Source organism: Mixophyes fleayi, chromosome 3 (assembly GCF_038048845.1).
Source record: "Mixophyes fleayi isolate aMixFle1 chromosome 3, aMixFle1.hap1, whole genome shotgun sequence".
NCBI lineage: Eukaryota > Metazoa > Chordata > Amphibia > Anura > Limnodynastidae > Mixophyes > Mixophyes fleayi.
The window spans coordinates 223,922,003-224,210,360 of NC_134404.1; the positions used below are offsets into that span (position 1 = coordinate 223,922,003).

Sequence of the window (288,358 nt, forward strand, 5' to 3'; positions counted from 1 at the left end):
TGTCATATAAATTACATGAATCACTAGTAGAATATGATGGAGTGTTTTGGGTGATCTGGAACCGAAACTAGAAGATAAGGTAAGCCAATTGATTCCCCAAGTCCAAAGGTAGTCTAAATCTACTATTAAGCTGAATTAAGCTGTATAACATTGTTAATGTTAGCAGAGAAGGTGTGCAGGAAATGAGTTATAGGCATACACACAGGAGATTTGAAAGTTGCCGCCACTCAGGAAATTTAGATCTGGCAGTAATTCACCATTCTTGTGTTCACTTTCAGATTTAACTAAAAAGATTCTCACTATCATCATCATCATCGTCATCATCATCAGCAGCTATTTATATACCGCCAGTAATTCCACAGCGCTGTACAGAGAACTCACTCACATCAGTCCCTGTCACATTGGAGCTTACAGTTTAAACTCCCTAACATACACAGACCAAGAGAAACTAAGGTCATGAAGTCAATCATCAGTTAGCATGTTTAGGATTGTTCTGCTTTTAAATACATGCAGCCAATAATAACCTTTTATGCACTGAATAGACCGGCGGTTCCCAAACTGTGCGCCGGGGCTCCCTGCGGCGCTGTCACTGGGGTGCTGCGGGTCAGACATAAAAAAAACAAAACACAGAAACTTACCAATCCGTCGGGCGCCGGGACCCAGCAGCCTCCTCTCTCCTGCAGCTGTCACTGAATATTGACGTCAGTAACAAGCTGCAGGAGAGAGGAGGCTGCTGGGTCCCGGCGCCCGATGGATTGGTAAGTTTCTGTGTTTTTTTTTTTTTATGGCTGGTGCCTGGCCCGGGGCAGAGTGAGATGGATCGTGGCAGAGGAGGGGGACAGAGGAAGGTGACAGCGGGACAGAGGAGGAGAGCAGAGGATGGTGACAGTGGGGCAGAGGAGGAGAGCAGAGGATGGTGACAGCGGGACAGAGGAGAAGAGCAGAGGATGGTGACAGCGGGACAGAGGTTGGTGACAGAGGATGGTGACAGCGGGGCAGAGGAGGAGAGCAGAGGATGGTGACAGCGGGACAGAGGTTGGTGACAGAGGATGGTGACAGCGGGACAGAGGTTGGTGACAGAGCATGGTGACAGCGGGACAGAGGAGGAGAGCAGAGGATGGTGACAGAGGTTGGTGACAGAGGATGGTGACAGCGGGACAGAGGAGGAGAGCAGAGGATGGTGACAGCGGGACAGAGGTTGGTGACAGAGGATGGTGACAGCGGGGCAGAGGAGGAGAGCAGAGGATGGTGACAGCGGGACAGAGGTTGGTGACAGAGGATGGTGACAGCGGGACAGAGGAGGAGAGCAGAGGATGGTGACAGTGGGACAGAGGTTGGTGACAAAAGGATGGTGACAGCAGGGCAGAGGAGGGGGACAGAGAGCAGAGGAGGGGGACAGAGGAGCAGAGGATGGGGACAGAAAGCAGAGGATGGGGACAGCGGGGCAGAGAAGGGGGACAGAGAGCAGAGGAGGGGCACAGTGGGGCAGAGGAGGGGCAAAGCGGGGCAGAGGAGGGGGACACAGTGTGAGAGGGGCAGTGGAGGGGGACACAGCGTGAGAGGGCAGAGGAGGGGACAGCGTGTGAGAGGGCAGAGGAGGCGGACATTGTGAGAGAGGGCAGAGGAGGGGGGACAGCATGACAGAGCAGAGGAGGGGGGACAGCGTGACAGAGGGCAGAGGGGGCAGAGTGCCTGAGGGCAGAGTGTCTGGATGCAGAGGGGGCATTTTTGCATACAACTAAATAAGTATTTCTGTCCTGACCTAAATACTTATTACAATTTTTTGACCCAACTACTTCTAAAACAGGACTGCTCAATAATTATTTTGGAGGGGTGCCTTGAAAAAATTTGGAAACTCTAAGGGTGCCGCGAACTGCAAAAGTTTGGGAACCACTGGAATAGACTGTGAGTCATTAAGGAGAGCAAAGCATAAAAAGGATTAACTTTACACCTGTGCAAAACCATGTTGCATTGGAGGGGTAGGTAAATTTAACACGTGAGGATTGATTTATAGTTGGCATAGGGCATGTCCTAGATCAACTTTTAAATTGCAGTGTAAAAATAAAACTATCAAGTATTTGTGTGCTACATGAAAAAACAGCCAGTATTTGACTTATGTGCAAAATAATAAACTAATTTGCACCCCTTGCATCATAACATGGCTTATCCAGAAGAATACTTTTTTTTGCTTTGTTCTCCTTAATGACTCAGCCCCTGCAACTGCAAATCAGTGCTGCAATATCAAAACATAACATCTGAAACAAAATTTGAGGCCCCCACAGTACACAAAATCTTAAAAAATAAGTTTAAATGTAAGGAATCAAAGTGGTCAGACTGATGGTGCGTGTGTTCAGGGGTTCCTAAATGTGAGAAATAACTAAATATATTTACCTCATCATCATCATTATCATCATCATCATTTAATTATATAGCGCCAGCAGATTCCATAGCGCTTTACAATTGTGAACAAACAGTAATAAAACAATACTGGGTAATACATACAGAGAGGTAAGAGGGCCCTGCTCGCAGCTTAAAATCTATGGCACAATGGTTTGACACACAAGGGTAAGTGCTACATCATATTGAAATTTGTCCAGCTAGAATGCAAAGGTTACAAAGTATTTAGTGGGTTGTATGGTTAGTCACACAATTATGTTAGTCAGAGAGTTTTTGTCTGTGTTAGCTGTGTAGAGGGTGGTAATAGGGTAACCCAGGGAGATTAAGAGGGTGGTAAAGGAATATTATAAGCTTGTCTGAAGAGGTGGGTTTTCAGAGAAAGCTTGAAGGTTTGAAGACTAGGGGAAAGTCTTGTGGTGCCAGTGGCAGATCCAATTCCCCCCCCCCCCCCCGAGTAGCACTAGTACTTTAAACTTGGGTCAAAACGTGTGGAGGGGCAGGGCCAATCGCGGGTGGTGGGCAGGGTTTGTGGTGATCTGTTTGACATGGTTTTTTTCAAACTTTGACTACCAACTTATAGGTCAACCTACAGTTTGGACTACATGAACACATAGCGGCATATTCAATTAGCTTTTCGGCCCGTGACTGCTCGGGGCTGCACAAGTCTCGATACCGCAACATTGCGGATTTCCGTGCGCACCCCATAGGGGTGCAAGGGAAATCAGGGATATTGCAGTGCTGTATTGTCACATTACACACACAGTCGAGTGTAATCCCAGACTGAAAAGCTAATTGAATATGCCCCATAGGGGTATATTTATTACACTGCAGGTTTGAAGAAGTGGAGATGTTGCCTATAGCAACCAATCAGATTCTGCCATTTTGTAGAATGTACAAAATAAATGAGAACTAGAATCTGATTGGTTGCTATAGGTAATTGGCTGCTATTTTCAAACCCGCAGTTTAGTAAATATACCCCTTACTATTGTTGCTGTGATCTCATAATGTGAACTATTATGTTGCTCTGGTTTCAATGTTCATAAAAATGGGTTACAATGTTTTCTTATTATTATACTTTACTTTTATAGTTCAATAATTTTCCTTATATAGAATACATACATGGATGCATTTTAATTTATTTTCCATGCCCAGTGAAGCAATAATATTTCAGAATACAGAGACAAAAAACTTTTCATATAGAGCTGATATTAATAATTGGAGCTGGCAAGTCTCTCTCTCTCTGTTATTGTTATGTACTTAGTACATTTAAACACCAATGTAAAATATGTATATAGAGGACAATGCACCAAAGAGCTAACAGTATAAAATAAATAGGGTAATCTATACTTAAGTTACTGTTTAGGTTATGTCATTTACATTTTAAATTCATCAAATTATAAAGATTGTGACTGTGTTAGAAGGGAAACTCCACCTTTGCATTTACTTGTTCATCTAACCTGATCCGGATTTCCCATTACAAGCTAGGACAGGTTCCAGAGAACCGGAATGGCATGCTTTAAGTCACTTTACCATATATTTATTGCACAATCTGCTCTATTTGAAATATGTGTGGCAATCAATATTGATTGTAGTTCTCATTGTAAGAAGAGGCAAAGAATTAAAAGTCAGGACTTCATTTACAATACAGAGAAATACTGGGGAAGCAGATGGGGAAGGTGGGGTGTGGGATATATCTTATATGTAGATAGAATAATACATTTTACATTTTAGAGTGGTACAATAGGTGTTGTCTATATAGGATATGCTGAATGGAGATTTGTAATTTGTTGAAAATCTAAACTGGATATGGCTTATGTCTGGCTCACAATGACAACATTTTATTTGTCTAACCTTATTTTGGCTACATAACCTTCATGTACTAAACAGAAAACATTGAAAATTGGTGATAACAAGTTTAACAAGTCAAGATTAGTGTGAATGCAGCTGGAGCTTCTTACACCAATCAGACTATGACACTGGACAAAGTAGATATGGTAATTGATTTTTTCCAGTAAAGAAAGATTAATCTTTTCTAACTGTTGTCTGAAACCTCTACACATCAACCTGATTGTAAGCTCAGAAGAAGGGCATACAGCTTTGAAGGAACACAACTGACTTTCTAAGTTTAATTGCACAAAAGGCAGAACTGCAGATTCACCTCCAATATTACTGACGACCTTAAAGTATTTTACCTAAATGTAAAATGTTATATTTGTTATGATAGTTTACCCTACAATTGTGTACCTGATTTTTATCTCGCCTATAATTTACATCGGTATTTGGGTGCACAGTTTCAATAAAGTGCTAGACAGGGTTGTGGCTGGCAACAGGAAGTCTTATAGCTTTTAGTATCAAGAAAATACATGTAGTACAACACCCAAATGTAATAGAATTGCAAACCTCAGAACATTTTATTTTCAGCAATTGCTTTCTGAACATAACGATCATTTTTTTTCTTTTTAATTTGGGAAAATGTCAAGCAACTGATAAAAACTGGTCTCCAAAACAGCCATGAATCACAAAGGAACATCTAATAATGACTCACAAGGAACTGTGGTGAGAGTTTTCCTCTGCAAAGATGAACCCAAATTTGTGGTTACAGGTATTTAGAATTCACACAATATTCTATTGTTACATATAAAATAACAAGACCAGCAAACAAAAGCAGGGTTCATTCTAATATATACATCTAGCATATATTTTTTTTTTATTTGAATCTGTTTTTTTCCTTCTCCATAATGAACTGGTATTGTGTATTATTGCATTATTTTTATAAAACCACAAATGTTGTACATGATCTGCCCTCCATTTACAAAGCTGTGTACCATGCAAGGATTAAGTCCATTATCACAAAATTTCTTTAGTAGTACTGTCATAGTCACATCATGTTTGTTGTTGTGTGCCATCTCTAACTTAATATACCGTACGTAACAAATGTGCACGCACAGTGACATAGCAAAGGGGTTAATATTCTTTCCCTGCAACGTTTCAGCCATAAGTTTGATTTCATCCTTTGTACCATTTGTATGGAGCAGTATGTTCTTCCTGTGTTGGCAGGCATGGGTTTTCTCCTCCTCTAGCTTTCTCTTGCAATCCAATGATAAGCATACTAGTAGGTCAGTTGGCTACCTGAAAAATTTGCCTTATGTTTGTGTGTATATGTGCTTGTGGTAGGGAAAATAAACTGTAAGCTCCACTGGAGCAGGACCAATGTGAATTAATCAATTTCTTGTACAGCACTGCATAATATGTCAGCACAATATATAGATTAATAATGGACAAAATATCTTATGGAAACTGAGTAGAGACTTCCTGGTACACTCATATTTGCTTAATTTACTGTCTTGATCTGGGAACCTTTCTATGATTTTCCTAGACTGCTACCATGAAGGATGTATCTAATTGGCAAAGATGTTCAGTTATCCTATGGCATTCAAGTGTTGCTCTACTTGTATCAGAGGGCCCAGTGTGTGAATGCATGAAATATACATTCCATATTATAAAACCATCACCACTAGCCAAGACACAATGGATCCATAGAATCACTCTGTTTTTGTTATGTCCTCAGGGGCGCACACAGGGGGGGTTTCTGGGTCTCTAGAAACCCCTCCCCTCCGCTAAAGAAGTGCCCCTACATAGCGGCACTGTCAAAGAAGCGTCTGCTGTATAGTACAGTGCTGTCGAAACGTGCAGCAGCTTTCTCGCTTTTTTTTTGGGGTGGGGGGGAAACCCCCCCTTAAAAATCCTGCGTGGGCCCCTGATCCTAGTTTCTCCCACTAGCATTAAGGGGTATATTCATGAAAGGAGAAAAAGTCCTATTGCTCACGAAAATGGGTGTGTTCGCAGGCTATAGGGCTCATCCTATTCATTAAGAGGGATGCTTTGAAGAGATATACCATTTCTCTGAGCAAAAAAATGGTCTCCCAATTTTTCTAATTAATTTCATATTGAAATTGCATTTAAATAATTATATAAATAAATAAAAATTGTGTTGGTTTTTTTTTTAAATCTCTTTATATTCACACTTTTTTCAAGAGACAACAATGCAGAACATGTTCAATGATAAAAACAGTATGAAAAATATTAAAGTAATTCTATAGTTTTAAAATAAGCATTGCCCACTCAATTGTATGTGTTTCCAAAGCACGAAGTGATTTATTATAGTAGATGTAAATAGTCAACAATTCAATACATTATTATATTATGATAAAGTACAGTACAGCGAATACCAAAAGATAAGTACATACCAATGCAATCGCTTGCGCACGCTGCGCACCCACGGGACCCGGTGGACAGTATATCTGTTAGAATACTGTGTCAGAGTTGACTGAGGGCCAGGGTGTGTGCAGCTATGATTATATACAGTACAGTGTCACACTTGAACAATAGAGATGACGTAGATTGTTTCTGTAGGTCCAGACGTTGGGTGGGTCCAGTGTAAACAGATCATAGGTTGATTCAATCTAAGGAATCCAAAGGTGGGGGTCATCTCTCCAGGGGGTCTGCTCCTTTCATAGCCAGCATCATACAAAGGATTATTCCCTAATATCAATAACTAAAGTATGCAATGTGCGATCTCTTCGCCGACTGCACCAGACAGCTGCTGATGATTAGGGGATCAATATGATATCAGGCATGACACCTTTCCTATAACCTAAACCTTTAATAACACTACAATGTACATAAAATCACTATATATATATATATATATATATATATACTAATAATAAACCAAATACTATCTGCTCCTGAATTACAGTGTAACAGAACCAATATGAATTGTATAAATAACTAAATGTTGTAATGCTAGTGTGTGCGTGCGTATTTTACCGTGCGATCGCATCACGCCACATGTTACGTGGCGTACGCTTCGCAATACGCACGGCAAACCAATATTAAACTAATATACTTTCGTTCATCCAATTATACGACTTCAACAAAAAATACAACAAAGCAAACTTTTTATTATATTTTATTATTATTATTATTATTATTATTATTATTATTATTATTGGTTAAAGAAACCCAAAACACCATTTTCACTCAGTTCAGGCTTCTGTAATATGAAAATAAGTGGGAAAATCAGGAACATTTTTTGTGTGAAGTAGGTCAGGTTGGAAGGGTAAGATTTGTCACAAGACTGCCACTGGCTGGCTGCTGCTTCTGTAGTTTTTCATTCTTAACACATCTGTGACACTGTCCTGTTTGAAAACTCCATATTTTTTCATGATACATTCATGTCTGCAGATCTGGAGCCACCACCATGCTACTTACATCTATCAAAGAGCGAAAAATCCTACTGCTGACAAAAATATGCCTTTTTTTCCGTTTCGCCCAATACATACCAAGGGTTACCACTGGCCTTTGCATAGTGAAGCCTACGTAATAAGTATCGTAGCGCTGTGTCCCGCAATACCTGTTCTGTTATCACAATCTCAGGATAACAAAAACAGATCAAAATCCTTAAAAAGGTTTTCAGAATAAATATTTTTTGAAAATTCAATAATATTTTTAAATATTTTTTTTTCCCCAAAATAAGTTGAATCTATTTATATAATTTTTTTTATTACAAGCCAGCTCACCCATGTGCACAATTACAGAGACTGCTCTGGCAAAGCGGTAAGAATGCTCGAATAAGCAACTGAAATAATAAAGCATTGCATGTGTGTTTTAGTGCAGCATGTGTATTTTAGTTCAGTGTATATTTTAGTGTGGGTTACTATAAGGTGTAATACATACAGATAATTGCATGAGGTATTTGTGACATTTGTAACTTGTTTCTAGGCCAAGCCACTGTATTGGGGACTGCTTGTTCTTTGGCTGGAAAGACCGCAAGCCAAGTCAAGCTAGTCCCTTCTCTTGCAACCCATTGCATGTTTTTACCACATTATATATAGTGTAGCATTCTATGCCATGAACTTAACAGCCTTCAGCAAAACAATTCCTATCTCTGTTATCATTATCAATATATATCATCAATATATCATTAACCATATCATTTTAGGAAATGACCAATGACATAAAATACAGTACACTGTATGAGATATCAGTGAACTTTGTTGTGCTATCACACTTTTTTCTCATGATAACATTTTATTTAAACTAATAATGCCCTTCCTCTTCTTCCATAATTGTCACGCTTCTAGCGTCATTTAGGTCATCTCAGTTGATTATTTCTGTTTTTATAAGTTCATCTTCTGCCACAGATTTTGAGAAAAAAAGTTTCTGAGCTACTTTGTCTATACTGAGACACATTTGTGCCAGAGCCTGCGTGCTGGGTACAGTATCGTTATGGGAAGGTGGGTGCCTTTAACCATTAGGGCCAGTAAATCACATTGTTCTGGGAATAGATAACATAATTTCTTCCTGACCTTAGACAGGGAGATTATCTGCCTCTCTGTCCCACAATAACAGGTAACCATCCCTCACACAACAACAGACACAACAAGGCAGTAGCCAGAAATGGCCACTGCCTTTAATTTTAACTATTTAAGCGGAGAGGCATATTAGGGCAACCCATTGGGCCACGTATATCAAGATGGACAATTCAGAATCCAATATTCACGTTAACAGCGTACATAAACTAGCCACCTGACACACCTAAATTTAGTGACAAACAAAACTTGGGTTTAATAACCCAAACCTTTGGCCAGAGAACCCCTCCAGGACTGCCTCATAGCCAATCCTGGGGTCTCCCCCAAACTCACATAAACGTATATATCACCATCCAGCCCCATCTCAACAGGAACAGACAATAAGACCCCTCCCCTTTACCACAACACAGGCTGTGACAAACAATTTGCAATTCTCCAATTATTTGTAAAGTAACATCAAGCCTTTTTATAATCACATACATAATATATTTACCCTTTTTCATTTTACTGTTCTTTAATTATCCCTTTTTTTGTATAAATGCATATATATTAGACATAAACATAATACATAAAAATACAATGTACATGTGAAAAAATCTTAAGCATAGTCCCACTCTCTCCTCACCTATCTTATCCAGGGTGGGCTGGATGGGGTTGCATCCTGAGAGATCTATTTATAACTATCCTGTCTCCCATGACCCTCCTCCCCTCCTGCTTCTCATCAGGTCACATCCACCTCCCATTCTCACAGCATTTGCAGTGAATGCACTACTAATTAACCCTTGCAATACCCCAGGCTTCCTATGGCGGTCATAGATCAACTGACTCCTCAGCGGCTTTATGGCAGCCAGCCTTTACAACAATGGATCAGAAGCAATGCTCAAGAGCGGTGGCAGGAATATAATGTTTATTGACAAAGGCGTGGTAAAGCTTTTAGAGTTAATTATGGTAATAGTGTGAACACTGGATGCTACTGGATGTGTCTTTACTCTTACTTGGAGAAGAAATTGCTAAAAAATTTGGCCCATCTAGAGACACATCTATAGACCAGCGTAGAAAGTATAGACCCATCCAGAGACCATTAGGAATAAATTAACTTGAAAACTACATTAAGCTGTATTAGAGGAGCCATTTTGCTACAGTCAGTTGTAAAAGTGTATAATACTTCTATCTCCAAAATATGGATCCCAGGTCAGATTACAAGAGACAATTGAAAGAAAAGCGATCTCTACTGCCAGCTACCACATTCTCCTATACCCCACTGCCAACGACCCTGAATGACATATGACCAATTTAATCACAGTAAACAAATGCTTTTCTATTGCTGGCTGTGGATGCGTCACACCTGGCTATAGTTGATTCTGCATGGACATCGCTGAAATTCAGAAGGAGGCCTTTTCCGGATACAAATTAACATGTAGCACTCCTTTCAACTCATGTCCACATGCTTAATAAAGTAACAAACCCCTCAACAACTCATGTGGAGGATACATTATGTTAGATTTTGGAGCCAAACAGACTCTGTTATGATCAAGGGAAAGTATGATTAATAGGATCAATATTGAGGCATGAGAGACAATGGAGTTTGGACCCAAAATACGGACTGCCCAACACAAAAGATGCAAGTTACAGTTATTGAAATGCAGATAATTATCGACCTGTTTACATTGACATCTAAAACTAAGGTCTGAACAGGAGAGTCAGCTGGTAGCCTGACAGCCTAGGGCAAAAGTAACAGACAGGTGGTATAAAGATGAAACAACAGAGAATGTAGGCTGTGATGCACAGCTTTCTACATATAATTATGCAAAATTTTTATTATTATATCATTGTAGTTTTCTTTACATATAGTACGTATAATCTTTATTGATATTTTACTTTAAAATGTATGGTTAGAGTAGTGTAATTCATGCCTCAGGGTCTCTATCAACAGATATTCTTCAGAAACCAGAAATCTCATGCAATAAAGGTTTAGGATGTAATAAGTACTGCAAGTTCTTCTCAAAAAATATTGCATTACATTGCAAAATGTTCAATGGAACATTTTCTTTGGTTGCCAAAATAAGACCATGTTATGTTGGAATCCTCCTGTGATAAATACCATTATTATTTGGGGAAAAAATATCATTGTCCAATTTACCCTTATTAGGCATTAACATATTTTGATACTATCATGACAAATTCACAAAAAACTTAGTAGACCTGGGTTGAGTGCCTGTATACCAAGCCTTACAATCAGTAATGGAAGGCCAACTACTAACTAAGGGCCTGATATAGAGTTGGACGCAATGTACACTGAAATTGTAAGTGTGAATTGCATCCTGTAATTTATACAGTATTACAAGTCCCAATGACCTTTAGATTTGTGCAACTCAGAAGAATACTATGTAAATTGCACAAACAAATCTTTTTATCTGCCTTATGGACTGGTAGGCATGATACACTTAAGTGCATTAGTAAAGCAGATTACTGAACACATATATTAATGTTTTAAAAAAACAAAATTGTGCTTCTCCTCCCCCCAAACAGCACAAGGTTTGATCATGCTGTTTGGGAGGGGGTGCACCCCTTTTTTCTACATTTTATTATTTTTTAATACTACAAGGTCTGTTGTACCAGCAGAAAGCACCCGCAAAAGATACGTCTCCTAGAGACCAATCTGCGGCTGCTTTCAACTCAGTATAGCATGTAAGTGCGTGAACACGCCTTTACATTGCTAAGCTCAGCCACAACCTTCCCCATTCCCCCTCACTAAGCGCAGAGAGGTGCAAGAGGGAGATCCGTCTCAGTCTGAATGCAAACTGAGACAGATCCTTGGCTTAAAGTGCTTTTTTGCATTGTTAGTTGGACTTGCGTCAGACTCTACATCAGGTGTATACAAATAAACTGTGTCAGTTTTTGGTCAAGTAGAATGGTAGATAGAGTCAGATAATGACTGAATCTTACTACATATGGTAGAGGCCAAATGGCCTGATCCATGTTTAATATAGTAAAAGTACATTTGTACAGCTGAAAATATATATTTGGATTAATTTTACTTTAAAGGTGAAGCTTAGAAAATAGATACATTGCATCCTGGAATACTACAACATTTATTCAGTTAGCAGTGTCTTGGCAACTTGTGAAAGCTTTGATTATTTAGAAAATTCTTCAGGTGCAGCAGCCTTGAGAATAGATTGAACAGGGATGCATCTGGAGAAACTTAGTTTTATTAGTTGGGATTTTGGATAATAGTTGTTAGAGAAATGAAATTGACCTTATAAATTTGACATATAAAGGAGAGGAAAAAGTGCAGATCCCCTAAAGTAAGATAATCAAAGAATGATAGAGTGCACTTAGTGGCCATTTCCTAAATATGTAGAAAAAGATGGGCTTAGCTGGTATATTACCTTGTAGTCATCCATATCTGAATCTCTCAGGAAGAAGCACCAGGGTTGCCATTTTTAAGTAAAGATTTATAAAAAAACAATACAGAGGTAAGAAATGATAACAGTGTAGCAAGGAGCGCCTCCCCACTTCTCGCTTTGATATCACAGATTTCTTGCCTTAAGAAACACAGATTTGGGGAGATTGTTATGCTGTCAGCCAAAAAATTTGTCCCAAATGCTGGGACTGCTGGGCAGTACGTTCCTCTCACAGCGATGAGCAGGTACTGCGCAGACCTGTCATTGGTGCACACAGCAATGCAAGGATGTTTTCAGGGCAGGGCTTAGGGGTTTTGGTGTGTCTAGCACTTCAAGAGTGCTAGACATATCCCATAGGCATGTAGCCACACGCCCACTATGGCATGAGCATGCCCATTTCTCACAGTGTGTTCATTCCAAATTCTGGAATGTTGCAAATGATGTGTTTACTAGTAGGACTTATACTCAGGGCCGGATTAAGGGAATGGAGGCCCCTGGGCTAAAGGCGCCTCCATTCCCCCGTGAGGCCCCCAATGTGAGCCACCCGCCGCCCCCCCCCGTACCCCGTGAGGGCCCCCCCAGCGCTTACCTGTCACTGTAGTCCTCCGTCCTCGGCGCGCTGTAAGCTCCTTACTGAGGAGATCTCGCGAGAGTTCACTCGCGAGATCTCCTCAGTAAGCAGATTACTGAGCGACGGGGACGGAGGACTACAGTGACAGTGCTCAGCAGCATTGATCGGGCTGGGGGCGCCCCCGCCCCGGACCGATCAATAATGCTGTTGAGGACTTAGAAGTGCCCCCTGGATGCCCGAGGCCCCTGGGCTATAGCCCAGTTAGACCTCGGGTTAATCCGGCACTGCTTATACTCAACAAAACGTTTAAAACTGATGCAAGTGTTTCTTTTGAAAAACTACCGTAGTTTACAGATAAAAAAACTTGGGATTGTTAGTATTATGGATTCTATAAAACAATTTACAGTTGCAGTAATGGCATTAATGTATGTTTGTTTATTTGTAGTATTTGAACGGAAGTAAAGCTGGCCTCAAACACTGCAATATAACAACCAATCAAAAAACAATATGGTCCCAAAACAACCAGAACCCAGATAAATGATTCTATCGAAATTGAAGGGATTATTCTCACGGATGACTGAAAATTTGATCAGAAAATGAACAATATTGGCCTACATGTACATTAAAAGGCTTCAAAAGACAAATGAGCAGCTTTTGTCTGATTTGGCCATCCAAGTGTGTAATCTGAACCACTAGGTTGAGCTGCAACATCAGCACATTTGTAGCCAGCCTTAATTGGGAGCTACAGGGAGGATGTTAATTAAAAAAATGTGGAGAGCCTTAAGTACCCATTTAAGTACAATGTGACAGCATAAGGGTTGAAATAATCCATATACGTTAGTAATTACAGTGTGTAGATGGGGTTGTATAGTAGAAACTCAAGGATCTAACACTCTGCAGCAGGATAGCGCTGACACACTGGAAAGCTGGGAACAGGTGTAGGTGGTAACACTCTACAGCCGGATGACGCTGTAACACTGGAGAGCTGGAAGTAGCTAAAGGGGGTAATACTCTGCAGCAGGATAATGCTGAAACACAGGATAGTTGAAAACAGGTATTGGTGATAAAACTCTGCAGCAGCAGGAGAACAGGAGCCAGACTGGAACATGTATAGACAGGAGAGGAGACCTGAAAATCTGGCACTTATGTAAGGAGATAGGTACTTTAAATAGACAGGGCTGACAGGCAATCAATCAATCAGGTGAATAGAATAAGTTTTGAAAAGAGCTGGTTTTGCACATGCACAAGGTAGGTGGGAGCGCCGGACCCCAACCAGGTGGTCAGCAGGTCCTGTGCCTGATAGATACAAGGTGCTACTGACTGCCGCCCACTAGCCACCAATGAGAAATAAACACCTTAACTTGCTTAGTGTCCTTCTTAATCTACACAAACGCACCAATGTTGGGTAGGATCCCCACAAAATGAAGATACTTTATATATTGTCAAAGAGAAAAATGTTCATATTTTCATACAGAGAGCTGTATACAAGAAAAATAACACATTTACCCTTAAATGACATTCCTATATTCTATATAACACAATACAGTTTCAGCATTCTTTAGCTCAGTTTCTAGAAACACTTCTCAAGTGCCCTTAGCAGGTCATGTTATGAGCATCACCCTATGTCAACATACTTTGGATTTATATAAAGGCCTCATAGAGTGGCTGGCTGTATCTTTTGTCATTTTTTCATGTAGAATTATTTTTTCATTTCTATTCTATATATATATGTGTTGAAGCACACATCCCAGCCAGCATAAAAGGTCAATGATCATCTTTAATTAAATGTGGAAACATGCATTTATTTTACACATATAGGATGTGATAGAAATTTGTGCTATAGAGATCTGCAATTATGGTAGAGTAAACATTAAGCCCTGGTCTTTGTAATAATAATAATAATAATAATAATAATAATAATAATAATAATAATAATAATATTTATATAGCACTTTACTCCCAGTAGGACTCAAAGCACTTTACATTGTTGCAGAGGCAGCACTCTTGGGCTCTCTCAATTTATATTCTGAGGGATCATTCATATCATCTGTTGCCAATTTACTGTAATATACCACTTGTTTCTCCCTTCATCACTGCATATGCTGTCTAACATATTGTATGTGTGCCACAAATGTGAACGTATATATATCCGTACGCAGATTTTGTCCCATCTTACGATTCCTTACTACTGGAGAGGCAAAAGAGAGCAGGAAATTGGTGGGCGCATGTAGGCCAAGTACATAAGGGTGTGTTCACGTAGTTGCGACTGAAGTAGTCCTGTATGCAAAGTCACATACACCACATCTCTAGTGGGTGCTGTAGGATTGGTGCATGATGATGATGATCAGCAACACTAGCTAGCCACTTCTGATTGGCTGATGGCAGATTGACCTCTATAGCTGGTATTATCTAAATCATTAGTGTGGCTGCTATACTATCAGAAGTCGCAGACTTTTTTTGGCATTACTTAATTAAAGTTTCCATTTGGACAGTATCAGGAAAGAAGATTCCCATTTATTTTTTAAAACTGATCACTGTTAAGAAAATATATGACACTTATGACTTATGACTATTAATTAGATTTTGTACAAATAGTGTAATGCAACTTTTGCAGTTACTTCTAAGGCTGTCTAATCAATTCCCCTCACTATCCCTAATGGTGTACAATTAGGGCATCATTATTTCGGCTGAACGCACACTCACAGCCAAAAGTTTTAAGAATGACACAAATATTATTTTTCACAATGTCTGCTGCCTTAGTTTTTATGATGGCAATTTGTATATAATCCACAATGTCATAAAGAGTGATCGAATGAATTGCAATTAATTTCAAAGTCCCTCTTTGCTATGACAATGAACTTTATCCCAAAAACAACATTTCCACTGCATTTCAGCCCTGCCACAAAAGGACCAGCTGACATCTGGTCAGTGATTCTTTTAATAGCACAGGTGAGAGTGTTGATGTGGACAAGGCTGGAGATCACTTTGTCATGCTGATTAAGTTAGAATAACAGACTGGAAGCTTTAAAAGGAGGCTGGTGCTTGAAATAATTGTTCTTCCTCTGTTAACCATGGCTACTTGCAAGGAAACACATGCAGCTATTATTGCTTTGCACAAAAAGGGCTTCACAGACAAGGATATTGCTGCTAGTAACATTGCATCTAAATCAACCATTTATCAGATCATCAAGAACTTCAAGGAGGGATGTTCAATAGTTGTGAAGATGGCTTCTGGGCGCCCAAGAACGTCCAGCAAGCGCCAGGACCATCTCCTAAAGTTGATTCAGTTGCGGGATTGGGGCACCACCAGTGCAGAGCTTGCTCAGGAATAGCATCAGGCAGGTGTGAGTGCATCTGCACGCACAGTGAGGCGAAGACTTTTGGAGGATGGTATTCCACTGCTACACAGGACAATTGGACCGGTCTACTACCATGGGGGAGTTTGTTCATAATAATCTCTATCATGAGTCAACCTCTTCTACCCTGTTCTCTATTGTCTACGGCCTGCATCGCAATTTCCAGCAATTGATAACTTCTCCTTCATCTGGACCCAGACCTTGAGATGTCTCAGGAAAACGTCTATCCGTTATAAGCGATTTGCTGACAGAAAATGGAAGGCTGTTTCTCCTTTGAACACGGAGACAAAGTGTGGTTTTTCACTAAGAATATTCGTCTCAAGGTGCCATGTATGAAGTTTGGGGCCCGATTTATTGAACCTTTCAAGATTCTCCCGGTAATCAGCCCTGTATTATTCAAACTCATACTTCCGGCCTCTTTGCATATCTCCAACACCTTCCACATTTAAACCTTTGGTCATTAACCGCTTTTCCACCAACAAGACTACTCCATCATCTCTCCCTCTTCAAATGGGGGATGACTTCGAATTTAGCCAAATCCTGGACTCTAAACTCTCACATGGCAGAATCAAATATTTAGAAGATTGGAAGGGTTTCGGCCCGGAAGAACATTCCTGGGTCGATTCTTCTGCTCTTCAATGATCCATCCCTAGTGAAGAGGTTCCACTCCAGATTTCCTAACAAACCTAGAATCAGGTGTTCGGCGCCCACCTTTAAAAGGGGGGGTACTGTCAGGCACAGGACCCGTTGATCACCTGGTTAGGGTCCGGCGCTCCCACCTACCTCTGACCGCCAACCTCCTCTCTCAGCGTGTCCCCGTGGCTTGCTATGGCGGGCACATCTTGCCTGTCTGACCTGCGCATGTGCAAAACCAGCCCTTTTCAAAACTCTTTCCATTCACCTGATTGATTGATTGATTGCCTGTCAGCCCTGTTTATTTAAAGCACCTGTTTCCTTACCTGAGTGCCAGATCTTCAGGTCTCCTCTGCTGTCTATACATGTTCCAGTCTGGCTCCTGTTCTCCTGCTGCTGCAGAGTACTATCACCAATACCTGTTTTCAGCTATCCTGTGTTTCAGCGTTATTCTGCTGCAGAGTATTTTCACCTTTACCTGTTTTCAGCTTTCCGGTGTTACAGCGTCATATGGCTGTAGAGTGTTACCACCTTCACCTGTTCCCAGCTCTCCAGTGTGTAAGCACTATCCTGCTGCGGAGCGTTACCACCAATACCTGTTCTCAGTTCTCCGGTGTTACACCATCATCCTACTGCAGGGTGTTTCTACCAGTCTCCATCTCCTGCACATGGGTGCTTTTGTTTGCTATCTATCTGCAGACCATTGCATTTCCTCATGATCCTGACCCTAGGGGCCTCCTAGCTCCACAGGACCTCTGTGCTTCATCTACCTGCAGAATATTTTCCTCATTATGACTCCTATCAGCAACTATCTTACTCCTGTGACTTGGTTCTCCTCTCGGTCTTGCTTGTAACCCTCCTTGAGAACCACGACCTGCGGTTAGAGAGCCGAAGAATCCAAACTCCCTTGTGGGGTTCCCGGGTGAGTACCTCCCTCTCCGTTAGACTCCACGCCTCTTGGTGGGTAGCATCAACTCAAGCAGACCATACGCGTTCTTCCAGGTCTGTGTGTGTGTGCGTTAGGGGATTTAGATTGTAAGCTCCAATGGGGCAGAGACTGATGTGAATGAGTTCTCTGTACAGCGCTGCGAAATTAGTGGCGTTATATAAATAAATAGATGATGATGATGAACCTAGAGCGTGATAGTAGCGCTGCATAACGACAGTGATACAAAATGTACTGATGCTTGTATTTACCATGCCAGGTCTCATTAATGACCTTCCTCATAAAGTAACTAAAAACTCCTTCACCAGCAGCCTAGCGCTGATGACAAAAGGAGAAATTGACCCCTGTGTGACTGTTATGCGTACGCGGCTAAGGTCATGAATGCATATATCGATGGGACCCGATAATGGATCCAAGCCGTCTTCTCTGGTTTCAATGGAGACCAATGGAGACCTCTATTGAAAAGGTAAGTGATGCCATCTTGAGATGATGTTAATTTTTCAACGTTGGCTACAAAAAGCAAAGCTTTTGTTAAATTAGGTCACATCTCAGTCTCCATAGAGGTCTATGGGGTCTGCTGTGACCAGAGTAAAAAAGTTAAGACAGGAACAATCTTTCCTGCTTTAACCCCTTGATAAATTAAAAGAAGTTGCGATGGCCATTCTCTGGATAAAACAGTTTTCTCCAGAGTTTTGGCTCATGGCAGCTTAATAAATAGACCCCTAAATCCACAATATTTACATTGTATTTGATTAGGTTCATCGTTTTGAGCTTCAGTTTGTTCTACACCTTTTGGGTATTTCCCTTCACATTTAGGCCTGATAGGTACATTCATGCATTCATTCCTAAATGTGTGGAATATATACAGTACGATGTAGAAAATATATTGTAGGTCTTTTACGTCACAGTGATCAAAGTAAAATGCATTTCATTGTGACTGCTTGTGCCCAACATACACTTAGTTTTATATCAATAATGTAAATAAGATGATCTGTTTACACAGGAGTATTCACAAATAACACATTTATATGTGAGAATGAACAAAAAAGAGAACAATACAGGGTTACATATTATTCATAATAATAGTAGTGCGTTAGACCTTTTGCCTGGTTTGAACCTAGTTGCTTTATACCCACTCATCCCATATTTCCCTATGTACATCTTAAAAGTAAATTATTAGGCATAATAGCTGCTTACTTCTAAACAGGATTTCCCCACATACATGCCTATGGCAAAAAAAACCTCTTTTGAAATGAGAAAGCTTTGCATATTTTTATTTCTTTTAGTATTGTGCCAGAGAAACATATACGTTTAAAAACAGGATTAACTTTGAAGCTAGCTGTTGGGATTTTCCCATCCAGTACTTTTAAAATTGGGCTAATTAAAACTCCTGCGGAAATCATGTTGAATATTTATTTTATTGCAACAAATGCCCAATATGTTTAACTGTAATAATCGTAGTGTGATTATTGACATTGCCTTCTTTCTTTAAAGGCTAGTTGTGTATTTGTATGCTTTAAGGTATCAATGTTCCCTAACAATTTACATCCTCCTCCCACACACTTGTTGGTATGTCCTGATGAAATAGCTGCAAATAGGGCTGGCGGTCACCTAGGCCGCCTGGGGTTTGTGATTGTCTAAAACACTGAATGAGTGACGTATTGCATGCTTGCCTACTCTTCTGGAATTTCCGGGAGGCTACCGAATTTCGGGGAGTCCTCCCGGACTCTTGGAAGAGTAGGTATCCTCCTGGACTTTTCTGGGGGTAGGGCAGTGGTTCCCAAACTGTGCATATTTTAATATTTGTATTACATGGGTATTTGTGAGCATAAACGGTGTTAGCAGCATGGACTTTTAAATGTCATTTTTACTCTTACTTTCATACACATTTTCAGCCAGATGTACAGACCTGCAAAAGTAGGTGCAGACTTATTTTAAAGTCTAAAAGCTGAAATGAGGCATGCAAATATATGTGCAAGAGATGGATACATAGATTTAACTTCCCAAAAAGAAATGTATTGCAGGGATACATTTTTGCTCTTTCATAAATTACCTTAAATGAACCAGAGAGCGATTATATGCTTTAACCCGTAGCAAAAAAGCAGATACCAGCTTCTAGCATTATAGTGTATTGAGATTATGAAAGCTGAAATCAAATTGGTTGCTATGGGTTACAGCATATCATTGCATTTTACAAAATGCCTATGCATACACTCATCATTGACATGCCCATGGATGTCATCATAGTACCAGCAGTCCATGTAGCTGACATGGGTCCTGGCTAAAAGGAAGCCAACACAGTCTGGCTGTTTATTGTTTTGTCTAGGTACAAATTAAGTTTGGTAGTTACTGAGGATAAAACTAATGTATATACTGTTTAGGTAATAGTGTAAGATTGATAAATATATAATTAGTGGCTTGCAGTTGCAGGTATGCTCTTAAGGTGAAACCAAACTTGCCTACTTTCAGGCAGAGCAGTCCGGGCGAGGGACGTGACTAGAGGGCGGGAGGGGGTGGGGTGCGGTCAATCGCGTCATTTTGGCCCTGGCCCCCCCCCAACGAAAATGCCGTTTTGCTGCGAGGGGCGGGGCCAAAATGATGTGATTCACTGCGCATCACGTTATTTTGGCCAGGGAATTGCGGGATGCGGGAGACTTGCCTGCTCTCCCGGGAGTCCGACTCGGATTTCGGACATTCCGGGAGAGTTAGCAAGTATGGGTGAAACCGATCTTGGGGTTGTAACTTAGTAATGGAGCAAGACTGGGAAACGACATGGCAGTATTGAGACCAGTGAGGAAACTACCATTGGTGCAGCAGGTGCGGTGCACTGGAGCCCATGGAGATAATGGGACACGCTGCACAGGGAACTAGCGAGCTGTGGGCCCCGGTTCCCTCCTCCCCCCTTCCTTGCATCGGGGCCCACAGTTTGCTAATTCCGCCTCCGATTGAGACCTTTTAAAAATGTTCACCTGTCCAGTAAGTTGTAGTTAAACATATATGTGTGAGATTCAATTGTATGTATAAAAGTACTAGTGTCATGGCCACCCTATTCTCAAATTAATTCTTATAGCATTTGTTTCTCTGCACCAAAATATGTGTCCCTTTGAAGCAATGACTGCTACAATATGTACAGAAGTTCAGTGATACTTATGTCAACTGGGGTACAGGCTTGTGTTGTTAGTGTTCCTCTTATAATCTTTGTGGCAAATGTTTCCTATTATCGTGTGCTCACATATTTCAACACCCACCCAACCATGGGTGCATATTTTTTTTATTTAAGAAGAGTCTGAGTGACAAGAACACAGATATAAGTTGAATCATCTGTCTGCAGGCATGCATTTGCTATCTGATTGGTTTCTAGATAGATTGTTTAATTTTTAAACGCAGCTTTTTGAAAAGATTAGTATTCTGAAGATATGGTGAGAGACACTTGCCAGAAAGCGATATAACAAAAAATGTATGCATTTAAAAAGAATAATGGGCAGCTATTGCAAATATAGCTTACATACTGTAGGCCCGTTACCTTACTCATTAGTTAGTATATTGTTTATGATATGCAGAGAAGTAACCAACCAAAGTAGTTTGGATGGGAGATTCATTTTCAAGTTCCATTATATTGCATACAACATTTGATCTTTTGAGAATAATAGAATACATTATCTCATTATTTGCTTGAACTAATTACATGTGCCCATTCAACACTGATTTTTACTTGTGAATTGATCATATTCAATGAGATTATTCATTTATCACTATGTGTTGAGTACAGAAATAATAAAAAAAAAAGAAATCTTGCCCACACAAACAGTGCTTATTCTTTGCAATGTTATTATTTTTGATAGATCTTAAAATTATTTTTAACAGCTACAAGAGGAAAAACAAGCATAAACAAACGTGGGAGAACCTTCAACAACTGCTTGTCCCTGCCTCTCCAAGTGTTAACCCTTGCCGACATTGTTCTATGAGGTGTTCACTTGGGAAGAAATGACCTTTGACATGACAGCCCTTGTTTTAGGCCCATGGTTTATGCAGAGGTGGCTATATTTTGTACTTTGTCTTGTCATGTCACAGCTCCCAGACACCAGCTTCCTGTCCCTCTTACTACCCTTGCTATATTTCGGCTTGCTTTTGAAATAATAGGGGTAGACTGAATTGGCCTGATAGAATTATCCTGCAAATTCATATTGGTGATTGTAGATTATGCCACCGGATACCCAAAGGTGTTTCTGACACACACTGCTATTGCCAAATAAATTGCCAACAAATTGGTAGATTATTTTTCCAGACTTGGTCTACCAAAAAGTTGTCCTCATAGACCAAGGCACAAACTTTATATATTGTCTAGTGCAAGAGATCCTGAAACTACTGACACTCCACTCTGTTAGGATGTATGTCTACCTTCTGCAGACTGATGGACTAGTGAAATGGTTTAATTGCACATTAAAGACAATGTTAGAATGTTTGTTCAAGCCAAGAAAAACTGGCTTTTCACCATTTCAGCTATTATATGACATGAGGCCTTGTGGTACTAACAACCTTTTGAGATGACAGTGGGAGGAGAAACATTTGAGTGACAATAATATTTTACAGTGTGTTTTAAATATGTGTAACCACCTGGATTTGTTTGGTCACTTGACTAAAGAAAATCTAATAAATGCACAACACAAGAACAGGAGATAATCCAGTGTCATAATCCAGTGTTTCTTATGAGCCGTCCTTAAATTCTGAGCAGATCTTTTCTTTAAAATAGTTAGCAGATATGTTTTCTTACATGCTGGAGAGAACTAACTAAGTACAGCACAATATTATCACACCGCTAGGAGATGTTGTTTGCCAAATACCCTAAAGGCTCTCCAAAGAGGGAAGGGTAACAGTGAACAAAGAATTTAAAGATATACTCAACCTGGTAGTCCTGCTAGTCGTGGGCTTTATTGTTGTAATACCATATTGTATTTTTTATTTCAGCTGTTCCAACAATACAGCAGTCAACCAATCCTGCATATAATGAGCTGCACATACTGTTTGGCCTTTAAAACTCTGGTTCTCCTTGCAATCATGGCCAGATGATGTGAGTTTATGCTGCTACACAGTTACATTTCCTGTGATTCAGTCCTAATCCTGTTCCTGTATTCCTGAGTTCAGCTATACTGATCCTGAATTCCTGAGTTCCTGGCACCCTGTCCCAGTGTGCAATCCTGAGTTCCTGGTGCACTGCTAGCCATGTGCAATCCTAAACTCCGGGAACTTTGCTAGGCATGTGCAATCATGAGTTCCTGACACTCTGCTACCCGTGTACAAGTATGAGTTCCTAGCACTCTGTTATCAATGTGCTCCTGACATTCTGCAAACCAAGGGCAATCCAGAGTTCCTGACACTCTGCTACCCTGGTGCTATTCTCTGTTTTTGGCACTCTGCTTTCCATGTGCAATCATGAGTTCCTTACACTCTGCTATCCATGTGCAATTCTGAGTTCCTGACACTCTGCTATCCGTGTGCAAGTATGAGTCCCTGGCACTCTGCTATCAATGTGCTTCTGACACTTTGTACTCAAGGGTAATCTTAAGATCCTGACACTCTGCTACCCATGTGCAATCCTGAGTTCCTGACATTCAAGTGAAATAAAAAAGATCTTTGATTCCACTTGTGACATAATTCCTAACAGACCTGATACATGAGTTAGTGGTGTAGTCCCATTGCGCTGGTCCCAAAGTCGGATAGAAGTGCTGGCTTATGTGTGGAATTTAAACAGTGAACCGTGGATATTTCCACCATTGGGCTACACAAATTTGTAAAGATATCTTATGGACTCCATGACACACCCATTTCCTTCCACTGGCTCATGGACCAGGTACTTATCAATACCCAAGTTACAAACCTGTATTTAGTGTTCATTGGCAGGCCTCTCTAACAAGACTACATGCAGTCCTCCAATTATTCCATACTGCAGGCTTTACTGACAGCCTAACAAATGTACCCTTTGGTGACATAAATAAAATCGGATTAAGACTACAGGGAGCTGTAAGCAGGGTTGCCACTTTAAGCACCTTATTCTAATATTTGGTCCGAATTAATCCTGAAGATTGTGCTTATCTGCCATCCTCAGGTTCGGTCAATGAATATGGTTGTGCCTCTGTTTATTCACTTCGCTTCTGATCAACAGCCACCAGGACTCCATTATAAACTTTACTGAAATGGAGGAGAATGGTAAGGGTGAAGAGGGAGAAGTGGAAGAAGAAGGGGGTGGTGGGAGAAGGTGCAGGGCAAGAGGAAAAGTGGGTTGTGAGGGACACAGGGGAAAAGTGGGTGGGGAGTACTAATGGTAGAAGGAGGTGGGGAGTAGATATCATAAGAGATAGATATGAAAAAAGGGGTAAAGTGAGACAGACAGATACACAAATGGGTCAAATACCCAATATGCAGAGACAAAAACACAGACACAAAGTTGTACCCCTCATTTCTTTGCACCAAAAGAGATAAACGTACTCGTTGACACTGTTTCAGATTTAATCTGAATTTCAATGGTTTGCATAGCCTTAACAATATTAGTAAAGTATGATTTGATATATGTTCCTAACTTGGTGGTGGTGGTGGGGGGGGGGGGGGTGAGGATCCTCTGATTCCTTGCCCCCTTCAGTGTGTACTTCCTCATCCTCACACATTATCAATTCGTCCCCGCTGGACTCCACAACTACAGGTTCCTCTGTAGTCTCTGGAGGGCAGTGCTGTTCTTGATTGAGAAATCGATAATTCATTTTTATGAACATCATTTTTTCAACGTTTTGCGGAAGCAACCTCCTTCGCCGCTCACTGACCAGGTTCCCCGCTGCACTAAAAACTCTTTCCGAGTAAACACTGGAGGGGGGACAACTCAGGTAAAATATAGCCAGTTTGTACAGGGGCTTCCAAACTGGCTTTTTTTCCTGCCAGTAAAAATAAGGACTGTCTGACATGTCTACTTGGATGGTGTCAGCAAAGTAATCCTCCACCATTTTTTCAATTGTGACAGCATCCAATGCAGCGACAGTAGACATGTCTGCAATGGTTGGCAGGTCCTTCAGTCCGGACCAGATGTTCTCAGCATCCCAGCCAGCGGGTTTTTTAGGAAAACTGAGCTTTTTCCTCGCAGCCACAGGTGTTGAAGAAAATGAAGGAGGAGCTGTTGGCATGTCACAGTCCTTTTCAGAGGACAATCTCCTGACCAGCAGGTCTTTGCACCGCTGTAGACTTGTGTCCGCCGGAAACAGAGACACAACATACGCTTTAAACCGAGGATCCAGCACGGTGGCCAGAATGTATTCCTCTGACTTTAAAAGACTGACCACCCTTGGATCCTGGCAAAGCGTACGAAGGGCTTCATCCACAAGAGCTACATGCTTGGTGGAATCGTAATGCTTTAACAGCTCCTCCCTCACTTTCTCCAGCTCCTTCTGCAACAGCCTGATCAGGGGAATCACCTGACTCAAGCTGGCAGTGTCGGAACTGACTTCTCTTTTGGCAAGTTCAAACGGCTGGAGAACCTTGCACAACACGGAAATCAGTCTCCAATGCGCTTGACTAAGGCGCATCCCCACTTCTTTTCCTATGTCATAGGTGGCTGTGTAGGCTTGAATGGCCTTTTGCTGCTCCTCCATCCTCTGCAGCATATAGAGGGTGGAGTTCCAGCGCGTCACAACCGTTTGTTTGAGGTGATGGCAGGGCAGGTTCAGCCTTTTTTGATGTTGCTCAAGTCTGCGGTAGGCACTGGCAGAATGCTGAAAGTGTCCAGCAATTTTGCGGGCCACCCACCGCAAGCATCTCCTGCACACCCCTGTCACTCTTCAGGTAATGCTGCACCACCAAATTAACGGTGTGGGCAAAACATGGGACGTGCTGGAAATTGCCCATATGTAATGCCCGCACAATGTTACTGGCGTTGTCTGACACCACAAATCCCCAGGAGAGTCTAAGTGGGGTAAACCACTGCGAGATTATTTCCCTCAGTTTCTCTAAGAGGTTGTCAGCGTTGTGCCTCTTATTAAAACCGGTGATACACAAAGTTGCCTGCCTTGGAACGAGCAGCCGTTGTGGAGATGCTGCTACTGATGCAGCTGCTGCTGTTGCTGCGGAAGGCGATGTATCTACCCAGTAGGCTGTCACAGTCATATAGTCCTTCGTTTGCCCTGAACCACTTGTCCACATGTCCGTGGTTAAGTGGACAGTGGGTACAACCGCATTTTTCAGAGCACTGAGGACACTTGTTCGTACTTCTCTGTACATCCCGGGTATCGCCTGCCTACTGAAGTGGAATCTAGACGGGATTTGGTACCGGGGACACAATACCTCCATCCCACTCCACTGATGGCGGACATCGGACGCACGTCTAACACCAACATAGCTGTTACAGCCACAGTTATCCGCTTTGCAATAGGGTGACTACTGTCGTACTTTGTGGTCATGGCAAACGACTGTTGGACGGTCAACTGTTTGGTGAAAGACGTAGCGTCCTTGCAACCTCCCCTCTGGGAAGATGACCGACTACCAGCAGCAACAGCAGCAGCGGCAGTAGTAGGCGTACCGCTGCAGGATTCCTCGGATAAATCCCAGATTGAAGAGGACTCAGTTTGGCTGGTGACATGGCCTGCAGTTCTAAATCTGATGGAGATCGTGGAGGAAGTTGACGAGGAGGCTGTTGGTGGTGTGTATCCAACAGGACCAAGGGATTTAGGTGTCCCTGGACTGCTGAAGGTCCTAGCCACAGGTCCTGAACTAAACACTGAATTATGAAGGTTCTTCAGGTGACGTATAAGGGAGGATGTCCCTAGGTGGCCAATATCCTTACCCCTGCTTATTTGAGCTTTACATAAGCTACATATGGCCATACATTTGTTGTCCGGATTGGGATAAAAATAGCTCCAGACCGAAGAGGTGGATGATGATGGGCTTTTTCATCCCATGGACAACAACTGTTTCCCCCCCTGGTGCCTCTTTTAAGATAACCACATCAGCATCCTCCTCGTCAAGTTCCTCCTCAGCGCCAGCTACATCAATATCCTCCTCCCGGTGTACAACATTCACACCTTCATTAGCCAAATCTGTAACTGGACTGTGGGTGATCCTTCCAGCATATGCAGAGGGCGTGCTGCAAATGGTGGAAGGAGCCACCTCTTCCCGTACAGTGATGGGAAGGTCAGGCTTCGCAACCACCAACACCCTTGGTCTCGCCTTGGGGATTTGTGATGCCATCTCTTTAGAAGGCAGAGTTGTTTGCTGTGTTGTTGATGACAGCTTAAGTCTCTTAAATTTTTTAGAGGGGTGGGGAGGAGGAGGGATTAGATCCTTGGGTGAAGCTGAACCACTAGTCATGAACACGGGCCAGGGCCTAAGCCGTTCCTTGCTACTCCGTGTCGTAAATGGCATATTGGCAAGTTTACGTTTCTCCTCAGATGATTTGAATTTTCTTTTTTTACTAATTGTAGTAAACTTTGGCTTTTTGGATTTTACATGTCCTCTACTAGGAGATTGGGCATCGCCCTTGGCAGACGACGTTGATGGCATTTCATTGTCTATGTCATGACTAGTGGCAGCAGCTTCAGCATTAGGATGAAGTGGGTCTTGATCTTTCCCTACTTTATCCTCCAAATTTTGGTACTCCATTATATGCAGCACAAGAGAGCATACCCCTAAACCACACACACTTTGGGACTGCAGAAACAGTGAACGTAGTAATATAGATTGCAGTTCCTATTTTTTGGGACTGCAGAAACAGTGAACGTAGTAATATAGATTGCAGTTCCTATTTTTTGGGACTGCAGAAACAGTGAACGTAGTAATATAGATTGCAGTTCCTATTTTTTGGGACTGCAGAAACAGTGAACGTAGTAATATAGATTGCAGTTCCTATTTTTTGGGACTGCAGAAACAGTGAACGTAGTAATATAGATTGCAGTTCCTATTTTTGGGACTGCAAGAATATATTGCTCTAGAATATTTTTTATACTTTTTAAATTATTTTTTTTTATTTTTTTTAAAAATGTATTTATTTTTTTAAAAAATTTTTAAAGATTTTTTTATAATTATAAAATTACTATGGACTTAGCAGAAAAAAACACAGGACAAGTCACAAAAGCACCACTGGACTCAGCAGGACAGACACTGGCCAAAGCACCACTGGAATCAGCAGGACAGAGCACTGGACAAAGTACTACTGGACTCAGCTATACAGAGCACTGGACAAAGCACCACTTGACTAAACTAATCAGCAGGACAGAGCACAGGATCTCAACAACCTCCCTCTTCAGTGATCGCAGGGAGAATGAAGATGGCGGCCGCGAGCGGGGCATTTATGACATCCGAGTCTCGCGAGATCCGACGCGAGACTTGGATGTCATAGCCTCGTTTTGGATTCCTTTGGTGCCTGGAAGTACCCGAACAGTGCTCGGATCCCGTCGGATCCGCACTGTTCGGGTGGGCTCGGATTACCGAAATCCGAGCCCGCTCATCTTTAAAAAAGTCCCAGTATTCTTTTTAGTATTCTTTTTTTTCTTAAGATCTACCATTTTCTATCTACCTGGGAGCCTTGTTATATATTGTAGAAGGCTTCTTAGTCTGGGGACCGTCTTTTAAACAGTGAGAGCTCGGAAAGCCACATGCATTCTAGGACCGCCTGTTGCCTGTCACTGGTTCATAAAAATCAGTTGTAAGAGTCCTGTAGTAGCAAAAGAATGTGGCAAATTGTACTGACATTATTGAACTTAAAATGATGAATGTTATAATGAAAATGATTTCACTCCTGCAATTCCATAAAAAGTGAAGAAGTTGTCAAATAATTATTATTAATAACTGCAAAGTTTATCTATAAAAATAACTGATAAACAGACTGATATGGAAATATGTCCTATACAAGACTAACAGATGCAGAACACCCTGAAATCTATGCTATTTCTGCTGATGAGTGATCTTCATACTGATAAACAGCTGGAGCACTACAGGTTGCCTGTGTAAAGGCAGCAATCCATGAATATTTCTCTTGTTTACCTATTCAAGCTTTTGAAGACTGAGAATGCAAATGTACAACAAACTACGTTATTCAAAAAAATACTCATAAACATATTTTTATGCCACCTTAACATAATCTGTTGTGTGCTTTAACACCATAAAACAGGTGTTTATTGTACATGCAACTGCTTATGTCTCCTGAAGGACACTTTCCCTTTTAAATAAGAATATTATTAATTAAGAAATGTGTAAAAACAGCTAGTCATTAGAAATATTTAAGCATATAGATATGCGGAATTGCCGCTTCATCTTCATTGCAAATTCCATTGCATTAGGATAAAAATGTATTCAGCATGAATTCTATTATAGGTGTAACCAGGCTTATACTAAGCAGCCAAGACCTGTGGATGCTATGGAAACGCAGGGTGAAGCAGTGGTCAGCCATACCAGAGAGTAAAAAGTTGACAGGGGAGGAGCTGGGTGTGTGAAGTGTGTCACAGCAACAGGAGAAGGAGTGAAGTGTACAGAGTAACAGAGGGATACCCAAGCTATTGAAAGAAAAGCTGGGTGTAGATTTGCACAGAGAGGTCTTGTAGCTGGATCACTGCCGAAAATCCACTATCAAGTCGCCTAAGCAGCCTGAGAGAGATTACATCCCTATAATAATATTATCCACATTTCAATAGTCTACCTAATCACGCTGTCCACCATGTGAATTGGCGACGTAATAATACTGTTGACACCTGAATTGTTGACTATTACACAAGCTGATAGACCAAGGCCTAAATGTTAAACAGTGCAAGATGGAATTGTCCTTGCAATATGTTAAAATTGACACGTACAGTTTAACAAACCAAGCACTTCAGCATCAAGGACTGCCACTTTTGTGGCTAAAGTGCTTGGTACCACCAAGTTGATTGTGTGAGCAAAACAAGGAATGAGGTTGAATTCACCCAGCTGTAATGCTCTGACAATATTTGTGGCGTTATCAGAAAGGACATATCCTGAGGAGAGTCTGAGCAGGATAAGCAATGTTGCAATGACATACCTTAGTTTTTCTAGCAGGTTGTTAGCGATATACCTCTTAGTGAAGCCGGTGATACACAGAGTAGCTTGCCTCTGAAAAATCTGGCGTTGTTTGGTAGATATTACTGCTGTTGCAGCTGCTGAAGGTGATTCACGAATCCAGTGGGCTGTCACAGTCATGTAATCTTTAGTTTTCCCAGTGCCGCTTGTCCACATATCTGTGATTATGTGTACAGTGGGTAGAATTGTATTTTGTAGCCCAATAATTTCTTTCTAACCTTCTGGTACAGGTAAGGAATTGCTTGTCTAGTAAAATGGTGTTGAGATGGAATTTGGTAACAGGGACACAGAACCTCAATTAACTGTCTAAAACCAGCTGCATTAATTGTGGATAATGGACGCAGATCTAATACTAGCATAGTCGCCATGGTGCCTGTGATCCGCTGTGGGACTGGGTGACAGCTTTCATACTTGCTTCCTCTTGCAAAGGATTGTTTAACAGTTAATTGTTGTAAACTACTAGTAGTTCTCTTCTTGTCTGCTTCTAGGATGAAGATCCATCCCCAGCAGCAGCAGCAGCCGGCCTAACACTCAAGGATTCTTCAGAGGAATCCTGAATAGGGAAGGAGTCATCTAACCTTAGCAACTTGGATGCAGGACTAACTCCGATCACTAGGATATTAATGAGGACGGTGTTGTGGGTGTAGATTGCAGGTGCTGGCATCTAGCTGAGAGAAGGGAGCTAGCTGATACTGGACTGCTTGTTGTTATTTTTTTAGCATAAGTTTCTGATTTTCCCAAAAACTTCCCATGAACTCTCTTCAAATGGTGTAACATGGATGATGTTCCTAGATGGTTAAGGTCCCTACCTCTACTGTCTGTGGCTTTACAAACGCTTCAAATGGATAGACATCTGTTGTTAGGATTTGAGTAAAAATAATTCCACACATAAGAGGTCGATTTTTTGGTCTTATGCCCAGGCATGACAATGACCTTCTTCTTCTCACTGCCAAGAACTGCTTACAGTGGTGCAAGTACGGTACAGTGGAGCAGGATTGGTTAGCTGAAGTAGCACATCACACTCATAAGAATCCAATCTACATACAATGGAACTCCCGGACGGATACACTGAGGATACACCACACTCAGGAAAGTTGCCGGGTCGGATACACAAGAACACTGCCACTCCTCCTGTTTCTGTGTGAGCAATGACACTGAGCAATGGTACTGGAGACTGACAAGAACACTGCCACCCCTCCTGTTTCTGTGTGAGTAATGACACTGAGCAATGGCACTGGAGACTGACAAGAACACTGCCACCCCTCCTGTTTTTGTATGAGCAATGGCACACAGCTATGTCACTGGAGACTGATAAGAACACTGCCACTCTTCCTTTTTCTGTGTGAGCAATGACACTGAGGAATGGCACTGTAGACTGCAAAGAACGCTGCTACCTTTCTCGTGTTTGTCTGAGAAATGACGCCGGATCTCTGTGGAGGGAGGTACTTATGGAATCCAAAAATCCTGAGATCCGACGACACGCCAATGATGTTTTGCCTAGATTTCAGTTCCGAGCATGTGGAAAAGTCCCAAGCTGGCTTGGCTCAGTACTCTGATTGGTGAAGTTCGGGGGGCTCGGTTTTCAAAAAAATGAGCCTAAGCATCCCTAATGAAAACTAGTATTATTTCATATAAAATGTTGACATATATACCAAATATAGGAGTTCTTAAGCTTTAATTAGCTTTGCTGCCCATAGTCTTTTTTTTTTTTATTATTATTATTATTATTATTATTATTATATTTTATTTATAAAGCACCACAAGGGTTTTGCAAAAATATTTTCCTTTAGTTATTTTATTACAGTCTAAAAATATAAATACCAAAAATATAATGATAAGGGAATGAATATGCTTATTAGCATTGAATGGGAAACCATGAGTTCTGAACCGTTGTGTATAAATTACATTTTTTTTACTTCTGTATTGCTCACCATTCCAAAATGTACAGTGATGTAACCATGTAAAGCTGCACTACTGTAACGCATATAGCGTAACAATGTTGTGCCCCGGTCACCAGGGAGAACACTGTAGGAAATGAGGCACAGACCTCACTAAAACAGACGTGATGATGTAGACATCCAAGTCATCATGAGATAGGGGGTGTGGTCAGCTGTGCAAAGGTGCCTAATGCGGCTGATAGGGTGATCACTTGGGTGCCAGTCATTTTAGAAGCCAGGACCCGCGAAGGAGGAGGGTGTCCCAGGTTCCAGGCAAGGCAGGTGTGCAGTGGGTGCCACAAGTTTAGTAGTCCCCAATAATGGGGAGAACAAAGAGAGTCCCAAGTTAATAAAATCCCCTGAGAAGAGTGTTTGATGTAGCTGTGAACCCCCCTCCCCCCCCAGGAAGAGGCAACAGTGTGAATGGGTTCATTGAGGCTAAGGCACTAACCAGCCTGGTCAAGAGGGAGAGAGTCCCCCCAAGCAAAGGTCCCCAAAAGGAACAGGGGAGCCTGCAAAGAGTCATGATGGAGAGAGAAATTGTCACGAATACTCACCTCTCCTCGTTACCCCGCCGCTCCGTCGGACCCGGAAGCCGCACTTCCGTGTTCGGCGGTCACGTGATCGCTACCTAGGGCGGTCACGTGATTACTACCCCAGGGCGGGGAATTCAAATGGGACACACTATAAAAACATAGCTCTGACACTTTGCTGAGTGTCAGAGCAACTTACCAGTTCCTGGCTCCTGATTCCTGTGTCCTTCCTTGTTCCTACTTCATCTGTATTGACTCCCAGTGTACCGACCCGGCTTGTTCACTCTTCTGGATTCCGTTGTCCTCTGTGTACCGACCCGGCTAGTTGACCTCGCTTCTGTTCTTGTGACTCGTGTACCGACCCGGTTTGATTGACTCTGAGACCGCCTCCTGATTCTGTCTGCATTGCCTGCCTGTGTACCGACCCGGCCTGTCCGATTACTCTCATCTTGCTCCTGCTCCGCTGTACTACATCTTGGGGCAAACCTGAGGACCGCGACCTGCGACTCCTGGCAGCAAAGCCCATCCCGCCTTGCGGCGGTTCTTGGTGAATAACGGGGAGATCGTTAGACTCCGCACCTCAGGTAAGCCAGCGTTAATCAAGGTTAGTAGTGAATCCAGTAAATCCGTTACAGAAATCCCTGGAAGGGTGATTGAGTGGTGGCTGACATGGGAGAAAATGTGGGTAAAGGGGGGATGAGAGCTCCAATAAGAGGAGTGTGTGCGTGGTGGGAGAGCCACGGGAAGCAGAGTGAATGTCTCTGGGGAAACAGTCCCCATACATAAACACTCAGCATGTGGGGAATATTCTAAGCAATATGGAAGTGTTCCCTTACGAATAGTTGTCAGTACCAGGAGTATTATGATGGAAGGTCAATGGATATTTGGGTTTACTGCACAGCAGCAGGAGGAAAGCCCCATTGGAATGTACCCACATATCGTGAGTGGGAGATCGCTGCATGACAGCAATGTGCCTGCAGTTGTAGAGGGTCTCTGGTGTAGGAGATGGTGTGTGTGAAAGGAGAGTGTCTGTATAGTGGGCTAAGTGTTGCAAACCTCTGGTCCATGCTTGTATTTATGAGTAACGCTATCTGTTTGCTGTGCAACAACTTCACCCACCACACCGGTATGTGAACTGCCAGTTTTGACCTATTTCTACTAAGTATGTGCAGGAGTCTAAGTAGCATATAGCATCTGCTCAAACAAACTGTGCTGGAGTTTGGCCTTAAACAGTGAGTGTAACCATCATGCTTATGTGCTGGAGGAGAAGCCATTTGCAATAAAGTCTATTTCATGTTTTTAACCGAGATGGCCTGGCACCCAATATTTCTTTAAATTTGCACTGCACTGCCACTAGTGGCCACTCCACTATATCTGTGTTTAAATTACTGAGTATTCAGGGGACCCCCTGGTTGCTGGTGCCACCTACAAGCCATAGCCAAAGCAGAAGAGGAGGTGACAAAGAGTGGGTCAAGTAAGTGACCGCACAACACCAGACAAGAGATGTTTCACTCTGCCACCTAGAAAAAGATTTTACTAAGAGCCCTCCCCACTAGTGAGAGTCCTGGGGGCTGCTCCGTGCAGCTGTTTTTCCCAGCCCAAAAAACGGAGTGGGAATGGGAAGAGTTCGAGTGCAATGTCCAATCACAAGACGCGATCAAGATATTGTAGCTTGTGACTGGTCCTGCCACTCACAGTCTCATCTTTTCCATTTTAAATACATAGATTTGTTGATTCTGTATTGCTAAATCAGTAGAGTCCCGAGAAAAAACTCCATGTATCAGGAGTTGGGGTTCTGACTAGTGAGAGATGCACCTTATTAAAATATATTACAAAGGTTGTAGTGCAGCTTTAAGTTGGTGATGCGATATTGTTGTTGAATATTGCACTACATAGTTATATCAATGCAGCTGATATTAAATGAGACAGATTTTATACCAAGACGTACCTGTGATTATAAGTGTGAAGGAGTGTGTCAGATGTGAGATACAGCTTGTGGTCTATTGTCACACCATGAAAAGAGGTGCAAAGTTTCCACTTTAATATAACTAAACATCTTACTGTGTAAGAATACAATTTGTGAGCAGCTTACAATGAGAGAATACAGTTTTTGCTTTGCGTTCTTGCATATATCTCAGGAAGAGAACTGTTCCTATGAGGCAGGTAAGGACAAGAATCCAGGATGTTACAATTTGAGCATCCTTTTCAATGAAAGTCCTCACCACACATCCAACCAATTTCACCTCCCCAAACCAAGTCACTGGAGTAGAAAGGTTCTAAGGAGGGTGAATTATGCAACTTCATTGCATAAAAGTCTCATTGTGAAAACTGTACTGTGAATTAGCCAGGGGGGATTTTTTTACTGAGTCACAGCTACTGATAAAAAGCAAAACAGATGCTAGTTCATTACTGGGCCAGAACTTTTTATAGCCAGGCTTTTGTGTTTAGTATTACAATAGCTCTGTTCCTATTTAGAGGCTAGGTTTTGCCTAGAGCTGCTTCTATAGGTAGCTAACCTGGTGTATCCTCTACATCAATGCCTGGAGTTAATTATGGTTTCTTTTAAATAGACCACAAATTATTTTATTTATTCACAACTTGTGAGTCGTTTTAGCCTCTCACACCCCCACAGTACTAATTTAGAATATTACATTAACCGTCTATTGTATTTGTGTAATCTTGTTGGTTCCCATACATTAGTTCAGCTGGCTTTGGAAAGAGCAACATTATACATCAGTCTGGTGAGGATAAAAATATGGTGTATTGTTAATCATATATAACTGTATACTTTTTCAAAATTAAATATATATTTGAAACCTTAAAAATACAAAACAAAGATGTACATAAATACACTTAAATCTGTGAATCAACAGTAGATGATTAACCTTGTACTCAAAACTGATTGAGTGGAAGCCTAGAAACCTCATAGAAACCTCCAAAATAGAAATATCAAATATGATAGATGTATGTAGATGTTAAAATGTGGTTAATTTCATATATAAGTGGGAATCACCTCATACTATATACATATATTAATACATGCTCAACTTAATCATAACAACAATGTGCAATTTCCACATAAGAGGAGAATGCTTTGTTAAAAGCTGGGGAGTTACACTAATGAGGTTTGCCGGGATTTATGTGCACGCTACATGTCGGAGCTACTGCGCACCATCCAATCTAAATGGCAATGCGCATGTGCACACCATATTAAGGATGGGCAAATCCCAACAACCCCCCAAAGCCCTCCCAGTGCAGTGTATGTGCTTGGTGTCAGCGGTTAACAGCACTGACTTTTGCTCCCTGATGTGTGACTGCTGACACAGCATGAAACCTGCTTGGAGGGAAAGGGACCTCTAATGCTCCTTCCTCTTTGACATGGAAGAGGAGAGAGCATGCATCAGACCATCAGACAGAGCAGAAGGAGCTCAGACCAGTGATGAGGCAAGTGCAGCGGTGAGTGATTTGCATTGGTGCAATGTATGGGAAGAGGAGTGGGATGGTATTGGTGTAATGTATGGGAAGAGGAGTGGGGTGGTATTGGTGTAATGTATGGGAAGAGGAGTGGGATGGTATTGGTGTAATGTATGGGAAGAGGAGTGGGATGGTATTGGTGTAATGTATGGGAAGAGGAGTGGGGTGGTATTGGTGTAATGTATGGGAAGAGGTGTTGATGGTATTGGTATAATGTATGGGAAGAGGTGTTGGTGGTATTGGTATAATGTATGGGAAGAGGGGTTGGTGGTATTGGTGTAATGTGTGGGAAGAGGGGTTGCTGGTATTGGTGTAATGTGTGGGAAGATTGGTTGGTGATATTGGTGTAATGTTTGTGTCACACGCCGCTCATCCATGGCTGCCACCTCATTCCCTGCTTCTTCCCTGGCTGTCAGGCCAGTAATCAGCTCTGCACATGTGCAGGTAATCATTTCACCTGTGTTCACCTGTCCCGCTCATTCATTGGTTACCTCTCGTTTATAGGGCTCCTCCCAGCACCTCTCAGTGCTGGTTCTTCTCATCAGACCCCTGGCCTGGAAGCAGCTCATGCATTCTGCTGCTGCTGCAATCACCTGCTCCACTCTTTAGTGGCAACTCCTGTAGTTCATCGCTGTCATCTCTCCAAGTGTGCTGCTGCAAATCACCTACTATCTCTCTGTGGACCATCACTGAGCATCACTCAGTAATCCTACTCATTTGTGTCTATCTAGTGCCTACATTCTTCTCTGTACTAGGTTCTCAATCACCGCTCACTGGGAACTCCCCTAGAGGGCTGCGACTTGCAGGGTGAAAGCTGCCAAGCCCAAATTCCCTTGCGGGAACCTCTGGTGAAAAACTTCCATGTTAGTGGCAACTCCTGCAGTTCATCGCTGTCATCTCTCCAAGTGTACTGCTGCAACTCACCTATTACCTGCTCCACTTGTTAGTGGTAACTACTGCAGATCATTGCTACCATCTTTCCAAGTGTACTGCTGCAAATCACCTATTACCTGTTCCACTCGTTAGTGGTAACTACTGCAGATCATTGCTATCATCTCTCCAAGTATGGTGCTGCAAATCACCTATTACCTGCTTCACTCGTTAGTGGTCACTTCTGCAGATCATTGCTATCATCTCTCCAAGTGTGCTGCTGCAAATCACCTACTATCTCTCTGTGGACCATCACTGAGCATCACTCAGTAATCCTACTCATTTGTGGCTATCTAGTGCCTACATTCTTCTCTGTACTATGTTCTCTATCACCACTCACTGGGAACTTCCCTAGAGGGCCACGACCTGCATGGTGGAAGCTGCCAAGCCCAAATTCCCTTGCGGGAACCTCTGGTGAAAACCTTCCACTTTGTTAGATTCCGCGCCTCTGGGTGAAGTACCATCAATCCCAGGCAGAACAGAAGGATCCCACTCATCCTGGTGAATTCTGACAGTTTGTGAGTGGTGTAATAATGTGGCTCTGACACTGGGTAGTGTGGGAGCAGCTGTCACAATTAATGGCAAATTGGGTCATCTGGCACAATTGATATGTGGAGGAGACAGAAAGGGCACAGTAATAGTATCTGAGGGTATTGTGAGGGCATAAAATGGTTGGACACCTTGTACAGTGAAAGTATGTAGTGGTAAACTATTACAGTGAAGGTCATATACGTGTAAACTGGTGACATGTCTGGATTTGGCAGTATCATAATGGTGGTGTCTGTGCCCCAGGTCTTTTATGATGCCAATAACACTCCAGCTTCCTGGGGCAATTAAATGCACTTATGTTGTAAAACAAGCAAGCAATAGCAATACAGAGTTTTCATTCTTTTTTTTGTCTTATTTAAAATAGACACACATTATGCATTGTGCATATATGCAGGCATTTCACAGTGCCTTTAAACAAGCGCATTATATGTAGAAAAGGACTAAAACAAATCATCACAAAAAGTGTATGTTGCTTGCTTATTGTGACAAGTTTTATTTTAAGGTGTTGTGAAATCTAACATTTGGAACCCCCTCCTCTAGCAATCCTGTGATTGCCCCTGGACCTTAGTGGAGCTTGGACAGCTTTCTGTATCAGACATTAATGCATCTGGACTTCGGCCTTGCCAGCAAGGCAGGTGGGGGTAAGCAGTGTTCTTCCCAGCACCTATTTCCAGGATGCTTCACCTAGCTGTTTCTACTTGCCTCCCGGCTCTTGGGGCCCAACAGAGTTCTATTATAATAGAATAAACCATTGTTTCTCCAATTATAACAGGCACAATGTGAGCACTACAGCCAGCAGTGTGTGTTAGACCACTGACTACCAGTCTGACCAGTGTTGGCAGGTGTGAGCAATAACTTCCAACATTTTTCAATATTCTTGCAAAGAATTACACAGCCCCCACCCGGCTACTTCTTAATGCCACCCGGCTAACAAAATTTTCTGGGGAGAACACTGGGTAAGAGTTATTATTTTTATTTTACAGAATTCAAATGTGTGAGGGCTGGGAAGTGGTTATTGTGGAGGAGGGGTAGTAGACTGAAGATTTGCCTAGGGCACAGAGAAATTATGCACCACCCCTGCAAATACCACCAATTAGTGATGCGCATGTACCAATACTTGTGTGTGTATCAGAATATCCAAAAATGGCAATAAACTAAAATATTCCAATATAAATTATTATACTAATAGATAAAGGGAGGGTTATCTCAATGGATCCTTATTGATATAATAAAAAAATCAATACAAAGAATGAAAAAAAATCCATATTATAATAAACATTATTAAGATAAAAATATAAATAATATAAATAATTTACAGAATATAATATAAAAATTGTTAGCAAATAAAAAGTGTGAACTTAAAAAAATACATATTTATATGAAAGAAGCAATTTCAAAACTATTACTTGTAGTGTCATAGTTTTAAGGGTGAAATAAAGAAGATTTTTCTCTGTGCAAATATTTTTTACAAATCATCCCCTCTCTCTTCCATAAGCACATCTTCACATAGGGTACGAGGCTATTACCTCTTTTATATAAAATATCCCCCATTTTAATATCTACATACTAATCCATATTTGAAATTTCGCTTTTGAAGGTTTCTATGAGTACACATTAGGTATCAAAAGACCTCAATGAACTTAGATAAGCACCCAACCTATCACTGTTTGGGTGAGGCTAGTAACCTACTGTTTCACAGATTTAGGAGTACTTATTTTCTTCACCATTGGATGCCCCTTGTACTTTATTTACAGATTTACTTTACCTGGAGAAACAAGAGGTGCTTAGACAGCTGCCACCATTTATGTGGAACTTTTGAAGTATATCACTTATTTATTATTGAATTCACTGTGAGTGGGCAATGAGCTTGACTTGCACATATTCAAAGAGTCTCAGGTTCAGCAAAGGATTTTTTCATTGGATAACATTCAATTGTGCAAAGTGTGCTCCATCAGTAAGATGAGCAATACATTTGATACTCATACGAGACCAGGGCTCCGAGAACCCAATGGACAGAATCAAGGATTGTCCCACATGGGAGTAATAAGGGAGATGGTTTTCGAGAAGATAAGCTTAGCTATACATGTATCCCACAATACAGTCAAGTCCATAAATATTGGGACATCGACACCATTCTCATATTTTGGGCTCTATACACCACCACAATGGATTTGAAATGAAACAAACAAGATGTGCTTTAACTGCAGACTTTCAGCTGTAATTTGAGGGTATTTACATCCAAATCAGGTGAACAGTATAGGAATTACAACGGTTTCTATATGTATCTCCCACTTTTTAAGGGACCAAAAGTAATGGGACAAACTAAACAATCCTACATCAAACTTTCACTTTTAAATACTTTGTTGCCAATCCTTTGCAGTCAATTACAGCCTGAAGTCTGGAACGCATAGACATCACCAGACGCTGGGTTTCATCCCTGGTGATGCTCTGCCAAGCCTCTACTGCAAATGTCTTCAGTTCCTGCTTGTTCTTGGGGCATTTTCCCTTCAGTTTTGTCTTCATCAAGTGAAATGCATGCTCAATCGGATTCAGGTCACGTGACTGACTTGGCTATTGCATAACATTCCACTTGTTAGCCTTAAAAAACTCTTTGGTTGCTTTTGCAGTATGCTTCGGGTCATAGTCCATCTGCACTGTGAAGCGCTGTCCAATGAGTTCTGAAGCATTTGACTGAATATGGGCAGATAATATTGCCCAAAACACTTCAGAATTCATCCTGCTGCTTTTGTCAGCAGTCACATCATCAATAAATACAAGTTCCATTGGCAGCCATACATGCCCACGCCATGACACTACCACCACCATGCTTCACTGAGGTGGTATGTTTCCTTTCCTTCTCCATACTCTTCTCTTCCCATCACTCTGGTACAAGTTAATCTTTGTCTCATCTGTCCATAGGATCTTGTTCCAGAACTGTAATGGCTTTTTTAGATGTTGTTTGCAAACTCTAATCTGGTCTTCCTGTTTTTGTGGCTCACAAATGGTTTACATCTTGTGGTGAACCCTCTATATTCACTCTTGTGAAGTCTTCTCTTGATTGTTGAGTTTGACACATATACACCTACCTCCTGGAGAGTGTTCTTGATTTGTTAAGGGGCTTTTCTTCACCAGGGAAAAAATTCTTCTGTCATCCACCACAGTTGTTTTCCGTTGTCTTCCGGGTCTTTTGGTGTTGCTGAGCTCTCCAGTGCGTTCTTTCTTTTTAAGAATGTTCCAAACAGTTGATTTGGCCACACCTAATGTTTTTGCTATCTCTATGATGGGTTTGTTTTGATTTTTCAGCCTATTGATGGCTTGCTTCACTGATAGTGACAGCTCTTTGGATCTCATATTGAGAGTCGAGAGCAACAGATTCCAAATGCAAATGTCACACCTAGAAACAACTCCAGACCATTTACCTGCTTAATTGATGATGAAATAACGAGGGAATAGCCCACACATGTCCATGAAATAGCTTTTGAGTCGATTGTCCCATAACTTTTGGTCCCTTAAAAAATGGGAGGCACATATAGAAACCGTTGTAATTACTACACCGTTCACCTGATTTGGATGTAAATACCCTCAAATTAAAGCTGAAAGTCTGCAGTTAAAGCACATCTTGTTAGTTTCATTTCAAATCCATTGTGGTGGAGTATAGAGCCCAAAATATGAGAATTGTGTCGATGTCCTAATATTTATGGACTTGACTGTATGTCACAGTTACTATGATTGGCAGACCCTTGAGGTCTGCCTGTCCAGGCGCTACCCAGCCCAGAGATGCAGAGTCTAACAAGGCAGATGGTTTTCGCCAGGGACACCTAGAAGGAAGTATGAACTTTGCAGCCTTTGCCCCACAGGTCATAGCCCTCTGAGTGAGTGCGGGTTTCAGATGCCTCCTGCTGGACTTCTGCACCAGTTCTCCATTTATTTCTTATGATATAAACGTTGTCCCAGGATGATTTTTTTTAATAAATGGTAATGAAAAATCATCTGTCATCAATGCGACGACAGATGATAATTAACGGGGCTTAATTAATAAATAGGTACCTTATAGTGCTGCAAATGGGAATAAAAGGTGGTGATAAGTGATGACAAAAAGATGTAATTTGTGAAAACTGATGTGGTTTCCAGAATTGGATTGTCACTGTATAGCATACATGCCTAAACTTTCCCTTTCTCCAATCCAACCTGGGAAGGGAAGTCAGGTGGTATCAGACGCCGTCCCTGTGCCTCCTCGCTAGCCAGAGGCGGTCGTCTTCCAGCAGGTGCCGCAATCTTTCTTCGTGACAGGTGGCAAGTGTGGGAAGTGGCCTGATGACGCGATCGACATATGCTCTGTATTTGTTGTGGAGCTTAATTATGTGAATCCAGTCATTAAGCCCCGTGTCTGCCTGAGATCTAGGAGAGTTCCTGCTCTTCCTGGAGGACTTCTGAAATTCAGGAGCCTCCGGAACATTCTGGGAGAGTAGGTAGGTGTCACGGGCACTAGGAGTTTCTACCCAGGATTCACCAGGTGTGATTATGCTTACCAGAGGGGCGGAGTTTATCACAGCGATCCTCTGGGCAGTATGGTGAATGGTTGGAACAGTACAACAACTTAGGATAAGGAATGTCAATGGAGAGTCAGCGACTTGCAGCTACGCAGCAGGAGAGTCAGCGACTTGCAGCTATGCAGCAGGAGAGTCAGCGACTTGCAACTATAATGCGGAGGTAGGTATAACAACTGATGTGCAGTGAAGACTCGTGCCAGTGCAGGTGGGTAGCAGGGAGAGTCAGTGGTCTGCGGATAGCAAGTTGTACCAATGCTGTGATGGGAAGAGTTGTCCAGGTGCAGGTAGGAGCGGGAGCGTCAATTGGTCTGCGGTTAGCAAGTTGAACCACTGCTGTGATGGGAAGAGTTGTCCAGGTGCAGGTGGGAGCGTCAGTGGTCTGCGGATAGCAAGTTGTACCACTGCGGTGATGGGAAGACTTGTCCAGGTGCAGGTAGGTAGCGGGAGCGTCAGTGGTCTGTGGATAGCAAGTTGTACCACTGCGGTGATAGGAAGACTTGTCCAGGTGCAGGTAGGTGGCGGAATAGCGGGTAGTCTGTAGCGGCAAGTATACCACTGATGAGCAAGGGAGACTTGTCCAAATGCAGGCAAGCAGCTGAATAGCAAATAGTCTGTGGCGGGTACGTTACCACTGATGAGCAGAGCAGGCTTGTCCAGGTGCAGGTATGCAGCGGAATGGCAAGCAGTCTATAGCGGGTATGTTTACCACAGAAGAGCAGATAAGGCTTGTCCAGGTGTAGGCATGCAGCGGAGTAGAGGTAGTCTGTAGCGGGCAAGTTTACCACGGATGAGCAGAGAGGACTTGTCCACAGCAAAACCGATCACACGAGCAGAACACAGGAAACACCTAGGAGTCTCAAGGGAATGAGAACCAAGAACAGGCAACGATACTAAGGACACAGGTGCCTTAAATAGTGAGTGGTGATTGATTCACCAATAGGATTAAAAGCAAGGTTTTAAGTTCAAGAGTCCTGCACATGCGCAATCCAGTCAAGGCACAGAACACTTGAAACCGGGTTTGCCCGGATATTTGGAATAAAATTTCTTTAGAAGAGCTGGAGCATTGAGATCTTCTGCGCGGATCCAAGAGCGCTCCTCAGGGCCAAAACCCTTCCAATGCACCAGGAAGCGAAGGATTCCACGAGAGATTTTGGCATCCAGTATATGGGTAATCTTGAACTCCTCCTCTTGATGAGCTTGAACTGGGTGAGGTACTGAAGGAGGAACCGAGAATCGGTTGATGATGAGAGGCTTGAGTAATGAAACATGGAAGGCATTGGAGATCCGAAGGTTCTTTGGTAATAACTTGAAACACACGGGATTAATCACTTGAGTGATTTTATATGGACCGATATAACGTGGGGCAAACTTCATGGAAGGAACCTTCAGGCGAATATTCCTGGTAGAAAGCCATACGCGGTCTCCAATTTTGAGTGGTGGAATTGCTCGCCTCTTTTTGTCAGCAAAAAATTTATATCTGGAAGATGCCTTCTTCAGGGAGGTTTTAACCTGAGACCAGATAGTTTTAAATCTCTGGCATAAATTCTCCACAGCAGGAACTTGGGTGGGAGGGAGGGCAGGAAATTCTGGGAGAGACGGATGGTGACCGTATACCACAAAGAAAGGTGTTTTCGAAGATGACTCGTGATACATATTATTGTGGGCGAATTCAGCCCATGGAAGCAAGTCTACCCAATTGTCCTGGTTGGCTGAGGAAAACATTCTTATAAAAGTCTCTAAATCCTGGTTGACTCTCTCGGTCTGCCCATTCGACTGAGGATGGTATGATGATGATAATGACAGTCGAATACCCAAGGTTTTGCAAAGGGCTCGCCAGAATCTGGAGACGAACTGCACTCCTCTGTCCGAAACGATCTCAGATGGACATCCAGGAATCCGAAAAATTTCCTTGATGAAATGGTCAGCCAATGTAGATGAAGAGGGTATTCCTGTCAAAGGAATGAAATGGGCCATCTTTGAGAATCTATCTACCACTACCCAGATGGTATTACATTTCTTGCCGGGGGGAAAATCAGTGACAAAGTCCATACTTATATGGGTCCATGGTTTGGAAGGAATAGGTAGTGGTTGGAGTAGGCCCGCCGGTGTTCTATTGGAGGTTTTAAATTGGGAACAAATGTCACAAGCAGCCACAAATTCTTTGACATCTTTCCTTATCAAGGGCCACCAATAGCTCCGAGAGAGAATCTCTAGTGTTTTTCGTTCTCCAGAATGTCCAGTGAAACGAGAGGAGTGATACCACAACAAAATCTTTTTACGCAGAGGTAGTGGCACAAGGGTTTTCCCAAATGGTAGAACATTGGTGGAAGAAGTGGCCAAACTCACAGATTTAGGATTCAATATAGGACGGTCAAAACAATCTTCAACGTCAGCGGAAGCAGCAACCGCGAGACAATGCATCAGTTTTTTTATCTTTTGAAGCGGGTTTGAAAGTTATGATTAAATCAAAGCGAGAGAAAAAAAGTGACCATCTTGCTTGTCGGGGGTTCATACATTGAGCTGACTGTAAATAGAGAAGATTTTTGTGGTCAGTGAAAATAGTCAAGGGGTGACGAGCCCCTTCCAGTAAATATCTCCACTCCTCTAAAGCCACTTTTATGGCCAATAGCTCTTTATCCCCGATAGTATAGTTCTTCTCGGCAGGTAGAAGAGCTTGGGAGTAGAAAGCACAGGGATGGAATTTCCTTTGTTCTGATCTTTGGGATGGAATGGCCCCTAGTCCAATATTAGAAGCATCTACTTCGAGAAAGAAGGGAAGGGTCACGTCAGGTTGTCGAAGAACAGGAGCGGTGGAGAACGCCTTCTTAAGGAATTGAAATGCTTGAAGTGCCTCAGCCGACCATTGCTTGGTATTGGCGCCCTTACGGGTCAGAGCCATGATTGGTGAGACAATGGAGGAGAAACCTTGAATGAAGCGTCGATAATAGTTCGCGAATCCTAAGAAGCGTTGAATCGCCCTGAGAGTAGTTGGCTGGGGCCAAAGTAGCACTGCATTGACTTTCTCCGGATCCATCTCTAGACCAACTCCAGAAACAATATATCCCAGGAATGGAATCTGGGATAATTCAAAGGAACATTTTTCTAACTTGCAGAATAGTAAATTTTTTCGGAGTCTAGGAAGGACCTCTGCCACATGCTGTTGATGGGAGGACAGATCTTGCGAGAAAATCAATATGTCGTCCAGATAGACGACGACACAAACATACAACAGATCCCGGAAGATTTCATTCACGAATCCCTGGAAGACAGCTGGGGCGTTACACAACCTAAAAGGCATGACTAGATATTCATAGTGTCCAGTGTCGGACTGGGACATAAAGGGCCCACTGGGGGAATGCAGTGATAGGGGCCCATTACATTGGGGTGTGGCCAACTGCAAGAGGGGGTGTGGCCAGTCATTAAAGGGGTGTGGTCTGCCCACTGAGGACAACGTATAGCACCAATATTATAAAGAAAGAGCCGACCTTGCAAATAAGGTCAATTTCACATGTATCATGTAAAGAAAATAGAGATGAAATGTGTATCAATCAATAACCTTTATTTATACTGATAAACAAATGTATGATAAAATACAAAACTATGCATTAGAAATAGAAAATTAAACAGCAGCTTTTAAATAAAAGCATATAAATTAACCATCAATGGTTGTAACATACAGTTATGGACATTTTTTTATTTAGTTTAACAGCCTCCCCATTAACAGTATAATTTTATGTTTACAAGTAGTGCTTTTATATTGTCAGAAACTAACCCTCCTACCCTCTCCTCTCCCTGTTACAATGAGAGTCTGAGCGCTGCTGCTGCTGTTCTAACCTGTGACCATTAACAATGGCTCAATCTTCAATCAACTCTTCTGCCATCAGCCAAATCGTGGGGCCCAGTATAAATGAAACCCCCCCAGTGCAAATGAGACCCCCACAGTAAAAATTACCCCCCCCCCCCCCCCGAACGAGTTCTGTTTAGTTAAACACAAGTCTACCAAAGCACCGTTAATAACAAGTAAAGGAGTTTAAGCTGCATCAGAACAAAGGACAAAATGAGTAGTTGCTCACACATACCTGAAAGCATTTACTATTTTATTTTATGTGTTATCTCTTGCAAAACTATCTTCTTGCTGACAATGCAGTAAAATCTTCAAATGCAAACGTAGCCTACATAAATGGGGGCACAACTATGAGCCATAACATGAACTGAGTTCACAACTAAGAGGTGTAACATGAACTGGGGGCACAACTATGAGGGATAATATGAAATGGGGGCACAACTATGAGGGTTAATGAGAGTTGGGGGCACAACTATGATGGATAAAACTGGGGGGGGCACAGTTTTGAGATATAATATGATCTGGGACACAACTGTGTGGCATAATATGAACTGGGGGCACTATTGTGTGAAATAACATGAACGTTTATTTGTTGGTCCCATTATTTTTAATAGTAACATAATATTAGCATTATAAAATAAGAAATAATTCAATTTAAATTATATATAATTTAAGTGTTCTGGTATAATGTGGTATATAGCTAGCTAGCTATATCAGTGGATTCCAAACTTTTTTAGTTCAAGGCACCCTTAGGGCCTCCATCATTTTTTCAAGGCACCCCTAAGCCAAAATAATTACCAAGTAGTCCCCCGCCTTGCTTACCACTGGCCACGAGGCACCCCTGTGAGATTGCCGAGGCACCCCAGGGAGCCACGGCACACGCCTTGGGAACCACTGAGCTATATATATATATATATATATATATATATATATATATATATATATATACACACACACCTAGCTATCTATGTACCACTGTATACCAGAAAACTTTGAGAATATATATATCTGTGTGTATGTGTATGTGTGTATATATATATATATATATATATATATATATATATATATATATATATACACATCTATACAAATACACAATACCAGATGTTTGCTTGGATACTTGTGAGAAACAACAATATGGTGTGACTGCTCTCCACACCTCAATTATTCTCTCAGCAATGCAACAAAACAACCTGTCCTTGGTGACATGTTAGTATTAGATTAGTTCTTAAAGAATCACTTGTTAACATATACTCATATATATCTGATAGTGTTTTATCCATTTTCCCCTACTGGAATAACTGGCATTCTCTAAAACAAGTATGTCATCAATATGTAGGTGAGCACTGCACACACACTGAATAATATTCAGGTGCCAGTATTTTCATGATATATCCTCTAATTCCACTTCCATAAAGTAGGACAAATAATTATGAAAAAGAGAAATAGGGACAGGCACAAAAAGGGAGATGGAAAAAGGATAACAAGCGGGTAACAAGTGCCTGTGCTAAATGGTATCACAAGATGTAAATAAATAGTAATAGCAGCATGAATATGACGTAGGCATGTAAACAGGACAAATAATTGGAAGATGAGAGAAATAGAAATACTTACACAGCCTCTAACAGTAGAGCCTCCTTCTTACAACAGCAGCAGCAGGAAGTTGATGAACTAGGAAGTAGAGTCACAATCACATGATCACATGAGTCATTCCCCTGCAGTTCACCTCAATCTCATCTCACAGCTGCTGCCTGTCACTGAGAGGCTCACAGGAGCATCTGGGAGGCTGGGGGAGCAGACAGCAGCGGTGGACAGCTATTATAGTAGTTAGTCTGAGCTCTCTGTTTTAATGAAAATCGATTAGGACCATCTTTACTTTGCTCCGCCCCACCAAGAAAGTGGGCGGGGCTATCAGGTGTCTGGGCCTACCGGTGGATAGTCCTGCTGCCTTGCAGGCCAGTCTCAGGTTCAGCAAAGGATTTTTTCATTGGATAACATTCAATTGTGCAAAGTGTGCTCCATCAGTAAGATGAGCAATACATTTGATACTCATACGAGACCAGGGCTCCGAGAACCCAATGGACAGAATCAAGGATTGTCCCACATGGGAGTAATAAGGGAGATGGTTTTCGAGAAGATAAGCTTAGCTATACATGTATCCCACAATACAGTCAAGTCCATAAATATTGGGACATCGACACCATTCTCATATTTTGGGCTCTATACACCACCACAATGGATTTGAAATGAAACAAACAAGATGTGCTTTAACTGCAGACTTTCAGCTGTAATTTGAGGGTATTTACATCCAAATCAGGTGAACAGTATAGGAATTACAACGGTTTCTATATGTATCTCCCACTTTTTAAGGGACCAAAAGTAATGGGACAAACTAAACAATCCTACATCAAACTTTCACTTTTAAATACTTTGTTGCCAATCCTTTGCAGTCAATTACAGCCTGAAGTCTGGAACGCATAGACATCACCAGACGCTGGGTTTCATCCCTGGTGATGCTCTGCCAAGCCTCTACTGCAAATGTCTTCAGTTCCTGCTTGTTCTTGGGGCATTTTCCCTTCAGTTTTGTCTTCATCAAGTGAAATGCATGCTCAATCGGATTCAGGTCACGTGACTGACTTGGCTATTGCATAACATTCCACTTGTTAGCCTTAAAAAACTCTTTGGTTGCTTTTGCAGTATGCTTCGGGTCATAGTCCATCTGCACTGTGAAGCGCTGTCCAATGAGTTCTGAAGCATTTGACTGAATATGGGCAGATAATATTGCCCAAAACACTTCAGAATTCATCCTGCTGCTTTTGTCAGCAGTCACATCATCAATAAATACAAGTTCCATTGGCAGCCATACATGCCCACGCCATGACACTACCACCACCATGCTTCACTGAGGTGGTATGTTTCCTTTCCTTCTCCATACTCTTCTCTTCCCATCACTCTGGTACAAGTTAATCTTTGTCTCATCTGTCCATAGGATCTTGTTCCAGAACTGTAATGGCTTTTTTAGATGTTGTTTGCAAACTCTAATCTGGTCTTCCTGTTTTTGTGGCTCACAAATGGTTTACATCTTGTGGTGAACCCTCTATATTCACTCTTGTGAAGTCTTCTCTTGATTGTTGAGTTTGACACATATACACCTACCTCCTGGAGAGTGTTCTTGATTTGTTAAGGGGCTTTTCTTCACCAGGGAAAAAATTCTTCTGTCATCCACCACAGTTGTTTTCCGTTGTCTTCCGGGTCTTTTGGTGTTGCTGAGCTCTCCAGTGCGTTCTTTCTTTTTAAGAATGTTCCAAACAGTTGATTTGGCCACACCTAATGTTTTTGCTATCTCTATGATGGGTTTGTTTTGATTTTTCAGCCTATTGATGGCTTGCTTCACTGATAGTGACAGCTCTTTGGATCTCATATTGAGAGTCGAGAGCAACAGATTCCAAATGCAAATGTCACACCTAGAAACAACTCCAGACCATTTACCTGCTTAATTGATGATGAAATAACGAGGGAATAGCCCACACATGTCCATGAAATAGCTTTTGAGTCGATTGTCCCATAACTTTTGGTCCCTTAAAAAATGGGAGGCACATATAGAAACCGTTGTAATTACTACACCGTTCACCTGATTTGGATGTAAATACCCTCAAATTAAAGCTGAAAGTCTGCAGTTAAAGCACATCTTGTTAGTTTCATTTCAAATCCATTGTGGTGGAGTATAGAGCCCAAAATATGAGAATTGTGTCGATGTCCTAATATTTATGGACTTGACTGTATGTCACAGTTACTATGATTGGCAGACCCTTGAGGTCTGCCTGTCCAGGCGCTACCCAGCCCAGAGATGCAGAGTCTAACAAGGCAGATGGTTTTCGCCAGGGACACCTAGAAGGAAGTATGAACTTTGCAGCCTTTGCCCCACAGGTCATAGCCCTCTGAGTGAGTGCGGGTTTCAGATGCCTCCTGCTGGACTTCTGCACCAGTTCTCCATTTATTTCTTATGATATAAACGTTGTCCCAGGATGATTTTTTTTAATAAATGGTAATGAAAAATCATCTGTCATCAATGCGACGACAGATGATAATTAACGGGGCTTAATTAATAAATAGGTACCTTATAGTGCTGCAAATGGGAATAAAAGGTGGTGATAAGTGATGACAAAAAGATGTAATTTGTGAAAACTGATGTGGTTTCCAGAATTGGATTGTCACTGTATAGCATACATGCCTAAACTTTCCCTTTCTCCAATCCAACCTGGGAAGGGAAGTCAGGTGGTATCAGACGCCGTCCCTGTGCCTCCTCGCTAGCCAGAGGCGGTCGTCTTCCAGCAGGTGCCGCAATCTTTCTTCGTGACAGGTGGCAAGTGTGGGAAGTGGCCTGATGACGCGATCGACATATGCTCTGTATTTGTTGTGGAGCTTAATTATGTGAATCCAGTCATTAAGCCCCGTGTCTGCCTGAGATCTAGGAGAGTTCCTGCTCTTCCTGGAGGACTTCTGAAATTCAGGAGCCTCCGGAACATTCTGGGAGAGTAGGTAGGTGTCACGGGCACTAGGAGTTTCTACCCAGGATTCACCAGGTGTGATTATGCTTACCAGAGGGGCGGAGTTTATCACAGCGATCCTCTGGGCAGTATGGTGAATGGTTGGAACAGTACAACAACTTAGGATAAGGAATGTCAATGGAGAGTCAGCGACTTGCAGCTACGCAGCAGGAGAGTCAGCGACTTGCAGCTATGCAGCAGGAGAGTCAGCGACTTGCAACTATAATGCGGAGGTAGGTATAACAACTGATGTGCAGTGAAGACTCGTGCCAGTGCAGGTGGGTAGCAGGGAGAGTCAGTGGTCTGCGGATAGCAAGTTGTACCAATGCTGTGATGGGAAGAGTTGTCCAGGTGCAGGTAGGAGCGGGAGCGTCAATTGGTCTGCGGTTAGCAAGTTGAACCACTGCTGTGATGGGAAGAGTTGTCCAGGTGCAGGTGGGAGCGTCAGTGGTCTGCGGATAGCAAGTTGTACCACTGCGGTGATGGGAAGACTTGTCCAGGTGCAGGTAGGTAGCGGGAGCGTCAGTGGTCTGTGGATAGCAAGTTGTACCACTGCGGTGATGGGAAGACTTGTCCAGGTGCAGGTAGGTGGCGGAATAGCGGGTAGTCTGTAGCGGCAAGTATACCACTGATGAGCAAGGGAGACTTGTCCAAATGCAGGCAAGCAGCTGAATAGCAAATAGTCTGTGGCGGGTACGTTACCACTGATGAGCAGAGCAGGCTTGTCCAGGTGCAGGTATGCAGCGGAATGGCAAGCAGTCTATAGCGGGTATGTTTACCACAGAAGAGCAGATAAGGCTTGTCCAGGTGTAGGCATGCAGCGGAGTAGAGGTAGTCTGTAGCGGGCAAGTTTACCACGGATGAGCAGAGAGGACTTGTCCACAGCAAAACCGATCACACGAGCAGAACACAGGAAACACCTAGGAGTCTCAAGGGAATGAGAACCAAGAACAGGCAACGATACTAAGGACACAGGTGCCTTAAATAGTGAGTGGTGATTGATTCACCAATAGGATTAAAAGCAAGGTTTTAAGTTCAAGAGTCCTGCACATGCGCAATCCAGTCAAGGCACAGAACACTTGAAACCGGGTTTGCCCGGATATTTGGAATAAAATTTCTTTAGAAGAGCTGGAGCATTGAGATCTTCTGCGCGGATCCAAGAGCGCTCCTCAGGGCCAAAACCCTTCCAATGCACCAGGAAGCGAAGGATTCCACGAGAGATTTTGGCATCCAGTATATGGGTAATCTTGAACTCCTCCTCTTGATGAGCTTGAACTGGGTGAGGTACTGAAGGAGGAACCGAGAATCGGTTGATGATGAGAGGCTTGAGTAATGAAACATGGAAGGCATTGGAGATCCGAAGGTTCTTTGGTAATAACTTGAAACACACGGGATTAATCACTTGAGTGATTTTATATGGACCGATATAACGTGGGGCAAACTTCATGGAAGGAACCTTCAGGCGAATATTCCTGGTAGAAAGCCATACGCGGTCTCCAATTTTGAGTGGTGGAATTGCTCGCCTCTTTTTGTCAGCAAAAAATTTATATCTGGAAGATGCCTTCTTCAGGGAGGTTTTAACCTGAGACCAGATAGTTTTAAATCTCTGGCATAAATTCTCCACAGCAGGAACTTGGGTGGGAGGGAGGGCAGGAAATTCTGGGAGAGACGGATGGTGACCGTATACCACAAAGAAAGGTGTTTTCGAAGATGACTCGTGATACATATTATTGTGGGCGAATTCAGCCCATGGAAGCAAGTCTACCCAATTGTCCTGGTTGGCTGAGGAAAACATTCTTATAAAAGTCTCTAAATCCTGGTTGACTCTCTCGGTCTGCCCATTCGACTGAGGATGGTATGATGATGATAATGACAGTCGAATACCCAAGGTTTTGCAAAGGGCTCGCCAGAATCTGGAGACGAACTGCACTCCTCTGTCCGAAACGATCTCAGATGGACATCCAGGAATCCGAAAAATTTCCTTGATGAAATGGTCAGCCAATGTAGATGAAGAGGGTATTCCTGTCAAAGGAATGAAATGGGCCATCTTTGAGAATCTATCTACCACTACCCAGATGGTATTACATTTCTTGCCGGGGGGAAAATCAGTGACAAAGTCCATACTTATATGGGTCCATGGTTTGGAAGGAATAGGTAGTGGTTGGAGTAGGCCCGCCGGGGTGTTCTATTGGAGGTTTTAAATTGGGAACAAATGTCACAAGCAGCCACAAATTCTTTGACATCTTTCCTTATCAAGGGCCACCAATAGCTCCGAGAGAGAATCTCTAGTGTTTTTCGTTCTCCAGAATGTCCAGTGAAACGAGAGGAGTGATACCACAACAAAATCTTTTTACGCAGAGGTAGTGGCACAAGGGTTTTCCCAAATGGTAGAACATTGGTGGAAGAAGTGGCCAAACTCACAGATTTAGGATTCAATATAGGACGGTCAAAACAATCTTCAACGTCAGCGGAAGCAGCAACCGCGAGACAATGCATCAGTTTTTTTATCTTTTGAAGCGGGTTTGAAAGTTATGATTAAATCAAAGCGAGAGAAAAAAAGTGACCATCTTGCTTGTCGGGGGTTCATACATTGAGCTGACTGTAAATAGAGAAGATTTTTGTGGTCAGTGAAAATAGTCAAGGGGTGACGAGCCCCTTCCAGTAAATATCTCCACTCCTCTAAAGCCACTTTTATGGCCAATAGCTCTTTATCCCCGATAGTATAGTTCTTCTCGGCAGGTAGAAGAGCTTGGGAGTAGAAAGCACAGGGATGGAATTTCCTTTGTTCTGATCTTTGGGATGGAATGGCCCCTAGTCCAATATTAGAAGCATCTACTTCGAGAAAGAAGGGAAGGGTCACGTCAGGTTGTCGAAGAACAGGAGCGGTGGAGAACGCCTTCTTAAGGAATTGAAATGCTTGAAGTGCCTCAGCCGACCATTGCTTGGTATTGGCGCCCTTACGGGTCAGAGCCATGATTGGTGAGACAATGGAGGAGAAACCTTGAATGAAGCGTCGATAATAGTTCGCGAATCCTAAGAAGCGTTGAATCGCCCTGAGAGTAGTTGGCTGGGGCCAAAGTAGCACTGCATTGACTTTCTCCGGATCCATCTCTAGACCAACTCCAGAAACAATATATCCCAGGAATGGAATCTGGGATAATTCAAAGGAACATTTTTCTAACTTGCAGAATAGTAAATTTTTTCGGAGTCTAGGAAGGACCTCTGCCACATGCTGTTGATGGGAGGACAGATCTTGCGAGAAAATCAATATGTCGTCCAGATAGACGACGACACAAACATACAACAGATCCCGGAAGATTTCATTCACGAATCCCTGGAAGACAGCTGGGGCGTTACACAACCTAAAAGGCATGACTAGATATTCATAGTGTCCAGTGTCGGACTGGGACATAAAGGGCCCACTGGGGGAATGCAGTGATAGGGGCCCATTACATTGGGGTGTGGCCAACTGCAAGAGGGGGTGTGGCCAGTCATTAAAGGGGTGTGGTCTGCCCACTGAGGACAACGTATAGCACCAATATTATAAAGAAAGAGCCGACCTTGCAAATAAGGTCAATTTCACATGTATCATGTAAAGAAAATAGAGATGAAATGTGTATCAATCAATAACCTTTATTTATACTGATAAACAAATGTATGATAAAATACAAAACTATGCATTAGAAATAGAAAATTAAACAGCAGCTTTTAAATAAAAGCATATAAATTAACCATCAATGGTTGTAACATACAGTTATGGACATTTTTTTATTTAGTTTAACAGCCTCCCCATTAACAGTATAATTTTATGTTTACAAGTAGTGCTTTTATATTGTCAGAAACTAACCCTCCTACCCTCTCCTCTCCCTGTTACAATGAGAGTCTGAGCGCTGCTGCTGCTGTTCTAACCTGTGACCATTAACAATGGCTCAATCTTCAATCAACTCTTCTGCCATCAGCCAAATCGTGGGGCCCAGTATAAATGAAACCCCCCCAGTGCAAATGAGACCCCCACAGTAAAAATTACCCCCCCCCCCCCCCCCGAACGAGTTCTGTTTAGTTAAACACAAGTCTACCAAAGCACCGTTAATAACAAGTAAAGGAGTTTAAGCTGCATCAGAACAAAGGACAAAATGAGTAGTTGCTCACACATACCTGAAAGCATTTACTATTTTATTTTATGTGTTATCTCTTGCAAAACTATCTTCTTGCTGACAATGCAGTAAAATCTTCAAATGCAAACGTAGCCTACATAAATGGGGGCACAACTATGAGCCATAACATGAACTGAGTTCACAACTAAGAGGTGTAACATGAACTGGGGGCACAACTATGAGGGATAATATGAAATGGGGGCACAACTATGAGGGTTAATGAGAGTTGGGGGCACAACTATGATGGATAAAACTGGGGGGGGCACAGTTTTGAGATATAATATGATCTGGGACACAACTGTGTGGCATAATATGAACTGGGGGCACTATTGTGTGAAATAACATGAACGTTTATTTGTTGGTCCCATTATTTTTAATAGTAACATAATATTAGCATTATAAAATAAGAAATAATTCAATTTAAATTATATATAATTTAAGTGTTCTGGTATAATGTGGTATATAGCTAGCTAGCTATATCAGTGGATTCCAAACTTTTTTAGTTCAAGGCACCCTTAGGGCCTCCATCATTTTTTCAAGGCACCCCTAAGCCAAAATAATTACCAAGTAGTCCCCCGCCTTGCTTACCACTGGCCACGAGGCACCCCTGTGAGATTGCCGAGGCACCCCAGGGAGCCACGGCACACGCCTTGGGAACCACTGAGCTATATATATATATATATATATATATATATATATATATATATATACACACACACCTAGCTATCTATGTACCACTGTATACCAGAAAACTTTGAGAATATATATATCTGTGTGTATGTGTATGTGTGTATATATATATATATATATATATATATATATATATATATACACATCTATACAAATACACAATACCAGATGTTTGCTTGGATACTTGTGAGAAACAACAATATGGTGTGACTGCTCTCCACACCTCAATTATTCTCTCAGCAATGCAACAAAACAACCTGTCCTTGGTGACATGTTAGTATTAGATTAGTTCTTAAAGAATCACTTGTTAACATATACTCATATATATCTGATAGTGTTTTATCCATTTTCCCCTACTGGAATAACTGGCATTCTCTAAAACAAGTATGTCATCAATATGTAGGTGAGCACTGCACACACACTGAATAATATTCAGGTGCCAGTATTTTCATGATATATCCTCTAATTCCACTTCCATAAAGTAGGACAAATAATTATGAAAAAGAGAAATAGGGACAGGCACAAAAAGGGAGATGGAAAAAGGATAACAAGCGGGTAACAAGTGCCTGTGCTAAATGGTATCACAAGATGTAAATAAATAGTAATAGCAGCATGAATATGACGTAGGCATGTAAACAGGACAAATAATTGGAAGATGAGAGAAATAGAAATACTTACACAGCCTCTAACAGTAGAGCCTCCTTCTTACAACAGCAGCAGCAGGAAGTTGATGAACTAGGAAGTAGAGTCACAATCACATGATCACATGAGTCATTCCCCTGCAGTTCACCTCAATCTCATCTCACAGCTGCTGCCTGTCACTGAGAGGCTCACAGGAGCATCTGGGAGGCTGGGGGAGCAGACAGCAGCGGTGGACAGCTATTATAGTAGTTAGTCTGAGCTCTCTGTTTTAATGAAAATCGATTAGGACCATCTTTACTTTGCTCCGCCCCACCAAGAAAGTGGGCGGGGCTATCAGGTGTCTGGGCCTACCGGTGGATAGTCCTGCTGCCTTGCAGGCCAGTCCGAGGCTGATAGTGTCCATCCCTGGTGTTAAAAGCTGTCTTCCATTCGTCTCCGGCCTTGATCCAAATTAAGTTGTAGGCACCACGAAGATCTAGTTTAGTGAATATTCGAGCTCCCTTGATGCGGTCAAACAGTTCGGTAATTAACGGGATAGGGTAGCGATTTTTGATGGTAATGGCGTTAAGGCCTCGATAGTCTATACAAGGTCATAATGACCCATCCTTCTTCTTAACAAAGAAGAACCCCGCTCCAGCGGGAGAGGTGGACGGCCGAATAAACCCACGATGGAGATTTTCTTTGACATAGTCAGACATCGCCTGAGTCTCTGGTAACGACAGAGGGTATACACGACCCCTAGGAGGGTTCTTGCCAGGTTGTAAGTCTATCGGACAATCCCAAACCCGATGGGGTGGAAGGCGTTCTGACTGAGCTTTATCGAATACATCCGCAAAGGAAACATACTGTGGAGGAAGGCCGGGCAGACAAGGTGCTATAGAAGATTTATTTATTTTTACTGGAACAACTCGAGTCAGACATTTGTGATGACAATTCAGACCCCAGGAAAAGACTTGCGGAGTGTTCCAGTCAATCTGAGGAGAATGGAGTTGAAGCCACGGAAAGCCAAGTACAATAGGACTGGTAGTAACGGGAAGGACCAAAAAATAAATTTGCTCTCGATGTAAAGCTCCGATTTGAAGGGTCAAAGGAATGGTACGTTGAGTAATAATTCCATTGATAACTCGTGAGCCATCTGTAGCGGTAACAACAATAGCTGTTTTTAAAGGAATCACTGGTAAGGACCACTGACACACTAGGGAACTTGAAATTAAACTTCCGGCAGCACCAGAGTCCAGAAGTGCTTGAGACGTAAATGACTTGGTAGAAGTGGAAACAGTAACAGCGAAAGAACAAATTTTAGAGTCCATGAGACATGGAGAGGATTCCAGGGACCCTAACCTTACCTCTCCGGAACAGGTTAGGGACTCGCGTTTCCCGACTTTCTGGGACAAGAGTTCAGCATATGAGTAGGGTCAGCGCAATAGATACAGAGTCTATTTTTCACTCGTCGCTCTCTCTCCTCAGAAGTTAGTCTAGAGCGTCCTATCTCCATGGGTTCTACAGGAGGTGGAAGGTGACGAACTCGAGATGTCGGGTGAACGGAGACTTTAGATGAACTTTCTCTTTTAGAATCTCTTTCTCGAAATCTCATGTCTACTCTGTGGCACAGAAAAATCAAATCATCCAAGGAAGAGGGTAACTCTTGTGAGGTCAGAGCGTCTTTTATTTTGTCAGCAAGACCCTGCCAGAAGGCAGCTATCAGCGCCTCGCTGTTCCATTGGAGTTCAGAGGCAAGTGTACGGAATTGGATTACGTACTGGCCTACTGAACAGGATCCTTGGCGTAGTCAGAGAATACTGGAGGCAGCAGAAATAACACGACCAGGTTCGTCAAAAATTCTTCGGAAAGTTGAAATAAATATGGCACTATCTTCTAATAGAGGGTCATTTCTTTCCCACAGAGGGGAGGCCCACGCCAGAGCCTGTCCGGAAAACAAAGAAATTAGATAGGCAACTTTAGAGCGATGAGTAGGGAAATTGTGAGGTTGAAGTTCAAAATGAATAGAGCACTGGTTGAGAAAACCCCTACAAGTTTTCGGGTCTGCATCATATTTAGCGGGAGTAGGCAGGTGTAGCGTAGAAGTGGTAGACACCTGGGATGGCACTGGGGGAGAAGAAGACACTGGAGGATCAACAGTAGCTGATACATTTTGCACAGGGTCTCCTCGGGCGGCTAGGGCCTGAAAACATTGGAACAGCTGTTGCTGCCGAACATCTTGTTGTTCAATCCGAGTAACCAGATGCTGCAGCATCTCCCTAGCTGTTACCACTGATGAGCAGAGCAGGCTTGTCCAGGTGCAGGTATGCAGCGGAATGGCAAGCAGTCTATAGCGGGTACGTTTACCACAGAAGAGCAGATAAGGCTTGTCCAGGTGTAGGCATGCAGCGGAGTAGAGGTAGTCTGTAGCGGGCAAGTTTACCACGGATAAGCAGAGAGAACTTGTCCACAGCAAAACCGATCACACGAGCAGAACACAGGAAACACCTAGGAGTCTCAAGGGAATGAGAATCAAGAACAGGCAACGATACTAAGGACACAGGTGCCTTAAATAGTGAGTGGTGATTGATTCACCAATAGGATTAAAAGCAAGGTTTTAAGTTCAAGAGTCCTGCACATGCGCAATCCAGTCAAGATGGCGGACGGCCGCGGCTTAGGACAGGCGCCGGCCGGAATAAGAGAGAGCCACGTACCAGACCAGAGGCACTAACCGTCCAGTGAGTGACAGCAGGTATGTTGTATAGTGGTGACTTGTCTTTATTCTATATAGCACGTTAGTCAATTAGATGCTTTCTGTACTGCATAGTGGTCACTGCAATGTTCACTGAATGGTCAGATGGGGCTGCATTGTATTTATACCTGTTTGAAAAAACGGCCGTGTAAAACCATGCCGACATCAGAAAACCATGGCCAATTTTGGTACATGTGAATTAGACTGAGAGGGAATAAAGTTAGATTAGGTATTTTATTTGTGTACTGATGTTTGAGTTTTTGTGGAGGGATTGTAATAGTGTTGGGTGTTAGGATAATGTGAAGTTTCATTCCTATTGGCTCTTTTTACCCTTTGATGTTGTAAATTGTCTATTTTATTTTGGACAAAATGATTTATTTTTTTATCGCTGCAATTTTTAATAAAAACATAAACCCTTGCAAAACTACAGCTACTTATTAAAAATGTTTAAAATGCTATCTTTTCCACCTGGTTTCATGCCTAAAATGTTGTAGGGCCAGCTAAAAGACAAGTGTTATGTATGTAACTGACCACCCTGTGTTGATTGGCACTATCAAATGTGTGGCCCAACGCCATTTAACCCTTGCAAAACTACATCTATTTATTCAAAATGATGAAAATGCTATCTGTGCCCACTTTGCTTCCTAATTTCATGCCCAAAACGTTGTTGGGTCAGGCTAAATAATATTGCAATTTGTGTAATGCACACCCTTAGTGTTAATCTGATATGAAGTCAGTGATCCAGCTTGATTTAATCCTTTGAAAATAAAGTTTTCTCAATAAGAAGCTGGAGCATGAACAGGAAGTGGGATAAGAAGCTGGCCGAATAATAAGCCAACTTTAGCTCCGTTCATTTAAGAACATTTAACAGCAAAGTTCTTGCTGTTACATTTTAGATTCATTGTGTTGTTTATGTAACAATATATATTAATGCCTCCCCCAAAATATGACTAAAAAAATCCATGCATACACAGGTTTAGTGACACCTATGTTGTCAGCTTCATAAATGACTGAGCCACACAATATTGATCACTTGCTAAAGTTTGTTTAAAAGAAAAAAAAAAGGCAGCATCCAAAATACATGCGCACGCTTCTTGCGCTAGCATATTTTGCTGTCCTCGAATGATTAGCCACTTTCACGGACTTAGGTGGAAAACCTGCAGACGCGGGTCTTCGCCAAAATGGCTGCCGCTTTTTAGGGTATGTGTTTTATGTTATTCGGCCTCTACTGAGCCGTTTGTCTAATATGCTACGGTTACGGTATGGTGACGTGGTTTTAGCGTTAGAGTAGTGGCGGCGGCGTTGTTGGGGATTATGAGGGAGATGTGCAGGTGGTGAAGGCCCTAGGGAGAGGACAGCTGTACGTCATGGCTCGGCACCGGAATGTGCGCGGGTACAACTATGATGACGGTGAGAAAATGACCGCTTGGCCTCTGAGCAGGCCCCGGACCATGTAGTATGACCGGCACCGAGCGGAGCGGTCACTGCATATGCACACATAGGTGGATGAATGGGCATCTAATCGCTAATCTGTGGACAGCCCAGAGTACTCGCACACATGTCTCACATGGATGATTGTGAATGATGATGGGCTGCTCACACTAGCGTCTGTGCCCTATTGAGATAAATCCAACGTTTTTGTAATCATGTGTTTTGATACACCATTGCATTGGTAGCTTTATGTTTTAAGGCTCATATACACGACCATGTTTAAAGCCCCTGACTTAAGATCAAATGGCAGCTAATGAAGTGCCAGCTGACCTAAATATATAAGGATCCCCGATGTGAACGTGAAACTGATATTTGCACATGGGGATTTTTAAGAGTATGTACTAACACATGGTTTAGTATCACTTCACTGAATTGCTGTCTTGACAAAGTAGTAAACAATTGATTGCTTTGACAAGGGATGCTTCCATATGGCATATTTTTGTATACCCTTCAGACAAACTGTGGATGTAACTTGTTTCACCTATGTTTCTTCCAGTGTTAGAATTGCAGTGAGTATTGACACAGCGTTTGTCATTGTGATCAATTGATCACAATTTTAGCAAACACTGAAGCTGCATTTTTCTTTAACTTTTTGTAGCTTAGGGTGACACACAGCGTTAGAAGACCCAAGGCATTATGAGCAGTGCATACTGCATTTATACCTTGTGTGCACTGAATCTAAATTATAGAGATCCATGATTCCTATGCTTTGGTCAGTTAGTGCTCCATTCACAGTCAGAAGAATGTAGCATTTAATGTGCTTTTAGCTGGTTGTTAACGTGATATCCAGAATCCCATTAAACATGATGCGCTCACTATACATCTTAATCACATTCAGAGACACTGCTCTCTGCTTCATACAGAGGAACCGTGGTTCATTATTTGTGGGTATCCAAAGGCGGCCCAACTTTAAAGGATATATGGTGCTTTATCTAGTTAAATAAGGGGGCTTGTTAAAAAGTAGACAACCCCTTTTACAAAGGTATAATATATAACATTTAATTTTAAACTATTTCCTATCTATGTGGACAATAAGTATTGGTGAATGCAGCTTTTCTAAACAAACACATGCAAGCAGACACTTAATACTCACTATCAAAACAATAAATAAAACATTTTTTAAAATCGTTTAAATAACATTTTTTTCACTCTTTGTAATGGATTTATGTCCAGTGGAATTCTTAGAAACATAAACGAAAGAACATAAAAGGCCTTAGTTTTTGTGTAACAGCTGTGTTGGTGAGTTGCGGTTCATGGGTGAAAAGTGCTGATGCTGCTTTTATGTATACATTAGAACGTTGATGTCATGCTTCTAGATTAATTGTTCAGTGTGTTGTTAAAACACAAAATACCTAATATGTGTTGTGATCAGAATTCCAGGATAGACATGCTAGCTGTTGGTAAAACCTGCAGTTATTTCCTTCAGAATATTGATGAAATCGGTCTTTCAATTACATTTATAAATTATGATTAAATAAGTTAAACCACAAGTATACATTTATTATTAATATTTCATGTGCAATAAATGTGCAATAAATTTGGGTTCAAGAGGACTGACGCTGTTAACAACCAGCACTGCTGATTCTTCAGTAGAGCACTTACCATACTGAATCTTTCCTTGGTGTTCTTCTATAGACACCTGTCAGCATGTACAGGAGCTGTGATATAACCTGGGGCATGGCAACCAAGGGGACAGTATTCCTGTTAAATTCATTAGTTATATGTACAGCAGTGCCAGTAATACCTTGTAATATGCCAGCAGTGAAGGTAATTCCTAGTAACAAGCCACCAATAGTACAAATGTGTACTAAAATGTCAACTGTAGTTGTAACAGTGGGTGTAAATCATATATTCCAAACGAAAAATATTAGCTTGCTATTATTGTAAGTAAGATATTGTATATATTTAAAATCCTAAAAAGCAAAAACATTTTTCATAATGTCCCTTTAAACAGACAACATTGTATTTGCATGTGAGCTTTGTGCCTGTTGTTAATGGGTTTATTGTGTATGGATTTATAGTTATACATTTTACTATCACTTTGAGTATATAAACAAATGTTTTGAAGTCACCCATGTATTTTATTTTTAAGATTTTGACGATGATGACTTATATGGACAGTCAGTGGAGGATGACTACTGCATCTCACCAGCCACAGGTATATTTTCATGTGCATATTTTCAGTGTTCTTTTATCAGTATAAAAAATATGAATATTACAAGTTACAATGAGCTACATTTTTCTATCGGGTTAGAATGAAATTATGTTTTACTGTATTTTTCTCATAACAGAGCAGAGATAAGAAATATAAAAAAAAACACGTGTACCTTGTCATATTAATACAACAAACATTTTTGGTTGAAAGTATATAGTACTGTATTTGTCTTTATATACTTGATAGTTTATTCTTATTTCTATTTAATTCACTGGTAAAATAAAAATGTTAAAGTGTTGATTGAAATATCAGATGTTGCAATTTCATATATGGTCAATGGAATATAAATTATGGTGGCCAAGTGAATAATGAAACAGGCCTTGGTTTCTAGGGCTTATGGGGATTTTCTCTTTCTTCCACTATGGGGGACATTGCTACCTTGGGGTATAGTGGGCTCCTGCTGGAGTAGATACTTAGTTTGAATCCGTGAAAACTATTTGAATCTGAAGCTCCTCCCCTTCTATACCCCTCTACCAAAGGCTAATCAGTTTTAGCTTAAGTGCCCATGGCGTAGGGTGACTTCTAATGTGCTGCTTATGTCAGAAAAATATGTTAATGTATTTAGCTTGTTTTAATGGTCAGTGGTGTTTCTCTGTGAAGACAATGCTGAAGACCGGAGTGGGTCTCAGGCTACTATTCTGCCACTCCCTGCCTTCTTCCAGTGATAGCTCCGGGAGGTGTAAACTTGTCACTAGCAGTAAATCAGTGACCTAGGGGCCCGGTGTTAGCAAGTGATTCCTGTCACATCACCCTGTCATCACACCGCACTCTGAGAGCTGTGACAGTGGTGCGTGTAGCCTCCAGTGTTGGTGAGATGGGGCTTGCAGCGCTCAGTCCCGACGGCCGAGTCCTGTACTATCTAGTGACGCAGGACCTCCAGTGGCTGGGGCAGTGTTCAGGTGGGGGGGATACTACACGTAGCTCCGCACTGGGTGAAAGCATGTCTTGAGGGGACCAATTCTATTGGACAGGACAATGTTTGAATTGGGCCAGGAAAGGGAGGAGCATATCCCTAGCAGTTATCACCTCATCCGTGGTGGGTTTTGCCTCAGACAAGAAAGCCCGCTATAATAGATAGACTCTTCATCTCTTTATCTGTATCAGATGCTCTTCTCCTCCATTTCTGTGGGAAATATCTGTTTTCTCCATTTTATCTGCGCTGAAACTGTATTTCTCAGCAAGTGAATGTTTTTCTGATTGTGGGAGTACTATTGCTGCATCAGATTTGGCGTGACTTTTCTTATTTATTGTATATTCAGTCACTGTAAGTTATCTTCTCGGTCACTGTAGTTTCCCTCCATTGTGTATTGACTACTGCAGTTGGTGCACATGTGTATATATATGTATGTGTGTATATATGTATATATATATATATTTACATACACACATTATGTAGATAGTATAGCTTTAAAGGCACAAAACCTGTTGTAGTGTTGCACAGTGGTGAAAAAATATTTATTGATTCAAAACAGATGTGTTTAAGAAAACTGATATGTAACTTTATAAATGTCCCCTCATGTTGTAATTTGTAATTTCAGCTTTTCTACAACACTTTCTTGGCAGATATTGACATAAATTCCCTATGATTAAATTGTTGCTATTTTTGAACTTTAATATGGTGCTAGATTTTGTCTACTGATTATATCTCCGTGCCTTTCTCTACATGAAAAGGGTAATTTCCCAAGTCCTGCAGGCGCTCAGCATACATCTTCCCAGAATGACAGTCGGCACATGTGTGCTTTCCCAGTGTAATGTAACAGGTGGTTAGAAACGCTTAAGTTGTATTCAAATTAAACTTGATTTATGTTCTTGAAGACATGCTCAGGTACGGCAGATTGAGAAACCCTGCACTTAGGAAATATTACAGGGGAAAGGGGTTCATACTTTATCTACATTACATTTAACTTTGTTAAAATATTCCCTGGAGTATTGAAAGTTTAGATTAAGTCATTAGACAGGATAATAAAGTCTATATGTTGTTGGTAATATTACTTTACATGTTAAAAGCTGCATGCTGACACTTGTCTGCATTCATTCTTTAATGACATCCAGTGTGCAATTTTAAGATTTATTGTGTGGACTTCCCACTCAACAAGCTAGCTACCGAGGTGTAATACTTGCCTCACAACTATCATTTCCCCATCGTTCCCCACATTGACTCTATATCTAAATCATGTTGCATAGATCTAAAAAACATTTCCATGATACGCACATCTCACAAAAGAAAGAAAACTTTAATTCATGCACTAATCGTCTCCTGAATTGACCATTGCAATTCGCTCCTTACTGGTCTTCCCAAAATCAGACTCAAACCCCTACAATCTATTTTGCTTGCAACGGCTAGATTGATTTCCCTTGCGAATTGTTCTTCCACTGCTGAGCCACTCTCGGCCTCTACGTTGGTTGCCTGTTTTTCAACGAATTCAATATAAAATTCTTCTACTAACATACAAGGCCATCAACAAAATTGCACCGACATACATCTCCTCACTTGTCTCAAAATATCTCCCAACTGGACACCTCCGTTCTGGACAAGATCTGCGTCTCTCTTCCACTCTCATCACATCCTCCCATTCCCGGTTACAGGACTTTTTGCGTGCTGCACCCACTTTGTGGCATTCCCTCCCTTGCACGATAACACTTTCCTCTAGTCTTCAAACCCTTCAAGTGTTCTCTGAAAACCCACCTCTTCAGACAAGGTTATGGTTATGATATTCCTCAACCAGCATCTTAATCTCCCTAGTTACCCTATTACCACTCTCTACACAGCTAACACATGACAACAATCCTCTGACCAACATTGCTGTGTGACTGATCACACATCTCACTCAATACTTTTTACCTCTGCACTCTAGCTGAAAAATATGCAATATGATGTAGCACCTACCCTTGTGTATTTCACTCTATAGTCCTGTAGATTGTAAACTTGCAAGCAGGGCCCTTTTACCTCTGTCTGAATGTATTACCCAGTATTGTTTTATTACTGTTTGTTCCCAATTGTAAAGCGCCACGGAATTTGCTGGCGCTATATAAATGAATGATGATGGACTTCCTTTTTATTGCAGTATGTCTGTAATTGTCCTTAAGAGAGGTCACTGTGTGTGTGGTCACGGTAAACTCAATAAAAATTAATCTATTAAATATCTTCTTTTTTTTTTCCCTATAAAGTGTTTTTATTGAAGGTTTTCAGTTATAACATACACTTGTCGTCTTAAACATCCTACCTAACTAAACCCATAACCCATCTCTGTTGCTGTCAACATTTTATCGTGATATTATGTGTACTGTCGGGACAAGGATATCAGCAACAAATTTTCAGTCAATAATGCCTTAGAGAGTTGAATTACAACGTTTCATGACATTGTTTGTAACCATATAAGACTAGATAAAGAACACTTCAGATCAGACCTAAAGAGGCCACGGAGGGCTGTGAGTAAACTATCAGCCCGGTAGTACCCCAAACCAACTATGTCGTCCTGATGAGGGTGGGCAACAAATCTTAAGTCATACCAGTGATGCCATACCTTATGATATTTATGCATGGCCTTCCTACTTTCAAACATGAACCGCTCATGTCTCCATACTTAAATATCTCTTTAATAAAAATAATTATGTATATACGTTTGTTTTTGCTTTGTGTGCAAACAATATATGTTTCAATTCAGCTTTTTGTTACTGCATTCTCTTTCCATTTCAAATGAAGCAGCAAACAAAACTCATTCATTTTAATGGTTTTGGTTCAGTTACTGAAAAGTAATGTTTCATGTTTTAGTTTGTCGGTCATCATAAATGTTTGTAGTTAGACACGTGAGATTATATACAGTAAGCTGTTTAGCCAACCCCTCTACCACCATAGTCCACAGTATACCTGAACAGTCTTTCTCCTCTAGGCAAAGATCTCTAAATCATATTACATTTATCCAGGCTTGCCACTGTGCCATAACAATTATCGCCGGCGCATAAACTTTTTGACGTCATTTATAGTCTCATAATTTCCTGATTTCTTAAGAGGGATTTTCCATTATATATGTGTAAGTAGCCAAACCTCCCACTTTCCAATAATAGTACTACTAGGGACTGGGGGGGTCTCTCCTGGAATCACCGCTGTGCTTTTATATTTAGCAGGGTTATTCCACTCACTTATATCTGGGACTTCTGCATTATTACCATTGGCATTACTCTATTCTGCCCATAACAGAAGAGATCCGGTGCAGCAGCTGTGATTCAAAGTGCCAAAAGTGTTTGGCAGAGGTCCTGGCTGTGTGTGTGTTATGGAAATATCTGTAAAAGTGCTGGCTCTTAGACTTGTCTGACTGGCTCTACAATTCCTTGTTGTTGTGTGCACCCCTTCTTCCTCCATACTGCATTAGGGTGATCTGGGAAGTGGTTCTGGTGATAGTTGAGGGGCTTAGTGACTTTATTACTTGTCTTCCCTTTGTGACCTTTACTTTTTAATTATTGTATCTGGTCCCACATTTACCTCATTAGCTTGTAACCAAAACCTAACACATGAAAGTATGGAGCTGAATAGAGATAGTATGTTATGCATCTTTATAATACCCAGTCTTAAATGCTAGTAATTGCTAGAGATGATTGGGCTCGGTTTTCTCAAAACCGAACCCACCCGAATTTAGGGGATCCAAGCAGGCTCGCGAGCCGACTTTGTACTTTCGCGCTTCCTCACATCTGAATCGAGGCAAAACAGCGTTGTCGGATCTCGCAGGTTTTGGATTCCATAAGTACCTCCTTCTCCAGGAGATTCAGCGCCATTGCTCACACAGAAACAGGGCTAGCAGTGTTCTTGTCACTCACCATTCTCCAGTGCCATTGCTCATACAGAAACAGGCAGGGTAGCAGTATTCTTGTCACTTGACAAAAAATGACTGGAAATTAATGTTATTGAGGTTAATAATGTAGCAACAAAAAAAGAGCTAAATTATGTGATTTTATAAAAAAAAAAGGGATTTTAGAGAAAAATGGGGATCCAAAACACGATGTTAATCCAGATCAGAAGCCAAAACACGGGGATCAGTGAACATCTCTAGTAATTGCTCGTTTTACATCCTAAGATAGACAGAATACTATTTTTAAAGAGGTCAGTACAGTTCTGTCTGGTGAGTGCTATCATGGTTATTGGATTTTGGGTGCAATCACTGGGCTCCTTTGCGACATCCAGAACCTTGTACTTTTGGGGCAGCTGGTATAGATGCTGTAATGCCTCTTGATTGCTTACTATGGATCACGACTGCTGGGTAGCGGGCAGAGCGTTGACACAGACGCTGGGTTCAACACAGGACATCCATAGAACTGATTAGAGTGTAAACTCTTATATTTTGGTCACAGGATACAGCAGGTAATAGTGGCATGCACAATCTTCAAGCAGTGATGGTTTATTGCTCGAGAGTCCTGACACGAACTTTTGCACACCAGTTTAAGGTGCTGGTGATCGTCTAGTAGTGTACAGGTGGAATGATACATTACATGGTCAAACTGCGCTCCCTTTTATACAGATTCTAACACAATGTTGTCAGGGGGGGTAGCCCAGCCCCCTGACCAGGCACCAAAACATCTCATATCACATGAGATGATTTAACGTCAGGATGTGATTATTTCTCTAGATGTGAAGTTAACACAATTTAACTTACAAAATTCACATAAATCTGTGATTTCCTATAACTTCCTGTTAGTATTATCATGTAGTTTGTCTATCTATTTAACAAGGCAGGATACAGGTAACTACCCCCTTCCTGGGCTTTCAGGCTGAAAAGACCTTTTGGCTACTAAGTTGAAAAGGTCTAATTAACAGAGATTAACATTGGGTCCTTTCTTCAGACAACTGCAAAAACACATTTCCTTCACACATATGCCTATTGCATCAGGATTCAGTACATTTCTAATACACAAAGATAGCACGGTATCAAAATCACTACATTTGCAATAAATTAGCACACTGTGCTAATAATTTAAATATGTTTATACAATAAGTTATTTATAAGTGATCCAACCACAGACACCCTAGAGGAAAATCTAAAGCTGGGTACACACTACACTGTTTTTGTCCAATAATCGTCTCAAACAGCCGACATACGACCACTCGTTCAAAAGTCGGGTCAGTGTGTGCAGTGACACGATGGTCGAAAGTCTGCCCAAATGGACGATTATCGCCTAATTTGGTTGGTCGTACCGTTTAATATTTTCGTTCCAATCTCGTTTCCGCTGTGTAGTGTGTATAAACTTCCGACCGATCCACAACAGTGAGTACGAAATTAGTCATTGCTCACGACAACATGGCTGTAAAAAGTCGCTAAAGGGACGTCCGCTCTTCCCTTTATCGTCCTAACAAAGACTAGTGTGTATGCAGTCTTTGGACCGAGCGATCGGAACATCGATCGCATGTAAAATCGTTCGGCATAAAAAGTTGGTCGCAATTTCTGTAGTGTGTACCCAGCTTAAGAAATATGCATTGAAACTGATTTCTGCAGAATGGTAAAGTGATAATGTGTTTTGCCTAGTCCTAAATCAATAAGAGGGCATGTCTTATCTGTGGTAACTAAATCAGTGATGTGCTACCTGATGCAATTAGAGGGCTGCACCATGCGATCCAACCAACCTTCAGAAGGGCTGCACGTTGCCCTCCATCTCTGTAAAAGTTAAAACAATACAAAGAGACCCCATCTGTATGTTAGGAACCCCTCTAGCCGGTACAGCACAACCCGGAGTCTGCTCTGCCAGTCAGGTGTTCACTGGAGCCCCTAGTGGTGGGGACAGACTTGGCCGCAGACTAGCAGAGGGTTGTGAACTATGTACCGACTAGGGAGAACTCGGAAAAGCGGAGTGAAGTCCAGGCAAGGGTCGAGGGCCGGCAGCAGACAAGGAATCCAATACACGGTCCGGGGTCAAGGGTCACAAGCACGGTAGATAGGTCCAGATACAGGCAAAAAGGTCAGGGTCACAGGATACACAGGCAGGGTCAAAATCCAGGCAAGGGGTCATACACAGGCAATCAGTCCAAACAGGTTTTCACCAATACTAAACAGGAGCAGGTTAGCTGACAGGCAGACTGGACGCTATAACAGGCAGGGAGGCTAAGCCCTCCCTGCCTTATATACAGACTTTGGCCAATCAAGGCTTAGCCCTGCAACACATCACAGCCCATGCCCCTGACATTAATTAGCCCGCAGGCTATCCTAGCGCATGCGCCCGGCTGCCTCACTTACCGGAACGCACCGCTTGTTACACTCGGCGTTCGGCCGTTGCCTTGGCAATGATCGGGTCCGAGAACCGGAAGTGACGCCCCGGTCGTCATGGAGACGGCCGGGACGTTCACTAGGAACAGGAAGTGAGTCGCGGCGGTGCCCGAGGCCGCCGCGGCTCCTGACACTGTAATAACATTTCAGCGGGCATTCTAAACAAGCGTTACATTATTTTACGGGGGGGGGGAAAAAGGAAGCCAAGTTAATAAAATATAATATTATTAGAAACCTGTGATTTTAATTTTTAGGAGAATTTTTATTCTCAAGTAAGATGAGACATAGCTAAATGAGAAGGTAGTGTTATTTTAAGGCTTTGTCACCCCTTCCTATGTTCAGTGTAAATAGGCTAAATAAACATTTCTTGATAGTAGTTTTGTTTTTATAGATTATGGAGAAAAAGTGTGCATAACTTCTCCACTCAGGATTCACCCTACATAGTCTTAAAATGTCATGGCATACAACACCGGACAGTCATTTTTAAGTTATTGGCGTTTGCACTAGAACATTTGATTGGATAGTTGAGGGTCATTTTTATTCCAGATACACCTCAGGCATTGTTTTTATCTTATTACTGTAATTCCAAGAGTAAGGCTAAGAAGCACCTAATACTTAGTACTTATTTGGCGTAAAAGAGGGTAGTATTAAAAATTATTTTATATTACAGACAGTTTTATGCCACACCAAACATTGAATGTTTCAGATGCAGGGAATCATCAGCTTATGGCATAGGAGGCAAATTCCAACATGATTTCCAATGTTCTTGTCTCTAGCAAGTTTCAAACTGTTAACTTGCTGCCATAGCAGTGTGTAATAAATACAAAGATAATGGTCATTAATTAAGAGCCTGTTGCATTTAGGATAATCTGTTTGCTATTTTTCGCATTATACAAGTAATATGATTTTTAATGTGCGGAAGGTTTATGTAATATTGGTTTATAATGTTTTGGTTTTTGTTTGCAGCTGCTCAGTTCATATATTCTAAGCGTAACCGACATTCAAGCTTTACAGAGCCCTTGGAAGAAGAAGTAGAGGATGAGGATGTAAATGAAGAACAAGACAAACCGAGAGCCTCTCACACTGCTCTGAGTTCTGTAGATCAAGGTACTGGCTTATGTTAGTCTTGTCCTACATGTATAATGTTATATACGGGAAACTGTTAATGTTTCTTGCATAATGTCATTACAGTGTAAATACAGCAGATTTTTCTGCATTACATAGAAATAATTTATATTTATATAATCAGGATACAACATGTGAACCACTTGCCCAACCACCCGCTGTATACAGACAGTGGCATGTTTGTCTGAGGATCGTGCACTGGAGTTTTTAAAGTAGGCAAAAAATAGTGTCTGTGGTCTTCTGTGAATGTCAGCCAGGGGATCCAGAGAGCGTGCCAGTAACAGTTTAATTTTGTTCCTGGCACGGTGATTACAGCACATGGTGCTCATAGTAAATGCTACAAATGCAAAATATTATACTCTTCTGTAGTTTAAGAAAAAATACTGCAGGGATAGTGAAAGGACTTCCCTCAGCAGAAATGGTACCATGGCTGTGTATCTGTATCCGGTTTCTCATGCCTGCTAGCACTATTATGTCCAGGTAAAAGTGGTCTAATGTATGTAGCTCTGTTTTTTCTGAATCTTCTAGTGCTAGAAAAAGGGGAGACAATTTTACATAAATACCCAAGGCACAGACAATAAAGTCCTTTTTGGCTTAACTAATTATAGTAACAATAAAGGGAATTCCAACAACTGTGTTTGTCCTTGTAGATGTCTTTGTAATAGTATATGTGTGCATAGATGTGTATATTAGAGTAACTATCAAGCCCACGTCAGTAAATTTGGAAAGTGAGTGCTAAATACAATAGGTCAAGTTGACATATATAATACATGTGTCTAGTCTTGCCTTTCCGTATATGGATATTATTCTGAATACGTTTAAAGAAGTCTATGTAGTTGTAGAAGGTCCCTGAAAAGAATAAAAATAAAATGAGTGCAGCATATACATATGTTTTGTATATATTACAATTATTAAAGTATATATTATTTTAACTTTTGTTAATTGGTTCTCCCTTTTGTCGTGAAATTTAGTAAAAGTTCAGTCTACCTCAATGCAAAATTAAATATCATTAAGTTTCATTATGCTGTTGTGTGCAGAAGTTTTTACAGTGTGTAGAATGAATAATTTTCAGTAATTATGGAGACACAATGTTGTCTGTAGATGTTTTGTGTGCATGCTATTGTTTGTTGTGGATGAATATAAAGCTGGAATAAGCGAACTGTTTCTCCAGCCATTGTATAACTACAAGTCACAGCATGCTGGTGAGCCACAGATTGCCTAAAGTGTTGATCTTGGGAGAGCAGGTGCTGGTGGTTGTGGGATGGAGCAATGTTTGTCAGTGCTGAGGAATCATGGAATAAAAGGAGAAATGGTGTTCTTTTGAAAGGTACAATTTACCTCATAATGTTGTGGGCTGTGGGTGTCGGGGATTGTGGAAACATTGGTGGACAGTACAGTGTTCAGGAAATATGTTGTAGTGGGTTTGTGACTTTACCTAGCAAAGTTATAGCTACCACATACAAGATAATTATCATGCATGTGTAGCTCACATTGTGCTGCCATTTTCCCTGTTAGAACTATGCAAAATCACTACCATCCCTTGCAGAACCAAGACAAAGTGGTATTCACTTAGAGAACCTGTCTGCTTTTGATTTTTCCTTTTATTTTATATATTATGCTTTGTGTAGTATGGTGTAGTAGAGAAGAAATGTGTCTGATACCTTTACACTCCAACATAAAAAACAGCTGTATGCAAATACCCTGACTCTGCTTATTCTGGAGGTTATTTTTCTACTCTGTACAAATGTATATAAAAAAAACCCCATCGCAACTAGTCAGATAATTGCTTTTATTGACTAACTTGCTTTGTCTATAGGTAGTGGAAAAAATATTGCTTGGGTAAATGAGAGATGCCAAGGATATTGAAAGCAAGGGCTTCCACACAGGTGTGGCACATGTGATAATTAACCAAATTACATCCCAACAATAATCTCTAGGCTGTGCAGCTCTCAACTCAAAAAGATTTCATCCACATCACCTACTAATACCCCATTCATACTGCACCAAAATCCCGGGTTTTTGCCGGGACGAGCTCAAACGACCCGGGTCTTGGTGCAGTATGAATGGTACAAGTCAAAAATCCCGGGTCTAAAAACCCGGGTCTTCAACCCGGGATTTATCGAGGGGTAATTCCCGGGTCGGACCCGGGTTGCCTGCACTATGAATGGTGCAACCCGGGTTTTTCAACCCGGGTTGCACAGAAAACAAGCTGATTGGCTGTCTGCCTGTCTCTGGAGGATGATGTCATCGGTGGAAGATTCGAGAAGGAGTTTAGGAGAAATGGCATCCATGACATCACCATTTTTCAGCCAATGAAAACTGCTCTGGTGATGACTCCCACAAATTGCCAGGGCACAGACTTGTGCAGTATGAATGGGGTCAACCCGGGAAATCCCCGGGTCCGAGGTGCAGTATGAATGGTGTTTCTGAGCTGGGACGTTCCGAGCACCGGCAAAAACCCGGCTTGAAAAACCCGGGATATTGCCGGGGCGGCAGTATGAAAGCGGTATTAATATACAGTCACATCAACACAATATTGAGAAGACATTGGCACTTGTGATTTAAGACAAAAGAGGTTCCCCTAATTGGTAAAACAAACATATATAAACAAACATATAAAAACAACAATAATTAAATTTAATAAAAAGTCTCCTTTTCCTCACAGTTCAAACGTGAAAAGAACTCTTATAAATGTGATTCAAGCTTTGATTTTTTTTAATTATTATTCTACTGTCTTTCTCCTGATGGTGTAAAATCTTCCTCACAATATTTACCACAATGTGTATGCATAAAAGACGATGAAAAAAAATTTCATAGTGCAACCTATCTTAATTGATTTTTGTTTAATTTAAGGTTGAAAAAAGTCTTCTGAACAGTTGTAATATTGTTTATTGCAAAAATATGAAAATCTATTTGCACCGTGTATTTAAAATAAAAATTATATATTGGAAATTATAAACACTAATTGTGTTTTAAGTTCTTAGTGAATAATCCTTTTTATGTGTATTCAGGGAGAATTTTCCTTAAATTGCATTTTTTGATATTGCAAGACAAATAATTCTTAAATAAAACAATTAATATTTTATTACCAGAATTCCTGGACCAATAAGCAGATATAAAATTTCACAGATCCAGCTGGATTTAATTATTTTTATTTTTTATATGTTTATATATTTTTTTTTTGTCTTAAATCACTAGCGCCAATTTCTTCTCAATATTGTGTGAAATTACATCCCATCATGTTGTGTGTTATGTATAAAAATGCCTGACTATTCTGGCTAGCATTGCTGTATTTGAAAGTAGGGTGATTTTTGTGGTTGTAATCGCTTCCGCGACGACAAAAAATCTGACAGCGAGAAGACCTGCAAGAAAAGAACGATTTCAGGAAAAAACTACATCAATATTGACACTTGCCTCCAAAACGACACTGCAGATATCCAATGGAGGCAGAAGGATGACAGGACCTCCTTCCGACTGGCCAGCTCTCCGGCACCACTGTCTGAAGTCAGTGCGACCTGACTGAATGAAAATTTAAAGCGATAATGTCGGGACCAGGCAGGTTAACTGTTTAAGCAGTTTTTTCCTGAAATCGTTCTTATCTTGCAGGTCTTCTCGCTGTCGAATTTTCCGTCATTGTGCAGCCGTACCAAACCCGATTTTTGGTATGCATTTGTTAGGAGCTTCAGTGACAGACTCCTCAACTTTGTAATGTTTCATAGTCAACGGTGTCTAAGGGGATTCGAGAATGGAACACAGAGAAAAAAAAACATAATTGCTAAAGGGCAACAGTGGATGGAAGTATCAGGATAGTGATATGCATGCATTCATTTAAAGTGCAAAACAATTGTCTGTATTATTACTGTTCTATTTAGTTAACAAACGCTCCCATAGAGCTCCATTATACTTTATCTATTAACACTTGGGAACTCGACAGATAGTGCCAAAATTGACATTAAAGAGTATATTTACTAAACTGCAGGTTTGAAAAATGTGGAGATGTTGCCTATAGGAACCAATCAGATTCAAGCTGTCATTTTGTAGAATGTACTAAATAAATGATAGCTAGAATCTGGTTGTTATAGGCAACATCTCCACATTTTTCAAACCCGCAGTTTAGTAAATATACCCCTAAGTGAATGCTTTTCAGAAAGTGTGAGCAGTCCATTTTCAATTTTTCCATTATTTGTGTTAAACCGTCTTTCATGGGCTCTAAGAATAAGCATGAACACTTGACGTTAATGCTCAAGTGTACAAGGCGTAAGTATAATTTTGTTTCCTAAAGCATAACTAATATCATGTAAGTGTTCATACTGGAGTACAATATATGCAACATACTGTTGAAACTTTTTATTGTTTTGTTTTGCATTGTCTTGTTTGATGCATGTGCTCAAATATTTTGCTTGTGCTAGGTAAATTACCCTTATTAAAAATTTGTTTGTATTCTGTTGGCAAGCAAGCGTTTGACTTATTACTTAAGCAGGAGAACTTTTTGGCAAACTGTCAAGTTGTCCAATTGTTCCTATTGATAGAACATTTGTGCATAATTATAGGTCTAATTATCTTTATTTGCTTTTCAAATATTATTCAGATAAAATAGCCAAATTAGATTCTCTTCAATTTTTTTTTTTAGTGTAGGTCCTTGAAATATTTGTGTTTTTTGTGTGTTTCAGCACGTTTGTTTTCGTGCCTTGATCACATGAGGGAGGTCCTAGGAGAGAGTGTTTCGGAGCAAATCATGATTGATGCAGCTATGCAATGTCAATTTGATGTACCCAAGGCCCTGGACCTAGTGTTTAAGCAGGACTGCAACACAAGCATGAAACCTTTAACCCAGGACTTTCCCCCTACAGTGAGACCAGCAAAAGGTATGCTTTATTGAACTTCTATTAACTGTATATTTTAGTGAGAACATTGGTATGTAGCCTCCACTACTAATGTATTGGGGTCCTTTTGTTTGCATGCCATTGAGAATAAGTTCAGAATATAAGCAGCACTTTGCATTTCCCATTATTTCAGAAGCCCATTCTTTACTATGGGGATTCAGTGTGCTTAATACATATGGAAATCGTATTGAAATGAATGGGAGATGCTCAATACACTGTATAAAAACTGACAGCATGCGCCCCTCCCAAATTCCTCAAGTGGCCTCAGTGGTGGATATTCAAGGCTGGTTACAACTAAATCAGGGGGTACAGCAAGCATAGGGATCCACCTTTTGTAGTGATTGGAGTGGACACCTGGTAGTCTGCTCTAGTTCCCACTATTAACCGGAATGATCCAAAGTGTGTGGTCAACCAGTTATAACAGGAACTGGAGCATTTATGGGGGTATGCTCGCTTATCTTTTCCAAAGATTACCTGCATGTGAGCCTTCTCACCATCTCTAGGCATCAGACTAATGAAGAATTTTGGGACCCCGGGATTAGCAACTTTTCCGTCTCAGAAGTCAGTATAATGGTATGGGGTCTCCATAAGATTGCAAACTATTATTAAAATAGTAATAAAATAAAATTCAGGCATGATTGTTAAATGATCTTTTATTGAAATTAAAACTTCCATGCCTTCTCATCAGTTTATTTAAAAAAATACCATCTTTAATTGAATTCCCAGCAATCTTCTTATTGTAATCTATTAGAAATAGTAAACAAAAATGGACATCATGAACTGCTCCTTGCTGCAGTGTTACTGTGAACTGAATTGATCGGTACTTCCCATTGCTGCTGAGCCAATCACAGCTAGTTTCCCAGGCAAGCTGAAATGGAATTAGATGGCAGCACAGGATGTGCTGGGGAATTCCCGGTTTTGATCACACATCAGTGGAGAATGTCTAATTGACCAAGCTGTAAAACTCCATTCATTTCAGTGTATTTATACATGCAGCGCACAACTCCATAAAAATGAATGGACCATTAGAATTATTGAGCCATTAATATGAATGGGAAGAATGGCTCACAATGTTGGTGTAGCTGCTCATGTTAACACCTGGTGGATATGCACACAATATGCTCCCATAAAGATAAATAGACTTTTTTGAAGTGCAATGACATGCTGTGAACACCTAAATGAACTATGAAATGACCCCCTTAAAAAAAAAGTAGTATTCTGCAACTTACAACATGCAGATGCAAGTATCAACACATATGGGTATTGGCACATAGCATGGGCTTTAGTTTTGCATACCATGGGCTTTAGTTTTGCATACATTTGCATGCTTTACACTTACATTAAAAATGCAAGTAGGTTAGGGCCCTTAGATGCAGGTTCGTCAGAGACGCATTGCGCCTGGGTTTTTACAGGAATCTTTACTCCTTTTCCCTAGCGTCCCATAGAGGTGTGTAGAAAAATGAGCAGAGGTTTCTTACCGTAATAGCTGGCAATATGCGCATCTGAACATCAAGGCGATGTTCAGTGGCACCTTGCGCTGAATTGAATCTGCCCCTTAGTCTTCAATTAGCCAAAAGCTGATTTCCTGAGTGTCATGGGAATTTTAGTATGCCTAACTGAAAATTTTTATATAATGTGTATAATAAATAAATTTTGAATCTTTGGTTTTTAACTAACAATTTTAAGTACATATGCTTGTACGTCTTAAAAATAAACTAGTCCAAAATTGAAAATGTATTTAATTTACATATATAGAACAGTGAGTCCTCTTATATTTGTTTGCAACTGTTAGATGAATACGTGAATATAAGTATGTTTGTAAATTATCTGCAAATATTCACATCTGTTTGTAGTAGTCATAATATGGTTTCATACTAGGAAATCAATTTATTAAGCAGTGCTTAAAATAAAGCACAAATGGTCACTATTAACTTTATGGCAATATCATGTTTTTACCATGTGACCTTTTTTGTGTGTGTTTTTAGAATGTTAAATGTAGCACTCATAAGTCCATATGTAAGCATATTCTAAATAGGAAGGCTATACCAACATTCGTCAAATATGAACATCCTTAATAAACAGCAACTGGTATTTTAAGAATGTTGTGTCTAATGTATCTAAGTGAAGTAAATACATACAATTTAAATGCTGTGCATACTTTTTCTCCTTCATTAGGAGAATAACTAGTAAGCTTAGAGTGGGACCACCATACTCTGCATAGTTTGTTTTTTTGTTTTTTTTATGGACTGAACCAATATTTATGAGAATGGTCTTGAATTGAATGGACTCAATTGAATCAATTCAAACCAATGTACCTACCTAAACAGGTTATTTCTTTAACAGGGAATGTGCCTCTGTCATTTTCCTGCAAACTACAAATAATGCTAGCAGGCAGTATTGCAGAGTTTATTACTCACATTTTCTATTGTACTTTGTATACTTTCAGTGTTTAAATTATGCTCCTGCACTTTAGTTTGTATTTTATATAGCCACTCATTTTAGAATGGCACTTTTTCATAAATTTGAATGGTTTTCCTGTACCTGTGTAAGGTTGTGACTGCTTTCATTGTGCCCAACAGCCCCACCCATTGTATTTAAACAAATCTGTTTTAGTAACATATTTCACTGAAAACAGTAAATACCACTCCCCCTCCCCCCCCCCCCCCCCCCCCCCCAAAAAAAAATAAAAATCCCCAAGGTACAACGATACAATGTTGAAAGCAATACATTGAAGTATTGATCGGATACAAAATACACAGTAATAAGGCTTGGGTAATAAAAATACAGGCAAAATTTGGATCTGTTTTTTGTTTTTGTTTTTTTTAAATTTGAACATGTTCCTACCAGCATTATTTTAAGTATACAATTAAATTAAATAGAGGCAACTTTCCTATTCCAGAAAAAGCATTTAGTGTAAGCGAATTTTAGGTCATCTTTCCATATATTTGATGCTTGCGGAGCAGTGCTTTGTTATTTATCAGAAACAAGGGACATCACTGAGATACTTAATGTTGATTCAGTCCAGAAAATGGTTACAAGTTTATTTTAAAGATGACGTACTTCACATAAATGTTAAGTTATGACATTTAGCAAATAAATGCCTTTTTGTGTTTTTTTTTCTTCTCTTCCTTATTCGTGCCTGCTGTCTTCATGTTTGGATTTTTTATTTTTATTTTTTCTATCATCTTTGACAATCTGCAAATCAATGGCCACCGTAAGGTAAGGAGCCTTATTTACTTCTTTACATAGCTTGTGCGATAACCAAGCTGCATCTTATCCACTTCTAAACAATTCCAAATATACTGAGTGTTCACAGACTGGCATTATTTCTGGTGTCTTGACAGATGATAAAAAGGAGAATATTTTATTGGATATCACTTCCAGTTTATCTTTATCGTCCCTGATAAGTGAAAGTTCAGATGAAAACTTTTGCAGTGTAAAACCTGTTACCTTGTCTGGAATGAGTCTATTTGACTTAATTTCAAATCCGACTGGTAACTCTGCCACATCAGAAGAGCTAGATCTATCTCTAACTAAACTTTCTGGAATATCTCCATGCCATTCTGAGCAGATTCCAGGTTTAAAACAATTACAGACAGACCACATGAATAATAGATCTTTGAACCTAGAGAAATGCAAAGATTCTGTAACCTGTGAAGGTGTGAGCAATTTTCAAGAAATCTCCTTTCCTAAATGTATTGGTCCAGAAGAAAATCATCTCTTAGTTGAACAGACCCATTTATTTGGAAGTCTAAGTTCTGTTTTACAATCTGAGAATAACTACTCTTCTGATGGAGAAAATTGGTCTGTGCCAAGTGGAGAAAATTTGTCTGTGCCAAAATATGGAAGTCCATCATTGGCAGACCTGATCCAAGAGTACAAACAAAGGAATTCCCTGCAGGACCTTACTCTTAATGCTCCTCAGAGGAATCTGTGTAATACAGAATTGCAGACCGGGTCTCTTGTATCTTTGTCTCAGTTGTGCAAGCAACCCAATACAATATCCAGTATACCGTCCCTGACCACATCTTTGTCATCCCTTGCTCAGGCCTCTGATCTTGGGGAGACACAGGTTTCACTATCTACCCTTACTGTTGAAGCTGACGAACCTGTTCATGATGGCCTCCTTGGTGTGTTTCAGTCTAATACAGTGCATTTGACTGAGACAGACACAAATATTGATCTCCGCTTTCTCATAAGCGAGCCTGTTGACAGTGATAAATCTTCTAGCCTCCTGACAAAACCAACAACCTGTAAACAGTTAGACTCTAAACAATCAAGTCAGAAATATACTCACCCTGAAAAAATGATCATTTCTGAGAAATGTGACCACTGGGTAAAGTCCTTAAAAGCCAAGCCTTCTGCATTTGCACTAAGCATGTGTTTTACCTACATTCCAAAAGCATGCACGAAAACAAACTTAATGATTCACCAGGACCGTCAAAATGACCCAGTAACTGTAACAAGTGAATTGGGACAACCAGCACCGATACCGTTTAACTTTCAAACACCCTCCCCTGATGACATTGTGAAAGAGAGCCAAAAAAAGGCTTTCATGAGATAAAGCAAACTATTTCTTAACAATAGTTTTCCTAATATTCCTTTTTCCCTTTTTCTACAGTCATAATTTCTCATTTTCTCATTTTCATAAATGGAGATATATATTTAGTTATGTGTTAGAATTTTTTTTATTTTTGTATTTCAAATTTTCAGCAGGGATTTTTAACCAATACTTTTTAGATTGAAAATCAGTATTTGGTGCTTGGAAGATATTTTTGGGATTTTTTAAATAGTTACAGTGACTTTAATTTTGTGTAAGGGTTTCCTAACCCGTTCGGAAACCGCTGTTATTGGGGAAATATAAAACCGATATGCACTAGATTGTCCTGCAACTAACTTGCTTTGTAAGTTGCTCAGTTGTTTTTTTTTTTGTTTTTTTTTTCTGCTCAGTTGTTTTTAACCTAGCAATTTTATTAAGTTTCTGGGGAATATAGTATTTTCCCTTGTGCACTCAGTATTCATTTTTAAAAAAAATGTCCACAGCTCTTCGAAATTAAATTTTAAGCGTAATGCATAGTTCATTTGAATTGTAATATAGGATAGCATGTAACCATATTGTGACTGAATTCCCCCTCCCCCAAAGTAATTTTATGAACATGAAAACTTAGTATTGTACTTTTTTCCCTGAAAGTATGTTTTTGCTTGAGTTTATAAGGCTATTTCAAATTATGATAAAATATCGATATTGTGTACCTAGCTTAGTTTCCATAAATTGCACTTCAGCATGTATCTATATAAATATATTGTGTTTACTAATTATGCCGCTATACTCTAAATTGTTTTATGGAGAATATAAGCACACCACCTAGGACCATGCTGCCATATTCCAGGTGCTGATTTTTGTTTTAAATCTACCGTACCATAGATGTCAGGGCAACAAATGATTACACCAGCACAAAAGTTTTTTAGTTTCCTCTTACTAAGGTGATTACAGTGCTGCATGCAAGTGCTCAAGAGCACCACTATCACCCGGTATCACAGCTGTTATACAGTGTGTGATGGGATACTATCCATTTATGCAAATGTGGTAAGATTACTCAAAATTCTTAAATTAAGATTCAATGCATCTTTATTTGCATCAGTTAAGAACTTGGGCTAGCAGATTTAATTAGTTTGTTGCATTAAAATTTCTCAAATGTCCTGCATTTTCTTTGCGTGGATGCACTGCTGTATGAATTGTTCAATTATGTAGCTTTTTTTAATGATTATTATTATACTCTGTGTATAATGATATGTACAGGATGTACTTTAGTTGTGTAAAAACATTGTTTTCTTTTGTACAATAACAATGTTTTTAAGTTTACTGGGAAGTTATGTTCTTTTTAAATAAAAATGTATTTTTTTTTTTTAACATGCTGTGGTATAAAAAGTACACTTAATAAAGGTGAAGAGTGGGAAATGCCTTGTGTATCTCTGCTAATTATTTTGTCTATAATTGGGGTGAAATCTTTTTTTATGCACTATTCGACGCCACCCCCAAAATTGTTTTGTGCTTTCAGAGTACTCTAGAACTTTCCCTGGGTTCAATGAACAGCACTACATAGTGCATATGTGTTTTTCATGGTCTATAGAAAGACCTTTTGAATTGCTGTTCTTTCTCTAACCATAAAATTATATACATGGACTATGTGTGTGATTAAGGCCGTCACTAGGGCTGTGCGAGAGGGGCAGGTACTCAGGGCGTAAATATGAAACGCGCAGGGAATGAATATTTTGAATTCTTTTGGTTACAATTGATGTGCAATTGACTTTCCCAGTCTTCAGCATATTTACACCTTACAATACCAAATAAAGATATTTCAAAATTTTTCGTTACTTATACACTTTAGGACACCGTAGATTAAGAACTGTAATTTGACAGTTCAGTCGTTCTTCAGGTTCGTTTTAGATTCATCAGATAACACAAACCTTTTTGTGCCATTAATGGTTTCCCTAGATGGATTGAGATAATTTTTGAGCAGCCCTGCTTCCCGTTTAAGGTTCAGTTGTACACTCTGCTATTGTGTAATGCATTTGATGGAGGTTCTATAGCTGGGCTGCTATCAAAGAATCCTCAAAAACAGACCTATATTCAGCGCTTCACTATCAGTAGCAGCTAGGAAAATCCCCAAATATCAACTGTACATCGGTTGTTTGAATTATTTGGGTTGCTATCAAGTTATTTGCTTTATCACTATTATCTAGCCCCTCTTGTATCCTTTGTTGTTTTCCCAGACTGGTCACCCCATTTTCGACTGTACACTATATACAGGTATATAACTTGTATAAGTTTGTTTTGCTTTCCCTATTATCCTGTGCCCCGGCTGTCATAGCCTGGTGCTAGTTGCGGTGTTTGTGGAGGCGGGTTTTTGTTTTTTTTAATGAAAGTGGGGATTATAGGGGTGAGTATTGTCTTTTTGCTGTGTACCGCGTACTTGGCAGTACGTATTTGTATTTTCTTGGGGGAGGAAAGTGGGAGGGACGAAAATCTTTTTTTTTATTAATGTTCTAAATTTATATAATTTTGTATATATTTAAGACTCTTTGACCAGTACTGCCTGAATTTCTTAGAGATTCTGCTCCATACTCACATGCATAAGGCAGTTGCTACAGATTTATCAGCTACACATTCATGCTACGAACCAACTGTTCCACCACATCTCAAAGCTGCTCTATTGGTTTGAAATCTGGTTACTATGAAGGCCATTTGAGTACACTGAACATATTGTCGTATTCTTGGGAACCCAGCTTGAGATGACCTATCCTTTGTGACATGGTACTTTATTCTGCTGGAAGTAGCCATTAGAAGATGGGTAGAATATCACCATAAAGGGATACACATGGTCTGCAACAATACTCAGTGGGGCATTTAAATGATGCTTAGTTGGTATTAAGGGGCCCAATGTGTGCCTAAAAAACATTCCTCACACCTTTATACCACCACAAGCAGCCTGCAATGTTGACAAAAGACGGAATGCATTCATGTTGTTTACATCAAATTCTGACCTTATCTGCATGTTGCAGCATAAATCGGGATTTGTCAGACCAGGCAACATTTTCCAATCTTCAACTGTCCAGTTTAGGCGATCCTGCGCGTAGTCTGTGTGTAGCCTCAGTTTCCTGTTATTAGCTGACATAATTGGAACCTAAAGGTTCTTCGTGCTGTGTGTTCGGAGATGCAAATTGTGAGACAGGCAGTCAATTCCAGTACACATGATATGTGGAAACTAGCAAGTTGTGTACCATCAGAACATTTTAGGTGTCATAACTTTCTGGCCCCTGTATCTGTCCACCCTACTTATTGAAAAAATGTGTGTGGTTATATGTAGCTGTATTATTTTTTTTTTAAACATTTCTTAAGAACAGTAGAAAACAAGTATAAGGTAGGTCATAAATGAGAAATCAATGTGTAATAAAACAAGTGTAGAAACCATAAAGGTTTTGCTAGAGGGCAGTTATAGAGACTATAGAGGTTCTCGTATAATGCAATGGGCCAGCCTAATAGGACTGCATTTGTGCTGCTAAAATCAGTAAAATGTAAGTTAGTTTACAGGGATAAAGATAGGCGATAGACCTGTCAATCGACATAATGTGAGGTTGACTGGTGGAGTTTTTGAATATAAAGAAAAATGGGGAAAGGGGAACAGCGGTAAGAAAAAAAGCATCTAGATATTTTGCATATATATTTGCTACCATATAGGCCATATTTAAGTAGTCTCCATTACCAGGATATTTGATCAGTAATTTCCAAACATTGCTGAAAGTTTAGTATGAACAACTTTTGGTGCTATTATAATGGTGGCTAGTTATACATGTGAGTTTGACAATTGTACTTATGGCAGCAATATTTTGGAAACCCTCCCCACAATGGTATCTTGCTTTGTGGGTACTCTAAAGGAAGTGGTGTCTTTTATTTTATTTTTTTTATTTTAAACAAAACATGATAATAGCAGTGAACAGTTTCACTTTTTTCTTTTCTTTGCTCTTTTGACACAACACCTACACTGGAAAGTCTGAGACACTGCAGCTTTTGTCATGATTTTCTTTCATGTAGGCATGCATAAATATATTGAGTAGCCTATAAGTAGATGTAGGTTAAGGTATCAACAAAAGATCTTCAGATTAATATCTGTGGATTTGTAGCATTTTCCAAGTCCTGTTTGCATTTGTTCTTTTTGTTCTGAAAAGTCGTAATGATGTTAATCTACACATTCATTCTAATCATGTGCTATGTAGTCAGATGTGCTAGTAATACATAAACCATTCAAGGTGAAAAATGCTGCTGTCTGAATTAAGATGTAAAAACTAAGGCCACTTTTGGTGTTTTGGGTTCTGATTAGCTTGAGGTTTTTGGGTTCTGATTTGTTTTGCCAAAACACCCCACAAAAGGTTTTGGTTCTTATTTTGGGTTTTGGATTCTGATTTTTTTTTTTAAAAAAAAGCATAAAAAGTGCTAAAATCCATATTTCGTTTTTTTTTTCCCCCACTCCTACACTGTTATTAACCTCAATAACATTCATTTCCACTAATTTCCAGTCTATTGTGAACACCTCACACCTCACAACTCACACCTCACAATATTGTTTTTAGTCCAAAAGGTTGCACCGAGGTAGCTGGATGTCTAAGCAAAGCGACAGAAGTGGGCGGCACAAACCTGTGGCTGTGTAGGCTTGAATGGCTTTTTTGCTGCTCCTCCATCCTCTGCAGCATATAGAGGGTGGAGTTCAAGCACGTCGCTACCTCTTGTTTTAGTTGATGGCAGGGCAGGTTCATGCTTTTTTGATGTAGCAGGAACAGTGAACGTAGTTTAATATCTGATACTATTATTTCTGCACTGCAGGAACAGTGAACGTAGTTTAATATCTGATACTAATATTTCTGGACTGCCTATTGAAGTGGAATCTCAACGGGATTTGGTACCGGGGACACAATACCTCCATCAACCGTCTAAATTCCTCTGCACAGTAGGCGGACTCCGGACACACGTCTAACACCAACATAGCTGTTACGGCCGCAGTTATCCGCTTTGCCATTGGATGACTATATAGGAGTGGCACTGCAGTGGCAGACTGGATGGCAGTTTGAAAAACTAGGCCCCAAAGAGCACATAATGCCAAAAAAAGAGTTGCAAGATGGAATTGTCCTTGGGCCCTCCCACCCACCCTGATGTTGTTGAAATAGGACATGCGCACTTTAACAAACCAATCATTTCAGCGACAGGGCCTACAAAACTGTGGCTGAAATGATTGGTTTGTTTGGGCCCCCACACAAAAAAAGCTATTCATTTCTCACTGTACAAACTAAACTGGCTCTACTGAGGCAAGATGTCGTTCTCATCCTCATCCTCTGATTCCTCGCCCTCTTCAGTGTGTACTTCCTCATCCTCACACATTATCAATTCGTACCCGCTGGACTCCACAATCACAGGTCCCTCTGTAGTCTCTGGAGGCCATTGCTGGTCTTCATTGAAGAATTGATAATTCATTTTGATGAACATCATCTTCTCCACATTTTGCGGAAAAAACCTCCTTTGCGGCTCACTGACCAGGTTCCCCGCTGCACTAAAAACTCTTTCCGAGTACACACTGGAGGGGGGACAACTCAGGTAAAATATAGCCAGTTTGTACAGGGGCTTCCAAACTGCCTTTTTTTCCTGCCAGTAAAAATAAGGAGTGTCTGACATGTCTACTTGGATGGTGTCAGCAAAATAATCCTCCACCATTTTTTCAATAGTGACAGCATCCAATGCAGCGACAGTAGACATGTCTGCAATGGTTGGCAGGTCCTTCAGTCCGGACCAGATGTTCTCAGCATCCCAGCCAGTGGGTCTTTTAGGAAAACTGAGCTTTTTCCTCGCAGCCACAGGTGTTGAAGAAAATGAAGGAGGAGCTGTTGGCATGTCACGGTCCTCTTCAGAGGACAATCTCCTGACCAGCAGGTCTGTGCACCACTGTAGACTTGTGTCCGCCGGAATCAGAAACTCAACATACGCTTTAAACTGAGGATCCAGCACGGTGGCCAGAATGTATTCCTCTGACTTTAAAAGAGTGACCACCCTCGGATCCTGGCAAAGCGTACGAAGGGCTTCATCCACAAGAGCTACATGCTTGGTGGAATCGCAATGCTTTAACAGCTCCTCCCTCACTTTCTCCAGCTGCTTCTGCAACAGCCTGATCAGGGGAATCACCTGACTCAAACTGGCAGTGTCGGAACTGACTTCTCGTGTGGCAAGTTCAAACGGCTGGAGAACCTTGCACAACACGGAAATCAGTCTCCAATGTGCTTGACTAAAGCGCATCCCCACTCCTTTTCCTATGTCGTAGGTGGCTGTGTAGGCTTGAATGGCCTTTTGCTGCTCCTCCATCCTCTGCAGCATATAGAGGGTGGAGTTCCAGCGCGTCACAACCTCTTGTTTGAGGTGATGGCAGGGCAGGTTCAGCCTTTTTTGATGTTGCTCGAGTCTGCGGTAGGCAGTGGCAGAATGCCGAAAGTGTCCAGCAATTTTGCGGGCCACCACAAGCATCTCCTGCACACCCCTGTCACTCTTCAGGTAATTCTGCACCACCAAATTAATGGTGTGGGCAAAACATGGGACGTGCTGGAAATTGCCCATATGTAATGCCCGCACAATGTTAGTGGCGTTGTCTGACACCACAAATCCCCAGGAGAGTCTAAGTGGGGTAAGCCACTGTGAGATTATTTCCCTCAGTTTCTCTAAGAGGTTGTCAGCGTTGTGCCTCTTATTAAAACCGGTGATACACAACGTTGCCTGCCTTGGAACGAGCAGCCGTTGTGGAGATGCTGCTACTGATGCAGCAGCTTCTGCTGTTGCTGCGGAAAGCGATGCATCTACCCAGTAGGCTGTCACAGTCATATAGTCCTTCGTTTGCCCTGAACCACTTGTCCACATGTCTGTGGTTAAGTGGACAGTGGGTACAACCGCATTTTTCAGAGCACTGAGGACACTTTTTCGTACTTCTCTGTACATCCCGGGTATCGCCTGCCTAGTGAAGTGGAATCTAGACGGTATTTGGTACCGGGGACACAATACCTCCATCAACCGTCTAAATCCCACTCCACTGATGACGGACATCGGACGCACGTCTGACACCAACATAGCTGTTACAGCCGCAGTTATCCGCTTTGCAATAGGGTGACTACTGTCGTACTTTGTGGTCATGGCAAACGACTGTTGGACGGTCAACTGTTTGGTGAAAGACGTAGCGTTCTTGCGACTTACCCTATGGGAAGATGACCGACTACCAGCAGCAGCGGCATTAGTAGGTGTACCGCTGCAGGATTCCTCGGATGAATCCCGGATTGAAGAGGACTCAGTCTGGCTGGTGACATGGCCTGCAGGACTAAATCTGATGGAGATCGTGGAGGAAGTTGACGAGGAGGGTGTTGGTGGTGTGTATCCAACAGGACCAAGGGATTTAGGTGTCCCTGGACTGCTGACGGTCCTAGCCACAGGTCCTGAGCTAATCACTGAACTATGAAGGTTATTCAGGTGACGTATAAGGGAGGATGTCCCTAGGTGGCCAAGATCCTTATCCCTGCTTATTTGAGCTTTACATAAGCTACATATGGCCATACATTTTGTTGTCTGGATTGGGATAAAAATAACTCCAGACCGAAGAGGTGGATTTTTTGGTCTTCTGACCAGGCATCATGATGAGCTTTTTCATCCCATGGACAACAACTGTTTCCCCCCCTGGTGCCTCATTTAAGATAACCACATCAGCATCCTCCTCGTCAAGTTCCTCCTCAGCGCCAGCTACATCAATAGCCTCCTCCCGGTGTACAACATTCACACCTTCATTAGCCAAATCTGTAACTGGACTGTGGGTGATCCTTCCAGCATATGCAGAGGGCGTGCTGTAAATGGTGGAAGGAGCCACCTCTTCCCGTACAGTGATGGGAAGGTCAGGCTTCGCAACCACCAACACCCTTGGTCTCGCCTTGGGGATTTGTGATGCCATCTCTTTAGAAGGCAGAGTTGTTTGCTGTGTTGTTGATGACAGCTTAAGTCTCTTAAATTTTTTAGAGGGGTGGGGAGGAGGAGGGCTTAGATCCTTGGGTGAAGCTGAACCACTAGTCATGGCACTGGCCAGGGCCTAAGCCGTTCCTTGCCACTCCGTGTTGTAAATGGCATATTGGCAAGTTTAGGTTTCTCCTCTGATGATTTGAATTTTCTTTTTTTACTAATTGTAGTGAACTTTGGCTTTTTGGATTTTACATGCCCTCTACTAGGAGATTGGGCATCGCCCTTGGCAGACGACGTTGATGGCATTTTATCGTCTATGTCATGACTAGTAGCAGCCGCTTCAGCATTAGGAGGAAGTGGGTCTTGATCTTTTCCTACTTTATTCTCCAGATTTTTGTACTCCATTATATGCAGCACAAGAGCATACCCTTAAACCACACACACTTTGGGACTGCAGAAACGGTGAACGTAGTTATATAGATTGCATTTCCTATTTTTTGGGACTGCTGAAACAGTAAACGTTGTAATATAGATTGCAGTTCCTATTTTTTGGGACTGCAGAAACAGTGAACGTAGTAATATACAGGGTGATTCAAAAGTCGCAGTACACCCTTTTATTTCAAAAACTCTACAGGAATTGGGCTGATTTCAAGATGGCGCCCATGTTTGGTACATACCGTAAAAGATAGACCACGTCACCCATACCTTACTGGACTATTCAGGTTTCCCAATTTCCTGTAGAGTCTTTGAAATAAAAGGGTGTACTGCGACTTTTGAATCACCCTGTAGATTGCAGTACCTATTTTTTTGGACTGGAAGAATATATTGCTCTAGAATATTTTTTATACTTTTTAAATTATTTTTTTTTATTTATTTATTTTTTTCTAAATTTTTATAATTATAAAATTACTATGGACTTAGTAGAAAAAAAAACACAGGACAAAAGCACCACTGGACTCAGCAGGACAGACACTGGCCAAAGCACCACTGGAATCAGCAGGACAGAGCACTGGACAAAGTACTACTGGACTCAGCTATACAGAGCACTGGACAAAGCACTACTTGACTAAACTAATCAGCAGGACAGAGCACAGGATCTCAACAACCTCCCTCTTCAGTGATCGCAGGGAGAATGAAGATGGCGGCTGCGAGCGGGGCATTTATGACATCCGAGTCTCGCAAGATCTGACGCGAGACTTGGATGTCATAGCTTCGTTTTGGATTCCTTTGGCACCCGGAAGTACCCGTCGGATCCGCACTGTTCGGGTGGGCTCGGATTACCGAAATCCGAGCCCGCTCATCTTTAGTAAAAACCAGACCTTAAAAATACCGTACTTCCTTTTCTCTGTAGAAAGTGTACTTGAGTCATAGATATTAGGGAAGCCTCATACAAACCAATGGTGTTACCCCCCCTCCTTTCCCTGTGGCCTTTCCTGCATAATGTTACCCTATTTGCAAAGTAGGGTGAAGACGTATTAAGAAGGTATTCTAGTAGGTGAAAAAGATAGATGGCTCTTCGTGTGCTTTCTCAATAAATAAAACGTGTGCTTATGAATGTGAAATGGTTGGTTTAAAATTTACCATTGATAAAATCAAGTATTCTACTATCTTTATGTTCATCATCTATTTATTTATATAGCACCACTAATTCCGCAATGCTGTACTCATTCACATCAGTCCCTGCCCCATATGAGCTTACAATCTAAATTCCCTAACATACACACACCGAGAGAGAGACTTAGGGCAGTTTAATAGCAGCCAATTAACCTACCGATATTTTTTTGGAGTGTGGGAGGAAACCAGAGCACCCGGTGGAAACCCACGCAAACACGGGGAGAACATACAAACTCCACACAAATAAGGCCATGGTCGGGAATTGAACTCATGACCCCAGTGCTGTGAGGCAGAAGTGCTAACAACGGAGCCACCGTGCTGCCCATGCTAAACTGCACACTAGGGAAGTTGATTCTCTGTCTGATTAAACAATATGACAATTCGTATTGGTAAAAATGTAAAGAAAAAAAAAATTACTCCTGTCTAACGCCTACTCCTGAATCTAAGTGATTTTTTTTTTTTTTTAAAGCAAGAAATAAAGTCTACCTGTGAAGGGACTCGGCCATCAATATTTTGTATAATTTATATTTAAAGGTTTAAATATTAGTATGTTCGCTTGTGTTTTTTTTATGTAGTAGCATATGAAAAATATTCAGCTTCTTCCCCAGAATCTTATAATTATAGCAAATCTTAAAATTATAACACATTACCCTTATGAAACAGTGGTTACAAAATATTCACATAGACTATCTACTATATAAAAGCCTAGTGGCGTGTGTCTGTGAAAAAAAAAAAAATCAAGCTGCAGCGCCACCTGCTGGGCGAAGTTATACACTGACCCACTAAATTCTTAGTGTGTGTGGAAAAAAACCCCTCAAAGGGCTGAAATTTGCTGCAGCGCTACCTGCTGGGCGGAGTTATACACTGACCCACTAAATTCTTAGTGTGTGTGGAAAAAAAAACCTCAAAGGGCTGAAATTTGGTATAATAAGATGTTTTTAATTTGTTAATTTAATTTGTTAATTGTTAAAAGTGTTTATAAAGATTTTAAAAATATATATATATATTTCTTGAAGGAGAAGTGACAGTTGGGAGTGGTTGGTGGTTTTCGGGGGTGACAGTTGGGAGTGGTTGGTGGTTGCCGGGGGTGACAGTTGGGAGTGGTTGGTGGTTGCCGGGGGTGACAGAGCGAGAGGAGTGTGATACTCAGGACCGCTAAGAGAGATCCCTGTGTCTGGATAGACATCTGGATAGATGTGGCGATAAAGATGAAGGATGAGGCGATGGAGAAGAATGATGAGGTGGTGACATGTGGACAAAACCACGTTAAAAAAGGGCGCTTGCGTCGGGAAGTAACGCTCTTCCCCTGAGGAGGCCTGGGCTATGGCCCAAATGTATGACAAGAACCTTTTTAACACCTTAAGTAGCTTAATTTGACTAGAATGCATGAGTATCATGCACGGGTTAACTTGTCTTTTATACAGCACTTTAAAATACTTAAACATGCTAAAATGGCATAGCCATATCTATGAATTCACCAATCTGCAGTTGTTTTAGAGCATGCAGGTTTACTAGGAGACTGCAAATTGGTCACTTTTCCCCCAAGATCCTGCTTTGCTACTCCACAGCACTCTCCACATTCAAGAATGATGCAGGATGGAGAATCCACCATAAGCAATGTTTTTCCCAAATATACGGTTTCACCAAGGGTTTAGGATATATAGCATATGGGTCATATCTGGGATGACCTGTAATGAGTGGTATGAAAATGGTGTTGCCCAACCATATAGGGCCTTTGAGCAAGCTGATAGAGAATTTATTGCAACTTTTACCCACACAAAATAGTTACTTGGGTATTCTGTAGAATCTATGCCATTTTGATATTTGTCAAAGTGGGAATTAGTGTTATTTATGGTGAGACAAAAGACAGTTCTATAATAGTGAAAATACTTTGCCTTTAACCGGGCTGTCCTGACTGTAAAGAGTAAGGTTCATTCTACTCTAGTTTGCACTGTTTTGAAGAAATGCATAAATGTGTAGTAATAATAGAGGTAGGCTATTTTTAAACATAGACAATCTACTGCATCAAATGAGGGTACAGTTTATTGAGGCCAGGATGGGGGAGATCTGGACATTATAACCCCCACCCACATCTGTGAACTTAACAATTTCTGCAGAGTATTATAGTCTTGTGCTCACCAGATAACTACTGCCAGGGCACTTAATTTGAAAAAGCGGATGATCCTCTTAAAGTTGAGGGGTCCCCATAGTTTTTTGGTGCCAGAAGGAGGTCTGGACATTACAACACCCCGCTCCCCCCATACCTGACTTCCTCCTGTGTTATAGAGGTTATTGTCTGGTGATTACCAGACAATAACTTCAGTGGCCATATAGTTTGAAATAGGGTTCTTTTACAGTTCTCACCCTTCTCCTGGCTCTTCAAATATTTCAGTAGTGCAGTGGATTGTGCAATGGAGCGCTCCGTGATATTATTTTTTACTGCTGTGATGACATCATTATGCTCTGCCTCTTCCCCCAGCCCTCTCATCAGTAAAAAATACCAGTTTGGGAAGGTTAAGTATAATTAACACTACTTTGAACCCAGTGTGTACTAAGAGATATATGTGCAGGACAAGTCCCACTCGTATTTAGCAATACTGCGCTTGCTTGGTAAGTTTTTTTTTTTTTTTCTATTTGTTAAAAAAAATAATATAATAATTTGCCACTGTTCCTTCTGCTATGCTCTTTTCCCATCTTCTGAACCACGTGACCGAGCTCTTACCCAACTTAGGCTAGGTAAGAACTAGAGAATTTTCTGACAGTCTGACCGGTTGGGCGATTCATGCATACACACTACACACGATTTACCTTCAAATCTGTGCTCTTCATCTGGTCCTATAGCCGTGTAGAGAAAGACAGTACAATATGCATTCATTCCTGTCACACTGATTAACTGCCTTGTTAATAGCTATCCTCGTGTCATAACGAATTTCATTATCTTCTGTGACGCTAAAACAAAATATTCAGTCTTGGAACGAACAAATTATTCCATCTACAGCACTCTACATTTAGTCACCAGGACATGTTCATTGTCGGCATCAGCTGAAAACACCATGACTATGGAGATCGTGAGTGCATACACACTACATCATCAGAAGGTATTTGGAACAAGATTATTAAACAGTACGACCAACCAAATGAAACAGCACTTTGGAACGACTATTGGTCATTGTGTAAGTATACACACTAATGTGGGTGGTAATTGGCTGAAAAACCTACACTGGCCTTGGTGTGACTTACCTCATGCCTTCTATGACACTACAACAATTTTCTGATAAAGTCCTGTGATTGTGACCACTGCATGGTTTTTTAACGCTGGAAAGCGGTTATGATTTTTTGTCCACTCTCTGGTTTAGAAATTGAAAGGTAGTGAATACTGTAGAGGTTGTACTGGCTGTACATCGGACTGCTAAGTCAGTTACTATGGGAAACCTATATTTTACTAGCAAGGCTTCTTATTGAACCCCAACACATTGGTGGGTACAGGGATAATTTATTAACACGGGATGTAAGTTATGTATTCAGTGGTGTTTTAAAGGAAATATCCCAGTGATCTTGTTTAGTTAGATATACTACTAGAGGACATCTCATGATGCCTTCCGTTAACAAAAAAAAAAAAATCTCCTCAAGTAGCACTGTCCATGGCTCATGCCCAAGTGCTTGGCTGCTTAGATTGATAAAATGTATTTAAATTGGCATACTGTTGCTCCATGTGTGGCCCCTAAAAAACCATCCTATTCTATTTAAATCTCATATCGATTGGTCTGATTTTTGGCTTCTAAAATGGGGTTGGCTGATGATTGTATTGGAATGTGTATGCTTTAATTGAATGTTTGTGAGCTGGTGGATCTGCCTAAATCGGACCTTCAGAATCTAACCTTTCACCCGTTTGTCCACACTTGTCTTGGTTCTGGTGATTTAATGAATGGGATAAACCAACTAGATTGTCAAGTGTATCCAGCCATAGCTTAAATGGCTTGTCACTTTCTACTGTGGTGCACAACTATTAGCAGTATTGTTATTAATTAACTAGCTGAAGTACCCGGCGTTGCCCCTGTTTAAATCTTCAAGTTATTAAGTTGTCAATAAGTTGGATGTAACTGTCAACATTTTAAAGATAATTAGCAGCAAAGATATCATCCAAATCCATCCAGTGGAAGGCTCAAAAGAGGCTCGGTGGGTCAAAGTTCTGCCCAGCAAACAGCAACGGAATCCAACTGGACCACCCGGCGTTGGTTTCATTCCAATCAGTGCAGGGGTGTCCGAATGTGTAACCATACAGACCAATGATTTTTATATATAAAATTGATGATTTTACCTGTAGTTTGGAGAGTCTGAGGCTACGCAGGTGACACTAGGTGCTACTGCCTGTGCTGAAGGCTTTTGTGGTAGATTGAATGTAGACGTAGCCATTGCAGATCAATAAAACAGGGGAAATGTTAGGCCTAATACCTACTGGTGCTTGTTTTGCGTTTGGCATGCTGTGTTAGTGGTAGTTCTTGTTTTCTAGTGATCGTTTGCGGTTGCCTAGGCTTTCCAAATGCATACAAAAATAAACACACAGTTATGCCAGTGGATATGAGGCTTTGTTACAGGCCCCTGTATTTTTTTTTATACAAGAAATGTTGGTTTGGGGGCTAAAACTCTGCATCTATTCATACAGTTGAAAGTAGTAATGTGCATTTTTCATGTTTGGTTACATAAATGCTGCTAAATCAGCTTTTGCCCTCTGTGGGCTGCTTTGAGGTCTATCAAAGTTGTGATGTACATTTACTGTTCTATATGAACAAAAGTCCTTTACACTGTTGTAAATAATGCTATAATAGTTTGCTTTATCTGACATTGCTACTAGTAATAGTTTATTTACTGATTAATGTCATTATGGGACAGAAAAAATGGTAGAATGCATTAACGACGTCTTTGATTTTTATAGCAAAGCTATTTTGACCTTCAATGAAAGGCAAGACAATGTAGTATACCCTCCTCTGCATTTTACATATCAGAATTCTAATGATGGTTTAAAGGTAATCTGTAACATAAGTGATCTGCTTTAAGGGTATGATGGCTCATCAATAAAGAGTAGGTGATTAATATTGAAAGCAACTTTGCCAACCACAGCACTTGCTTGCCCTGTCTCAGTGATTGCCATAAATAGGTGTCCTTTTGTTATGTATGAAGCCTCTATATGAGGGTGACTCAACCAGATAACATAAGTTAAAGAAGAATATCTACACTGTAGAAGCAACAAAATCTACAGTATATAAAAAAGCTTCAAGTGAATGGGTTCGCTTGGTGTAAAAATCATTTGTAGGCATATTTGAAAATTTTGAAGAAACAAGCCCAAGAACTTTGTACCAGAAACCCATATAAATGGCACATCTACATAAGTGTGTATCTAGGAATAGAGAAAAAGGTAGTGCATTTTTGTATAGTGTAACAAATGTAATCAATACAAAATATTTTCTAAGAATTATATAATTGGCTGAAATGATCTTTACCAGATTAGAACAAAAAGTGTATGTGTGAAAAAATATGGAACTATGGAATTGCTTCTTAGCATTCGCTTTAAAATGGCATCCCATATGTTTTGTTCTAGTTTTCTTACCTTTGAGCACTGTTGAGCGCAATATAGATTGCTAATCTGCCACTCATTTGCACTTCACAACTTTATCCTTTATAGCCTGTTTTAGCAGTATCATTAGCCTTAATAGGCCTTGTTCCATTAAGGAAAGTAAGGCAAAGCAAGGAGTAAATATTCTCCCGGACAAACCATGTTACAATGAAAGGGGTAAAAAATTAGTTTATTATTTTGCACATAAGTTAATTACGGCTGTTTTTTCATGTAGCACACATACTTGATAGTTTTATTTTTACACTAAAATTTAAATTTGATCTAGGAGATGTCCTACCCAAACAATAAATCTGTCCCCACATTTTAAAATGACCTCCCCCTTAACATGGTGTTGGCCTGGTGCAAAGTTACTCCTTTTTTATGCTTTGCTCTCCTTAATGACTCAGGCCCAATATGTCTGTACAACCTTATCAAAGGTTTCTACCACCCTACAGTTACTAGCCTTTGAGTCATAATTTTTCTTTTCCCCTCTTAAGCATTAATCAGACAGCCTTTTCTCTTTTTAGATGTTATTTTTCCCCCAAATGTAGCCTTTTTGTCTGTTTTTTTATTTTTTATTATTTTTTTGCAATTTTCAGTCATACTCTGCTTGTAGCTTCTGCCATGGTGTATGATTTTTGTCAGGGCGCCTGTCTGCCACCCTCTCCTCTTTGGTTACCTTGTAATAACAAGAATGGTAAAAACAATAGGTAAAGTTACATATGTTTAAATATATGAACATTTTAGGGGGTTACTAAATTATTTACAGTTATACTTGTTTGATGCACAATAATGTTATACAAATGCTTCTATTTTGTGCCAAGATGTGTTCATGGATTTCATTAACACATAATTATTTTTTTTTTGGGTGCAAATGTAGAACCTTGCTTTTGCATGTGTTTCTATACTTCTCTAATACTTTGGGAATAGGGGGTCAATTACACATTGTTGGAATACTGCCACTATATGGAGATATTCAATAAAGTGGAGGAATGTGAAAATGCACTTAAAAAATGTTATTGAATGAATATTCATAGAATATTCTATAAAAAAATGTGCTCCTTTTCTTCCATTCATTGTCTCTTTTGGGGGGGCAGTGGTCACTTTATTTTGAACTGTTAAAGTGTGTTCCATGTTTTCGTTAGAAAATTGTTTTATTGTAATTATTCTTTTCAGAAAGGACAATTTCATCTTTTTTTTTTTTTTTTTTTCTCTATAGTGCTGAAAAAAATACATAAACTACCAAATTATTGTGCTGTTAAGTAAACCGTGCACACTTTTTTACAAATCCACATAAAAAACGGAACCGGCAGGTAAAATGGCGACATACCTTTCTAACATATGGAGTACAAAGGACTACTGTCCTAAAGACAAGATGAGTCCAAATATCCAGTAATTCTATAGAGTATATCCTCCTTATGTGAGTCATTGTAACCTCCTTGTGCATAGTCACAAAGCTTAATTTTGCACCAAGAATCCCACGTTGTCTTTTTCCTCTCCCTTGGTCTTTAATATAAATCAGTTTATTTGCTTGTTACAAAAACAATTTGCTATAGTAGCAGTGTCACATTGTTCTTGTTCCCTGACTATCCCAATGCTAGAGCTATAAATATCTATCTGCAATGGCAGTCCAATGTGTAACTGACAATTGTGTTTCCATGGGGTTACAGTTTTGTGAACAACACCTTTTAGTCCTTGCTTCCTTATTTTATGCATGTTATATTCAAAGGGTGTGTGTGTCAATGAATAGCAGTTTGTTTGTTTTTCAAAGGAGAATAAATAACCTTTTTAATAGAGCTTTTCAGTCATAAGACTAAAGCTGGGTACACACTACAGAAACTTTGACCAACTTTTTATGCCGAGTGATTTTACATGCGATCGATGTTCCGATCGCTCTGTCCATGGACTGCATACACACTAGCCTTGTTTAGGACGAGAAAGGGAAGAGCGGACCTCCCGTTAGCGACTTTTTACAACCATGTTGTCGTGAGCAATGACTGTAATTTCATACTCACTGTTGTGGATCGGTCGGCAGTTTATACACACTGCACAGCGGAAACGAGATTGGAACGAAAATATTAAACGGTACGACCAACCAAATGAGGCGACAATCGTCCATTTGGGCAGACTTTCAACCATCGTGTCACTGCACACACTGACCCGACTTTTGAACGAGAGGTCGTATGTCGGCTGATTTAGCCGATTATTGGTTGAAAACTGTGTAGTGTGTACCCAGCTTTAGAGCTTCAGGCAAGCCCTGATGCGAAGACCTGAAGTTGAATATATTCTTGTCATTCACAGCCAGAGATTTAGCTGATAGTCACCAATCAATCCATTAAATCCATGCTGTTTTTCGAGTATGTTTAATGTTAAAATATTTTGTTGGCAGATAGCTCCCTTAAAGGAACAGTGTTCCTAATTACTCTTTAAATGGTTCTTGTAGCCAAGTAAGTCAGGGGTACTCCATTTAACATGGTTACTTGAAAAGTTATAAAGAATTTGACAGTTTATAAGGTAATTTAATAAATAAGCGCCTGTTGTGGCCAAAGTCTATAAAATAGAGCAAAATACAGGATTACATATACTTGTCTTAAAGAAAAAGTGAAATTAACGTTTGAGTGGCGTATATTTTAAATTAAACATGTAAAGTACAGTAATGTGGAGGCTTACAAATATCACTTGGGGATACCACAAATTAGCACTGTGTTTTAGGCGGATAAGATTGGTTTCATTGCTTATGTAAATAATATAGTGGTGTGCAGACTTTTTAAGTTTTCACATGAAGTTGTGCCCAAGTAGTATGTGCATCTAAGCTTCAATGTGCATTTTGTATTTGTAGAAATGCCATTAGCTCCCTCTTCTGGTAAATGATATTTGTTTGAATTGAAGATGTACTTTTCAGGGTTTTGTTTTGTTTTTTAAATTAAGAATTGGTCTGCATATTCATTTTATTTGGGGTTTTTACATTTGAGCAATACCCCCAATTGTGATATCTTCTGGATCGTTCTGAAAAGGGTTTACCTAAATGTTACCTTAAGTTGGACACTAGTGATTGAATTTTATTCAATCAAAATTATTTAGTTCAGTCCATATGTTCCAGAAATATATTTTAAATTGGTTTTTAAACCCTTTTTTTTTTTTTCCTCGCCCATTTTCAGTTTCTCTCTGCACATACCGTATGTTTACATGGTGTGTTCAATCCTTGTGTATACGTGATGGCCAGTTATCATTTATGGCTTGCTTACGTCTCTGTACTCTGTCAATTTAGCCAAAGAAGACAAAATTAACATCTAAAATCTGCATTTGTTTGGGTAACTTGACTCTGCCAAACATATATTAATAAGATAAACTACAGAGCTGTGGGTCTGCCAGAGAGCGTGATAGTTTGGGATGGTTCTGCTACGGTGACTAATTGAGCAAGGATCTATACATAAACTAGGAAATGAGCTAGCAGTGGGGAACGGTAATGTGGGAGTAAGGGTCAAGGTTTTCTGTATACTGCACTATCCCCAAATGCTGCCTTCTTCCAAAACATCATTAAGCCCCTGGCAAAGTTTAGTGGTGTGACATACATACCAACATAGATGACACATCATTTTTTTTTTCTTGTGACACTGCAAAATTAAAATAGTGTAAATAAAACCAAAATCATTGACAAATATGCATTGATTACTATACACCTCCCCATAGCACATATTCAACTTAATTTTTAATCAAATGTATTTTTTTTGTTTTATTATACAAACAGAAAAACCCACGCAAGGGCATCTTACTTGTGTCATGTTTTTTGCCGTTTGCAAAGCAAAAACATTACAAATAGTGCCATAATACAAGTGACAAGTAAGCCTGAACAGGCACATTCTTGGGTTAATTGGGGACTGGTCTATGCCCATTTTTAGTAAGCAATCCACAACTTTACCCCAGAATTCAAACACTTTGGACAATACCAAATCACATGCCAAAAGGTAGCCTGGAGGTTCCTATATTTAGAACAGACCAAATCTCTCCTCCCACCAAATTTAAATATCCTAAATGGCATTTAATATGCCCTTTGGGTAAAAAAAAATGTTAAATTGTTGGAAATTTGCAGATTCTATGGCTTTACATGCACTCATTAGTGTTGTTCTCAATTGGAGTATACAGGGTGCAGTGCTATGAACTTGTGAGATGTGGGAATGTCTCATTTTGTAAGGATCTATAAAAATATTCTCTTAGCGCTCCATATTAATTTGGTCTATATCGGGGTAGCGCCTTCATACACTTATCTGATCTGGATACCCCAAAAAAAAAGATGTCAGCGGTGATTCTTATGCCAGCCAAGAGAACCTGCACTCTGGAATGTATGGGCCCCATCCTGCTAACTAGGTAGTCATGAAGATCATTTCGTCTGGTTGCCATCAACTGTCGCCTGGTAAGTGCCAACTGAGACGCATAGTAGTAGAGTTGAAGGTTCATGAGAACTAGTTTCTTGTTCTCCAACATGTTTTAAGGTTTTGCCTATGAGCTGAAAATTCTTGTGACCCATCCACCTTAGTATTATGTGACGCATACATGTGTCCCAACACACTGGTTCGCAGTTGCTGCGCTACACACAGCCTGCCTACCGCAATGAGCGCCATTACATTCTCAATTTACTGTTTTGTGAGAACACAATTGCTCAAACTTTACACCACAATGCCTTCACAACAATACCCCATGCTTCCTTACCCATATGCAAGACCCAGGGCAGCCAATTCAAACCATGCAGATGGTAATGAGGACGTGACTCTGGCATCTGTTTGGATAATTGTGTCCATCTGATCACATGTCACATTCACTGCAGGCATCCTTTCCACAGCTGATTAAATCGCCTAGAGGATTTCAGTCACTCAGCCACAAAGCCTATGTTCTCTATTACCTGTGCGAGGTCTTGGGTCCAGCTCCTTTGAGAGACATGTTTGGAATTTTCCTTCAAAGAAGAGACAATTCATGGTCTTAAAACTTTCACATACAAGAGGGCTTATTTTCAAATTGCAATAAATTGAACTATATTAAATAGCTGTTGTCAAAACAACTGGAATGGTAGCTATTGCATGTATGATAAAATGAAGGGGAGTTGCATGGGAGGGGTTCAGGTACAATTATGAGAATTTTGGGGAAATTATAATAAGTTAGTCCATAGTGTAGTTGGCCTTCAGGCTACATTTATCATGTGAGTTGAGAGCATTAATCAATTGCTCAAATGAATGTCCTTTTGTGATGTTGATATATTCTTCTCAGTGTGCTTACTTTTGCATATTTGTCTGTGTTTTGCTACATAATACATATGAAAACCCCAAATGATCTTTGAATATTGAAGTGTTCCGAGTATCATGTACAGACAAACTGAAACTGTTGGTAAATGATCATAGGCTACCAGGAAAGCCCCAATTAGTGTACCTGAATGACCTTGTCTTGAGTTCCTTACTAAGGCAACATTTATTACACCTGTGATACTTCCAAGTACATACAGTGTTAGTTTACATTTACACCCACAATTACTTTTTGAATAATTATACTTTGAACAGTGGTATAACAATTTTGTATGCATTCAAAAAAACTATTTTCTTAACACCATCATCTAGCTCCCACTCTGTTATGAGGTGTAGCATATTAAAGCTTATTAATGTATATCGGAGGCAGGAGAGCTGAAAGAGAAGGCAAGTCTGCAGACCTATTAAATTTATTTGCGGGCTGCAAGCTGGTAGCTGAACAGTTTATAGTGTCTGTACATTTCTGGACGACTGCCAGAATAGCTGAGAAGGTAATTAGAAATAAAACAGTTACTACCATTATTGGAAATCGAGATGCTGGATTATTAATTTGGGTGGCAGATCTCTTTGAATACTTACAAAACATCATTCTTTATATATAGTTTACTATATGGTGAGCTGGCATTTTCTGATTTTGGTGAATTGTAGGCCATGCTGACTCACATCAACCCTTAAAGGACACACAAACCAGAATGTTGGATCGCTGTCATACTTCCTGTGCAGATTTAATATGCCTCTCCAAATTCCAATAAAATTGGTAGGTTTTTGGTTTCTTGGCATGTTCTGCTGCACTCATACAGACTTCAATGTGTATTGCTGCCAAAGGAGAGGAGACAAACATACCAAGGCAATACAGATGACCTGCTCCACCAGTCCTGGGATAGAATATTGGTTATTACATGCACCTCTTCAAGCACAATTACTATATGCAATTAAAAAGATCTAAACAGACAAATCTATTGACAGAACACCATTATATGAAGAAGGTGTGTGAAAGTTCAAAACAAAACAAAAAAACCTGACTCGTTAAAAAATAATTTTTTTGTCGACAATCTAATACAACTACTTGCTTACTAAACATCATTAAGCATCCACTGCTATGCAGGTAATACAAGCGACCATATCCATATTTAATCAAATTCACAGCTAATACATGTATTGAAAATATAGAATACGTTGCTAACACATTCAATGAAATATGGAGCGAATGCATATTTAATAGCCAGCTTAAACATTTATTTTATATTTTACAAAAATAAATACAAGAAAAGAACTCTCAGGCTTATATGAAGATACAAATTGTTTCCATTGATGCTTGAGCCCTCCTTTCTGTCTGCACAACGCGTTCTTTAATTGGCTTGCACTCATTTCAGTATGGTAAGAGTAGCAGTGGTAGACAGGGTCCTGCAATCTACCAATAGCTAGAGATTGACTTTTTTTTGCCACCATCTTGCCTACATGAGTAGTTGTCTGTTTCTAAACACCAGAGAGTGCAGGAGTCAACCATATAGGAATTATTTTTTTATAAATAAAATTTCTGGGGGAAAGCATTCAAAACAAATTCACAGTCATATACACATGGATACGTAAAGCATTTACAGAAACACACCAGTCACAAATATTCTTGCAGATTCTAAACATATTCAAAGTCACAGAGGTGTTCGTTGACATCCGAAAGTGACGGGGATTCATGGCAATTGATTTCATGTTGCAGGAATCTGATGAGAATGCGAGTAATAATGGTAGCATGGTGGCTTAGTGATTAGCACTTCTGCCTCACAGCACTGGTGTCATGAGTTTGATTCCCGACCATGGCCTTATATGTGTGGAGTTTGTATGTTCTCCCTGTGTTTGCGTGGGTTTCCTCCGGGTGCGCCGGTTTCCTCCCACACTCCAAAAACATACTAGTAGGTTAATTGGCTGCTATCAAATTGCTCCTAGTCCCTCTCAGTCTGTATGTGTATGTTAGGGGATTTAGATTGTGCCAATGGGGCAGGGACTGATGTGAATGAGTTCTCTGTACAGCGCTGCGGAATTAGTGGCGCTATATAAATTGATGATGGTATAGTACTAGTAGAAAACTCAATATAGCACCACCAATTGAAATAAACTAGACTTTTTTTTATTGTAAACATCAGCAAAAATACATTTCCATTGCTACATAGCGGTAATGGGAATTCTTCACATTAACTTTATTTGGCTCATGGCAAAAACTATCTTGCCCCTTCCCATTAGAAACTTACCATGGCAACCTCCCCTTTTCCTGGCACTCTGTACCTACTGGAAGGATCCTGTTCCCTAGCATTCTGTACCAACTAGAGTGATCCTGTTCCCTAGCACCCTCCCCTTTTCCCTGACATTCTATACCAACCAGAAGGATCCTATTCCCTAGCGCTCTCTTTTCCATGGCATTCTGTACCCAGCAGAGGGAACTTGTCCCCTGGTACACTCCCCTTCTCCCTGGCATTCTATACTTGCCAAAGATCATCTTCTGTGACACCCTCTACGTTCTCCTGGCATTCTGTACCCACTAAAGGGATTCTGCACCCACCCCATTTTCCCGCACCCTGTCCCCTTCCATTGGGATCTTATCCCTTAGTATGCTCCTGTTTCTCATCTCCTAAGATGATGAGAAATGCTATTTCTTCAATCCATTGATTAGAAGTATTGTAAAAAATAAGATAAACAAATGTATGTAGTGTGTGTGTATATGTATGTATGTATATATAATATATATGTGTGTGTGTGTGTGTGTATATGTATGTGTGTGTGTGTATATATATATATATATATATATTTGTTTATTTCATTGACATTGAAAATCAGATTATTTTTTGTGAGTGAACAACTCCACCCACCACATTATAAACAAAAGGAATATTTAAAGAAGATATCCAACCCCTCTCCCCCTTAAAAACAATAAAAACTGGAGTTCTAATTATGTTTACAATTTATTTTATTTCATTTTATCACACCAAAATGGCTTTTTCATTTTGTGTTTACCCTTGCAAAAGCATTCTTAAATTTACAGGTTTTTTACATATTTAAAATTAAACATATACTTTAATACCTAAAGAAGTTCCCTTGTTAAACCCACTGTCGCCCTTTCTGTGTATTCTGTCCAGAATGCAAACGAGGGGAAGTAAGAAAACATTTGCTCATGTAAATGATTCCTACCACTTGTGACTATATTGCTGGCATAATAATTCAAAAAAATGTTTAGTTTTCCTTTTGTGAAATCCAAATTTACTGAATGTGTAAATTTCATTTTAAGTGTTTTCAACCTCGTTTCCCTTAAGAAAGGTTATCTAACCTATAATTCTCAAATTGAGACAAAAGTTCAGCATTTTCAATTCCTTATTTTGTGCCAACTTATTTGGTTCTAGTTGTTTTACTCATAATGAAGTTTTGGATCATTATTTTAGTTTGTGCACCAATTGTAGATTACCACTAGGTGGCGGACAATAAGCACTGTATGCTAACTCTATATGCAAATTCACAAGTTACAAATTATTCATTTAATTCTCCTATTTCTCATCAGTACAAGGACAAATATAGATGCTGTCATATGTAAGATATATCTGTCATTTTACCTACTTATTGCTCACTATGTGCCTGTCGGGCTCACCACTGAACATAATATGATTTGGACCAGGGCATATGTTGCCTGCTTGGCCATAAATGGGGTTGTTTGGTGATTGGGCTTGATAGCCAGATCTACTCATGTTGAAACACATCAGCGATTGTAGAACAGGGCACAACAGAACAACATAGTGTAATGTAGATATTCTCTCCATAAAAGGAAATCAAGTTTTGAGTCATTGTTTAACTGCTTTACATACACCAGAAAGTTGCTGTGGTGATAGATGTAGCATAAAAGAACACTCCGTTCCCAAGAAACTGGTTAAAGATTTTGTAGAATTATCAGTACTTATCGGCGAGCATCTGACTTGCTAGGGGTTCATTTAAGTCGCAGATTAAGTGCAGCTAAAGAGCTAGGTGATTGTATTTTTTTATTATATTATTTCTTTGAAATGTAAAATGATTTAGTGGGGACATTTCCAAAAACACACTTGTTTAGCAGATCTGTTAGCCTCGGGACTCCCCAATGCCTTTGAACAGATACCTGAACAGATAATGCATAACTAAACACATGTTTACGTTTACTGTTCCTTACAGTTGTATTGTCCCCTGTATTCAGTTTTTTACCTGCCTGCATAAAGTTAGCAATCTCCTGGGCAGCTATGAATATTCACAAGTATTAGGGGCCTTTTCCCTTTTGGCATTTGAGCTCTTTGCTTGACCTGTATTTTCTTTAAAAGCATGTTAAAATAAAACCCATTCTGTTCTATTACTTTACTAATTTCTGATCATGCTTGTTTGTGTTTCCATTGTGGTGTGTTGTTTTGGATACTATTTGCTCCATTTCAGTGTGTTCACAGCATGTCACTTCAGTTAAAATAGGCCCTTGATCTCTATATGATTTCATTGTATACATTACATACCCACTAGGGCAGGGGTTGGCAACCTTTTTCTATCAGAGTGCCGGCTAAAATGTAGTCAAGCCCAGGTGTGCTGGGGGTTGTCGACCCCTGCACTAGGGTTTAACAAAAATGGTCAAATCTGTGTTGTGCTGTATTTTCAGTCATTTCAGTAGAACTGTTAAAAAACTACAATGAAATTAATGTGTCATGAATAGATCTTGACAGCAGTGTTAATTATCTATATATATCAATTGAGATTAAATGAATCTCCATCATCATCATCAGCTATTTGTATAGCACCACTAATTTTGCAGCGCTGTAGAGAAAAGAGAACTCGCTCATATTATTCCCTGCCCCATTGGAGCTTACGGTCCTAAATTTCACCACTAAACCACTGTGCTGCTCTTTTGATGTTTGTTAATACAGTGTCATGCTTTATTGCTTTACTGTGTTTGTAGTGTGCTTTGGTACTATATAAATACATGTTGATGATAATTAAGATAATTTTTTTGCGGATTACAGGTAAAGATTATTCTGTATTACTATATATATATATATATATATATATATATATATATATATATATATATATATACATACACACACACACACACACACACACACACACACACACACACACACACACACACACACACACACTGAACAGCCACTGACAAGCAAAGTGGGTAGCTTTGATTATCTTGTTACAAACCCTGTAAAGGGGTGGGATATTTTAGGCAGCAAGTGAACAGTCCATTCTTGAAGTTGATGTGTTGGAAGCAGAAAAAATGGGCAAGCGTAAGGATCCGAGCAACTTTGACAAGGGCCAAATTGTGATGGCTTGACAACTTGGTCAGTGCATCTCTAAAACCACAGGTCTTGTGGTGTTCCCAGTATGAATTGATTAGTACCTGCCAAAAGTGGTCCAAGGAAGGATAACCGGTAAACCTGCGACAGGTTCATGGGTGCCCAAAGCCCATTGATCTGCATGGGGAGCAAAGGCTAGCCTGTTTGGTTCAATACCAAACAGGAACTACTGTAGCAAAAATTGTTGAAAATGTTAATGCTGCCTATGATATAAAGGTGTCAGAACACACAGTGCATCGCAGCTTGCAGCGTATAGGACTGTGTAGCCGCAAACTGGTCAGAGTGCCCATGCTGAACCCTGTCCACTGCCGAAATGGCCTACAGTGTGCACGTGTGCCAGAACTGGACCATGGAGCAATGGAAGAAGGTGGCCTGGTCTGATGAATCATATTTTATTTTCCATTCTTTACCTTGGGAAGAGAGAGTACCAGGATGCTCTATGGGAAGAAGGCAAGCCACTGGAGGCAGTGTGATTCTCTTGGCAATGTTCTGCTGGAAAACCTTGGGTCCTGGCATTCATGTGGATGTCACATTGACATGTACCACTAACCTAAACATTGTTGCAGACCAAGTACACCCCTTGGTAACAGTATTCCCTGATGGCAGTGGCCTCTTTCAGCAGGATAATGAGCTTCCCGACACTGCAAACAGAAATGGTTTGAGGAACATGACAGAGATCAATGTGTTGACTTGTCCTCCAAATTCCTGAGATCTCAATCTGATGGAGAATTTGTGGGCTGTGCTGGAAAAACAAGTCCGAGCCATGGAGACCCCACTTTACAACTTACAGGACTTAAAAGATCTGCATCTTTGTGCCAGATAACACACAACACCTTCAGAGGACTGACCCATTAAGTCCATGCCTCGACAGGTCAGAACTGTTTTGGCAGCACGAGGAAGACCTGCACAATATTACGCAGGTGGTTGTAATGTTGTGGCTGATTTTTTTTTTGATTTTTTTTTTGTTTTAAATTAGTAAGTGAAGGTTTGGTGTTTTGATGGCAATTAATTGAATGATCTCTTGTGTTTATTTTTTCTTTACAATGTTAGTATAATTGAAGTAATGGACCCTTTACCATTATACTGGGACCACTGAGGTGGCAAAATTCCTTTTCAGCAGTCAGGTGTTCATTTCTGGGTAGTTGTCTTCACCCCCTCCCCTGTTAAGGCCTCAGCTGCGCTCACCAGCAGGGTCTGGTTCCCATTATAGCAGTCTAGCCTGTTACAGCCTATAGTACGGTGACCCCACAATCATTGTGCTCCTATTCTATTGGGATGTCTAGTGTTGGGGTTGCTTTGAATTTGGTGGGTGGAGGCTACCCTGCCCATTTTTTATTTGTTATGTAAGGAGTTTTACAATTTAATTCAGTGGTGTTCCTATATATAGTGCACCCACTGGAAACCCTATGTAAATGAATGGGCTATTGAAAATAACTGGAAATGATCCGTGTTGTTGCATTTTGAATTCATCTACAAACGCATGATGCGTGTGCTTAAAGCATAGCGTTTTCAAATGTGGTTTAGTCTTGTGTTTGTAATCCAGCTACTAGCTTTAAGGATATTTGATATGAAGTCTGTCTAAGGAACTTCTGCCCATACCAAAAGCAAATTTACATAATGTCTAAGGTATCTTAGATCATTCTCGTAAAAACAAAGCTATGCTTTGCTTTCCTCTGTCAGTGTTAATAGCTCTCTATTGGAAGTTAGGTTTTTACTTGGTCTCTAATATTAATGTAATTTTTTCCAAACAGCGTTACATGTACACTCTAATGTTAGGCACAACAATATTAATATTAATTTACACAATACATTGCAATTTCAGTAGCTGTGAAATGCGTGTGGTTGGAACCTCACCAAATTTGACATTCTAATGCTCACAGTTAATTGCAGTAGTAACTGCACCAATTTTTATGTTTGAAATGTTCCACAAACACCGATCATGGATTTTTCCCAGATTTTGCGGATGTTCCATACTCTGTCACAATTACTGGGATTTTATTTTTTTATTTACCAAAGCCGCAATAGGAAAAGCAGCCAATTGTATAAAGCATAAACCACAGTAATTTGAGTGTTTCCTAAAATAAAATATTTGTATACATGAGAATACCTGATACTTCTCTTAACTGACACAATGATACGCTTCATTAACTTGTCTGCTGAATTGGTTTTGTGCATTTGCTTCTGTCCACTGTTTAAGAACTTGCGGTTTGTTGCTTCCTTACCTGAAGAAAATGTGTAACATCTGTAACCACAAATTGTAACCTGAGCAGCGATTGATAATGTGGTTTGTAAATGATCGTTGTCTAGTCAGAAAAAAAGAAACATGAAGCGATAGGTTTTTTTTCTTCTCATGGCATTATACATTATGGCCCATTTTATTAGTTCATAGACCAATTGCAATACATATCTGGTTGCCTTATTATATGTGTGGGTTCATTAGATTCTTTAAAAGATTATTAACTGCCTTTATATTTTTGAGGAGAAAAGACCATTTCAGGGTACCTCAAAAAGTTTATTTGACCACGCTTTTTTAACAACCAGATTTCTTTTTTTATAAAATATAATCAAATCAGGATAGATTGCTATTAAATAATGGTGTTTATTATTAAAAAAAATACATACAGTATACAAAACCCAAAAGCTTAGCATATACATAAAAAAACACACATCAAGGCCTAACATATGTTGATCTGATGCATTCTTAATAAATCCTGATTTATAGCATTATCAATAATATACTGTTATTTCCTTTATCAGACAGAGTTTATAAATAGCAATTGCACAATAGATTCACATTTGTGCCCATTAGAGGTTGAAAATATTTCTCGTAATATCTACATAGTGTATGGGACTTTTCCTCTTTTGGAAATATCACACTCAACAAGTGGAGGAGAAAATCATTTGAATGATGGTGTTCCACAACATGCCAGTATATAGCAGACTGGATATTATAAATGTTATTAAAGAAAAATAATGTTTGGAGTTGCGGGATATATTATAGTAGCGTACTGACTTATGGGGAAGACCACACATAATTGGCAATTGGGCCTTTGTCCAGGCATGATAAGTTGTCAGGTGAACTCAATACCTGTAGTAGCTCACCTTTAAAACCTTTTAGTTGTCAGGACAATAGGAATAACAATTTGCTAGCTGTGGTCGTCCTCAGAAAGTTGAAATCTGGGACATATGTACAGACTCTGTTCATACAAATGTCTCCATGGTCTGACTCACGTTATGTGGGCCCATTTGGAGCAGTAGTGGTATATGTGTATGAGTGACTGTCTATTCCACCTTTGTTTTTTTCCCCCACATTCGTAGATGGCCAAAGTAAATTTAGTCTGCGTAGTGAACAGTTCACTGTTCGTGCATTCAGAAGATAATGACTTTGATTAGGTTATTGTTGGGTCTTGGGCCAATTGTTGAATTTAATTTCTGTTATTGCAGAGTATAGACAGCTTAAGGAACTGATAAGTACTCCTTGGTCTTTTTAACCATGTAGTCAGCTTGGTGAATGCATCTTTTTATTTGGGGTCCTGCTTATAGATTGCATAGTTATTACTAAGTAATGCCTAAATCTGAACATTTTGACTGATCCAATATCGCTGTGTGAGTAGCCCCAAAACTAGCAAGATACCTGATAATTTATTTGAGCAGATTACTCTGACATGTAGGTAAATGCAGTTTTAAATTGACAGGGAGCATAGACAAGAAAAGAGAACAGCTGAGGCTATATGATGCAACACCTCCTCTTCCTCTGTGTCTTTCTTCGTACTTTGACAGCTGAATAGGCAGTGGATATGTATAGTGTAGTAGTTTTATTTTTAAATGGCGGACTTACCTTTATTCCTGGAGCAGGATCCAGAAGGCCCGGCTATTGCTTGACATGGTGAGTGAGGGATTTCTCCGTGGGGCCACTGATCCCCCAATGTGCAAAGAATTGGCAGATACTTTCAATAGGCTTTGAAAGTATCTGCTAGCTTTAAGCTGTCCATGTGCAGCATGACGCGTCCATCAGAAAGTGCCACGCTTGGGCTCCTGGGTAGTCTCAGGAGTCAAAAAATCAGTATATTCCAATGGAGAATAAAGGACAACACAGGAAAACAGTATGGATCTAGAGTCCACATCAAAAAGGCAAAAGAACATTGAGACAAGGGAAGTCCCACTTTTATTGTGTTCACATGGATGTTTGATTCGATACAGGTTAATTAGAATTTTATTTGTCTTTTTTCTTTTTTTTTGTGTACTCTTATGGAAAAATGAAAACCTGTAAGACTCATAATTGGAACTGCTCAAGAAATGGGATCACAGGTATGAGTCTCTGAATCACAAAATCAGCTTAGCAGAAGTCAGTTGGTAGAAAGTTTGTAAGAAGACTTCAGGGAGCCCCTCTTTCAGACCCAGAGTGGAAGGTTCTAACAACAGACTCCAGCATCAGATGCTGGGGGGTCCATTTAAACTCACAAATGGTAAAGGGTAACTGGAGCAGAAAAGAAAAATACCCTCATGAAAATAATTTACAAATGAGAGCGGTCTGGGAAGCAATCTTCCATTTTCAACATTTCCTTCAACATGGTTATCTCAAAGTATTCAGACAACCAAACAGTGGCGGTATTCTTAAACAAGGAGGTATGGTTATTATGAAGGAGTTGACACCAATTATAAATTGGGCACTAAGCAACAAGTTCTCTATCAGCCCTACATGTAGCAGTCAATGACAACATACTGTCAGATTACCTTAGCCGACATCAAGCTCATCTTAGAGAATGGGCTTTGAAAGAAGTGGTGTATTCGTTACTGGTTTGGCCTACCGCAAATAAATTTAATGGTGACATCACAGAATACCAAACTTAGTAGGTTTGTCTCTCGCCACATACAGTCCAGGGCTGAAGAAATAGAGGCATTGACAAAGCTTTGGAGAGTTCGTCTAGAACCCTCCATTCCCTCTCATTCCAAGGGGTAAATGTATCAAGCTGACAGTTTTCTGGTGGGTTTTATTTTGTACATTCTACAAAATGAAAGCTAGAATTTAACTGGTTGCTATAGGCAACATCTCCACTTTTCAAACCCGCCAGAAATCTTTCAGCTTGATACATTTACCCCCTAAGAGGACAAATCCTAATTTTTTTTGTCTAAGGTAGTGTATTATTCAAGAAATCTCATTGCCCACATTTTGTTTACAAGCAGAGAATGAAGAGAAGAAGCGTTTTCATTAAATGTTGGAAGAGCGATCTTTATTTATCTGCAGACAACAAAGAGACTCAGAAAAACTGGTTCTTTGTATTACCTTCTGGAGCACAACATGGACAGGCTCCATCAAAGGATCTGCAACATGGATCCGTGAGGTCCTAATATAGGCTTATACGGGGTGTACGGTCTGGAGGTGCCCAAAACCGTAAAATCAATTAGAGCAGTGGCAACTTCTTGGGCTCGAGGAGCACAAGTATCACCAAGAGAAATTTGTAAAGTTGCAGGATGGTCTACAAACCACAAATTAACAGACATTATATGCTGGATGTGACACCAGTAACTGAAGCTCCGTTTGGAAGACATATTCTTTAGACTCTAGTTCAATAAATATTTTTTACTTTTTGCATCCATTATGTCACTGTTTATTGACCCTATTTATTTGCTTGGGTACATCTCATTAATTAGGGCTGCCAGGGAGTTCAAAGAGGAATAGGCAAATTTATATTAACATGAAAAAAAAAATTCCGGAAGGACTTCATGTCATCCCCAATATTCCCACCCTTGTTATGCATTAGATTTTTCAGAAGCGGTTTTGAAGTTACTTAGAGATACAGAGCAAGGGTAGGCGTTACATTATATAGCCTTATCTGTTCTTCTTTTCCTATCTATGCTCAGCTGAGTTGGGTGTTAACACATTAAGTATGGCTGCCATGGAATCATATGAGGTAACTAAATTATAATGTAACTATAATTTGCCTATTTCATCCCTAACACTCATTCTGGGGTCCTCAATTATGGACTATCCCACTAAAAAATTAGCCTGTTGGGAAGGAATGTAATAAAGCTTATGTGAACACATTATTCATTTTGTGAACTGAATTAAACTCGAAACAATTTCAAATGTTTGCCAGATATAAAGAAAATGCTTGCAAGATAGTTCTTTACCACTTCATAGATTATTATAGACTGGGATACATAGTGAAATTTAACAACGTGCCAAGATACACCCACCGCCAAGGCATACTGGAAAAGGTTGTTGCATATTTTCACATCGGATGAAGGAAAGATAAGCCAATGTGTTCATATATAGACGCATGTTAAATATAAATATATTATTTTGCATTTCATCCCTCCTATTGCATTTAGTGAGTTTAGCAGGTTAAGTAAGAACTCCATAAAGTCATATGTAATGATAGTTTTCTACTTAATATGTTAAAATGTTTACAAGTATCACACAACTAGTCTAATAATTATAGTCTGTATCTGTGTAGAGATAAAGGATATACTTTTACTTCACATACATCATTGCTGCAGAATATCTTCATCTGTGGCCACACTTGAGAAAAAAGGTGATCCTGTGCGGCAAGAGCCTAGCCCCAGACGTTTGTGGTTCGGAAGATAAAAGTTATTAGCTAGGCAGTCTTTCTAACCTTAAAACCAGTTGTGGTTATAATCACAACTAGCTTACACACTACTTGAATGTTCTCAGCAGAAGGAGTTTGTCCTTGTTTCGTATGTCATTTTTTGACAAAACTATTGTACACTTTTAGTTTTAGTTGTTTTATATACACACATGTGCAGTCAATCTCTTTTCTACTATTTATAAATACATGTTTTATTATCTGGGAATAGTAATTTGCTGATTTTGCAGCTTACCTGGAAAGATTAATGTGCACAATTGTTACTTCATTCATTTATAAACTCTGCGGATAAAAAAAAAAACCCTACACACCATTGTTTCTGATTTCTGGTCGTCGGAGGCTGTGAGTGGTACATATTTTTCAGGTCTCATCACAGGTGAACTGATTAGTAGCATGTGGATCTTTTAATATTTATTAAGTTATTAAATAATATACTAGTGCTCTAGGTAAGGCATATGGAAAACAATAATAAATGTCTCTCAAATGGAAAATGTAAACATTTAACACCACAGACCATAGCATGCATAGATACCATATATGAGTAGGAGTACTAACAAGAATAGTCCGTAAAGGAGTTCATGCATAAAATGGAATCACAATAGAGGTAGGTGTCGCTAATGGAGTATGGTATTGCTTCCGATGCCCACTGCAATGTGGAAGTTGGCGCTTGGGTTAGGTGTCAGGGTTGAGAATCGGAATACTTTCGATTGAGGCGTTGTAGATCATGGTAAATTCCTGTGGTGCCTGAAACCTGCAGAAAATAAAAAATCTATACATTTAAAAAATGTTATTTGGTTAGACTGTTTCCCTTCTTTTTGGGGGAGAGGGTTGTGACAGTAGATTAGGCCATCATGTGGGATTTCTTTTTCTATTTTCTACATTTTAATTTTTTATTTTGTTACTTTATAAAAATATTTTTTACTGTACACATGTCCATTCACTACGGGTTCACTGTCATATATGCATAACAGTATTGCCCAGCACTTACTGCCGGCTGGGGTTCGTGTGGGCTGTGAGTGGCTTCCCTCTGCTCCCTGCTCTTAAACCTGCCACTCTGGGGCCTTCTGCATGTAAGAAACTATTCCTAGCATGGCAATCCACTATTACCGTGTTGCAGTGATCACTGCTGTTTACTGTGTTACTAAGACTGGGGATATCGCATAGAATAATACCATTACCTTCCTCAATTACTTCAGCATTTTCTATGACCCCAAGGAACATGACTGATCGATATAATACAGAAGAGATCACAGTATCTGCAGAGAGGCCTGTGAAGCATACTTGCCAACTTTTCTTTTTGTCCCTTTCGACCAATACCAGAGGGCATGTTGAGCACAGCTGTGGAGGAGGGTGGAGCGCCGTGAATTGCATCATTTGGTCCCCATCTCGCCTACTACAGTAGGAAGTGGGCAGGGTGTGGGAGAATTGCCTGTTCTCCCAGGAATCCAAACTCCCCAGGACCAGCTATTTGCATCTCTGTCTATGCAACTGTGTCTTCCAATAAAGAAGAGAGAGGTCCCTACTAAAACCTGTTATTAAACATAATAAAGGAAGCAATGAAATGGCACTCATTACTTGTAACGGGAAAAGTTTCAAAATTAGTTTATTAAAGAAAATCAATGTTTCTCTTACAAAATGAACCTTATTGAAGATAATCTTTACCTTCTTATTGAAGTTTCATTTTGTAACCAAAAAGTCAATTTGTTAATAAACTGTCATGATGCCTTTTTCAAATATCATAATTGTTTATTTGTATTGCAAAATAAAGCAGACATTTTGTACAAGATATGGAACAAAGTACAATTACAAGTAGCCCTTAGGCTGGGTACACACTACAGGTTTTTCAGCCAACTACTGGGCTAATCATCCGATAAACGACCATTCGACCAGATAGTGTGTATACTTACACGATGAACAACAGTCGTTCCAAAGCACCAATTATCGTCTCATTTGATTGCTCGTCTTGTTTAACAAATCTCGTTCCAATTGCCTTCCGATCCTGCAGTGTGTAGGAAACCACAACCAGTTCCTAAAACGGCAACTCTTTTCTGGGGGTGTGTGTGTGTAAATTTAAGATGTCTCTACATCTCCCACATCGTGCGCTGTTTGAACCTCAGGCAAATCGGAATAATGTGCTTTCAATGGAGAAGCAATAGTAAACCTGTTTTATACGCTGCAGAGAGCCCATATATCGTTTCAGTGAGTATGGAATCAGTCTTTTGAGCAGAGTTATGCCCGTCAAAAATTGCTGGCCGAATGGTTGGTCTTGTAAAAATCGTTTAAAAGGTATGTACGCATGAATCGACCAGCCGAAGCGTCAGTCGTAGGTAAAATCGTCGTAGATAACACATTGGTCAGAAAATTCTGCAGGGTACTTAGCCTTAGTCAAGTAGTAGTTCAGTATATACAAGTTAATCGTAAAAACCCTAGTGTTACACAAGTAAGTGATATGCATAAAACATAACTGGTTTGTCAAAGAAAGTGCAGACCAGAGACTTAGCAGCTGATTCAATTAGCTGTGAGGTTGCGTAGTTAAGGATTTTCTCTTATTTTTGCTTGCACCTCATAGTTTTCATTACCCTAATTGCTGGTATTGTGCACTGAACCGCAATGTTACTACGGAACTTTGCGAGTAATTGAATTGGTCCCATAGGAAAGAGATTTGTGCTTGTGAGAGCTTAGAGAACTATAGGTCCGGAGAGTGATGTATTAACATAGTATCATAGTTGATGAGGTTGAAAAAAGACACTAGTCCATCAAGGTCAACCTATTTTGGATCTCCTGCGATCCTGCACTTGTATTTGAAATTGATCCAGAGTAAGCAAGTGCCAATCTGTTTCAATTGTGAAAATCCCCCCAGACTCAATATTGCAGTCCTATTTTTACCCTATACCCACTACTATCCTTTATTTTGATTAACTGTCGTATCCCTGGATACACTTTTCAGCTAAAGATTTGTCTAACCCTTTCTTAAACATATCTATTGAATCTGCCATTACAAGCTTCCCTAGCAATGAATTCCATATCTTGACTGCCCTTACTGTAAAGAACCCCTTCCTTTGCTGGTTGTGAAATTTCCTCTCCTCTAACCTTAGGTGGTGACCGTGTGTCCTGTGTATAGTCCTTGGGGTAAACAGTTCCAATGAAAGTTCTCTGTATTGACCCTTTATGTATTTGTACATAGTAATCATATCTCCCCTTAGACGCCTCTTTTCTAAAGTAAACATGCCTAAACTGGCTAACATTTCCACATAACTTAATGACTCCATACCCTTTATTAACCCTTAATTTTGTCGCCCTTCTCTGAACCCTTTCTAGTTCCAGAATATCTTTTCTATAGAGTGGTGCCAGAATGTACTGCATATTCAAGATGAGGTCTTACCAACGATTTATACAGTGGCAAAATTACACTATCTTCCCTTGCATCTATGCCCCTCTTTATGCATGCCAATACTTTGTTTGCCCTTGCAGCTGCTGCTTGACATTGAGCACTATTGCTAAGTCTACTGTCTACAAGCCCTCCCAAATCCATTTCCATTATAGATTCTCCTAAATTAATTCCATTTAATTTATAGATTGCGTTCTTCTTTTTGATCCCTAAATACATAACCTTACATTTATCTATGTTAAACCTCATATTCCATTTGGCTGCCCGACCCTCTAGTTTATTTAAGTCCCTCTGTAGAGAAGCTACATCTTGCTCTGATTTTATTACCTTACAGAATTTAGTGTCCTCTGCAAAAATAGAAACTTTACTCTCTAAACCATCACCAAGGTCATTAATAAATATATTAAAAAGGAGTGGCCCCAGCACAGAACCTTGAGGTACTCCACTTAAAACGTTTGACCAATTAGAAAATGTTCCATTTATCACAACTCTCTGTTCCTATTTCTCTAACCAGTTTTCGATCCAAGTACAAATGTTGATTCCTAGACCCAGTTTCCTTATTTTGTAAATCAACCTCTTGTGTGGCACTGTATAAAAGGCCTTTTCAAAATCTAAGTAGACCACATCTACTGTGCTGGCCTGGTCTAAGTTTCCACTGACTTCCTCATAGAAACTAATTAGATTAGTTTGACATGACCTATCCCTCACAAATCCATGTTGATTCCCACTAATAATTTTATTGCGCACCAAGTAATCCTGAATACTATTATTATAATTATTTATTATTAATATTTATTTATAGGGCGCCACTAGGTATCCGTAGCGCCGTACAGGGACAGACAGAAACACGGTACAGGGTGAGAAAGCACAGTAACTCAAAAGCTCAAAGTACAGCTAGATGAAAGGTGAGAGCCCCCGGGGGTAGAGAGAGGGGCAGAAAGGCCTCACGGAAGAGACAAGGAGCTGGAGAGCAGAGTTAAGGTGGTGGAGGAGAGGAGGAGGCCCTGCTCGAAGGAGCGTACAATCTAAGGGGAGGGTAGGACGGACAGGGACGCAAGGGTAGGAGGAGGAAAGGGGGAGAGCGGAGGCATAGACGGAGGGGGGGGGAGAGGAGAGCGACGAGGAGGGAGGTAGGTGGGAGAAGAAAGAGGGCAGTTAAGTGGGGGACTGGAAGGCTATAAGGAAGAGGTGGGTTTTTAAGGCCCACTGGACAAGTTGGGTGAAGTTCTGATGGAGCAGGGGAGCTGGTTCCAGTGGAGGGGGGCAGCACGGGAGAAGTCTTGGATGCGAGCGTGGGAGGAGGTGACCAGGGGGTAAGAGAGGCGATGGTCATTGGCCGAACGCAGAGAGCGGGATGGAGCATGAATGGAGATGAGGCTGGAGATGTAGGGAGCAGTGGAGTTGGAGAGGGCCTTGAAGGTAAGTGTAAGGAGCTTGAACACGATTCTGTAGGGGAAGGGGAGCGCCAGTGAAAGGATTGGTAGAGGGGGGAGACAGAGGAGGAGCGGCGAGAAAGGAAAATGAGCCGAGCGGCAGCATACCTTCCAGTTTCCCCACTATTGATGTAAGGTGCTTGTTGTGTATGGCGGTTTCTCATGGATTAATGTAACATCTAGACAAATATAGTTATTTATTCATTTATTTATACAGTGCAACTCTTTACAGAGTATATTTAATCATTCACATGCATCCCTGTCCCAGTGGAACTTAGTCTATGTTTAGTACCACGTAAACACATTCGCTAATTTCATGAGTGACCAATTAACCTACCAGTATGTAAATGGAAAACCCGGGACATCCAGCAGAAACCATCTCAAACATGGGGAAAAAATACAAAATGCACATAGATAGTGCTCTGGTTGGAATTCAACCCATGCCTACATTGTCAGACAGTAGTGCTAAGCACCGTGCCATTATCTTACATGTTTACATGGAAGAGAGGAACAGATGGTAATAGATCTAATTTTATGTACATTGATCCATGACCGGCCCAACCAATTTCTCTCTGTATGAAACTGTTGGACTGAATTCTTTGACAACTAATGATTTGGGTTTTGTTTTATTTTTACAATGCTGCCTTTTCCACTATCCTGAGAGCTTTGCTTCTTGATTGCTCCCCCCGTCCCTCCCTCCCTTCCTCCCCTCTCATCCCTCTACTAAGGCAAATATAATATTATTATTGGGCGCTCATTGACTTCATGTAATAGGACTTGAGACAATTTAAATGCAAAGTGTGCAAACAACCAAATTAAAATACAATTTATATTTGAATAAAAAACAATTACACATAAACAGCACAAACTATTGCAAAGTAAACTACACCATACAGACCATCGATCATATGATGTAAACATATTACTCAAATCGGATTAAAATAAACAATGTATATGGTACATAAAAGTTCCACAGTGTTAATCCTAAAATGAAATGCAAAAGACTTCTACTAACACTCCTTTCTCCCCTCCCTCCTTCACTGTTTTTTTTCTCGATTCTCCTAATTAATGCAACGTAAATATCCATTCACTCCTCACTAGTCATGTATTCCTTGCTTTTTGTCTTGTAGTTGCCGACCTGACTTTGTTGATGTTTATCTGATATTTGTTTGACTTATCTCTTTCCTTTTTTTTGTTTTGTCTTGATATCCCCCTACCTTCTACATTTGTTTGTCCCCATACGCTTGTAAAACTTTCCAATAAAAATATATTTAACCAAAAAAAAAAAAGAGATCTAACGTTAAGGACTTTAGTCAGGAGTATGTATAAAACAGCAAAATAGAAATTCTCCTTTCTCCACATCTGATATTTAATATTTTACATTTAAATTAATGCTGTGTTATGTCTGGAGGAACACAGTATACCACTGGACAGAGTATAGATTTGTGGTCAGAATTCATTGCATCCATTATGATTACCGTGGACTGATTTATTTTGATACAGTTTCCAACATCTTTCAGCATGACTGCTCATACATTTCTGCTCAAAGAAATTAGCTTTCTAAGTACTTTGTACAGCAAAAGGTATAGTTTAATGAGATGAGCTCCAGAAATGTCCAGTCTAGAGCAACCAGGAATTGTAGATTTCAAAACCAAAATAAAAGTTAGCATTACGCACATATAATTTTTACTCAACCCTTATTCATACCTTACATTTAATTGGTTAGTTTGTTTTTACATTGCATATGAAGTTTTTTTTATCTATTAAATATAAAGATATTTTCTATATTTAAGTTAATCTTCCTAAGCCTATAAATATATTGTACATCTATAAAAACAGACATACCTATGGCCATTGCAATGCATCGGTTTTGTTTTGGCATGTCCAGAGAATTAACCTCTTTTCTTTCACTAGGCAAAGCAAGAGAATTGCCTTCCATGGACACACAGAGTGAAATTGTTCCTAAAGTTGCCAAGATGACCATCTCTGGAAAGAAGCAAAAGATGGGATTTGATGTTCCACGGTGCGTTTAGTAAAGCATAACCTTAAGAGCCACCTCAGTTCTCGATTACATTGCATGAAAAGAACATTGTCAGAAATTGTTTTGTCAACCATCATATTTGGTATTGAAAGACTTGATGTGGAAAATATGACACAGTGATAGGGTATATGTTAACAGGTTGTCCACCTCTTTCTTATTCCTGCCTGCACTAGAGCTGGTCTGTCCTTCACACTGCAGTGCTGGGAGGTGCGCTAATAATACTGCTGCAGTTACCCGAAAGCATTAAACTGGTGTCACTCTTGTGCCTGGTACTGCTATGGTGTATTGCACAATTGTGACTTTTCTCATTACAAAGAAGCCACACACAAAAATAACTGTCCATATTGTCCGTAGTGCTGACCGAAGCCTATTTCAGGAAGGGATATAGGACAAATTCATAGTGTAGAAAAAGGTTTAAAACGCCTGGTACAGAGTTGTTTCCAGGTGGAATTGTGACTGCCCAATGTACCCCACTTTGGTTTTAGATATCTATCTCCATAATTATCCCAACTCAGAGTTCTGATTTTTTTTTTTACAGCAGCCATAAAAGATGTGAAGTATACGTCTATGGTCTTTTTAACGTTTGCCTCATTTTTAGTCACTGTTCATTGTGACTAATCCACCCCAGTCAACAAGTTTTTACTTGTAAAAATGTTGAGACACTCTTATATGAATTCTTTCAGGGCGAATCAAGTGTTGTTTGCCTAGAAATAGACATATGTCTATTATAAATAAAATACAGATAGACAGCGGTTTGACTATAGTTTGACAACACAGAAGACCGACTTCGCACAAAGTCTGTTTGATATAACTTCCTCCCCATTTTTGCTCTGTTTTGTTTGAAGAATATCATGTTTTACTTGTCATCTGGAACAGGATATGAGAGTAACTGCTGAAGAAGGATAGGCTTGTGTCTCATTTGGACAGGTGTGGTGAATTGAGTCAAACATGAGACAAGCAGATAAATTGAGAAAAAGCCAATAGCTGCTGCAGGAAGATTTTGTAGGTAGCAAGTGCAAAGATGACTAATATCTGTGTCCGTTACGTAAAACATTTGGGGTTTTGCATTTTTCTGTGAGTCTGAATGGCCGTTGAAGCCCCAGCTTGTAGCAGTTTGCAGGTTTTTTTTAATCTGCAAGTGTTTTAGCTTTAGTACTGAATTTGTGAAGCCTGGTATATAGCAGACATATCTTTAATGTTTCTTATTTACAGTTCTGTAGCCTCTTTCGAGCACTAAGTCTCTTCTGTTGATCTGCCCTCAGATCATATATCTACAATACATTGCTGCCCTATGAAGAGCTTAAACAGCATTTGTATTAAGTGATACGTAGCCAGATATTCCCTTTTTAATTAGATTCTTTGTTGAAATCAAAACCATGTTCTTACATTTTTGTGTAGTGTAATCATTTTTATTCTACTCCATATTATACTATCGTCTTTTGTTGAACTTTTTTTCAAATTTAAAAGATAGAATACAAATAACTCTAAGGGGTATATTTGCTAAACTGCAGGTTTGAAAAGGTGGAGATGTTGCCTATAGCAACCAATCAGATTCCAGTTGTCGTTTTGTAAAATGTACTAAACTAATGAAAACTAGAATCTGATTGGTTTCTATAAGCAACATCTCTACTTTTTTTAAACCCGCAGTTTAGTAAATATACCCCTAAGTAACAGATTATTGCAATATTCACAAATGAGACCCTACCTGACTAGGTACTCCACCCATTCCATGCAGCGAGTTCTATTAGTACATGAATTAGAGTCGGCCTACACTCCCCTCTCAACAAATTGCATCACCATCCTAGCCGGCTGATAGTGAGGTATTTTCTAAAGTAGTATATGTAGATTTATTCTATTTTATTTACTCTTACAATTCACTATATATACAACTAGATCATCATCATTACCATTTATTTATATAGCGTCACTAATTCCGCAGTGCTGTACAGAGTACTTGCTCACAGCAGTCCCTGCCCCATTGGGGCTTACAGTCTAAATTCCCTAACACACACACACACAGACAGACAGACTAGGTTCAATTTGTTAGTAGCCAATTAACCTACCAGTATGTTTTTGGACTGTGAGAGGAAACTGGAGCACCCGGAGGAAACCCATGCAAACACAGGGAGAGCATACAAACTCCTCACAGATAAGGCCATGGTCAAGAATTGAACTCATGACCCCAGTGCTGTGAGGCAGAAGTGCTAACCACTTTGCTACCGTGCTGCCCAATTAGATACAGGAAACAATTACTTTCAAACTTTTATTCATTCGGTTATGTTTCACACTGGTCAATGGCCAGGTTAGATTTGCATGTGTTTATATACATGTAACCTCTCCCCTGACCTCTTATCTCCCCTCTTTGTGTGCCTTTTCACAAGTTTACCTCACCATCATTCATCCTTCCCTCTTCACCCACTCTTTTTGAACCCCATTCATCTAATTTCTATTTTCCTTTACATGTACTCACCCCTATGTGCCACCCCATCAATCTGCCCCTTCCTGTTCTAGATTGTGAGCTCTTGCGAGCAGGGGCGTTCTTCCCTCCTGTCATTTTATTTTCATCACCTATACCTTCGGCATGCCAGCTATATTTTGCACTTCCTCCCTGGGCTTATGCTCTTGTTCTCTATATCTCCATCGTCTTCCTACCTCAATCACTGGCTCTGGTTCTGTTAGTCATGCCAACGCTCCTGGGCGCAGGGTCAGCTATCACAGATTTATTCCCCCACCTCCTTCCTTTTAGTTATAGTTTTTGTTTTGTTTTTTTGTACTTGCAACAGTGCAACAGCTGAAGTGAATGGGCAAGATGCAACTGTGTGTACCAGAGGTCAGGTTTTAGATGACGTCATAGAAGAAGCTGACAGTCTGCAGTCTCAATCACCAGCGAACACATCACAGACTTCCGAAGACCTTACTTCAACCCCATCCCAAGGAAAAAGCTCTGGAAAGTCCAAAAGGAAAATTAATATTAAAGAGGAGCTGGAGAGAAGACAAGGAGGAAAACAACTGCTCAACCTTGTAGTAATAGGTCCGGTTTGATTCATTCTTATACAAGTTACAGTGTAACAAATAATGGGACCACTAGTGCTTGAATAGAAATTCAGATCCTAATGTAATGGATTATATTTGTCTGTAGCTTGTCCCATATTATTCCCCGTCATATATTGTACGTTATGTAGCTTTACCATTGCACAGGTTTCTTTAGTTTCAGATTGGACGCAACCCTTTGGTTTTCTGAGTCCCCCATACTGTGGGTCATATGGACGACACTTATTGTATCCAGTGCACATATGACCATGTGAAAAACTTATGCCTGTATATTTTACAGAACAATTCATCGATAAATAAAATGGACTTATAGAGCATACGTTGCCTTTACGCACTTCTGTTGTGCAGCACAAACAACGGACTTAACTCTTTCATAATCACATTTGTTTTAAAATATTTTTGACCTGCTTTGTCTCTTAAAACTTCCTGACAACATGTAGAAGCGCTGCTGTATTATCCCCCCAAAATAAATGAAATTGTGGAAATGTTATTCATCCTTATGCTTGTGTTTGCAGCAATGCGAATATTCACTAGGGAACAACAACAGCATATTGATTGTTTCAAGTAAGTTATTCAAATCAGTTCTCTTTCAACTCAGGGCATGTTGATGCTGGAAAAAGCACACTTATGGGTCATTTATTATACCTCTTGGGACACGTGAACAAAAGAACCATGCACAAATATGAGCAAGAGTCCAAGAAAGCAGGAAAAGCTTCTTTTGCATATGCTTGGGTACTGGACGAGACGGGAGAAGAAAGACAGAGGTAATCTACACTGTGTCTGTGCGAGAAAGATGTGCACATACTGTGTGCTGGAAGTTGTGTGTGTGTTTCCATGTTAATGTTTCTCTGGGTATAGTGAGCTGAAGCTGTTCCTTGGCAGGGATTGTTCCTGTGAGTAATTAATTGCCTACTGGATCCGCAATTCATTCTTGAATGACAGCTGTTTGCTTCATCATTTAAATATTTCACTTTATACTGTTTACTGCTTCCCATGACATTTTTATAATTCAGTGTTTTTCTTTTTCTTTTTATCACTAGAGGGGTGACTATGGATGTAGGCATGACCAAATTTGAAACAAAGACTAAAGTTATCACATTGATGGATGCACCCGGGCACAAAGATTTCATCCCAAACATGATTACAGGAGCTGCACAAGTACGATCAGATCATCTATGCACTTTTTTTGGTTTATTTCGGAACATAAGGACTATCTATGTAGAATTGACTGATTGATTAAAGCCATAATAATGGCAACAAAAACATTAACCTGTTTCTAATGCAATAATTATGAGCTGCTGTCTTCACTTAATACACACAATACACATTATTTTGTAAAGGTTAGGAGGTTGTTGTTTGTTTTTCTTTCTTTACACCTAGGTACCCATTAAAAGTAGACTAGTAACTGTTAAAGTGCAATTGAAAATATTTATTTTCCAGAAGGAACATGCTTCTGTGCTGTTTAAGCCTTTTATTGTGATGAACTAACACACATTATTTTGTACTCCATATTGCGTCTTTGTGCACATACTGTTTCCTGTCTTTTAGGCTGACGTGGCCATTTTGGTTGTAGATGCCAGTCGTGGGGAGTTTGAAGCAGGCTTTGAAGCTGGTGGTCAGACACGTGAGCATGCTCTACTGGTCCGCTCTCTTGGCGTAACTCAGCTAGCAGTTGCAGTCAATAAAATGGATCAGGTAGTGTTTTTTTTTTTTTCCTTCCATTGTGTGTGCTTTCTGACGATATTATTTTCTGTCCCAGTTAAACTTATTGTGTAAACCCTTTACAACACACTAACCTTAACCTACCAGTATTTTTTTTTCGGATTGTTGGAGGAATCATCATATCATTTATTTATATAGCGCCACTAATTCCGCAGCGCTGTACGGAGAACTCATTCACATCGGTCCCTGCCCCACTGGAGCTTACAGTCTAAATTTCCTAACACACAGAGACTAGGGTTAGTTTGATAGCAGCCAATTAACCTACTAGTATGTTTTTGGAGTGTGGGAGGAAACCGGAGCACACGGAGGAAACCACGCAAACACAGGGAGAACATACAAATTCCACACATATAAGGCCCTGTTCAGGAATCAAACTCATGACCCCAGTTCTGTGAGGCAGAAGTGCTAACCACTTAGCCACCGTGCTGCCCGAATCCCACTCACACATGGGGAGAACATGCAAACTCTGCACATTTAGTCTCACATGGTGTTTATTTGGTCACAGCATTTCAGGCACTGTCCTTGATATGCATTGCTGTCTCTGTTCTGGGTGTCCCTCCGCTCATATTTAATACATGCCATCAGGTTATTATTTGATCTTAAACATACAAGAGCAAGTCCCTCAGTGTTTCCCAAGGCCTTTTCAAGCTTCTCATAGTAGACATGTTAGACGGTGGGAGTTTACTACAAAGGTCTACTTAAGAACTGCCATGACTGCATTTAGCAAAAAAAAAACTACTTTGATAATTGAATAAACATTTCCTGTGATTATTTTAAAGGGGAAATTTTTAGTTACATGGTAATTCTGAGAGAAGACATCTGAAGTAACAGCATAGAGAGGGATATAACATGAGTGTCTGCCTGGTGCTGTGGAAGGGAAGTGATCTCTGTCCCCTGGCCTGTGAAAAAACTGCCTGTGTTGTGGGTTGGATGTAATATTATTTGACTGTGACTCTGATCTGCAATGAAACCTCTGCCCTATGTTGACAGGTCAGTGTCAGAGAAGGGAGGTAGGAGCTAGAAACTGGTCGCCAGCACCCTATATCTAAGCGACTAGATGTCCTAACTTTTTCACCCCTGGTAATAAGATAACATGTAGAGCTATAAACAGTGTAGAACCTTACTGGATATTGTGCCCTTGGTTTTGTGACATGGGTAGTTTGGCAACCCAGAGGATCCTATACATAAATCTGGTGAGAGTGGATACAGAAAAGTACTGTGGCAGCATTTCTGTTTTACATTAATGTAGTTGAGCAAAATGGTGTATATGTGAGATGAACAACTTTAGAATGAGCCTGACAGAGGGGTGTCAGGGAGTACATTGTAAGCTAACGACTGATCCAGCCACAATTCCCCAATGCAGTTTTAAGCTTTTCAAGCAATCTTTCAAGAGTTAGAGGAAATAAAGGTAACAACTATAAATATAAAATGGGTGTATTTTCCCTTTTTGTGTGATGGGGGGAGAGGTCATCTCACAAAAACCTGAACTGCTTTACTACATCCAGTGGTCCTATATAATTCTGGATCTTTGCTGTACAGTTATTTTCAAGCTCTCTTGTATTACTTGCAGGTTAATTGGCAACAAGAACGGTTTTGTGAAGTTACCAGTAAGCTTGGGCACTTCTTAAAACAAGCTGGTTTCAAGGTAATATGATTTTACTTTTATGTTACCAGTTTATGTTTTGCTGTTGTATAATAATTATTTTCATTAGAACACACACACACACACACACACTTGTACAACAGCAGAGAGCCCTAGTGCAGAAATGTAATTGAATTGTAATAAATACAATAATTAGAGTTCTGGAGTTTTTTGGCCATCCTTGTGTTTCATCAATACAGTAAAGTGTTAAAGGTTGCAGCTAGCTTTAGCAATTTGTCTATGCATGTGTAAGATTTCATTCTAGACCATCTCAATACCAATATAGACCAACCACTTAGACGGCAGAACAAAACTGCCTCTTTAGTATTGTTGGGGGTGGAGTGCCTTATGCCGGGGCCACGAATGAGAATTCTTATTGAACGGATAGTCTCAAATAAAAGATGGTTGGATAAAAACCCTGGATCAGTGTCTTTGTGTTTATTCCTAAAAATTATACATGAAATAGTTGATAGGGAAGCGGAGGTTCTGTACCCTATTGGCTGGCAATTTGTCCCGTTGGACATGCATACGTATGTATTGGCACTGAAGAAAATAAGTGACTAAGGGACAATGGGGAAAAAGAAGGAAGCTATCTGCATTGCTGACAATCTTCATGAATTGCATGCATTAAACATGAGAAAATTAAGGAAATAACTAGTTGAATAGGAATTTGCATTGAACACAAGTCAGTACAGCAGAATCTAGCTTTGAAATCAAACAACTGTAATTGCAATAGAATGTTTGTTTATTTTTACTCCATGTAGGACAGTGATGTATATTACATTCCTACCAGCGGTCTCAGTGGTGAAAATCTGGCAAAAGGGAGTCAAATCAGCGAACTCACAAATTGGTATAAAGGACCGTGCCTTATCGACCAAATTGGTAAGAAGCCCTGATGGCTCTGTGTGATTGCGCTTTTATTAAGAAGTATAATTTTTACAATTACACTTGGTTTTCTTGACTATTGAATGGCAGTTTTTCCATAAGATTTGAGTGTTGAAACTTGAAGTGTATGTGTTAGCTATTTTAAACACACAAATTGTAAAATATCAAAGCAGCGCTTAGTGGTATATTTACTAAACAGCGGGTTTGAAAAAGTGTAGATGTTGCCTATAGCAACCAAGTAGATTCTAGCTGTCATTTTGTAGAATGTACTAAATAAATGCTAACTAGAATCTTATTGGTTGCTATAGGCAACATCTACACTTTTTAAAACCCGCAGTTTAGTAAATATACCCCTTAGTGTGCCAGGTTGTTGAAAATCTCTTTATTTTGTTGCACACTCTGGCGTCTGAGAAAATATTGCATTTTACTCTGGTGGAAGCTATAAATGGCATGCCATAGAAGTATAAGCAAGAAAATTAAATGTCAATTATTCCTTACAAATTCATTCTACAACAGTGAATCCCAAACTTTCTCCGTTCGAGGCACCCTTAGGGTCTCCATAATTTTTTCAAGGCACCCCTAAGCCAAAATATTTACCAAGAAGTTGCCTGCCTTGCTTACAACAGGCCCTGTGAGATTGCCAGGGCACCCCAGGGAGCCACGGCACACAGTTTGGGAACCACTGCTCTAGCATCAACTTTCTGGATAGTCTGTTACATTGGATAGCTGATTATTTTTTCTTCCAATGCAGATTACTTTAAAGCCCCTCAGCGTTCAGTAGACAAACCGTTTAGACTGTGTGCATCTGATGTTTTTAAAGGTAAGGCTTTTTTTCCCGTATTTCTTATTAATAGCTTAATGGAAGCAATAACGTTTGTTGGAAATTGAATCCCATGATATTTACCTTTTACCAGGCGCAGAAATTGAAACGGTAGACATTAGACTTTTGTCTATGAAAAGTGATGTTTAGGTTTGGCAGATCTATCTTTGTGTAAACAATAGCAGTAATTTTAAATCACATTATGCATACGGTGAACAGTTGTTGAGATTTGAAGACTGCCAAACTATTTTACTTTCTGTCTCTGCATTGCACTCACTGTAAAGACCATTGGTGAAGCTGGTATTTGGATTTATGGTGGTATAAATCAGTAGAAAGGTAGGGAATTTTTTCTGCAGTGCTCATCCTAAGAGGGGAGTTTTTTGAGGCTTCAGGTTATCTCACATTACTGAAGCTGATCCACTGATATGATGGGGTGTCCATTAGCTCTAGTCTGAGTCAGTGGTGGAAGTGGGGTTGTATATGGTGGTATGCTCCACCGCGACTTCTCCTACTAGCTTTATTGGAAAACAATTAAATTCCATTCACTTACATTACCATTACGTTTTTCATACCGCGACTTCTAAATTTCCATAATGTTGCTTCTAAATGTCCACTTCGCCCACTTGTCTGAGGCATGCGCTTTAAAGGCTGGTGATAGGACGAGGCATGCGCTTTAAAGGCTGGTGATGGGACGAGGCATGCGCTTTAAAGGCTGGTGATAGGACGAGGCATGCGCTTTAAAGGCTGGTGATAGGACGAGGCATGCGCTTTAAAGGCTGGTGATAGGACGAGGCATGCGCTTTAAAGGCTGGTGATAGGACAAGGCATGCGCTTTAAAGGCTGGTGATAGGACGAGGCATGCGCTTTAAAGGCTGGTGATAGACGAGGCATGCGCTTTAAAGGCTGGTGATAGGACGAGGCATGCGCTTTAAAGGCTGGTGATAGAGACGAGGCATGCGCTTTAAAGGCTGGTGATACAGACGAGGCATGCGCTTTAAAGGCTGGTGATACAGACGAGGCATGCGCTTTAAAGGCTGGTGATACAGACGAGGCATGCGCTTTAAAGGCTGGTGATACAGACGAGGCATGCGCTTTAAAGGCTGGTGATAGGACGAGGCATGCGCTTTAAAGGCTGGTGATAGGACGAGGCATGCGCTTTAAAGGCTGGTGATAGGACGAGGCATGCGCTTTAAAGGCTGGTGATAGAACGAGGCATGTGCATTAAAGGCTGGTGATAAGGGATAGAGGTTGCAGTGTTGGTGGAAGTCAGTATCCTTCAAATTTCTGCAGAAGTAGCTAAAGTGGAGAGGTGATCAAAGAGGGCAAGATTTTTTTTCTCTCCTTTTGTTGCATGTTTGTTTTTTGTAACACTTATTGCAACTAATAAATTTAAATTAATGGTATTATGTCTGTGTAGTGAGGATTTCCTTGGGATGGAAAATGTTATACATTATATGTAATGCTGTTTGTGCTTTTGGTGTCGTGCACAGATCAAGGCTCTGGATTTTGTGTCACTGGCAAAATAGAAGCCGGCTACGTCCAAACTGGAGACCGTTTACTAGCTATGCCTCCTAATGAATCCTGCACAATAAAAGGTAAGCAGATAGACATCGCTGAAATCTGCTATCGAAGGATGTCCTTTCTTATTTTTATTGCTACATCTGTCTGTTTTGGACCAACAATAACTTCTGAAAGTCCTTTCTGCACCTGAAACTGTGGTGTGCTGTCAAACTGATACTGACTGTTGAATCCAAAACCTTGAAACGAATTTCCTCACAGGTGACTGTATGTTTGTGCAGTGATAGATTTGTGTGAGACGTTTTCACTTGTTACTTGCTGAGAGTTTAGACGGCTTCTCACACTCGCTCTGGCTTTTTTCTCACGCCACCGGATGATTCCCACATTGTTCTATTACTCATCTTTGTTTATACACTATTGCTTTGCTAATATCCCCGTGATATTAGAAAATTCAGACAAGTGTGAGGGGTTATGTTTTGGAATTGATGCCCTAAAAATAAAACCACTGTGCTTGTGTAAATCATTTTGAGAGTCTGATGTTTCTAGTAATGTTTGCATTGTAAATCCAGGTTTTTACTAGGTGAGCAAACAGCATGCACACACTAGATATTAGTTTTATGCTGTGATCAATGTATATTTTTGAATAATATTGTTTGTTTGGTTGCCAAACCTGAATTTACTAAACGGTTTAAACATTGTTGATTTATATATCCAGGAGATACTATTGAATGTCTGTATGTTCTTGGTCCAGTTCTAATGCATGTTCCCTGAAGAGTAAATTGTAATGAAAATACATCAGGTTATTTTATGATTTCCCTTCTGCAATTAGGATTAGTATGCAGTCAGGAATTATCAGATTTGGATCAGGATTGCGGAAAATGCAGTTAGCCAATGACTAACGGTTACATGTGTGTAAACATGAACCGCACAAACTGTTCCCTGTGTAGGAGCGAACTAGAAGATGACGGGACCGGATCCATTTGACCACTTGTGTGTGGATGAACAACTGAATCTGCCTGCATGTGTGCATTTTTTTCATCATACATGGTTGGATTCATATTTTTCTGTCTCACAATGACTGTTCTTGTTGACAGCATCCAATACTTACATATTTCTTGGAAGTTATAATGTGCTGGTATCTGAACCCAGCTCTCCATATCCCTATCTCCAAGTAATTAATATCACACCATAACTTCAGTCTTTTGCTGCATTTTTATCCATAGGTTCCAGTCATCCTGAAGTGTTTCTCTATATTCACCTCCTTTCTTTTCTGCTTTGTTGATAGAAGATGGCTATTCACATACATATAATCTTTACGTAGAGATGCTAGTGCAGTGTACATCAGCACTTTGCTCTACACTGAAAGTTTTTAGGATGTTTTTGTTTTCTCTGTCCTTCTCTGTCCATCTTATCTGCTTCTGTAAAGTGCCCTTGTTCACTGCACCAGTGTTTTTACAAAGAGATTCATGGAATGGAGGGAGGTCTGATATACAGACACCATTGTGCCCAAGCCCATGCGGTATCACAGGTAGTTAGCGAAGTGGATTGGTATATGGTGGTATGCAGCACCGCCACTTCTCCTACTGCTTTGATTGTAAAAGTGTAAAATTCTTTTCACTGACATTTTCCATTCCGCCACTTTTAAATTTCTGCTTCTACCGCTAATCACAGGTCAGCAATGACTGATGCCTCTCTAGGGTTGATGGTGTTGTGCTGACTCTGGACTGTAGAACATTTGTTCACAAACAACAGTTGAGACAATGGCTTAAAAGAAAACTAATCACTACAGACTGCTTGCTTAGTGTGTTCGATTCTGATTTCTAACCACTGCAAGTTAATTTTTCAAACTATTGTTAACTTTGTCATCTTGTGAAATGTTTCCGTTTTATATATTTCTTGGTAGACTGCAAGATTTCAGTGCTGAATCATGTGCTTGTAGCACCCTCTATTGAAAATGATAGTGATAGCAGTCAGTGAGGCAATTCCACCTTGTAAAGTATAATTTCTGAGACAGGTTCTTTTTTTTTTGTTAAATCTGTTAATTTATAGCAGCAACAATGAGTGAACAACAAAGAAAAACATAGCACAGAAACAACTTTATCAATGCTATATCAGTTAACACGATACAAGACAACAGTAAAAGGACTGTGTGCAATGGAGTAACCTGTCACTTTGTTTTCTTTAATTTGAGAGAGGTAGAAACATTCGGGAGGAGAAGGAATTGGAGTGTGAGTGTGGGGGATAGGGCAGGGAAGGATAAGAAGGGGACGATCTGCCACCATCTTCAAAGTCACAAAGGGTAAGGCTTAAAATGTGGATGTAAAAGGTTTGAGAATTACTGTGGGCTAAAAAAGAGCACTACTGAGAACCAGGAATAGGGGACTGATGATGCATAAACCAGGGATCCCTTACTCTATGAAAATGGGCAACCTTATCGCAGTTTATTGAGCACAGATTGGAAGTAGCCAGGTAAGCTTTGTGAAGTTTAGTACGCACCAAATACCATCTCGTGTAAATTTTATGTACATTTTCCTTTATAGTTTCATTAATTGAAGATTAAGCGATACGGGTATGAATAATTGACCATCCCTCTCGGTCCAGGGACTTCTGAGTGTCGTGTTCCCATGTTAATTCATACGTTTCCAGTGGAATTTCCGTGGGTAAAAAGAATAGCGTGATATATTAGAGAGACATGTCCTCCGTGACCCACCCGGTACACACATTGTCATTCAAAAAGTGTCGGACTCCACATTTTGGCTGTTTTAATCTGCGCTTATAGCAAACTTTTGAGCTACAGATATTGAAATTATAATGAAGAGGGGAGGCCAGCTTTCTCATAGACGTATGGGAATGACTGGGGAGTGAATTCTCCCATAATGTGTGTGAATTGGGTGATGCCCACCCGTTTCCAGGGAGAGAGCTATAAATCTGGCAGTTTCCTGTGGGGAAAGGATGGTGATGCCATAGTGGCATGAGAGGAGAAGGAAATTCTGTAAGTCATAGACCTTGAGAAGCTTGTCCCAAAAATTAAGGGTAAAGATTAGAGGGAGTAGAGTAGTCAGAGGCTGTGATTCTTGGGAGAAAATTCTTCTTCACGGCAGTTCCTCACGGCTCAGGTAAACAAATCGCCTCGTACGTGACTCAGGTCTTTGAGCATACTAATAGGAACCTGGACATTTCGCTCCTGCTCTACATACACGCTCTTGATCAGTGGGGCAAGCTAAAGTGGTGCAGGGAACGCGAGATAGATATAGATGGGCTAAGTGAGAAATTAGTGTCCGTAGCCGTCCATTTCTCTGGTGGACTAAGACTGGAATGAATGTGACCCCCCCCCCGCCTTTATTCTAGATAAGCTGCACACAAACACAAAGTAATTATCTTGATTTTTTAATAATATATTTACTGTGCTAAGATGTCAGTAGTCATTTTTGTTTTTTTCCTGTAGACAAATTATAGGATAAAAACCTTTTTTAATTGATGGATTTGAAGTGTCCGGCTTTGCTGATAATGAAAGATGCAACTGGGATAAAATTTGATGAGCCATTTAGTTCACATGCTGGATGAGCATGCCATCAGAGAAAAAGGATGAACCTTTAAATATTAGTCACATGACTGTGCCTACTTCTACCCATGTCCTTCTGCACAACTGACAGGACTGCAGAACCACTACATGCATCAGTCTCTGACCATATAGTCACCAGTAGTGCTGTTCCCTATATGCCAGTTGACCATTATTTGTGCACTACCAGTGGCTCCCTTTTTCAATTAAAGGACATCTCTTGCCCTCACACTATCTGTTATTGTATGGTTAGTTGATAGATGAGCTAGTTTTTATGCATTTGCAGTAAGGACCAAACTGATCTAGGTTTGTCTGTTAGACCTTTCTGATTCATGTCCACGTAACCACAACCTTTTATGAAAAGGAGGGAAAGCTGCTGTGTTCAGTGATTTCCATTTCCGGTAGCCTATAAAATATATAACGTATGCAATGCTTTATTCATGTATTCATTTAACATGTTTTTGCTTGTTGGGTATCACAGTACATTTGTATGTGTTACCCGCTGTCTCCATCTGGAAAATATGTGGTACTGCTACATGCTTTAGATGCATGTGAATTCTAAATTATTTTAGCACCGTGTGTATTTGTCACCGGAAGCAGCGCTAAATATTTTCCCTAAAAACATAGTGACTGTTCTTTCCGAGCTGCAAAACTTCAGGCAATCAATACATTTCTGTGAGTGCAAATGCACTGGGATTGTCTACCTTGTGCATAACATGAAGCCCCCCCTAGTACAAATCCTCTGTTGGACCTATTGTAGGTCCAGCTTTAAATTCGCATGGTGGAAAGGATAAAGTCATCACATCACAGTACATTGTATTAAGCACAATACCAGATAATCGGGTTCTTTTATATACTTGAGTGTTCTTTTTAGATGTCCACGATCTAAGATACGAAGATGAGCTTTTTAGCAACTTGTTAGCAGCATCTGCATTCCAACTGGCAGTCACTTATGTCTGTATTTGCTTCACAACCAAACCAATGCACTGGCAGAACATTTAAAACGAAATAATAAAATTATTTTTGTTAGGTTTTTATTGTGTCTAATCTTAGAAATATTTAAAGCCATTAGCTCTGTGTAATGTGTTTTCTGTTGAGCCATACAGCACCATGGTATCTATTTTTTGTTTTGCCAAAAAAACATTGAACATCATAACTGAAATATGGTGACTCATGGCACCAGTAGTACATTTGACCCAGAGAAGACGTTTCTAGCCTCCAGCATTAAGGTTCTGATCTTACTCATTTCCAGGAATCACATTACATGATGAAGCAGTTGATTGGGCTGCTGCAGGAGATCACGCTAGTCTCACTTTGACCGGTGTGGATATCATCAAAATCAAGTAAGTGCACAATTGGTGTCTGACTCAGCAGCAGTTTCAGGACATTATGAAAAGGGTGTTGTCTCTGACAATCAAGTGGTTTTACAGATTTGACTGTTGCTTGAAATTTGTCAATTATTAATGGAACTGGGTCTGAAACCGTCCTGCAGTAAACAGGAACATATAAATTATTACTCTGCAGTTTTGTAGCACCTTCCAGTGTGTGTTCTCAGCCATAATACATCAGCTGTCACCACATTGCAAACTCTGCAAAACCGTGCACCTGGGTGTGTTATTCCTCACTCACAGCTTTTCATTCATGTTAGCAGGTTATTCTTTTGCATAGTGGTTATGAGTGCATTGGACTAGGATTTTGGAAAACCTTTGCGGCCGAGAAGTCTGTTGCTTCTACCAACCAGACATAAACATCACTGTGTGAAAGTGACGTCACATGGTTTAGGATGGGAATGAAGAACAAAATTAAATTGATTTTACAAAACGCCACTATAACTTTGTGCAAAATTGGTTCATAGTCTCATTTTTGATACTGGCTGACCAATACCTGAGAGTCCATTGCCATTAAAAATCCCCAAAAATTTGCTTTACTATTGCACTCAGATTTTTTCTGTAGTGCAGCTTGTAAGGTTAGGGTGATGTCAAATAAAAAAATAAGTCTTTAAATCAATGCGTTATATGCAGCGTTATTTAGACAACTGTTTAGAAATAAATCTAAGGAGAGATGCAAATTGCTTCTTAAATGTCTGTTCTGGCTAACTGGCAACAGCAGGATGAAGACACTTGCCCTCCTTTCCAAATTCTGGCCATTAGAGCTACATATGAGAATACTTTTGAAGCTTTTTTCAATGCTTCAAAAAAGTACAAAGTATGAGCCAAAAATGAATACGGCAGAGGGACACTGGGTATATGCTAAGCACTGACAAATAAAGGGTTAATGCTGCAATCCCGCGCATATTTGTTTTCTTACGCAGCAAGTGGTGTACCTATTTAACATGAATCTGATGTCCTCCTATAACTGTCTTCCAATATTTTCTCTATGTGAGATAGTGGCAAGGGTGCCACTGCAAGGCATTTGCTTTTCAGCGCTTAAGCTCGTTCCTGAGGAGACGGTCACCTGATCTGAGTCAGAGTAGTCCATATATGTTTTTGAGGTCAGAGGAAAGAGGGGGTGGGGGCAATCGTGTTGAGAACAAAGATGCTAAGAGGGATATTCCAAAGCCACTCTGCTCAGTACATCATATGTCGTGGGACTTTGGTGCCATTGTAGTTACAATAAACTTATTAATGATTTACAGACAGCTGGAAGTAAACAAGAAAGGAAAAACGAACAAATGCATGTCTCTTGATAGTGTTAACCAGAGCAATGTGTGATAGAAAAGAAACAAGAAACAAAATGACAAATTTTTGATGGAATTGCAGCTTTAAAACATTTTTATTATTCATTCCAATTAAAAGCTACAAAGAGTATATTGCACAATTCAATTAACTAATCTAGCATTTTTAATACCATAGGTGAGTTCCACCAATAGGGGACTGCATACAATGTACTTTGCTGCTAAATCCTGGTCCACCAGAGGACTATATAACTTACCTAGTCCGCACAGAAGGTGCACACACCAAGAGAAGTATAGACAACCTTAAAAACGTCCACCCTGCTGTGATATATATATATATATATATATTTTTAACACTATAGTCTTGACACACCAATTTGACCTGCCCCCAATCTATTCATTGTAGAAGACGTGGATATAAAAAGCTTGTTCTGAGAAATTCATGCTATTTGTCATGTGCAACCAACATAAGCATCAGGATGAAACCGCTGTGTGCAGTGGTGAAACATGCCCAGCTCTTTTTTTTAGATCTCTATGCAGACATCATCTAAAAATTATTTGATGTTGGGATAAAGCAGGCGAGAATAAGAGATATATGTAAAGTAAAGCAGAGAGAAATAAATGCATTATAAATAGAGAAAAAAAAAACCTCAAAACGGCTTTGTATGCATTTTCCTTATGGCAGAATATTCAGCATTACATTCACAGCTAGGTCTCTGTTAAAACATCGCCATCCAGTCAAGGATTTTCCTGTAGTGGAGGCTGCATTTTGGCCTGAAGTCCTAGGAATTTCCTAAGGGATGAAAGTTGTCTCTCACTGCTGCAAATGATCTCTTACTTATGGTTACAACATCTTTGATCATGGTTTAAAAAGCTTTCCATTGTGATGTTTCCTCTGCAGTGTGGGCTGTGTGTTTTGCAGTCCCAGCGACCCAATTAAAGCCTGCACTCGTTTCCGAGCCAGAGTTCTCATCTTTAACTTTGACGTTCCTATAACACAAGGGTTCCCTGTAAGTCTGCATTTCTCTGTTTTCTCATGTTTTTGGGATGAGGGGTTGGATTACTCATCTGATTATGTTCTTACACAAATAGATTATACATGACATGAGCAGTAAATGGCAGATCATACTTAATTATAATGCCAATCTATGACCCAATGGCCATAATGACAGATGATCACTTTCCAAATGACCACATGGTTTTGGAAGAATAGCATTGGTTGTGAATGAAATGCACATGAATTGATGTATTTTCATACCTTTTCCAAATGACCATTCAGCAAATATTGCACATATTGGGTCATTTTGTCACATAGAAAATATGTTTTAGTTTAGTCTGAGGTGCCATAATGTTTTAAAATGTAAAAAATTAAAGCATTTTCAGCAAAATTATTAATCAGAAAACACATATATCCAGTACTGTAAATATGTGAAGTGTCTGTCAAATTATTTTATCTACTTTTCTGTTATATCAGAGGGAATAAACATAACTCGTTGATGTTTCATAAATAGCTGAAGCAGATAGTCTGTATTTTGTGTCACAAATTCTCCACAATAGCCGTGTTGGAGTTTGTTAAATATACCCTCTAGTGACATAGATCCTGCCACTTTAGGTATTAACTTCTCTATGGAAGTGGAACTAAAGTTTAAAAAAAAAACATTGATTTTAAAAGTCCATGTATTGAGGCATCTATGCTTACATGTTAAAGTGATTACGTGATTTTTTTTTTTTTCTTTTTCTTACTATCGACTGCAAGCTGTAATGATAGTTCTCATTTTTTTAGAGTTGTTACTATAAGAAGGCTAATTAAGTGGGGGGGGGGGGGGGGAAACACTGCAGCATACATTATTGCTCACAACACTGCTTGTAAATGACTAAGTATGTGAGACAGACCGTCACGAGAACTGTCAGCATTTGGTAGCAACTTCTGATTTTATTGTTGTGATGTTCTTGGAAAGGGAAGACGACAGTGCAATGCAACCTCCTCTACAACATACACAAATATTTGTTGTCGGCTTTCCATTTTAAGTCTTACGGCAGCCACGATGCATAGTGCTTTGTATTTTTTTCATTATCTTGAACAATGTTATGAGGGACATGTACCTAGTCCCATTACCTTTATGTTTCAATGCAAGTATACCACAGATGTTTTCCTCTTATATGTTTTAGTTCTGTTTCTCAAATGTAGGTAATTATACACTACCAAACTGTAAGTGAGCCGGCCACCATCAGGAAGTTGATCAGTATACTACACAAGAGCACAGGAGAAGTGATGAAGAAGAAGCCAAAGTGAGAATTATTTATTTATATTCCATGGAGTGTGTACCAGATGGGTTCAAAACAGTTAAAATTATACTTGCCTGCCCCCCACAGCTATTTCCTATTGCTGGTCGATGGGGAGTGACTTAATGATGTAATTAAGATGGCATCTGTAAGCTCCACCTCCTCACCCACTCCTACAGAAAAATATTGTTGAGCCAAGGGATGGGGAGAGGGCATGATCTTCATCTTGGCACCTAGAAACTCAGGGGCACCCACATTTGAAAGAGGATAGTTATTATCTGGTGACTACCAGACAGTATTACCCTACACTACATAAATAATCCTCCATCCCTGCTTTAAAAAAATCAGATGCACTCTTCTTTGAAAGAGTTGAGTCCCCTCTTCAAGTGATGGGACCCCTTAGTAGGTATTGTTTTGGTGATAACATGTGATCACCAGCCAAATACACCTTACACTACAGAGAGTCCAAGATGTGGGATGGATTTTTTTCAATGCCCAGATAGCCCCCATTTCTGGCACCAAGATAATCGGGAGCACCCTCGTTTGAATGAGGGGAATCTCCTTAGTAGTTGTTTACTTCTGATCTCTAGAAGATAATACCCTGCACTACAGAAAGTGTTAGGTCCAGAGAGGAGGGTTATAATGGCCACATCTCCCCCATCCTGACTTCAATAAATACAGGGGCGGGGTCATTGGAGGCAGTAGGTTGTCTTGTTGGGCTGCCCATATTGTTACTACATATTTTATGTGTTTCATTCAAGAGAGTGCAAACTAGCAAAAATTAAAAAATCCTTTATTATGTTCAAGTGCAAGTTTTATTATGAAAAACTATGTGTAGAATCCTGACTTTTGCTATAGCATTGCACAATAGTATTTGTTCAGAGAAAAAAAAATACATTTCCTTTTAGTGGACTGACTTGCAATTTCAATAAAAAAAAAAAAACCACACACATTTTTGTCCATTTTAGGAATATTTTTATTGTTTTTGTATTTTCTGAAAATTCAAAGTGTAAAAAACAAAACAAAAAAGGTTATACTTTGTGAGGGTACCGCACAAATTACTGACTTATTGATGTTGAAGTATGACCAACCCAGAATGTGCCAAAATAGGCTCAGAGACTAAGTGGTTACATTTTGATATATGACTTGTAATATACCAGGTTAAAATTGTTCACACAGTGCCTGTTTAAGGGCAATTTCCAGCAAATATCTCCCTTAGATGCCTCCATTTTCCTTCTCTACAAGCTTTAATATAGACAAGAGCTAAGTATATAAATCTCCCTGTGAGGCTTGCATAATGAACTGAGCTGGGCATCAGCACCACTCCTTGCATTTGCCTCACTTGGGCAATTGCATTGCTGCCCACCCCTTCACATTGCAGACATAATAGAACTGTGTACATGTTTTGTAACTCATGACTCAATGAACTTCAAATATAAAGGAATCTCTGAAAGAAAAATAGAGAAACAGAGGGAGTTGTAGAGATGGAGAGGGATGGATATGCCGGCACATTGCAGCTAGTGTCAACACGTTACCCATAGGATTGTGATTGGAATTCCGCGATGTTGCTGTACCGTATTGACAGAAAAAGAGTAGGCGCAATGTTCGGGCTTAATTGAATATGCCCCTCTGTTTGCCGTATTATGGGCACTTTTGCTTCTTTGTCCTAACTATCATGACTTTTTTTTTTTTCTCCAATTTGGAATGTTTGCTTGATTTACACAATTTTGTTTCAGCATTGCAATGTTCTATATTATCTCTTACAGATGCCTAACAAAAGGGATGAATGCCATAATAGAGCTACAGACACAGAGACCTGTTGCTTTGGAATTGTACAAAGACTTTAAAGAGCTTGGCAGGTTCATGTTGCGCTATAGTGGGTCATCTATAGCAGCTGGAGTTGTCACAGAGGTAGCCCTTTCATTGTTATGCACTTTATAACTTCATAATACATGGCTTTCTGATAAACTGCTGGCTGGCTCTTAAAATCTTTTATTAGGCACTGAAAAGATGTATTATTTTGCAGTACTGCTGCACTAGACAATCATTTGTGTGTCTGGAGATAATCTTGGGAGGAAAATACAAAACAAGCCACCAGAGAGCATAGCATTTTCTTGCTTAATGTGCTCAATATAAAGTAGATTGCTTATTAATAGATAAGTGAACCAGAAATGAAAGCCGCTGGTCCTGAGATCATCATCTTTTATATGTTTATTACAATTTACCTTTCACTTCACAAACATTATCGCACCAGCAAATATCTTTAAATATATAGCTGTTCTTAAAATACACTGTATCACACACATGACTTTTGCTTTCTTGTAAGCTCCTTATATCTTGCTGACTGCCACCTCATACACCTTTGCTTTCCTTAATTATGCCTCTAGCATGTTTTATACCACACTCTTTTCTTCTATACATTTCCTGTTACTTATTACATCTTATGCTTAATGTTTTAGTATTATTGCATTTATGCTTTTTCAATGCTCTGCTTATTGCCTTTGCTTGTTGAACTTCTACATTTTATATACTATACTCCATTTTCTCACTATATGGCACTGCAGAATTTTGTTTCCTTATAAATATAGACTAGCAATAATACTATAGACCATAATCTTAGATTCTGGTCCTCCCAGAATTATTCTGATTTAGGGGTTGCCATGCTCTTCCCTTGGACTGTCAGTTGGAATATCATTCCAGATGTATGTACTTTAGATGAACGATCTTCTATTTAAATATGGTTATATTATTAGAATATATCTATTTTGTTTTGCTTGGCACATACTGAGACATATGTTCTAAGCTTAGTCTCTTTTCCTGACTATAGGGAATATGCACCGTTTATATGGATAAAAGACACTTCTGCATTGCTTACTGTAGCCACATCATGTATAGACAGTTTCATTCTGTCTAAATGACATTGTGGAGGTCACACTTGGTTGGCTGGCACCAGCATACATTTTACAGACACTTATAGAAATAGAGGAAAACTGGGCGTAAGCCTGATATTACACCAAATGAATAAGGTTTTGATTGCGCAATCTGGAAACGAATCCGGTATGCTGTGAGATAAAACCTCTTTCAGTATGGTAATGCACACCTATCCCAAGTCAAATGTATACATTGCAATACACATGCCCCTCTCAGATTTGGGTACGCGATCAGCAACTCACTTTAGCACCACTTATTAAATTAATCATTTATTACTTTGACATTTTTATAAGCTGCAAGATATAAATTTGAAAATAAAATGTTCATCTCTGAAATGATATACTAAGTGCAACAGTTATTGTTCCTGCTATCGACCTTATCTGCTCTGAATAATTGCATTTTGAATCCTTTTCATTGGCTGTCTTTTGCTGAACAGAAAAGTGTTTTTTATGAATTCTGCTTCTCCCATAGAACACAGAGGGCCTGATTCATTAAGGAGAGTTAAGCGAAAAAAAGGAGTAACTTTGAACCTTGGCAAAATCATGTTGCATTGGAGGAGGGAGGTAAATGTAAAATGTGGGGGCAGATTTATAATTGAGGTAGGGCATGTCCTAGACCTAGATCAACTTTAAATTTCAGTTTAAAAAAAGATATCAAGTATTTGTGCGCTAGATGAAAAACAGCCAATATTGTCCTTATGTGCAAAATAATAAACTCATTTGCACCTCTTGCATTGCAACATGGTTTTGCCAAGGTTCAAAGTTACTCATTTTTTTGCTTTTACGTTCATTAATGAATCAGGCCCATATGAGTACAGTTACTGAGTTCTGCTAATGTGACCTTCAGAAGTTACTCTGGTATATTAGGTTCACTTTATAATTCACTGGTAAATCAAAAACACTCATATATCACATATAAATAGTTCTCAAAGTCTTACTTAATTGTTTAATTGACTGTTTGGTTTTCAATATCATCTTTGCAGACATTGTTTTAGTTTAAAAAGGAAGATGATCCCTGAAGATTTGAGAAGGAGATTGTTTCACTCTGTTAAAAGCAGAAAAAAACTCAGACAAATCTGTATTTGATATTTCAAATTAACCACTGTGTTTTATGACAATAGACTAATTTTATATTTCATTTTATTCTTGATCAGATAAAAGAATCAAACTAATATCTCACTAAGGGGACTTTAACAACCTGCTGAGTAGATTCACATCGGACATCTGAATTCTCTACCTAGAATGCCTGGCTGACGAGAAAAGTGCAGCCAAGATATATACTACAGCAAGCTAGAGAGAACGTCAGTGGACGCTCACGTGACGACCACTTCTCCGAGAAGAAAGAGCCAGGAGTCCTCGCGTTCAGAACATCATACTACCTGTGATAAAGTGCTTCTCCGTGTCTCTTTACCGTCCTAAATTAATACAAAATGCAGCAGCTTCATACAAAATTGCAACATTAACTTATAGTGATAATAATCCGGGGCAGCATGATGCTATTATCTAAAACCAGCAGACACGTTTACAATTCTGTTTTCTCAATGTCTGCATTTTTTTTCTTTTCATTTATAGTAAGAAGAATTGATTTAATATATTTAGTAGTGAATATTAATTGCTCATATGAAATGGAAAAAAATTGAAGGACTCCATATTATTTTTGTAAGTTTTAGAGCATGGCTGAGCTTTGGAACGGTGGAACCCGCCCATGAGATGGTTAATTTCTGTGTGCATTTGGCGTTGCTGCAGAGGATGTGCCAATATTATTAAATGATGTAAATGGATTTAAAATGACGGCAATCAAAAAAGAAAAAAAAAAATTGGTTTGCACATAAAATATACCTTGTCTCTGTTATTTTTTTTGCAGTTTGATATCTTTTTCAAAAAAACATTCCTCTAGTACAGGGGTGGCCAAAAAGTCAGAGACCAAGAGCCAAAAAATATCTATAGGTACCGAAAAGAGCCAACTTTATACTATGTATATGTACACACATATAAAAAGGTAAACATACGCATACATACCTTACACACATACATTGAAAATATAACACAATTTACAATATCTTGCTAAGTGAAGAAGAAAATATCCAACACATTGCAAAAATGTTCAGACTTATCATCATATCGACACAAATCTGCACTGCACATCTCTTTGCTGCTGTGTCCAGCGGAGTAGGATTCAAAGGATTAGTTAGTCTCTTCACAGTAGCTCACACTGCTACTGCATCCATAATATTTTAGACCTCTTATTCTGCCCCTCTGACCTCTTTACATGCCCATTAGATCTCCCCACATGCCATCAAATCTCCCCATATGCTTCTTACATGCACATCAGCCTCTCCACATGCCCCAGACATGCTCATCCGATATTCCCATATGCCCATCAGACCTCCCCACATGTCTCTTACATACCCATCAGAGATCCCTTGCATGCCTATCAGATCTCCCCACATGCTCCTTACATGTGCATCAGATCTCCCGAAATGGCATTGCATATCCTTACATGCCTATCAGCCACTTCACATGCCATCAGATCTCACATGCCCCTTACTTACCTCCCCCACCTCCCTTCCTTAGCCACTGGAGCCTGCGCAGATGAAGGAAGAACACAATATACATTCTCCTCCTTCCCTGATTTGATTGTCTGTAACACTGTGGCTGCTCTCTGTCAATTGAGCAGCAGAACTTTTTTACAATCTGCCCATGCCGGCGCCTGGAACACTATACTTCGTTGATGCTCCTGGCCAGGAGCCACATTTCAAAGTTCAAAGAACCGCATGTGGCTCTAGAGGCACTGGTTGGCCACCACTGCTCTAGTATAACATACTTAGAATTCATGAAAGGTTGAACTCTACAGACCTGTAGCGTTTTTAATGTCAACTTTTAAATTGCCAATTATTACTACAAACACAAAAGCAAAATCCATAGAAAAAAAGATTCCCTGCAAGAACAGTGGAGCTTTGTGCCTATCATATGTTCAATTTATACAGACCTACTTTTAAATATACTGTTGTCTTTTACTAAAAACACAAAAAAACAAAACTCATAAAAAAAAACACATTCCCTGCTAGCTTGGGACTGACTGCTAAATGAAACCTCACAAACTATAGTAGACAGTCAAAGTAGTTTCTTGTAAAAAAAAACAAAAAAAAAAAAACCATTGCAAAGTGTGTGGCAGTTATTTTTAGCACTCTTAACAGCTTTAAAGCATCGTTTTAAATGTCAATATTAGCATTCACACATCTATGTAATGTTTGAACACCGTTTACTATAGTTGTACATCACTACAGCAAATGATCACACTTTACAAATAGAACATAGCAATAAGTCAATTATTCCTAGGCAAGATAGGCTTTTTCAGAGATGTGCTCTATCTAGCGCTGTGTGTTGCGACAGAACTTTCCTAACCAAACCCCCTGGTGAACTGTCTGTCCTCATGCATTTAGAGCTCTATTGTAAGGCAATGGGTGGCTTGCAAAGCCATAGGGGGAGGGAGGGGGAAGGGTTTCCCAAAAGTGGACAAACCATTTTAAAGGAATAGTGTTACTTACAAATTCGTCAGTCCCTTCTGCCACTTCATCCAATAGATCTCTTGTGAAATGGTGGCTCCTATGTGCTCGGGATTTCTAACAGTTCTACACAACTCGCCGTTTGCTTGCCTTAAATTATAATAGTTTTTGATTTTACAGACATTAATTGATATGCATGTAAGCATTATATACAACGAATTATGGGTACTTGCTCTTTTAAATATCTTGCCTGATTAAACGGGTATTTTTATTTTTAAATAAATGATCTTGATAACATGAGGCCCTGAGGGAAAGACTTGTATCACCATCAATAGTGAATTAAGCTGCTGTGAAAAGTAAAAGATTATGGTCACAAGAAGATGTATTAACTTTTTAGTGTTTTGAGTAGGAATTTAGGCACAAAAGTTTTGTCTTTTAAACACTGCACTTACTCCTCCATAAATGCAGCTGTAACATAGCCAAGCTTTGTTTTCATTGATCCATATGTAAGATCAGTGGATTAGTTAAGAATGCAGGTAAATCTTTTTGTCAACATGGATTTGTCATCCGTATTGTGTAAAAAGCCGTGTACATTTAGCATGCTCTTTACATATGATCAGTGCTCCCAAAGCTTGGTGGTCCTAGTTTCATAAGATAGAAGAGTCAAACTTGCTCTATGAACAAGTCTACTAGCTACTTTCATTGTTACTGTAGGAATAAGAGCAGTGCATTAGTAATCTAAGTGGTACTTCTTGGACTGCATAAATGCAAGATACTCTACCGATTTTCCTATCATCATCATCAATTTATTTATATAGCACCACTAATTCCGCAGCGCTGTACAGAGAACTCAATCACATCAGTCCCTGCCCCATTGGAGCTTACAATCTAAATCTAATATACACACACACAGACCGATGGAGACTAAGGGCAATTTGATAGCAGCCAATTAACCTACCAGTATGTTTTTGGAGTGTGGGAAGAAACCGGAGCACCCAGAGGAAACCCACGCAAACACGGGGAGAACATACAAACGCCACACAGATAAGGCCATGGTCGGGAATCGAACTCATGACCCCAGTGATGTGAGGCAGAAGTGCTAACCACTAACTCACCGTGCTGCACATCCTTTTCTTGTGATGTATGCAGCTCCGGCACATATCCAATTCCATAAGCACTTCCGTGCCTATTTATTAACAAGCGCTGATTTAAAAAAAAAAATAAGAGTATAGATTACACTGTTGTTTTTTGTGTTTGCTATGTGTAAATACAAAGGGCCCAAGTCATTAAGGAGAGCAAGGCAAAAAAAAAAGGAATAGATATGCTCATGGACAAACCATGTTACAATGGAAGGGGTGCAGGTCCGTTAAATACTGGCTGTTTTTTCATCTAGCGCACAAATAAACTTGATCATTTTATTTTTGCACTGAAATTTAAAGTTGACCTAGAACATGCCCTATCAAAACTAAGTGTGTCTCCACATTTTACATTTACCCCCTCCAGTGCAACATGGTTTTGCCCAGGTGCGAAATTACTCCTTTATTATATGCTTTACTCTTCTTAATGACTCAGGCCCAAAATGTGTCCATTTATGCAGGCATAGGAACAGTTTGTTTAAATGTTTTTCTGTAATATAAGACATTCAGCTTCTGTATTTATAGGAGCCCATAATCACCTTGATTTGTCAAGTTTACATGTATCTCGGTCCGTTATGTTTCCCACACACATCATGATTGGAGTTGAAGGTAGAACTACTATTTGCAAGTTGAATATTTGCAGAGTGGGGTGGAGTTAGCTCAGATGTACTGTACAGTCCAAACTCCAGTGTGCTTGGTCTGTTTTTAAAACCTTGAAACTAGAACACAGCTCTTTGCTGCTAATATGGAGAAACAAAAGACACTACTAGAGCTGCAAAATTACATCGGTGGGAAGTTTGTTGTCAGTGCAGCCTACATCAATTCATTTGATCCTTCTACAGGTGAAATCTACTGCAGAGTGCCAGACAGTAGCAATGAAGAGGTGAGTGGGGTGTTTGTGATCATTTCATTTAGATATAATTATCTAAAGTGCTAAATGAACATTATATAATATATATTTATGCATTATATTGTATTTTACGTTGGAAGAGAAAGCAATGTGGCATCTCCTACTCATATTTTAGACCAGCAGATGATGGTATGATGGTATAGGACATGAACAATACTATTATGTTTTTTACTCAATATATGTAGTTTGCTTAACATGAGTTTCAGGTGAATTTACTGTTTATCATCCAGCCTCAGGACTCATTCATCTTACTGCATGGGTACTTGTACAGCATGTTGTACATTGACACACCTTGCTATGGGAATGGAAAAGTGCAGTGACCATAAGGATCAATGATCCCAAGGTCACAGCACACTGTGCATGCCAGTCAGTGCTCCCGTTATGCACTGTGTGAAATCCTACTGTTTCCATATCGGGATTTTCACATCCATTGCCAGTTAGGCAGCCATACAGCCTGTTTTACAAGCTAGGATCAATGATGACCCTAGTCTGTGTCTGTCTGTCTGTGTGTGTGTATGTAAGGGAAATTAGACTGTAAGCTTCAATGGGGCAGGGACTGATGTGAATGAGTTCTCTGTACAGCGCTGCGGAATTAGTGGCGCTATATAAATAAATGATGATGATGCATATAAATAAAGGATTGCTCATTAAACATTTCATTTAATTGCCTCCTCAGCATCACAGTAATATAATCCACCTTACACTCTAAATATTGGCAGACTTTACTAAACAAGTTAATATGTTATGATGTTAGCATGTTTGGAGCAGTCACCACACTATTCTCGGAGTGTAGCACTCAGGACATGGCAGAGGAGCAGGGCCTTGATCAGCATGGGTGGCAGCTGCTACTCAAGTAGCTTTGCCCATGCAGCATTCCTCAATCATACTAAAGATTGGTCTATGTCATGTGAGCTATCCATGCATGCAATTTGTTATAGGTTGTCTGTGACTGTGTGCGAGTGTGTCTATATTAGGCAAGTTAGACTGTAAGCTCCAATGGGGCAGGGACTGATGTGAGTGAGTTCTCTGTACAGTGCTGCGGAATTAGTAGCGCTATATAAATGAATGATGATGACGATGATAGGTTATTTGTAATATATATCATACAATAACTGCATAAGATTACCCACAGTAAAATGCCAATTTACCTGAACACTCCATGGTAAATTCGTGTTTTATCATGGTCACTGGTGGTTGTGCTGGAAAACTAGATCTTCAGCAAAGCACATGAGTTTGCAGAGCAATATGATCAATGTGAGAAGTTTTGGTGTTCATTCCCAAGTATGGAATATGCACACTAACGTGCCTGGTATTGTGGAGCGAAATTATTAACAAGAGCTAATGTGGTGAAGAGGGTGCATCTTGCCTTGCCGAATGGTGTACTGTCATTTCCACTTAACAAAACAATCTTCTAAGAGCTGGTGTAAAAATTAAATTAAGTTTTGCCCAATATATTACAAAAAAAAAAATCTTCTCTTTTCTAAAAATTACCATGAGTAAGAAGACATAATGATGTCTCATTATACTCATGATTAATGTTAAGCCATAAATGAAGCAAAGCAGATTTGAGGAGAAAAGTCATAGAAGTTTCATGAAAAGGGGTAATTCTAAAGTGGTAAATTGTTGCACTTTCCATGTGGTATTTACACTCCTGAGAGTGCAGAGAATGTGTGCATCTTTATATATGTTGGGTGGGTCATCTAGATCTTCTGAGGCAAAATGAGGGCATTGTGTGCTGCACATCCAGTGCTTTTCATAAATGAGGTCATATGCATGCAGAATTTAGTTTGATCTACAGCGTATTGCAAGGTTTGGGCGCCAGTTCTGCAGTGAAGACAAAGCTGTTCTATTGTTAAGACTGCCCACACACGAAGATTTAGCTTGGTAGTTTTTACTAATTAACCAACCACTATGCAACCCTATCAAAACCAAATTGCCGATTGGATTACATCCACCAGAATGGAAAATCAGGCTGGTATGTCGCCACTACAGCACGTTATGCAGCCATCAGGCCACACTTGCATAGTATATATGCAGTTAATTGTTGTGCTGGATCATAACAATCCAATCAGATCTTCCAAATTGGCCCTTAAATTGTGGCAAAATTGCTCTCAGATCCTCTTGGGTTACAGTGAACCCATAGGATCAGACTGTGATGTGAAACAAAGGACTTGCTGCCATAGTGACTCCATGACAGGTGTAGATAGGTACACATGTCGCAGCAGAATTTCTATTTTACACAGAGTGCCAGACTAAGGTTGTAAACTGATTACTCCATTCTATGACTTCCACAACATTATATAGTTTTATCACATAGTATAATTTTAAAATTAGAAACATATGATTTAATACATTATGAATTGCCTAAGGTTGATCCATTGTAGGTAAGCAAAAGTGTTTTAACAAATAGTTTCCCTGTTATCTGCTGAAAGACAGGGTCATCCAGTTGATTACTGATGGAAGCTGGATGAACCTATGAATTATGCCTCTCTATATTTATGTCCTAGTTTACCTAGAACAGTTACTAGGAATCACTTTATTTAGCGTTCAGACTAACGATTGTATATATATGTTGCTATTGTTTTATTGTATTCATTACCCAAAACAAAACCAGCAGGTAGAGTAAACAGGCTTCATACCTCAGGTCTTCTGTTTAAAAAAAAATATAAAAGCTCTTAAAACTTTTACGTATATATATATATATATATATATATATATATATATATATATATATATGTAAACAAATGAGAAAAAGAAGCGCCAGAACATAGTGTGATATTGCCAAGTTAGAGCAGTGATCAGATTGATTATCAAATTATCCTCGTACCAGATGAATAATATAATTTCGCTTATCTGAGATAGTATCCCTCTGCGAACTCCAAATCCTTCTTATGCAGATTAGGGTATTCCAGACTAGAACTCAGATAGAAAATAGCAAACAATAGAGTAGTGCGTTTTAACAAAAATGAAACATCATTTAATTCATAAAATTGTATCCATAAACAGCAAATTCATTGCCCGTACATTATATAAAATCAATTCAAGCTTATCTGTGCACTAGAATCATCCACAGTCCAGTTATGATCTCGCCAGACACCGGTATTCCTGGCTCCTTGACATCAAGATACCGACAGGGGGTAAGATTCCTCAGCCCTTTTCAAGTAAGTGACAATAGCGTCCTCAGCTGGTGATTCCAAAAACGAGTGCACCTCAGAGAAGATCCTTGACGCGTTTCGTCTATCAGACTTTATCAAAAGGATGAATATTTGCCAGACATAACAAGCCCTCTTTTATAATGCCCACTTCTCATCAATTCCACGTTAGAAGCGCCGGAAACCGGAAGTTGTCAGTGCCAGTATGAAGCGCTGCCTCACTAACACTTCCGCCCTTCAGACTATCCAGTCAGCTTCCGTTTTCCACAGAAACGTCACTTCCATTACAAATCATTCAATTCAAGGATACAAAACTTTTACTACTAAGACACGAAGTCTGTATTAATCGCACTACTGTCTCCCTTATATAGGGGATCTAAACAGTATTATTAATAACTGGACCAAAATAGTTATCCACATAATAGATTTCAATAAAAATAGTTAACATCAACCATAAAAATTATTTTATAACTTAGGACCTAACATACAAGGAACAGCAGGTAAGTATTTATATATTATGTAACAATCCATCATTTCTATACCCTCCAAGTACAATACACAAAATCTGGACAATGGAGGAACTAAGCTATACAGAGGATAAACTGACTAGAGAGCCAATATATCACTACTCAGTTATGCACTAATAATACTGTTTAGATCCCCTATATAAGGGAGACAGTAGTGCGATTAATACAGACTTCGTGTCTTAGTAGTAAAAGTTTTGTATCCTTGAATTGAATGATTTGTAATGGAAGTGACGTTTCTGTGGAAAACGGAAGCTGACTGGATAGTCTGAAGGGTGGAAGTGTTAGTGAGGCAGCGCTTCATACTGGCACTGACAACTTCCGGTTTCCGGCGCTTCTAACGTGGAATTGATGAGAAGTGGGCATTATAAAAGAGGGCTTGTTATGTCTGGCAAATATTCATCCTTTTGATAAAGTCTGATAGACGAAACGCGTCAAGGATCTTCTCTGAGGTGCACTCGTTTTTGGAATCACCAGCTGAGGACGCTATTGTCACTTACTTGAAAAGGGCTGAGGAATCTTACCCCCTGTCGGTATCTTGATGTCAAGGAGCCAGGAATACCGGTGTCTGGCGAGATCATAACTGGACTGTGGATGATTCTAGTGCACAGATAAGCTTGAATTGATTTTATATAATGTACGGGCAATGAATTTGCTGTTTATGGATACAATTTTATGAATTAAATGATGTTTCATTTTTGTTAAAACGCACTACTCTATTGTTTGCTATTTTCTATCTGAGTTCTAGTCTGGAATACCCTAATCTGCATAAGAAGGATTTGGAGTTCGCAGAGGGATACTATCTCAGATAAGAGAAATTATATTATTCATCTGGTACGAGGATAATTTGATAATCAATCTGATCACTGCTCTAACTTGGCAATATCACACTATGTTCTGGCGCTTCTTTTTCTCATTTGTTTACTTAGATTGTACATCTGCAAGCTGATGTATCAAAGGGAAGCAGCCTAATGTATGTGATTTTAAATATTTTGAGCACAGGTTTTTAAACACGTGATCATTGGTGTTTGCACTGAGCGCCGTTGTCTTTTTCACATTGTTTTAATATATATATATATATATATATATATATATATATATATATGTGTGAAATCTATTATTTCATTTTCATGAAGGAACTTGCAGTTTAGGTCCAGTGGTTATTTGGAAAACAAAAGCCATTAGTGTGAACCAGTATCACTAATCAACTATGCCTGTTAAAGTAAAGCAAATGACCATGCTGTTTTTCTCAAGGTCGATAGCGCTGTCAATGCTGCCAAAGTTGCGTTTCCCATCTGGTCTTCCTGGAGCCCGCAGGACAGAGCTGCAGTCATGAACAAGCTGGCAGACCTCATTGAGAGCCACATGGAGGAGTTTGCGCAAGCAGAATCTAAAGACCAAGGTGATCTAGAGGATATCCTTCATTTTCCACTAGAACAATATTTTTGGCAATCTATGGTTGTGTAGCCTTTTATTTCAGTTATAGTATTATAACCTTTGTTAGGATTTTATTGTGCTTCAACCCACAGAGCAAGGGAGAGGCATATTTATTTTGTTTTAGTATTATGTTATTTTTCTGTGTATATTCCAGACCGCTACCTGGCCAGGATTGTTTGACAGTGCTAGGACTACTATAGCACTGGTCCCAGCACGCCTATAGGAAATAGTAAAACTTTGATTCATTCAGAGAATTATAGATGTTTATCACAGCTTATTATATGGGGTGTTTTTTTTACGAAAGAGCAGTAAACCTGAACTGCAATAAAATGTTATGTAAGCACTTACCATACAAACATTGGCCCTGATTTATTATGAAAGGAAAGCCAAAAATTAATTGAGTAAGTTTTCTCCTGGACAAAACCATTTTGCAATGCAAAGGGGTGCAAATTAGTTTATTATTTTGCACATAAAGAAAATAGTGGCTGTTTTATCAAGTAGCGCAAAAATACTTGATGACTTAATTTTTACACTGAAATATAAAGTTGATCTAGGACATGCTCTACTCCAACTATAAATCTGCTATCACATTTTAAATTTACCTCTCCCTCCATTGCAACATGGTTTTGCCAAGGTGAAAAGTTACAATTTTTTTGCTTTAATGAATCAGGCCCATTGTATTTTGTAAGAAGCACAAATAGGTTTTATCCTGTCGTACACTGGCAACCCACTCTATCTCAGCTTAGTAAGAGAACAACTTAGTGGCACCCCAGCAGGTGAAACAAAAATTGCTTATTAGAGTAAACTGAATACAGCTCTCACTTGTCCATTACAAGATATATTTTATTGGAGCCAATCAAGGCCTGACTGGGACTAAAAATCAGCCTTGGCACACAGGTCCACCTCTGTTGATGAGTAGGAAAAAAAACTGCGCAGCAGCAGCGCCGCCAAGGGAGTGGCCACATTATGTTGGGGACGTGGTCAACATGGGGCATTAATACATACATTATAATAAAACATTACATTTATCAGGCCCTCCCCATCCACATCATGCCACCCCCCACCCCAGAAACACATTACAACACCCCAGTCCACTGTACTTATCTATGCATCTGATGCTGCTGACATCCATCAGGGTGGGAACTTCCTGTAGAGTGAGCAGGGAAGCTCTTAGTCTCACAAGATTAATAAATCTCATGAGACTTAGAGCTCCTCGGCTTACTCTGCAGGCTGTGTCCTGTCCGGGACTGGGAGCAACTATCAGATTCCTCCTGTTAACCAGAGCTGGATTAAGGCTCGGGGGCCCTAGGCACTTAAAACAGGGGGACTCCTATGATGTAATATGGTTATTACACACATTTTCAACAAATACACAGACAATACTGTGAGCACTACTGTTAGGTGCACACAGTTCTGCCTTCACAAGCAGTACAATGTGAAGTAGGACATACCTCTCAACTGTCTTTGCAGTCAGACCAAATCCTGACTAAGCGGGACAGTCACCCACCAAATTCAGGACAGTTGTCAGACTGTCCTGCTCTCTCCTCCCTGTCTTGTCATTGTCACCACTTGTGGCTGCTGGTGTCTTTAGATCAGTTGCTGCTTGTCTAGATCCTGGAATGTTGGGGGCTCTATTTGGGAAAAAAATGGGTAAATGAAACTTAGAAAACTCCAACCAGCACCACTGTTGAATCAATATAGCACCCACATTTTAAAATTAGGCCTCACTCCAGCCTCAACATTAAAATAATAGCATTCCCATGTAATAAATAAACCTATATTCCTCCCTACATACTGCCCCAGCAATAAATTAATAGTATTTACATTTCATAAATATACCTATTTCCTTCAACCATCACTACCATTAAATTCATAGTCACATTTAATAAAGAGACATCATTCTCCCCAAACTCACCCCCACATTCAATAGCCCCCAAACCACCCCATCTTAAATTAATAGCCCCCACTATTACATTGCCCCACCATTACCCCGCAAACAAAATAGCGCCCATTAATTAGCCACCATCTACCTCACACACACTACGGCGCCGCGATCATGTGAGTATACAAATACTCACATGATCGCTGCACAGGGTACCGGTCCGGCCCATACAGCCATCAACCCTTCTGACAAATGCCAGATGGCCAGTCCGGCCCTGGAGCCAATTATATTATTGTTAGAACTTTGTGAGCAGTAGAGGGATGTTTAGTGTTGGAGTTACATAATGGCCAACTTGAAATTGGTATTATGTGTAGGATGATATCCCTGTATCCCCTGACTGTGTGTGCTTTCCTAAACGGGATCTTCTTATTCATATCATTGTGCATGCTCGGGAGACAGTAGCTGAATCTTGAGCATCACTGGTTGCCGTTTTGAAATAAAATCATATTTATTTGTGATCTTGTTTAAAAACAACAAGGTATGACCAGGGATGTAGCTACATACGCGGTAATAGGAAATGGACTTGAGGTGCAGCCAAGGGGCATTGCCATTACTGTACATGTATAGGAGACAGGTGGTTGTGCTTCTGCCCATAGAGGCTTTTCATTTTTAAAGAAAATCCCACAATTTAAATTTATTAGTGTTAGGCTTTTATGTGGGTAATACTTTTGAGTTTTAATAATATGGCTGGCAGATTCAATTATGAGCGATGTGCCTGCCATACATCACCACTGCTGCGCACATTTCCTGGTACTACTACGGATGCAGGAGGAACTGCAGGATACTAGTTTGGATCTTTGAAATATAATCACACAATGCTCTGTAATAGATGTTGCCAACACTTTTTTCAATGGGCGCTAGCATTCCAAATGTGTAGTGAACAATTAAACTTTATTCAAAATAGTTTTCCATGGTTGCTTGATACTTACCAGACATAAGAGATCAGTTTAGAACTGATTTGAATATTCAACTTTACAAAAAAGTGTCAAGAAAGTGTTGTACAGGTTCCTTTTCACTTTTTCTTTTATACTGAACACCTGTTTGGGTAGAAACCATTGCACCCATATTACCTGCAGCATCTGTAAATATTTGTATAGCTTTTGACACATGCATTGTTGGTTGTGTCTATACTAAAACAAATTTAATTAATGATATTCCATAAAAGTGACAGAAGCATTTTTTTTTATCCAAATCATTTTTTTAATAGACCATAGATGAAAAATCATTTGAATAAAACATTTTTAACAATGTTTAATGGTTTTTAAATGTTTTTTTGTTTAAATATTTTTTATTGGTTACTTTTATTTTTTTAGATGAGTGAAATTGAAAGCCCAAATCTGGGCTCTCAGTTGCACTACCCATGTGTGATCCGGCTAGCCGGCTCACACATGACTGGCCCCGTATAGCAGTTAAGTAACCCTCACCACTCTGGGACAGTAATGCTGGGGGCAGGTGAGTATCCATTCGTTGTCTCTGCAACATTTTTATTAACATGTGGCAATAAGAGATTGATAAATAGACCTTAAATGGTTTCAAACAACAATATTAAAAAATACCTGTTGTTCTGAATCATAAGCGGATACTGTGCTACAGAAGGCAGTTGGCAATCAATAGGCTATGTTCTAGGACTCTGGCATTTTAGAAGCAGATGGCACTCCTCCAAATACCCTATAAGCTATGCTGTCTGCACTTTACATTAGGCTACGTACAAACTGACTTTATTTCCTTTTTAGAAAACGCCATGTTTTATTTTCCTTATTTCGCACCCATGAGTATGGTGAATGAAGTAGTCAGTACCTATAGAAAAAAGTTTCAAAGGAGTTTAGATATGCTTCAAAAAAGTGTCTGAATGTGGTAAAAATGCCAAAGTGGTTTTCTAAACCACACTTATTTAGATAAGATGTGAAGCAAAAAGGTTAATAAAGTTATTCCTGCACTATAATTAAAAGGACCTAGAAGCGTTTTTAAACTAACTGGATAGTATTGTATTAAAAAAAAAAAGCTAAGAAAACGTATCAATCTCTATAAATCCACTTTTAAAAAATTTGTAAGCACATTTAAAAAGAATGTGTATGATCACAATCAAAGTGGCTGAACACCTGCAAGTCATGCTTCACACAATCCTAAACTTATTCTAAAACCATTACAAGTGTGTAATAGAAACTGGTGTACAAAAACTGTTTCATAGCACATCCACAGATTTTTTATTCCAATTTTAAATTCGGTGGAGTCATTTACGTGACTACAAAAACAATGACAACAAATTAGCTGACATGCAAACTGCAAAGCTGTCATTCATGACAGGCTGGTATTCACAAATGAAGATGCTGGCACCAGAAGATATCAGTTTGAAGCCTAATACTATTATTTGCGTTGTTGAGGGAGTAATGCAAGGAGGCGCTGGCTGTAGAATGTAGAAGCTTTTGTTAAAAAATCATTGAACAGCCAGTACCTCCGTGCATTACTCCCTTTGCAGTGCGAATAATAAATTGTAAGCTTGCAAGCAGGGCCTTCTCACCTGTTTGTCTGTTTTACCCAGTTTATTTATTAGTTTACTGTGTTTGTCTCCAATTGTAAAGCGCTACGGAATATGTTGGCGCTTTATAAATAAATGATGATGATGAATAATAGTATCAGCCTTCAAACTGACATCATCTTCTGTTGCTGGCATCTTCATTCGGGATTACCAGTCTGTCATGAATGACAGCTTTGCAGTTTTCATGGCAGCTAATTTGTTGCCTTCCTTTTCGTAGTTGCCGTAAGGTACCCAACCCAAATTCAGTGGTAGTCATTTCCACAACTATGAAAAGCTTTTGTGTTTTTTATATATTTTTTACTAGAATTTGAGAGCAAATTCTTCTTAATTTTTCACACTGGGGCACCACATTTTTAAATCCTATAAATGGTTTTATGCTAAAGCATTTAATAGGGTTTTAAAAACCATAAAAGATGCCTCTGAAAAATGAAATCCCGTATGGATGAGCCATAGGCATGGTTTAAGTACTATCGGTTAGCAAATTACTCCTCTAGTAGCATGTCTGTTATTGGGAGTTTTAGGTGGATATCCCCTTTTGCAGAATTATATCGCTATTCAAAATGATGTTGAGAGGGGAATTTGTTGAATTTACTGAGAATGGCAAATTTATAGTACATAACTGCGGCAGTATGTTTTGTGACTGGCATTTAACTTCAAATAGTCACTATGGAGCCAAACCTCAGAAAAATCATTAAATAAATGCAGTCGTGTTAGGTACAAACCACTTAATTTGCAAGCAAATGTGAAGATGTTGCAGAGAATGAGTCAGAAATAAACTAAGTATGCCTGAAAATCCCAAACTGGGAAAGTTATCTTGTATGCTAAAGGAAATGAGTTTGCATAAAGCTAAGAAGGTTTGCACTAAATGTACTATAATAATATAAGCACGATGGGTATTTCCTAAGACAGCAGCAGTCCACGCCTCTGCCTTCTTTGTAGTTTAGATCAAGCATTTCCTCTCAAATGTACCTGTATGAAATTGTATGCTTTATGTTTAATGTTTTACCTGTATTTAGAAAATTGTACATGCAATTCTGGGTAATGACATTTCCCAGAAACCATGCAAATGAATCCGATCACAATTATGACACATTTGAGCTGGGAAATTGTATGTACACAAGGTATACTTGGATTGGCATTTGTATATCATACACTGAGGCTGGTATAGAGTAAGTGCATGTTATAAAAAAAAACAAAAAACAGCAAAAAGGTAAAACATACCATGTTTGCTGCTGGTGTTTACCTGCACTCCGGGCCGTAACTAGGGCTGTGCGAGAGGGGCACAATGCTGCAGGGGGGTGCATTTTATAAATATATTTTTAGGCTACTTTGGTTAAAATTGAAGGCATGGGGGGGGGCGGCAGTTTTATTTCTGTCTCATGGGCTAAAATTTTAAGTTACAGTTCTACCTGCACTCTATTTCTCTACTAGTAAAAGTGACCTGGTCACAACGTCATTACCAGCTACATAACACAGAGTCAGTTCCTACTTGGAAGCTCACTGAGGTCTTGTTTGGAGGCACATGTGTTTTGGAGAAGAGTTTCTATCCGAGTTGGTTGGAGATGTGTGCTTATGTTGGTGTTTGATGTACATGACATGCTGGCAATAGCCATGTTGATGACTGACCCATATAGTCATCTGAATGCCTGAAAGCATTATTGTGTGAAACCTGGATAGATAAATGAAGGCCTGAGTGAATATGCACAAATTATGATGTTGTGAGCATAGGTGGACCTTTAGTGAAGTTGAAGAGGAGTTTAGTAAAGGCAAAATGGGAAGAAAGTATAAAATGCTACTTTTTGTTGCAAGTAACTAAATTAGGTTTTGATTAGAAATGTTCACTGACCCCCGTGTTCTGGTTTTGGATCCGGATTAACTTTATGTTTTGGTTTTGGCAAAACCACCCTTGCGTGTTGTGGTTTTGGATCCCTATTTTTTTTTCTAAAATCACATAATTTAGCTTTTTTTTGTCCCCTACATTATTATTAACCTAAATAACACTAATTTCAAGTTATTTGCAGTCAATTTTTACCATCTCACAGGTCACAATATTATTTTCATACACTTTCAAACAAAGACTGCAGCGACCTGGCTGGATGCTAAGCGATAGAGCAATGACTCAAACACACAGCAGTTCATAGCACATCTAGGAAACATTGCCATACAGCAGTGGCAGAAAAAAAAAGTGTTGCAAGATGGAATTGTCCTTGGATCATGAAATCAGTTGGGGTTCATTTGATAGCTCCACCCATTCCTTGGATAACTGTGGTAATTCTACAGTTAATACATTGCGACAAGCGCTCCCCTCCCCCTCCCCTGGGATGCGTGCTTTTATCAGACCAAGACCAATCCAGGGTGCCAGACAATGCACTAAAAAGAGCCATTGTAATTCACAGCAAAAAGCAAGTTCATCACTGAGCTTTGAATCAGCCCCAATTCCCCAAAAATTATATTCTAGTTAGGTACCTTTGACGTAAAGTGCAGATTACAAACACTTTGTGCAATACTGATGAAACAGTAGCAAAGTGAAAGGTAATGCATATACACGTCTTGTGACAGGATGGACCGCCTATGCCACCCTGTCTGTTGTTGCTGGGAACCGGCTGGGCTTAGTTTGCCACTGTTCCCTTTAATTATCCCAAATGGGCCCTCTTGCCGCAGTAGGGAGGGGCTTACAATGTTGCCACCACTGAACTCCTTCTATGGCACTCAGAACAACGTTCCTTCTGGGTAACTGACACTGCTAGTGTACCTCGTTGCTTGTGTACCCGGGCTGGTACTCCTGACCTCTCACTATAGATCAGGGCTGCTGTGGGTGGATCTGCAGGTAACAGTATTATAGCAAAATTGAAGATGTTTTCAAGCAGTTCTTGAAGCAAGATGTTTATTTGTTCTCTTTGGTTAAAGGTCCCAGTGATCAGGTCAGTTGAAATCAGAAGAAAACATTACATGCTCACACAACTTTTATACAGTTCTGACACAGGCTATTTTTAGCATCAGGATGTACTTTATTTACACAAACATGGATTTGCATGCATTGGAAAGCTAGCCATATTTACTCTTATATGTGAAATTCTAGAAATGCTGTGATGTCCTGCGTCTGGTTTTCAGATGTAGAGAATCCAGGAGCCAGTCTTAACTAAAAGTTCCTGCCTTCAATGTTGGACCTTCACACATCAAAAGATCTAATAAGCATGGGGCCTTTCTTCAGACCGTTCGGAATATATATTCACATAGAACAACAAAAACCAAAACAAGCTAGTTTCCCACATCACAATACACAACAGGCTTTGTAAACAAAGGCTCATTGTATCAGATATATACATCCGAAATAAGGTTTCATTTAGCAAGGGTAAACAGAAAAACCAAATTCTCTACCCTGGTCTCAGAGATGACGATTTCCTATCTCACAATATACATAATATCAAAAATAAGTGCATTGTCAATTTATATAAATCAGCAGCCTGCGCTATTTCCTTTTAAACAAATTCATACCAAAAGTTATTTATCAATTAGCCAGTCACACCTATTTAGACAACCATGCTTGCATTAATTCTGCAAGCAATGTTGTTCTTTGTTAATAAAAGTGTTGTCTTCATACCATTCAAAAAAATTTAAAATAATCCTCCACCATTCTTTGGATGTTGATAGTTGACAGTAGGATTAGGTAGAGTTACTGCAGAGGTGTCACTGATTCTGGTCAATTCTTTCACAATAGATAAGACCAGATGTCAAAATAATGTGCCGAGTCATCTGCATCATCAATGGGTGTTTTTGTAAAGCACACAACAGTATCTAGCACATGTAGGTAACAGTGACACACAGCGGTAGCTGAAAGGAAAAGTGGTGCAAGATGGAATTGTCCTTGAGCCCTCCCACCCACCCTTATGTTGGATCTTAAAAAGCACATGCACATTTTAATAAACCAAGCACTTCAGTGACAAGGAGTGCCACTTTTGAGGCTGATGTGCTTGGTTTGTTTGGGCCCCCACAAAACAAGCTAACAATGGCCTTAAAGCACCTAAGATAACAGTGCTGTTAATCAACACTACTGTGGCAAGATGTTGTCATCATTCTCTGCCTCATCCTCACGCTCATCAGTTGTACAACATACTCACACATTATTCATTATTACAGAAATCTCAGTATTTTGATGTAATTAGCGGGAAATGCCTTGCACGTGGAGCTTGAAGTTCATTCTTGTGAACTTCATCTTTTCCACATTTTGAGGAAGTAACTTCCTACGCCAATTGCTGACAAGGTTCCCGGCTGTGCTGAAAACTCTTTCTGAGTACACACTGGAGGGTGGGCAGCTTAGGCAGGGCAAGGCGAGTTGATACATGGGTCTTCAAATTCCATTTTTTTCCTCCCAGTATGTAAATGGACTGTCTGATGTGTCTATTTCTATGCTGTAGTTAAAATAATCCTCCACCATCCTTTGGATGTAAATAGTAGGATCAGGTGGAGTTACGGAGAGGTGTCACGTTGAGTTACGGAGATATGTCACGTTTTTTGGTCAATTCTTTTAGACCAGACCAGATGTCAAAATGTTGTGCTGAGTCATCTGCATCATCCCTGGGTCTCTTGGGAAAGCTAAGTTTTTTCCTAGCAGCAGTTGACTGAGAAACTGAAGGAGGAGACACCGTCCTGTCACGTAAAACTTGAGCTGTCATCTTGCTCACCAGGAGCTCCTTGCATCTCTTCAAATCTGGTTTAGTTGGAAACAAAGAGAAGACATAGCTCTTAAACCTAGGATCAAGCACAGTCGCCAAAATGTTGTGATCCGATTTCAAGATTTTGATAACTCTTGGATCCTGGCGAAGCGAATAAAGTACTTGATCTACAAGTCCGACATACCTAGTGTAATTGCTTTGTTTAATCTCCTCCTTCAGTTTCTCAAGCTGCTTTATCAAAAGTCTAATTAAGGGAATCACTTGACTCAAGCTAGCAGTGTCTAAACTCACTTCACAGGTGTTTAATTCGAATGTTTCAGCACCTTGCACAACACGGAAAGTATTCACCACTGCATTTGAGTAAAATACATTCCCCCTTCCCCCTTTCCCAATGTCATGGCTTGTGGAGTAAGCATGGATGGCTTTTTGCTGTTCCTCCATCCTCAGAAGCATGTACAGGGTGGAATTCCACTTTGTCACCACCACTTACTTCAGTTGGTGGCAGGGCAAATTAAATTGCTTTTGTAGCTGCTGCAATCTCCTACATGCTGTTGCCAAATGCTGGAAATGTCCAAATATTTTACGGGCCACAGACAGCATCTCCTGCAGGTCTCTGTCATTTTTTTAAAAAAAGCTCTGCACCACCTAGTTTATTGTGTGAGCAAAACAGGGAATGTAATGGAATTCACCCAGCTGTAATGCTCTCACAATATTGGCGGAGTTATCAGAAATGACACATCCAAACAGGATAACCCATGTTGCAATGACATCACTTAGTTTTTGCAACAGATTGTCAGCTGTATGCCACTTAGTGAAGCCGGTGATACACAGAGTAGCCTGCCTCTGAAAAATGTGACGTACTTGGGTACATGCTGCTGCTGTTCCTGCTGGTTAAGGCGATTCACCAACCCAGTGGACTGTCACAGTCATATAATCTTTAGTTTGCCCATTTTCGCTTGTCCACATATCTGTGGTTAACTGTACGGTGGGTAGAATAGCATTTTGTAGCCCAATAATTACATTTTTATGAACCTTCTGGTAGAGGTGAGGAATAGCTTTTCTAGTAAAATGGTGTCATGATGGAATTTGGTAACGTGGACACAAGACCTCAAGTAACTGTCTAAAACCAGCTGCATTAATAGTGGATATTGGACGCAGATCTAATACTAGTATAGTCGCCATAGCGTGTGTGATCCGCTTTGCGATTGGATGACAGCTTTCATACTTGCTTCCTCTAGCAAAGGATTGTTTAACCGTCAATCGTTGTAAACTATTAGTAGTCTTCTTCTTGGTCTGCTTCTGGGATGAAGATTCACCCCCAGTAGCAGCAACAGCAGCAGTGGGACTAACGCTCAAGAATTCTTCTGAGGAATCCAGGATAGTGGATTGAGTCATCTAGCCTTAGCAACTTGGATGCAGGACTAACTCTGATCGCTACTGAGGATATTGACGAGGATTGTGTTGTGGGTGTAGATTGCAGGTGTCGTGATCTAGCTGAGAGAAGGGATCTAGCTGATGATGGACTGCTTGTAGTTATTTTTTTAGCTTAAGTTTCTGATTTTCCCAACAGCTTGCCATGAACTTACTTCAAATGGCATAACATAGATGAGGTTCCTAGATGGTTAAGGTCCCTACCTCTTCTGACTGTGGCTTTACAAATGGCTAGACAACTGTTATCAGGATTTGGGTAAAAATTCCTCACATATGAGGTGGATTTTTTGGTCTTATGCTCAGGCATGGCAATGGCCATCACCTTATCATGGGCAAGAACTGCTTCCACTGGGGCAGGACTTACACAAACACATCATCCTCATCAAAATCCTCATTAGCGCCCTTGTCAGCTACACAAATATCCCCCTCATCCTGTTGCAATTTCAAAGTGGCATCCACAATTTGTGTATCAACAGCTACACTTGGGTTGTTCATGCACACATCTGCAGAAATGCTGAAAGGGGCCTTCTTTATGGGTACACTATCAGAAAGGTCAGATTTACACATGGCACTCGTGGATAGACTCTCCTCAGGGATTGTGTCATTTCTGAATCTGAACATACATTTTCCTCTAATGTCTTACTGTTTTCTTCCAGCTTGGCTTTTACACACAAGTATTTGGACACCACTTTTGGAGTCCGAATAACAAGGTCTTGCTTGGACATGACTGCCCTTACAAGAAGATGCCTCAGTGACCGTTGTAGAACTAGCACTCATAAAGAAAGGCGAAGGCCTCATTCTTTCCTTGTCACTGTGTGTGTAGAATGGCATGTTGGCAATTTTATTTTTTTCTGCAGATATCTTTGCCTGGATTACAAGTCTTTTTTTTCTTGACCAAGGTAAAAGGTGTATTTTTACATTTTTGTTTCCCTGACTTAAAAGCACTATGCACTTTAACATAGGCTTTAGCAGATGATGTAGAGGGATTACTAGCATAATGACTGATGCCACCAGCTGCTTGGTGCTCCTGTGTACTGCTGTGATTCCATTTTGATAACACAGTACAATGTGACTGCTGGTTTGCAAGACCAAGCATGATAGCCATATTATTTCTATTTCAGCAATGACAATTAGCAATGGAGCTCTCCTGAATGTCACTGGAGACTTTGAAGAACACTGTTACCCCTCCTCTTTCTTTTCTACCTATGATGCTGCCCAACTGCACTAGAGACTGCCAAAAACTGTGCTACCCCTTCTGTGTCCCTCTGTGAAATGGCGCTTATATTATACAAAACGCTATGTCATATGTTCATTTTAATGTGTGCAAGGGGATGAAAAAAAATACATTACAGACAAATTAGCCAGAGGAATGTTTGGACTGAGTCTGGAATAACCCAAAAACTGGGGACTTGAAGAGCCAGATATGTGGTGTGAAATTTTGAAAGGCAGTGATAATATACCTAAATGTATAATTATTTAGCTTTTTATTTTACTCATTTTATACAAAGATACTGTATATATTAAACTGTTACTGAAGTATACTTGCATAAATGTATTTCAATGTATATGTAAGAACCCACGTTTTTTCTCACATTAATACAGTAGAAACAAAGTTCATGTTAGTAATTCCTAAAATAACTGAATTATTGCTTTTTTACTCAATCTAAACTTGCACATTGTTGTCTGGTTCTGTTGAGGGTTGCACAACTAACCAATATTCCGATACATTGGAGGTGTGATGCTCATACTACAAGAATGAAGATCTGTGTGTATGGACGTTGTAAATCACACACTACTTATTAGATGATATCACCTCTTCTTACCTTTCAGGAAAAACAGTGACACTTGCTCGCACTTTAGATATCCCACGATCAGTGTACAACTTCCGATTCTTTGCTTCTTCCGTCCTGCACCATACCACAGAATGCACACAGATGGATCACCTGAACTGCATGCATTACACCGTGCGCACCCCTGTTGGAGTCGGTAAGACAGAGGTTGGCCGGGGTATCATTTATATTACATTACATTCGTTTTTCTAACTGTATCTCTTCCTGTCAGCTGGATTAATCAGCCCTTGGAATCTACCCTTGTACTTGCTGACTTGGAAGATTGCACCTGCTATTGCATGTGGGAATACAGTTGTAGCAAAACCAAGTGAGATGACCTCTGTCACAGCATGGATGATGTGCAAGCTCATGAATGAAGCAGGTAGTGTATGTAAAGATTTGTTTTATAATAAGAAGTCTAACAAGCAAACTTTTGTCACAGACTCTAAATTAGGGGGTTGGGTGACTTAATTCTTGGGGTGGCCTCTTGAAACCTTGTTTTCTAAAGCATTATCTGCACAGCCTAAGGTCCAAAAATGTTTCTATAGCAATACAGTTTTTAGCTGGTAAAATATTTAACAGAATGCTTAATTGTAAATACTCTGGGTTTTACATGTAAATGCGTGTGCATATCATCCAGATGTGTACTAATACAATAATGGAACTGGTTCATAGTTCTTTTTAATAGGGTGGGGAATGAATGAGGGCATATCATACAGAAAACAAGGCTGTACGGGGGATAAAGCTGATCAGAAGATTCCAGATTTGGAGCAGTGTAATAATCAGACGTTTCTTATATTTTTAAATAGATTTCAAGACTGACAAAATTGCAGATTTATATGAATTTATGAGTTGGATATTTACATTTTATCTCTCAGAACAAAACAAAGGGCTAATTAAGTGCAAAGGAGCATGTCCTAATTCCACCAAACATTAAAACTGTCTGTGTCCAAAATAAATGCCACTCTTGGGCAGATGTATCCTGGACCTTCTTGTTTGCCACTCCAGGCTACACATGCAACTTCAGAAAAAGCCACTGTTGCATGAATGGGTATGAATACATGGACCAATAGCAAGTTATAAGTCCACGTAGCCACTTGCCCTGTCCAGAATCCAGTTACCTGCCCCCACCATAGTTGACATTGGACATAACTGGTGGTGTCTTCTTCACACTATATTTTAACAACTAGCTAAATAAAAGTTGTTCACATATTTCCTATTTCAACATATAAAGGGTGACATAGTTGTACACTGAGGATAATTAAAGCAGTAGTGCACCCAAAATGATAACAAAAAGAATATTTGAACTGATCCTGCACTGTGCAGTACTAGGTAGTTTGAACTTCTCTACATATTGTAGATCAACATGAATCCATAGCTGTAGCAAAATAGCTTATTTAGATTTTAGTAAGGCCTTTGACACTGCTTCACAACAAAGACATAAATTGGAATTCTTGGGACTGGGTTAAAAGGTATTTGAGTGGATACAATATTAGTTGAAATATAGATTAGACAGAGTTGTACTAATTCTAATGTATTCAGAAGAGGGAAAAGTTACTAGTGGAGTACACCAAGTATCTGTGCATGGACCATTTCTCTTTAATATCTCTATTGGTAACATTACTACTGGTATTGAAGGGGAAGACTGTCTTTTCACCAATGACACAAAGAGAAGACACATCAGGGAAGGAACATGCTGTTAACAATATGATTGATGATCTTGGTAGATTAGAGGAATAATCAAGAGTGTAGCAACTACAGCTTATTATCCAAAAATGCAAAATCATTGACTTGGGTCTCAAAAGTCCAAAGATTGAATATAGTTTTAATGACTCAAAATTGGCAACTACTAAGGTGGAAAGGAATATAAGAGTCACCATTACAGGTGACATAACTGTAGAAAGAGAATGTAGCAAAGCAACAGGGATCTGCTAGTGAAATGTTACTTGGCTATGTTACCTTGAAGACAGTGACACCTCCAAACACCAAGAAGGATTGCATGAGATTATGGAGAAAGGTATATGAAGGATGGTTCAAGTCCCTGTTCGGCACGATCATTCAAGAACCGGTAATGGAACTATAATAAGTGTGCACAAAATCTTATCAGTATACTATGCCATACCTCCATAAATAGGAGCACATCTTACTATATACCCGCTACCCCTTTGTTCTTCCTAGGAAACCTCATCCTTTACTCAGATCCTCTTCACACTTTCCTTTCTGATATTTAGACCACACCTACTCCAGCCACTTAAATAACATCAACATTTTTCATAATAACCACATCAAAGTTACTGTATCAAGACTATAGTATAGGTAACACAATCACAAAGCAGATAGACACTTAGTGGCCACTTCATTAGATATGCCTTTTTAGTACAGCCTCCAGAACAGCCTGAATTATTTGTGGATTCAACAAGGTGCTGGAAACATTCCTTATAGATTCTGGTCCTTGTTGACATAATAGCATAATGCAGTTGCTGCAGATTTGTCAGCTACACATTCATTTTGTGAATTTCCTGTTCCACCACATCCCAGATATGCTCTATTGGATTGAGATCTGTTGATTGTGGAGACCATTGGAGTATACTGAATTCATTGTCATGCTCCTGGAACCAGTTTGAGAGGATGTGCTTTGTGACATGGCGCGTTGTCCTGCTGGAAGTATCCATTAGAAGATGGGTAGACTGTTTCCATAAAGGGATGCACATGGTCAGCAACAACCACAACCTGCACTGCTGACAGGAGGCCTCTGCATATTCTTGTTGTTTATGCCAAATTTTGACCCTGCCAGTTGCGTGTCGCAGCAGAAATTGAGATTCACTAGACCAGGCGACATTTTTCCAATCTTCAACTGTCCAGTTTTGGTTAGCCTGTGGCCCCCCCTGTAGCTTGAGTTTCCTGTTCTTAGCTGCGGTGTGGTCTTCTGCTCCTGTATTCCATTCACTTCAAAGTTCTGCCATCCGCTGTTGTAACAAATGGTCATTTTAGTTACTGTCGCTGTACCAGTATGGCCATTCTTCTCTGCCTTTCCTTATTAACAAGGCATTTGCTGCTCACTGGATGTTTTTTATTTTTGGCACAATTCTCTGTATACTCTCGAGATAGTTGTGCATGAAAATCCCAGGAGATCTGTCACCAACAAGCATTCCATGGTCAAGCCACTTAGATCACATGTATTCCTCATTCTGGTGTTTGGTCTGAACAACAACTCAACCAATTGACCATGTCTGCATGCTTTATGCATTTAATTAATGCCACATGATTGGCTGATCAGATATTTGCATTAACAACCAAGTGTGCCTAATAAAGTGTATATATACAAAATAATGAATTACTTATGTAATAACTTAACAAAATATATTTTCAATATTTAATATTACATACCGTGAATATAATATCAAAGATTTCAACATAGATGGTATAATATAATACCAGTTCCCAGAGCCATAACTAGACAATTCAGTGTCCTGGGTGAAAAAGAACCGTGATGCACCCCCTATCTTGTTGGGACTGATAGCAGATGTCACCTCAAAGCGGAAGAGGCATGACTAAACTATTGTAGGGACATGCCTACAATAGTAGCCCGTTTCAACCCACTCCCTCCTCAGACCCTATCCATTCTCCATGTTATGGCTTATTCATCTTTGTGTCAGCGTGAAAGGAACTGGCTATTTTTATGCAAGGCTACCCCCAACCCCTCCCTTCCCCTTCAAACCCACTACAAGTGCAGCATGCACCACTTTCGATGCACATGGTTTAGCCTTATGCTTCTAACCTCTTCAGTCTCTCCCTGTATGAATCCTATGTAAGTGAAGATTATAGCACTCTTTCACATGAGTTTGTCTGGAAATTTAAACTCATTGTCTCCCACTTTGATTCCGGATTGATTGCTTGGACAAATAGACCAATAATATCTCACATAGGAAAAGTACCACATTACAGGGTTTAGGATCAGCTACTTAAATGCTGTATATTTGATTATGGTTGAGCATGAAAATGCTTCACATAAATAACAAATTCTGTCTGTCTCAATGTGCAAGTCATCTAATCAGAACAAGTTCTTCAACAATAAAAAGAATAAAGTATTGAAAAAGGTGGCAGCACTTACCATTTTTTGTTTTCTAAGCATTTTATTGAAGAAGTTCAGACACAAATAATGCAATTATATTTGTTTCATATAAGAGTTCAATTGCAGATACAATCAACATACATGTACATAAATATTGTTACATATTTTGTGAGCACAGTCAGGGGGACCCATCCATATTAGACCACAATTTTATCTGAACATAAGAAAAAGTAATAAAAAGACATCAGGGTTTTCTCAAGTACACACGCATTCCCAACGTAGGCAGGTTATGAATTCTCAGCATTATTGACTTTATCATTTTATAAAATACTATAAGGATAATAATAAAGTAACAATGATAATTGCCCAACCATCATCCCCCAAGGACGAGAGAATACAGAACATTCCATTCTCTCTATCCCATATCTAATCATTGCCAGAAAAAACATCAACGACAGACCCGCTCTGTTGTCCTGTATACGGATTGGAGGGTCTTGAAGGAATACTCTAGTCTCAAACCAAAGCGTCTGACAAAAGCAATCATGGAGCTGTACTTGCAACTGAGTGGGTAGAATGTTGATAAAGCTTTCCCAAGTTTCAAAAAACTTGCGAGTTAAAGTAACCTTCTGGAGAGATGCCTCCAGCCAATCCATCCTTAGGAGTAAGTACATCTTTTCCTTAAACATGTCAAGTGTTGGAGGGGAATTCTGGATCCACATATGGAGGACCGATTTTCTAGCCACTGCAGATATTGCCATAAGTAACCTTCTCTCCCACCTGCGGAAGTCCGCATGTCAGGAGGCAGAATGCCCAAAATTGTCCAATCAAGAGTAAATGATATATAATTTACTAATTCTGCAGTCGCAAATCTCCATACCCGAGTCCAGAAGGCCCTAATCACAGGACAAGCCCATAGACAATGATATAAATCAGCTTGGAGTTCACCACATTTGGGGCACTAGAATCATCTGAAAGACCAATGATATTTCGACGATGTGGTGAGAGGTAGCCTCTATGAAATATGTTAAGGAGCATTTCTACATACGTGGAGGCTGCAAAGAATTTTATCGAAGTAACCAATTCCTTCAACAACATCTGTTCTGTTAGTCGAGGGAAGTGGCATAACCACCCACTCAGACCCAAATTAATTTTAGTGTGATCTATTATATTTCTCAGGAAAGCATAATTAGATGAAATTGCTCCTCTCTTGGAGGTAGAAGTTAATAATAAATTATCAAGAGGATTATCCCAATCAATGGCTGTAAAGAGTGAGATCACTTCTCAGGCATAATGTTGGGCCTCAATAAAAGAAAGACCACATGGACCCAAAAAAGGGAAAAATTCCAGCACCACAATATGACGAAGCAGCTTTCTCCTAGTCTTGTCCAACAATTGTCCAACTGACCGCAGTCCCTCCCTCTTCCACACAATGAAGTGGCGAGCCGCCATGCCATCCTGGAATGCAGGGTTTTTGACAAATGGTAAATGTATGGATTTATAAGGATTAAGATGAAGTTTGTCGTAATATATACCAAATCTTCCTAACAGAAAGAACAAGGGGATTTTCAAGAGTTTGAGGTAATTTCTGATCATGCAAATGAAGTAAGGCCTTTAGATGGATATCGGGGAGAAATTGTTTTTCTACTGCTAAATTAGTGTAAATGCTCTGATCCATTAACCAATCCTTCAGATAGCGCAGATGAGCTGCATGACTGTACTATGTCAGGAAATTTATGCCCCCATTTGTCTTAGGTTGTTAAAGATTAATAAGGTTGATCCTTGGGCACTTTTTTTTCCATATAAATTTGCGGAACAGATAATTAATTTGTTGTGTATCTTTTTGTGTTAGAAGGAGTGGTAATGTTTTCAAAGGGTTCAATAATCGAGGAAACGATATCATCTTCAGGAGGTTTGTCCTGCCCAAGTAAGAAACATTGAGTCGTTCCCAAGCAACCAGTTCCCTCTGCATATCAGTTATGGCTTTGCTAATATTGAGATTGTAGAGAGTGGCCATGTTCTTCGGGAGCCGGACTCCCAAGTATGGTATCCGCCCATTGCAACCTAAGAAATCGCCATGGAGGCTCTGCCAGACCCCTGCCCAAGAAAATAGCCGTTGACTTTTAAAGGTTTACTTCAAATCCCGATCCTGATCCTATTTCCCCAATTTTCTCCATTAATGGGCTCAGACACGACTCTGGGTTTGAAATATGAAATAAAATATCCTCTGCAAATGCTGTGATTTTTATACATTCTGTACCAATATAGATGCCCTTCAACTGGGGCCATTGCTGAATTATTCTCAGCATTGGATCTAACGATAAATTAAACAGTGGGGACAATTATTGAGGCTATTGCAGTGTGAATACCAGGCACCGAGTGGCGTCCATGAACGAAGCCCAGCTGATGCGAGGTCAACAGAGAGGGCAGTATAGTTTGGAGGCGTTTAGCCATTATGCAGGAGAGGATTTTAAAATCCAGGTTTAATAATGTAATAGGGCGATATGAGGACATCAACATAGGGTCCTTATTTGGCTTTGGGATTAAAGTAGTATATGCCTGATTAAAGGATGGGTAATAAGGACGGTGACGGTGAATTGTCCAGTAGAGCTCCAGCAGAGTCGGGACTATTTCTACTTTTACAAGTTTATAAAATTCACCTGAGTATCCATCAGGGCCAGGGGATTTATGAAGCTTCAGGTCTGAGATAGTGTCTGAGATCTCTTGAGAGGAGATTTCGGTATTTAATAAATCTTGCTGTTCGGAAGACAATTTGGGCAAATTAGCCTCTTGTAGTAGCTCATTTAAAAGTGGGTTATTATGTGGCGACACAGTATATAGTGTCTGATAATATTTAAAGAAAGCCTCTGCTATTTCTTTAGATTTGGTAACATAGAATCTGACATTTTAATAGCCACTACATGACTTATGCGTTTAAAAGGCTTTGAGAGGTTTGCCAGACGTCTGCCAGCTCTATTGCCCCATTATAGTATCTATTTTTGTGTAATCTATTCTGGACTGGGACTGGGCCAGTAGGAAATTTTCTAATGTTTGCTTCGCCTGTTTGTAGAAAGTAAATGTTGTATCCTTAGGATCAGAAAGATAGGCATTATATTGGGTTTGCATTGTTTGTATAAGCGATTGATAAATTTTATTTGATTCTTTTTTCCTGTTTGCCATGTATGCTATTATATTCCCTCGTAAAACTGCCTTAGATGCCTCCCAGAATAATACAGGGTTGTCAAAGTACTCAATGTTGTTGTCTTGGTATTCCAACCAGTGACATATAAGGTGTTGTTTAAAGTTTTCTGATGTATAGAAGTAGGATGGGAATCGCCAAGTAAGATTCCGTTGCCCTTCCAAGGGAAGGCGGAGTGATACTAAAACAGGGGCATGATCAGATATAAGTATAGGACCAATATCAGTCTTGATAACTTCAGTTATTAAAGAATCTGCCAGTAATTATAATCAAGCCTAGAGAATGAGTTGTGAATCTCTGAGTGAAATGTGAAGGATTTATCTGAGGGGTTTAACAATCTCCATGGATCCGTACGGCCATGTGTCATTTTTAGGTTAGAAATCTGGGTCCACAATTCAGATCTAAGGTTCTGGAGAGCAGGATATTTGTCTATATTTGGATCATCTACCACATTAAAGTCACCCCCTACTATTAGATTTGGCATTTCTCTTAAGGCAACAAATTGGGATATAAAGTGGAAAAATTATTTTTGATTCACATTAAGGGCGTAAATGTTTAAAAGCGTATATTTATAGTCGTGGATCTGGACATCTAGTAGTATGTATCTGCCATTTGGATCCACTACCCTATCTGAGATGGTGTATGACACAATCCTCCCGAACAACACGGCCACTCCCATGGACTTATTTCTCTATGGGACTGATATGCTTTTTACAATCCAAGAATCCATAAGGCTGGAATCATCTCCCAGTTTCCAATGCGTTTCCTGCAAGAAGATTATATCGGGACTATGGCGTTTAAGATGTGTTGTAACCCTTTTTCGCTTTATAGGTGTGTTTAAACCGCCCACGTTCCATGAGATTAATTTCAAGGGTGAACGGGGTTGAGGAGAATAAATAATGTCAGACTGTGTAGATGGCAGGGCCGGATTTACCGCTAGGCAACCTAAGCACCTGCCTAGGGCCTAGCGGCTCTCGGGGGGCACAGTTGGGGAGGACTCGTGCGGGGGGGTGTCAGGTGCCGCGAATCGGGTCCCGGCAGCCTCTTCTCCTCTCAGTTTCTCAGTGATAGAGAGAGAGGTGGAGAGGCTGTTGGGACCCGACGAGCGGTCACGTGAGTCTTTTTTTTTTTTTTTTTTTTAAATCTGTTTGGACTGACCGAGGAGGAGCAGCGCGCCGGAGAAGAGAGGCAATAGAAAGGTAAGTAAAACAACGGAGGGACAGAGGTGGTGATGGTGAAGGGGCACAGAAGTGGTGATGGTGATGGGCACAGAGGTGGTGATGGTGAAATGCACAGAGGTGGTGATAGTGATTGGCAAACAGGTGGTACTGGTGAAGTGCACAGAGGTGGTGATGGTGATTGGCACAGAATTGGTGATAGTGATTGGCACAGAGGTGGTGATGGTGAAGGGCACAGAGGTGGTGATGGTGAAGAGCACAGAGGTGGTGATGGTGAAGGGCACAGAGGTGGTGATGGTGATTGGCACAGAGGTGGTGATGGGCACAGAGGTGATGGTGAAAGGGCACATGTGATATTGTGAAGGGGCAAAAGTGACAATGAAGGGGCACAGTGGGATGATAGAGGGACAAAAGTGACAAGAGCACATACTTGGATTTATGCGTATTATTTTTGCAAACAACTTAAGTAAGTATTTCTGCCCTGACTTCAATATTTATTAAGTTGTTTTGACCCAACTACTTTAAAAAACAGGACTGCTTGGTAATTATTTACCTTTTTCTGCAGCAGGGTGGCCTTGCTCTTTTTACATGTTAGGTACGCCCCCAAAGATGCAAGCCACGCCCTCACCTCCTTTGGCGGCGTGCCGCCGCTGCGCGGTTTCAGGGAGGGGGCCCAAAAACAGTATCCTGCCTAGGGCCCTATGAGGTCTAAATCCGGCTCTGGTAGATGGCATGGTCAGCTCGCCCCCCCCTCCCCCCCCCAGGATTGGCTACTCACGGACTGCTGTATTTCCTGATGTAATCTTAAGGTAACAGGAAACAGGTATGTCCCCAGCCATTCAGATGGGTTCTGGTCTCCACCACATCTCGCACACAGTATCAGATCTAGAATTTTTATACATGTTGAAAAAAACAAAAGCATTATTATTTGAACAATCTTCATCCACCATTTTCTATTTTTCCTTTTTTCCATTAACAAGCTAGGATAAGTCCTGGACATGTAGTTGGGATTCATCCTAAAAGATATGAACATTTCAATAACTTTGTTACTCCTAACAATAACGAGAAGAAATGTCTCCATACCTGTTCTTCCGCTCCGTCTCTACTGTATTTGCCTGCCTGGAGTTTCTGAAGTACTGGTACTTTGTGTTTATTGTTCTGTACTGTTTTACCCTGTATAGTCTACTGTTTGTACCATGTACGGTGCTGCGGAAACCTTGTGGCGCCTTACAAATAAACGATAATAATAATAATAATAATAATTTGTATATTAATACAGAATACAACCTTTTAATGTAGAACAGGCACAATACTCATTAGAGTGGTCATATATTTAGAGTAATATTAATATATATATTATCTCAGTGATGGGGGGACACTCTGTCTCCAGCTAGTGTCCCTCTGCTGGGTCTTCCAAGAACAGGGTCTTTCCATTTTCCACAACCCTATATCTGGCCGGGAAAAGTAGAGCAAAGCGCTTATTGCTGTCTATTGTTTAAGACAGATGTCTGCTGTCTAAGTGTTTATATACCGCTGAAAACTCTTTTCGTTTTTGTGACACTATGACTGAGAAATCTTGAAAGATTAAAATTTTTGTTCCTTCAATAATCAGTGACCCCTGTTTCCTGTATGCCCCAAGTATTGATTCTTTAGTCCAGGAACCTGGCTATGACTGGACGGGGTCTAGACCTATCACCCTCTCTCTCCTGACCTATTCTATGTGCCCTTTCAATTTGGGGTTTATCCATTGTTTCTTCGAGCTCCAGCGCTAGGGGGATAAAAACACTTAGGTAATGAGTAAGTTGTGGGCCCTTTATTGTTTCTTGTATACCTATGAACCGGAGATTATTTCTCCGATTCCTGTTTTTCAGGTCATCGATCTTGTCTGTTAGCTGCTGTAAAGCTTGGGAATGGATATCCACTTTGACCTCTAACGACTGATTTTTGTCTTCTACATCGCTAGTACATTGTTTCAACTCAACAATGCGGCTTGTGTTAGCCGCAATATTAGATAGGACATTCTGAACCGTATCACGCAAAGCTTGAAATTGTTTATCAATCTGGGGCATAAATATGGCTGAGAATTCCATTGCCAAAATGGAAGGGGAAGCACTTTGCGATGGAGCAACAGTGGAGTCAGAGTTATTTGATTGAGCAATATCTGACAATGGGTGGGGGGCGGGGGGAGAGGAATTAGATTTATTAGTTTGTGATTTCGGCTTTCCCATTGTGGAAAGGGAGACTTTGGGTGCACTTGTCCCAGTTTTTTGTTTGTGAAAATATTTTTCCTTGGAATGAACAAGTTAAGTAGAAAAGGGAAATCCCCGTTAAGGTGGTGGGCCTAGGTTGTCAATTTTAAGATAAAAGATTACATTTGCTTCTCTCCTTGAGAAATTACATTTACATTGTTTGTTCAAGTTAGTAAGTCACTAATACAATTGCATTATCACATATGGATCAATAGATAGTCAAGTGACCTTTTAGTTTTCTGAGTATATCGTAATACAGTTTTAACTTATGATGCTCAGGAGTATTGAATATCCTCCACCACTAAGTGGCAGCGGAGTCACAACATATGTATATAGCAGCCTATTATACAATTTTACTTGAGATGTTCAAAAGTATTAAGCATTTACCACCGCCAGGTGGCAGCAGGGTCACAAATATGCAAGACGTTAGAATAAGCTAGACATTCACTTTTAGACACGCAATATTGGTGATAAATTATGTTAACTGTATCAAACAATTAGTCAACTTGAACAATTAAAAGGCATTTATCATATGGCGTCATTAAACACCAAACACGTTACCCAAAGGAAACAAACACTTATCTAACGGTTTGTGGGGACTGAGTAAATACAAGTAATTTAGCCAAATTTTATCAGTGTGTCAGGTGAAACAGAAGATGGTCTCCTGACATGATTTGGGTTGTCAACCTGTTACTTCACGGCTGGGTACGAAAATTGCAATGAAGTCTTGCTATGAGACAGATAGAGTTAGTTATGAGAATTTTTTACACTACTCATACCAACCGTTATGTAAAGAGGATCTATAGAGGTTTACAATGTTCCCTGCTCGCTCTGTGCACTCAGCTCACTGAGGATTTGATATGCTGAAGGGTTTCAGATATCAGCGTCTCCTGCAATAGGGTTAATACTTTGTTCCCAATGGTCAGCAGTTCACCGCTGCTCCCAAGTGCAGGGTTCAATCAAGATGCAGCTGTGATTTTCCTCTCATCAACCTCTGTATATGGTCAGAAACAAGTGAAGCCGCCCAAGCATCTATCTCTGTCACACAAAGCCACAAATTGCTCCTCCTGCTTCGGTTCTGTGCCTCAGCTTCAAAAAGGATCTCTTTGGGCGCGCCTTCTGTATCTGCCACCCCCAATCGTCTGTGATGGTCTGACTTTTCAATTCAATTGCCAGTTTAGTATCCGCTCTCACTGCTTCTCGCCTTCCCACTATCGGGTCACCGATGGTCACCTCCACATAAAACCCACCAGCCAACATTTATAAAGGCATAGAAGTAAAATACAGCCTATTTACATCATAGAGCCTAGGTTCCCAAACTGTGCGCCGCGGCTCCCAGGGGTGCCGCGGCGCTGTCAAAAGGATGCTGTGGCCAGAATGAAGAAGAAAAACAAAAAAAAACAAAAAAAACCAAACTTGCCAATCCGGCAGCACCTGGGACCCAGCAACCTCTTCCCTCCTCGTTTCTCACTGAATGCTGGGCGTGACGTCATCACGCCCGACATATTCAGTGAGAAATTGAAGGAGAGAGGATTCTGGGTCCCGGGCACGCACGGGATTGGTAAGTTTTTCTTTTTTCTTTTTCTTCCTGTCCACGGCGGGATACAGAGGGGGCACAGCGAGGAGGCACAGCACAGATGCAGAGGGATCAGAAAGGATGCAGAGGGGGCAGAGCGAGGGGGCACATTGCGAATGCAGAGGGGGCACAAAGGATGCAGGGGGGGCAGAGCGAGGGGGCACAGCGCGGATGCAGAGGGGGCACAAAGGATGCAGAGGGGGCACAGCGCGGATGCAGAGGGGGCTCAGAGTGTGTGGATGCAGAGGGGCACAGAGTGTGTGGATGCAGAGGGGCGCAGAGTGTGTGGCTGCAGAGGGGCACAGAGTGTGTGGCTGCAGAGGGGCACAGAGTGTGTGGATGCAGGGGGCACAGAGTGTGTGGATGCAGAGGGAGCACAGAGTGTGTGGATGCAGAGGGGGCACAGTGTGTGGGGATGCAGAGGGGGCACAGTGTGTGGGGATGCAGAGGGGCACAGAGTGTGTGGATGCAGAGGGGCACAGAGTGTGTGGCTGCAGAGGGGCACAGAGTGTGTGGATGCAGGGGGCACAGAGTGTGTGGATGCAGAGGGAGCACAGAGTGTGTGGATGCAGAGGGGGCACAGAGTGTGTGGATGCAGAGGGGGCACAGTGTGTGTGGATGCAGAGGGGGCACAGTGTGTGGGGATGCAGAGGGGGCACAGTGTGTGGGGATGCAGAGGGGGCACAGTGTGTGGGGATGCAGAGGAGCACAGTGTGAGTTAGCTAAAAATTATTCTTTGACAGAAATATAATTGAAAAAAATATATATAAAAATATTCTTTTCCCTTGGATTTATGTGTATTATTTTTGCATACAACTAAATAAGTATCTCTGTCCTGACCTAAATATTTATTACTTTTTTTTGACTGCTTATAAAACAGGACTGCTCGATAATTATTTTGGAGGGGTGCCTTGAAAACATTATGGAGGCTCTAAGGGTGCAGCGAACTGCAAAAGTTTGGGAACCACTGTCATAGAGGACTCCACCATTACATAAGTGGCTTGTGACTGTGTTTACTGCACTGTTGCCAATCCAGTAATGCAATGGGGTCCAAGAGTGTGTAGCTACTACCTCCCAAAAGTTATTTCAACAAATGTTTGGCAACCTAGAATAGCAGCATAATACACTCAGGCACAAAGGCCCTTCTAGATTGCTAGTCCAGGACTGGGGATACATTTTGTGGGAATCCCGATGTAAGACCCGGGCACGGTCTTCTGAAGTTCTAGCAATCCTTCAAGGTGAGGAGAAACCAACCAAAATGCATTCTTGAGGTCTTCTATTATCAGCACAAAAGCTCCATTTTCTGAGAATTAAAAAGCACATATCTTCACCTAAAACATCTGAGACTTTATTGGTCTCAAACGCTTTATTACTTTTTAAAGCTTTGGTGAAGCAAGTTAAAGCCAATAAAATGTCTGCAGCCATGTAGACATATTTAAGTTTTATTCTGAAAAAAAAATATGACTTTGTCACATGTATTCCTTGTGTTAAACAAGTTACTAGGATCCACTTAGACTTGAGGCCATCCAGTGTACTCCCTGGTATTCAAGTGCAGCATTTAATATATCGACTCAAAGGCTGAAGTCTGTGTCCAGTACTGGTATGCCAAGAAGCATGTGAACCATTACTACCTAGTCTGGCCTTGGTCAAGAGCTACATAACACTATGGGGTACATATAGCCATCAGTAATACCGTTCCAGTGTAAATATTACCTTGAACTGCCATGTGCAATTAAATGAATTTTTGTTTCACAGGACAATGTTCCATAGCAAAATATACTTCACAAACTATTTTCTGGAAAACAATCTAAGCCTAAAATGTGTATATTTGTTTTGTTACTTAAAGGTCTCCCACCAGGTGTTGTCAACATTGTGTTTGGAATTGGCCTAAGAGCTGGAGAGGCTCTTGTATGTCACCCCGATGTGCCAATCATCTCCTTTACTGGCAGCACCGTGACGGCTCAGCGCATTATTGAAAAGAGTGCTCCGTACTGCAAAAAGTTGTCATTGGAGCTTGGAGGAAAAAACCCAGCTATTGTATTTGAAGATGCAAACCTAGATGAATGTATCAGCACCACTGTAAGGTCAAGTTTTTCCAATCAGGTTTGTGTATATTTCATATTTCAGGTTCTTACAATCATTCAGTGGTTTTGAGTACAACAATATCAGCTGTAACACATGCATCTTATATGAAGTCGTTTCACTGCTAGGCAGCATAGCAGTAATGTGAGAGTACCAAAAGATTACTTATAACTACAATGTGATATTTTAAAATTGATATAAAATACCTTGCTTTCCTTTTTGCTTGCGTTCAGGGCTTGAACTACTACTGGTGCAGATGGTGCAGAACATCTTGGTCAGCTGTTGGCCCATCTACGCGACTTTGTACTTTATTGTGGACTGGACTACATTCCCCCTATGGCACCGCTATATACGGATGCCATCTGGTGCATGAGGGTGCAGCTCCCTTGATAGTGGTAGAGATTGTGCAGGCTAAGTGTTACTTATGGAAATATCTGAAGATATTATTATCCTTTATATATAAAAAGCAAACATATATTATGTAGTGCTATACATATAGGTGATCATAATACAAGCAGAGACCAAACTGGACTCTGATCCTGGTGTTTGGGCAAAGTGTCAGAGTTATACCTTGTGTGGCCAGTTATACTCGGTGAAGTATAAGTGGCCAAAGTGCATGATAGCCATACATTCGGCACGCAGGCAGAACAGCCAGATCTCACTGGTCATCACTGGCGCCTGTTAGAGCAGTTGGAAGATGACTGCACACAAGCCAATAAAGTTGACCTGCAGCAATTTGCCAACGACATTTACCAGGCTTAATTGTTTTGATCAAAAGGTGAACCAATACCTCATGTTTTAATTTTGCTAGATACACACAAACATGAAGTGTTAACGATCAGCCCTGACTAACTGTCTTTTTGTTTTGTATACATATAGGGCATGATATTGCCACGCAGCTAGTATCCTGTATAATATGGGATTAACCAAGCACAGGCTTACTACTTCTCATGTCTAATATTGACCTGATCAATTCCGATCAGATTAATATTGGATATTGCACCACAGACACAGATATTGGTCAATTGTCCAATGCTTATTTTGCAACATGTAGCCACCATTTGTCAGTGGTCTATGCTGAAATTTAAAACAGAGTTTGGTGAGTGAGAGGCTGGGTTACATATTCTGTATTCCTGTGTGGTTAAAATTGCTGGCCTGAAGTGCAGAATATTAAAAAGGTACTTTGTTTATGTATTTTTGGGGATGAGGATAAATAAGGGCCTTTCTTTCTCTAGTTCAGCCTAAAGATTTTCCACTGTTTAGAAAATTTGGAACATTTTTGCTGCTTTCCTAAACTGAATATCTAAGACTGTTATCTTAGTTTCCCTCATTATATGCAATCCCCTGGTAATATTACCTAGTACATAGATACAGGACCTGCTCACCTCTGTTCCATTTTCTTCTGAGGCTTCTTCCATCTTCTTCTGAGGCTTCTTCCAACTTCTCCTGAGGCTTCTTCCATCTTTAGCTCTTAAGTTATACTCACAATAAATCAGTCATCAAGTTACTAAAGTCATATGTAAAGTAAATAATTTAGGATGAAGCAGAAAAAATATTTTCAATAGCTGCGGACAAAGTATCAACAAATTTCACAGGGAAAAATGACAAAAATAAATAACTATTAAAAAAATAACCCAAAAAACAGGAAAATATGCTTTATTGTTACTTGAAGCATTTTTTCATGTTGGCACCATTGGCTAACGCCATACTGAGATGGTGTTCGCTATCAAAGGACAGAGGTGATACATGTAAATAAACACCTAAGTTAAAAATGAAGCCTGGGTCTTCTGACTTAATTTTTAAACATTATGTCCTTAGAAGGATCAGTCATTTCTGCCTTATTGCAGCTGAGTTTGCACAACTTGACATTCACTTACAATACACATAATTTTGATTGATGGAAGCTGCTGCTCCATGTTTATATTTGGCTGCTCTTTCCACTTTGAATGAATATAACTCTGCTCACCTCTTAGATTGTAAGATCAATTTGGCATCACCTTAGTATTTAATATCATTTTATGCATTTTGCAGGTAATACAATACTCTGAATGCACAGTTGCATAATATGTATAAAGAATTTTTAACAATAATCTGCATGATTAGTACTGCCTACCTATTTAATCCTTTAATACTTATAAACCCTTTTTAAATTACTATTACCATAATATTTAAGTTTCACTGTTTATCCTAATAGTATTCATGTGCTTAAAGTGTTAAATAAACATTATTTACTTTTCTTTAAGACACTTCTTTGATCAAAACACTGATTGCTGAGAATGGCAAAACTGGCTTACTGCTGTGTATAAAGCATACTTGCCAACTCTCCCAGACTGTCCGGGAGACTCCCGGATTCCGGGTAGGTCTCTCGGACTCCCGGGAGAGTATGGCCGCCTCCTGCATCTGCCCACTTCCTAGTGAAGTGGACAGAATTAGATCCAAAATGAGAATTGCAGCATTTGGCCCCGCCCAATGACGCGATTGCATCATTATGTGACTTAATGAAACAATCGCGTCATCATGTCACGTGGTGGGGCCAAAATTGCGTGATTTGCGTAGCCCCACCCCCAAAACTCCCACCTCCCCCCAGGCAGCTCCCAGACGCCGTCTTGAAAAAGTCGGCAAGTATCATCATCATCATCATCTATTTATGTAGAGCCACTAATTCCGCAGTGCTGTACAGAGAACACACATAAGTCCCTGCCCCATTGGAGCTTACAGTCTAAGTTCCCTAACATACACACACAGACAGAGAGACTAGGGTTAATTTTGATAGCAGCCAATTAACCTACTAGTATGTTTTTGGAGTGTGCGAGGAAACCAGAGCTCCTGGAGGAAACCCACGCTAACATGGGGAGAACATACAAGTATGGTATAAAGTACACTGAACTAGGCTGTATATAATTATACACATTCACAGTGCTTATACACAAATGACCCACACATCTTGGGAAACAGTAGCAGTGGTAGAGAAAGCTAACATTTAGGGCATGAGTCATTAAGGAGAGCAAAGCATAAAAAAGGGAGTAACTTTGCACCTGGGCAAAACCATGTTGCATTAGATGGGGGGGTGTGGTAAATTTAAAATGTAGGAACAGATTTATAGTTGGGATAGGGCAAGTCCTAGATCAACTTTAAATTTCAGTGTAAAAATAAAGCTATCAAGTATTTGTGTGCTACATGAAAAAAACAGCCAGTATTTAACTTGTACAAAATAATAAACTGTTGAGGAAATATCACTTTTCCCAATTAATTACCTCCAACTCCAGTTTCTACCACAAGATGGTGCTATTTACATAATTCTACATGGTTTAAAATACAGACAAGTAGTTGTGAACTGTATTACAACTTGGGGTAATCTACTACTTTTATTTTGTGCATGTCATTGGGATATAGTGAAGTAATTAAGCTGTATTAATGAGAAAAATTAGGCAAAAATGTGTTTTAAAAAAGCTTGTACTGGTTTTAACAAAACCCTATGTGACTGGAGCAGAATCTGGATACATTCATGTTTCAAAAGGTGAAACTGTTTTGTTCTTTAGAGTAAACAAATAAGGATACTGAAGATTCAACACACCTTAATATGCAGTCTCAATCTCTTTGACACATTTTCGTGCCAAAATAATCATATAGCACAACTTAAAATGCACAACTATATATGGAAAACGTAATAATACACAGGGTGGACGCGATCATAAATTCAGGAGACGTCAGTCCTAAAAGAGGGACACTTGTAGAAAAAATGAATAAATGGATTTGAGTCCAAATAAGTTTTAGTTAGAAAATATGCTATTGCACACTAAATAACCAATATTTAAGAATGAACTAATTCTCATAATCATGAATGTCATTCCACAGGGGCAGATTTGCCTTTGCACAAGTAGAATTTATGTTCAGAGGTCAATTTATGAGGAGTTTCTGCAGAGGTTTGTAGAAGCTACAAGAAAATGGAAGGTGTGTGCCCCTTCTGATCCTACTGCCAGCATGGGAGCTTTGATTAGTGAAAACCATCTAGCAAAGGTAATTTTTTAATTTGTATAGCTATGATAACAGGGTTGGAACAGGCAGAAAATAATGCCAATACATTGTGATTTTACTTAATGTGACAGGCTTTCCAATTGGCTGAATGTAGAGTGAACTCAGTGGTGCTGTCTCCAACCAGGATTATTTAATCTTCCAGAAGATGGCACTCATTTGCCATTTTTCCACACCGTTTTCTGATTACCTTATATTAATGTGGCTAGGAACTGAAATTTATTCAGTAACCTAATTGTCAGATTATAAACCTCATGGACTTAGAGCTAAAAACTTGGAACTACTATGGTCATCGGACTGGTTTAACTAGAAATAATTTTTCTCAACTTCAAGGAGATGTATTTCCTGATATAAAATGTATTTCCTTACCCAGCAACTAAGAAAATTACTATTCATTTGTTTTGTATTTTAAGCCCAACATGCTATTCTATGTTAACCTACTGTCTTTTGTTGTTGGAGACAAGTGTCTTAATGCTGGATATAAATCAATTTTGAAATTATTCATCCACCAGGTGAAGAGCTATGTCAAGAAGGCTTTAGAGGAGGGTGCCACTGTTGTTTGTGGCGATGGTGTGGATACCTTAAACATCCCACCAGAAAACCAGGGTGGCTATTTCATGCTGCCCACAGTTATCACCAAATTAAAAGAAGAATCCTGTTGTATGCAAGAAGAGATCTTTGGGCCAGTGGCATGTGTGGTCCCGTTTGATACAGAAGAAGAAGTTATTGGAAAAGCCAATGGAGTCAAATACGGCCTGGCAGCGACTATATGGACAAGAGAAGTGGGACGCACCCATCGTGTCGCTAAGAAATTGCAAGTAGGTCTTGTGTGGACCAACTGCTGGCTTGTGAGAGACCTTAATTTACCTTTTGGTGGTATGAAAGCATCAGGTCTTGGTAGAGAGGGGGCAAAGGATTCATATGAGTTCTTTACTGAAGTGAAAACTGTCACAATAAAACATTAATGTATTTTTATTTGCCAATTTGATTGCATTTCAGGAATAAACAGTTCAGAATGCTTTGGTATATATATTGTCTATTTCATTCATTGTGAAAACAGTATTAATAATAACAAAACAATGGCCAAATTGTCAGAACAGCTTTTGTAGCCTCTAAAATGGGAATATTTCTAAAATTGCTGTACAGGTGATTTTGCACACGTGTTACAGATAGTAACCAGTCCGGTTCTAACAGTCATTTTAATAGTACAGTTTCGAAAAATAAAGCAGTGGGAAAAAATTTTTAAATTCCAGCAATGGAAATATAGGATTGTGGGTAAGCCCACAGAGCTGACAATTTCTCTACGCTGCTTGGATGTGTTTAAATATAAATATGATTATTCCACATGGTGTTATGTTCAATCTGCAGGTAAATCATTAGGTTTGTAAAATTCCTTCTCTGTTTCACTTTGATATCTTATTATATTACAAGTTAACCCGTGCATGATACTCATGCATTCTAGTCAAATCAAGATACTTAAGGTCTTAAAAAGGTTCTTGTCATGCATTTGGGCCTAGCCCAGGCCTCCTCAGGGGAAGATCGTTACTTCCCGACGCAAGCGCCCTTTTTAATGTGTGTTCATAAGGTAAAATTACCTCACGAAAATGAGTTTGACCCCTCAACTTGTAAATTTAGCCTTTACTACCCCTCCCACGGGGGGAAGGGGGGGTGATGGAAGTTAACTGACTTGACTATTCTAATTTTATTGTCAAATAATGTCAGTATACCAAATTTCAGGTCAATTGGATGAGCCCTTTCTGAGAAAATAGTTTTTTACACACACACACACACACACACACACACTAACGCACGCCTCTACACATGTGTGTTCATGAGGTAAAATTACCTCACGAAAATGAGTTTGAGCCCTACCAAATTTCAGCCCTTTTTGAATTTTTTCCCCACACACACTAAGAATTTAGTAGGTCAGTGTATAACTCTGCCCAGCAGGTGGCGCTGCAACATGGTTTTTTTTTTCCACACACAGACGCCACTTAGCATTTATATATTAGATTATTTCTCACTCACGGGAAACTTGCATTACAGACAATGTCAGGGTCAATCAAAATATATACAATCTGAGCTGCACAGTTTTTGTCACTAAACAACAATATAACAGTGTAAAGGGAAAATAACACACTGGTTACTAATGATCTCCTATCAGCCAAATCCAAGGGTCACTTCTCCGTTCTCATCCTCCTTGACCTCTCTGCAGCCTTTGACACCATGGACCACCCCCTCCTGCTGCAAACTCTTCTCTCTCTCTCGCCTCTCTGGTTCTGTCCATGCCTGGTTCGCCTCATACCTCGCTAATCGCTCCTTCTCTATATCCACGTCTGGTTCTTCCTCTTCCCCCTACCCTCTCCCCGTAGGAGTCCTGCAGGGCTCTGTTCTTGGCCCTCTACTCTTTTCGCTCTACACTTCCTCCCTTGGTGCTCTCATCTCCTCCTTCGGTCTTCAGTATCACCTTTATGCTGACGACATTCAACTCTATATCTCCTCTCCTGATCTTTCCTCCACCCTCCTTGCTCGGTTATCCAACTGCCTCTCCGCCATCTCCTCCTGGATGTCTGAGCGCTTTCTCAAAATCAATATCTCTAAAACTGAACTCATTGTCTTTCCTCCACCCAGACACCCATCCCACGATGACCTCTCTATTGTCATCAGCAACACCACCATCTCCTCTGTCACCCAACTTCGCTGGGTGTCACCCTCGACTCCTCTCTCTCTCTCTTTTGTCCCCCACACTCATTCCCTTGCCCAAGCCTGTCGCTTACAACTACGCAACATCTCCCGCATCCGTCCTTTTCTCTCTCAGGATGCCGCCAAAACTATCATCCATGCACTCATCATCTCCCGCCTCGATTATTGTAGCCTCCTCCTCACTGGCCTCCCCCACTCCCGTCTCTCCCCCCTCCGCTCTATACTCAATGCGGCCACAAGACTCATCTTCCTCTCACGCCGCTCCTCCTCTGCCTCCCCTCTCTGCCTTGCCTTACACTGGCTCCCCTTCCCCTACAGAATTCTTTTCAAACTCCTCACCACCACTTACAAGGCTCTCTCCAACTCTACTGCCCCTTATATCTCTAACCTCCTCTCCATTCACACTCCTGCCCGCTCCCTGCGCTCGGCCAACGACTGCCGCCTCTCCTCCACTCTTATCACCTCTTCCCACTCCAGAATCCAAGATTTTTCCCGTGCAGCCCCCCTTCTCTGGAACGACCTCCCTCGTTCCATCCATCTCTCTCCTACTCTGTGCTCCTTCAAACGTGCACTCAAAACTCACCTCTTCCTCAAAGCCTACCAACCATCTACTTAACCCCCATCTCCTCCCTTTGCTCATTCTCCCTTCTCTCCTCTTACCTCAACTGGCTCCTCTTGTGCCTGGTCTGTTTACCCTCCCTTAGGATGTAAGCTCGTATGAGCAGGGGCCCCTCCCCTCCTGTCTCCATACCTGTTCTTCCGCTCCGTCTTTACTGCATATGACTGGCCGGAGCTTCTGAAGTATTGGTACTTTTTGTTCATTGTTCTGTATGGTTTCACCATGTATAGTCTACTGTTAGTACTGTGTGCGGCGCTGCGGATACCTTGTGGCGCCTACCAAATAAATGATAATAATAATAATAATGTGTTCCTTCTAGTAGGCATTTATTTAACTTGACTAAACCATCTCTCTTCTTGGCTGGTTTTATCACTATTTTGCATTAGTTTGAAACCCCTTAAGAGCTTGTTGTTCAGAAGATGATAGCTTTATCTTATTCTTTGCCTGGAATCACGCAATGTCATCTTCCACAAGTTATTGCAAGGTTTCTAGGTACGGTCCCTCACGTAGCTGAGAAAGAAAATAGATCTGACTCTTAGATTTTCATGTTGATATCCTAGTTCATTAGATTCCAAAATTGCCTTTCATAGCAACAGGTGTCTTAAAAAAATATTTTTAAGGGTCCGTTCTCTAATATATTTATATATATATATATATATATATATATATATATATATATATATAGCTATATATGTGTCAAATATGTTATGGAACAGCGTGGAAAACGGTTTAATCCCTTACTTAACTCTAAGCAATATTCTCCTTACAGAGGAAAAAAAAAAAAAAGTTCCTTTTACGTTTTATACATGATAATTCTGAACATGTTCAAATGTATTTATTCCGCTAAGGTGATATCGCTAGTACATATCATAAGGAGAGAGAGCTTTTTGAAGAAAATTGTCATATTCCATCTGTGATGGGCAACAGGTTGGCGAATGCCACATGTCAAGAGAGTCACAATCAGCCCTTCTAAGTGAGTAATTTCCCATCTTTGTCCTCATCCTGGTGATTCTGATGTTGTGATGTGAGCCAGGGCTAATTGTGAGGCCCCTGAAAGAAAAATCACTCCTGTATTAGAACAATGTAGAAATACTAGCTATATCAAAGTTGTACTTGATAACACATGTAGAACATGTCTGCTTAGACTGCTCTTCCCAGCTTAGATACTTTACCATGAGTTACCTTACTGACAATTCTATGGTTGATTCAATGTCTAGACTAGATGTCTTTGCCCAAACATACAACCAAATGAATAACCAAGGACATGCAACCTTCGCTATTAGTTACCTTAGCAAATAAATCTAACCAATAGGGGACATTAAACCTTTGTACAAGTACAATGTTTCATTAGTTGTTACTTACCATTCATGCTGGGTTTGGGAGTTTTTTAATTCCTTATTATTAAAATTACCATAATATAAATATTGGTTGTACACTTTTCAGTGTCATTAGATATTCCTAACAAAAAAAAAAAAGACAGTTCTTCGACATTTACAAACTAATCGGTTTCTATAACTATTTCTTGAAAGAATGAGGATTGTAATTTTATGAAAGAAGATTGTTGCTTATTACCAGCTGTGTAATCTCTGGCATCCTAACTCTCTTATTCCAGTACTGTCACTAAGGATTTTGTGAAGTTACGTTTCCCACACAAGTACATTGCCAAGTGAACAAGGTCTATTACCAGGTCATTTTCTAGCATGTGAGATCACCTCTAAGAGACACTGTTCAACCATTATTCACATGACAATAGAGCTCTTATCGTATAACTCTGCACAGGAAGATCCTCCTGTATCTATTCATGGATGGGTGGGGAAGGAAAGGAAATAGATGAGGGGTGCCAGGAATAAAACTTGTTGAAACACAAGTAGAAATATTGATATGGTCATGTGCGTTGATATTTGACATGTTATAACCTTTATGGGAACTGAAAAAGTAAACATTTGTTGGATCTTCCCAAAATGTCTTTGGACATCTTCCAATGTTTTCCCAACAGAACCTTCACAAACTTATCCATATAAAACTCATACTGTAGATATTGGATGTAAAGGTTTGTTTTTAGATTTTATGAGATCAGCCCTAAGAGTACTATTCAGCTCTGAGTTTAGTATAGTATCGTATCGCTTTTAGTATAATCACAAATAATGTAACATTTATCAGCTTATAGTTTTCTTTAATATGTGAATCATCACTTTTTAAAAAGTCTGCTACATTAATATTACTACTATTCGTTTACTTGCATAAACTGTATTATCCAAATTTGAACAGTATGTAGTAGACTTCATTGCAATTCTTGTCTTGCACTATGGTACATATATCACAGTATGCAGAGCTGGATTAAGGCTTTAGGGGGCCCGGGGCACTTAAGACAAGGGGGCCCCTAAGATCAAAAATTAAGGCAGTGGTTCCCAAACTTTTGCAGTTTGCGGCACCCTTAGAGTCATCCACACACTCTGTGCCCCTGCATCATCATCAACACACTCTGTGCCCCTCTGCATCCACACACTGTGTGCCCCTGCATCATCTCCACACACTCTGTGCCCATCTGCATCCTCACTCTGCCCCCTCCTTCATTCTTTTGCCCCTCCATTGTTTCCTATCACCATTCCCCTCCGTTTCTTTACTTACCATACTTCACCTTCTTTCTTTTATTTCTTCTGTCTTTTCTTCTTTCTTCTTACCAATTTGGCGGTGCCTGGGACCCAACATCCTCTCTCCTTGCCGCTGCTCACTGAATGTCGAGCATGATATATATATTAATATTAGTACAGGTACTTGTAAATTGTACAAGCACCTCTGTATAAAACGCATGTAAAATAACGCCATTGGATATAAGGCTATAGGCATTGACACATCCTGCATTACATCACCTACAGCCCACAGTATGACACTTACAGCTCTCCCAGAGGGCTCGCCTAGGTTGTCTGCATAAGACAAATTATTGCTTCCACAAACTAAAATACTGTACATTAAAACAATCATCAAAGGCCCACATTAAAATGGGTATTGACACAACACATTAAAACTAACATTGAAACCGCACATTAAAAATAGCATTGATAACATACACTAAAACAACCAATAATACCGCAAGCTAAAACTAGCACTGATACTGCACGCTAAAACTAGCATTGATACCGCACTTTAAAAATACCATTGATAATTAGGTTATTTATCTAGATTATTTATTTATTTATATAAACAAATTTATGTATGTATATATATATATATATATATATATATATATATATATATATATATATAAAATCGGGCATTGGCGCTACCAGTCTAATATTAATGTTCAATGTATATTTATTGAAACATAACTGATAAAATAAATAATCATATGTATATACATATTGAAGAAGACCCTTCATAGCAGGATTAATACTCTATTGCTTGATTAAATATGTCAAATGTAGCCTGAAAATATATATATATATATATATATATATATATATATATATATATATATATATATATATATATACATATACATATATACACACACTCTTACTACTGCAGGTGGCTACATATTTAATCAAACAGTCAAGTAATAATCAAGCTATGAAGGGTCTTCTTAAATATGTATATACATATAAATATTTATTTTATCAGTTATGGTTCAATAATATAAATATGTATATACATAAAATAAATAATCATATGTATATACTTATTTAAGAAGACCCTTCATAGTGAATGGCATATTTATTTATATATGATTCTCCTTTTGTTCTATGGGGACTCACCTTCTCTCCTTCATGTGAAGGGGGAGCTGCTGCACATGTGCAGCAGCTCCATTTCGGCCATTTTAGATGGTCCAGCAGCCGCGGTGCTGCTGACAGAGAGTGGATGCATGCATCAGTGGGGATCCCGCCGGCCGCCGCATCTGACAGCTGTCAGATAGCAACTGACAGCTGTCAGACAACAACTGACAGCTGTCAGATGCAGCGGCCGGCGGGATCCCCACTGATGCATGCATCCACTCTCTGTCAGCAGCACCGCAGCTGCTATCAGCATGTGAGGGTATGCGGGTGGCGGGGGGCCCTTGGAGAGAGGGGGGCCCGGGGCACGTGCCCCCTGTGCCCCCCCCCTTAATCCGGCCATGACAGTATGTCACAGCTAATCCCCATTCTCTTTAACGGGAACATTTGATAACAATCCAATGGCCGATCAAAACAGTAGAGGGCTCCCAGTGCAGATATGATAAAAGGGCCACCTGCTGCCATTTCGGTGCTTGTGATTACTACTCCTGTTCACTCGACCTCTTTGATAAATAATAGTAATAAATAAACAAAAGTGTTAACGCACCAAAACATGAACCATCATATGTCATTCAGTAGTAATCTGCTATTCAAATGCCCATGAACAGCTATTTGCTCATTCTAATCAGTAGTTATTTGCCACTCAGTTCCTCATTGGTATTAAATTGACGCTCCTATTGTATATTCATTCAGAGGGGGAACTAGTGAGCCGTGGGCACCAGTGCAGGGAGGTGGGGAAGAGGTAACAGGGGCCCGACCCTCTGCATCTGCCATGCAGCAGGCCCCATTATCTTCATGGGCCCCGCTGCATAGCACCTGCTGCACCAACGGGAGTTTCGCCACTGTGCTAATTAATAGTTATTTGTCAGGTATGTCATATGTTCAGAAGATATATTTTGACACTCGTATGCTAATCCAATAGTTATTTGGTACATATTTGCTAATAAGAAGTAATCAGAAATAATATCCCATTAACATGTTCATTGACAATTATTTGTTACTCATGTCACAACCATAAAAAGACATTTGTGAAAAATACGGAAGGAAACCAGAAAGATAAAACAGTGCACTTGCAGTAGTTTGGGAAAAAACAACCAAATTAATATTGTCTGAAAGCGGAAAACAAGCAACAGGATCATTCCATGGATGGGCACCTTTACATTTTTGGTTAGTTAAGGTGATAACATGCAATGTAAAATATTGTAGGTTCTGCTAATATATTGATGCATTTTCATAGTAGGTCAAGTTTAACATTTAGTGGGACTTTGAGGGTATTGCAAATGGAACCCAATGACGAACATAATAATCTGACCTGCATAGCCTGGGGGATCCATCAGTATGGCCAGTCACAAGGGCTCGCAAATCAGGAATTTTATGCAGGATACATATTTTATGTAAAAAATTGGAAACGCCTACATAAAATCACTAGTACGCTGGGCCACCATATGAGGATAGTACAACCTTTATGTGCCATGACATTAAATCTACTAATATCTGGAATCGTGCATGAGGTATACAGCACGGTTCTTCCATAAGAAATCCAGTCAATTGACTCATGGTTGATGGAAAGCATCAGGTGGATAAATAAAGCTGTGTCAAGTGTTGCTCCAGAATATCACATGAAAATATGAAATATGGATAACATCAGTGTCCTGTTCATTAAGCCATTGGGCAATTACATGTGCTTTGTGAATGGCAGTAATGTTATAGTCAGGAAAGAAATGCTGCATCATGGATCAGCGATGATCATTCAGTATAATTAAATAGTGATTAGCATTGAACTTGCCTTCTAAGAGGACCCAAACTATGCCAGGTAATTCACCCCACAACATTATGGAACCACCAGAGCTAATCACTCTTAGAAACTGTAGTTAGCGTCTTGCTTCTCTCAGCTGCATCCCGGTTGACATAGCAACAGCTGGGGCATCACTTCCTATGTCCTCCGTCCCGACCTACACCATGGCAATGGTTGGGAGGCCTTCTAAACAGCATTGCATCCTGGCAACACTGGGTAGCTAGACGCGAGCATGTAGTAAAATGATAGCCTGCGGGCTAATTAATCAATATATTTAATTAGGCAGCCCCTTGGGGTACTTTTCAGGCATGGCTCTGATTGGCTGCTTTCTGTATTTAAGGCAGGGAGGCCTTCCTGCTGGTTATAGCGTTCACAGTCTGTGTTGTTGCTAACTGCTGTTTTGTCTCCAGATTTTGATTGACCTCCTGTTGTGACCCTTGCCTGTACTTTGGACCTTGCTTGTTGCCCTGACCTTTGCCTGAATTCTGGATTCCGCTGTTTCGCTTGTGGCTCTGACCTCTGCTTGAATACCGAATTCCCCTGCATGCTACGGAGCCCTGATCCCGGCCTGCTACTGACCACCCATTCCAGTCTGGGCTACCTCCTCTGGTTCAATCTGCGCTATGTCCATCATAGATGAGCTTTTACTACATTGAGCTTAAGACCTGAAGGCATCCAAGTACCTGTGAGCACATAAAGCTCTATGGGAAAGGCGGCTGCTAAAGGTGAAGACCTCATTCTAAAAGCTTATCTTGGTGGTCATTAGCCCTAACAGAAACAGGCACTAAGGACTGCATTGTTCTTCAGCTTGACATCACGTGCGTCCTTTTCTGTTTGTAAATAACATGGTGAAGGATAATTCATCTGACCGTATCTACTCCCTCCATTTCTTAGTATTCCATTCCCTGTGCTCTATGAACCAATGATCTTACAAAACGTGACCACATGTGATTAATGGTTCATACACTGCAACTTGTCTATGAAACCTAGCTGCTCGTGCCATAGTTGAAACTTGCCGGCAATTGATGTGCAGTTACTTGCTTCTGTTACCTTGCACTTTGTATTAACACATGAATATCACAATCCTTGAGCATGTGACTTCTGCTCTCTTTTGAACTTTGCTGATGATGTTGTTCCACGCTGACAACACCTTAGATGCGTCATGAAACATTAGCAAGTTACACTGTACCGTACTGTAAATCTCCTGCTAAATGTACCCCAACAATCGCATTTTTTGAAAGCTACTGAAGTCTCTTCTTGCAGCCATAATTACAGGCAATAATGGCAGTCCAGTTAATGACACTAACCATGCTTAGGTTATGTTACTTGTTTATTTAATACATGACCCTCACATGTGGGGTAACCCTTGATTTCAATATGATTACTGTCCCTCATTTTCTGAGGTGTTTTTTGACCATCAAACTTGACTTGGAATTTATTGGTATCTTTAGTGGTCAGCGTTAAGCTACCAGTTTTAAGACAAACCATGTGAACAGTGACCACCCTGCTTAATGCAGGGGTTGCAATTGAGGCGCAATTGTGTAAAAGTTACACAACCATTTCCCATCAGCAATGCATAATGTGCAGACACCTGGGAGATTTGTAGTGGTGATGATAATTATGGACCCCCCCCCCCCCCCCCCATGAATCTTCTACCAAATCTTGTCCTCTGTGAAAGCAAACATCCATACACTGACAGGTATTATGTGAGAAGCAGGCAATAGGCAGGGAGCATTCAGGGGAACAGGGTCCCTCACAGCACTCCTCTACAATGGCAATACATTTTTCAAGGTCGTCCATGAAATATTTAAAGTATGTTCCAGGATTATTATGCATTTTATATGACATAATAATAATGTTGATAGCATAGTTTGTAATTGGTCTTGGAGCAAGGTAGATTTGTCTAGTGCTGGTAATATCACTAGGGATATGTGGCGTGCACTGAGGTAAACAAAGGAGTGGAAGCCAATTAGATGAAAGTGTAATGTGGAAAAAGACACCTGCCTTTTATTATGCATAGTCACAGTGAATCATTCCCGTACATAGGAAATACAAAACGGTAGGTAAACAGCAAAAGTCACATTGTGTCCCATGTTTCTCACTCCCTTCGCAGATAATCAAAATTATTAGTATTTGTAATGCACGTTTGAGATTTAACTCAAATGCCATTGTGTATTTGAGTGGTTAGTGAGACATATATAAACTTTTTGCATCTCAATTCTGGCAACATTATATTTATATTATAGTAAAATCTAATGCACTCCTTACAGTAAATTGTCATGGATATCAGCAGTCATCTCTGAGATATGTGACCTGTATAAAAGCACTTGTTTCAAAGTTTTGAGTTTTTATATGGACACAGAGAACATCAGCATAACATAATGTGTAACTGATCAGTGACTTCTAATATCTATATAATTTACAGAAGAGCATGTAACATCCCATTTATATACGATACTTGCTAACACTGGGCTCAGTCATTTCATTTATAATGGTCACATTTTGTTTGTTGTTTAAAGATTTATAACTTGATTGTCTTGCATTTTATTTAAAAACAGTGAATTAAAATATAGATTGTGTTAATAGTATGGGTATAATGTGCATTAAAACATGGCAGTGTACCAAATAGTCCCACTTTCATAAATATTTGAGATTGTTTTCAAGAAATTATGTTTATAGTAAAAATATATTGTATATTATATAATTATATTGCATATGAATAAATGTTAAGGTTTAAATTAATAATATGCACAAAAATTCTTTTGGTCTTAAGTTCACCCCTAATTAATTTTTTTTTTTTTTTTCTGTTTTCTCACTTCTTGTGGATCAGTTGTAAAGTGTGTTTAGGGGTAGCACCTCCTCTTATTGCCAACATAGAAATTATATTAAAAGGATAAAGTTACGAAAACAAGGAGACAGATGATCATGTGAAGATATAGTACAAAATATCCAGTGTGGCTAAAATCATTGTGTTTAAATGTTTTAACATTTGCAACACTTTATACTTGTAAGATAATCCGTAACAAGGGATCTCATTAACAGTGCTGACAGTGCTGGACTCCACAGCAATTGCTCACAGTTGGCTGAGTTACTTGAAGTGGTCTCTATTTTCATTCTTCCTTACCTGATTAAAGCACTTTATTACTTTAAAAAAAATAAATAAAAAAAAATAAAATAAAAATGTAAATAGTTGTTGCCCAATAAATCTGTAGCACTACACTCATCACAGCAACATCATCATGACAGTACCCTGTGATTGCACATCGGCCGGTCTAAGTCTACTGCAGGTAACTAAGTCACACACTGACTCTCCTGTGGTTTGTAGGAGGGATTCATGCCAGAGAGATTGTTAAAAATGTATTATCTTGTGCTCATGCCCAAAATTGAAAGCTTTATGGGGTAAATTTATCAAGCTGTGGGTTTGAAAAAGTGGATATGTTGCCGATAGCAACCAATCAGATTCTATTCTATTCTGTATTTATTTAATACATTCTGCATAATGACAGCTAGAATCTGATTGGTTGCTATCGGCAACATCTCCACTTTTTCAAACCTGCAGCTTGATAAATTTACCTCTATAATTCATGTATGTCTCTTTGACATCTGTTAATCTAAATTGGGGGTTGGAATTATAGGAAAATAATCATTTTCAGTTACAGATTCCCAAGTGGCAAAAGCAAGATATGTAACAGACCTTTAAGGAGAACCTTTATAAATAGTGAACTAACCATCATTGTTCCTTCAAGTTGGTTTAAATCATACTTACCAACTTTTTAAAGTTGGATTGCGGGAGATACGAGTGGGAGATGGGCATGTCATTTTGGCCCCGCCCACCACAGAAGCAATGACTCAAACGCGTCATTTTGCCGTGGGGGGCTGGCCAAAATAATGCGCTTTCAGGAAGCTTCAAATATGCCCACTTCACAAGGAAGTGGGAGGAAGTGGGCAGATGCGGCAGAATGACCTGCGCTCCCTGGAGTCCGGGAGACCTACCTGGATTTCGTGAGTCTCCCGGAGTGGCAAGTAAGGTCTAAATATATTACAAGAGGACCGTTTTCAGCTTATTTTGGTTTCCACATACATTTAAAAACCTGAATAAAGGAACATATTACTATAGTAAAGGACAATAGAGCAGTAAGTAACTAAATTCCTTAAATTTATATCTTTTCTATTTTTTTTTATTTTATAACTTACACTAAACCATAAACACTTTAAAGAGTTTTCTTCAAGTGAAAGATCATTTGAGGGCATGTAATAGCAAGTTACACACACCCACACCTTTTCCTGCCAATAAGATACACTGCTCTATGCTATATGATTTAATCACTTCATCAGCTTAATGGAAAAAAGATTACCTTAAGTTAGCAGCATAATGCTCTCTATTCAGCTTAGATCACTGTCATTATGGTGACGGTGGTATTATAAAGAGGGCGAGATGTAATGGAATTAATAAATTTAACGTACTTTTGTGTAGTAAAAACATCCGGTTTTATAAAGAGGGCATTATAAAGAGGGTAACAGTGAGTAGTAATGGTGAGAATTATTGCAAATACAGTAATACCTAGATAACCTTTTAAGTTTAACTGAAGAATTGTCATTATTTATTATGCAGCAGTACTGTATATACTTTAGATGTTTTTAGAGCTTAAATGTTCAGAGTAATTGCAGTACTTTTAAATATACATAGTAAATAATGAAAACCAACATAAGTAACAATATAGTTAGATGGATATATTGATACTTTTTGGAAAGTACTGCACAGAAAAAAAGGATACAACACTGGGAATGTCACCATTTTTCCATACTGGGTTCTTTATCTATCAATAGGAGAAAAGCCCTATCATCTGTTTTCGCTGGCTATTGACGCAATGGATGTCATTTACGACATGTAAAACAACCGAGTTGCAGTGCAATATAATTTATGATAGCAGTGTGCACCTCAATTTTCTCAGGTGCATTAAATTTCCAGGGGTTGCAGACCAAAACAGCAGTGTTTGTGGAGGAGTAGTAGTTTGCACTGGCTGATGGGAGTGAGGGTGTATCACTGGTGTTCCTAGTAAGCTACATCAACCAGTATTTAGGAGACAAATGAAAAAGTTTTATTTGATAAAAGGGGAAGGCCTAAAGTGGTAGGAGGCTGAGCTTTGACATGACATTTACACTTTTGGGCCTCTTGAGATTTTTCTGCCTCTCCACAACCTGGAAGTGCTCCTGAGAATAGGCGTGCACCTTGAACTGCACTGGGAGGACCATGTAGGTGTACCAATGGCAATCCATGGAGTACTGCTGTGCACAACCAGTGTACTTCCAAAATTAAGTCTTCTGTTTCTATTATACCCAGTGCTTTTTTTGTCATAGAACTCAAAGAACTGAGTTCCGGCACCTTTTTTTCAACTGAGTTTTCAAGTTTTAAAAGTAACTTTTGAACATTTGATGTTTGGTCCACGTAGACTTGAATCACCCTGTCAAGCGTTGCAGGTTGGCGCAAAATCATTAAAACGGTGCATGCGGGCTGCTTGTGTGTGGAGTCCGATGCATGCGTGCTTTGTCTGCGCTGGTTGTGAGTGCACTGCTTGGCTTGTGGCGCTGCTCAGCTTGTGTATGGTCGTGTGGTCGCACGCTTAGAGCTTACTGCAGGCGGTGACCGTTATGTTTCGTTACACAACGGATGTGTGTGGGTGTGTGTATAGTGATTGACTACGTGATGTGAGTTCCAGCACCTTTTTCTTACAAAAAAAGCACTGATTATACCAATAGTCATGTGTCATAGGAATATAGGAGTAATCTGTTAACAAATGTGTTACTGGAGCAATGAATAATAGTTAATTGAAACTTAAAATAAGAATAATAGCCATATGATGTGTTATTGTTATTATTTAATCTGATTGATTTGATGATTGGCAATTATTGAACTAATTGTTATATTCAGTCTTAAAGGTCAGTGTGTCCGATCATCAATACTGGTTGACACCCTTAGCTACAGTAGATAACATATCATGTCATCAACAGCTACATATAACTGCTGAAGTTTGTTCTAGAATTAGCGGTGGAAGTGGCAATATGGAAAGTGTAAGTGTAAGGAATTACAATCAAAGCAGAAGGAGAAGTGGCAGTATGGCAAACCATGGTATACACCAAATACCATCCCACTTCTACCACTTTCTAGCATTATATTTATATATATTATGCTGCTATGTCTATTTGAAACTACTGATTATCACACTATATTGAACCATAGATTCCTTGCTAGATTCAAATTAGTAATTTTAAAACTTTTTGAACCTTAAATCATCTTATACACTTTGTTATATGTTATTATTATATCTGTGTTATTATAGACGTTCAACATGCAATTAGTCCCACAGGCCATATAAACAATTAAAATCATAGCAACAAATCATCCCTGTGACAATTTTGCATTGTTTTCCAATTCAGAATTCTTATTACACAAAAGGTTTAACTTTAATTTTTGCCCTAAATATAGCAATGATTCATCAGATTGTGCCATACTCCTTGCCATTGTGTTCTAATTTTTTGTTTGCCATGTATGTTTACATATATTTAATTTAATAATCAGAATTATCACCATCTGATTGTTTATCTAGGTGGGACTCCATCTAATTCGTTAGAACACGTGACTTAAGAATTTCTCGTAAAAAAAAAGTATTTTTACTAGCTAAGAATGAATCATTGTTCATATGAAGTTCCATGAAGTTCCTCTTAAAAATGTTCTTTAGTTCCTCTCATTTGGGACCTCGCCAAGGATATGTTTCTGAGTAAGGAAGTAGCTAGGTGAGAGGTTACACAAATTAATGAAGAGCTTTCTGATAATGTTATGATGAAAGATACAAGGGTGAGGGCTGTTGTCTTTGTGTGATATCTTTCCTTCAGTTTTACTAAAGGTCATGATGCTGAGATACAACTGCAAATCACATGGTAGCCTCATGACACAAAGTACATACTGGTGGGAGCCATGATTACTCAGTACGGCCCTTGTTTCCTTTCTTGGCTTATCTGACTTCTATTTTAAGAATCCAGTGGGGAGGGAAAGGAGAGAATTCGGAAACAGTTTCCCAGTTAAATTTCCTGGTATGTGTGATCAATGATATCTCTGTAGGATGATGGTTATGATGAATAGGATGTCACAGGCTAGAAGAAAAGACTTTTCAGATATCATAATTTAACTGATTGCTTTGTTTGAAGGCTGAGGTCACATACTGGAGTTTGTCAGCTAAACGCAAACTCAATTTAAATTATTAGATAAAGGGTTTTTAAGATCACGAGTAGTCTTGACAGTCATAAGCCAAGCCTTTTATTTGTGATAGAAATGTGGATTATATAAGTATACAGGGCCGGACTGGGACTAAAAATCAGCTCTGGCATATAAATCACACAGGACCACCTGCTGTGGGCTCCTTGCACGATATTGTTGCACGTTGAAGTGGCGTTGCTGGTGCAGTTCCACATGAAGCATCAGCACAAACTTGTGTATCACACTTTGTCTTCTGCCCACCCTGATAAATTCCCTTGTTGTGCAAATAAGTTTGCTTGAATTACAAAAGCATACTGGTCTGACTGCGTTCAACAACATAAAACGACTACAGTAAACCCAGGGCCTGATTAAGGGTTCCGGTCACCGTAGGCACCAGAACCCTTATACACCGACAGCGCCTCCCTACCCCCCCCCAATGTATAGGAATACTCCTAAATATAAATATTAGGAAATATTCTCCATCATTCAAATTAAGATTGATTGCGCCGTTGTCTCTTACCTCTCTTCTTGGAAATTTGGAGTCCTGTATTGCAAATGCAAAAATGTTAACAAACCCTGAATGATGAGGCTCTTTAATTAAAAAAAACACTCCACTATGGGCAGATAAAACCACCCTATTGTACAGGCATATATAAGTAATATCGGAACATTTGTGGTCAATAAAATATTAACCTCTACCAGCCCCATCTCATTGGTATTTAATATTCTAGTGATAGCTGAGACCAGAGAGCAGCCATGTAACCGCTACACAAAAAAGATATCATGCTGCTCTATTTTTTAAATAACCCCCAAGAAATTTTATTAACCCTGTAGGTATTTTCATTACCCACCAAAAAACGTCAAACAAGGATTAGTCTCCAGCGCTAATAATGGAGTAAACCAACGTAAAAAATAATAATATATATATATATATATATATATATATATATATATATATATATCTATATCTATAATATAAATGTCTAGTGGCGTGTGTTAGTCTGTCTGTGTGTGGAAAAAATAAAACCAAGCTGCAGCGCCACCTGCTGGGCGGAGTTATACACTGACCTACTAAATGCTTAGTGTGTGTGTAAAAAAAAATTCAGAAAGGGCTGAAATTTGGAATACTAAGATGTTTTTAATTTGTTAATTTAATTTGTTAATTGTTAAAAGTGTTTATAAAGATTTTAAAAATATATATATATATTTCTTGAAGGAAAAGTGACAGTTGGGAGTGGTTGGTGGCCGGGGGTGACAGTGGGGAGTGGTTGGTGGATGAGGCCTGGGCTATGGCCCAAATGCATGACAAGAACCTTTTTAACACCTTAAGTAGCTTGATTTGACTAGAATGCATGAGTATCATGCACGGGTTAACTTGTGTGTGTATATATATATATATATATATATATATATATATATATATATATATATATATATATACAAAAATAAGGGAACAGCGCTGTAGGGGGTAAAGTATATAAAAATGTTTGTAATTGATAATATATATATATATCTCTCTATAAAAATATATGTATAGATAAAAATCTTAATAATTGAAAAAATCATTTCATTACCCACCTTTGGCCATTGTCATTTCTCCCTCCTACAGCCATTGCCCCCCGTGCAAACATTTTCACTTACTCTCAAACATTTTCAGTCCCTCTCCCCTCCCTGCAAACATTTTCAGTCCCTCTCCCCTCCCTGCAAACATTTTCAGTCCCTCTCCCCCCCCTGCAAACATTTTTAGTCCCTCTCCCCTCCCTACAAACATTTTCAGCCCCTCTCCCCCCACCCCCTCCAAACATTTTACGTTCCTCTCCCCCTCCCCCCCTGCAGTAACTGTCACTACCCCCCAGCACCATTTTCCCTAAAGTAATGCAAATTAAAAGTAAATACACCAATACACTTACCTCAGCATCCTCCTGGAATCCACTGCTACAGCTAAACTGCGCCTGACATCATGATGTCATATTGCGCGGCTGCACAATTCTTGAAGCGCGGAAGCCGGGCCGACCCACACATGCATCATGATGTCACACGTCATGAAGTGTCACCGCGCGGCTGCGCGAAACTTGCACCGCCGTGTCCCGGGAGCCGGACAGGCCCACACAGCAATCGGCCCTTCTGGCAAATGCCAGAAGTGCCAGATGGCCAGTCCGGCCCTGTTAGTATAAAATATGAAGTCACTAAAGGATAAATATATATATAACATGCATCGGTATGATATGTTAGTAATATAAATATATATAATATTATATTATCTTGCAATAAAAGATAACTTTCAGAGCATAATATGGACTGTACAGCAGTGCTAATTTTCTCTGTTATCATAAATGTTTGCCTAAAGAGGCTGACCCAGTGTCCTTCAAATGGTTTCCTATACAGATCTGGTAATAACATGAACAGAAGAGAATAATTCCAGACCTCTTGGCCTATCTGCCAACTGACCTGATCAATTCGAGGGTTTTGTCCCGCTGTCCTGAACCAACAGAACAGCATTAAACGGGTGTCATGTGCACCTGCCACTGCACACCATTAAAGGATTATTTAGAGAAAAGTGGAGAGGTATACATTTGTCCCTTCACTTCTGAAAATGAAACGCTCGGTAAAATGCAACTGCTTAAAATAAACATTTTGCTGTCCGCATTAAACAACAAACTGCTTTTAGCAATATTCTTAAAAATTAGGCTGGCTACACATTGCTTTTGAATGAATTACATCATGGGGTAAATGTATTAACCTCCGGATTGTTGAACTCCCGCGAGTTCGCCGTCTTCAGCGCTTAAATTTAAAGCGGCGCTGCCTTGTAAAAGGAAACTTCAACAATCCGGAGGTTAATACATTTACCCCCATGTGTGTGCAGTTACATTAATAAACTAGTTATAATCTGTTGCAATGTGTTTTTAATCCAATTATTTTGAATCAGAGCTGCGATATCTCCTTAGTATCATGAGATATTTTATAGGGTTAAAAGAGCAGTCCAAACCTGTGGGCAGACACAGCTTTTGTCAGTGGGCGGCATTGCGTACTCCAGCATCATGATATCTGTTCATTATTTACTAGACTGACAGTTCATGTGTGAAGTTGCAGATCGATTGACTGCAAATGTTAACCTGTGGCGATTTATAAAAAACAGGAATTGCATGGAGCAGTATATTAGAGGTAGGTTGCAGCTCATAAATTGCATATTTGCGAGTCCAGTAGTCTAAAGAGCAATGGAGGAAGATTATATAGTCAGAAGAATCATCCTATACCATACTTGCCTACCTTTGGCAAGCTGTATTCGGGAGAGGGGCGTGTTTAGAGGGTGTAAGGGGCGGGGCACAGTGAATTGCGTAATTTTGCGCAATTCAAAATTACAGAGGTCAAAATTACACGATTCACCGCAAATCGTGTCATTCTAGCCCCGCAATTGCCAGCTTTCCCGGGAGTCCGTGAGACCAACCCGAATTTCGGGAGTCTCCCGGACAATTCGGGAGAGTTGGCAAGTATGTCCTATACCATGATCTCTACAAATGGATGACTTATAGAATATGCACACAGGGTGTGCCAGGTGTGCCGCAGCACACCCTAACACAGTGGTAGCCAGCTAGGGGCTCACGAGCCGCATACTGCTCTTTGCAATTCTAAATGTAGCTTCCATTCGGAAGCATGTCTCAGTATGGTGTCTGGGCGCCAGAAGGGTCCTGAGATGGCTGCTACCAATTTAACTGAAGGGTCAGATGTTGCATGACCTTCTCTGCACAACTCAGAGTGTAACAGCTCAGTCAGTCAAGGGAGGATGGGGAGGAGAGAGTGTAGTGTGCTCTCCCGCCTTCCTCTGCATGGGCTCCAGCAGTAATGGTAAGTGGGGAGGGGTGAGAGTTCTGTAAGGTAATGTAATGTGGGGAGGTCTGATGGGTTGTGGGGAGACTAATGGACATGTAGGGAGATCTGATAGCATGTGGTGAGGTCTGAAGGGCATTTAAGAGGTCTAGGGAGCATGTTGGTCATTTATGACTTTTTTTATCCCCACTTCAATAGTTCCTTCTCAGCTACTGTGCAATCTGTAGTAGCGAGACTATTAGTAGTCCCCTTCCCTTATCCTTATCCTCCGTTCATCCTTCTCTCCCTCTCTCCCCTGTGTCTCTCTGTCTGTCTACCCCACCCCTTAGATTGTACGCTCCTTTCAGCAGGGTCATCTCTCCTCCTGTCTTCACCACTTTTAACTCTGCTCTCCAGCTACCTAGCCCTCCTCCTCGAGGACCCTCTTCACCCCCGTCCCCCTCGCTCCCTCCCCTCCTCTCCCCTCTGGGGGTCTCCCTGTCATCCATGCCCTCCTTCTTGGGCTCCGTCGTATGCGGACCTTCCCCTCTCCCCTCCCATGCTCCTATCTGTGCTTTGAGCTCACTGAGTTACTGTGCTTATTTTTTACTGTACTGTGCTGTCTCACCTCGTATTGTAATTTCGTTTGTCCCTGTACGGCGCTACGGACACCTAGTGGCGCCCTATAAATAAAAATTAATAATAATAATAGTCCTTTGAACCTTCCTCCACTGGACACAACAGCAAGGTAAAAGCTGTGCTGATCAAATGACTACTGTGAACATTTTGGCAATATCCGATATTTTAACCCCCACAGCCCCTAGGTGGTGCTAGACACGTCACTCCGAGTTACAAAGCTTTTTAGTTTACATTTTCTGAAGTCATATTCTCAAATCTTTAAATTAAAAAAAGTGTATGTAGAAGAGATGAATGATTATTCAATGTCACTTTGTAAGTGGACATAGCAATAATTTATTACCTTATTTATGCTCCAAAGAAACTCAATTAGAGCACATATAACCCATGTTCATGTTAGCTTTTTGCATAATTCGATCAGCAAAATTGTATAATTTTATATGAGACACTCTAAATACTCCTAACCTGCAACTAGTTGTTAGCTTTTATTCTTAGTCATTTATTAGACCATTTAAATAAGAAAATGTACATGCTGCAATATATTAGTTGGTACATAAATGGCCAAAGATATAAATACGTACAGCAATTTGGGAAGAAAGCTCATGATAATAGTAGATAATCACATACTTGCCTACTCTCCTGGTACATCCAGAAAACTCACACATTTTGGAGAGTTCTCTTGTAAGAACAGGGCACACTCCCGCACACTTCCCTAGAGAAGAGGGCGGTGGTGGAGCTTGGTGACGAGATTTGCAGCAAAATGTATTATCAAGGCCCCACCCCGCTACGGGTGGCACAAAATGTGGCATTGGGCACCAGGGCAAATATATTTCCTTTTACCCCATTAATTTTATCTGAGAGGTTTGTCATGTATTCAGAAACTAAAAAGGAAGATTACCTCGAATATATAAGTGCATTCAGTATTATCTAATGCTTAGAATTACCCAAGGAAAGTAGCCTTGTGTATTGTCCCATTTTTTTAGCCATTTGACTCAGATACTTTCTAATTGTTCAGGGCCATCTCCATTTATTCAAGTCAAAATGATATCCATCCACTATATAAGGGGTAAAACTACATTCAAGCTAGACATGAGTATAGAGTAAAACTGAACATTATTGTTATTATTATCGTAGATTTGTAAGGTGCCATAGTGCTCCTCAGCGCCGTACAGCAGGGAAAAACAGTACATACATAAAACAGGGACATACAAGCAGGCCCGCCATCAGACAATGAAGCAGGCAGAGCCCCTCAAAGACCTCCCCCCCCTTAAACCAGGGACGTCTTTCCAACTGGGCATGATGGGCAGGTACCCGGGGGCCCAAGGCAATGGAAAAAAAATCCTGTAGAAAAACAAAACAAAAAAAAAACACTTACCTTTTGTGGTCACGATCCGGCTCCCTCCCTGGTCCCCTCTTCCGTGATGGGGGTCGGACTTGAAAGGTAAGTTAAGGGGGGCCCCTATATATATATATATATATATATATATATATATATATATATATATATATATATATATTAGGGAGAGGGAGAGATTGATTCTTCAGGCTTTAACTTCCTGTTGGTGGAACTTGCGTTCCAAATACCGAACTTCCTGTTAGTGGAACGCACATGTGTTCCACCAACAGGAAGTTAGATTCTGAAGGTACAGTTACGGCTCTACCCGCTGTCCTCCAGTCCCGGCGTCTTCGCTGCTGTCTTCAGCTTGGCTGTCACAATGACAGCCAGGCTGAAGACAGCAGCGAAGACACTGGGACTGGAGGACAGCGGGTCCCCTAGTAAGTGTGTGCCGCCAGGCCCCCTGGTGAGCCCGGGTCCGGTACAAGGATAGCCCCTGTACCCCCCTGACGGCGGCCCTGCATACAAGGTAGACAAAATAAATGCAGACATGAAAACAAAGGGTATGAAGGCCATACCTAACATATTAACATGTTCCCTTTAGGAAGCCACTAACAATAGTGGAGACCTCCACCTAGATATATATATATATATATACCTTAATTGATAGTTAACCCCTATTGTTACTCCATTGTAGCCACACTGCCAACAGGGAGATGGAACACTATAAATAGACCCATACATAAATACTGCGTGGACTGCATATGGAACATACAAATAGACCCTATTATTATTATTATTTTATTTATTTTTTTAATAAACACTTTTTTGATAGATTATTGACTGTTGTACAGGTGGAACAATACTATTATTGCCACAATATCCCCATGTGCCAGTGATAACTGATGGCTAATGCTGGCCATGCTGAATTGTTTTGTGGCTCATATACGGAAGTTATTTTGTGACATCTGTATAGGTACTCTGATAGGACACTTAGCGGTATATTTACTAAACTGTGGGTTTGAAAAAGTGGAGATGTTGCCTATAGCAACCAATCAGATTCTAACTGTCATTTTGTAGAATGTACTAAATGAATGATAATTAGAATCTGATTGGTTGCTATAGGCAACAGCTCAACTTTTCCAAACCTGGAGTTTAGTAAGTATACCCTTAGACTCAGTTTAAAGAAGTCCATCAAATCATTATATGAAAGTCAATGACCTGGAAGGAATGCAGACGTGGGAAAGATTATTGAACATAAATAGTGTTGTTATGGACATAATTAGAACAGAAATGTTTGGAAACAGACTGTACTCTGCTGTCCGATAAATGTTTGCAGTACAAATGAAACAAGGCTGTTTTATTAGAAAGAAAGCAAACACTTTTATAAGAGGAAATATTGTGATAGCTTTTAGTTGCTTGGCCCAACACAAGACCTAACACACATATAATGTCTGACCTTTTATCACACAATCATTGCAAAACACGTTTTATGAATGCATTTAAAATCTAGGTTGAGTTGAATTAGTATTTGACTTCCATGCAATAAATAGACAAGTAGCAAGTTGAATATGCCCATACACGTGGTACATTGCAGCTGACATTTCATTTCTTACATTTATAAAAAAAAAAGCATCACATTTAAAAGTGACAATTAAATATGTGGCCCAGTGGTTGAGCAGACAGGAGTAAATGAGCTATGAAAACGTTTTATATAAAAAATATTGTAAGTCACGTGTGTCTAATGGGACAGTGGCCCTAGATGCTAGTGTTGAAGTAAGGAGATTTGTCTTCCAAAGTCAAACTTGGATTGAACAAATGGTTTACCTAAAAATGTACCCTAAAGCTTAATGCAAAAGTTACTTTCTAACAAAAGTGAAATAAATTAAATAATTTTTTTATTCAAGGTTTGCTGCCAGTAATAATAATTTTTTTTTTTTAAAAATCATTTTTAACGCAAATGTGCACGATCTGCCTCTCACATGTGTGAACTGGCTTGAACACTGTCAGATAGGCTCGAACATGATCACACCTGTTCGACATTTTCAATTTTGTTTTTTAATTGTTCTAAAGCTCTAAATGTCAATTTTAGAACTAATTTGTTGAACTGGATCGAGCATCTCCGCATGCTCTGGCTTCTAAGACGAACCATTTGTCATGAGTTCTTCTAGCTCTTCATTTCCTGTTTCAAGTTATAAACCATGATCATGTGACTACTTAACATTCCAACTGGTCCAATTGTAATACAATATTTGTACAAATTAAAATTTTTAAGTAAAAGTAGACTAAGGTTTTGCATATAGACACTAGGTGGCAGTATGTGCATTATAAATATAATGTTTGTAAAACTTGTAACCGGGAAAGGTAGGTCTGTAACAGCTCATTTGTACATTTCTAAACACATTTGCCCTTTTAAAAATGCTTAATGGGTGTTTATATAGTTTATTTACCATATATTACCATAAAGGCTCATGTATGAGAAATATTTATACCGAAAGCCAAGTTTGACGAAATTTATAATTTCGTTTTCTTGTATGTATACACTTCTGTTAATGTGCACAAGATGGGTGGCAAGGCCAGATTTTCAATGGGAGATTATAAATATATAATATTTAAAATCACTTTCCTTATGCCCATGAGTTTTTCTTATATTGAAGTATGAGTTAAATATGCAGTAAGACTTTCATGAGAAGGGAGATGAACAAATAAGACACAGACAGACAGTGTTTAGACATGATTGTGATCATGAGGGGGAAGTTGCATAAGTTCACAGTACAAAAGAGCATGCAATCCCATTTTAGACTGGCAACACAGACCTGCCAGCACTACAAGAGAAAATGGTTGTATCCGGTGGCACAGAGACGCACCCAATTTTGCTTTGTGCTGCTTGTTGGGCAATACTCCTGTATGTATTCAGACTGATGAAGTAAATAACGTGGCAGGTAATAGTAATGTTTTATTCAGGATACCATAGGATAATACAGAAGTAGCAAGCATAGGGCAATAGAAATATGTTTTGATGAGCACTGCCATAATACAGCACAATAGAATATATAACAAATGCGCTTGATATCACACGCTCCAACATCATCTCTGAAATTCTACAATGGAGTTTATAGATAATAGAGAACAGCAACATTTGCAAGTGAAACTTATCTACAGAAAATCCTGGAACATTAGTTCCTTGAATATTTAATGCTTTTATATAGTTTTCATGGGAGATATTATACCTATGAATCAGTGACTTTTGCATCATAGCAATTAGTTTTGCTTATCACTTGTTCTTTTTTCTTTTAGAATTCTCTATTCTTCTGGTTTAAAACTATGGTATTTTGTCTGATTCTGCTTTGAATATGCTTAGAAGTTTGTGAATTATAGAGCAGTTTATAGAGTCCAAACTCATAAGGTAATAGATGAACATTCAATATATAATCTAAAGCAGGGGTGTCCAGCCTTTTAGCTTCCCTGGGCCACATTGGAAGACGATGAGTTGGTTTGGGCCGCACATAAAATACACTAACACTAATGATAGCTGATCATCGAAAAAACCATAGAAAACATAGTTAACATATTAAACTTACTTGGAAATGAAGTTAGTAAGAGTTAGGAAACCTGTTGCAGAATCATGATTAAAGCAGTAGTCCCATTACCAGCTACAATTTAACTTACCTGCATCTGCCCCTTAGTGGGGTTCGGGGAATTAAATGCCAAAAACTTTTTTTCCTCTCTTTCTGCACCCATGAATCATTTTTTTTATTGACCAGTTTGAAATGGTCACCAATATAGGTAGCATCAGGAGGACTAATAGAAATCTACAGAGATTTAAAGATAGGGTGGCGGGAAAAATGGCTCATGGAGCAGCCTCCGATGAGGGTAACAGTGGGTGATATTTTCACCCTACTCAGCACTGCACATTTAAAATGGTTTAAAATATTAAAAATACAATTATCTCTTAATATTTATATTGGATAGATACAGAGAACACAGCTAGTTCATAATTGCATGGTGCAGAAAGTCCAAATTCAGAGTAACAACAATAAGATACTGTATAATCTTTCACTGCTGCTGATAGTTCGCGCGGGTGACTCCTCTGTGCTACGCTATGCAATGGATGTCGGGTGTGATGACGACATGACCGCAAGGTAAGTATTTTCTTTTTTTTTTTTTTTTTTTGCAGTATTTTTTTTTTCAGCGCTGCCCCCTTGCCACAACCAAAACTCCTGCTGGGCCACATTTACAGGCATGCTGGGGGTTGGGCAACCATGATCTAAAAGGTAATCATTGTGTAGGGGGAATCACTGTTCAGCTGCTTACATCTTTTGACTTAATTTGAGGTTCCCGTTAACTTGTTTTATAGCTGAGGGATGAATTAAGCCTGAGGGAAGTTAAAAGCAATCATGTGTTCAGAACTTTATTTATCCCTCTCTAAGAGGTTAAAGTAAGGAGGCTAAGTGACCCTTGTGGACGCCCCCATTGCTGTGTCATAGTGGGAGGTAAATTAGTCCACTTTATAAATTTCCCTGGCTGATGGTGTTCTGCCTCTATGCTACAGAACGAGTTTCCCTTCCTCCTTCCTTATTTTTGGGAGCTCCTCTGCCAGTGTTTTGCCAACACCTGCTAAAGTCATGTTTTTTCTTCCCCCCCCTGGATTTGTAGCTTCCTCGCCTGACTTGGGATGTCAACACTGGCTCGAGGCTTGCTTTTAGTCCCCCTGGTTTTGGAGTTCTTCGCCAGTGCTTAGGGTGCCATCACCTGCATAAGGCATGTTTTTATCTCCCCCTCCCATGGTTTGGGAGTTTCCCTACAGGTGCTTTGGGTGACAACACCTGCTCAAGACATGTTTTTTTCTTCCAACCCTGGTTTTGTAGCTTTCTCGCCGGTGCTTCTGAAGCATGGTTTTATTTCCCCTAGTTTTGAAGTTCCTTCCCATTGCTAGGGGTGCCAACACCAGCTTTTTATCCTCCATGGTTTTGCAGTTTCCTCGCAGGTGCTTTGAGTGGCAACACCTGCTTGAGGCATGTTTGTATCCCTACCCCCTCTAGTTTGGGAGTTTCTTTACAGGTGTATTGGGTAATACCCTGTTGGGGCGGTTTGGTTGCCATGTGCTATTTTTGCAACCAGTACAGGACTTTTTTTGCTTGTGGTTTGGGTGCCTACACCAGCTGTTTTGTGTTTCACCGTAAACCATTGGGCAGTCGGCGGTCTATGCTTGGTGGGCGCACATAAGTTCTATTTGTGTAATGACTGAACCCGCATCCCTTTGAAGAGTAGGGTTTGGTTTCAGTACAGGCACCGCCCGCCCTAGGGGGCGGGTTTGTTGGTTGTGTTCTGTCAGCCCAGTAGGAACGGGGGTTCCCAGATCCTTGGGATATATGATCACAATTTTAAGAATAAGGGTGCACTTGGATGAAATTGTTACCCATTTATTGATATCAAGAGGGTAAGTGACCCTCATTGAGATTTTAGGATCATTGGCCTAGACGAACCGTCTATCGTTTTCTCCTTCGCCATACAGTGTTTTATTTTAATAAACTCCTTTTAGTTGCCAAAGCAATGGGTAGCATCATTTATTATATTAGAGTGGTAAGAAAGGAGGTAAAGAGGTAGCCTGACTATTATGTGAGAACATCAACCGTTAAGCATTTTAAAGACTATGGGGCATATTCAATTGTCCAGGATTCCCGCCGCGCTAAAAACTACTACTGTTATTACGGTAATAGCTGGATTTCAGCGCGCGGCTCAGGGAGCTGCGAGCTGAAATCCAGCGAGAAAACTACCGTAATAACGGTAATAGTGCGTGGAGCGCAAGATTTTCGGCGTTTCCGCTGACAATTGAATATGCCTCTATGAGTGACTTATGTGTCTTCTTCATTATCATTAGAGTAAATAACCAGTGGAAATCATGTAAAGACTATTCTAAAATATTATTCATTTTGATGACTTAATTAAATGTAGAATTATAGATGCTATTTAGCTGAAATTGATCACATGACAAATATAAATTGATACATGACCTATTATAAAGAGTATATGCCATTTCCATAAATTATGCTTAACCAAGAAGAACCACACAGTATGTGCACTAATAAAAATGCAAAGCAAAAAAGTACTTTTGGTTTGTACTTCCCCAGAGAAAACGCTGATACAGTGAGTGATACACTCTTGGGATGCAGTTGTCACAAGTTACCCATTGCATTTTCCAAAGAATATTGTCCCGCCATTGAGACATTTGCCTCAGGTCAACCTATGGGTTAGAGCAGCCATGCTACTATTGCCTGGAACGATCCTCTGCAAATATAATGTAGTCAATGCTATTTCATGATCTCTATAATAGACTGCCTCCAGGTGGTTTCATATTGCTGTAGCTTCATTTGTGACCTAAGGCAATAAGACAAAACAATCAATGATCTATATCTAGAAGCACACATTAGGTAGAAGGAGAATTGGTGGTATGGCATACCACCTATACCAACCAGGGCCGCCGAGAGGGGGGGGGGAGTGGGTACATTTTATCCGGGCCCTCGCTGCTATTTTTTTTAATTTTTCTTTTTTTAAATTTTTTTTTTATCTTGCGCTTTCTTTTTCGCCGGAGGAGGGGGGGGGGGGGGTCCGTTGGTGGGGGGAGCAATAAGATATAAGAAAACTTAAAAAATTAATACTCACGTGACCGCGGCGCCGCGTCCCTCTTCTCCTGTCTTCTCCATTCACACTGACTGTCGGGCGTGACGTCATCAAGTCACGCCCGACAGTCAGTCAGTGAGGAGGGAAGACAGAGGAGAAAAGAACCTACCAAAAGGTAAGTAAAGAAACGGAGAGTCAAGGAGAGGAAAACAGAAAGGGACAGAGAAGGAAAGGACACAGAGGGACAGCGAAAAAAAGGGACACAGAGGGACAGAGAAAAAAAGGGACACAGAGGAAAAAAGGGACACAGAGGGACAGAGAAAAAAAAGGACACAGAAGAAAAAAGGGACACAGAGGGACAGAGAAAAAAAGGGACACAGAGGGACAGAGAAAAAGAGGGACACAGAGGAAAAAGGGACACAGAGGGACGGAGAAAAAAAAGGGACACAGAGGGACAGAGAAAAAAAGGGACACAGAGGAAAAAAGGGACACAGAGGGACAGAGAAAAAAAGGGACACAGAGTAAAAAAGGGACACAGGGACAGAGAAAAAAAGGGACACAGAGGAAAAAAGGGACACAGAGGGACAGAGAAAAAAAGGGACACAGAGGCACAGAGGAAAAGAGGGACACAGAGGCACAGAGGAAAAGAGGGACACAGAGGGACAGAGAAAAAAAAGACACAAAGGAAAAAAGGAACACAGAGGCACAGAGGAAAAAAGGGACACAGAGGAAAAAAGAGACACAGAGGGACAGAGAAAAAAAGGGGCACAGAGGAAAAAAGGGGCACAGAGGAAAAAAGGGGCACAGAGGAAAAAAGGGACACAGAGGCACAGAGAAAAAAGGGACAGAGAGGCACAGAGGAAAAAAAGGGACAGAGAGGCACAAAGGAAAAAAGGGACACAGAGGCACAGAGGAAAACAAGGGGAGAGAAGCACTAATTAAAAAAAAGGGGAGAGCAGCACTAATTAAAAAAAAAAAAGGGGGAGACTCACAGAGTGAAAAAGAAGGGGGGAAAGCAGCATGGAAGGCGCAGTGTAGTTGTGATGAAGGGGCACAGTATTGTGTGTGTGATGGCACAGGGGGCTTGTTGCAATGTAGTGTGTGTGAGGTAGGTGGTGGCTAATTAATGGGCGCTATTTTGTTTGTAGGGTGATGGTGGGGCAATTTAATAGTGGGGACTATTAATTGAAGATGGGGGTGGTTTGGGGGCTATTGAATATGGGGTTGAGTTTAGGGAGAATGAGGTCTATTTATTAAATGTGACTATGAGTTATTTAATGGCAGTGATGATTGCGGGAAATAGGTATTGCTGTTTGCAGGAAGGAAATCCCTCCTCTCCTCTCTTCTCCATTCACACTGACTGTCAGGCGTGACGTCATCAAGTCACGCCCGACAGTCAGTGAGGAGCGCCGCAGCCAGGACAAAGCATGAAGAAAGAAGAGAAGACAGAAGAGAAGAAAAGAAAAGAAAGAAGCTAACAAAAGGTAAGTAAAGAAATGGAGAGGCAAGGGGAGGAGAGGGACAGTGCTATAAAGAAAGGGGAGAGAGGCACAGATTGAAAAAGAAGGGGGAAGAGAAGCACAGAGTGAAAAAGAAGGGGGAAAAGAGGCACAGAGTAAAAAATAAGAGGGGGAAAGAGGCACAGAGTAAAAAAGAAGGGGGAGAGAGGCACAGAGTAAATAAAAAGGGGGAGAGAGAGACAGAGTGAAAAAAAGGGGGAGAGAGGCATAATAAAAAAAAGGGGGAGAGAGGCACAGAGTGAAAAAGTAGGGGGAAGAGAGGCACAGAGTAAAAAAAAAGGGGTTAGAGAGGCACAGAGTGAAAAAGAAGGTGGAAGATAGGCACAGAATGAAAAAGAAGGGGTCGAGGCACAGAGTGAAAAAGAAGGAGGAGAGGCACAGAGTGAAAAAGAAGGGGGGAAAGCAGCACAGTAATGTGTGTGATGGCACAGGGGGCTTGTTGCAATGTAGTGTGTGTGAGGTAGGTGGTGGCTAATTAATGGGTGCTATTTTGTTTGTAGGGTGATGGTGAGGCAATTTAATAGTGGGGACTATTAATTTAAGATGGGGGTGAGTTTGGGGAGAATGAGGTCTATTTATTAAATGTGACTATGAATTATTTAATGGCAGTGATGGTTGCAGAAAATAGGTATTGCTGGGGCTGTTTGCAGGAAGGGAAATAGGTTTATTTATTAAATGTGAATACTATTATTTTAATGTTGGGGCTGGAGGAAGGCTTAATTATTAATCGTGGGTGCTATTGATTTAACGCCGGGGCTGGCTGTAATTTTATAAATGTAGCCATTTTTTCCCCAAATAGGTCCTCCAACATTCCAGGATCCGGACAAGCCGCAACTAAAGAAAGCAGCAGTCACAGGTGGTGAAAGTGAGAAGAACAGGTAGGAGAGAGCAGCAGAGTGTGTGAAATGTTGTGATTCTAGTAGGGACAATGTCAATTTTTGGTGTAAGGTGCAGGCCAAGACTGAACTCTTTGTGTACACACTGCATTCTTTCTATACTACACTGTGGTGCTAGATGTCTTAAAAGTCAGGAGTGCTGGGACATATGTGACGCTCTGGTGAATTCAGGACCTAGTGATTTTGATGTGCTAGCCACGCCCCAACAGCACATTGTCATGCCCCCAAAAATTTTTGCACCGCTGTTAGGCTAGCCACGCCCCAACGGAACATTGACATGCCCCCGAATGTTTGACCACACCCCCTAAATCTTTTAGGGCTTACTCGACTATGAGGGCGGGCCCCATGAATTTGTTGTACCCGGACCCTGAATTCCTCTTGGCAGCCCTGATAACAACCCTGGTGGCTGTCATATTTCCGACATTGGAAATGTCAGAATTAGTTACCCTACCCTCCCAGCCCGGGTCCAACCACTGCCCACGCCAGCAGATAGTCCCTGACAAATGTTGGTAAGTGTAAAAAAATGCTGAAAAGCTTTGGTTTTTCTTTCATTTAACTATATAAATAAAGAAAACGTGTTTCAGTTGTCCATGGCTCAGAAACTACAACTGAAAAAGATATCTCTCCAGTTTACATTTTAGAAACTTAACAACTTTTCCTAGAATGCTAAGTTAGTGTTTTCAATCATCTCTTAAGAGGACTGTAGCTAAAGTTCACCTTTAAGTAGGTGTGGCTGTTTTTGCAGCTAATCTTCAGCTCAGTTTCCCCCCCACTATAGGTATAATAGGATTTATTTACGTAAATGTTTTTTTGCACAGTGGGAGACTGATCTGGAATAATATTTGAGAAAGTTTAGTAGGAGGTTTGAAAAATAAGACACAGGTTGCATATTAAATGATTAAAGTGGGAGAAATGGCTGCCTACCTGTTAAATGTTGTGTCCTCTGATTAAATATCTATTGGTCATTTCTTATTCACACCAGTGGTGTTAGAGATTTAACATAAGAAAATGTTAATAATAGTACATATATAATTACTGTTATTGCTTTTCAGGCTTTTGGCTGAGATAAGGGGTAGCTGCTCATGTACACTGTGGGGAGATGGGCCGTCAACTGGTCCTCTAATCAAAATGCCAGTTGCCGGAAGCCCGAGGTGATGTGTGTCCCCGGTGTTGTGTAAGCCGGGTGTACCCTACCAGGCACTGGTGAATGGGAACACCAATGCTCTTGGTAAAGCACTTTGCACAGCACCTTTTTTGGCAACACTTTCCTTTATGCTTGGCAAGAAATTTTTGTATACATATTGGCCATAAGGCTGAAGCCCTTTGACATGTTATTTAGTTATTGGCAACAGCACTTATGCACTTAACACTTTATTATGTTTTTTGTTGGTTTGTCACATTTTTGATGGGGTTTGGGCATAACCTTTATGGGCAGCTCCTCTTTCTAGTCATCGGAGGTTCCCTCGTCTTGGAGAGCTGAAGATCTAACAGAGGAAAACGTCGGCCAACCTTGGGGAGAAAGGGAGCCATCCAAACCTTGCAGCAGAGGTGGGCCTTAAGACCGTTAGCACCGAAAGGGCCTTTTGGATCCAGGAGTCAGGGAGTAGATGGTCCCCCTTAGCGTTGGCGAATAGAGGTCTGAAGATCCTAGTCTCCCAAGGGGCCTTGCAGAGAAAGGAGGGGGTTCAACCACCCAAGCCCCATGCACATTCACAGACTGCACAGGGTGATTTGGAGCCCACACCACAGACAATTAAAAAAAATCAGTGTTATTCTGTTGCTCAATTGCATGTTATATTGGCTTTTTTTAGTTTGCTTGTAATATTTAAACCTAATAAAATAGGAATTTTATATTAATTATGTGACAGTGTCCCAAATTCAGATAGTATTGTAAATATACCAGGTTTGCAACAGCAATGCAGTGCACAGAATACATTTTGCAAATTTGATATATGTATTTATTTACTATAAAAGAAGGCAATTTATGAAAGGAAGTAAGTACATCACATGTTCAGAAATAGCAGTGGCCTGTGCATTCCTTCTGTAGACCTTTCAATGTGTCCATTTACTACCATACAAATGTGATGCCAAATATAGTACATAAAGCACAACAGTCATGATTTTCACGGGACATTCCAGATTTTGTGGTGACCAAAAGTTAGTGATCAGGTGGTCTTGGAGGCATGACTGGGGAACAATTAGGGCATGAACAATTTTTGTATTTATTTTTTTCTTTGCTGGAACATCTGGGGATGTGATGGTGCCTAAGTACTAATGCAAGGCAAATGGAAGTAATGATAGGGTGACTGCTTATAGACTTTTTTTTTTTTTTACAATTTTGACACAAACACAAAAATAAGAAGTCATCTAGGAAGCGCAAAATGGTTGTACCATGGTGCACAAACAGCTTTGGACCCACCATAAGCCTAATTTTGTGTAAGTGCACCTAGATTTGTGCCAGTCCTTTTATATATATATATATATGGAGCCAGATGGCCATGTTTGTGAAGGTGCATCAATTTGCACAGACAGAAGAAAGATGTGTTGGTGTTATTATTGTAGTACAGAGTAGGAGCACCGAGGTGCCCTGGTTTTGTGGAGCAATGTAGAAATTAGGTTTCATTTTACGGACCGAGATTGTCATAATGAGCTAAAAAAGTGGAGAGGGTGCATTTTTATTGGCTTTCTTGCAAAAGGCCAGAGCTGTCTCCAGTCTCATCCTATACTTTCAATGGGACCTATTTTAAGCCTTCATGTTGCACTTTGGTGCATTTAAAAGCAGTATTTTAGAAGAAAAAAATGGAAACGTTACTTTATTGAGAGATGTGGTATTAAAATGGTAGTTAGTTGGACTTATCGTGACATTAATACGTTTTTTCACAGTGTAAGTCTTTTGTCTCCCTGCACACTTAGGCAGACCTTTAGGTTTCGGAGGTGTCACCTGAGAAAGTGTAGGAGTTAGGCAACTTGATGGGAACTGTGTGGACCATTCAGATGCACCAATGCAGAACCAACTACTTCTTAGTCTCAAAGCAACATTGTTATTAGACCAGATCATATAGCTCCTCTAAGCACTTTTTATTATTGTAATCTGGCTGGACCAATATGCAATATGTGGCACTTACTCACATATTTTACTATGGATTGTAAGCTTATGAGCAGGGAAAACTTACCTATTTGTTTTTTAATATCCAGTTTAGTTTTAAAACTATTTGTTCCCATTTGTATATCACTGCGCAGTATACTGCCGCTGTATAAATAAAAGTTAATGATAATTATAACCAAGGAATTTTGTGGTGCACATCGGAAACACTTTGTACATGACTACCATACAGTTTTGTAAAGTTGTGTTTTCACTGGGCATTTTCTGAATCTACCATGTGTACTAAATGCAGGAACAGCGCAAGCCTGCACTCTATCTTGCAGTCGCTGGCTCACTGCACGGATTGATCATTTGTCCTTAACAATAATCTCTTTACTGTTATATTCGTGGTAAAAATCAACATGTTGACATGAAGATGTTTTTACCCTGTTGTATATTATGGTATATTTATTTTTACTTTTGTTATCATCTACTCAAAGTGGTTGTGAACTGAGAGACTTATGTTAAGTTGAACGCAAATTGCATTCATCTTAGCATGAGCACAAACCAAGATTTGTGCTTTCTGAACTTGCCCAGAAGTAAATAAGCATATTGCATGCCAAGAATGCAGTTTGCATTCAACTTAACATAAGCCCCTGAATGAGGACTGGTCAAGAATCTATGTGGAACAGCCAACTGACAAAACAGTGGCATGCCTTCATATTTTTGCTTTATTAAGCTGATAATTACTTATCATCTGAAACATTGTGCCTGGAATTCCGCTTACACTAAGCAAATGTTTCTGGGCGCTTGTTTTTTCTAGCACATAACAGCTGACTAGAGATTCTCCAAACATATTTTTCAGTTCTTTCAGATATATTAAGTGGTTTTTTCCCCGCCCCTGTAGAAATCAATCCAGCATGGCCTTTTCATATTTTCACAAATGGACTGTTGACTTGCAAAGCCTCAGCCCCACAATGCCGTGTACACAAATCAAGAATCAGCGGAGCAAACCAAATGTGTGTTATTGAAGGGCAGTGAAAAGAGCCGATGTACAGAAATAACACTTATGGGCCAAGCTGTCTTGGAAAATATGCAGAATAAAGGCAGTCAGAAAAATCTGGAAAGAACTGGATTTCTGATCTATAGTTAAGATCTATATATTTGTGCCATGTGACTGGTCATGTGCCAACTCAGTTAAAAATAATCGCATTATTACATCAGTTATACTAAAATTTATCTACATTTATAAAACATATCCTAACTCTACAAATAGACCTTATGCATATTATTTAACATTTTGGTTTTTGTAAAATATTGTTACAACACACCTTGAATATCATATAATATAATTAATTTGTCCTTTCCTATACCCTTACTTTCAGTTTCTAAAACACTTCGGCCTCAGACTCTAGTAGTAATAGGCTTGTAACAAAGTATGAACTTTAATTGGAGGCAAGGGATTTATATTTACCAGTCCCCACATATTACTGCACAGATTTATTTTACATCTTCTGAGAAAAGTGATTCAGCAACAGCAGATATTTCCCATTGTATGTGGGACTGTCTTTATCTTCAATCAAAAGTTCTGGAACTAGCTTTTTGTCTGTAGTAGGAGGACATTGAGAATTTCTTTGCTGCCACAAAGGGCTGTATTTGTAATAATAATAATAATAATTAACTAGACATAATCCTCATATATATATATATTATAAACACATCAATGGGTAAATGTATCAAGCTGCGAGTTTCCGGCAGGTTTAAAATGTGGGGATGTTGCCTATAGCAACCCAGCAGATTCTAGTTAATTATTTAGAACATTCTACAAAATGATAGCTAGAATCTGATTGGTTGCTATAGGCAACATCTCCACTTTTCAAACCTGCCAGAAACTCACAGCTTGATACATTTACCTCCAGGGGGTAAATGTATGGATGAGCGATTTCTGCAAGTCGCCGGAAGTCGGGGTGTATACAGTGGTATGCCATACTACCACGTCTCCTATTGCCTTCATTGTAAAACTATTAAATTCCATTTACTTACACTCCCATTACATTGTTCGTACCGTCACTTCTAAATTTCCATTCTGCCACTTCTAAATTTTCACTTCAACCCTGCCAACATCATCATGACATTGTAATTATCAAAGATCAAAGGGTCAAGTATCTTAGTGGCTATGCTGTTATACTATTAGAAGCAAAATGGATAACAGAAAATAGCCACTTTATATGACACGAAACATAACATGAAAATAATTTATTATGGGAGGGGTAAATAATAATCTTAATATAGAGTATTTACATTAATTCAAATAATATGTAATGATTAAATATATTTATATGAAATTGAGTCATTTTCTGATCCTGGAAAACTATAACTGATTTTTTTTTTAATTTCCCACAAATAGTTTGCATTATCCGTAATAATTTTATAATCAAACTTCTATGTATCCCCACAAAATAAGGTTAATTAAAAATTGACTGTATTAACGCTAAAAATATTACATCAGATGCCCAATTTGTACCATGTCTGTCATTCAATGAGGTGCCCTTGACGTTGGCATGCAGGCTTAAATGTTTTCATCAAAATATGAACCAAACCTTGTGTTTTCATTTTGCTGAATACACACAGATATGCAGTGTTAAGGATAAGGGCTAAAAACAACTATCTTTTTGCTTTGTATACATATATGGGCATTTATATTACTGTGCAGCTGGTACCATATACAATATGGGATATACCAAGTGCAGGCTAATTTCTTCTCTATGTCTAGAATGCATAACATAAAAATGTGTCTAAGTCAAAATCGCAAAATCTGTAATGATCCTTCTTTACAATACGGGAGCCCTGTAGCACCAAATGATTATATCCCCTAATGAGGATATATTAAATTATTCCTTGCCTTGGGCTTTACACCTCCTAGACACGCCCCCAATGATGCACAGCCATTCCATCAATGGTATGGCCACACCCTTTTGGCGGGGCACCGCCGATTAGCTGCGGCACATATGTTTCCCTTCTAGTGCACTATAAGGGTGCCCTATGAAGTTGCTGTACGTTGCTGGGCTCAAAATTTCTTGATGGGTTCCCTCCACCTTTCTCTCACCCGATTAGGGCTATTCAAAACTGGTGCCTTGCGGCATTAGCTGCGCACCCCCTGCTCACCAGGGACACAGGGCTTCCTCCCCGGTCCCGGCTGCAATATGGCTGCACAAACCCTAAGCCCAGAACCCCAAGCCTTTTAAAGACTCGGGACCCCACGGGAGCTAACTATAGCCAGCGCTGGCATCCTATTGAAATGAGGCATTAACCTCCTTATACTGAGACACATCCACTTGTGTCTTTTAATAGTGGTAAACAATGTATTGCAGATTTCAATATCTTTCCATACGTTATGAATAACTTTGTATATTTTCATTTTACTGTAAATCTTGCATGTGGGTTGACAATTTGTGCTATTTTAGTGTTTGTGTATGCTGTCTATTTCCAAACAACTGTTCTTTGTATTTTGAGTCATCTGTAAAGATTAGCATGAGAAAGCAGACAAGTTCATTTTTGTTCCTCTCTTATAACATTCTATTAACATGTGGGACAAGCAGCGCCGGTGCTAGGGTCCTTGGCGCCCTAGGCACAGTGTGAAAATCGCCGCCCCCCCTTTAAAAATCGCCGCCCCCCCCCCCCCTTTAAAAATCGCCGCTGCGCTTCCCTCCCCTCAGCTAGGGAGGCACAGGTCATTTTTAAAAATAATTCTAAATAATATTTGTAATTGATTTTCTAGTATACTATTACTGTAAAAAGTGTACAAGTGTAACTATAACACTAATAGTAATACGTACACTAACCGTGTGCATATGTATGGTGGGAGTGACTATGAATCAAGTGAGCTTGGTTGTGGAATAGTAAGGTTAATATACATGTTATCTTATATTTATAAAGATATATGGCAAATGCACAAAAAATATATATGTGAATTATGGCAATCATGCATGCACGAAAGAATGTACACCTAAAGGGTAAGGCTGCAAACTTACTGGGTATGACAGTGTCATACCTAATATCCCACTGATAGGTGGATGGTGCTGGTCATTCACCAATCAGAGTGGTGGGAGGTCTCCACACTCTGGTGAATGGCTGGAACTATCCAGCAAGTAGTGCAAACCACAAACTAGAAGCAACAACTACAAATTCCCAATATAAATAGTAGATGTGTTATTGCCGTTTATAGAATTTTGATTACAATTTAGTCAGTCATTAATATTACATCCAAGTTTTGTAATCTGTGTGCATGTGACGTATACTTTATGAACATTCAGCCAGTGGATTTTTGTAGGAATAGTTTGATCTGCTAGACGCCAGAAGATACTTCAGACTGTTTGCTCTTTTAAACACTATTCTAGGGTATTTCGTAATATTTGCTGATATAATTTTGTCACACATCAAATTATTACTTTGATCTTAAAAGTACTAGGTATTTGTCTACATTTATTGTTACATTTAGCGACAAACATAGGTTGTTGTAAACCCTCAATAATGTCTGGCTTTTTTTGCTCAATACAGTTGCTCTTTACAATTATCATGCTCTCTTCAGAGTCTTAAAAGTAGGGAATCAGGATAGCCTTTAGTGTCAAAATCTAAGAAGGATCAATTCCTCCCGATTCTGCTAAATCTAGGCAAAGAGTATATTCTTATATATACCTTTTACACTTTCTCATTTTATGACGATATTTCCTGATTTGGATGATAGTAAAGGCACAAACACAGATACCATACAGTGGCACACTCACCAGTCATCATATTTATCTCCTTCCCCAGACTTGTTACTCAGCAAGATGTCTAGTGCACGGTAGTGTATAACTTATTCAGAGGCTCAGGGCCTGAGTCATTAAGGGGAGTAAAGCATAAAAAAGGAGTAACTTGGTACCTGGGCAAAACCATGTTGCTTTGGAGGGGGAGGTAAATTTAAAATGTGGGAACAGATTTATAGTTGGGGTAGGGCATGTCCTAGATCAACTTTAAATTTCAGTTTAAAAATTAAGCTATCAAGTATTTGTGTGCTACGTGAAAAAACAGCCAGTATTTAACTTATGTGCAAAATAATACACTAATTTGCACCCTTTGTATTGCAACATGGTTTGTCCCAGAGAAAATTTACTCCTTTTTTTTGCCTTACTTTCCTTAATGACTCAGACCCTCAGTGTCAAGTACAACATGTTTGCTCAGCATGACATACATAACTAGAATACAGAACAGAGACCAGCAACTTCCCAGCATGCCTAGCCAATGACCTCACTTCCTGCCAGGCTCTGGCAGGTTACATTGACTGTCTACTTGGGGAATAATTAAAAAGAGTTATGTTTTTCTTTGCAATGTAAAGGACCAGTGACCGATAGTGGATACTAACTTCATCATTATCATCATCATCATCATCATCATCATATTTTACTTCCTGTGAGGAAAATAACAACGTCACATACAATGTCAGACATCTTTCATAAGGGTCATGGGTTTGATTCCAACCAGAGCCCTATCTGTTTGGAGTTTTTATGTTCTCCCTGTGTTAGTATCTTCCGGATGCTCCGTTTTCCTCCCACTGTCATATAGTATCAACTAGTACTTAAAGTGCAGTACCTCCAGCCGATGACACTGTTCAGCTTTCAGATAGTCTATAATTTTTGATGGCAGAAAACCATAGTTCAAAACAACATGGAAATGGAGCGTGATACAGTGAAACTTTAAATCTTCACTTTAACCTAGACTATGTTAGGTACATTTTCTTCATCAGCTAGAGAAAGTACAGATCATATTGTAGGTCATATTAATACTGGAGTACAGATTTCTAAAGAGCTCATAAACTTTGCCTTCCCAAACATGACAAAAGCACTGAACATGACCCAATTCTATTCTATTGTGTTTTTAGGTTAATGCTACCTTATGCAATATGCGGAATAAGAACAGATACTGCACTTTGTGCTCAACATTCAAAACAAGAGAAGCTTTACTATGTGGCTGTGTGAAGAATACCCCTGGTGGCCTTAGCTGCAATTACATGTGGTCCTTCTTGCCCCAGCTAACTGGTTGGTACGGGCAACCAATACCAGAGCAGATGTGTCAGGCCATTTTCCATTAGCCATTCAGAACCGTAGGGGAGGTTCTTGTGATTCCCTATATAGGAAACCCTCTTGGAAAATCCAGCCTCTTTTGTTGCACAAAATCCATCCCTCCCTGCCTGTTTAAGTTGAAGTTGTTAGAGTTATTATACTACTAACGTTTTCACCTCCGAGGCACAGAAAGCACTGCGGTCAGCAGCTAATACAAGGTGCTTTGGTTAATTGGATGCAGGTTACTTCCCCCATCAAGGTACTTTGGAACTTGGTCCTTTGTGTGGGTGACCCATTGACCTGATTGTATGGCACATCATTGTGAGTCCAGAGGGGGTAATGTTTCTCTGACGCCAGGTTAAGTGCCGGTCAGTTCACAGTTTAATTTTGTCCTTGGTTTTTAGTCTATTCCAGGTCAGTAGACCACCCACTTGTTTTAGTTTACTATTAGTCTGGTTTAGCAGAATTTGCAGTTTACTTTCTCTACCACCCATTTTCAATTATAATTAAATTGTGACCTTTTTGCCATATGGTGCCCCTGTCTTATTTCAATCTTAAAGTTAAAAGTTTTGTGTGATTTTAGGAGGTTTATTATGCAAAAAGAGAAGAGCATCAAGATTATGCATAAAATTAAAAACCAGGCACATAATACTATCTTTGAACGCTGGGTTCCCCCTCAAAAGCTGCTTGGTTATAACAGGCTGCGCTCTTCAGCATGGGGCTGAATTCCCTAGGGAAGAGGCTCACAAAAAATGTGCACCTCCCTACCCTAGTCGTAACCAGCCCCATGCTGAAATCACTAGGGCAACTCCCAATGCCGATGCTTGGTGGGTGCTGGGGTAATAATTAAAATAGAAAAATTTTTCCTGTGGCACTACTGATCTCAGCAAGCACTGGAAGACATTAAATGATTGGGTATGCTGGGGCTTGAAGTATTATCCAGTAGCGCCAGGGGTTAATCCAACACTGTTTATTATGTATATGGTGCATTGATACTCAAATGAAAGTTATTGCAAATGTTTTCCGTAAATCTGCTATACATATCTGCTTGTGTGCTTATTTCTCCCTATATGTATTATTGTCCAAGTAGAGGGAGGGGTTTGGTTCCCTGCAGTGAGTCTAGGCACACCAAATTAGATTTAACCCCTCGCTCCAGTTTAGCAGAGGCTCCAGAGAGTGTAAGCCATGAGGATACACCTGTGTGTGATATTGACTTTTTAGTACGCAGGCAATCTGGATGGAACCGAGATCAGTGTATAAAACAGAGATGTGATATTGATAGTATACGTTTGTTTTTTCTTTGTTTAGCTTGAGGTGATTTGTGATTTTAAGTAACCTAGAAAATATTTGCATTTAAATATAACTGACAGATTTGTTTTGGTTATTATAACACATTTCTCTGTCAGTGGGTCTGTGTACTATACTTCAACCCCAGCTCAGTCTGGCTTGTAGTGGTTGTGCTTATCCATGGATCTCTACTGACTTAGATTAAACAATTCCTAATGGATTTCACAAGAGGAAAACTAAAATGCTGTAACACATTTCTGTTATAGACATAAGTGGTGATCTGGGGGTAAATGTATCAAGCTGAGAGTTTTCCAGCGGGTTTGAAAAGCCAATCAGATTCTAGCTGTCATTTACTTCTACAAAATGTCAGCTAGAATCTGATTGGTTGCTATAGGCAACATCTCCATTTTTCAAACCCGCTGGAAAACTCTCATCTTGATACATTTACCCCCTGATGTTAGATGACTTCAAAGGTTAATTAGTTTACGAGTCAAAGTAACAACCAATATTACCTGATAGAGCTACAGAATAATATGGGTATTTAAAGATATCGTAGTTCTTTAGTTTTAGCCACAGGACATTAAATGTGCCACTGCTTTGAAAAAGCGTAGACAAATAACTTCCATACAACTATCACTAAACATAATTATTATTTATCATGACCTGACTGTAAATATAGGAGTAGAAAGACTGGAGTGACAACTCTCAAGACTGAAACATAGCAGGATTTTTCTTGTTTTCCCCATTGTACTATGATTGATCAAAAAAAAAGAGAAAAGAAGTCTTGCTCATGTTTCTGATTTTTTTTAGGCCCATTGCTCACTTGCATCAAAATACATGTAAGTATGTAAACAGGTATATAAATTTAACCCATGACCAATGACCCCATACCACTAGCATTTACACTTTCATGGTAACGTTGCTGTTTTTTTGGATGCTGTCTGCTCCATTAACCTCAAGTTAACGCATTGGGATCAAAGAAGATTGTCACACAATCATGGCGAACAAACAGTGTCACTGGTGTTTAATGCACTGCAGTAGATAATCAGGCTTAAGTTTTAAAAATAATAATTAAATCATGGTAGATCCATTTCCTTAGTTCCTTGACATTAAATAAGTATGTACAATAGTATAGTGTTCTTATGTCTGTTATGTTCTGCAATAGCCAAAACATTACTACTAATACTCGCCTTATGTAAGGTAGTACAGATTGACGGTAAAAAGCAGAATTAATCTTTTAGATGATTACTGTGGTTTAAGCTCTGCACTCTGTAATTCCAAGTAATTCATCTTTAAATAGAGCAATTGCACAATACATCCAATTAAAGCTGCTTATAGAAGCTAAGGTCAGTACCCACAATCTTGGACTACTTGAGATGCTCTATTTTTTTTTTTTTTATATGGTGTGTGGGAATGTTGCAAAGTAATCTGCTTTCTATAAGGGGTGCTCTATAAACAAGATGCAAAAGAGAAATTAGGTAAAATTGTATGAAGCGTAAGTGTATAAGCAACTTCCGAATCACATGCAAATTAACAAAAAAGAACATATTTTCAAGTTACTCCAAAACAACTCCAGTTTTATAAAATTATCTTAAAAATTACACCACTAATTTAAAAAATGAAATACAAAACAGGCTATGAAAATAGTATGTGAAATTATATTATTATTTGGGCAGCACAGTGGCGAAGTGGTTAGCACTTCTGCCTCACAGCGCTGGGGTCATGAGTTCAAATCCCGGCCATGGGCTTATCTGTGTGGAGTTTGTATGTTCTCCCTGTGTGTGCGTGTGTTTCCTCTGGGTGCTCCGGTTTCCTCCCACACTTCAAAAATATACTGGTAGGTTAATTGGCTGCTATAAAAAAAAAATTGACCCTAGTCTCTCTCTCTGTCTGTGTGTTGTATGTTACGGAATTTAGACTGTAGGGACTGATGCGAATGAGTTCTCTGTACAGCGCTGCAGAATCAGTGGCGCTATATAAATAAATGATGATGATTATTACAATTTTATTGTTGGAATACTATACATGACTAAGCTGCGCCTATAGCTGGTCCTAAAGTGCAATCACAGTTACGGACTGGTCTCTCATGATGTCATGCTGATATGAATTGATGCATCCACTCACTAATGCTGTCCACCCCAGAATGATTAAAACTTGGGATTTTTGAGACTCTCCTTCACCAAATGCCATTCAGAGCCAAGAAAACAATTGGATCTACAAGCTTTTCACTTGAAACCATGCATAAAGTAAGATTTTGCACACAAAAGCTTGCTCATTGTTTCTCCAATTGAATATCCCCCATGATTTACAGTTCATCATCATCATCATCATCATTTATTTATATAGCGCCACTAATTCCGCAGCGCTGTACAGAGAACTCACTCACATCAGTCCCTGCCCCATTGGAGCTTACAGTCTAAATTCCCTAATATAGACACACACTCACACACATAGACATATACATATACATAGTTCGATAAGTGTCATTAGACTATCATGACAACTACAATCACATGACATATGACGTAGTGAGAGGAGAGGCTTGGGAAATTTTCTCTTCTCAGCATGCTCCTTCCCAGTACAATTCCCCTTCCTCTTTCCTCTGCCATCATGCACATGGAGTGAGGACTCTGTCTCAGAGGTCAGATGACCCTCTTTTGGGAATAAGATTGAGTGCTGAAATGGAAATGCTTTCCAGCTGAGACAAATAAGTGTCCACCAGAGGGAGCTTTTGGGTGGGGGCACTCCCCTCCACTTGCCATCCCCCTCTGTTTGCTGGCTTAGGAAAAAAAATGCACACAAAAATAGAAGAAAAAAAATCACATGACCACGGCGGCTCCACGCAGTCTCCTCTCTGCTCTATCCCACTGAATGTCGGGCGTGACATCATCACGCCCGACACCATATTCAGTGAGGAGCAGAAAGGAGCATCGCAATGGAGAAGAAAGAAGACAGAAGACCAGAAAAGAAGAAGACAGAAGAGAAAAAGGTAATAGAAAGGTCAGTAATATAAAAGAGGCACAATGGCGCATAACAAGAAAGTAAAGCGAAGGGGGAAGAAAACTATGGAGCAGGACACAGAGGGAGGGAAATTAGAGAGGCGGGAACAAAAGTATGGAGGGCAAACCCCCAATGGTGCAAGTCACACCCCCAATGATATGACCACGCCTCCTTCAACGGGGCGCTCCGCCGCAAGCGGCGGCTCAAAGCTTCTCTACTCCTCAACTATAGGGATATATGCTATGCTAAAAAAACTATACTGCTATGGATTTTTTTAGGGAGGGTACCACAAAACAGTATCTTGCCTAGGGCCCCATGAAGTCTAAATCCGGCTCTAATAACATGCCACTATTTAAATTAATTACTTGCATCATGTTCTTTTTCTGATCGCAGTATATAATGTTTGCCACTATATGGATACACACTGTCAGTTATTTATAAGAAAACAAATACTAATACATATAAGAGAAAGTATGTTTTATGTAACATGCTTTAGTTTTAAGTATAATGACTTTGGACACTGTTATGTGATTGTATATAGACTGGAATTTATGTAAGTCACTGTGTTCCAGAACAGGAATCAGGGCTAGGCTTGGATAAAACCAATGCCATTAGGTTGCGTGGATAACAACTGTCAGGATCAGTTAATGCATTTAGATCTCTTTGTCATGTTAGAAAGGAATATTAACTGTTTTGGGAAAAAAAAACTTGATTTGAAATAAATAAATAAATAAAATGTCCAGTAACCAGATTCACAAATACAGTCATGGTAGCCCATGCAACTACTTTGCAGCACAGATGCATCTAATGAAGAGCTTCCATATGGCCTATTCTACTACACATATACTAATATTAGAAATAACAGGAGTATGGTATTATTACTGTTTCACAGGATGACTTTAAGGGGTATATTTATTAAACTGTGGGTTTTAAAAAGTGGAGATGTTGCCTATAGCAACCATTCAGATTCTAGCTGTAATTTTATAGAGTGCCCTAAATAAATGATAACTAGAATCTGATTTAAGCTTGCGAGCGGTGTTCTCTTACCTCTCTGTCTGTACGTATTACCCAGTATTGTCTTATGAATGTTTGTTCCCAATTGTAAAGCGCTACGGAATTTGCTGGCGCTATATAAATAAATGATGATGATGATTGGTTGCTATAGGCAACATCTCCTCTTTTTCAAACCCGCAGTTTAGTAAATCTAGCCCATTACCTTTGACATTAATAAAAGCATGTAAGCATGTATGGAAATGGAACCAACCTGTAACAATGACGCCATACTAGTTGCATTTGCGCTTGCATTGAAAACGTTTGTGTTGCGGTATAAATAATTGGATGCTGCATATTCGTTTAATAATTTTGCCTGGATTGGAGTGTCCTCCATTAACCCTCACCCTCAACATGACCAAAAATCAGCACTTGATACCACCACATGTAAAGCAAGATAGCAGTTGACATGTGATGTCACTTGCTTTTAATGTAACGCCAGTTGGTAATCAAGGACTGAGCAAACTCTGTGGGGGTGACTAACAATGTGCAAATATGTAGTAAAGCCTAGCATCCAGTTAGCAATTAGCTAAGCTAGATGATTAGGCAAATATCTGACTAGGACCTATGGTTGTAGCCAGGGCCGTCATCAGGGACGCATGGAGGGTATTGTTGTAAAGGACCCGGACTAACTAGGGGACCCGCAACAGAACTCCCGCCTCTCCCATGAGCACTTCAATGAGGAGCTGCCAGCAGATGCTTAAAAAGAGTCTGGAGACCACAATAATGGGCGCTAATCAGGATGTCTCCATGCTGGCAATATCCCATCACCTCACTGCATCACAGGTGCAGTGACCACAAGAATCCACATGCGATATTCAGGGGTCGGACACAATTTGGGAGCTACGTAGGAGAAAGATTCCCAGCTGGAGCTGGCAAGTGGATTGTGATCAGATAAACAGACAGGTCAGTACCTCACTGACAGGCTTTAGAATCTACTGAAATTAAATTGCAACAAATTGAACTTGAAAGTTTTTCTCACTGCACTACTAATGTTGTAATGTTGTAACCCTAATTCTAGCTGGTAAAAGAGGTACCAAAGGTACATAATGTATTGATTTGTTGCGATAGAGCAGGGGTGGAAACTTTCTATTAAGGAAGCCATTTTCCAAACTGTGAGGACTGCTGCTGTGGCACTACATGTCCCAACATGCCATATCAGTGAGTGCTAAAGCATGCTGGAACGCAAAATGGGGATGGTCTGGAGTCAGTGCCCTAACTCATACTTGCCTTCTTTTAAATTCTCTCCTCCCAGAGGAGAAGTCATGTGATCACTGCTGAAGGGAGGCCTAGTGACGCCATTGCGACACCATGGCCGCACTCCCTGCTATGAAATGCCAAATTCATGGCATTGCATAGCATAGCAGGGGGTGGGGCTTAATGGTGTGATTGTGTCATTAATCCCTGCCTCCTCAACAATCCGGGAGAATGTTTACTCTTCCACGACTCCCCAAAATGAGGGAGCCTCCTGGAAATTCCGGGAGAGTAGGCAAGTATGCCCTAACTTAGTTGTGCGATTTTGTCCAGTCACCGTGGAGTCATGGCCAGTACATGCCTCCAGGGTACCACAGTTGTACCTGTTATTTGCAGTAAAACAACCTGACTCATTTTGAAAAAATAAATATATGTTGTGGCTAAATGTAAATTAGTTTTTTTTTTGCTTTCTTCCAAAATTAAGTGCTTGGAAACCCCATCTAGAAATCTTGCATTTTCCCCTGCTGCCAGTTATTAATAGATGACTTGGTTATGAACCTTGGCTAGCCATGGTAATTCAAGACTATAGAGCAAAACATGTTTGTACTGTACATGGCAGGTGCAGTCTCACATAGTACATGAGTCCGGGACACTACCCCCCTCCAATCCAGGCTGAGATGATTATTTAAATCTTGTTATTAGAAGCAGTCATAGGCAGAGTGCATGAATGATGTGATGTCATGCCCCAACCCCCTCTTGGCAGGTTACCTTGGACCAGTGAGTGAGCTGACATCCTGAGGTGACTACTGCTGGCACTGGCACACATGTCTGCCTGGCCCACCCTTCGTGACACTCTGAGTATGTGTATATGGGACTGCCACTTTGTCCCTGAACTGACCAACTAACAGTTCCGCGCACTTGTGAGCGTCTGAGAGTTGCTGTCTCTGTCATATATCTTCTGCCGATCAGAGGATTACACTGCTGTACCAATTCACACCAGTTGATCACCAACTCTACAGCTGTAGCAATGAAGGGAGGTGGGGGTGGGGGAATACAGATACCAGGAATCTATCTACGTTTCCAGATATAATTGCTAAAATAAAAGCTGTTGTTCTGTTTATAGCCCTGACCAATCACTTGCACTGGTTCCTATTTGCAGGGCTGTGGAATTTGTATACAAATACAGCAAGACATTTATCTGTTATTTGCTGTATACAATGTGGGTCTGATTCATCCTTCGGACATAACCAGAACACAACTTGCATTTAATAAATACGCACGTAACTTGTGCTTACACCCGCCCATATTCAAGTGGATCTCAATAAACGCTCTGGCTAAACGTTACTTGCTGTATGTAGATAGACAGAATACAGTGCAGGCTTGTATTGTTTCTCCTGTTATGATAACATTGGACATCAGTGGAAAGCTGATGTGTTTGCTAATCCCGCCTATCCAAAGCAACGTGCTGAATCTGGCATTTTTCACTGCAATTTCGGGCGAGTTTGCAAAATTGCAGATTCATACTTATGGCGATTTGTAGCAATTTTGGAAAAAAAAATCACTTTACTGCTGATTTTCTATCAACTCACACTTTAATACATCGCAAGCTCAAACTTGCCTGAGACAATTGTTGAAAAATCCAAATTGGAGTTTGATATATTTACCCCCTAGTGTTCTTAAATAAAGCTACTTGTGGATATATCCATGCATAATTTTCATGCATGATACGTTTGAATTGCCTTTTGCTCACAAGCATGGCTTACAGTTTTCTTTCAGCTGATGATTGTTGGAGAACAACTATTGCTTTTTCTTTTCCACTTCAGCTTGCCCATACATGCTGACTACGCAATCTCCCCTGGCACACTTCTGTATTGAAGAGGGAGGGATGTTTGTGGAGCCTTAGCCACACATCTACGTTCACTGAGGGTCGAGGAGAAATGGGGAGGGGCAGGCAGGGGGGCAACAGAACTTCTGATGGCAGCCCTGATTGTAGCAAGTGTACAGTATGGTAGAAATTAACCCCTTTCCACAGGTTTTCAAGGGCATCTTCTGATTAGGTTAACGTTATTTTGGATATAACATATATTTCAGGCAACTGTGTCAGATAAGATGTGATTATTGTGTTGCAGTATTGGGCAGTGTATTGGTATGACAAAATAATGCTGGATGGCTGTGTGGGTGAAGAGAAGCTATATGAGTGAGTGACCCCTTAAAAATTCTGTGCTCCTATACTTTTTAATTACATATCTGGCACTAATGATATGAAGACCTGCTATAGTAAATCCAAGGCAGCCAGAAGGATGTTCCAGATATTTGAAATAGTTACAATTAAGTTATGCATCCTGTGACTCAATGGTTGACATAGTGACTGTCTTTCATTGTAATTTGGAAAGCCAAAGGGTGTTTTCTCTTACAGGATTCTCTGGAATCAAGTAATCAGCAGTAGTAAATTTAACTAATTTACTTGATACATAGCAAAGAAATAAACTGAAATAATATTGAATATGATGCACAAATTCTAAATTCAATTTATATATTATACAGGGGCAAACACAAGCAAGTGGCTTTATATAGTCAATGGAATATATGAGATATTATTATGTCAAAAACCTTTAACAAAACTACACCTTAAAAGCTCATCTGACTAGTTTTAATGCAGATTATTTTGGTTACCCCTATATAATAGAGAACCCACCTTACAATAGAGAGAACATTTTATTAACCTCTCTACAATTCACTTTGGTGGGTTCCAGGGCCGGATTTACCACTAGGCAACCTAGGCAACTGCCTAGGGCCCAGCGGTACCCAGGGGGCCCTGCCAGAGCCGACGGTGAGCGCGGTAGGCAAAGCAGAGGGGCACTCCCCTCCGCCTGCCATCCCCCTCTGGCCGCCGGCATAATACACAAGAACCGGCAGAAAATAGACTTAAGAAAAAAAAACCAACAAGTCAGCTGACCGCTCGTCGGGTCCCGGCAGCCTCTCCTCCTCTCAGTGTCTCAGTGATAGAGAGGAGCAGAGACTGCCGGGACCCGACGAGCGATCACGTGACTCTTTTTTTATTTTCAATCTGTTTGGACTAACCGAGGAGGAGCAGCGCACCGGAGAAGAAAGGCAATAGAAAGGTAAGTAAAACAACGGAGGGACAGAGGTGGTGATGGTGAAGGGGCACAGAAGTGGTGATGGTGATTGGCACAGAGGGGGTGATGGTGAAGAGTCACAGAGGTGGTGATGGTGAAGGGGCACAGAAGTGGTGATGGTGATTGGCACAGAGGTGGTGATGGTGAAGAGGCACAGAGGTGGTGATGGTGAAGAGGCACAGAGGTGGTGATGGTGAAGAGGCACAGAATTGGTGATGGTGATTGGCACAGAGGTGGTGATGGGCACAGAGGTGGTGATGGGCACAGAGGTGGTGATGGAGAAGGGCACAGAGGTGGTGATGGTGATGGGCACAGAGGTGGTGATGGGCACAGAGGTGATGGTGAAAGGGCACATGTGATATTGTGAAGGGGCAAAAGTGACAATGAAGGGGCACAGTGTGATGATAGAGGGACAAAAGTGACAAGAGCACATACTTGGATTTATGCGTATTATTTTTGCAAACAACTTAAGTATTTCTGCCCTGACTTCAATATTTATTAAGTTGTTTTGACCCAACTACTTAAAAAAACGGGACTGCTCGGTAATTATTTAGGGGTGCCTTTTTCTGCAGCAGGGTGGCCTTGCTCTTTTCACACGCCCCCAAAGATGCAAGCCACCCCCCCACCTCCTTTGGCGGCGTGCCGCCGCTGAGCGGCGGCACATGCTTTCACATTTACTTAACTATAGGGGTATATGGTAGGCATGCGGCGGCACATGCTTCCACTTCTACGTAACTATAGGGGTATATGGTAGGCTGCAAAAATATAGTGCTATGGATTGTTTCAGGGAGGGGGCCCAAAAACAGTATCCTGCCTAGGGCCCTATGAGGTCTAAATCCAGCTCTGGTGGGTACCCTCCTGCAGACCACACTGTCTCTTAGCTTACTGGAGAAGAAGTTTGGCTCTACTGGGACACCATCATACCCAATATACAACTACCAGCTCTCTGATTGGTGGATAGTTCCAGCCATTCGCTAATAAGTGTTGGGGACCTCCTGATACTCTGATTGGTGAATGGCCAACAAGATCCACCAATCAGAGTGCTAGGAGCCATTTATAATGGCCTGACAGAAGCCATCATTCCCTGTAAAACTACGGCCTCACCACCGTACATGGATGTGTCTAGTGGCCAAGAGATGCTGCCTGTCTGTTCCATTGGTGTTTATAATAAAACATGGAACAACTGAGTAGCGGTCTCTACATGGCCCTCAACCACCAGACGCACAGGTGCACCCTTTAATTGTTGCCCAAGAAAGTTCAAGCTGTACAGGTCTGGGAGCACATTCTACTATATATGTGTGTATATATACTGTATGTGTGTGTGTGTGTGTATATATATATATATATATATATATATATAAAATCATTAAAGCCACTGATAATTGAAGTGAATAAAATCGATTATTTCTTTACGATGTTTACAATGGCACCTGTCAGGGGGTGGGATATGTTAGCCAGCAAATGAATAGTCAGTTCTTGAAGTTGATTTGTTGGAAGCAGGCGCAAGGATCTATGCAACTTTAACAAGGGCCAAATTGTGATGGCTAGTCGACTGGGTCAGAACAACTACAAAACGGCAGGTCTTGTGGAGTGCTCCTGGTATACAGTGGTTAGCATCTATCAAAAGTGGTCCAAGGAAGGACAACCTGTGAACCGACAACAGGGTCATAGGCACCAGCGCTCATTGATGCGCGAAGACAAGCCCATCTGGTCCAATCCCACAGAACTCTAGCACAAATTGCTGACAAGACAATTAATTCTGGCTCTGAGAAATGTTTCAGAACATATAGTGCATTGCAGCTTGCTGTGTAGTCGCAGACCGATCAGATTGCCCATGCAGATCCCTGTCCACTGCCGAAAGCGCCTACAATGGACATGTGAGCGCAGAGCTGGACCATGGAGCAATGAAAGAAGATGGCCTGGTCTGATGAATCACATATTTTTTTACATCATGTAGACTGCCTGGTGCATGTGCATTGTTTACCTGGGGGAGAGATGGCACCAGGAGGCACTATGGGAAGAAGGCAAGCCGCAGAGGCAGTGTGATGCTCTGGGCAATGTTGTGCTGGGAAACCTTGGGTCCTGGCATTCATGTGGAGTTCTGTCGATTGAAAACCCAGGGTTTGCTGTTTTTTTTTTAAGTGACTGGAGAAGGATGCTATCAATTACTGGATTTAATATTGGGACCAATCTTTCTGACTTCTCCCTGTTTATGATGGCTGACATTAAAGAAGGATAAGTACGTTGCAATACTAGTGGGCATTTGCTATGTATGTGCTGTCACGTGTTCCAATATGCTGGAGGGTTCCTTTATACACAGCTAATATACCTTCTACAGATCAGCAAAGGGGAGTTATTGCAAAACCTGTAGCTTCAGTCTGCTTGGTGACTTTGTCCTAAGGATAGTGAAATCTCTTTTCCCTGGATGACAAGACTGTGACATTTTTATTTTGCATGACATTTGTGTGATATGTTGATTTTCAAGGTTTTATGAATCATTAGACAATTAACTGATATTAGTCTGCATAGCAAATTTTAATCTAATTGAATTATTAGTTTAATCATTGTTTTAAACAAAATAAATATATAATTGCATATTTATCTGTGTTCAGCGCTCTCTTCTCTCTTTTTTACTCATTGTTTGTTAATACAGGTTCCGGATCCTGTGCTTGAGAGTTGCAGTCGAGATAAACACTGTCTATAGAAACGGTTCCTTAGCGCCCATTATATTTGTATTATTGTTCGAACTTAAAGTATCAGCTGCTAACGTCTTGGTGTCAGATACCACAGGACACCTTCAGAGGTCTTGTGGAGTCCATGCCTTGAAGGGTCAGAGCTCTTTTGGCGCCACGTGGGCGATGTAAACAATATTAGGTGGGTGGTTTTAATGTTGTGGCTGATCTTTGTATATGTATAATATTCTGACTCATCTACTGTCAATAACTACAACAAGTATGGAAATCAACCTTCTTGAGACAATTCATTGTCAAGCTTTATAAAACAAATGCAAAACATGGGTGTTTCCACTGGTTTTTACCAGAGAAACTTGACTCATGCTTTTAAATTATCACCTTTCTCTTGCATTCATTATAATGCTTCCTCAATGTGGCAATGCTTATTAATTACTTCCTCAATTATATTCGGCCATGGCAAGCCTTATTACAGTGTTTATCTTTCTATTTACTTCTTAATCTAGTCTACTGATAGTTTAATGAAGTTGTGTATAAATAATGGTAATGCACTATGTCATTATAATGCATATATTTTGTAAATATATTTCACAGCACTGAAAACATACAAACATCCATGCACAATTGTAGATTACGGTTCATCGTGATATAATCACATGGCAAAACATAATGGTTTTAATGGCTTCCTGGATGTCCTTTATTCACCTCAAATTAGCTACAATTTACAATAGGTTTCCAACAATTTCTCTCTTTATTTAATCTTGTTCATCTAGCAATAAACCGGTATGTACTAAATAATATAAACGTGTGATGTGAATATACAGTGATGTCCCTGAATCATGATCCGCTACAGCAAAGGTTTACAAGTTTACATCTATATTTAATTATTTAGATCACTCAGCTCATCAGTTAGTGCAAATGAGAGTGATAACTACAACTTGTGTTTGTCTGAAATTGTGAAGCTGTTTTTGGGCAGGTGTGCTCCGATGCTGAAAAGTGCCATAGCTAATAATGGTAAATATTTAGATGCAGCAGGGAAATTCTATCTCCTTTAATAAAGGTGGTAAGTTGCTATTAGGCATGTAAAAGGAAATATGAGGCGGGTTTTATGGCCAAAGCAACTTGTGTGTCCTGCTTTATCATTTCAAAATTATGGCGCATGCTGTAAATGCTGTCAGTAAATGACTGCTTGCGTTTGCAGTCATCAGCCCACCACACTAGCAAGCCTCCATCTTATCCGACTACGCAGCCTGAGCAATTCATGGCCAGATATGTCCAAACTGGTCACTCCGGTGAAAAGTACTACTGGTAAGGGATAGCTATCTAACCTGATAAATACATACTTGTCAACTTTATAACACTCTCCTCTGGGAAATCCCAGTGGGGAGGTCAATGACAAGTACCAGAAGGGCATGGTGCCATCAATTGTGTCATTTTAGCATCCCTACCATAGTGTTTTGAATGATGCCCCTGGTGGCCTTACCTGCAATTACATGCAGACCTTGTTGCTACGACAGACTGCTGGTGGGTACGGGCAAACAGTACTAGCACATCCTCCGAATACACGAGAGTGTAACACAAGTTCACATGTGTCATGTGTGGTGCAAACTAAATTTTGGTGCCAGGCCATCTCAGTTCAAAACATTTAATAAAGGGTTGCAAGAATTTTCACAATTTATATGCCTTCTCCTCCTGCACATTTTGTTTAGCAGATTTTATTAGTATCTCCTCTCATCACACTCCTCCACAGTACTTATAAACTTGCAGCATGTTACTTATAAGCCCTGCTGCTGGGAGCAGTAGTTTCACAGGCATAGACCACAGGTGCATCACACAGGCTCTTCAAGATATTTCATCTCACCCAGTCACAGAAATGCAGACAGAAAATTACAAATATGTAGGACCTCCATCCCACTCTCCAGGGACTCCTCTGCCATGCGGTCTCCAACCTCTATACCAGCTGCACTTCCCAGTTAGCCGAGCTGCACCGTGCAGCAACCACCCTACATGGTAAGGGGGCTACTCCATGAGGTACCAGGTAGAAGGAGCTCTCATATTATTAAATTCCTCCTCTGCTTCCCCTCTCTGCCTTGCCTTACACTGGCTTCCTTTCCCCTACAGAATCCTCTTTAAACTCCTCACCATCTCCTACAAGGCCCTCTCCCACTCCACTGTCCCTTATATCTCTAACCTCCTCTCCATTCACACTCCCGCCCATTCCCTGACCGTCGCCTCTCCTCTGCACTGATCACCTCATCCGACACCAGAATTCAAGATTTCTCCCACGCTGCCCCCCTCCATTGGAATGACCTCCCTCGCTCCATTCACCTGTAAACAAATCTGAGCTCCTTTAAAAGGGCACTCAAAACTCATCGGTTCCTTAAAGCCTAAGAGCCATCCACCTAACCTTCTCCATCCTTCTTCACCTTCTCCCTCTTTCCTGTTCGCACTCCTCCTGTGCTTCATACCCTCTACTGACTTCTCTCGTGCCTGCTGTCTGTTTCCCCTCCCTTTAGTATGTAAGCTCTTATGAGCAGGGCCCTCTTCCCTTCTGTCTCTATTCCATTTCTTCTTCTCATAAGCCATTGTAGTTGCTATGCTTGGAGCTATTGGAGTTTTGGTTTTACTTGTCTTGTTCTATATTGTTGCACCCTGTATGGTCCACTGTGCATATTCTACTTTGTATTTGTGCTGCAGAAAACTTGTGGCGCCATATAAATAAAGAATAATAATAATATCAGTGCATTTCTTCCTGTAGTGCCATCCTATGTGTGCAGAGGTGGTATTTGTGGGGTACCCCTGAAGGTGGGGATCCTCCTGCTGGTACCTTGCTGTGTGCCTCTCTCTGATAGGATTCTCCTCCACTCTCTTATTATTTCATGCTGGCCCTCATGGCACCTGTCTCCATATATTGGGGCAACCCCAGTTTATGGGAAACCCCTTATGGTGCCTCCTATCAGTTAGGGGTCTACATATTCTATATTGCGGTCCTTATTATGCCACATGTGGAATTTTCTGCACACCCCTTCCCCCTTTTACTTAAAATTGGTCTTTAACATTATGGGGTTCTTTCAACTTTATTATTCCTCCAGGGGGTATATTTACTAAACTGTGGATTTGAAAAAGTGGAGATGTTGCCTATAACAAACAATCAGATTCTAGTTATCAATTATTTAGCACATTCTACAAAATGACAGCTAGAATTTTTCAAACACGCAGTTTAGTAAATATACCCCAAGGAAATCTTTCAACCTATGGCCTCACGGCACTGCTCACTGTCTCTTTACCGGGGAAACAGCACTCCCCATTCTCCTCCCGGGTCCTGGCTTAAAATGGCTGCCTCCACCCAATTTGCAGCGAAACCAGAGTCTTTATAGACTCTGGCTGCCTATGTGAGCCTTGCATAGACAGCACGATATGTGTTATAGCGCAATGCTGTGATCTCCTCATGACGCTGCTGAGTGTGGGGCCGCATGCCAATCAACTTCACTAGCAAGTGGGAGGAATCATGGGCAAAAGCCTGCTCTTCCAGGGTCCTGGAGAACTGCCCAAAATTCGGTGGGCATTTATTGGAATCAGTTCATTGAAAATTGTAGAGAGAAATGAGTACTTTCTCTTGTGAATTAAGAAAAGTTCCAAACATCCATTACCTTTTGGCCCAACACACACTTGAGTTTGTGTCTCCAGTTAGAAACAAGAGCGATGCTGCAATGTTTTGTGGGCAGTCGTTTCATTTATTCGCATTCACCACAAGTGAACCCATGGGGTCAATCTAGCATCCTTCATTCATGCAACCCCATAAAAACGTGAATGAAATAAAAATGTCTCTTTGTCAGCAGACTTACAGCATATAATATGGACCCTTTAGACGTTTTTTGAAAACAGTACATTGTGCTCATTAAAAAAATTATTAATTTGTAACAATGTTACTTGATATAATCAGACTAATATATTCAACTATATCTGTATGACCAACAGGGGCGGGCTGGGCCGCTCAGACTCACCGCTATTAGGCCGCCCTCTGGATTCAATTCCACAGGATTTTTACCCGCGGCCGCATCTGATGACACGAGATACGGCCGCGTCGGTGCACAGGCGGCCGCATCCCATGACAGGGGATGCGGCCGCGCCTGATGACCAAATCATGTTTGCTTAGTTTTCTCTTATTTCCTCCCACTTCAACTAAGGGTATTCTGAATATATACTTTCTCCTTGATTTATGTTATGTTTTGAATGGATGTGGTGCTGAGTAGTTTCTATGTATTGGTGCTTTGTGATGTGATTTAAATGTGGGAATGGAAAGTCACTCCCTCCATGTCATCGACAAGGCCTCATTTTCACATCCAAATGCTTCAGCAATATGTCTCCCTACTGTAACAGGTTCAGTAACAGTACCTCGCTTTAAGGAATTGTTATAAAGAATAGCAAACATTTTATTTCCCTGGTAATTGATTTTGTAAATTATAAAATAAGGAAAAGCAGACACAGTGTTTTCCCAGTGTAAAGACTAGTATGACAACATGAATCAGAGGCTAGTAGTCTTGTCGGCTAAAATGACTAATGTGTTTGTGCAAAATTTTAAATGTGCATGATAGACATGAAAACATGGATTGTGAATTTGCATGGTTGTAAAAGTACTTCTTTGGTCCTTTTTATATTATTTTTGTAATTGTAAATTCAATTATGTATAAATATTTTTCTTTGTATGGTAATGAGACTGTACTGATGCATATTGTGTTATAGAAAACATTTGATGCTTTTAATCAGTAGTTCAATCTATGTTACAATGACTTTTCAGGTTGCCATGTTTCCCTTTCCTTTACAATGTTTTTGATTTGGAATGACTTTGGTTGCTGGTCTCATCTTATGGTATCTTGTGATACCCAGCCTATCAATGCTATAGACACCACTTTCAACTTGTTAGTCATTAGTGATAGTACTAATGTCAGCTACAGATGTTAAATTCTGTAACTTGGCCTGAGCGCTAAATCAGAACCCAATTTGGTCACAAATGTGTTTGGATGAGATCCATCCATTCAGTGCTCGGGCTGGGCTGACAATTCCCTTATGCGGCTGCACACACAGGCCAACAGAGGTCATATGAGGTCACCCGACCACCCTCACCAACATGGATTATTAGTGACATTTTGGGACCACACATGCTGCTATATTGGACCAAATGCTCAATGTTGCTGCAGATATTGTAGCATGTGTGGCCAGCGTAAGTATCTATTATTTGCAAGAGTGAAAGTTGACATAATTGAGGAAAAACCACCCCAACTCGCTCAATAAAATAGTAAAAATTTTGTAATTTTGAAAAAAATCAAAATAATACCCGTACTCTGTAGCAGTAGACTATAAGCTTCTAAAAGCTATATTTAAACATATTATACAGTTTGTTGATGATGTCCCTGCAGTTGTACCCTAATTTACTTATGCATTCCATCATGAGAAACAATTTAAAAATGCGTGAATCCATGCGAGTGTATATGCTGATTATATGTTGATGGATACGGCAAGTACAATAGGTGTGTCCTGTACTTAGTAAAACACACTAAACAATAATTGTTAGGTAGTTCTTCTATCACTTTGTCACAAACAGGATGAAAGGGTTATATTTACATTACAAATGTAATCCAGTATATCAGTATATGTTAGTCATATGTTTTGTATTTGTAAGCTTGAAGAACAATGTCACTATTATTAGAACCATACAGAACCATATAGAATATGACTGTCAACACTCTTTGAGCTCTGGAGAAGAGAACAGGTGTTGTTCAACCCATTAAATAAAATATAGTAAGTGGCCCACTCTGGGCCGCCATCAAAAATTGTGGAGCCCAGTACAGATGAAATTGGTAGAGCCCCTTTTCCTTAACCACCTTAACCCCCTCCTGGGTCCAGTGAGCGCAGAGGTGTAGCATGGAGCCATGACACACCGGAAAAATATACCCCCTAGAGCGCCCCACATGCCAATTACATGGCCCTCAGACCTCCTCACATGTCCCTTACATGCCCTCAGACCTCCCCACATGCCCTCAGACCTCCCCACATGCCATCAGACCTCACAGACCTCACAATATGCCCCTTAAATGTTCATCTGACCTTCCCACATGCCCTTTACCAGAGAGAGAGAGGGGTTGGTCCTTTGATGCACATGGCACATACTCTGAGTGGGAGAGAGATATCCTGTACATTGCACTGACTCTGGGAAAGGTTTTACTACTATTGGCATCAGCCCAGAGACAGCCTTTGTACAGGTCAAGCATTCTGGTGAACCCTCTACTTTTCTGCTACAGTGGGCATTTTCAAATAGTCCCACCAGACAAGACATAACATTAATACCTACCCCACATATTATAAATAACACCCCACACTTAACAATAACACCCATTATAATCCCCCCCCACACACACACATACACATACAATTAATCACCCCATGTCAACTGGGTCCTACATAGACCAGATTACATGTTCAAACCAATGAACCCAACTCAAAATGAGGACCTCTACAGATTATTGAAAAAATGCTATTTAGAAAAAAGCTTGCCATGGATGGCAATTCTCCTGGTTAGTCTGGGCACCGAACACTAATACCACCAGTACCCCCCTGATGGCAGGCCTGTTCACAAGACTCACAGTTATATTACAGCAAACCAGTGCAAATAAACACAGCAATGCAAACATGCCAGCCACAAGCCTTCAGTGCACGTCATGAATTTGTGATAGTCCACAAGGGGCCAGTTACATGTTTTCAGATAAGGTTTCCCACAATGCATCAGAAAGACAAAATATCTATACATAAATAGACATTGCTGCAACCTACTAATTGTTGCTCTTTAGTTATTTCCAGAACTGGATCAGGACTCTAGAACCTTATACATGGCCATGTCAAATCTGTATTACATGTATGCTTTTAGCATGCATAGATTTAAATGTATAGACGAGTTCCATTAATTATGATGCCAGTGATGACCTGACAAATCCACTGTGAATGTAGGCAGCAGAAAGAAATATAAAAATATCCCAGAAATGAAACCCAGATTATAATATGGAACCTGTTCAAAATGACTTCTCTCTTGAACCAACTCCTGTACTTACCTGTGCAGGCTGTGCTGCTGAAAGCTGTGGTGAAGTCTTGCAGATGTCCGTTGGGGTGGAGCTTGCAGAGTGAGTAGTAGGGAAGCTCTTAGTCTTGCGAGATAAGGAATGAAAGCTCTGCTGCAACCCAATTACTGCAGACAGTCGATGCCCAACATCCCCCCCACCCCGCACCATCAAAGAACAATAAAATAGTACACCTGTGCCCCCCGTACCCTCCTGATGGTGGCCCTGGGCCCTCCCAATGGACAAGCTAGAATATATGCAATTTACAGATTTGTAAAATATCTTACCATTAATCTAAACTAACTAAACAAATAAATATTTATTGTAAACATTTTCCAGTATTGGTTACTGCAGCTCAAAACTCTTGTAGTGCTGCACTTACTGTTGGAAAATAACTACTATCTACTAGTAACCACTAATCACTTTTTAATAAACTATGCCCTAAACAGTTGAGGAGACACTCCCAGAAGCTTCTTTGCTAACCTGTTGAGGAGGAGTTGACCACCAAATGTTGTTCTTCCACATACTATATTCATGGTTGGATGACTACTTTTAGCTTGCTTTAGTTGGCTTCTGATGTTTAAATTCCTCCTACTCATTTGTCAACTGGTTTAAGCTGAATATGTTTGTGTTATAGAACAGGAAAAATAGTGCTCGCACTGGGGAAAGAACCTTCCTCATGAAAAATAACACTAATATAGTACATATGAGTACTATCACTCAATATGTGTTCAATTGTTATTCGAGGGGGTGCGCCACCAACTCAAACAATAGATCAAAAAAAGGGGAGAGGGACAGATATTGGGGTTCAATGAACACTGAGGGCACTCCAGTTCATGAATGATAATCGTAGTAACATATAACATATAACAGGACCGTAGCCTTTATTGAAAGAAATGTATTTATTAAAATTGAATTGTTGAGGCGAAATATAAGGATAAAAACAAGTGAAAAAGAGATAGACAGAAAATATGTTAAAATAAGAGAACCCTTCAGTGACTGCCGCTTAATGATATAATTCAAGGGAACTGAAAATATGAGTATTGCGAAAGTATTCAGATGGGACTAAATTGTACACATATATAGATACAGATAGTAACAAATTTGGGAATAAGAGATGGCAGTAGTTTGTAGGCAGAAATTATATGGACTAGAGTTCAAATGTAAGTATTCCGATTGTGACACAGTAGTCATATATGCAACGTTGGTTCCAAAATGTAAGAAATACATAGGCGATCAAAATTAGTATCTAATAAATAGAAGTGATCCATCTAGAATTACTGTTGCCATAGGTATATAATGAGTAGGAACCAAGCATAAGTCTGGCATATGACAAATGCAGTCAGTACCAAGCTCATAGTCTGCCAGCGCCTATCTAACTTGTCAACTAACAAGTATTGATATACTTATAAAACCAAAGGTTCCAACTCTGAGATCAAGGATTAAAGATCTCATATGGTCATACAGCCCTCTATATAATCCGGCTCAACCTCAACCTTGTTAACAGTATGAATAACTATGCTAAATAAGAGTGATACGCTCAGCGCGGACTGGTATCCAAATTCAACATATAAATATCAAAGAATAATTATATCAGAGCAGAGTCACAGGGAGAGGAGATGTAAAGCTGATGAACGGACCAAATCTCACTTCCGGGGTGTGACGTCACAAATGACGTCACACGTCCCAACGTACGTTTCGCCAATAGCTTTAACAAGCGATGTTGGTGTTATAACATGCTACTAGCAGGAAAGAAATGTTTCCATTGAACATATATAACCAATATAAAATGTTGATGTGCACAGTGCAAAAATGTCTTTGGACCTGTGATGCTCCATGGTTTGTGCAAGTGCATCTATATTTCCTCAAGGGTACATAGGTTTATGGAGCAAGGTGGCTGTATTTTCAGACTAGGCTAATTATGTGTGCTTTGCTTTTCTGAGAAATAGCGACAAGATTTCATTTTCACAGAATAAGGTTATTGTAATGAGATAGATTTGTAGAGTAAAGAACATTTTCAGTGGATTTTTTCAGTCTTCAAAAAGATTGCACCAGCTGAGAGCTAGTGGAGATCAGATCTCATCCTATACTTCATGAGACCTGTTTTGAACCTCCATATAGCACTTAGAAAGAGAAACACAGAGTAAATGCTTCATACGCATACAAAAATGTCGCCCGCAATAAAGACAGTCCCCATGTCTCCACACTCTCATAATAAAAATAAGTCATATATTATGCTAAAATGTGAATTATTGAATGAGAATGACCAGATTGAATATGTCAGAAGATCTGTCTCCTGGGGTCCCGTGAGCAGGACTGTCAGTGGAGTGATGCTCACAAAAACTACTACGAGGGGAAACCGGTGATGGCTAAACTTGGCCTAAAATGAATCTGTCATTTATAGATTTAGAACTAATATGCAGTATGATTGGTAACCAGCACTGTGTTCGTAACCAATCCTAGCACAAGGTTCTTCTCTTAGTAGTTTCTATGAGTGACATCTGACGCAGCAAGTCACTCATTTCTGTTAGTTATGATACTTATATGGTCTGTCCACAGATGTTTAGAGGAGCAATGCACATGAAAAAAGATGGCCTGGGTTATTACGCTGCACCCACATTGGGACTACTGTATTGAACTCAGGGCAAATGTGTTGGTGCTAGACTTTGGGGCTACTGCATATGACTTTGAGGCTACTGTTTTGGACTGTGGACGCCATTGTGCTGCAATTGGGGCTTTACACTACTATGGTTAGGGAAGCAAAATGTTTCAATGTAACAAATTTTAATTACTAGAACAGTTGTGCTAAAGCTTATTCTGCAAATAAAATAAATGCATATATGTCAGGAATATCTAATGTGACACTGGGATATGTCACTTTTCAAAAAAAGTTTGGAACTCACTGGATTAGAAGATATTCTTAAAGGGCTACCAAATCTAAAACACAAGTTGATCTCTTTTGAAAAAGTGACTGATGGCTTTCAGAGTTTATATGTAAATGTTCCTAAATCATAAAAGTTTAGATTAAATATATGTTTGTTATCTATCCCATTACTTTGTTTCCAATTATATGGGCATAAAAAAAGAACAAACAGTAACACCCCTCCCCCCACTACCAAATATTGGATCTGCACATAATTTGCTACATAACAAATGCCGACCATACCTGTTTTGCTCTGTACTGATTTGTCAGGGGCATTGTTTTTTATTCTAGTAGTTTGGCCTGTATTATGGGACTGATGCAGATTTGGATGTACTCCAGTTTGCGTAGTGTATTTTACATGCTCTGCACATGCCCAGAAAGTGGGCGCATGCATAGGCACCCATGTAGATTTGCATGTTTCTGCTGCTTACACTACACCTGTGCATGTACGTGCAATTGTGAATGGATAAAGACGTATATATACTTGAGAAAGCCGTATTATCTGCGTGTGGTCGGGGGCTGGTGTAAATAGCGGATGAAGATCTCTGGCATAGGGAACTGCTATTAAATGGCTGCTTGCAATTGCACCACTGAAGCTGATTTATGCTTTCTTCGTCTTTCTGGCATAAATTAGCTTATGTTTGAGTTGTTTCTTCTATATTAGAGATGGGCTTTATTAAGATTCATTGATATCTAATAGCTAATGCATTTGTTCCACATCAAGCAAATGGATAGAATCATGGGCGTAAGTGGGATGTAAGTGTCTGCGACATGTTCCTGGTGTAAACTGGGCGCTTATGCTGGTGCTAAGCTGAACAGATCATTAGATGCGTAGGGGCTCATCATAAAGGTGAAATTATGCGATTTTTCCATGTTTGAAATGTAAGTTATGTCTATTTTGCGGCCAACCCTCCATTAGCCCCTATGTGTTTTAGTTGGTCTTGCTTAGATCTGCACTGCCCTTTGTATATATCAATTGATATTGGCTTTACAGGAAAAAAGATATTGAGAGCGCAAAAACTGTGAACCAATAGTTAAAAAGTATAAACAATTGAATTTATTGTAAAGTCACATAAAGACACATATGAGTGAGTAAACAAATACATCCAATCACTGAAAATATTGATCAGCAAAATGTTTGAAACTATACAATATCTCAATCAAACTCTCTTAATGAGCAGAGCACATAGAACAATCTCTCCTGAAGTGGATTCACTAAATGTGAAATGATTAATTGGTAAGATAGTTCACATGAAGGTAGAGGTGCAGTGGTGCTCCGCTAAAAAAGTGCCCTGTATTGTATACAGCACTGCCGCGGACGCTTCTTTGACAGCGCCGCGGCTGCTGTATAGTACAGTGCAGCCGAAACGGAGCTCTCTAGGGGTTTGTTTTTTTTGGGGGTGGAGGAAACCCCCCCTGAAAAATCCTCCGTGCGCCCGTGAGGTACTAAAATAATCACAGCTTCATGTGCGTATTGATTGCCATAATAAAACACTCAGTCTGGAGGGTGTATGTATGCCAGAGATTATAAACGGTAACAGGCAATTGCCTTCAAACCACAGATGATAGAGTCCGCTGAGTAGTGAGATAACCCACATGTATATTGAAATGTTCGAGTAAGCACAGCTTTGTGTGTAAATCACTCAAGCAAAAAAAACCTCAATAAGAGGAAGACTATAGCCTTAAAAATTGAAGGTACTTAGCAGTAGTCGCCAGCGGGCGGTTGAGATGTAAGAGATATTGGCTTTGTTTACTCTTCTGTGGAATCCCTTAGTCCAACCATGAGGTGTAAGATGATAAACCGGCTTACACCTCCTGAGCCAATTGGGTGACCCATCCTTCCTTAATACACTACTTTTTGCTGTAGATCAGCAACATCCTTTGCAGCTGGCATTCAGGATAGGGTAGCATATATAATATGGCATTCCTAGGGTTAGAGACCATGACATTTGTTAACATGTGTTCCCAAGCTTTTAAAATAAATAAAATGTTTTACTACTAAAGTTTAAAAAACAAATATATCTGAATGCCCCAATTGTATGCCTGGATTTACTAGACTTGCTGTAGAGCAATCACTCACGTAAAACCATTCAAAGCTGCACTACTACCTATGTGGTAGAACATTTATGTCTGCGGAATAGCGGGATTACCAGTCACAAGCTTGAAAGTCTGAATGGAGCAGTCTCTGGGCTTTCGAGGAGGGGAGAGAAAAAGTTAGCTGTTCATTGTAATACAGCTATAAAGACTAAAAGTATTGGTACAAAATGGTTATCAATAAAGATGACTTAGTTGTTACCATATTTGTATTAATTTGAAGTATTTCTAATAGGTTGCCTACTAAAATGGCACTAATTAAGTTTATGGGCTTGTAGTAAGCCATTATCTAAACCTCCTCTCCTACAGTCAAACTCTTTTGCAGCCTCTATTACATATCTAAAATTAAAGGCATGTACAAGACATTATGTTACTGTTCTAGCAACTTTAGCTTTGACTATGTACTGCGTATATGTTTCACTGGCAATAACTTGCTTACTATGACCTTTTCTGTGAACTATGTGTGAAAAGTGTGAATAGAAGCCACTAGGAAGGTAATTCTTCATTATCGTCATACTTTTTTTTTACATGAAGCTCAGAAACTTGAGTTTTCTAGTTTTTAAAGAGAGGAGAGGTAAGAATCACTCTGTAACATTTTTATACTTTTCAATATGACTAATTTCACTCAGGACATATTGTTCTGCTCTTGTATTTCTCTATTCTATTGCACAATTGTATTAACCTGAGCTGAGTTCACAAATTTATGTTAAAGCTATTTTCAACATCAGTTACCTCTGAAATGCTTAACTCATTTGGGTAATAAGTGTCGATGTGAAATTAGAGCAGTTTGACTTTGGTAAAATGGGTCATGTTTGGAAGTATAGAGTTTTAGCTTATGTCCACCCAGATACTTTATTATAGTCTTTTTTAAAAATGTTTAATAGTGTTTCTGTTTCTGAAGTTGCATCTGATAGCCTGAAAAATGACGTACCAGAACCAACTTGTACCTGCATACATGTTTATGAACAGTTTTCTTTACATTTCTATAGAAGTAAATGGGGACACATATGAGCCATTTTTTTGGAAATCATGTGTAATGTATTACGGAAGGAGCTTAAAAATTGCCCTTTACATGAACCCTAATGCGGAACAGGAACAACAATGTTATTTTAATTTCTCATTCCGGCAGCCTCAGATTGAACTTGGCAATGGCTAAATGTGCTGAAATGTATTTTGGTAATGGAGATTGAATGTTTTGGCATAACAATTTGGTGATTGCTGATGGTTTCAGAGGAGTACATTTATTATTTATTAATATTTATTTATATATCGTTGACATATTCCGCAGCCCTTTACAATTGGCAACAAACACAATAATAAAATAAGACTGGATATTAACAGACAAAGAGGTAAGATGATGGGGCAAAATAGGCAGGGACACAACCCTACAATCTATAGGAAAAAAGTGTAATACATTTGGTTAAGTGCCACATAGTGCACATTGGTCCAGCCAGACAACCAGGGAAAAAGTGCTTAGAGGGATTATAATAGGTTATTTTTTTTTTTGGGGGGGGGGGGGGGGGGGTAAGAGGCTTCTTTGAGTACAGAAGGAGAATAAATGTTTTGAGTGAACTATGTAGATGGGTGATAATCAGATAGGCCAGGGGCGCTAAACTGATGGTTCAGGAACATAAGTGTGCCTAAAGAGGTGAGTATTCAGGGAATTCTTGAAGGTTTGAATGCTAGAGGAAAAGGTCTTCTGGTACGAGGGAGGGAATTCCACAAATTGGGTGAAGCCCGGAAAAAGTCCTGTAATCAGGAATGAGAGCAGGTAAAGTGTGTATATGATAGATGCAGATTTTGAGTGTATTGGTTGTGTTGGGAGATATGTTACGTGTAGATATATATGATGTTGCAGTTTTTCTAATGGTATGTTATAATCCAGAGAAACTAACACTGAAAGAGCGATTTGATAAGTACGATGAGATTGGGCAGTGTTCTAAAGCCAGAGAGGTGAAGGTAGTGGTCAACAGTTTTAAGTGCTGCAGAGAGGTCCAGCAAAATTAGAAGCGAGTAGTGTCCTTAAGATATAGCTGTAATTAAATCATTGACCACCTTAGTCAGTGCAGTCTCTGTGTGGTATTAGAATTGAAAGCATGACTGATGAGCATCCAATAGATTGTATGAGGAAAGAAAGTGTGTAAAGCATGTGTAGGGAAGCCTCTCAGGAGTCTTGGATGGGAAGGAGTTTTATTCAGAATTAGTTTTTTAAGAATAAGAGTAATAACTAGATGCTTTAATAATCATGAAAAAATAAAAGTGAAGAAATAAATGACAGGTTTTAGTTAAAGCTGTGATGAGCACAGGGGACAGCAATTGACTGAACTGAGAGGGTGTATGATTAAGGGGACAAGTAGTATAGTGGTAGGAGTAGATAGCTCATCTTCATTTGTGGGATCAAATGAACAGAAGTTGCCAGACAGTGCAGGAAAACAATTGATCCATTTGATGGTCACAAAGAAGATACCATGACATGTCAGGTCTTCTGAATCTTGTCCTTGAAGTAGGAGGCATGATATTGGGTATTGATGGTGGTTGAAGTGATTGATCTGGGAGGGTTGGGAAGAGATTTAAATGCAGTTAAGTGGTATTTGGGTTTAGAAGCCTGACCGCAGATGAGAGATTGGAAATATGTTTGTTTTGCAGCGTCCAGAGCATTTCTATGGTAGCAGTAGATAGCAGTATGTTTGAGGAAGTCAGTAGAAGTACAGGACTTTCGCCAATGTTGTCCTATTTTTAGAGAAAGTTTTTGAAGGCAACACATAACACATTTCTTAAGTGTGCCATGGCTGAGACGCTGAGAGCAAAAGTATCAAGGTGTTCCCAAGGCGTGGCTAAGATGTCATGCTAGCAGGTCAGGGCAGAAGAATGTAGAAAATGGTTGTTGTAAAGAGGTGGAAAGTTGTTAAAAATGAATAGAATTGTGATTTCTACTGGTATGAGGAGGCGTGGCAGAGATCGAGAGCAGGGGGGTTAAAATGGTGGAAGTGAGTTTGCAGATAATAAAGTGAGGGTCTGAGAGGGGGGTGTTAAAAAAAATCACAAACTGGATAAAGTCTCGTGGAAACAAGAACAAGAGAGTGGTCATTACAATTAATAAAAGAGTCAATCCACTGGGAGAGAGGACATCAGAGGGAGTGTGAATGAAACATACCATAGTTAGAAAGGAGCTTAGACTATGGACAGTGACAATTGGGACAGTGACAATTCATGACAGTTGATTGATTCTATAAGAGGTCCCCTGTAGTGATTGGGCCTGGTACAAATATAAGTTTGATATGTATGCTTGTGGATGAAAGCCATATTTGGGGGTATAAAACATACATAAGTAATGTTTTTTTATGTTACCTACTTGTCTACAAAGCACATTTCAAGGTGTTTGTCCACCTTACCATTTTTTTAAAACACTGTACAAAAATCAATCTGCACCTGCTTTGGCATGTTGGGTGGTGCTCTAGTTCTAGTATGATGGAAACAATACAAACATCACAAAGTCCAACCTACTACCATTATTGATTTCAGGTTGGGGCACCCACACATTCAATTACAATTTGATCCAATCGTAAATTATAAAGAGGAAAAAATGTGTTATAATGGAGCACTCAGGGCCTGATTCATCAAGGTACGCAAACGCATACGCATCTGTGTTTCATACTTTGAGTGACGCAAACCGTTATATTTGCGTTGGAGTTTGAGATTGAGTTGACTTTGAGTGCCGCATCTGCTCTGTTTGCGCTGCGTATGTGGTGTTTTTTACGTAGCTCAAGTCCCGTTTAGCAGATGCGTATGCGTTTGCATACCTTGATGAATCAGGCCCTCAGTGATTAATTATAATATAAAAAATAACTTATTACAATATAATTAAAATTATTCATGTAGAGCTTCACAAACTTCCTACCATACTGCAGATGTGCTAGCGAAATATTAAAAACAATATAAAATTAATCAAAGTGCAATAATGTGATTTAAAATAGCAAAATAAATTGCTATACCTCGCTTACTTTTTATATTATAATTTATCACTGAGTGCCCTATTATAATACATTTTCTCCTTGTTCTATTTTACTATTGTATCTCTCCTATAATACCAAGATGTTTAGATGCATTCATGGCTATAATTAATCTGGAGAGTGTGGGGACATCAAGACTGTATTACATGTGGCAGTTTGATGTTTGAAGCTTTTTATTTCATAGGTTAAAGTCAACCTGGAATTGTGCTTTCCTGCAGAAGTAGAACGAGGCACTCCAAAATGTATTCTATTTTAAGTTTAAATCATAGTGAAGTCTTGCAATCGCTTTGAAGAGTCAGATTGGTCGGGAGTTAAGAGATATTTGATGCTATAGCTGACTCATGATACAAGTATAAGCAAATTTCTGCAACACTGGTCTTGATGCAAGAAATGTAATATAGCTTTATTGATACTTAAAAATACAAGGTTTTGAGATCTCACAGGACTCCTTTCTCAAGACATGGAACATTTAATCAAATACACTTATTTATGATCAAAGACCCACCTCCTGGAGAGGTCCTAATCAACTCGGGTACGACAGTCAAATTCAAACCATCTAAGAAGAACTGATAAAAATATAAGGAGTAAAAAGTTCTGGATAAGAAACCCACATTGGTAGTATTGAAATAGCAGAGTAAAAAGGATGATGAAATATTTTATAAGACAAAAATCTTGCCTTTAGGTCAATATAGGGCAATGTCTTACTCTTCCATTTCAAACCACAGGTTACATGCTCTGTTAAGTACATAGCTCATGAACAATGAGAATCTGAAGTAAAATATAGAGCTACAGGCTTATAATAACAAAGGGTTAGTCTTTTTATCATATACTTTTTTTCTCATATGGAACTTTTGAAAAGCAGAAGTATTTCCATAGGATAGCGTGACTGGATCATTGATAAATAACTTATTTGTGGATGGATCATGTGGAAATAGTTTAAATGGTGAAAGGGGGAAGGTGGAGTGATTTTCAAAATAGGCATTTCATTTCATATGATATTACTGCTTTTAATTTTTAAACATAATGTTAAGTCTGTTTGTCTAATGGAATTATTCCCCACCTACTAAAGCTCAACATTTTCCTATATTGATCCATCATTCAGTGTTGGCAGTGAAAGCTGGTGTGTGCAGACTAATTTACCTTCATAGGGAACAATGCTTCCTTTTTGGAAGTGTGTTCTAGCTGCATTCTGTTGTCACTGAATGCACTCTAAAACGCTGAAAAAGACTCAAAGACTTTGACAATGAATACGAACACTAACATGTACTGCAGTAAGCCTGATGTAATTTTATTGCTGCAAAAGATGGTGCAACAGTTAAATCCACAGAAAACAGGACACTCAGTGCAATAATTTGTAGGAGGACAGTTTGGCATGATCTCTACTAAAAACTGAGTTCAATGGAGTTTATGGAACAAGCTTACTTAATAAACATTAGTGTTCTCATAAAAGCTGTTACAACAGTTTTTGCCTCTCTTGTCGATAAGGGCTTGTTCTGTCTGGCAGATTCTGATTGGATGAAGTGTATAATACACTGACACACCCTTATGATGCAACTGTGAATTTAGATGGAATCCAGGGAGACAATTCTGGCACCCTTTTTGTAATGTGACCACAAGGTTTTCTGCCCACAGAAGTGAGAACACAATTTGGCGTATTGTTCCATATGTCTGGAGGCAAACAACTGCTGCAATGTCATACAGAGTGTTGTAAGAGAGAGAACGTTTTCTAAGGAACAGAAAAACAGAAGCAGTAGAAAACAAGAAATGTCCCGATTGTTACATCAGATAGAGGGTGAATAAATATGTTTAATTTAAAATTATTATTACTTATTAGATATGTATTATTTTTTCCTTACTTTAACAGTGATCATACAAAAATAAAAGAGATCAGGAAAGTACTGATAGTGTAGTGATTGAGAATGAAGTAAAGAACATCCAATAAAATGCTGCTTACTTTGATAAACCTAGGTTGGGAGGTATAAAACGGAAATATGTGATGCTTGTATGTATGTGGTGAAAATGGTGCATATGTAACTGCAAAAAGCTGTTGTAAACCATAGCAAACATGTACTTGTAAACAATGACGTTAAAATATAATTGCTTATCCAAATATTGCGCTCTCACCCATATTATTATTATTATTATTATTATTATTATTATTATTATTATTACTACCATTCGATTCAAGCTTTGGGCATCTCTAAGGTACATGCTTTTCAGTCATATCATTTGCACCAGTTACAGATCAGGTGTGAGTGCCGAGTGACAATCATGACGGTCATATATGCATGCGAGAGTATGTGTTTGCAACTGTAATAATGCATTTTATGTACAGTAGACATTAAGAACATCCTGATAGATGTATTTCATGGGGGGGGCAAAAAGAAAAAACTATTTAAAAAAAATAAAAGATGAATTGTATTATTAACAGGTGACAATAATTGATTTCTTTTTTTCCCTGTGAGTTCCGCTGGGACTTTATATTCCACATATGTGTTGGACGTATCCTGCAGTGTATTGTGTCTGTCTCAATACGGCAAGTGCCATATATGCAGAATTTACCTACACCCATTTTCAACAAGAGATGTTTTGTCAGATCTGCTTGTAGTTAAATATGGACGTGTGTATGCTTGAATTACGTACTTTTTTTGTTTTAAAAACGCACAAAAAATGAGTTTCCCTTTTCCTACTCCATGGCAGCCCTCACAATGGGTTAATACTGGGTCAGCTGAATTATAGACAGGAAAAATTTTTATTCACCTGGAGGGTATATAATGTGGCTCCTCCTACACACTGGTGTCTTCATTTCCTGTCTCAGTGAGTTCAGTGGTATTCAGCATATTGATGCTGACTACACCGACAAAACTTACCATGACATCTTGAGTCCGGACGGCTGCTTTATGACGAGGATCCATTACGACTCTTCTGTAAAGCGACTTGAAGCAATCCCAAATAAAGAAGATGCCCGCGGGACTTGATGACGTCAACTGACATAGGCGACGCTGGCATGCTGCTCTAAAGGGGGTAATGTAACTATTTGGCCATGTATAATATACTTTACCTGAGGTATGCTCCATGCATACCTCAGGTCTCCAGAGTGGATATACCTGCACAGATGGACCTGGAGCCCACCCAAAAAAAGCTGAAGGACACCCCAAGTTAAGCCCTTAGTATGGGTGTTTTTTTGCGGTTGCTCCAGTCTCTGCTGGTTCCAGTCTCCGGCAGGATTGCACGTTTTGCGGAGATCTGGAAACAGACCACCAAAGATCGGTGGGTGCAAGAGATTGTGGTTGGTGTATGCCATATAATTTCACATCTGGCTACAAGGAAACAGATTTAATCAATTATGGAGTGCAACATCTTACCTGGAGTGACAAGCCCTAAGAGCCTCAGGAGTCTGGTGGAAGCAAAAGCTATTGTTTCCATCCCGGCAGGCCAGGAAAGCATGGTATTCTACTCAAAATTGTTTCTAGTTCAAATGGCATCAGGAGCCTTCAGGACTGTGTTGTGCTTGCGGTCCCTCAATCGTTTTGTACAAGCATGACATTTCTGGATGGAATCAAACAACTCCATCCAAGTGATAAAGAAAGGAGATTTCTTGACTGCTATAGATCTGAAAGATGCATATTTTCATATCCCCATCACAACCCAGCACCAGCAAATTCTAAGGTTCTGTATACAGGGAAAGCACTTTCAGTTTGCTTGCTTCCTATTCGGCCTTGCCACGTCCCCAAGAAGCTTTATGAAGGTCCTGATAGTTCTGGTAGCAGCACTCAGAGAGCGAGACATAGCAACATTCTAGTCACTAGCTTCTTGGGCCAAAAGTCAAACATTTTGGCCCAAGAAGCTAGAACTCAGGTAGTTCTCTTTCTACAACAACATGGCTGGCTGGTCAACACATCAAAATGTCATCTGGTGCCTTCACAGCAACTCCAGTTTCTAGGGGTTCAAATAGATACTGAGCAGGACAAAGTATGCCTCTCACAAGAAAGCCCGGTCAAAATTCAGTCACTAGCACATCAAGTTCAACCTCGAACACGAGTTTCAGCATGAAACTGCCTCCGCCTTCTGGAAATGTTCTCCTCGGCTATAGGCATCCTTCCCTGGGCAAGTTGGCACACGAGGAGCCTTCAATCAAGTCTTTATGCCAAATGGGACAGACGGTAGGGTCACTAGATTTTATGCTCAACCTTCCAAAGAAGGCAAGACGTTCCCTCGATTGGTGGCAGTTTCCGGGCAGAAGAGATCAGGGTGTGGCTCTCAGCCAGAGCTCACATGGACACAATGATAAAGCAGGGCATCTGGCTGGAGGAGGGGAGACATCTCCAAGTGAACATCCTGGAAATGAGGGCAGTCATACATGTGGTCCAATGCTTTCAGGCCTATCTACAGTCCAAGACCAACCTAATGCGGTGGGCAGAAAAGAACCTGGAATGGCTCTCAGCCCTGCATGTGGCAGGCAAGGACAATATCATAGCGGAGTACCTAAGCAGGCACCAAGTACATCTAGGAGAATGGACTTTACACAGGGAAGGTTTCCAGTGAATAAGTTAAAAGTTCGGGACTCCCAAAATAGATCTTATGGCAACAGGGGAAAATAGGAATGGGCGTAAAGTGCTGGATCTGCTGTAGGTGCACTCAACGAAGGCAGTGGCTACCTCCTGGGCGCACAGGGTTCAGACGCCAGTGACAGATAAATGCAAGGCAGTCAGGAGGTCGTCAATTCCTACATTTTGTAAACATTGTTTACTTAATATATCAGCCTCTGTTGATGCACAGTTTGGAAGGAAAACCCTCCAACAAACTGTTAAAGTAAATATTCTTTTGGGTGTTATCTTTGTGTTGACTATTTATTGCCCAACCTACTATTCTTTACTGCTTTGGTATATACCATTGTGAGGGCCGCCATGGAGTAGGAAAAGGAGAATTAGAGAATTATACTTGCGTTAATTTCCATTCCTTGAAATGCTTCATGGCAGCCCTATTTTTCACACCTGTGTTCTATAGTGACGTTGAAGAATAGCTCAGGAAGTTACTAAAGACACTAGGATGGAGGAGGAGCCACCTTATATACCCTCCAGGTGGGGAAATTTTTTACTGTCTACAACTCAGCTGAGTAGGGTATTAAGCCATTGTAAAGGCTGCCATGGAGTATTTCAATGAAAATAAATTAATATGAGTATAATTCTCTAATTTTCCATGCCTTAATAAGTCAGGCCCTCTGTCTGCAGCCTTGTGCCTTTATATGTGCACAGTACTTTTCAGTGTCTTCTAATTATATTTCACAGTAAAGCTGAAAACATGAATGTAATGCTAAGAAACACATTAATAGTATTAGAGAAGGGCAAAATTTTTTACAGATTCTTAGAATGCCAGTGTAGCGCCAGCGACCCAATCGGGCCACACATGTGCCACTGAAAGACTGACAGCCAATAAAGAACTACATTTCCTAGAAGACAAGAGGGGCAGTTTTGGTGCAAAAAGGTGGACACAGGAAAAGCAGGGCTGGAAACTGTGAAAGGCACTCTGGGAGGAAGAAGGGCAAAGACTGGAGAGAGGAGGAGGAGCCGGAGAAACCAGAGTAGAGAGAACGGAGTTAGCAGGGGAGGAAAAAAATTTGGATGAAAATTGGAAAGGTGAGCAGAGGTCTGAAATGTCTGAGAGTGAGAGACACAGACCAGAGAGAGAAGTGAGGAGAGAATAAAAGAGGCCATTCGGTGAGGAGTGGATGCGGATACCTGAATCCATTACTGAGAGAAGCCATGCTGCAAATAGAAGTTTGAGACTAGTTGAAGAAGTAACACACATTTAATTTATTTATAGTTTATATGGACTGAGTATTTTGCTGTTATTTATGTAGGGAACTGGTGGGGAGACCTGAAGATAAATGGTAAAATCCTTTCGCAGGACTGTGTTTAAGTACACGGGTATAGGGCAGGTAGAGGTTGATAGTACTTTAGGACAAAGAACTGTGTCTAAAATGGAGAGGAATTGTGCAAAAGCATCGCAAGTGTGAGTTGTGGCACCAGTGATAACTAAAAGGAGCTGTGAGTTGTTTTATCAGAGACGAAAAGGGGGAACAGTGAGTGTTACATGCGTTCCTGCATCCATATTGGATTACAGTTTAAGCAAGAAAAGTTGCAAAATCTAATGAGAAATTATATGTCTTACTTGACAAAGGATACACAGAAGTGCTATTACTTGGAATCCTTTGTGTTATGTCAAGTTGAGAGATACAGAGAACTAGGCTACCATTTTATGCATCCTGCTATACTCATGCATGCTAGCTCTGAGGACCAGGAGTGGAATCCACATCTGTGCTACTCCCTGGAACAATATCATTCATATGTTTATTGTACAAATAAAGTAGCATATAACATATTATATATGCTAGTTTATTTGGACGAAGTTTGAGTGAGATAACCTTGCATTGTTATAGGAAGTGTTTACGTGATCAGAGGGGTTTTATAGGCTTGCACTTAGTGACAATAAGTGGACCAGAGGTACCTCTTTGTACTATACAGTACAGCAGGTGGTAAACATACAAACTGTGTTTATTGTTTGTCAACCTATGTCTGATAAGATAGACTATTACCTTGTAAAAACCCGTCCAACTTTAAATGTGTTATTCTTGTTTTAAGGGTACCTCTAAAATACCCTTTGATATAAAGAAGTATAATTTTAATAACAAAACTTTGGTAGTCCACGCCTCCCCTAATGTGCTGTGTGGTTTCTAGAACAGTCCGGTGTATTGCTACATTATTTGTGTGTCTGTGGTCATAAGTAGGTGGGCAGATGGTTTCTTAGTCTCCCTCTGGTGTTGCTTGTTCCATCAACATTACCCAACGAAGATACTACTGATTCCTGACTAAGGAGATGGCACTGCACAGAAGATATTGCGGCTGAAGATACAATATATGGACAAAAGTATTTTGCCACACCTGTTAATTATTAATTTGAGGCGTTTCAATCAGACCTGTTGCCTGAGGTGTATAAAATCAAGCACCTAGCCATGCAGTCTCCATTTGCAAACATTTGAGATACAAAATGGGTCGTTTTGAAGAGCTCAGTGACTTCAAGCGTTGTACTGTGATAGGATTCCACCTTTGCAATAAAACGGTTTGTGAAATTTCATCCCTGCTGGATATTCCACGGTCAACTGTAATTGATATTATTAGAAAGTGGAGGCATTTAGGAACAACAGCAACTCAGCCACAAAGTGGAAGACTAAGTAAAATCACAAAGCAGGGTCAACCACTGCTAAAGTACATGGTGTGCAAAAGTCGCCAACACTCTGCTGATTCCATAGCTGAAGAGTTTTGAACTTCCACTGGCATTAATGTAAGCACAAAAACTATGCGGCGAGAGCTTAATGGAATGGGTTTCCATGGCCGAGCAGCTGCATGCAAACCTCATATGACCAAGACCAATGGCAAGCGTCGGATTGAGTGGTATAAAGGACACCAACACTGGACTGTGGAGAAGTGGAAACGTTCTGTGGAGTAGCGATTCACGCTTCTCTGTTTGGCATTCAGATGGGTGAGTCTGGGTGTCGGGATACCTTCCTGACTGCATTATGTCAACTGTGAAGTTTTGGTGGAGGAGAGAAAATGGTATGGGGCTATCTTTCAGGGTTTGGGCTAGGCCCCTTATCTCCAGTGAAGGGCAATCTTAATGCTTCAGCATACCAAGTAATTTTGCACAATACTATGCTTCCAATTTTGTGCAACAGTTTGGGAAAGGCCCTTTTCTATCCCAACATGAATGGGACCCAGTGCACAAAGCAAGGGCTACAAAGACATGGTTTGAGCCCTGACCTCAACCCCACAGAACACCTTTGGGATGAACTAGAACAGAGACTACGAGCCACGCCTTCTCGTCCAACATCAGTGCCTGACCTCATAATTGCTCTACAGAATGAATTAACACAAATTCCCACCAAAACACTCCAACATCTTGTGGAAAGCCTTCCAAGAAGAGTGGAAGCTGTTATCTCTGCAAAAGGGAGACCAACTCCACATTAAAGTATATGTATTTGAATACAATGTCATTGCAGTCCCTGTTGGTGTAATGGTCAAGCGTCTGAATACTTTTGTCCATATAGTGTATATAGAAAAATTTACATTTTTATTAGCTCATGGAGCTGTAGCAGTGTGTTCCCCTGAAGCGGTGCCTGTGAAGCGGGCTAAGAAGAGTAATTGCACAAAGGACAGCTCTGAAGCCAGCAAGGAGTCATAGAAAAGAAAATTCTACTAACCAGACCTCCATTCCAGAGCAGGTAAGTCTGGCTCCTCTTGCTTGCCCCCCCGGCATTGGTGACAGCTGCAGTGTTACACATAGATCCAGTGCAGTTTTTAGAGCGTTGTTGTTGTTGTAACTAGACTAGACTCTGATACACTAGATGTAGTTTAAGGACAGTCAGCCATGTGGGGAGGGGTTTGCCTTCCTGTCATCTTTGTTTGTCCTTGTGTGTTTTATGCTTGTTCCCTACAGATTGTTGCTGGTTGGCATTTACGGATAGGGGGATCTGAATACAGCCAGATGTTGAGGAATCCCTACAAGGACCATTGGTACAAGACTTCAAGGAAAATTCATATACCCCCACCTGGAGCCCTATTGTGGATGTCCCAGTGGTTGCATCATGATTATGTAAGATCTGTGTGCATGTTTGCCTGTTCCTTCAGGTGTTACAGAGCTACACTTATGCTTTTATTTACAGTTCAATAATAAGAGTGTTTTTAAATAAACTCTTGATTGCCTATAATTTTACAGTGTGCATAAATAGCCTCATAGTAAGTAATGGCCACATAGGTAACAATAAAGTGCTATTGCTCTATAGAGCTTTAAACTGTCATTGAGTGCTTTGTTTTGGTTGGTAAACAAATCAGTTATACAAAATAAAAACAAATAGGAAATATTTAAGCGCTAAAGGGTTCTATCGAAAGAAAAATAGTTAAATACTCTAAGTACAACTTATATATATTATATAAAGTGGTGAAAATAATTTTATTACTGGTGTACGGTTTTTGGATTTTATTGAGCTGCATTTAGGGGAGGAGCGCTATAAAAATTCTTTCACTTTAAATTTTCAAATAAGTTGTACAGGTTATTTTGAATATTGAATAGGCTTGAAACATAATTCACTTACAAGACAGAAATTTATAGCACATGGTAAATAGTGGAATAGGATTTAAAATCAATCAAGGGCACATTAACACATTAACAGATGAAATAGTTTATATTTTGATAAATATACCTCATAGTGTAACACATGTATGTCTCTCAAATCTTATTAGCATGACATTGAACTGGAATAGCATTCTAAGGATCTATTTACTCTCAGAGATCAGCATATCATCATTAGTCCCTTCTCACTGCATAACTGCCCCTATATGTACCCGCTGTGATGAGGGGGGCATTAGAACTTTTCTGCCCAATCGGTGTCATTTATAGCTTCACACTCCCCACCTACTTTATCATGGACTTTAAAGCAGTGGACAAGGATTCAAAAACTAAAGTTTATCCAGAAAAATGAGCCATGAAAGATGAATTTTTTGCACATAATAATGTATCTGAGCATATTCAGAATATTTTTACAATTTTTAAAGATCAACTGCTCATCACTGATATTTTCTAATTAACAACACAGGCAAGAAATCTTAAAATCAGCATTTTTATTATGCTTAACCAGATGGTTTAGGATTTATCTAAATTGGACTAATAACATGTGATGAGATAAATACCTCTTAGCCAAATCTCAAGTTTGACATGACAAACTGAGGTGTTGCATTTTCAATATTGCTTAAAATTGCGGTTGTGAATAAATTCAATTCTACAAGACTAATTACGAGTTCATCAACACAGAAATTATCCAATTAAGTGCCGCATTCACACCATACCTCCCATCAGAGTTTGATCTGAAGCTCCTGCCATATGCAGGTCTGGCAGTGTTCTTCTTTCCCTGTTATCAAATACTGCCATTGGACATCAACGAACAGGTAACATTGGGGAGTTGGGTGCTCCCTACTAAAGTGCTACATGGGGTGGGGGAGTTTAACAAACAGGATTTAGGTATACAAGCCATTTCAGCTTCATTTTAATCCATTGTTAAATTCCGACAATACAGATTTTTAGTCTTTACACAACATTGTTGATCTTTGCCTTACCACCTGCTTTCTGTTAACCAAATAGTCTTTCATTGTTCCATTCAGCCTTAGTAAGAGCAATCAGAAAATGACTGTATATTTAATAATCTCTGCAGACTGTAATGATCTCAACATTCCATTATCTGATTTAAACATGACATATTGAGATTACTCTGGTAAGCATCTATAAATATGACATTTTAAAAACCCTTGTGCATTTTTACTAATGCTTTTATTCTGACGCATTACATGTGATAATAACTCTTCATCCTAATATTTTTGTGTAAAAAAAAAGATGTATTTAAGCAGCTTTTTGTTATCTAACAGCACTCTAAGCATCTAGTGATGCACATTTAAAATAGAGATGTGCACTGACCCCCATTTTTTGGTTTTGGATGTGTTTTTCATTCTAAAACATCTTTGAGTTTTGGTTTTGTTACAGGTTTTGCCCCTAAATCTTGAAAGGTTTTGGATCTGGATTTAATTAAAATTGTGAAAAATAAAATTATGTGAGTTTTACCTGTTTTTGCCCCTATATTACTGTTTTTATCATTAACAGTCATTTACAGTCTATTTTCTAATGATCTCTTCACAACTGTCCAAATTTTCATCAATTTTGGCCAATGTATTGCTGCTGGCCCTCTCCAATGTATTGCTGCTGGCCCTCTCCAATGTATTGCTGCTGGCCCTCTCCAATGTATTGCTGCTGACCCTCTCCAATGTATTGCTGCTGACCCTCTCCAATGTATTGCTGCTGATCCTCTCCAATGTATTGCTGCTGGCCCTCTCCAATGTATTGCTGCTGATCCTCTCCAATGTATTGCTGCTGACGCTCTCCAATGTGTCACTCATGCTCCAATGTATTGCTGCTGACCCTCTCCAATGTATTGCTGCTGATCCTCTCCAATGTATTGCTGCTGGCCCTCTCCAATGTATTGCTGCTGATCCTCTCCAATGTATTGCTGCGGACGCTCTCCAATGTGTCACTCATGCTGCCTAAGTTACCTACTTGGTGTATCTTCTTTTTTTAAATGAAAATGTAATTGATGTAGACATATCTGAGGATGATGTTGAGGGTGATGATAACATTGTCATTTGTCACCATTGAGGGATATGACCTGTGACCACTGTTATCCAAATGACCATGAATCATTTGTTAACATCCCTATCTATTCTCCAGTTCTTTAACCAAAATGTTGGCATTTGCATGTGCCCAAACAAACCAAGTCCCTGTCATAGAAGTGCTTGGTTTCTTAAACTATGTGCATGTCCTTTTCAACATATTCAGGACCCTCTCATTAACTTTAAAATGTCTACAAATGCCATTGTCCAAAGTTGAGGTTTTGTGTCCATTCCCGTGAAGGAATTTGTAACTATGCAATTGTCGCATTTGCTTTCTCCAATTCAATAAAATAAATTTACCAGTCTATATATTTCTCTAACTCCATCACATAGCGTAAATCGTCATCCATCATATCTCCGTCTATACATGTATTCTTTGCCAGTGCCAAATTCTGTCCACTTATTTTCTCAGAATGTGGAATTTCAATTGCATTGTCTTGTCAATACCGATGTTTTTGGCAACCAAATCTCTATTTGGTATAATAACAGATAAACATAGTAAGCTGATTCAGAGAATTACAATTAATGCATAGTAAAGCGCTGTGTGTACGATTTTCTTTTATGTGGGTTATCAGGACAATCACGTTGGAGGCTCCAGCAAAAGTCTGTCATCATGTATCTGTCCCATGTGCCTTGATACCTTTCCTCCATCACCTTTATATCTTATTGAAACATCTCCCCTTGTTCCTTACTAAAATCACAAAGCTTATCCTGAAATCTGTGTAAGTGGCTATGGAGAAAGTGTACCTTTATGGTCATATAAGTATCCAAATTTTTAAAGCTTGTGAGCATGTTTTGCACCAGTTCATCATATTTGTCTGCTTTCTGGTTACCCAAGAAGTTCTTGACAGCTGAGACATAACTGCACAAGGCAAAAGCGTCAACACCATTCATAAATTTTGTGAAATTAGAATCTTTACAACTTTGAGGGCCATCAAAGACTCCAGCTTTTAGTTTATCCATACTTATTCCAGGCAACGATTTACAAATGTATTTTAAGCAATCGCCAAGAAAAACACAATAGACAACGCAAAACATTCAACTGCGCACTGGCTGCTGGTTGAGCGATCAATCACTTATATACAAAAGGGGACTATTCTAGAATGATTGCGAAGTGAATACCTAGAATATTTGCATGTCCCACCTTTTAGAATGAACTGGTAGATTCCCATATGCAATTGAGGATATTCATTATCTCAAGAACTAGAGCCAATTTGAAAAAATACTTTCATTTTTTAATTCAGCAACCACAAAATAACCTAAATTCTTTCAAATATCCTTAGCTACTATAAATTGTGTGTTGTTATTTACATTACATTTTTGTACACATTGCATATTTATATACAGGGGGCTACTGCAAGTCTATCCCAGGGTTGTGCGAGATGAGGGATCCAGTCCCACTACTTTTCAGGCCACCTACAGATCCTGTCCCCCCAGAGTCACAGACAACTTGGGCTCCAAATAACACCTGCCTTTCAGCATCCGACCAAGGAGACCCACCGATTCAGGGTGTCCCAAACCAACCGTACTAGGTCAGATATTAAGCTTCAGCTTAGAAAAAAAGGATATATCAAGAATAACACTTTAATTTTAAACTGGACATGGTAACTGAATGTAGATATACATGGTAACTGGCATATATATCAGGGTTCCCTTGTTTGATTGACATGGACAGCATTACGGCACAGATCAACTGTACTCATAGCATAAAAGAAAACAAGGTATTTGAAAGCTCCACTCTTGGCTACAGATGAATACTTTGTCCATCGATTAGTGCATAGTACTAGTCTTTGAAGTTTTTAGTATGGGTGCAGGATACCTTCATCTGTTTACTTTTATAAATGTCTAACTCTATTCATTCATACCACTATCCATCCAATGACCTCTGCCTATTACTGTAGCTTCACTATCTGGTATGGATGCCCTGTACTGTTCAAAATGTATTATGTGCGTAGTCTTTGAAGTTTTGAAGTTTTGTAGTATGGGAACAGGCCACCTTCATCTACCATCATCAAAATGTATTTATATAGTAACAGCAAATTATGTAGCGCTTTACAATTGGGTAACTATTTTTCTATATATTCACTGATGCCTCTGTCTATATAATGTCATCTGATTGTTACTGCCTCTTCACTCTCCATGATGCATGTTGTCTAACATTCCAAATTTAGTGTGTGTGCAGTGTTTCAACAGTTTAATTTCTTGCAGTTTAAACAATTTTTTTTTGGTTTAATTTATCTAATGAGCTTGCTTCAGTTGGTGGCATGGCAGATGACATTTTTGGTTGGGTACTACTACGACGCTGGAAATGCCAACATTACTTACCGCGACATGATTACATTGAAGACCTTATAGCCAACTGAAAATGTGAACAGTACTTACCTGAGCATGATTACACCGAAGACCTCATAGCTGACTGACTGAAAATACAGAGTGCTTGAAACTGAGACTTCAAAAAATTGCGGCAGCTAAACATCCTGGCACAGTCCGATGACATCATATTGAAGGGACACATTGTCATCCGAGCTGTTAAGGTAGTAATTTAAGGAGGCACCGCCTGTACAAGGTACTTTATTAAGTTATGTACATTCTACAGGCGGCGCCTCCTTAAATTACTACCTTAACAGCACGGATGACAGTGTGTCCCTTCAATCTGACATCATCACACTGTGCCGGGATGTTCAGCTGCTGTAATCTCTTGAAGTCTCCATTTCAAGCAGTCTGTTTCCAGTCAGTCGGCTATGAGGTCTTCGGTGTAATCATGCCCGGGTAAGTACTGTCGGCATTTTCAGCGTTGTTATAGCAAATGGGACCAGACTTTTTTTTGCAGCTACTGCAATATTCTACATGCAGTTACTGAATGTCAAAAATGTCCAGAAAAAAACATCACACTGCAACACCCTTTTTTCCCCACTTAATATAGATGTCACTGAATGATCCTTAACAACGTCCCAAGTATTGAAAAATACAAAAAAGTTTAGAATATAGTAGTTTTTTGGGCAGGTTCTGCTGCTGACCCTCACACACAAACACCCAGTTTCACACACACAATTACTTTCCCTAGAAAAACTTACCATTTTAAAATAAATAAATCTAATTCTTGTTTGGATTTTGCTGCCAATAGTCATACAGTAAAAGCACACTGTTTTTCTCCACTAAATATACTAATTAGTTCAGAATGGTATTTTTATACTAGTGCTATATATATGCATTAAAAGCAACCAGCAGCCACTACTCCGTCTATACTCTCTGACAGGTTGAAATTAAAACCAATTGATGAGCAAACTATTCTAGCAGACTGATCCCTTCAGAACTGCTTTACAATACTCACAACTATTCTATTGTTTTCTCTGTTCTTCTTTCACCCTGTCTGATGTTGTCTTCTGTATTTTAACTTTAAACGCTATTTTCAGACTAGAGCATAGCCGCTTACATCCTCCCTACATGCTGTCTGTTATAAAATGGCACATAAGAAACTGAGGGAAGGCTATATATAGAAGATATAAACTCTCGCAAGCTTTGCATCAATATTTTCCCGGAAATTACATTTTGCCTCCTTTTGAGATCCTGAAATTGGCGCATGAATCCAAGTCATGACTCAGTTTCATTTGGAACCCCAAATCTCGGATATGTTGGATTTCTCAGACTCTGAACCACTCATGTTTAATGTAAACACCTGCTATGTAAATCTTAATTGTATAAACCAAACTAGGAGGGAGAAACAGTGCACCACCTGGCCCCTTATCAAAATTTGGGTAGGATCCTGGCACACTAGTCTCCCATGCACCCTGCTCTGATTTCAAAAGAGCAGAGTGAGAGTCTATACTGAGCATACACAATACGGCAAATGCTCATAGGAGGCCTCCACTCTGCTCTTTTGAGAGCAAAGCACGGGTCTCAGGAGGAGCTAGGACATCAGAGGGGGAATGTCCCAGCATTGTTGGGCCCCTCTTACTTCTAGGCCCCGTTAACAGCCACACCCCCTGCACTCCCTATAATTCCGCCAATGTAAACAGGCAGTTAATGCACCATGGTACATAAAGATTATTCATCCAACTGCACTTATCTGGTGGGAGTGTTCCCTAAATTTTATTGTTACATCTTATAAAGAGAAATATTCAAGTAAGTAATGGGACTAGGGTTGATTGTCTTAAAACAAAAAATGTAGTAAAATAAATGTGTGCTAAAAATGTAAAAACCGTTTAACCTAAAATTCTCATTAAAATTTCAAAAATTTAATTTCAAAGACTATATGATTTAAAAAGAAATTTTGGACAAATTTTATTTTAATGTGTAAATTAGACTCAAGAGATCTTATTTTCATATATAACCCACAACCATTAGTTAGTCTCTAGTAGAGGGCAGCTTATGACTACCTTATGGATCTGATTCTCCATCCTGGCAAAATGGGTGGTACAAGTGTATGGTACCCTGAATCTATGCCTGGCTCATATTGCCACATTGAGTAGCAGACATCAACGTTTTGAACTGACAAGGGTGAAAAACTAGTGAGCACCAAGCATACACAGAAATGTGCATATATCCCACCCCCATAGATGAAAAATTTAATTCATAATCAGACGCACTCTACAAAAAAGAGATATATTTGCAAAACAAATCCTGTGTGACTATTTTACACTTTAAAAAGCAAAGTATACAAAGGTGGATTTATTCTTTATAAGGAGATGTGCACTTGGTGACTACTTCCCTCCTTACAACCTTAGACAATTCAGTGGGTGTTCTCTGGGATCCACAGTGTTAGATGAGAATTAGCACCAGACAAAGTAATTAGCAAAGCAGCATCAAAGAAAGATTTAGAAGATGGGGAACTCTATGGGACTAGAGATTCAAAATGTTATGGTAAGAAGGTGTGCATATCAGTAATTGAAATAGACCCACATAGTATGTATGGCTGGGGGTATCTGTGCTATTTGGAAAGAGAGTTTACAAAAGGTGGCTGGGGTGGTCTGTGTTCTATGGCTGGAAGTTTGTGCAATGTGACTGCTGGGATTTTGTGTGACATTAACTACACACACAAGGTGAGCTGCTGGTGCAAATTGTGGCCTCTGCTGGTATAGTGTAAGGATACAACCTGTAGAAACAATGTGTGGCCACTGATTGCTAGTGTAATGTGGGACACACTGACTGCTGGTACAATAGGGAAATTACTTTCTGTAATAATGGCATACCAAACAACTGTCCTGATTTTGGTGGGACAAACCGATTTGCGCGTCACAAAATGGTGGAGATTAACAGGAGAGTGAATGGAGTTTTGTCCCCTGTATGTCCATTTGTGGAAGGAATTTGGGTGGAATTGGGATGTGGCTTTTTGTCTAGCTTTAAGGATTCTAAATGTTGGGAGGTATGTAATGGTATTCAATCTTTTTTGTACCCCCTTATATCTATACCAAAGTACTCACAAGGGAATGTGGCCAATTGAGAGGCAGAGCTTAGGGCACCATAAGTTTTGTGCCTACTAGTTAAAAATCATAAGCTCTTGTCAACACTCTACTTTCGCTTACCTTACTTGGCCTGCCGGGCACCTCTTCTTGTTGTCTGTCTCCCTGCTGCACTCTATTCTCTTACCTGCTGAGCAGAAACTAAATTTGGAACCCTCAAATGCCAACTCTGGGGATGTGAAGATGGTATGAGTGGAGCAGGGTATGGAGCAGCATGGGTTGCAGGTGCCAAGCAGTGTAGAATCTGCTTCCATGGAGGTTAGACCCATCACCACAAAGGGTCAAAGTAGAAATAACACATTTTCCATACGATCACAATTATGTACTGTTCGCTCAACATATTTATTTATCAGTGACACCTTTTAGATTCCATATCCTCCTGTAAAGTACATTGGGGCATAAGACACTCATTGCACATCAGTTCTTCATTAGTTTGGATACAAAAACTAAAGGAATTTAAGATGATGATTCCATAAAACTATATACAAAATTGCTCATCTTTCCTGGGTGTCAGTTGAAAACAAAGTAAAGAATTAGTAGTAAGCTCAAAAGGGACTTTCACAGCTGGGGAAAATTTCAGCACAGTATCCCTTCTGTAGCCAGATGGTAATTAAAAGGGATTTCATGAACTGTACAGTCTAAAGGTAAAGTTACAAAGACTGCTTTTAGTTACAGTGTTAGTGCACATTAACACAGTTTAATAGTACAGGCATAGATGCCATATAATGAATGGTTACAATAAAGATTTCAGTTAATTTACTTAGGTAATTGTAGTTTAAGTAAGAGATTTTGTATAATTATTATTTATACACTTTTACATTCTTACAGCTATTCCTTTGCTATAAGAAAGCATTTCCTTTGCGAATCTCTTTTAGAAAAGAAATATATCCAGAAAACTGGGATTCACAGATGCACTGGGGTCACAATAATAAAGCAAAAACACAAATGCCATTGACATTACTAATACATATACTGAAATTGCATCTATAATACATTTTGTTTTCTGTTTGTTTTTTCTTCATGTAGTTTATAGGGCCATATATTTCCTACGATATAACAGTATTCAAAAAGTAGTCATGTTACAATACAGAACAAGAACTTTTAATACCAGTTCCTGAGCACAGATCTATAAACAGCAGTTGGAGGATGGATTACTAATCTTCCCATCACAGTGAGCTTGTCATCTAAAATGGGAGCATGTAATCAAATGAATCCTTTGTAGTTTAACATGTTAAGGGGAACTGTCTTATTTTATATCATTTTCCAAAATAAGGGGGCAGTTATTCTGCAAACAAAGTAACAGTAGCCATAGTGATTGTTCAAAAGCAAAGTTAAAATGAAACCTCCTACAGGCAAAAATAAATAAATCCCTTGACTAGATTATCCTGAAAAAGTAGTGGAATCTGTCAGTGGAACCAGTAGTCAAAGCTAGGCAGTTGCTTAGGTTGCCAATGGATAGTGGGCAACTAAAATTCTTAATGAATGACGTAATTGTCATTCATAAAGCGCCTGCGGGGAACAGGACAGACGCACACAGATGAACTTACCTTACAAACGATGGTCATCTCTGGTCCGCTTTCGATGCACCCCAGCTGCTGTCCTATCCCAGCAGACCAGCAACCAAACCTCTGTCACCACCAACCACTTCCCTCTGAGGAAGAAACAGAAATTAAGGCCGTGCCTACCAGGAAAGGGCTGTCCGAGACTACGACAATGAGCAGAGACACTCTAGTCAATCTCGCTTGACGACACCTCGTTTTACTCTTGCCAAGGGCACAGGACTACGAGTACTTGAGACCAGGAATGGTCCCGCCTCAAGTACCCCACTCACCTCTCGGTGAGGGCCTAACCAAAAGAAGGAATAGAGCTTTATGCTCACCGGGCACTCCAAATTCCGGCCCCTGCTCTCCTGCTCCTCTCCGTCATCTGTGGACAACAGGTACAACACAGCCTCCCTCTAGTCTACCAGTGAGGCTACTATTTACACCCACAGAACTGCACTAACTAACAACAAGCGACGCGACCCGACCCTAACAACTTAACTAATGGTCAGGAACGCAACTTGACTATAAGCTGGTTGTAGTGCACTGCCTAAACCTCCTCACGCTACTTTATGGGGAACACCAGCCGGTGTTCACGGCCTACTCCGGAGGGCTGTTCCTAAAACCCCCACCCAGGTCGTACCGAGAAGACTGTCTTCTCACTATGGGATCACTTGCATAATCCTAAGGACTAGTCGCACGTGGCACGAAAGAGGCTCACTGGAGCAACGCACCACCGGAGTGTCAACTGCCGCACGGAACCGCCAGTCGTCACTGCCGGAACTCGAAATGACTGCCTTCACTCAAGCAGAACACCTGTCCCCGTCCGGAACCGCCAGAGAACCTGCCGGAACTGAGGACTGGAACACCCAAATAGAACCGCGGGATGCCCCTGGAACTCAAATGAGCTGTGCTGCACTGCCAGTGAGATACTCAATCACCACCTCTGGAAACCAGCGTAACCCCAGGGACCGGACCTACAGGACGGGAAAACTACTGTGTGTTCTTCCCTAGCTATGTGTATGCTCGTATCTGCACCTTGTCCCCACAGTACAGATTATAGCAAGAAAACAGGAATGAACAAGAGCCTACCTTTATTGGGGGCCTGACGTCTTGCACCTGTAAAGAAACACACAGCACAGCCTAAATACAATACACAATGCAATTTTTGCTACACAGACGGAATAATACTCTGCTTCTGTACCTGGAAGGCTGTCACGTACTACACACACCTGCTATCTAACCAGACGGGTTAGTATAGCACCAACAGGAGCCTTCTGCTCTACTGTTGCCTAGGCCTCTCACCTAGCGTACTCACCACACACGGGACTGCACCCTACTCTCTCAGGGCTCTCATGCCATTGCCTACTATGCCTAGTGCCCTGACTATGGACCTTAGCCCCCTCTCTGCCTTGGGCTCTGAGCCCACTAACAAGGGCCTTATGCCCTTCACTATGGGCTTTAAGCCCTACCTAGGGCCTTGTGCCCTGAAGACTATGGGCACTATGCCCCTGACCAGGCCCTGTGGCCTCTCCTGACTATGGCCTCTAGGCCACTAACTAGGGCCTTGTGCCATTTTTGCACTATGGGCTTTGAGCCCACTATCTACCTTATAGGGCCTTGTGCCCGATTACCCTGGGCCTTGTGCCTCTAACTGTAGCCACGGTCCTTGTGCCCGACTATACCCACGGGACTTGTGCCCGACCTAAGTGCTGAATATACTTGCCTGCTCTGCGCAGGATATTCAACTTGCCCTGCAGTCTTCTTTCTCCGGGTCTTCCAGACCATCCAGCCGGCGGCGCCTCTTCTCCTGCTCGGTGCGGCATTTCCGGCAGTGTTCTGGGCGGGGCCGCTCTCAGCCCTTACAAGGGCTCCCCGACGGCGTCTCCGGTGCTTCTCTGTAGTCTTCTGGACGGGGGCGCTCTTAGCCCTTATAAGGGCTCCCCGCCGACATCTCCGCTGGTGATTTTCAGTGGCAGGGTAGCTCCTTACCCTGACAAGGGCACCCTGCCACTTCCGCCGACTTTTCTTTCTTGATCCGGCGCTCTGGATGTCCCATGATGGCCTCTTCTGTCTCCGCCGACGAACTTCTGGCAAGATGGCGCCTCCTGGCGGCTTAAATAACCACAGGCGCAACGTCATCACTGGGCGCCGGCGTGAGCGCTCATTGGCTTGCCGCAGTGCCAATAACTCAAACGGCGGTGAGCCGTGATTGGCTCACTCAGCCGGCCACCGATTAGCCAGCAGGGGAAGGCGAGCCCTGATTGGCTCATCCTCCCTCCGCTGCCAAGACTTGCGGAAAAGAAGAAATACTCACCGCTGGAATGCTGGATCGGTGAGTAACTTTCCCCTTCTTTCTTCACCCTCTTCGTGGGCACAGCAACCAGGTCCATCTTCGCCCTCTTTACTGGCACAGCGGCAGCCTCCCGATCCATCTTCGCCCTCTTCACGGGCACAGCATCCGGAGCCAGGGGGTACATCTCTACATAATGTCACTCATCCAGTGTTTTTCATGCTCCCTGATGATCCCATATGGAACATTGACGGCTGACATAAGGGAGAAGCAGAGAGCAGCTTCACATGTAAGAAGCTCCTCCAGTCAGTGTTGCGCTGGGAGTGAGACACTTGGCTATGATGTCACAGCCAAGCACCACACTCTGTCTGGGAATGTCGCCTCCACCTCTCACCTACCAAGGCAAGAGGCAGCGGTGATGGGGGTTTGTACCGGCCCTGAGTGGAATGTTTGCTAATATTATGCCAAATAATACATAAATGCCTGAAAAACTAAGTTATACACCCACAGATCACATTAGACTTTCTTTACCTATTATGGACATGCAACTCACCTTTCTAAAACTTGTCACATACTTCATGCTTGAGTATTTATCATTAGTATCATTTATACTGTATAGTGCTAACAAATTACACAGAGCTTCTTAGTAATAGAAGTGTTTATTCAATCACATTATTCCTCGGGGAGTGGAGCTCGCAATGTAATTTCCTAATATAGGCCCACAAATGATTGGGGTATAACTGTTTTTGGATTGTGGGAGGAAACCAGAAAATTTATAGGAAACCCATGAAACATGGGAAGAACATACAAACTTGATAGCTCGGCTGAAACCTAGGACTTTCCCACCATGCCGCACTCCTATACTTCTCTTGGGGTGATGACAAGCCTCCTAAAATAAGCACCTCTGATCATTGCATCAATGTAAGTATAGGTAATCTGTCTCTTCATAATTTCAGGGCTAGTCATAGGACAGGACAGATAGCATTTTCCTCACCTTCAATATAACCCCTGGGCTAGGATTGTCCTGGCTGCGGTATAACTTTTCGATTTATAATATCACTGGTTCTCATTTTGTGTTCTTACCCAGGGTTCTTTATATCTGGCCCTTCCTAACATGCCCCTCAACTTTCCTCATGGATAAACTGGCCCTGAGGACAACCAAAATAACTTCCATCATGAAAGTCCGGGATATACAATTTGATATTTTCTTACATCATATCATGTTGAAAATAGTAATGTTTTTTTGCCAGGTGCATAAAATATTTATTTGGCTTGTTTCTGCCCTACTGCCTTTATTAGCATGCTACCCGCACCCCTGTTTCGAGTGTGACCATCATAGGTAAACCGAGGGGGGGGTTTCCTAGTGCCTGAAACCCCCTCCAAGACTGGGGCACTGTATAATTGAGGTGGCTGGACCCTGCCCCCGCTTCACACGGCTCTGCTTGAAAAGGGAGAGCTGCGTGCACCTAACAGTAGTCCACGTAGCATTGCCTATGTATATTATGGGGATAGGAATAGTTGGAGAGCAGCCAAGCACTGTCAAAAATTATAGCCACGCCCCCCATGAATGCTGGTCACGCCCACTTGCGGCGTGGTGTGGAAGCCCGCCTCTACAAATCCTGCATTTGCCCCTGACCATGTAAACTTGCACACTGCTGATTAGGTGCATGACATTTCACTGCCAGACAGAACCCCATTACAAGTACAGGAGGTTTATTTACTAAACTGCAGGTTTGAAAAAGTGGAGATAGCAACCATTCAGATTTTAGTTTTCATTTATTTAGTACATTCTACAAAATGACAAATAGATTCTGATTGGTTGCTATAGGTAACATCTCCACTTTTTCAAACCCGCAGTTTAGTAAATATACCCCCAGGAGGGCATAGCACCATGAGATTTTTTTTTGCCTTACGTTAAACCAAAGATCTTTTGTTGTTTGATGTTCTGCACTAGGAAGTGGCCGGGATCCAGGAGAAGGGCCTGGTCTCTTGGGAGTCTGGGAGAACAACACAAAATTTGGGAGTCTCCTGGACATTCCAGGAGAGTAGGCACGTATGGATTGAGTAAAAGTAAAAACCCCACTTTAAAGTCCTGCCTACAGTCACGTGTTCTCCTAAAATGCAGCTCATTGGAACCAAGTCTTGATGAAGTCATGAGTGCAAGGTGACATTCAGACTATCTTCATTTCCTGTGTCTTATTTCTACATTTTTTTTAATGTAACCTGTATTAATGAGAATGTTTATTCTTGTGACCAGTGTTACTGAAATTTAAATAATGTTAACACCAATATAGAAAAACATTGACATTAGAAATTAGAGGGCATGAGAAATGGTGAGGTAAAGAGTGGGAAGGAGTATGATTAGACATTAAATGATAAGGGTCAGATGATAAGGAGCATGAAAGGGTGAGACAGTTGAGACAAGCAAAGAAGAGGAACATTAAAGAGAATTTCACAATAAAGTATATGAAATGAGAGTATTGTGACAGACTAAAGCTGAGACAGTTAAATTACAATAACCTTTTACCTCACTGATTGCAGTAAGATAATAAACAGATGAATATGTGTCCACAGTGTGTATATCTTTCTACAGATATTTGTGTCCTCAGTCATTTATGAAACATCAAATGTAATTCAAAAGGAACAAATTGAGGTTTAAATTATATGCTTTAAAATTACTTTGGAGATGGATTTGACGAAAGGCTATTTGGCAACTATATTGAAAGTAGAAACCCTCTTCGTCTGCTGTAGTTTTTTCATTAATTCAAGACATATTGGTCAGCGTGATTAAATTATAAAAATTTCATAAGGATATTCAATACACTGTTTATACTGGACACCTCAATGCTGCACAGTTAATTACCTCAACTGTCAATACGTGCACCAATGCCCATTCAAGGGTGATATATACATGCTGTAAATATATTGTAAGAGTATATTTTTTATACTATAAGATCAGTGATTTCACGCAAAGTAATAGTGTTAAAGTGACAGTTTATAAGGAAGAATTATTAGTGGCGTAACAATCAAATCTGTCATGTGTAAATTTTGGGTTGACTAGTTATAAATTAGTGATTTAGGGTAAATTTGATAGGAACAAGATTAGTTAAATTATATAGATTGCATGTTGATTTCTGTATACATTGAATATACTAATTTCTGGATATGCTGTATGATATTCACCCCTGTTGTTATTGTGTAATCAATACTTTACTTTGGTATAATAAAAAATATAGTAAAACACATATTTTTGGTTTAGTTTCTGTGAATCTATCTGATTAAATACTACCAGGGAGCTATTTGGTAGGGCTTCCCCTAGTACTTACAGTATATCTAATAGAAATTACCTTAAGCATAGTATAGATTCAGGTGGAGGCACTAACCGCTCAATAACACCTAGTAAAAGGGTGTTACATTTACATGGGTATATGTTTGCTTTTTATACAATTAATAAAGTATGTTAGTCCTAACACGCCTAATTGAATAAACTCCAATGGCTAGGACATTTAAAAACATTATAATGTGAAAGTTAAGGGCTCCCCAGTTAGAAGATAGAATTGGTGCTAAGGATCCACAGCTTTGCAAATGACTTTTGTCCAGTATAATTGGAATTTTTTTTCAAATGTTGGTAGGTATGTTCATCATCTTCTATTTATATAGCGCCACTAACTCTGCAGCACTGTACAGAGAACACACTCACATCAGTCCCTGCCCCATTGGAGCTTACAATCTAAATCCCATAACATACACAGACAGAGAGACAGAGAGACTAAGGGCAATTTAATAGCAGCCAATTAACCTACCAGTATGTTTTTGGAGTGTGGGATGAAACCGAAGCACCCGGAGGAAACCCACGCAAACATGTGGAGAACATACAAACTCCACACAGATAAGGTAATGGCCAGGTAACGAACTCATGTCTTCAGTGATGTGAGGCAGAAGTGCTAACCACTAGGCCACCATGCTGCTATGTTAAAATCTATATAGGTATTTGTATATGTTTGTATACACCTTGAATTTTTCACTGTCTGATTTCTAATGCCGTAAGGTATCCACTGAATATTATTTTATTTCCAATTCCCAATTAATATTAAAATGATATGCCAACATTTTTATTTGTGTGCAGTTTTATCAGTAGCGGAAGACTTTCGCTGCAGTGGATGCAACTGCTGCAAGGTCCGGAGATGAAGGAGGTAGGAATGACAGTCCATCCTCCCTTGGCCTCTGTTCTGCTCCTCCGAGCATGCGAGGGGCAGGTGCGTGTGCATTTCTGGCTTCACTGTGAAAGTGCAGATCCCAGTTCATACTCTGAGGAGCACAGGGGGAACCTGATGATGTGTACAGGCATTGCAGGCCCTTCCCAAATTTGGGTGGGGTACTAAAGAGCGATAATGAAAATACAGACAGCACTTATCCCGACATCTTCAGCACGACCTGTCATTCCCCAACACACTGCTAAGCCCGCCTGTTTGAAAAGTCCCCAGCAACATTTCCGACCAATGAACTACAGAGAATTCACATTCAAGGGCGACACTGTGATTTCTGCTTTTAAGGGGACAATAGAAGCAGGCGCCTGCTGTACAATGTTTTTTTTTTACGAAGGCTTCAACATTGTACAGCTAGCGCCTGCTTTCATTGTCCTCTTAACAGCAGGAATCACAGTGTCGCCCTTGAATTCTCTGTTGCCTGAATGTTGATTGGTCTGAATTGTTGCAGGGGACTTTTTCGAACAGTCAGGCTTAGCAGTTTGTCGAGGAATGACAGGTGAAGATGTCAGGGTAAGCGCTGTCAGTGTTTTCGTCATCGCTGATATGACTACCACTGGCCAAATTTTGCTATGCAGCACTAAGTTCCGCTCCTGAGACTTGGCATTGAAAAAATGCATGTTGATGCATCACCTTCTCTGCAGCACTAAGGTTAATTTGTTCTACAGAATGCAGTGACATTGTTTCCAGGAATACAAATCATCATATAATCAATTAGTTAATAGCAATTTTAAAAATGTATGGAGTTCCCTTTTAAATGCATTACATACAACCTCTGTTCAGCATAAAAATAAAAGTGTTAATAGTGTTGACAAACATGTACTTTTGCAAGTGTACAAACAGATTCTGTAAGTGATCTGCTTAAATAGCTCTTGACAAAAAAAAAGAAATCATCGAGTTATGTCAGGTCACAGTACTGATCCCAGACACAGAAAGGCCAAGTGCCTGTCTGCATTGTGAGCTCCCAGTCCTACTGCAAAGTAATATAATTAGCTAGCTCTGTGCCATCTTCCATCATGTTACAGTCTACAGATCTATTACTGGCTAAATATTTCTGGCTGTCTTTACCAAAACATTGCTAGAGGCATCCCTGAAGGTCAGTGGTTCTGATGCTTACTGAAAACTTGTAGAGAAAATGGAGGCAGGATTAGATCAGGCTGCACAAGAAAAATCAGAAAGCGTAAGTGACGCATTAGGAAAACTGTGGACCCGCTATGCCGCTTTATGCATGCAAGTGAGCCAACTTGTCTTATTTTAATTACCCTGTTCTGCAAAATGAAATTTTGTTTCTGCATTTTGGGGGATTAGGCGCACAACAGTTCTTAGTTTCACACAAAACTCCTCCCATTGGCCGGGAGTAGACTTTTGTACCCCCACTAACTCTTGCCATCATGATCCACAAAATCATGAGTTTCCCTGTAAAAGTGGTTGCAATTGATCAAAAATAGGTGTGTGACATCAAAAGAGCATTTGTTGTTTTACATTGTTGCAGCTGGTAAATTACTATTTTCATTTCAAGTAACAGAAATATGCAGACAAATACTTTAAATGATCTATAAAAATATGAACTAGGTGTGCATTTGTACATTAATTTTAAACTGAGATTTGTATACTTATTTATTTAGTTCCTAAAAAAAATGTAAAGTTTTTCTGTACAGACAAACACATCTGTCATGTTTCCTAAGTTAGGCATAAAAATAGGTAGTAATTTAGAAAAGAAATGCCTGGAGGCCCTTACTTTTATCTCAGCTCTGTGACCCTTGAATTGGATTTATGGCACTTATTAATTATACGTGTGCCACAGTCCTGCTTCCACTTATAGAGTTGTGTGACAAGACAGGGCACCACAGTGGGAATATCGGGTGAACCCGGTCTGTCAGTCAGTGGGCCAATTAGCTACATCGGCCCAACCAGTTTATTAAATGCCACCCGGTGACCAGATCAAGCATTGTTTTGTGACCAAAGAGGGAGGGGGGAAGTTGCCCACAGGAAGTATGAAACAGCTGGGGACCCTGACACGTCACAAAGTAGTGGCAGGGGTTAAGAATAGGAGAGTCTGGACTCTATATAAGATCAGGAGGTGGGATTTGATTATTGACTGTCCAATGTCCCAGCCTGTTCCAAAACCAGACTTGATGGCAGGGAAACAGCAGGTGTGCTACTGCTGAGGTTATATTCAACCTCCACCCCTGTCACCACTCAGAGTCCAGTTACCATCAACGAAAAGGGATCATGGTCCGATGCATTGGCCCAAGGAGGGGCAAGGACCGGGGATTGTAGGAGGGTGTTAAAAGTGAACCTTGGAGGGACAATGTGGTTGTTGCTGTGGGATATCCTTGGAGAAGCACTTGAACTGATATTCAGTAGTTGTACTCTATCAGTGCCAGAGGAGAATGTCTTAACCAGGAATCTGCTCAGTCAGAACGGGTGCTGTATCTTTGGCACTGATTTGTCATAACTCCATTGGGAGATACTCATAGATTCTGGGGAATTGGTGAGCCCAGGGCTGCCGAGAGAGGGGGGGCGGGTACAAATTGTTCTTACACTTATTACTTTCAGATTATTATTGTGGCAGAATCTTCACAAAACAAACAACTTGCTCCCAGCAACTTTGATTTAGACAAATCCTAAGGGCGTGTGTTATACAAGGCGCTCTTGGAGTATGATGTGTTTTTCTGTTGATTATTGTTACGAATATAGAAACATATCTTCTTTAATTCTTACGCTACAGTTATTTTATTTTAGGATGTCACTATTTAAATCTAAGTACGCTGTATTATCTAGTATTGATAGAGGTATTTTTTACGGATGTCATGTGTACTAACAATTATTTGTTTTGGATTGTTTTATAGTTATGTAGATTTTTTTTTTAATGAGCTTAATAAATAAATTTTAATGTATTTTGACGAGAACCATTCCCAATCATTTATTTTTGCCATAGTGAGTCAATTTTATATATATATATATATATATATATATATATATATATATATATATATATATATATATATATTTATTTGCCAGCTGTTTGTTATTGCTGTTCATTTAGTTTTTCTTTTGAGGGAGGGAAATAGTGCTTAAGAGTAGCAGTGCTACTTCTAGCTTTAATTGTAATAAGTGTACAAATGTAAATTATCCAGTGAAATGCTTCCATTTTAATCAGTTTACACAGCCTACAATTAGAAAAAGAAGTATATATTGTATATAGCGTGTTTATTACATAGTGATGTTAGCTTGCTGATCTTTGGTATCCTAAGGGCAGGTAGTGAGGGGAGTGTAGACAAGATTTAAGCTGTATAGGTTAAGAAGTGACATAAGTCAATGATAATACATTTCCTGAAGCTGATTAGCACAAGTGTTGAGACCTGCTTTTGTTATGGTTGTATTTTTTAACAACTGTTTTTACTAGTGTTAGTGATTTTAAAGTGTCAAACTACATAAGTCTTTTTGGAGCTAAGAAAATGTTGTAATAATCAAGGTGAGTAGAAGGTTTTGAACTAAACAGGTTTACTAACCAAATTCTTGGGTAGAATTAACCACTTAATGAAAGGAGCGTTTTCACCACTCGAAGACCAAACCGTTTTTTATATTTTGAAAATCTGTCAGTTTCACTGGGAATAACTTTTCCTTTCTCTTAGCCTGTGTAGACTTTTTGTGGGACAGATAGGGCTTTCTTTTGGTAGCAAATTGCATTAGATATATATTTACTTTATAGTATTACTAGCTGTAGTACCCCTACTTTGCCGGTTTTAAATCTTGACCATATTAAGTTATTAATGAGTTGGATATGACTGTCAACATTTTAAAAATAATTAGCAGCTAAGATATCATCCAAACCCATCCAGTAGAAGGCCCAGAACAGGTTCCCTTTGTCAAAGTTCTGCCCAGCGTACACCAATGGGAGGTCCGACTGGAACTCCAACCACTCAGGCATCCCAGACCACTTGCCATCCCTCTGTTACATTTTCATCCAAATTCATCCAGTGGAAAGCCAATCACAGGCTCCCGGTTCAAAGTTCTGACCAACATACAGTAACGGGAGATCTGACTAGGACCCTAGTCCCCCTAAAACCTGACCAGGATCCAACTAGACCACCTCGAGCTGATTTTATCCCAATTGGTGCAGGGGTGTCCGAATGCATAGCCAGACAGACAAACAAACAGACCAATGATTTTTATATATTAGATGTAAGGGAAAAAAAAATGAAAAAGAATACAAACTCCTGTGCAGATACATTCACTTCTATACAGGGTGCATAACGTCTCACAATAAGCATATGTGTTAAGGGGCACATTTATATCATGTTTGTTAATAAACTGTACACTTGTATACTTTTGGAAATCCTGAAGTTTACTTTACTTCTCTATTAGCCTCGCTTCATATTGAGTTGTTTTGTATGAAAGGGCAATTTCAATTATTCACATATTCACAAATCTATATGGAATTATGGCCCAATTAAGATGGATTAGATCACTAACGGTCATGGGCACCGAGGGGGGAAGGTGGGTAGGGGAGGGCTGGCAAATTTTAGTCTGGGGGGACAATACTCAGCTCAGCAGCCTATTAGGAACATTTTAAAGGAAAAAAAATGCAGGTGGCCCAGTGAACTAGCCCACTATGGGACTGGCCCGGGGGCAGATAACCACCTGCACCCTAACCCAGCCTGCCCTGGGGGTAGGGGTCCTGTAATCATGGATATGGTTTTGGTTGTTAGTTAATGGACTCCATTTCAGCGGGTTTGTGTGGTAAAGTGATAGCGCAGACCAATAGCTGTCTCTTGGTCCACGATGTCTCACCCTTCCTAGGTTGCATATTCACTTGCCAATGTTGCACACCGGGATGACAAATGGAATTCCCGGCCCCAATACAGCAACTTCTTGGGTCCCCTTCCACAGCTGCCAAAGGGGGTTGTGACCACATCAGGTTAGTGACTCCTCCCATTACACAGGCAGGCCAGGGCTCCCAGGCAGTCCCGGACCCTGGTACTCTGCACCTCCTTCCCGCTCGGTGTCCCTGGTTGCACATACAACCAGGATTCCTTTCTGCATCCCTGCCTATAAATGCAATCCGGAGAGGACTGCTAATGGCCTTTGTGCATATGCTGTGGAAAGCAATGTTGTTACCTAGTACTCAGGTTGAGCAGCATGACTAGCCTTTGTGTGGCCAGCTTTAGAGCATTTGAAATAATAGTATTATATTTTGCTTCCTCTTGAAGGTAAATAATTTGGACATTAATGTAGGAGCTAGGACAGTGACCCCAAGATTTATGGTTCCCAAGTGAGAAACAAATGACACTGAAGGACAAATTTAACACTCTAGTAGCTATACTAACTCTGCTCCCGGACCATGCATGCTCTAAAGAGGCTCTCAGCCCTGTTCTTTTAATAGCAGCAGAAGGAGTTCTTCCCCAATTCTGAAACCCTAGGTACAATAGTGCCACATTAACAACTTTTACATGCACAATTAAATTGCATGTGGATAGCTAGTTACATGTCATGTTTTTGGTGGGACGAAGGTGTCCTATGTTATTTTCTGTTTTGACACTTAGAACTATTTAAGTAAGGTTTCATTTACTGTTTCACCAGTCTCAGGGTATATATACGCATGCATGTGCAGTGGGAAGAAAATCTAAAAAATGAAATACAAATATATAGACAATATAAAAAAAAATAGTTGCCTAATTTAAATATTTCAATAATGATGCATTTTTCTTTCATTATCTTCTGCTATCACCATCATATGATGGCGATAGCGAAAAAATGCTGCAGCAGTACATTTACTGCCGTAGTCCTTGGTAAATAGGCTTCCCCATGTGAACCTAGCTGGCGATAACACAGCAGTAGCCTTTTATATAAGGTTTAATTAATATCCTTAGTCCCCCAATTTCATAATTTAATGTTTTCACCCCTCTAATCCCATCTAATCCCCACTTTTAGCAGTCAGGTATCAAATTGAGTATTGCTATGGACAAAAATGTAAATTTATAATGCGATTTGCATTTAGTTTACCTTTAACTCTGAATTATTATTATTATAATACTCTTGCCTTTCAATTCGATGGGAAAGTTTGAAAGTCCAAAGTTTATGATGAAAATAAAAGAAATTCTCAAAACAGAGAACAAAGTATGACCTTGTGCATTGCGTGATAAAATAAATCACGCATTCAATTCATTTGACTTTGCAAGTAAATTATTGTTTTACGTCTTTAATATAATGTTGGTATACAAAGCCGTAGAAAAAGAAAAAAATTGTTTATACCCATAGTATGCTAGAAAGGTCGCTTACCTTGGAAAAATTTCAACAATCTCAACTGAAAAGCCAACTACAACTGGAGGAAACCTGAATGCTCATCAGCATTGTTTGTGTTATCAGACTGTTTTAGTGGCTTCTCATGCAGCTGGAGGAATGTGGGAGTGGAAGTGTGAGACAGGTGGTCAGAGAAGAAAAATAAACACTAGGAAGAAGGGCGCTCACATTACCTGCTAACATGATCCACTGGACACAGTGGTCTGCACTCATTTCGCATGAGCTTCCAAAGTGAATTCATTTGGACTGAATTAAATAATGGATAGAAATGTTGATTTTTTTAAACTTGTTCATTTGGTACATCATAGGTTAATTCAATGGGGAAAAAGGGAACAGAGCAGTATATCCTACATACAATTAGTCATCTATGTAGGTAGGCATTGTGAAAGAGAACTAGTGAATGTCGTAAATGGGATATTATGAAAGGGGGAACTTTAATCTGTTCAACACACAAATAATTTATCAGTATAAATTAAGATGTATTAATTAGAACCAGAGGTGATTTGCACCTAAATGACAAGACCAATTATTAAGTTCATAATATGTTGTTTTAACTGGTAATAACTTTTTTTAAACAATCTCTTAGTCTACCAAAGTGAATTGTATATTATTGTTCCTTTTTCTCAGAACACAAATGACTGTCTTTTGGTGGTGTATTTAAAAACATATATTCTTATTTATCAGCGGAACAATGTTTGTTTTTTTTCCCCTTAGTTTAATGAAAGTGGAAATAAAATAGTTACAAATTCTATAATGTCCATTTTGTCAGATCTCCCTTATATACACTAAAGGGCAGTAAACAAAACATGGTACTTAAGATGACTGTTTCCTACAATTTAAAGTGCATTGTTCCTCTAGCGTCCATAGTGCTAAAATTACTCCAAGCTGGCAAGCTTGAAGTGAGCAGAGAACACTCCATGAGAGCGCTTATGCTCAGGAAACGCTGCATGCAATGTGTTCTGTCAGAGTGATTTGAGCGCTATGAATCCTAACACTGTCCTAGTTAGAATATGCCAGTTTGACGCCATGCAAAAACTGTGACACAGTGGGAAAATCGATCCCTAACAATGGTAAAGTGGATGAAGAGAAAGTGTCATGTGTGGCAGGAGTGTGACTAGTTGTGATGCACAGGTGAAAAGAGATCAATTATGAAGATTAATTTGAGCTAATTAATGCATCACTACTCTCCAAATATAAGTATATTTTATATTCATGTCACTTGTGTCATATATCTCTAGAATAAATGTCACTACCTCTGCAATAGCAACACTGTAATTTAAATACAGAATAGCCAAATGTTCAACTAAATTTGGACGTGCATCTACTTGTCCTTAATTTCCCCACTGCGCACGCGCACCAAAATGCATACACATATGTACATATGTATATTTTTATGTATTGTTCACTTGCGGCATGTGGAGAGGCGGAACCGGGACAGGCAAGCCTTGGCCAATTACAGTCAGGTGCCTTCATGTACTTGAGTTACAAGTAAGCATCCACATCCGCCTTTTAGTAGGCATATACCTAGCACGTTCTGGGAGACTGGTGCAATGATACTAAATGACGATGAAACTATCAGCAGCAGTATCTAGCCACTTCTGATTGGCTGATTGCTTCTTGAAATCTTCAGCCTCTTTAAAAAAGTCTCACTCTGGGGGGAGGGTTAGATTCAATTGCTGGTGATGTGAATTAAGGTAGAAATATCTGCTCATATGCCCTCTTTCAAAACTCCTCTGCAAGGTGTCTTGCGGACTTTCCAGAGGCACTTTGCAGTTAATTGAATTCCCTCCTAAGTGACGAAATGAGGTGCTCACCTCGATATTCGCTAAGATGCTATTGCTTTGGTAGTGAAAGTGAAAGCATTTCACCAAAAACTCCAGTGCTGCAATAAAAAGACTGTAACACAGAGTTATGACAACAGAGACCAGCACCATGACGTACGCTGAATCTCTGAGACTGGACACTGCTCCCCTGTAACAATCAAGTGACTGAACAAGTAACATTATGTCATTTATTTAGGACCTGAATCATCAAACTACGCACGTATATCCGTCATGTGTACATCCGTATTGCACAAGGAGCAGATGCAAAGATACGTTTGTTGATAAATATAGGTTTAGGTGCGCTCTGCAATACACTGCAGAATTTGTACAATACACATGTGGACTATAAAGTCCCAAATGAACGCACATAAAAAAAATCAATTAATGCATACTTACCAACTTGATAAAGTTGGTTTCCGGGAGAGGTAGGCGTGATGGGGGCGGGCCCCCAAAATGCACGGCATTTTGGCCCCGTGATGTAATGATGCAAACGCGTCATTTGACATCGGGGGGTGGGGCCAAACGCCGCGATTCACCAGGAATCGCGGCGTTTGGTAGCTAATTCTGCCCACTTCACTAGGAAGTGGGCACTTCCTAGTGAAGTGGGCAGATCCGAGACACACTCGCCCGGGAGTCCGGGAGACTCTCGTAAAATGCAGGAGTCTCCCGGACATTCCGGGAGAGTTGGAAAGTATGAATTAATGTCACCTGTTAATAATATAGTCATTAATGACAAAGCATACAAAGATTAATAAAAAGTGTTTTCTTTTCATTTTTTGTTTCCATAAAATACATTTATTTATGCTCCAGTTTCCTACTATGTTTTTGGAGTGTGGGAAGCCACACTCCAAAAACATAGTAGTAGGTTAATTGGCTGCTACCAAAATTGACCCTAGTCTTTCTCTCTCTATCTCTGTGTCTATCTGTGTGTGTGTGTGTGTGTGTTAGGGAATTTAGAATGTAAGCCCCAATGGGGCAGGGACTGATGTGAATGAGTTCTCTGTACAGGGCTGTGGAGTCAGTGACACTATATAAATAAATGGTGGTGATGATGATGTATTAAGACATTTTTAATGTTTACTGTACATTAAATGCGTTATTACAGTTGTTCCTGATTGCAAACACAAGTTCTGGCATGCATACACATCCGTCATCACTAGTAATCGGCACTTATACCTGACCTGTAGATGGTGCAAATGCTACGACAGAAAGACTCGTAGCTTAGAAATGCACAAAGCTTGAATCGAACGCTGCTGCGTGTGCTTGACCTTGGCACGCCCTAACTGCACATTAATTACCTTCATATGCCCAGTTCCCTCCCTGTTCCACCTCTGTAATCATAGGCTGTAGTAAGGGTCCTTTCTGCCTGAATTTGGATTGGACGTTGCTGCGTTCACTGGCGTATGCTACTGTTCCAAATCCTGAAGCGTTTTGAGATGTGCCTGAAAATATGCATATAAATATGCTTTTTGTTTTGTGCGCCTTTACCTACGTATGTTTGGGTATAACTGGATACAACTCTAAATGAGTGTCTATTACTTGTGTAATGTATATTGTCCACATATAAGTTAATCAAGCTGTTAAGTTTTCTGAAATTTCCTTTCTAGCATCTGAATAAAACTAGATGTTTACAGATCATTGTTTAGAGATATTTATCACTTTTCTACAAACTGGATTTCTGTGTCTGAGATGTAGATAAACATTATTAATCTGTTTATATATGCATCTAACGCCCCGTTCCATTTATAGAAAACACCACATTTAAGGGGAATCCAGAGCAAACTAGTTGCATCCAGTCAAATTCAAGAAGGCATTTTATGGTATGTTAGACAGGTTCTTAATGGTAAACTTGTTTTAAGTGGAAATGCAACACCGCCTTTTCCTTGAAAATGCAAGAAACACAATAAAAATAAACCCAAGGACCAGTTCTTAAACAGCCACTAAACCTAACAGACAGGTATCCTCACAAATATTTATGTAGAAGTTCCTTGACACAGTGTGAGCTACGAGTTTTTGCAGATAATAAGCTAATATTGTCTGTTATCAGCTGTTTCAGACTGAGAGAGCCCTATTATCTGTTTTCCTTTAGTAGTGTATAGGGAATTACATTAACTACTATATAGAATGTCTTGAGTTTCAAAGTTAATACTTAGTAGGTAGCACTAGATAATATTAGCAGAGCAAGCGCCACCACAAGGTCAATAAGGTCGCACTTCTAGAGTGCCAGCATTTCAGGGTCCACTCCACAAAAACATTTTTGCACCAGCTCTGAGCTGTTGGAGTTTAGGCCTCGTCCTATGCTTTCAGAGGGGTTCATTTTTGCACCTTCCAGTTGCATTTCAGTAGAGAACTGTATTTCTAGGCACACTTTGCCCAATGTTCAAAAAGCAAAAAGCAAAATGATGACCCCTCAATTTCATGATTACATTTAATATATAAATGAGGCTAAACTGAGCTGTAGCTTAGAAAACATTTATTAAATAATAGGAGTAATACTAGGCTACTAGCAGGTTAGTAGGAGTGGTCCGCCAGCAAACCTAAGACATTTAGTTTGAGGAGGTGTATCAAAGACAGTAAAGTAGACGGGCACATATTTGGCACTTGCGGAAACATCTTTAGTTCCTATGCATTAACTACTATTTAGGCAAATGCCGTGCAGCATCACAGTCCCCAAAGATTAATATGGGGACTGCGATGTTCCGGAATGTATGAAGCTTTGATAAGCTTCGCATTGCACAGACAGATAACACCATCTCGGGATGGCATTTCCTATAGGATTCTGCTGAATGCTCTCTGGCTTCGCAGAATCTGATACAGTATATGTGCACAGCATTTCCTCCTATTACCAGCAGCACTAAGCTCCCGGTAAATAGGAATCTAATCGCAGCACAGAGGTCTCTTTGCCAGGGCTCCCAAAGTAGCTTCGGCATGGTGCATTGAGGCGGTACTTAAATATACATCACTGCAATTTGCAGCAATGCATATTTACTGGTACTGCTTATTATTAATGCATCGACCGCTATGTCACTCATGTAATGTTTTCATTTTTTCCTCTGGTGCCCCGCCCTGAACACTTGCTGTCCTCGGATTTTAAATTAAACACACTCTGCTCCTCACTGGCTTACAAATTAGTTATTTAAATGAACTTAAGCTCTCTGTGCCCTTTCTACCTTGTGCTGTGAAGCTGCTGAGTTCTGATTCTCAGTGTCATTGATAGGCTGGGAGTGTGGCGCTATTCTGTGACATCACAGCGTACTTTCACATTCATAGGCTCTCACTGACACAGAGGAACAGCAGCCAGCAGCATTACAGACAGCACTGAGACGGACATTCCCCTCCTCTGCCTGCAGGCCCCATTTGCCCCACGCAAGGTAAGAAATGGAGGGGAGCGCAGTCTTGCAGGGGAGGGAGACTGAAACGGATGGCTTTGTAGTGCCCTTCCACCAGCCCAACACTGCGCATCATCCAGAGAATACTGTCCCTACCATGAAACCTGAAGGCAGGAGAATAATGCTATGGGAATACCTCTCTGCTTCAGGGCCAGAATAGATTAGAGATGAGCGGGCTCGGATATCTGAAATCCGAGCCCACCCGAACGTTGCCAATCCGAGCCGGATCCGAGACAGATCCGGGTATTCCCGCCAGTTGCAAAACTGAAACCGAGGCCCGGAGTCATAATCCCGCTGTCGGATCTCGCGATACTCGGATCCTATAAATTCCCCGCTAGTCGCCGCCATCTTCACTCGGGCATTGATCAGGGTAGAGGGAGGTTGTGTTAGGTGGTACTCTGTCCTGCTATATCTCGTGCTGTGCTGTTCAGTTCTGTGCTGTGCTGTGCTGTGCTGTTCAGTTCTGTGCTGTGCTGTGCTGTGCTGTGTTCTGCTCAGTCCAGTGGTGCTGTGTCCTGTGCTCTGTCCTTCTGAGTTCAGTGGTGCTGCTGGGTCCTGTGCTGTGTCCTGTTCAGTCCAGTGGTGCTGTGTCCTGTGCTCTGTCCTTCTAAGGGCATTGTTATTTCCCCATTATTCCCAAGTTAAATTTTTTTTTAAAAAAAGTAATAAAAAAAAAAAAAGAAAAATAATTAATAATAAAAAAAATAAATTAAAAAAAAATATCCAAAAACAATCCTGCAGTATAAGTCCATTGGTACTGCAATATTACAAAGTTCACTGATTCTGCAGTATAATTCCAGTGGTACTGCTATATTGCAAAGTTCACTGATTCAGCAGTATAAGTTCAGTGGTACTGCTATATTACAAAGTTCACTGATTCAGCAGTATAAGTCCAGTGGTACTGCAATATTACAAAGTTCACTTATTCAGCAGTATAAGTCCAGTGGTACTCTCCTGTGCCGCATATAATTTTTAAAGGCTTTGCCGAGTGTGTGTGGCTTAGGGGTACGCTCTCTTGTGCTACATATAATGGAAAACAAAAATTTTTGGAGGATAAAGTAGGGAAAGATCAAGACCCACTTCCTCCTAATGCTGAAGCTGCTGCCACTAGTCATGACATAGACGATGAAATTCCATCAACGTCGTCTGGCAAGCCCGATGCCCAATCTCCTAGTACAGGGCATGTAAAATTCAAAAAGCCCAAGTTCTCAAAAAGTAGCAAAAAGAGAAACTTAAAATCATCTGAGGAGAAACGTAAAGTTGTCAATATGCCATTTATGACACATAGTGGCAAGGAACGGCTTAGGCCCTGGCCCGTGTTCATGACTAGTGGTCCAGCTTCACCCAAGGATCTAAGCCCTCCTCCTCGCCCCCCTACCAAAAATTTAAGAGAGTTATGCTGTCAGCAACAACAACAAAACAGCAAAGAACTCTGCCTTCTAAACAGATGACATCACAAATCCCCAAGGCGAGTCAAGGGTGTTGGTGGTTGTGAAGCCTGACTTTCCCATCACTGTACGGGAAGAGGTGACTCCATCCAGCATTTGCAGCACACCCTCTGCATATGTTGGAAGGATCACCCACAGTGTAGATCCAGATTTGGATAATCAAGGTGTCAATGTTGTACACCAGGAGGAGGCTATTGATGTAGCTGGCGCTGTGGAGGAACTTGATGATGAGGATGGTGATGTGGTTATTGTA

At 40.1% G+C, this 288,358-nt stretch overlaps 2 protein-coding genes across 3 annotated transcripts; both read left to right on the forward strand.

Moving 5' to 3' along the window:
- The first annotated feature begins 59,543 nt into the window (after positions 1–59,543).
- HBS1L (HBS1 like translational GTPase) lies at positions 59,544–142,066 on the forward strand. Of its 2 annotated transcripts, XM_075203190.1 has the most exons (18): positions 59,560–59,732; positions 61,906–61,971; positions 70,242–70,382; positions 75,071–75,265; positions 119,020–119,128; positions 121,930–122,177; positions 122,796–122,961; positions 123,238–123,355; positions 123,746–123,892; positions 125,490–125,564; positions 126,326–126,443; positions 127,198–127,266; positions 128,757–128,861; positions 133,596–133,686; positions 135,919–136,027; positions 137,206–137,306; positions 139,067–139,211; positions 141,385–142,066. In XM_075203190.1, exons 1-18 carry the CDS (start codon positions 59,690–59,692, stop codon positions 141,400–141,402), a joined length of 2,064 nt encoding a protein of 687 aa, XP_075059291.1. In that variant the 5' UTR covers positions 59,560–59,689; the 3' UTR covers positions 141,403–142,066. The 2 variants fall into 2 exon arrangements, with proteins under 2 accessions (XP_075059292.1, XP_075059291.1); XM_075203191.1 differs by lacking the exons at positions 119,020–119,128; positions 121,930–122,177; positions 122,796–122,961; ... (9 more) ...; positions 139,067–139,211; positions 141,385–142,066 and adding an exon at positions 78,508–80,221 and having other exon boundaries at positions 59,544–59,732.
- Positions 142,067–145,570: 3,504 nt separating this feature from the next.
- On the forward strand, positions 145,571–182,724 carry ALDH8A1 (aldehyde dehydrogenase 8 family member A1). The gene is made up of 7 exons (XM_075200676.1): positions 145,571–145,755; positions 150,713–150,860; positions 163,308–163,463; positions 163,539–163,688; positions 177,424–177,680; positions 181,515–181,676; positions 182,204–182,724. Exons 1-7 carry the CDS (start codon positions 145,618–145,620, stop codon positions 182,654–182,656), a joined length of 1,464 nt encoding a protein of 487 aa, XP_075056777.1. The 5' UTR covers positions 145,571–145,617; the 3' UTR covers positions 182,657–182,724.
- Positions 182,725–288,358: the final 105,634 nt, after the last annotated feature.

Bases quoted from the DNA above. Each gene is read 5' to 3' on its own strand.
- HBS1L (XM_075203190.1), top strand. From the start codon at position 59,690: ATGGCTCGGCACCGGAATGTGCGCGGGTACAACTATGATGACG. The intron at 123,356-123,745 runs GTACGATCAGAT...CCTGTCTTTTAG, and splicing joins TGATTACAGGAGCTGCACAA to GCTGACGTGGCCATTTTGGT. The intron at 128,862-133,595 runs GTAAGCAGATAG...ACTCATTTCCAG, and splicing joins TGAATCCTGCACAATAAAAG to GAATCACATTACATGATGAA.
- ALDH8A1 (XM_075200676.1), top strand. From the start codon at position 145,618: ATGGAGAAACAAAAGACACTACTAGAGCTGCAAAATTACATCGGTGGG. The intron at 163,464-163,538 runs GTAAGACAGAGG...TCTTCCTGTCAG, and splicing joins GCGCACCCCTGTTGGAGTCG to CTGGATTAATCAGCCCTTGG. The intron at 177,681-181,514 runs GTTTGTGTATAT...GTCATTCCACAG, and splicing joins GGTCAAGTTTTTCCAATCAG to GGGCAGATTTGCCTTTGCAC.